Here is a 263,622-nt window from a genome sequence, read left to right on the forward strand (position 1 = left end):
ACTGAAAAAACACACACGAACTCATGAACGCACACACACACACACACAATTCTACTGGGATGGACGACAACTTCAAAGATGATGACGATCTGTTTCTTAAAATTGCAGCTTCACATTTGTTGATAGCCGCCAAAGAAAAAGGGGAGGGAAGGCACACAACAATGGCCTTAAAAATTATTATCGGCTAACAGTTCAATTTAAACTTTTCTATACAGCAAAATCGTTGAGAATGTGGAATTTTATGAAGAACAACGAAATTGTGGCAAAAATGAATTGAGTTTATAAGAAAAGGAAAAACGGACGAACGGTGTATCCATGTGTACGTGTGTGTGTAAAATAGTGAAAAATTACTATAACAAATGTTCATTGTAAAATTGAGTCCATCTATTTTTGTCTGAAGTTCAAAATATTTTTGAATTTGGAAAGAAGGATTCTGTTGTATCATTTTCGGGAAATTGTTGTTACTAACTGGATATTGTGAAATGAATCACTGCTATTACCGAAGTAGGTTGGAAATATTAAATATGTTGAAGGTCAAATTGAAGTTTTCAATTATTTTAGGGAATGAATATAAGATAAAATAGATTTAAGAACTTCGTTCCTTTTTTATTTTCTGTCATCAAGGTAAACCATAATGATCAGACATACTATATTTCAGGCCAATGTAATATTCCAATCGTGATCAAGAATCTGTGAAACCGTTTGAGAAAATTAAAAAATATATACATTCAAGTCATCAAAAGTTGAAGCAACAATAGCTAGGAAACTCATAGTCATTGTCATTGTCATACGCATTATGATCATCATTTTTATCAAACTCCTACACCAAGTATTAAATGTGAACATTTATATGCGCTGGTATACCGAACGAAAGAGGGAGGGGGAGGATATGTTTAATACAAACATATTTCGAATTCGAAATTGAAATTGAAATATAACCTAACTACATACTGTGGAGAGAGAGACTGAGACTTTAACAAAAGTTCATCTTCAATTGAAATAAATTAATTTCTGCTATTGTTCAAAGTCAAACAAATTTACAGGCACACATGTGCAAACTCAACACTGGCGCGCACACACAAACATTGTTTCGGGCCATATATTCAACTAACACACATTTGCAAATACTTCTACAAAAATATATGGAGAGATTGGCATACGCACACACACATACAAAACGAATGCAATCTATGAACAAACACTTTTACACGTGTGCCATTTATTGAAACTTTACTATAGTTGGTCGTAAATGTGAAAGTATTTTTTATGCAATGCCATCAAACATTTGGCATACGCACACACACACACTCACATATACCATCATAAATACAAAAACTCTCGACCAGAGTCTGGTGCAAAGGATTGCAATCCTTGGTATCGTTTTGTATAGATTTCGTCTGTTGCATGAAGCAGAACCCATTTATCCTTAAAAACGCATGCAAAAGTTTTTTTTTTGCACGTCGAGTTTTTAGTTTAAAGCAATGTTTTTAGAATTGCTACGAGGGAAGCCAAACCAGTTTTGAGAAACAGGTAGAAAATTAATATCGTGTTTTTTTATATCTAAACGAACAAATTTGAATAGCCTTAAAGAAATTAATATGTTTTGAAAAATATTATTTTTTTTTTTTTTGGTTAGGAAATATAATTTAAGGTATAGGGTTGCCGAAATGTAAAGATTTTGACAACACTACACTCTGAACGGAGTATAAGATTTTAATTTTAATATTAAAAAAAATAGATAGACTCGTTTTATTTTCATCTGTAATGTTTTTATAAGAAAATTACGCAGTATTATACATCATCATACGTATACGACGGGTGTTTTATAACGAATGTACAAATTAAAATTATAATAAATGTTTTACCATCATTTCTAACCTCCACTCGCATTCACTTCGTATATTTTTCACAAGCCACGATTGTATGTTTGTACATGTGAATGTGAATAGTGTACAAACATTGTATGTAATTACATTGAAATTGCTCTTTAAACTTTTGTTTCATTGTTTTTTTTTTCACTTTTTTGTATTATTTAGATGAGTGTACATTCCGCCTTGACTGCCAGGCAGCAGGCAGGCACAAACACACATGGCTGCTCCAGCACACCAACACAACACAATCCACCCAACCAGCAATACTAACAAACCAGAGGTGCTGGTGCATCATCATTTCTTTGTCTTGGAATAGTCGGGGTGTAGCAGTCCGGGTAGCTAGCTAAGTGGCAGTAGAAGCATTGAAATTGTATATCACCGCCATTGTGAATGTATACGGGTTGTTGAGGTTGTTGAGGACCAGGGGACAGACGGGACAGAGAGGGAATTGAGTGACGAATAATTGAAAGTGCAAATTAATTATTAAATGAGTATAGTTTTGTTCGTTTTATGCTGCCGTTGTTATTTTTCATAGTTCCAGGACCTTTCGACGACGAAAGGAGCAGTGCCAGTGCTGCTATCCAAAGTGGCAACAGCAGTTGCAACTCTACCAGCAACATACAAATGAGTTTTGTTTTAATCATTTTATGTTCATTTCGAAATGTTCAGCAACTTTTCCTTTTCTCACACAAACACACACAACCATATCCGTTTGCACACAAACTCACTTCGAGAGAAAACAACAATTTAATGCATTGGAAATAATGATTGAATTGCATTAAAGCGATAGCATTGAGAATAGATTTAATTAGATTTTGCACTGAGGATATTAGTCAGCGAGTTTGGAGTTTTGAGGAACTTCTGTTCTGTTTTTGCGTTCTCTGCTCAACAAAACTTTTTGAAACAAATTACTCTGAACTTTAACAATAACATTGTTGTTGTTGTTGTTATTTCTGCTCGAGTATCAAAAAACGGAAACAACTTATTTAGCTATGGTTAGACAAGTGGGCAATTTTAAGCAATTTTTGGGTTTTGTGGCACAAACTTCAATTCGCCGTGACATTTATTCCGCCCACTAAAGTTCGACGATCAAAACATTTGTCTCCATAATTACCTTCAACTCGGAGCAAGCGGCTGAAATGTCATTTGTGACTGTCCAATTGGGATGTAAACAAAGGACCATTAATCACCGCAGCCATAAACTTTGTTGTTCTTTTTGCTAAAAGTTCGACATTAGCAAGTGAATAGGTGGCAACAACATTCCAAGGCAATGAATGGGTAAATGGCCAAATGCTGCCGCTTCCCGCTTGTCCAACCTGTCAGTCAGCAGCATGCCTTGATGAAAGTGGGCATTTAAGCAAACAATGGCAAATGAAATTTATTCTTTGACCATTCCTCAATACACGATAAATCCACTGAATTAGGTCTACCATGAGAGTGTTGTATTCAGCCGGACTGGATGAATGTTCATTCACACACACACACGCACCAACACACATGTATCTTATTCATTCACTCGTTTATTATTGATGTATCCTGCGTGCCTCCCTGGCTGCTGCACTGCATTCATTCACGCATCCATGCAAACACTGTCACATCAAATACAAATAACCGGATGGAAACGAAGATTGTATGCATGGATTTGCAACAACATTAAAGGCTCTCGACGAAGTCAAGGACTATGGAAAATTTCATAATTGACATAATTAATTCATTGTTGATATCCTTTAAGCAAAACAAATAAATCGAAACAAAGCAATGTGCAAATATTTGTTCATTTATGTCTAAATTACGAAAATGAAATTAAATCGGATTTTTAATAAATATTTATTATATTAATTGGCTAATGGCAGAGTGAATGAGTAAAAGAATTACTCAAATAAGAGAGTATCCGGACAAGAGGTAATGCAAATATGAAAGTGTGAGAAATTGACCAAAGAATATAAATCACAGTAAAGCGTGTAATATATAAAAACTAAAGAGTGTTGAAAATTTCCATATACAATTTTAATACTGATCGATTCAAGTATTGAAATAGTCCTCGTATATCAATACAACACTATTTTGGTATTTTTAAGATTTCAGTCGCACTTTTTAGCTGTAATTTACCCAGACCTTCATCCATAATTCGATACCTCGTCTTAACTAAAATAGCTAATAAGATTTTTTGTTTTTTTTAATTTTCATCCGAAGTTGTTGATTGTTGACATTTGAAGACTTCAGAGAGTGGCATACAGCCTCGCAGAAAATTTTGATCTAAAACCCATGCAAGGTATAGCCTATATAAAATTGGAAAGTACTAACGAAATACAGTGACGTTAATTTGGTATTTTGCGTTCTCAGAGAGTAAAAAAACTTGTCAAAAAAAGTCCTTAAGTTCATATAACACCTTATGTATAGTCCGCGCCTCATTTTATGCATTTTTAATGTTTTTATTAGCAATTATTTATTTAATTCCAAAGTTCTTCTAAGAAATGCTATTCGTTTGCTCATTGTGAATAGTATACTAAATTCGTACAAATTTGTTCAAAACTAAACCAACTGACTAAAATATCCCGCACAAACCATAGTGATTTTTTTCTGTTATGACATGTATATATGTGACAAATATGGTAGTTATTTCTAATAATTAAAAACAAAACATTATACAGATTTATTAACATTAACTACTTTAACTGGTCCAATTTCTCAATAAAAAATTATATTTTATTTTCACACTTCTCCCAAGAACTTTACAAAATTCCTCAATGTGCTGTAATATCATTAAATTTAAACTGAAGAAATTCTCGTAATTTACTTTATTAAAACATTTATGAAATCTTGGATATATTTTTTGAACTAATCTGGCTATTTAAATCCGCAGCGATTTTCATTAACAATAAAATTCATTAAGACTCAGCTCAGCATTTAACAAAAAAAGTGTAAATTAAATCAATAAACGAATCACAAAAACTGCCAACAATTCAATTTTTGTTATTGTTGTTGTTGTTGTTTCGAAATATGTAACAGCGTTTAATTAAAATGCAGAAAACGACAACAACGGCCACTGATGAATACATTAATTCAAACAAATAAACACCATCATAAAATTACAAACTGATAATCAGCATTTTTTCGTTTTTCTTTTTCAATTTTTTTGCTGCTGTTTTGCTGCCAACCCGCATTTTATGAAATGCATAACTGTGGTGGGGAAAATTAAAATAATCCGCTTAATAACTAAAAAAGGCAGCAATCAACCCCCACTTAGGTTTCGATGGGATTTTTTAAATCAAAAACGCTGAATAAGTTGAGCAAAAAGAAAATAGATGCGATTGGGTAGGTGGGGGACAACGTTTTTACATTACCACAACCACCACAACAGCGACAAAAATCAATTTATGGAAAGGACCATCCAATGAAATAAAAAAGGGGAAATGCGACTTTATTAACAGATCGTAAAAATATATAAACACCAACGTTCCTATCAAATTGTACAATTAAGGAAATCCCCATAAATTTCTTTCAGATATTCTGGGATATCTTTGGACTATTTATTGTTTTTTAATATACAATTGCTAGTATTAGTTTTAATTTTTATATTCCTAAAAGAGAGATCCACGAATGTTCGAAGCTACATTTCGCTTCTGGATATAATTTTACATCGAAATTGAAACTGCACTATGATTTAAAAAAATATTTTATAAGTGCTATAGTATTAAGAAAAATCTTAAGTCAATGAGACAAAAAAGTGCTGATGATGATGTACCCCTTCTATCTTATCATATTTTAGAAACCAAACAGATCAGTTTGACCTATAAAATACTCATAACATTTGACCTACGAAGACTGATCACAAAAGAGCCGTAAAGGGCAAATCAAAAATACGCGCCATTTATTTATTTCTCTAAAACTTGTCCCCTTGTTCCCTTAAAAGTAATCCTCCTCATGTAGTTCAAACCATGTATAATAATCACGATCTTGTTTCAATTTTTCTGTTATCACCTTAAATGTAGCAGATCGCTTTTATTTTATCTTTTGGGATCGTTTTGGGAAGAGGAAGAGTCAGCGGGCCAACATTTTTATACAAAAAAATGAGAAGCATACATGAGTGAGCTGGTGCGTTGTTATGCTACATGGATGTATTAATGATTGCAGAAAAAAAAACAATTTTGACCGAACTTGGCGTGCTTTCTTCAGCCCACTTCTAGACGCTTCCATTGGGATGATGGGCCTTTTTTCAATAAATCTCTCCCTCCAGGTATGATCTTTGCGTTAAACAACTCCTGACTCTAATGGGAAAGATTCCTGGAGAAATGGACTACTGAAGACTAAAAAAGTTTATGTCAAAAGGTGGGTTTTCGCATTAAAATATATATACAATTTTTTTATTTGGATCAGTGGCTAAAGATGTACCAACTACTGCAGGCATGCTCTAAATATTATTGTACTAAATATACAAGAATTCAAAAACAATTTATAAAATGTCACCCACTTTATATAAATATACCGGTTTTATGATAAAAATCCTCAAAACGCCCCTGCCAACTGTACATACAACACTATCATAAATAAATTTTAATTATATAAAATTGTCGAAAACATGTTTTGCCTCTATTTTGGAAACATATTACTTCGCAACCTCAAATATATCAACACTCCGAGCAAATAAGATAATATATCTTCGAATTTAAAACATGTTTTCATTTTCCATTTTCTGCATTTTCAACAAAATTATACAATAAATTCCAAAAAAACCCAAATTCCCTAGCATTGCCCCCAATAGCAGGGCAATATTCTGTCGTTAAAGGCAATTATTATGACTATTTAAAAATTAGATAAAAAATCAACGAACGGTGGGAGAACATAATTTTGTGGCTAAAGTGTTTTTGGCTCATCTGCATTTTATGTTCAGAAGCTGCGTTTAAAAACAGTTGAAATTTATATCGGTGTTTCACAACAACAACACGAAGGCGGACATTTAATATGCCAAAAGTGTGTGTGTGTGTGTGTCTGTGAGTTTGCAAGTGCGTGCTTTTTTCCATGAGTATGGATGCTTTTAAATGTCTTCTTTAGTCCTTCATTTTTTGCTGTCATTTATTTTCTTAAACGTTGGACGATGTTTTTTGTGCTTGCGCGTAAGTAGAAAAACCATACCAAATCTGTTAACATTCCTGCTGGTGATGCTCGAGTATACAACAACGGCAATAACAACGACAATCGAGCGAAAAAGGAAAGACACTAAGGAGATGATATAAGGGCCAGAAAACACCACCGCCAACAACAACAACAACTGCAGATACAGCCCGGGAATGAATGAAAAACACCAGCATTTCACCAACATTTTGTGGCAATATTTTTTCGCACTTTTCGCTATAATGTCAGCGAAGCAACCACGTCGAGTCGTATGTCTACTGCGTATGTTGCCTCCTTTTGAATGAGTGAACATAATGCGGCTCTGCTTCTGTAGCTGTGTATGTGTATATGTATGTGTTGTATTTTTCAAGAATCCTCTTTTTTAGCCACAACAACATGCTGTTTTTGTGGCATTTCCGTTTCTTGTTTTTTTTTTTCGGCCGCTGATAAAACTCTTGCCTCCGTATCTATCCGTCTGTTATGTCGCAGAATTGTGAAATGAAACGAACCCCGGTGGTAAAGATGCGTGCGTGGTAATGTGACTGGCTGCCGAGGGTGATGGTGCTGGTAAAGGGGGAGAACGATGAAAAGCTGAACACTTGAAGGGGCAATGAAAAACCTAGCGACCTCTAAGAGCATGGCTTGTTGAAATTAAGGGTTTTCATTTTATTTTATTATTGCATAAACAGTTATGTTTAAATATGTGTGAGAATGAGGATTTTATGAGGATTACTTACAAGGTCGTTTACAATTTACAGGCTAACCATAACACGAGGATGCACGTGAGTTACAAGATTACATTTAAACGTGTGTGTGGATAGTTTTTGTTTTGTTGTAAATTAACATTGGATGACAGATTCACAGTAATCCACTGTGGATGAACTGAAATTTTTACGTATTAGAAAAGAAACTACTGCAGGCAAAAAACATTAGCAAAAAATATATCATTGGTATACATATTTTAGTTCCACCCTGTAAGTTAACTTTATTTCGTTGTTTGGGGGGTTTTCTGCTGGCTGAAGTTAATAATTTAAATTTTTTGTAATTTTCATAAGCAGTCAGTTAACTGGAGGATTTATGTTTCTTAAATGCCTGACTATGTTGTTGTTTTGAAATATATCCTCTCCTAATGCAAACACATACCCATAAGCAAATGCCATCAACGAACATTTGTACTGGGGTTATTATATAATTGTCTACGAATGAAAACCAAATATTTTCGATTCTGTTGGGTAGACCAAAAATGTAGCAAGAAAAAGATGCGCCAACTCTGAAGTAGCGAAGAAGGACACTTGAACCTTTGTGGGGTAGTGTTGGAGGCCTTCGTTAGGAAAATGCTATCGATTTATAGGAAATACATAAATCGTGTAAATATCATAGTACAAATAATGTTCGCTGTAATCCTTATTCTGGTTATCAATGTAAGAGATATATGTGGTCTGATCCAAAATAACCTGAATGGTGAATGACTAATGCTCGGTTGATTTCGCCAATTCGCAGGGACAATTAAAATGTTCACTTTGGCTTTTGGCGAGTCTACAATGAGCAGAAAACAAGTTAAATTGTGGCATAAATATAAGCGGTTTAAGGAAAGCCGAAAAACGCCCGTCGAGATCAGTCAAATTTGAGAATTTGCTTACAGTTTTCTTCGACTTCAATGGTATTGGTGCATCAAGACTTCTTACCACAACGTCGTACGGTTAAAACGGTTGACAACGCCTTAATATAAATTGTCGGATATAATAGATATTATTATATGGGCAATATTGAACTTTAACATAGCTGAAGCGGAGGTTCACCCCTTTATAACTCGGGAACTACTTAAGTATATGAAAAAAAGTGAATAGTTTTGGGTTAATTGATCTGTCCTTGCAAACTGTTCATGATATTGACCTCCAAACTTTATCTTGGTGGAACCTGTGTCTACTTTAATGAAAAAAAATGTGTAAAAACAGGTTGAGGCGAACCAGTTTTTTTTTTGTTCTCTATCGATTTGTGACTAAGCCACTCATTGCACGGTCTTCGTGTCAAAAGAAAACTAGAAGTCAACAAAATGGGGACTACGCCCCCAATCTACCTTTAAATTATGCTGACATTTTGAAGTTCGATTTTGAGTGTTTTTTTAACTTTACTTCTAGCTTTAATACACAAACAGGAATTTCTAAAAATCGGTTAAAAGATTATTGTAGTCGCGAATCTGCGTAATTTGATATGTATTTTGTGTATGTAATATGCACAGCTTCAGAGTAATACTCATCCGAAGGTGCAAATTTTGTGCGATCAAAATTCTAAAAAACCTAATTTTCGGGCCAAATTTTTAGATCTGTCAACTGAATGATATGGATACCCGCGATCAATAAGGTTTTTTACGTTTCGGATGATATAAAATCTTCTTCGTGAAAATCCATCTACTAGAACGGCGGGAACTGGCCTTCCAAAAACACGAAATTTGGCAAAAAATGTTTTTGAAAATATGGCGGATTTATTTGCGTTTTCTGTGTATCATTTCCGCTTCAATAAATGACCTCATACGGATTTTGATCTTTTTCGAAAAGATAACTTTAAAAACTTCAGAGAGATGTACCCAATTTATCTCAAAAATAGTGTGAGCTGGCACATCCATGGTTCTTAATGGACCACATTGAAATCGGTATAGATCGATGTATTTTTTTAGGGTGCACACCGAAATCGGATGCGCGTTAATGGCATATAGAGATTTCGGAAATTATTCGCGTTTTACGATTTTTTGGGTACTTCAATGTAACGTGCGGCACATCTTAGCCGTCAAATAAAATTTCGCAAAATATATATGGATTGGAAGACAAACTTCAGTACTTCCTAGAAACCGCATGCGCATCAAATGATTTTGAGAATTACGCGATTTACACGCAATTTAAAATGTATATTTCATAATATTATTTTATTTTAACATTTATTCCTATTTATAGAATTCTAAGATTTATCGGAAGGGTCTTGATATAATCCGCAAGGCGTATACTTATACACAAAAAGTGATTATTATTATATATGTAAATTTTTCGGCGAAATTCGGGTAAAATAGCAGAATAACCCCAACATTTTTTTCTCAAATTTCTTGTATACAATTAAAAAAATTAATATGATGACATTATTTTTTCGAACCAAAAACAAATATTTTTCCTCAATATCTTGTTTTGATGTCGCTTTGATTTAGAAACCGCTACACGGACTTGTGTGATTTTGATATCATTTGATTCGCCATGGTGTTTAGATTATGTACATATTTTTAAATTCATTTTTAGGATGATACATGACATTAATATAATGAAAATATTGATGTAATCTGATATATTTTTTATTTTTCTCATATTTCGCGAATATGTGCAACTTTATCGTGATTATTATAATATATTCATATTCTTATTTTATGGAGGAAGATATATATCAACGTTTTTGGTCAATATAATAAATGGCGTAATTTTAAGATTTTTTCTTATGCCCAAAATTAAAACCTCGATAACTTTTGCGCGCATCAACCAAAAATTTGATCGCGAACGGTTTCGGAGTCAGAACATTTTTCACTATATGAGTACCAAAAATCATAGATGTGCCACAAAAACAAAAAAGCTTATTTTTTGAAAATGGAATATTAAAAAATTGGCAATATTGCCCATATATAGTATTCTGGGTTTATGTGTTCGTATTACAGGGCCCAAATATGGAGTATCTTCGGGTAATGTGAACTATGCGTCTAATGTGGACCACCCACATATCTTAAAAAATGCTTGAAAATGAAGCTAGCACCTTCTAAATACCGCAAATGGTGCGGTTCCCTTAAATTGGAGATATTCCAAAACAGGAACCCCTATATTTTTGCATTATTATGTCAACAATACCAAAAAAAAAAGGAAAATGGAGTCCACATTACCCGAAGTTACTCTAATGAAAAATGTAGGATACACATGTGATTTAAGATTGAGTGGTTGTCAGATTTGCTTTTTCGAAGCTACATACTTTACTTATATTTCTTACAATTTGAGACTTTAGGCTTGAAGCTGTTGATTTTGTAGATATTCAATACTATCGGAGACAGAGCAACAATCCACAACTTTTCTACATTATTTTACTCTATACTACATGAATATGTTAAATCGCATTTAAAAACAACAACAGTTATCTTCATAGTACCCTAGAGAAAATATAATGCAATCTCACAGAGCACATTTTTCATCGCCTTAAATCTTATCTTAACTATTCATTGTACATAACAAGTGTTTCGGTAAATTGTAATGATGTTTGTATGTCTACTTGAATATCTCTCCATTTCAATTCTTAGTTTAAAACAAAATATTTTTATGAGTTTTGTTGTTATTATTAATACCATCATCAATTATTTTGTACTTACTTTGGGATGTGTTCTTCGGGGAAATGCTACTTTTGGATCGACCTGCAACGAAAGAACGAAACGAAAAGGAAGAAGATTACTTGTAAGAATAAATTGCTTAGATCCCAAATAAAATTTAGAAAACATTTAATTTTCTTTTTGTCAAATAAGCATAACATTTTAATGGCACACTTTTCTGGGAAAAAGGTTATCTTCTTTTATTTGACTCATAAATAATAATAAAACCTGTATTTAAAAAAAGCTTACAGCAGTAGTTATTGTAATAAACATTTCAAAAAATAATTAGGAATACGATAGATAGGGATATACTCAACATATTCAGTCTACTGAATTTAATACAACAACACAATTTTATCTACCTTAGACAATAATTTCAGCTACCTTGAAAACTACACAAATTACATTCGAAATTTTTATAAATAATATAGATAATTGAAACGGTATAGAAACATTGATTTATCTGTCATTCTTATCATTATGACCATGACTTTCCGAATTCCTAAATTGCAGTATGTGATGGCCACAATCACTTTCAAATTTCAAATGTGTTCTAGTTCCTATTTTTATTTTTGCTTATCATACAAATAAATCTCTTACTAAACCCTTAACATGACAACCCTTAAGAAATCATTAGTAAATATAGATTGAGGGATAGTTTTCTTGGCCAAGAATGTTTTTGAAATGTGCCACAACAAAGAAAGAAAAATTAATTGATTCAAACACAAAACTTAACGGATTAATAAATTAAGGGTATGATTTGCCAAAAATCATACACGGTACACATTAGTTCGACACGTCAGGTTTTGGAAAAGTTTGCAGAGCATCTTTAGAGATTTGTAATAATTTTGAAATTTGAAAATAATAAATGGAAATGTTTCGACGATCTATTTTCTCAATTGAAAATTATTTAACCTCAATTTTTGGAAATCCTCACCCTCTCAAGCTATGTGAGTTTCTTAAAAGATTTATAAAATTAAACAGAAATGATCCAATCAAACGTAAGTCCGTTATTTTTATGCTCTCATCATATGGCCGATTTGATACATAGAAAATACTTTTCCTTTCCTTACTTTTAAAAACTTTATTTGTCTCATATAAATGGACTGATTGAGGTACTTGTTCCAAACTGTATGTGTTAATAATTTTATTAATCCTCTTATAGCACATTCACACTATTAGTAGTTGAATTCTACATTTTTTATTATTATTTTGCACATTGGACGTTAAAAAATAATAATTCACGACTTTAAAATATTTCAGTTTTAAAAATGTCTTAATATTTTGCGATGACAATAGTAGAAAGTAAACTTTGCCCCCGTAAAATATTGACATAGAATGTCTAACTTTAATAGTTGCCCCACCTAAGATGACTGGCGGTGGCAACACGACTTGTGATCCTTGTGTTATTAGAATATAACCCATTTCCGCAACCCTTTTTCCCTTTTGCTATCACATACAGCAATTAACTATTAACTAAAATATAAAAATAAAAACAAACACAGGGTCTTGTCAAATAGAAACGAAACATTTTGTGCTTCTATTACAAACATATGCACAGCACGGCATAGCACGCATGAACATACATACACACATAGCAGAACTACTAAAAATTCATATGGAAATGAAAAGTTTTTCGTAAGAAACATGTTTTGATTTTTAATGAAATTAACGTAAACAGAACGAAACATGCACACTAAACTCCCTAACACGGAGACATTAGGACCCAGGGGATAGAGGACTAAATCGTCTTGGAATTTAACAGAAAATGTTCAATTCGAAAAATATATGTGTGTGTTAGGTGATTTGAGCTCAAAGGGGAATGATGTGATATTTTTAGAAATATGGGTTTATGTGAGTATTTGCCACAATTCTCTTGCCCTAATGTATTTTCGAGGACTAGTTTGGTTCCTCTTTTGGGCAATGACTAAAATAACTTTACCACTGTGCAATTGCTGATATTTATTGAACAATTTACTGCCTACATAGCAGTCATAAATATACATATATTTTCCCTCGAAAATGTTCCCCCCAATCTAAAAAAAAAATACCCTGAAAATTGATTTCCGCTTAAAAATGCTGAATAAATTCTGAAATTGAGGAAATCGATTTTGTGCGAGTTTGATTGGCTAAGTGTGAAGTATTCGATGTGTGCCTGTGTTGGTTGCCAACCTGACAAGCGTACTAAATTTTGTTGTTAGTGATTTAAATAAAAACTAATCAACGGCATAATGGTGTTGGTGTTTCATTTCGTTTCGTTTTTTATAAGTATTTAGATAAATAAACCTACAACGAAATCCACATAGAATACCGATAGAGGAAACAAAAAAACAACAACAAAAAGTGATGTTGAAAGAATGGAAGAGATATTAAAAACATAAACGGATATGGAGAAAATTAAAAAATAAAAAACGGTATAACTGAATTGCTCGGAAGAGGACGACGCATTCCATGCGACCAATGGAGATTTAGTCTGAAATTGAATATGAAATTAAAATGCGGAAAGCAGAGGAAACGCTGATGAATAAATAATGCAAAAAATATGTTTCCAAATGAGTGAATATCAATGGGGGAGAGAGAGAGAAAAAAGCTGTGATAGCAATCAACACTGAATATTAAAGTGGCACAAATGATTCAGATTTAGAAATCAGTTTGAGCAGAAAAACAAAATCAATTTATATTTGTTGGAGTTTTTTTTTTAATAAACATTGAGAACTATTCAACAATGCTAAATGTCAATGTGAAAATAAACAATACTACAAGTTAGTAAATATTTTTTACAATTTTATTGTTTATTAAAACAATAAATTTATGCGTAGTTTTTCTCTTATAACCACTAAAATGGAAAATCACAAATTTAGACCACATTTTATTAGTGATGTTATATTAAAATACTTGAAGTGGACCGATTATTATTTTCGATATATTTTTAATAGATTGAACCATTTTCCAGCATGATAAATATGTATAAAATCAAGTGATATGACGGCATGGGAATTTTTTGAAAGCCCAGGCTGTTGTTGTCGGAATCTGCGTATATTAAACATGGTATCCTGTATAAGAAAGCAACCCAAAAAAGGTGACGTGAAACAACTTTTGGATATATAACCGATCTTTGGTGTCATTATCAAATGACCTGGGGGAGGATGATTACTCCCGAACTATTTATCCAACAGCATTTTGTGAACAATGTTAATAATATGAATAGAAATTCCTTTGGAACTTTTGAACGTTTAACACATTTCAAATGTCCAGCAGAACACTCTTTAAAACCCCTACATCTAAAAAGATATAAACATATTGGTGCCCTTTAAAATCTGGATAGAATTTAATACTTGTTTTACTCAATGCCGTACAAAAATGCGATTTCGAAAAAGCAATAAAAGGTTTAAGAAACCGCCTAGAGGCTCTGGTTGATTTCTTGAAAGAAAATTTTACTCAAATAAAAATTATTAAAACTTGAAAATGGCAGAAGCGAATAAAAAAGAAAGTGAAAATTCTATGGCTGTGGTTGTTATCTGAGCAACTTTGCCCATAAGACTTCCTGTGTTCTCGGCTACCCATACAGGTATTTATCTTCTTTTTTGTTGTTCAAATTCGTTCATGTTTGTTTTTCTCTTCTGCTTGGAAGCTTTTGTTGCCAACATAAAGTGTCGTAATTAAAATTGTTTACAAACAATTTTCTGAAGCCTTTCCACCTGACGAACCACTACCTCGTCCCGCTTACCAAACATTAGAAATGAACCAAAAAAGGTAACTCGGCAGGAGAACAAAAACTCCTTTGTCTTTGAACAAACATAGAAATTAAAACATTAAAACTTGTCAATCAGTAACGGGACATGAGTTGACGTCAAAATTCAATACCAGCAACGTAGTTTCATAACTTTTTTTTTGGTTTCATTTTTTTACCATCAACCGAAATCCTTTGTGACGACCTGACTGTGTGCAATGTGGATAAGCGAGTTGGCCATGTACCAGAGGTAAGGCCATCCATCCTTTGTAACTGATATCTGACATTTGCCACATATGTGGATGTTAACATTCCTCGTTTCCTTTTCATTAGTAAATATTTTCATAGCATTTAACGAAACAAAAACAAGCGGGACTGTGGACCAGAAACAGAAAAAACAACGACACCACTTGTCTGCTGCTTAAAATTACAAATACATTCAAACCAAATGAAAATAGATGGGGAATATGATCAGACTGGTAGGGTGAGCGGGAAAATGAAAAGTGCATATTATGCATATTTGAAAGAGTTGTTGTTGTCTTTACCTTTTTACCATCTATTTCGTGTGTACCTTGAGCTAAAACTTTATCTACACTCGCTGGATCACTGAATGTTATGAAGCCGAATCCTCTGAAACGATAAAAAAGAAGAAAACATTATTTTTAAAATAGAAGAAAAAAATAAAAAAAAAAAAAAACAAAAAACGTCCAAAGTTAGTTTCGTTAGCGAAAACAAAGTATTCGAGTGTAATGTCAATATTATTATTTATTATGTAAATATTAAAAATACTGCAAAGGCTAAAAAGCCATGGAAAAGAGTTTAAAATGTATATAAACAGAGATTAACTAAATGACGGGAGAGCAAATGTTAATTGCAGTTGGGAAAATTGCAAATGACACTGTAGCCAGCCAAGCACGAGTACTTCATGGGGGGAGGGGTGGCAGGAGTTTGTATGGGGATTATTGCCGCTTGTTAATTTCTGTTTGGGTTTCAATTGTTTAAATACGAGTTCATTTGTACTGCTCGCTGTGATAGCTGAGTGCCAGACAATTTCACTTGAACTTTAATGAACTTCACTGTCGTTTATGTGACTGTCATACAATTATTACACTTGATATGTATGGAGGAATATTCCCACGAGGTAGAAAATTATTCTGATAATTTGTGTCCATCAAGGAGACAATGGCATTGCTGATCACTTTACTAAAAATAATTATGACCGAAAGCGAATAAAGGGTTATGGTTAGGGATGAAGTAAAAAATAGGCTGGTTTGTGATCCATCTGATTGCTTAATTGATTAATTTCGACCAAAACAACATTGCTCTGGAAATGTAGGACTTAATCCTCGAAGACCCATATCTGCTCCAAGGAGTGCCTTGTATGTGGAACAACATACCACAAATTTTTAATCAGATTGAAGTTACAATTGATCAGAAGTTTTCTATTGTGTTCAGGTCCGGTGATTGCGATAGCCATCCATTTCAATAATATTTTTTGCTTAATAATCAATATTTTACCAATTTTCATAGGTTTTGTTAGGTAGGTTTTATACCAATTAGATTCCAAAATACACAATTACAACCGATTCGATTGAAAAACGTGCCCAACATTACAAACATACTGAGCGTTATTGAGCGGTATTAGAGATTGTCTAAACAGTCAATTCGGTTGAAAACATGATCAACATCCCCAAAAACCGAATGTTGGAGTTACCGTTATGTATAGCCCCCACATAACGGTAACCAATATATTTACTATGTATAACAAAAAGGCCCGATATATAGCATTTGTAATACAAAGCATCCTAGAAATACAAGCAATGCCTTATTTTTAATTGAATTTTGCAGATCTTATTGCACAAACCCCATATCTATGATGCTCATTTTTATATAAAATGTCAATAAACATGAGCCGAAAATAAGAAGAAGAAGAACAAACAATTATATTAAATACCACAAGTGTTATTGTTGTATTTTATTTACGACACAAATTCTGTTTTGAATGATATCCATTTATTCTAATAGAAGAAATATTAAGGAAACAAACTATGTTATTCAAAAAATAATTATTTTAATTTAAAGTTTCCTGTTTGGCAATGCCATTTCTTGCCTTCAATTCCTTATAGAGAATCCTTCACTGGTGTCTGCCTTTGTCTGTTTGTTTGTTTGTTTCCATCGTTGGATTGTGTGCATCTCGCTTTTGCAGGCTCTTACTCGTTGTTCTATCGTTCTTTACTCGATTCGTTCATTACATTTTATTATTATTTTTATGTAAAGCAATTTCGAAGAAGATAAAAATCTATTTAGTTTTTCCACAAAATTTTCTTCATTCATAAATACTTATGCACATTTTGTGTAAATGTACACACAAACACAAACAGCAATGTTCAAAATAATCGTACATACACTTGCATTTATGGGTGGGGTGTTCGAGATAACATTCACTCTCGGTGAAAATCCTTGTGAATTTTTTTTTATGTCGATACAACAGGCAAATACTTGGGGAAGCGTTCTTGCAAGCAAACAAAATGGCAAATATTTTGGATCTGAAGAAAGTGTAGACTTGTGGTAGCTTAAGTCGAAATGTTGTGGTTCTATTTGTTTCGAAAGTGTGACAAAATTATTTTTCTTTTAAAAAACAATATATTCGAAAACAATCTGTCGTTTACAGACACTAATAGGCCACTACCCAACGTATAAGGTATCATTTTTTAACATGAATTCCACTGGAATCTATAAACCAACATTTTATTTTAATATTATAAGGTAGTATGTGTTTTGTACTTGGCAAATATGTGTTGAATCGCCAATATGATAGTCCTCCTCACAGTAGAGCACCACAACTAGACAGATATATTTTTACAATACAGAAAATAAAAGAATACAAAACCCAGTCGAAAGAAAAAGAAAATCACTTTCGGAGCTGTATTAAAATCAAATTTTTTTTCATTCTTCTTTTGGGCAAATCTCAGTTGGAACATTAACAATAACAAATGCATGAGCAACTCATGCTGCAATCGGAATATGAAAACCATATGCGGAGCACATTGTCGGGAACAGTGATACAATCGGGTGGAATTTAATGTAGAATAACATTTGGCGAGGCAATGATTTCATTCAACGTTTTTAAACACTGTATGTGTGGTAGAGGGAATTGTTAAATTATCCTTTACCAACTTGCACTTATAAACAACAGAGAAAATTTCGGATTGCAGTTTGAGTTGTTCTGTTTTTCAACAATGAATTCATAAATGAATGTATGTTCGAAGATGTTTGGGCAGATATTCACATTCACAGACATATGAGTTATAGAGTTTGCCATTCAGATTTTATTTTCGGTAGGATAGGGGAATGGACTGCTGGCAATTGCTATGCCTATTTTAATGGCAATAAAGTTGTGTAAACCCACGAACCCTATCCCAAAAAATCGAACACTTAGCAACATTGTGACTATGTTGATGATCAAGTGGTCTGAGTACATTTTCAGGAAATTTCATCAATATTTTTGATAAGTTCGTCGAAGACAATTTGGGTTTTAATACGATAAATATTGCAAATACTCTTATAAAAAATATTTCTGAAACGTAACTATTCAGCACAAATTTTAAGATTTCAGGAGGAAAACTGTAATCCTCAAGTGTGCATGTGGTTTAATGCAGTGGACATAGTGAAAGTTTAAAAATCATATTTTTGGATATGGGATAGGATATAATCTTTCCCCCGCTCGAATTTTCAACAATTACATCTCTATAACAAATATCGCCTTTTTCACACAACAACACTCATTACTGTCTTTGCATGCATTTATTTTAAGATTAAAACAGACAAAAACGAAAGAAAAAGTTACATTTCGAAAAATTCACAATTCAAAAGCAGTAAATACTCGTACACAAACATAGACAGAATGCCAGCATAGAACACCACCAACAGGCGCCAGCCAACAAAAGCAGCAAGCATTGTGGATGTTGCAAGTAATTGTGGCAATGGCAAGTAACATTCCACATCTTATAAACGAACACAGACAGAAAATATAACTGAGATTTCACGAAACACATCCACACACACGAAAGTATGTACATGGATGTTATTGTGAGATTTTTATTATGTTTGCATTATTGCAGTTGTCCGGTGTTGCCATCTAGTTTATTGTTTGCCTACTAAAAATAGGAAAACAAGAGAAATACTTCATATAGAGAATACATATATGACGATAATATTCATATAAAATTATATGGGTTTTGACCATTTTACCATGAAACCGGTGTTTATATATTAACATTTGGTTTCAGCAGGATTTTACACTAACAAACCTTGGCCCGTCCCTGTACACAAAAACTTATCTAATTCTTTAAATCTAAAAAAATCGACAAAAGTTATAACGATTAATAGTGGATTTTTGCAGGATTTGGAACAGTGTAGAAAACTATTCTAAAACTTTGCGATAACATGAAATCGGAATAACAACAGATTTAACTAAGTTTGATCTAAAAGTATAAGTTTCCTTTAAATTTTCCTGCTGTTATAGAAATTAATATAGATTATTAAAAAAAATTAATGCGACCAAACGCTTTTTATGTCATTTAATTTGAAATCTGATTTATAAACTACGGCAACATCGTTTTAGTGTTGCTCCCAGTGGTGGGAATTAAAACCAAAACAATTGCCACAATTGCAACAGAATCGTCGTTAATTACACTTTAGTAGCAATGAGAGTTAAGTCTCGACTTAAGTAGAGAAAGATACCCAAAATGAAGATGATGCTGATGAGAAAGCTACTCATGACTCAGCCTTGTTAGATGCTTCACCAACCACTCATGCTATGAGTTTGCCATTTCAAGGATTTATACAATTTTGCAGTGTGGCTTCGCCACTCATTCTACGAATATTTTCAATAAATGGTATTATTTTTTTATTTTGTTTTTGGTGTGGATTTATATTTCACACGAACACACTTACATACATACATCTTACTTATGTTGTAAATGTAACCCAGCAAACTGTTGGTGGCAAATAATTGCATGGCCATGTGCAATGCATAAAAATAATGAAATGTATACACTTTTCTTCATTGGTAAGACGATTTTAAAATAAGAAATCCAAACCACCTTGGCAGAGGATATGAAAGGGATGTCACCCCCCACCACACTTCCATATATTCACCACTAGACGATGTTAAAACAAACACATCCTGATGTATGCCATTTGGAGTCAGGATGATAAACTCATTAAAATGCAGTGCAAGATAATAAGCACTTTAATTAAATATATTTACAGGAATAAGTTTCTCAAAATGCACTTTGTTGTTGTTTCTGTGTTGCCAAAAGCAACCATACAAATTCATGAATACATATCGCATTTGTATATGTAAGTCTTGATGCCACATAAACTTTATGCTTAAGAAAAATGTAATCAAAGTTCAGGGAAATCTATAGGAATTTTTGGCGAATGAAAACTTAGTGGAGTTTTTGAAAAAGAGTATAAAATAGCAAAATAACAATTACGAAATTAACACACTGTATCACAATACAATTCTAAGATCATAGTTCTAAAGAATTATTCGAAAATTTATAAAGGGTGAATATACTTCAAGTCATAAATTTACTAATACATTACATTTTTACAACAAAATATATTGTCCTAAAAATCACAAGACAACTAAGACAACTGGTAACCCCCTTTTTTCTGATTAAACAAAGCGATAAACTTTTTATATAATTCGTACCTATTTATTTCCTTTTAAAAATACATCATTAAGTGAATTTTTCGAATCATTCTAAAAGCTCCAAATGTATATCTGTTGTATACAAATTAAAAAAAAATTAAGATTAAAAATTACAATAAAAATACATAAATTCAATACACCCACAAACGGAACATGGGGAAATCCTCTATTTTTATTCGAATGAGATCCAGATTAGCAGATACTTTAAATCCACGATTACTTCCGCTTCAACATTCCTCTCAAAAAATATCTTAAATTTTACGATTACTTATATTCACTTCAGCAAACTTATTGTCCATCCAATTGAAGATAATTGCAAGCGAAATAAGACAAATCAGCAACTAAAATTTACTCGAAATAACAAGAATATTCATATTTAAAAAAGAAGCAACCAACCAATAAAGTAAACCAAAATCATACAATAACTACACAAAAATCATTAAACTACTAACTGTTTGGGGGTAGAAGAGACATGAAAGTCAAAATATTGCAGACCCCATTTTATATTCTATTCATAAACAAATAAAAAATAATCATTTTGGTTGTTAAAAAACAAAAAAAGAACTACGGCAGTCAAATTAAAATAAAAGAAATGTCTGCAATATTGCCATTCGCTACATTACCATCCAACCAGCCAGCAAGCCAACAAACGCACATCTGAACTAAAAACAAAACAACACAAAAAACGAACGCACACACACATATAAACGACATAATGTGTCTCCGGAGAACAATTTGTTGTAAATTTAGATTCAATTTTATGCACACATGAACTACACATTCATTCCATAGCAGTGCTGAGTCGATCCGACTCCAAGTACTTCCATACAAATAAAGATAGACCCACCAATCATGGGCACACATACACACACACACATTGGACTGTTACAATACAACAATCGGCTCAGATAAGACTCCACTCTACTAAATGCCAACAAGAACAACACAAAGAATTTCCAGAGAAAAAATCTAACTGAATAGAAATTTACATATGTATATGTGTACATCCTAAAGGTGGATGAGAAAGAGCTTTATAGTTAGAACTTGGCCGGGGATGTTAGATGCTGTTTTTATGTGTTGCCCGCACAGGGGTTTGAAGAGAAACAATTGTCTAGTGTCTCTATACTACGTTCAGTACACATTTGCTTTCCATTAAAATTTTCGTTAGTTAAAATTTAACACGAAATCGATTATTTAAGGATGATTAGATAGTGGTAGATGCCCACAAGTTCGGGTATGCCAAGAACAGCGTAAGTGGATATATGCTATTACAAAACTAGCTCTATAATGATATGTATATATTTTTCTGTAAAAAATTAACTCGTCTTCGGCCCACTGTTCAATATTGTTTGCAGTTTCCGAACAGAATCTGTCGAATTTCATACACAGAAAAAAAAAATGAACTTCAAGCATTCGTTCGTCTACTGACACAGTTGAATGGAAATTTGCATTTGTATACCGTTAAGTTACTTCTACACAAAGAATTCTAATGAGTTTATGCAGTGCACACTGAAATACAAACACGCATATTTTATATAACAATAGACTTTTTTATTAGAACTCTCGTAAAGATGAACCGACGACAAAGAAGGGGAATGAGCAAAAGTGGATGGATAAGGAACACATACAAAAAAAAAACACACACACATTTAAATTTACCAAAGAACAAATTTTTGGAAAATAACACATCCTATTGTTAAGAAATTTCTTCATGGATTATTCATCGAGTGAACATAAACAGTGGATGGGGAGCGGAGTTTTGAGAAATTACATATTCACAAAGTGTTGGCTGTTGGCTTTCAAAAATATATATTAATAATCATTTAAAATAATTAAGGTAACATCATAACAATTTTTAATGTTTCCACCACGAAATGTCAAGACATTATGTTAACAAAAAAAAAAAACATTTTGGGGAATATTGCCGTAAAATGTTAATGATACGTCATTTAAATAAAGGCCACAGTTCAACTCTAAAAAGTAAAGAAAACGTAACGATATCGCCACCCATTATTTGCAAAAGTTGATCAACTTTTTCCCCATATACATCATGGAAACTTAATATATTTAGTTTCAATTATTGCAGGCTAATTTTGAGATGACATACTTGCAGTCAGTTCGAATGAGAATGTTTTAAAAACGTAGCGTCCGCTCCTCTATCTCGAGTTATTATCCGTATTTTTGGTATAATTGAAAAAAAAATGTCTTTCATAACCTTTTTGACAAGATCTTCATAGCTTTCGTATCGACTGTAAAACGCTAATTATGCACCTAAAATGTCCTAAAATTCAGAAATTTATTTAACATGTGTCGTACATTTTTTATAAAAAAAAAATATTAAACAAACTTTAAATAACTAAAAAATATTTATTTTCAAAAGTTGGATCTGTTTCCTTTAATAGGAAGAACTGACTGACAAAAAAATGTCCTCTTTAAGAATTCAACAATAACTATGTTGCAACCAAAGATCTATTTTAAATCTTTTCAGAGCATCATCAAGAAACAAAAAACAGCAACAACAACATCCTTCTAAGCCATTGGGCATTTACACTTTTGCACTGTTTTTCGTCTCAAGCTAAGGAGAAAGTTTCACCAACAAACACAAGACTGACAACAGCAGCAGTACCAAGTGCACTAAACCGGCAAGGCAAACACCAAGAAGACAACAGACAACATATCAAACGCCCACATCCCAGAAGCAACGACAAAATCATCATCAGTATCACCATCATCGTCGTCGTCGTCACTGTGTGCAAATGCATTTTCTACACTGCTATTAACACCACCGCCACCCTCCTTCTATCCTACATTTTTGTTTTTAAGTTGAAAAGGGGCGGAAACACATCAGCAGAGAAAGCCCCCTTGTCATATCTAAAGAATTTAGTGCATAAATTTGCAAAGACACGCAGGGAACAGGACCAAGGCGACGAACGAAAAAAAAATGATAAAATAGCACAAAACAAAAGAGTGCGTGCTCAAGAAGTTCTTGTCTTATGGACGAATATTTCCATATTACTGCTGCTACATTTACTGGGATTTTTGACCAGAAATTCTGGAGAGAACGGCGATTTTATCTCCATACCGCATACCGCTTGTCGTATAACAAAGAGAAACTCAATGAAGGCCTAGAAACATTTAAGAAGCTAAGCAACGACGGTTGATACCCACCGTCGGCCACTTAAACATGCTTCACTTGAAAATTGTGACAGAAACAAGGAATTGTTCAAGAAAAAAAAAAAACATTCCCATCCGTACTCTGCGGTCTAGCAGATATAGAAATGAGAGAATCAGAAATTGTGGTGGATTTGCTGCTATAAGCATGTATACTATTATATATGCTTCTCTATTGCTGAAAATGATGCCGGTGTATGGGATTTATATTTATACTTTAATCAAAATTTACAACGAGAGTCGCACCCAATTGAACAAGGAAGTATAATTCTATGAAATGTTGACATTGAGCTAAAAAATATATCGCCCCATTGAATACCACTACATACTAGGCATACAGTTCTGTATGCCCATGAAACATTTCAAATAATGTATAATTTAATGAATCAAGACAAAATCCAAATTTGGAAGGAACATGATTTGTGATACACCCTAACACATACTTCATACCCCTAAGTATGAAGAAGTCCCAATCACACCTTCGGATCAAACCAGTGAATTTTTTCTGGATATAAAGACCTTTCCTCTCGTAAATTTCTTGAGGTTTCTAAGATCCCCCAAATACGACAATTTTGTTTAATAACAAACCCACCGAGTTAGAAATATGCTTCGTCGCTGAAGAAAATTTTGTTCGAAAAATTGCCGCACATCGCCTGTTGTTTATGCACCCATTCCACGTATCTACGAGCTGGATTTTATATGGTTGTAGGTGTAGATTTTAATGCAAAATACACCATAATGTGACAGTCCTAAATCCTGAAAACGACGAGGAACCGACACATTAAGGTCTTCTGCAACACTATCAGTTACAGCGGCGATATTTTCAGCGAAGCGTATAAATAATCTGAACCGATTTGGAACAAACTTGGTAATCGGACAGAATATTGGGTTTGGAGTACATTATTACTACAGATATGAGCTTAGCTGAAAATGATTAGGTATCATTTGAGATCTCTGTATTGTATTTACCGCCAGTCATTCATCTAATGCAAAATTCGCTTTTGACCATTTCAATCCGATTTAGTGATTATTGATTTAAATTTGATCTTAAGTTTATTGCACCATCGAATCCCGATGTCTTCAGAAATTCAAAACTAAACAAAAGTATAAATACTGAAAACTTTAAATATTCATTCAAAGTATTTTTTGATACTCTTAAAAATATTAGAACTTTAGCCAACTCGGCAATATTTCTTAATTGAAATTTTCTACAAAACCATGAAAATTGCATCTTCTTTCCATTGTGAACTTATTTTTAACTCAGCCAAAGCAATTCAGCATTTTTATGGCAGACACGCACACGAGCACAGAGATACCAACACTCGCACAGTCATACACAAAAAGAAAGAGAATCCTAAGTGGTGTACTTTCAGCCGGAAGTGGCCATGCAACAGCACGCAATAACAGACCGAAATGAAAGAAAATCAAGACAACAATCAAGTCACTAAGCCACAATGCCGTCCGTAGGCCGTAGAAGTGACTACAAAAGGCAAGACAAGACTTGTGTCTTTCTAGTATACTTGTGACTTGGTTGCTTGGGTCGTTCGTTCGTTTGTCAGTCTGTCGGTCGTGCATTTAGCTTAGTTCTTGATTTGTCAGTTTTCTTGCTGCTCTCTAAATTGTGAGTGAGAAAGATTGCCAGTATGTAAATGAAGCTGTCCAAGGTTCTGTGGTTCATCCAAAGATATTCTATTCACTTATATCTTCTCAGGGCAGTTGTGGCAGGCAAGGGTGGAATTGTCCTTGTTGTTGCTGTTGATGTTGGACAACATGCAACGTGCTAAGACAAAAGGCATCATTTGCTATGTATACAAGATGTAGGCCGGTTAATACATCCGTTCGGTGTATTTGATTTTTTGTTTAGTTCACTTTGGTTTGGTTTGCATTTAATACATCATCATTCACATCCCTGTCGTCTTCCATCCATACACCCATCCATCCATTCATCTATCCATTCCTCCTCACATCAACGCCGGCATCAGTTGCCGAGCACACATAAGTCAGTCACAGCCTTATCCACCTTCTTTTGTGAATGACTTTCATCATCAACACGTGACTTAAAGCAAATCAAATCTAAACAAGACAGCAAACACTGAGTGTGCATATGTATGCGTATGCATATGTTTGTGTATAGACCTAATCGGTATGTATGCGTGACTGTTTGCATTCTATGACTTTCTGCATTCTAGTTGTTTGTGTGTGCCTGTGCCTGTATGTGTCAGAGTGGAGTGTGCGTAGGCGTATGCGTTTTGGATTAGATTTTCTTTAGCAAACATCTGCCTTCGTGTCTAAAAGTTTCGTCCTCTTTTCACACTGGTCGTCCAATTTTCAAATTTAGGATAACACGAAGGTTTGAATCGGTGCACTTATATAGTTGGAGCCAAAATAAGCTATAGATATTGAGGCATGGAGCTATATAATATAAAAATATTACTTTGCAAAATAGGAATACACATTTTAGATTTTAATAATCACAATTTTTATAGCTTTAAAATGTTATATTGTCGGTCGAATAACCAATAAAACAGTTGTTTTAATCGCATACGAACATTTCATTAAATTATTTTCTCATCGATCATTCGAACATTTCTTTATATTAGTTTCTCTTTGATCAATAAGATAGAAATATTTTCTTATTTACTCTAGGTATGAAGACAAATTTTCTGTAGCAGATTTATCACAAATTTAATTTTGGAAATAATTCTAAAACGAATATTTAATGTGACAAATCCGATTATAAAGTGTTTTGGTTCTTACAACTCATATTGTTGTATATGTTTCACTGTCTCATCACTGGGTGAGTTCACGTGATGGATGATGACGATGATATGTTGGGTGGACGGATCATTCTTTGTGTGTTGACTGAGTGGCTGAATTCATGTTTGTTTCCAGATATGATTGGCTCTAAGTATTTCAGTAAGTGTGTATGTGTCTGTTAACAGCATCAGCAGGAACGTGTGTTTGCTTGTATCTTCAAAATTTGTTCGGTTGAATTTCATGGTTAAATTATGCGTAGGCAAGTCTGCATCATCTTCTTCTACTTCTTTGAACAGAAATCTCTTCCACAGATATGACACTGTGTACCATCAAAGTGTGCAGTGGTGATGGGATGCATTGCTAGTAATAAACACTTCAAGGACATCATCTTCAGAACATCAGCAAAATCATTCTGCTTACGTTTCATATATTTAAGGGGTTAAAATGTGTTTGGTTGAATTTGCGTGCGTGTGTGTGTGTGTAATGTATCATATACAATTTTGTTCCTTGAACAAAGTAATGGTTTAAAAAATGCTATTTTATTTTCTACTTGGAAAAGAGTTCGAGGTAAGGGTCCCTATATTTCTAAAAATAATTTAAATTAACAATATATATATATATATATATATATATATATATGGTGAAGGGTATTAAATTTCATAATAAACTTTAACAGCTCTTTACTTAATATAAGTTTAATATGGGAAAAATGGTTAAATAATGGGAAATTGGATATGAGCCGAGGGAAACATAAATTGTTGAACATTTTGGTATATCAGTAATTTTTTAAACTAATTCCAAAGTAAGTGAATAGAGTTTGACATTTCGATTTGTCAATTTTTATATGTTCCACCATAGTATGGAGGGTATACTATGTTCGTTTTTCCGTTTGTAACTCATCGACATAATCATTTCCGACCCTAAAAAGTACTTGAACCTGAGTTTTTTTTGTGAAGGTTGCCAGCGTTAGCTATAAATCAATTTTTGAGCAGGTTCGTCATCGTTAAGTATATTGTATATTTATAGAAAGTTCGCTATAACCGAACTAAAATAAATGAAAACTGAAAGATGGGATCGAATAAATAGTTCGTTATAAGAAAAGTTTGCTAAATCCGTATGTCTTAAAACTTCACTATAAAGAAAGTTCGTTATAACCAGTGTTCGTTATAAACGTACTCGACTGTATAAAAATAGTTAACTGATTTGTTCCACGTTCATACCGCCGTATTCCACCATGGTATGGGGGATATTCTGTGCTGGAAATTGTCAGTTTATGCCCTAAAAAGTACGGAATTCTAAGATGATATTTACTCGGAATTCTAGGACGAATTTTGTATCCTTCATAATTATTAAATCAATAAATGACGATTTTTTCACCATTACATTTAAAAAAATTCAGAACGACTAAGAAAAAGTTGTTGCAAAAGTTGGGTTGAAGAAAACTATTCGAGTGCCGTGAGCCGCGGTTTGCCTGACAACAAATCAAATCGTTGACGTGACATTTTCATCTCATTCGCAATATTCATCAAATTTGCAATCCAATGTATTTTATTTGAAAATAACTTGTTTAGAAAAAACACACCTATGCCGATACCTCATATAAATGTATAAATATAATCAATATGTTGTTTTAATTTAAAATGTTCTTTAGTTCAAAAAGTAATCTCTGCTTTATGAAAGATATTGTCTAAATTCAATAACCACATCATCCTATGATCAATCCCAACAATTGTATTCTACAATATTTGTTGATGTTTGTGTGTAGTATACTAAATCTCTTTTTGGCTCTGTACACATATAATTTGCTTAAAACAGAAACCTTATTATCTCCTCATATAAATACACTCAAAATGAATCCTTGAAAACTCATAGTAACGATTCAAGTTCACATTTACTGCAGACACATTAAAATGGCAGAGATAAAATCAAATAGCTGGAAGAATCGTGTAATGTAATCTTCATAAAAATAAGAATATGTTTGCTCTATCTACAAAAATTCCTATACAGCAGAACAAACTCATCAGCCTTAGCATCAACTCTGCCACCACTTCGAGTATCTGAAATGTATACCTTCGTCGTGCCGTTTATCATAAAAATCTTCTTCTATCGCATAATCCTTTTTAAAACTCATTAAATGTTAAAAAGTACATTAAACACATTTAATTTGGGCACAAACACACACACCCACATACTAAAACACATTTAAACTTCGAAACCCCATATCCGCTGCTGTTATGTCGAAATACAGGCATGAATGTATCCGCCAGCCACCATCTTGTTGAAAATTACAATATTTTGAATTATAGCCATCCCGGTTTTTCACTTCGTTGCAACGAAACTGACAATGACAACGGAGAAAAAAATTAACAACAATGGCACGGCATTGGAGAATCCTTTTATTACCAAACGAAAATGACACTTTACCCTTAGCCACGTACATTTATGACACATCCCACGAATTCATTGGCAAATGCCGGAAAATGCCACCACCCCGAACCCATTGAATAATAAAAAAAGAAAACAGTTAACAAACAATTTCGTTAAATTCTACCCAAATCGAAGAAACGACAACGACCGAAAAAGTGCGGAACGAGCACTGGGCCATGAGAATACAGCAGATATGCGGATCTTAAACACATAATTTTAGACAAAGTATTTATAAGAACATAACGTGATAATCACCTTATCCTTAAACATACGATTAAAACCGTCGGCACGCGGTGTTTCACACAACTACGAATATCCCGATCCGAGACAAGCCATGGCAGGCGTACAGCATTGGGTCGTTGAATGGTATTACATTAAAAGGTTATCGTTAACAAATACTTTAGTTGGTCCCTTATATATTCGACATTTATCAAATATAAATTACGGCCATGAACACTAACTATGCAGAATATCGTTTCCCGCTACGCAAATATCTCTCTTAACAAAAGTATTTTTTTATTTGAATTTAAAACAGTTATCTATGAACAAATTTGGTCAGAACGTTCGTATCAATTTTATTTGATAGCTGAATTTTAGACGTTAGTCCGGGGTGTGCAAACAAAATCGTATATAGCACCAAATAGAATTTATCAACACCGTCGCGATATCTGAGTCATATGCTGTTCACCCATATTTATGGATATTCTTGCTTTTTTGTTTTTTGGTAATACCTAAATACGGTGTTAATGTCTCATTAGAACAATGTTGCCATTCGTATTCCACGTGTATATAATGAGTATGTCTGTGTGTGTGAGTGTGCCTGGAATATATTTGGCATGAGAATACAAATATATCTTCTTAATTGAATTTGTCTAATGTGTTTTAAATGTTGCCGAATTGTTTCACGCACAACAACAGCAGCAGAATATCACAAATACCTATGCGTAATATAAAACTCACATACACACGAAAAGAGAGAGAAGGAAGAATATAATACAAGTCTGTGCGGGATGTATGAGAGTGTAAATAAAAGTCTTGGAATTTATTCGACATTCTACTACACACAACAACATGTTTTTAATCCTCTCATAAACAATTGCAGTGTCAAGAATCTAGAAGGATGTTAAGCATACTCCGCTTGAAAGCCTTAGTGAAAAGAGTTTAAGGTTTTCATGAAAATGCTATAATTCGCTTCCAAAACAAGAATAATGGTATTTTTCCCTCGACGATGACATATGTATATTTTAACCATACATACGAATGGATGGAAAGTAAAATTTTAATATTTTCACAAGGTCCAATCAAAATGTAATTTTAAAAATTTTGCCCAACCAAAATAATTGTACATTCGAAAACAAGACAGGAATATTCCCTCTTAAAGTTCAATATACTATGGCATTATTTTCCGAAGGATTAGCGGATTCTTATATAGCTGCATAAATTGCTACTGTTGTTATTGACACAGCATGTATGCGAGCTGTTGTACAATTATTGAAAAAATCTGGATTCAATACATAGTCCAATATATAATAATATATTTATAAATATTTTTATGGCTAAAGCTGAACCGGCATAAACTTATTTTACACTTATGGCTAAAGCTGAACCGACATACACTTATTTTACACTTACTCTGTTGAATTTCAAAACATGAAATAACTATTGCCTTTTCAACAATTTTGAACTGTTTTAGCTCAGATATTTCAGAATTCGGCTACAATTTAACAAAATATTTTACACAATTTTTATTATCGCTTTCTTTGAAGGATGGATGTCATTCGTGAGTTGAACATTTTTTCATTTTTTGAGTAATAATGGAAAAGATTTATAATTTTTTTAGAATATTTGGTTAGTATAAATAAATTCAACTTGTAGACATCGTATGTTCCCAATATGTTTTAAATAGACATTGAAAAAAAATATATAATTATAATACTGATCAACTCTTTCAACAAAGCCATACCCTGAATAGTCAAAAGATTCACAAAATACCAATGTTGTTTCTGATTTGGTTAACATAAACGTTTCATTAATTTAATTTTGTATATATATATGGGCAATATTGCCAATTTTTTAATATTCCATTTTCAAAAAATCAGCTTTTTTGTTTTTGTGGCACATCAACGATTTTTGGTACACATATAGAGAAAAATGTTCTGACTCCGAAACCGTTCGCGATCAAATTTTTGGTTGATGCGCGCAAAAGTTATCGAGGTTTTAATTTTGGGCATAAGAAAAAAATCTTAAAATTACGCCGTTTGTTGTATTGACCAAAAACGTTGAATACATTATAATAATCACGATAAAGTTGCACATCTTCGCGAAATATGAGAAGAATAATAAAAATATAGCAGATTACATCAATATTTTCATTATATTAATGACATACACACATCTACAAATCAATTTAAAAATATCAACATTATCTAAACACCATGATGAATCAAATGATATCAAAATCACACAAGTCCGTGTAGCGGTTTCTAAATCACAGCGGCAACAAAACAAGATATTGAGGAAAAATATTTGTTTTTGGTTCGAAAAAATAATGTCATCATATTTATTTTTTTAATTGTATACATGAAATTTCAGAAAAAAATGTTGGGGTTATTCTGCTATTTTACCCGAATTTCGCCGAAAAATTTACACATATATTATAATAATAACTTTTTGTGTATAAGTATACGCCTTGCGGATTATATCAAGACCCTTCCGATAAATCTTAGTATTCTATAAATAGGAATAAATCTTAAAATAAAATAATATTATGAAATATACATTTTAAATTGCGTGTAAATCGCGTAATTCTCAAAATCATTTGATGCGCATGCGGTTTCCAGGAAGTACTGAAGTTTATCTTCCAATCCATATATATTTTGCGAAATTTCATTTGACGGCTAAGATGTGCCGCACGTTACATTGAAGTACCCAAATAATCGTAAAACGCGAATAATTTCCGAAAACTCCATATGCCATTAACGCGCATCCGATTTCGGTGTGCACCCTAAAAAAATACATCGATCTATACCATTTCAATGTGGTCCATTAAGAACCATGGATGTGCCAGCAAAATCTATTTTTGAGATAAATTGCGTACATCTCTCTTTCGGCTGAAGTTTTTAAAGTTATCTTTTCGAAAAAGATCAAAATCCGTATGAGGTCATTTATTGAAGCGGAAATGATACACAGAAAACGCAAATAAATCCGCCGTATTTTCAAAAAAATTTTTTGCCAAATTTCGTGTTTTTGGAAGGCCAGTTCCCGCCGTTCTAGTAGATGGATTTTCACGAAGAAGATTTTATATCATCCGAAACGTAAAAAACCTTATTGATCGCGGGTACCCATGTCATTCAGTTGACAGATCTAAAAATTTGGCCCGAAAAATAGGTTTTTTAGAAATTTGATCGCACAAAATTCGCACCTTCGGATGAGTATTACTCTGAAGCTGTGCATACTACATACACAAAATACATATCAAATTACGCAGATTCGCGACTACAATAATCTTATAATCGATTTTTATAAATTCCTGTTTGCGTATTAAAGCTAGAAGTAAAATTAAAAAAACACTCAAAATCGAGCTTCAAAATGTCAGCATCATTTAAAGGTAGATGCAGTGAAAATTTTGAAAAATGATATATAAGGGGCGTAGTCTCCATTTTGTTGGCTTTTAGTTTTATTTTGACACGAAGTCCGTGCAATGAGTGGCTTAGTCACAAATCGATAGAGAACATAAAAAAACTGGTTCGCCTCAACGTGTTTTTACACATTTTTTTACATTAAAGTAGACACAGCTTCCACCAAAATAAAGTTTGGAGGTCAATATCATGAACAGTTTGCAACGACAGTTCAATTTACCCAAAACTATTCACTTTTTTTCATATACTTAAGTGATTCCCGAGTTATAAAGGGGTGAACCTCCGCTTCAGCTATGTTAAAAAATTGGCAATATTGCCCATATATTGTTTTTGTTTCTCAACTAATAAATTCACAAGTATACTTATCATACCTACACTCTCGCAAACATCGTTCATTTATACGACTACTCTAAAATATATAGGTGTTGTACAGTTTAGTGAACTGTACGTCATTTTGAAGTCAGATAGTCAAATGGAAATTGTTGCTTTCTAAGATTTTTATTTGTAAAGTGGATCATAAAATGTGTTATATAATACCCTCACGTAGTGTGAGTGCATGCCTGCATCGTCATAGAATTTTACGCTGTTCAAGAATATATATACTTTATAGGGTCGGAAATGATTATTTCGATGAGTTACAAACGGAAAAACAAAATTAATATACCCTCCATACTATGGTGGAGGGTATAACATATACATACATATGACTACAAAATACCAAATTGCAGCAAATTCGATTGAAAAACCAAATTCGAAAGTACCAAATTTCAGCGAATTCGGTTGAAAAACGCGCCCAAGAACCCTAAAATACCGAAAATTAAGGGGTAACCTTATGTGGGGTAGAAAGAAAATGATATCGCTGCACACAATGCGTTTAAACATAATTATCTTTAGAATGCATTCAGAATATTTCTTGTCTGTGAGTATTTTTGAGTGATCGTAAATAAAGACCATACATGTGTCCAAAACCAAATCTATTTACACATTCAATGTATGTATTTGAAATGCATTGTACTTCTATGTATTAAAATGTAGGTTTAGAATTAAGAAAATATTATAAATAAAATGAGTTCACCTCGAACCACGGAACCATCAACACCGTGCGTTTCTTTTTTCTCTAGTTTCTCCCGTCGCACATTTGTGATGAGATCAGGAGTCATCTCATCAGGTGTTTTGGCAATAACCCCAATTTCCCATTAATCCAATTTGACATTTGTTTAGTCTATAAACTAAGCCATTCATTTCATTTTGTTTGCAGCAGTAACAGCCCTACCGTTCAATACATTTCCCCAAAAAAAAAAACAAACTTTTACAACTGACGTCGTATAGATCACACCAACACCACTGCTGTATGGTACATAAAGGTGTTTGGGTTAATACTGTAAAACGATGAAACATTTTTATGAAGTTACATTGTCGTTTTACAGCGATTTAAGAGTTTTATAAGTACGACGAAATGTTGAGACATGACAAGCGAAATGCCCAGCGAAAGAAGAAAAAACAAAACATCAAAGGACACCAACAATGAAAACAATAACAACATCTTCTATAGAATGTCGACAGCTATTTCAGCCAAAAGGTGAGTGCAGAAAAAAAACAATAACACTGACGAAAAGGTACAAAATCTACAACAATAAATACAAGCGGGACCGACAACTAACTGTAAGGAGGAAACGAGGCAAAATTCATTGATAGTCCCCTTAAGTGTGCTATAAGATTGTAACACCAAGCTAAATTCTAAGTGTATGTGTGTGTGAATATTCCACAGTGTGCGTTGATAAAATAAAATGATTGCTGCAGTACCATTTAATAAGAGAAACTTGATGTCGCTTAAAAGAATGTTTATGGAAATTTTTCACTTAAACTTGAGCAAAGTAATAAATGTTTCAACAACGGCAGCAACACCCGCATCAAAATCACCAGCAATAGCAACAATTTACTAAAGAGTAGATGCAATATACACCAAATCCTCTCAGTGGAATAAAATGTACAACAATAACAAAAAAACAGCTACACAACTGTAACGAAGTGTGGGATAGAGCTGAGGTGACGCAAGACGTTCGGTAAAGCAACAATTTTTTCCACTGCCCTTGCACAGTTGACGGCATGCAGGATGAGTAGAGGAGAAGATACTGAAAACAAATAACAAATTAGAAAACTTTCAAATAAAAAAAAAAATCAAACAAAACTTTATGTACACTTTAACATTCTCGGTACATCTTCGGCATCACCTACTTGGATCTTGACACAAAAAGAGGAAAAGGGTCTTGGCCTTCGCAGGTGTTTGGGGACGGTTCGACCGGGCCAAACCCTCACTCATACACCGTTACATTCGCACGTTCATTCATTTATTTATTCATTCACCATGTCCCCCTCTCTCTCTATCTATGTATGTGTGTGTGTCTTGCTTCACTGCCTTAAATGTTGAAGTACACGAAAAGATCAAAAAGTACCAAAGTATGGTTATAAATCACCGAACGAAGTAAAAGTATCAAAAGAATGGAAAAACAATGTGAAAATGTTTTCCACCCAATATCCATCCAGGGAAATTCTCACAGTCGTCTCGCACATATTCAAAAGTGCCAACATTATTAAACGTAATAAAATATTGTGCTAACAAAATATTTCCAATTAAAAAAGATCGAAATGCAACAGCTGGTAGGTGGAGCCATGGGGAGGACACTGAATACCGTCAATAGATTGAGTTTGAATAAATTGGAGCACAGATGGGGGGATAGATAGGTCAAATAATATAAATATTTTTCATATTAATTTTGTAATATTTAAAATGTTTCTTTTTTCTATTGCAATATCTCATTTCTTATCAGAGCAAATATGTTGAAGCGGATACGATGATAAAACAATGTCACTACTAATTAAATAATTAAAGGTCCCAGGCTTCAAAAAGACATTAAAGTTAGTAAAATTAACTTTAAAAAATGGTGAAAATGTGGCAGTCAGTGTTTGTAGAACTAAACGATCATTAAACCGTTCTGAAGCACCATGTCGGGCCGCAATACATAAACAAGTAAAAAAAAAATCATCTTTGCTGGGACGAGATAGTGATGTGAAGAATACAAACCATACATGTAGCACAAAAACAATTAAGAATAGTCCACATTTAGCCCAAAGTGTTGAAGAAACTCATAATTCCTCACCGCTCTTTGAAATTGGTCAGTCCACAGAGAAATGCATTTAATTAATTAAAAAAAAAATCGAATTATTTTTTAACAATGCTTTTACAAGTTCATTCCTCCTAGCCAAATCCCTGCCTAAATCTATGGTTAGGGAATTACACATATGGAAATATCTACTGAAAGATAGCGCATATTTGGGAATAAAAATCTAAAAAAAAACACGAATCTTCAGCGAGTGAAAAATATTGCCTGAGAGTATTCGATGTTTTGAGATTAAAATACATTTAAATTATTAAGTAATTGCCCAGTCTCAAGAGAATGAAATATTCGTTAACTTGGAAATATATTATATATCTAACTAAATCTACTTTTTTGTTTTATTGAAGATAATTGACTTGTCAATCATGGAGCCAATCATGGAGTCCGTTGAAATTGTATACAAACTTACCTCGACCGTCGCGTCGCAGGATCTTTCATAACCATAGCCTCAGAAATTGCACCAAAGCGGCTAAAATAGTCTTTTAAACTCTCTGTAATGAAAACAAAGTAAACAAATAGAAATTAAATAATTACTCAATACTAATAAATATGTTTATTTCATGTCAATAGATATGTTTAAATTATGTCGATGACATTTATTTTTAGTACAATAATCATCATTTGTCCATTTCATTCAATTTTTTTTATATATATAAACATCTGGGAATACACAAGACAATTCGCCCAATAGACAAACTCATACATCTGCTGACAATGGCTTTTTAAATGCTGGCAATCTCAGCGAACTAATACCAATCTGACACTATAGATGCATTCATTCTCCACACGCAACAATTATAGGAGACTCGTTTGCCCCATCGCACACATTGCCACTTGGCAAAATATCCATCACTTATACCCCCAATCAGTAACCAACCACCATGGGGAGAAAAAAACTCACAAAACTTCAAATGAGCCCCAATCATCATATTGCAATGGTCGGACTTGGGGTCGTATATAACTAAAATAATACATCATAAATCTTAACGAGTGCACAATAAAAATTCAATAAAAACAAACGCAACGCGTGGCATTATTGTGCGCCGAGTTGTTATTTTTTGTTGCCGCTTCTCGCCAATTCAAATTGTACAGCAATTGCATAGGGATGTAGACAGACCCTCTTCTGCGCGCCGTCTGGCATTGAAACAGCATAACGACACTTTGCAAGTTTAGCCATCAACGCAAGTGACTGGGAAAAAAAACTCGTCCATTAAAAACCACTGGTTGCATAGCCAAGGGGGACTTCAATGGGAGTCAGTAGTGCTGTGTTATTGTCCGGGTTATTTCTTTTTTTTCGTTGAAGTTGCAAAGGAGCGGACATTTATTTAAAATAAGATTTACAGAGAGGGCTCGCTTAAATGGTTCACTTAAAGAATTAGCTTACTGAATTGCAGATTTTAATATTAATCGTGGTGGCATGGAAGCTGAAATGCGGTGCATAATATCATAGTGCGTTGTATAACAAAAAAAGTTTATTTTAAATCCAACATCTTTCATTATGGGACATAAAGAGTAATTTGTTGCTAATTTTTACTTGCAGGGTATCGAAGAAATCGGAATCTATTAGCTGAAAGACAATAATTGAACATAAAAATGCATTGTTGTTAAATGGTGGTCCTACATAATTGCCATAGAACATGACCGATCCTATCATTGGAAGTTATTTTGATTGATGGTCCATAAGCCTTAGTTCCGCAAACAATAAGTTACAGAAGATCATTAAACTGGGCAAATATTTTCTGGGAAAAATGAGGGCGTGGCCACTTTTTTCATGATCGAAATTTGTCCTGGTCTATCGACAAGCTTCAGAGGATTTGGAATCGGAAACTGGAGTAGAATTTTAGTAATAGTGAGATTTTTTGGGCCTTTCCAAAAGATTAATTACATTCTACCAGAATTGGTAGAACACCTCAAGACTGTACAGAAATCCTTTATGTCGTTATGCCTATTCTTCTCCCCAGTTCGGTCATATGTAATAAGCTGCAGTATTAATCCGATATCGCTGTGTATAAGTCCTTGTCTTCATTGTAGTATGCAAAGATTTAAAGAACTATTAGGCTATCCACCATAGAAACATTCGCCTATCCAACCTATTTTGAATGCAGTTAGTAAGTTTCTCTGGTCTTAAAGAAAATCGAAAACAATGTCTCGATCAGTTGCTCACGAACCCCCCTCCATAAACACACCACGCTCCGTCTCTGATTATGTTTGTATTATTTATATTATTATAAAAATTCCTACATTTATCGCCATATGTTTCAGTTGGTATTAGTGGCGTTTCTTTTGTTGCATTTGTTGTTGGCATTGTATTATGTATGGAGTCGCGTGATTTAACTTTTAAAATGATAATTATGTGCAATAATAAAAACGATTTATATGCTTATGACAGTTTAAGCATAATAAATTAAAACATGACCGAACAAGCAAGCGAACGAACGACTGCCATAGCACGCGACTAAAAGTCAAGCAACTGCCAACTGACACAAAAATCGCCAGTGTCACTATTTATGGTAACACCACCATGTTCACATGACGCTGGGCCAGGACGAACAAATTGCACAGTTAGTGCTATGAATTTTTGGTAGAGAGGCGATATGAACTAGGGCCTTAAAAGTAGTAGGGAAATTCTTGGGAAGATCTAGAAAAGGACATTAAATAAAAAATGTCCTCTTCTAGATGGAATACCATTGTTTTGCATTGCAAATATTCAAAATCATATTTCGTTGTATATTGTGAATGTATTTATTTGTGGAAACTGTTACTTTACTTAAAATGTGTAATGAAATTATACCCAACATGTAAAACAAAAAGGGTCACATACACTATACATATTGTCGTACAGCATTTATCCAAATATGCGTTTTTTATTGTAATAAGGAATGTTTGCTTTGATTATACACGAAAGGGTTCATCGGCATGATGAGCATGATCTATAGTGTGTGGGGCCCTTAAAGGTCCCTTACAAATAAACTATTCGATTCTACTCCGAACATAGACACACAGATAGATATTCGCATGTGAGTAGCTATGTTTGATTTCATTGTTAGCGGTTAGCGTAATAAAAACATGTCATTACAAATTGACATTATAAAAATTAAAACAACACCAAAACAGCAGCAACAACAACAACAACTATGCATAACAGAATGTCATTGCCATTTAGGCACAAATGAATGAGGCTGAACAAGGAAGGGCAGTGGTGTTTTTCGCTTACAACTTGCAATTCGCTCGCTCTACTTGTTCTGCAAGTAATTGATTGTTTTGTTGATTTGCCATTTAAAAGCGTCACATACATGCACAACACAGCCAAATGGTCATGCACGCATACAAAGCAGCTAAAAGGATTAATAACGGCAAGGGTTGTGGAAAATACGACTGGCTAGAGGGAGAGAGAGTGTGGAAGTAAAGTGAAAACAGGTTTTGGTGTCTTGTATTAAAGTGGGTGGATTAACGGTGGTTGACATGTGTTAGGATTTATTTACAACACGTGCGGTTGACGACTTCTCCATTCTGCAACCCTTCTAGCCATCCCCACCTACACCAATCAGGTTATGTACTGTTCTTCCTCTTAGCATATTATATCACGAATATTGGGGTACTGTGTGTGTCGTGACTTACGGAAGCGTAACACAAAACAAATAGAATAATTTGAGGTTAATTTTATAACCAGAATTTGTGTTGCATTTTTAAACAAATGTTACAAATTTGTTCAAATTTTTAATTGAAGTCTGGTTTGTTTTCATTAATATTTAAAGAGAGAAAGTTGAGCTCACATTTTTTGCTTGATCCACAAGGGAAATACATGCATGTTGTTTCATTTTTTTAACCCTTGCAGTAGATTCAAAATTTTGGCAAAGAGCTTCCGGTTTTAAGAAATGTTATGTTCATATATTGTTTTCCAAAGAAATTTAATTGTGTACAATCTTCCTAAAAAGTTGTCCCCGAAATTTAGTTCATAATTTTGCAGATAAAAAACTTTGGAAGAATAAAATTTGTTGAGAGCTCGAAAGAAAATAAATAAAATCATGATTTCTAGGCTAATTAGAGCATGGGTATAAAACGATCAGCAATCACTAACATCTCACACTAGCAGAAGTATAGCAAGGAATGGCGGAGGTATTACATTTAATGGTTAAATTCAGAAGTATTGTGTTTTTTCTTGTTTTGAGCATAAATCACATGATCGGATTGATTTTTATATTCACATAAAAATAAATTTTGTTCTCTTCTTCAAATAAATTGACGCATCAAAAATCATTTATACTTGAAATCGAGAAACTAATTCCGCTCTTTGGGAGTAACTCAACCGCTGTACTGGTGTCCATGGACAAAACAAACCTAAAATCTTCCCCTCAAGAAATGCTGCAAGTTATAAAATTTATTTCTAAAATCACAATCTCTGTGTAACATATCGCATTGACAAATATTCAATATTTGTGCTGTAATATGTTCGACATCTTGGACACATTTTCTTCTTTCGATGTTTGTTTTATTCTGCAAATTATTTGCCAGTCAGGACAAGCAACACAAATGTCAATCATGAATTGATCTGCTGTTGGTGTAAATGCGTCAATATTAAAATTTATGTTTAAACCCTCCACCCCCATCATTTTGTTGATGCCAGACTTGTGTGTGAGTGTGTGTTTTTGTAACACCTGATTTCGTTGGATTTGATGGGTGAATGTCATACAGAGTGGCATTACAAATAAATTCTCAAATTTCTTAATCTTTTTCTTCTTTTTTTCCATTTGTGATTTGTAATAGTCGGATGTTAATCTTTTGCATACTAAAACAGATGTTATTGGCACCTTCGTTTTCATTTTGTTACAGCAAATATTCAGTATGTGGGGAAGAAATACGGTTGTTGCAAACCTTTGTAACACCCCTAAAATTGTGACCTTTTTTTAAAAATATTGGGAAATTAGTTGTTAGAATTTGGTTGGACACTGAGGTATGGAAAGTCATATTTACAATATTATACTAAATGGTGTAGTAGTAAAAGTTTAAAGATATTTGGCGTTTCCCTGAATTTATTTAACCAATGCTAAGAGATAGTAAAGGTAATACATAGTAGGTAACTACATAGTCGCCGCAAACACCAAAACCCTTTTCTTACTTGTTTTCAATTTACATTACATTCCAGGAATATTGAATATCATTCAACGTTCCCGGCGACCCCTACAACAGATTGAAAAGTAGTTTCATCATTACTTACAAATGTCAGTGTTTGATTTAATACTTATTTTGGAAACACCAAAGAGAAAAGGCAAAAGAACACACCAACTAAAGAGGAACAAATTTCAATATTTGTTTATTACTTTTATTCGCTTCATTTCGAAGGATATTTTATTTCACATTCGAGTATTTTTTGCAATTTGTTTGGTTTTATTATTCCATCCGCTAAATCATCCGCCCATTCTTTACACTCACCCAATAAATCCCTTTGAATGTTGGGTCATCTTCTGCTTCTTTTTCTGGGCAGAGTATTTATACACATTGTCGAAAACTTTTTTGAAAAAAAAATAGTGTTTGATGTTGGACTTATATGAGAGTCCTTTGCTAAACATATTCGAATATTTATTTATATGAGAATCGATCAAATTTATAGCTGTAGGCGATGAAGGGTGTTTGTTTACAATCTTACTTTGGCTATCCGTCTTGTTGCCACTGCTTCTTATTTCACCACCACCCCCATCTCTCGCAATCGAATCGGTTATTTGGTAGCACGAAGTTGGATTTGTTTATACTCTTTACACGTTTCTTATTACGGACATTTCAACTTAGCCAAAGTGTTAAGTGCACCCAAATGAGAATCCTGAGACTGGATTCAACACACACTCACATGACTTCTAAACCGTTGTCCCACACCCCCCTGGCAGTTATTTGGTTTTTCTTTTGAGCACGGAGATTTCTTTCAAGTCTAGTGGGAGTTGAATGTCTGCCTGCAACAACAACAACAACAACACACTTTGTCTTAAGGATTAGTGTCAATGTTTTTTTTTTCTTATTTGCCAATAAACGAACATATGTGCTCGTATGAGTATGTCGCACTGTGTGGTAGTGAGTGTGCGAATGATGTTTTGAATAGCTGTATTATTTATTTTAGTTTCGTCTTAAAACACTAATGAGACACACTTTACCGTTGTGGATGAGCATTTGAGCAGAAGGACACACCGTTCAAATCCCCAAGGTGGTCAACAGGTCTGCAAACAATTTAAATCTATGCTGGCTCCTTCGTGTGTGTGTGTGTGTGTGTGTACATATATAGGTGCTTTGGAAAAGACGAAAGCAAATGTCTGTACATTTTTCACATTTAATTGGGATGACCATAGACGGATGTAAGTAGCTTTGAGAGCTGTATTCGTATTGATCGAGAGGATAATGAAAAATAAATTAGCACCTGTGCAAAGGCAAGGACATTCCAGACACCAATTCTGTAATTATTTTAACAAACTAAATTAATATATTTTCCAGATTCATAGAAGTGAAATAGTAAAGTGAATGCAAGAGCCTTATTTTTAGAATGACGTAAATTTTGATATCAATATTCATAAACCGTAAAACTGGAATAGATCAGAGTATCATTTTGCATATTAGGCTTTGTGAGCGTGCAACGTAAATAAAAATTCTATATTACTTCGATTTCTGATTTTTAAATATTTTGAAAATGTAAGTTTGATTTAAATAAAAATTCTATACCTTACTTCGATTTCTGATTTTTAAATTAATAGTCTACTACTGAAATGACATATTTTGGCATAGTTGTTGTGTTGGTGGTAAATTGTACCCCCATCTAATGTTTAAAATTGCTGCCAAAAAGGATTTTTTTATAAATTTTTTTCAATTAAAATAAGAAAATACAATAGTTTGTTCCTGAGTAATTGAGTCGATTTTGTCATACTATGTTAAATTATTGTAAAATATTCTTATGTGTGTGTGTGTTTTTTTTTATAAATAGCTACTTTTTCCAAAATGAGAAGAAAGAAACCCAAAACGAAAAATCTCCAGTCAGTGCAATTCTATAATAACCACAAAAGAAAATAGCACACTTTATTAGCGAAAAATAATTTACAGCTGTAAAAGTGATAAATGCCTTTGTTTTGCTTAAAGGCAGGCGGCAGGCAGCATCCCAAAAAATACTTGAAAACGACCACAGAAACATTTGCAACGTCTGCAACACTCAGCAATCGACACAACAGAGCCAAGCGAAATTGCTTCAGCCACACACAAACGGAAGAGCAAAAAAAAAAAAAATACAAATTTCCCTCTCCAACGCACAAAAAAAGATGGCCAGCCACTTGCCTATAATTTCGTTGAAATGCGCGTTGATCCATGAAAAGAAACTAGCAGTGATGAGAATAGAATACTGGCTGGTTGAGCCTCTGGATGGCGTTAATAATGATGATGTTGCATTTGCAACAACGATGGGTTGTACTGCAACGTCAACAAATAAACAGTGTCGTGTATCTTCATTCGTCACCAAAGTGGCTGCAAAAACATTGCAAAAATAACAACAACAACAACAAGAGTTCAACCATGGACTGCTGGAAACTGGTGTATTGAAAGTGGAGATAAACAAACAGCGACTAGGGTGTCCACTACTTGCTTTACGATTATGGGCTTTAGAGTGCCAATAATTACGAGGATATAGCTGATAAGGGTGGTAAATAAATGAATAAATTTGTGAATTTATAAAAATGCGATAATCGATAATATCAATAAATGCGTGGTTATCGATTGAAGCGAGTTTATATAGGTTTCCGGCAAATTTGTTCCACTTCTTCAGGTACCTCTCCAACAAAATGAAAAAAGTAGAGAGGAAAAAATCAAGTAACAAAGTCTCCATTGGTCAGTCGTAGCCTGTGATATATATACAAATGATTTTCTCCATATAATTTTCTTCTATATATTTACCTAATCAAAGAAATAACAAAAATATTATTAGGTTTACACATTTTAAAACTAAAAATTCTCAAAGCGTAATAATATCGAAGATATCCTCTCATTTCCAAACCACCAACATGAGCATGGCGTTTAATTGCATGCTTAAATTTCCGTTCAGTACATTACAACAGTAACAACAAACAACCGACGACCAAAACGAATATTTCTATGCGGGAACTTTGCCAGCACTTTAAGAAGAACAACAACAACACCGACAACAACAAAAAGAAATAGCACAAAATGCATAGCACTTTGGCCAAACGCTAATAAATCGCATAAATGCGGTGGTGACCAGTAATGAATGTGACTGTCCCCCACAAGCTGACAAACACGCACACATACACAGAGTCAAAACAAACATCTCTAACAACAAGTTTTGTCATGGCATATATCCAAGAAGTGTTCTTTTCTGTTTTCCCAACGTACCAGCATCGAGAGGAGTGCAACAATTACTTTGCGCCTTTGCTCACTTTTTCATGCTGTGTTAAAATGCATAAACTACGACCGACCAACTGAATTAACTGCGCGAGAACTCATCATCGCTAATGTTCAACGCTGCCTTGGTTGCAATTCAGATGGCTGTTGAATTGCATTTTTGTTTTGCAGGAGTGGGGGCAGAGGCACTTTGTACGCTAAGTTACATTTTGTTTACACGACATAAAATTTAATTTCAATTTAAAATAAACCGCAGAAGACAATCAAGAGCAGCGAACGTAAATGACAATCGCAAATTAAAACAAGCAAAAGGCCGACAAAAACAAATGAGACGAAATTTATTTGAAGACAATTTAATTAACAAAATGTGAATGAATCGATTGTCAGACAGTAATTTACGAAAAACTTAATAAATATGCAGCCTTGCAAAACCTTTGTGTAAAAACTGTGGTGTACGAACTAATGTAATTTTGGAATAACTCTTTCAGACCCAAAGACATTAATAATTTGTCTGATGAATTTGTAAAAAATTCGAACCAGGGGCCACATGTTAAGTTCGAACTCAACTTATGTTATTTTCTATGTTCTAAAGAGATAACAAAGCAATACGAATACTAAAAAATTAATTAACAGGTCCACACAATTTTTTAGAGAATCAAGTATAAACATAGGTTCTCTTATAAATGGTCAAATCTCCGAAATTGATTAAGCTGGATCTTAAAGAATCGATACTTCTTTAATTATTGTATTCTTATAGTCATTTTATATGATTATGTCGAAAATTTGTTGAGAACCAGTATTTCAGGCTAATAAGATGCCCGATCCGACGCAAACATTTGATGGATTTGTAAAACGTTACAGATGAGATAAATTATTGTATTGAAAATCCCTACAAAAGCAATACAAAATGCACTGTCTGGAACCTGTCTGGAACCCATCCTACATAATTATATTTTATAATGTATTCCACGATGTTGTTTATATCCAAATTAATTATGTTCCCTGTGACATTTTTTTCAATATATCCCATCCTATTTAATTATATTTATGTTATATACATATTTTTTATATTTTAATCAATATTTGTAAAATAACTTATAATACTATGGCTGCTATTTGAGTAGAAGCTATCCTTCCTTGTTATAACATCTGTGTAGATTACATTTATATTATTTTTATACCCTCCGCCTTATGGCTAATGAGAGTATATACACTTTGATACAGTAAAAATGTGCCTCACCATTTTAGACCTTATGTTTCCTTGAACCAAATCCGTTTCAGAAAATTTAGAGTTGATTATCTCCGTCTGGCCGGCTGGTGTGGACGATAACGCTCGAAGGGAGTAACCGATTTCATCCAAACTTTCCACATTTTAATATTTCTTCCAAACTTAGCTTAAGTTCGAAGATGGGGATTATCGTCCACTCCTCCTGACCACAAAATGGTCAAAATTTTGCAACAGAATAATTTTGCAAAGAATATGTCAAGTAGGAAGATTAGATCCATTAGTCCACTCCTTCTGGTACCTCCCCCGAAAACTGGCCAAAATTGTACAAAAAGTTAAATTTTTTATATCATGCGAACGGACTATCCAAGTTGAACCAGACCTTGTACAACCTATTATCTTTAACAAGCGTCGATGAAGTCCGAAAATCGGACCCATTGGTTCACTCCTTCTGGAACCCACCCCCAAGATGAAATATTAAGCCTCTTGGTAAAAACATACCTTATATATAAAGCTAATAATAAAACCTGTGTGGAAATTTCATCGGAAGTGTACAACAAGTACCAAATTTACTACAATTGGTAACTCGGCGAACAAATTCAAACAGAATCTAGATAATTTTGGCACATTGTTTCCGAATGTTTAAATGTTAAATTTTGAAGAAGTTCATTTAATCTGAAGCAATTGATTTAATTAAATATTTACAATGTTTTTTTAAGCCCACAAGTTGTACCAAATAACTCAATGTTATGTACGACAATACGATTGGAAGATAATAATTCACATTTCATATAAAAAATAACAATTCACATTTCATATAAAACGCACTTTTTACACAAGTCTCTTCACTTTTCTCCAAAATCCCGACATTTGACATCTGCGTACCTGCAATCTCAGCCACCACTTTCATTGTCTCCTAATTGTTTTAATAAAAGTAAAAAATCCATTACCAAAATCTACCGTGTAATTAACAGTCATATATAGAGATGAGCTTTACACGGAAATCTCGAAAAATTGGAAAACATCCCGAACAAGTAAAAATAAAATTTATAGCTTGCAGCCGAAAATTTAATAACAACTTCCTATTTCACTTAAAACGACTTTTTTAAGGTTCGTAGCAAATCAGTGTTCGCTTCACACCCAAGGACATTCATTGACAATTTTCATCCCTGAATGTTATTGCAGTCATCTAAAAAATTGATTTAGATTTAATTTGAAACGAGCGCACGAAAGGACCCAATACGTGCATCGTTGTCAGTGTGTGTATGTGTGACTGTGACACTGTGTCTGTGTCAAAATCTATACAACAGAATGCTGATAGGAAATGAAGGTTGTCTGCACGAATTAGTCGTCAGAAATTAACAACAACAACAGCAGCAAAAAAGACGAAGCTACCAACCAAATTAAAGACGTTAAAAAATCTATAAAAGCACAAAATCATAAAAAAACAACCTATTTTAGTTCGTTCGGTACCGGCCGTTCGGCTAGGGTGGTGTTCAACGCCGCCAACGGAGGAAATCAACAGCTAACAGCTGTCGCCAACGGAAATCTGACAAAGTAAAATTAAAGTGACTGAATGACATGGTCGTGTCGTCCTTTTTTCTGTTTTCTGCTCTCAACTTCCGCCGTTGTTACATTCCAGTCATCCTGCCAGCCCATAAATTTCTTCTCTCCGGGTCCTGTTTCTGGCATCGGGCTGAAGGCGACAGCAGCACGAATGACATTTTCTGCCACATCTACCTGACTTTTCATTTGTTATTCAAATTTATGTAGTTTAGAGCTGATTTAAAATTGATGTCTTTCACTACTTGGGCAACATCATCCTCATCGACAGGCTCGACGACATCCAGCCAGTCAGCCAGCAGCAGGAGGAGCAAACCCCATTTGAGGAGTTCTAGAGGCAGTTGTTGTGATTAAAATTATAATTAAATGGCGTAACGTCTGGTAGCGCCCCCGTTTTTTCTCTGCTTTGGTGTATCATTGAAGCTGGCGCGTGTGATGTTATTGCCGCAGGAGTACTGGAAAAACACATTTCAAAAGAGAACATCAGGTGTCATCCAAACCCGAAAAAGAGTTGAGATGGGAATGTGCGTACCATTAGCATTTTTGTTGTAAAACGGCAGGATACATCAAAACCGGAAATCAAAGGAAGCAATGTTTGCAGCCAAATTTAAATAATAAATCAATTTTGAAAGTTATTAAACGTCGGTGTAAATCAAATCACATGAGAGGTTTATTTAGATAGCTATAAATCGCAATTTTGTATTTACTTTAATAATTTCACACAACATTACAGAACATTTCGAAAAATCTGTCTTAAATAACATTTTATGCTTAAAAAAATCTTCATAGAAATGTCGTTTGTTATTATTCTGTTTTCGTATGTTATAGAATATGAGGACTCTTCAACAGAACATGATTTCGGAATCTAGATTCATTTTCAGTGGAACGGCTTATCCAAATAATTTTATGAAATATGAATGCATTTCAGGATTGTGTAACCCAATGGAATAAATGTCGATCCTTTGCTTGACTGGATTGTTGGTGGCAACAACATTAGGTTCATGCCACCAAGTGTTCAGAAGATTTTCCAAGACTGTTGGAATAAAATATATTTTTCTAACATAACCTCATTGTGGCATACACGTTTTTTACTTCGCTTTCATTAAAAAAACACAAATTATTATTTTACGAAAACTTATACGAATAAACTATACACCGATTTTTTAAACACTACGGAAAACTGTCATTTACTTGATTAATAAGTTCATCATTTGAGCTGGCAATTTCAATTATATCGGAAAATTTTCTGCTGAATTTACGCCAATTTGTAATTTTTAACAATTTCTATCGATGATATTTAATCGATAAGATTTAATTTTAGAAGTTTTTTAGGTTTAACTATTAGACATCCAAAAATAAAACATTTTGTGACAGGAAAACAATACATGTCGAATTGGAAGAAAGAATTCTTAAAATTGCTTCTAGAATTTAGGAATTAAATGGCTTGAGCGCAATCAATCATTCGCATATATTCCTTCATTGCCATATAGATGCTATTTGCGCAGAAAACATGCAATGTTAACATAAACATGGACCCTACCAACAATCCTCCCCACAGCATGCAAACAGTGCCTTAAGTAAAATTAATTAGGAAGTTTTTGCAAAATGAAATTTGAAGAGGTCGATAGGAGTCAACTGCTAACAAAATGTTTCTCGTGTACCCCAACTACCCACACTCCGCTGCTTTCCCCACAGCATACAATATAGATAAATTGTGTTTTACCCCTTTCATTTTCATCAAATCACTTTCGCCACACACAAACGCAAACTCACGAACACACACGCATTGAATCAAATCTACGGACATTGAATCACACAAGAATACCAGCAAACAGCAAACAAAAGACGAAAACGACTGGGAAGATGGAATGAAGATGAAGAAGAAACAAACCCACACACACACGCACACAACTCAAAAGAACTCTTCAACATATCACTGAGCTGGCTGAGATAGATGCTCTTTTCAATTGCAGACGATGTCAGCAATTGCTCGGATTACGTGACTGTCATTACGATTCAATATTACACTCGTCGTATACAGTTGCAAGCGGGCGGTACACAAGCACGCACACATACACACACACACACACAAACGTACCTAAGTATGTACGTACTTCACAATGGCACATACGCAACGCATACAAACCATTTCAAATCTATAGATTTTCAATTTCCGTTTCCTTTTCTCTTTCCATGTTGCAATTTTTATTTTATTTGACTTTGTTCTTCAACGTTTTGTGAAAGCTTATGGAGTTGTTGTTCCGGCTTGTACCAATAACCATTCGATTTGTAACGGCTGGTGTGGGTAAGCAGCATTGTAATGGTTAAAAAAAACACACACACACGCGAACAGAATGAGGCTGATGAGCGAATAACGCTATTGCCGAAGTCGTGCACAATGGAGTTGAATAAGTTTTGTGAAAATACTTGATATCCTATCGCCATAGCATTTAAACTAGAATGATGTATCCACGTGACAACGGATTTCGAAAGACGCTTAAAAACAAATGAGGATCCTGATTTTAGTACCAATGCCAACCCTGAGAAAACCTTTAAATATTGCATAAGGTTTTGCATTATAAAAGGTAAATTTGGGCATCGAATGGCTACGATAAACAATTTAGCAATCAGCGAGAACCGGATAATGTTTCTGAACTCGCTAATACCTTGCAAATCGGCCCATCTTCTTTTACGAGGATCAATATAACAATTATATAATAACAAACATATTGAAAATCAGATAATTTCAGTAATTGGGGCTTTCACAGTGGTTTTGGAGAATATGGAGGAGAGTTTTTTCATAAAATACCAACGTAATTTTTCAACTAATTTACAATATATATTTTTTTATACCCTAAAACGAATACGCCAAAAAATCCCATTGTGCAGTATTAACTTACAGTAAAATAACACGTGTTAGACACTCAGCTAGCTAGCCAGTCAAATGAACAAATATAAAAGTCAACTTTTGTAGGGCCGACGGACTCGGGATTCGAATACGAGCAGTGCACGTAAAACACGAATTAGAAAATAAATAGCTTAGGAAAGACATATTATCGACATGTTTAGGTTACAACGATGTTTGTATGACGATGTCTTGCTGTCTGTCATTTCTTCCGTCCGGGTAAATCGTTCGTGTGTTGCAATGATGCAGCATCGAAACGCGGTTCCGTCATGTAGCTCTGTGTCATATGGATTTGTATTTCATTGCCGGTGAATTCAATCGGCTAGAATGTTGGATACTATGCACTGAGAGTAAATAGGCAGAAAATTGGTATTACAAAATATGAGGTTATATGGACACACATAGGAAAATATTTAAATTAAACTGACATCGTAGTCGGTGGAAAAAATCAGTAACTAATGGTTATAGAAATGTGTTCTTTAAAAAATCCTTTGAATTAACACCTGATCAGTTTATTTAGAAATGTACTATAGGCTGGTTATGCATTTAAAACTGTGATATGAAAAATTAAAAGAAGACATTGTGAAATTAATCATTGCTTTAACAAATAAAAAATATTTATTTTTTATTTCTTTCAGTGTATGTCCCGTTTGCTTAATGATGGCATTCGTTATTGCTTCGCTGCGACAGCAACTACTTTTACTATTTTGTTGATGCCACTGCTATCAACAAGTTTTATACTGAAATATTAAATACATCATTGCCTTGTATCCCCCTCCCCTACCTCTACTTCTGCCGCTTTCCTCTTCGCTCCCTCCACCACAGTCATATGTTATGTCTGGTAAAGTGTCGAAGATTAAATGTAATTTGTTATAGATTGGTGCATCTCGAGTAGAATGTTGGCACAGTCGGCGGAAGAAGTTCTTTACTCTTGTAGCGCAGAGGAAGTCATGTGCCCAGAGTACAGACACACAAACACACACACGAGCACACATTCACCATTCTTCACTAGTATGGAAAACAGTTTTCTCTTACTTTACCCATACTATTGCAGTTGGGCGGCGTAAGCAAATAAATTGGTGATATTCCTTCATAGATTTACCTCTAAATCACTGCTGTTGACGATGAATGTGAGTTTTTGAAGAGTTAAGAACTTTAATATATTGGCGCTAGGAGAATTGATTCCAATGTATATCACTTAGCTCAACTCAGCCCAGTTGAAGGGAAAATAATTAAGAAAATACAAATATTGACAAAGAGCTTATGTCGTTTGTTTTCTGCAGGTATGCTCGATAATGTTTGAAGGAGATTTTTGTGAAAAATTAAAAAAATGGAACAATTTCCAAGGAGAACATGTGAAAGCGAATGGATCTGCAAGAGTATGTTTTACCAAAATATGTAGAGTATGTTTTACCAAAAAAGGGAAGTTGCTGATTGAAAACATAGTAAATTCCCCTAATTGTAATTGTAAAAAAAATTATTACATTGCCGCTTACAATCGTTCTTGTATCATCCGCAGACACTGTGTTAAACGATGACCAGTATTGCAAACTTAGTACTTTAAGTGCTATATTTAGCACGTTTCAAACTCGATGAGCATCAAAAAATGTGATCTTGTACCTAGCATTTTTTAGCATTTTTATTTTATTTTATTTTATTTTTTTAATTATTAAAAATATTGGTTATAAAATGGTTCAGGCTATGAGTTTGATTTTCCAATGTTAAAAAAGTGTCAGTACATCTGTAAACAAGTAAAAAAGTCTTAAAGTCCGGCCACTCAGAACTTTTTATACCCTGCACCATTTGAGTGTATTAACATTTTCTCAAAAAATGGTCGGATACTGGTTAGAATACATATTCGAAAAAAATCGGCAAACTTATTTTTAAATTACAGTCACTTCGGCGGGAAAAGGTTCAAAACTTAAAAGGCGCAAATGGATGTAATCTTTATATGCGGGATATGTTCAAACGTAGACATATGTAGAAAATTGTCCACATGAATATATCCTACCCTACAATAACCCAGAGAATAAGACAAAAACTTCAATATGAGGACTTTGTGCAAAGGTTCACTTTGATCATTTTTTTTAGTGTGAAGATTTCACACAACATTAAAATCAAAAGACAATTATGGAAAAATGTGACCTACGTCCCCTAATGAGAATCCAAAATAAATTACAGCCAATTCTACTAATTTCAATGGTAAGCAAGCACAAATCTGGAGATCACTTATATTTCTACGAAACTCAAGTTTCGGATCTCAATACCGAATATGATGGGTTCCTTTAGCTTTTGTATATTTCAATAGACTGTTTTAATACCCGTTATTGACTTAAAGCATAAATCTCTATAAAATAGCACACAAGGCATTGGCGCCCAACGAAAAACCACAATGCTTATTTACAAAGCAAATGCATATATATATTTATTCATCATTAAGGAACACACAATATTCCACTAATTCAAAAATCAACCCCCAATCTACCTATCCAATTTCATATCTAACAGTTTAAGGGCACGTTTCTTTATTTTGGCTAATAAAAGAGAATTAGTCGCGTCTTTCTGGATTTAATGGCAAATCTTTTGGGAAACAAACCCGTTTCTTTTATTGTCCTTTATTTTACCCTTTATTCATTCACTTCTCAAGACATTGAAAGAAATATACATTTTTGTATTGTTCTCAACTAAAATCAGTTCCGTTCTGCTCGACAACAAATAAAGCCAATCCTCAATTCATTTTAATGAATTTTACCATTCGCCGACATAACCACAAACCTGAATGAGTCCCTTAATAAAAACCTAAATCCCGTTTACAAATTAATTTGTAAACGTCAAATGGGCGAGTTTGGTCCTTTCTGGCATTGATTACTTGAGCGGTTGCAAATGAATATCTAACCAGATGTGCTTCTATGGTTTCTGATATTTATGTGGATAGGATGATGATGGCGAATGTGGAAATCGAACACACACACGCACGCATCCATAACTGCCGTGCCGAACATTGTTGTAAATATGAATGAAGTTACACAAAATCAAACAATAACAACAGCAACTGCGAGATATTCATCCGGCCGGCCATCCATCCATCCACAACATGCCAAATTTACAGAGTTTCAAACCGCAAATGTGTTCTGTGTCAAAACGGAAATAGTGCCACAACAAAATGCTTTCGAAAAATACCAAATCAACAAAACAAATTGACAGCAACAAAAACTGACATTTGAATTTGGCTTTACCGAGTGTGGAGCCCTCAAATCACAACCACGGCCATAAACAAGAAAACAACAGTGGCCCGGCCGCCGCCATTTACCTGAGTTGAACACCACAATTGTTCGTGTGAATGTAGTGACAATAAAGTACTACCCCCTCGAACCGCTTGCCCCGCATGCATCTGTCAAGCGGTTCAAATGTAAAGCGTAAAATAAATCCGGATTAAACGTCGAAACGAACAAAGTTTATTAAAGATTTTAATGAGCCACAAAACGGTTATGAATCATATACGAATGCCAAGCCATGCCGCGAATCCTGTCGCATTCAGTGTTTTGTATGAGTGTTGTTGTTGTTGTTTTTTTCCTGTCATATTTGTCATTTACATCTACAAGGTAATGGCACAATAAATTGATGTGTGCTCGGGTGTGTTCAGACACTAAAAATGAAATCAAATGAAAATGTTGTAGAAAAAAAAAAACAGAGTTAATAACAAGAAATGAAAATTAAATAAGGGGGTTGGTTGAATGAAATTATAGACTGCCAACCGGATTGACAGGATTTTGACTCATCATATTTTATTAGACAGTGGATGATAACATTAAAAAACAAACGTAAATATGAAACAATGTAATTAATTTCATTAAATGATGTGTTGGTTGTTGTGGTTGTAAAAAAGTCGAATTGGAAAAAAAAACATTGCTAGTCGTCTTTGAATCGGTGTAGGAATATTTTCGACGAGAAATAGAGAAGAATAGGAAAACTGCATTTTTCTTTCGTTATTTGTGAGCCAATCGAATTTGTAAGTCAATTCAATAACTTTAATTTTGATTTTGACATACATATATTAATTATCATATATTAACTATCTCTCAACAACTGAACATAACATTCCTTTAAATTTGAAATGAAACATCTCCACTATCCAATACTTTCACATTAACAAACATGATCATTTGTTGTTAAATGGTAAACTTCATTTGTATATAACACCACAGTGCACCGTTTGACGGATTTTTCATGTTTCTTCCCCTATGCCAAGGCATAGTTGCACCCTCAGGTGAACACAATATAAATTTGAGTTTATAAATTAAGGTTGATGTTCGTACATTTAACAACATCAAACTCAAGAGCAACGAAACCAAATTGAATTTTTCAAATTTCACCAGCAGGTGCTTGAGATTCTCATCCAAACCGACCTACAATCACACACATACGCTCACACACGCATACCCTCTTACGTAGTCATCTATACCGGCAGATGATACTCCTGTGGAAACTAGTGGCATAATAGTGGCTTTACAACGCTATGTGCCACTAAAGCTGATCTTAGTGGTGCTAGCAGTGTTGGAATGAAGAATTCCATAGAAATTCAAGCCCTTCCGACAAATTCTGCAGCAAGTAGTAGTTTCTTAAACGTTTTTTGCTTTTTTATTTATCGTCATATATGAAATTAATTGAGTTTGATGCTGCTTCAAAAATTGAAATGAATCGGTGAGGGAAGGTGATGGCAGAAACTGTGTGAACATAAATCGTGTAAATTCTAAATATGAATATTTTTGTCGGAGTAGGTGTAGCTACATGTGTACGAACATACATAGGTGCTGAAGAGTTATGAATATGTAGACAGGTGGAAGAAGTTGAAGGAATTATTGTGGTAATACCATTCATGTGTGAAAGAAGTTTCCAAGAATGTCTGCAACGTAACACTGTGGTTCGGACGTATGTGTTTTCTGAGATAATTACAAAACATAATATATAAAAAAAGTAGAAATCTTGACTCAAGTAATGTATGTCAATTGTATATTGTCTTCGGTCAAATGTCCAACAACATGTTTATGTTGAAATACAGGAACAATAGGAACAAGATATTACATATGCCTATATGACAGAGTAAATGATGTAAATCGGATTATTAATTTGTTCTTTCATAATTTTTTTTGATTGATCCAAAACTTTTCCAAGCGACCCATTTCTTTAGGTATAAACTATAAATGGTGCTTTTACACAACGTAGATAATAATTGAGTATGGAGCGCGGTTTTAAAATTAAAGTTCCTCCCTGATTATATATTTTCAAAAACTAATTTGCTTCAACTAGCAAATAATTGAAAACCACAGTAATCCGAGTAATTAATAAAAATACTGAAAACATAACGCCTTATGAAAACTTTGATGATGTTTTAAACAAGAAATATATATGGCACTTCAGGTGAAGATGAGAGTAATTAAGTGCACACCTGTCAAAAGGAGCGAAATACAATTTTTCTTTTACACTTCTTCGGCTTCTTCTTCTTCTTTGCAACCCAAGCCATAATTTCTCATTCGAATATTTTTTATGGCAATAGCATAAGCTTTCTTACAAATTCTAACCACAGGAGCATATATGGTTGGGAATTGAACATTTAAGCCAACATTCTTAATAGCACGCGTGGCCATTACACTCCTACCTTAATGTTGGTTGGATAGACAGTATCGGAGGGAGAAAAAAAAAAACAACGGCAAGAAAATGAAGGTCATTTACTTAACACCCAAAAACACCTGAGCTCAAAAGTTGCTTCCTCAGTGGAAAAAATACAAAATCCAACCAATCTTTCTCTCCTGCGAATGTTTTAATTCCTTCTCACTATTCAATGAATGATACCACACACACACAATGTACAACTCCCACCCTCTGCTGTGACCATCTACATCACGAAAAGAAAAAACTACCAACTCCCGTTCACAAGAGCAATACTAATAACTCATATCCATTGAATGCTTAATATTTCTATTTAATCGCATAAAAGTGGCATAGCCTCCTCATCTGCCTCTGCATTCGCGAAGCAAGAGCCCATGTTGCGCTGAGCCATAATCATTGCTCGGCCAAATGACCAAACTCATGCCGGAAATGGAAAAAAACGAATGCCGTTTAAATCCGAAAAATCTATCTCTATTTGGTACTATGCACACAATCACACATACACATTCGCAATGATAGTCGCCCATGTTAAAATGGTGGCAGAACATTTTTAGGAGCATCCGTTGTATTTATTTGGGTATGTTTGTATATGTTACGGACAAAAATGAACACAGTATTATCAGGAATATTCAGGATTTTCATGAGAGACAGAAGAATAAAGTATTGACTGAAATATCACATAGAAATGTAGGTTGTGGATGAACCACAATGGTATAAGGAATCTAATTTCAATAAAATAAAATAACGAAGTCGTTCTTTTCAGTCGTTCATCGAAATATGCGTGATTATTTCACTATAGAAATTATAGCAGTATCTGAAATACAACAACATTCTTCTATACAATTCATAAAACAGAGCGTAGTACCCCGATATGTATTACTGATTGTTCCAGCCCAAATTTGTCTGACCGATAAATATCGATGTTCAAAATATTACATTAATACTTCTGAATAGAAAGTGGTGCAACACAATTATTCATACAGTTTCTAGAGCACTGTGCCCCAATACTATCCCCTAGATACGACACATCCTCACATTGCCAAACACAACGACAGAAAAAAATTCTCTGATAAATGACCCGAAACACCTTTATCCGGACCATTCATCTGCCATCTCTACTGAAATATTAAGTGAAAGCTATTTATCATATATGTAAGTGAAACTTTCACACACACACACACGAACCCTCACCATGCCCTTACATTTGTATAAATTCAACAAATTCAGACATACGATAGGGCAAAAGGGGAGATTGGCCCAATACAAGTGAACCAGAATGAACAACGAACCAGAATGGTCGAGTGGTTGAAATTGTAGTTGTTGGTGGCACACTGAGGGTCAGATGGTTTAAAACAGGGCCGATCACTCGGTCATTCATAGAAAATTCATTTCAAAACCTGAATGTATGAACGAACACCGGCTGGGATATTGGTATAAGCATCTGTACTCCTGTACTGATGATACATTTCATTTTGAATGGGGCGAATCATATTAGGGTGGAATTACATTAACGATAACTGTGTGTAATGAATAAATGCCCGGACAATTAAAATTGGAAATTAGAGGGGATTTGTACTAATGCTGTCTAGCATGCAGTCATTAATCGGATTGATTAATTAAAGGTTTTTATATTGAACTATGAGTTAATGAAGTTACATTTATGGGAAAAATACATTGTATGACTACACGAAACGCATTACTTTATACATATATCAATAGCAGATAATTCCTATATAAAATAAATTACTAATTGATGACTGAGATATAAATAGGAAATGAAGCCATCAGAGAGGAAAAACACATTGCAAAGATCAAGAGGTGAGGAAAAATCACAATGAAAAATTGCTAAAAAAAGTGTCCCCTTACACCGAAAACTGTAACAAAATGTCTGGCTCTTGTGGTGATATCGTGATTATTGTTATTATTTCTTTCGTTACTATATACATCGCCTATTATGACAAGTCCCATCCTAATGTTCTTGAAGAGTAGTACATGTATGTATAAAATAGATATTTGTGAGGCAATTTGTAGGTAAATGTTACTAAGGAACGTTAATTTCAAACTGCAAGATTCAGGATTGCCATAGATTTCAAAGAGCAGCAAGTGCTAGTTGTTATAAAAATTTTGTCTTGCTTTGTTGTTCATAAAAATCAATTTCAAAATGATTTTATAAAACCTATTACTATTTTTATTTAATGTACTGAATTTAATACAAAATTGTAATGTGATATCATACAATTTTAACTATTAGGTGTTACCATTTGTCTTCATTCGTTATCTCAACTTGCTTCACATGGCATGGCAACTCTAACAAAAGTAAGGTAATACATCTCGATAAATGTTTCAACATCATATGAATAAACCCAAAGAGTAGCAGTGGTGGCAGTAGTCCACAGTATTTTTCTCGTCCTCCACCACCACCTCCTTCTCCTCCTACTTCCGGAAAACTATTCATCAAATGGATTTCAGCTCTACAGTTGTGGAGTTGTAGCTGTTGATAAGCACACAAATCTACTCATTTTTTCTGTTTGTCTAACCATCAAAATTGTAGTGAATTGCTTACATTTCACATAAATTTCGTTTTGGTTTTTTGTTCCGTTCGCTCCGTTTTTTGCCAATGTTTTGTCTTTTTTCCTACCATTACAGTTTTGAGTGCTTTCGTAGATGAGGTGAAAATTGTTAACATATTTTATTTAATGTGCAACAAAATCGAAACAATCAAAAACTTTTTTCGGGATTTTTTCCTTTTTTTGTAGTTGGTGGTGGTACGCATTATTTTCAATGTGGATGAGAGTGGCTTTTAGCCTGTTCGGAACTATTTTGCGAATGTTTTTTAGCTGTCGTATTTAAATTTTTGGAATGAAAAGAATGGCGAATTGAGAACAATTTTTCATATGTTTTTTTTTTGCGACTTCGTTCGTTTTGTTTTATGCTTGCGGCAATTATTTCGTTATATTGTGTCGCCATAAACATTTCATGACCGTAAACCATCAGCAGAAAAAAAACTTTTAAGTTATTTGTTTCTGTGCTTTGAAATGCACACACCGAGTATGTGCATATCTAGATTTACATATCAACTTTTTTTCCAGATTACGCGGTAGAAGTGGTAAAAGGTTATTTTTCCAATTTTTGGTGGCCATGATTTATTTGTAGTCTTATTTATGTGTGTTGTTTGTTGTTGTTACAGCGATAATAAGCTATGGGATTTAAACAATTACCAAAGACTATATGAACCAGATAAATCACCGTTTTCATTGATGAAGTAATAATTACTGTAACAGATGCCAGTTAAAATGAAAAACGACAAAAAAATTAGAACAATTGGCTTTGTATATTGTTGTTGATGTGAAAAAAATTCCGACCAAAAATCTTTATTAACGTATTTATATTTATATATTTTTATTTCAAATGTGAATTTCTTAAATAATAAGGAAGGCATCTTAGATTTTGAAAAAATATACAAAATGTTATAATGAAAGCATATTTTAAACGTAATTTCACTAAAATCAGTCGATAAAAATGTTTGTTATTAAACTTTAATTAGGCCTAATATGAACTTTAATAAGGCCTAATATCGGTTTGATAACCATGTTTAAAAATTGTCAATAAATTCTAAAGCAAGGAAAAATTTATCAATTTAGCCTAAAGATTATTATTGGTGTGAATTATTGTTTTGCAACAGCAGATGATATATTATTTTATTTTATTTATTCGATTCCGATACCTTCCGATTATATGTCTCATATTGTGGCCAAATCAAATCACAAATTCTTATCTATGGATTAGAACAAACCAGGAATCCATAATCAGTCAAATAACAAGAAGAAAGTGGAAATGGATAAGCTCGGAAGGTTCTAGAATATAACCATAAAGATAGTAAAATACCTGGAAGACCAAGAAATATATGGACCGATATGTAGGGCCGATCCCTACATGAAATTGAAAAGCAGAGTACAACCATTGAAGATTTAAAAAACATTTGTGACGACCCTAGAATAAAGAAAGTAATATAAATATTGAAAATCTTTGCCATTTGTTGGGATGGTGCCAAAAGGAGTGAACCAATGGGTACCATCTTCCCACTTGACGTGGGTTTGGTAGAGATAATAGGTTGTGCAAGGTTTTTTCTTGATCCAGGCTTTGTAATGATAATAAGTTGTGTGATATTGGATTTATAAATATTAAAAATGTTGACCTTCTGTGGGGGAGGTACCAGAAGTAGTGGACCAAAAGTTTCCATCTTCGGACTTGATCTAGGCTTGATAATGATAATACGTTGTGAAAGGTTTGGGGGAGGTGCGTGTTTGATTTTGACCATTTTGTGGGGGAGGTACCAGAACGAGTGGACCGATATTTTCCATCTTCGAACTTGAACTAAGTTTGGTAGAAATATTACGATGTGCAAACTTTAGACAACATCGGATACTCCCTTCGAGAGTTATCGTGCGAGAGTTATCCGGCCTGACAGACAGGCGGACAGCGGACGACAATTGTAAATCGAATGCAAATTGTCTGAAACGGATTTCACATGGGGTCTAAAAACAAATATTTCGATGAAGCACATGTTTACTGTATATTTAGCCATAAGGCTGAGGGTATAAAAATATATATGGCCACTCTAGATTAAATTGCTTTGCTTTTCTCTTTTTTTTGCAAAAAATTCAATGTAAACTTGTCAAATTTTGCAGACGGTTATTTACATTTGTCTACAAATAAGTTCCCCTAATTAGTTTCATCTTTACTGTGAATACACTAACCATTGCAGATATTCGGAATTCATATCGTAAAAAAACACACACACACAGGAACTAACTAAGTAACATATTTAACGAACCGTTCAAATTACAAAACCACACAAATTGTGTTGGCACAATTTTATCAAAGGGGAGAGATGTTTCTCTTATCCGTTTTCCCCTCACTGCTCGATTTTCTTTATTTTTTCTGCAACAATAATTTGCAATGTTTGTTGTTGATGTTATTTCTGTTGCTATTTTCTGTTTTGTTTCTCTTTTTTTTCATTGACTATTTTTGCCAAAATCCATTAACTGTTGAACCTACGATTTATACTTTATCTAATTAGCGATAAAGTCCCCGCTCATATCTGTCGTATGGGTGTAATCCGTTTACAGTAACTGATGTTTTTTGTTGTTGTGTAGCCATATTCGACGCTTTCTGGTGAGCGCCCTCCTAGGCAGTACTGAGACTCGTTTAGTTTTTTGGGCGTTGTATTACAAATTGTTGCCAAATTGCATATGATATCATTGAGGAAGCAAATGGAATTACGAAATTCGTAGGAGTATGTTTGTGTGTATGAGCGAGCGTACGTGTGTGTTTGTGCGTTAGTGTATTGGGGTATTTATGCAGTGTAATAAACGATATGAATGAGGCTGCTAAACACCCAAGGCGGTTGCAACGCAGCAGCCAGCCAGCAAATCGCTATGTGGCAAATCGCATCAATAGCAACAACAGTTGCGGCAACAAGAAAATTATCGCCACAACAAATTAATGCAGCAGCAAATTATAATCCATTCACAGTGAGTTGTACACTCGAAACGTGTGATTAGTAGTGAAAACCCCTGGTGGCCATCGATTCTGTTGGGGGTCACAAATGCTGTTCGATGCAGTGCTTTTAATATGCAGTTTGCCGTTGGCCAACGGTTCAGTGGCCTCGTAATGCCCCCTAAGGCGAATTTCCACTAAAAACCAATAATCACAATGTGGTTTAATTTGTCATCATTGCAAGCAAGGAAGGTATATAATCCATACCAATCAAATGACTTCATTGTCAGTTTGACATTATTTAAGAGATTTCAGCAAAGGAAAGTAACATAAAAAATGTCCCCGAAATAATTTAGCATCATCATTACAATGTTGCAATATTGAATGGAGCCGGCAGCAGCAGCAGCAGTGTCATTATGCAAGTGGTCGTTATAATCAAATTACCTTAATAGCCAGAGCCACTTCCTTTAATTATGCCTTTGTGGAAATTACCAACATTTTCATTGTGGTTATAAACAAAATATGAATGCCAAAACAACGACGACGACAACAACAACAGCAAACATAGATAACTTGTATATCTGTAAGCAAGATTGGCAACACTCACGAGGATATTGGCTTAGAACAGCAACTGCAAAACAAAAACAACGACAACGTTCATGGATAGTTCGGTTCTACTGCTTGTGTTTATGATGATGATGATGATTATCATTATCATTTTGTGGATGAGAATGCACCAAAATATGATTGTGGTAAGAACAAATGCCACATCAACATCAGGGCCATTTAACATCACCAAGATTGTCCTCAGCATCATCGAAAGGCAATAATCCATTTCTTAACTTTAATATTGTCTTATGGATTATTTTGTTTTTGTTGCCGAGTGTGGGTTTATATGAGGAGCTTTTTTTCTTCTATACAGTCTTTTAATGATGCTACAAATGGTAATAATAATAATAATAATTTGAATTTAGTGATGTTATACTGCTAACCGAATCCATATGAGGCAAACGTATGTTTAAAAAAAGCTGATATAAATTTTAACCAAAAAATGAATGTATTCCTGTGAAAATATATATTCGAAAATAATTTTTTCAAACTTTTTTTCCTACAACGATAATATAATTGATACTGAAAATCTGCTGAGACAGAGGGTGCTACATATAACTTATTAGATTACTATACTTCCAAGAGTCGAGTTTCTGTGGACTCTAGAGACACTAACAACAACGACAGAGGACTAATGTTCTCCGTCTGTACTACAGACGTTTGTGTCACAGAACATAGGTACCGTGTCTGAACTAATAATGAAAGTTCGTCATTTAACACAGCGTAAGATTAATTTGATATTGCATGAACACCAGATCCTAAAGAAGGTTTGTTCCCATTAGAGTGGAAAAAAATATTCTGGAGAATTCTATGAAAACAATAAAATCATTGAATATTATTCCAATTTTCATTATTAGGTTATAAATATATGTTTTTTATAAAACGATTTATATACTCCAGATATGGCTTCAGTTATACTGAACAGTGGGTCTAGAACTAATATTCCAGATTTTACAAACTCTTGGAACACACAAACGTATATCCTTCTAAAATTGTGTTGTGTAGGATGTTCATGATAACTCTACAAGTTTTCCCAAACAATTTCGAAACGATACTTAACTATTTTTAACAACAAACTAGGATTTTTAAGAAGGCTATCCGCAACAAAACAACCCACCACTTGAATAAAACCGGTTACGCATTCAATATCACTACTCATGTTGTACAAACATTCATAACTAGATTTGGATAAGATACATACCATAATAGCCAATACAACAAAACACTACAACCTAACGTTGATGCTGAGCAGGAACACTTTTGTGGGGTTATTCCAAAGATTATAGTGAAATTTGTGGTAAGAAGAAGCAGCAGCAACAACAAAAACAAAAAACACAGACAAATATTCAGATATTATGGTTGCCAACAACATGTTCATTTATATTAACAGTCATCCTCTGCACACTCCTCTGCCTCGTCTTCGTCCCCGTCTCCGTCCTGCTCCACCATCAGATGCATCATTGAAAGCCATCATCCCCAGTGGAGAGATGAGACTATAAAAATCATAGAAACAAACAACTCCAGCATTTGGTATGTTTCCAAAACATCAGTCGCTGGCGGTGTAGGTGTGGGTGAGAACAAGAAGACAAAAAACCAACAGCCATTTAGAACAGCAGTAATCTTAGCAGGGATGCTGTAGCTAGATGTGTGTGCCCCAAACTGCTGCTGCTTCTGCTGCATGAACATATGACCGCAAAATGATTCATTATCATATGTTAGTGGCACTTTTACGTATAGTCGGTCGTCTGAACACCAGAATGAGTTAGATAAAACGAGGTTGATATCCGACATGGGACTTAATTTTTGGACAGCCTGCAAGCAAAATCCACTCAGCGTCACACTCCCAAACAAATAAATAAAAATAGAGAACCAAGTGAGCAACACCGGTAGTAACAACGACAATAACAATAACAAAACATCAGTAACGACAACAGCTTCGCCAGCCTCAGTTTGCGACAGACGCAGAGGCAGCGGCAGCAAAAATCAAATGCGCGCTTGCCAATTGCATAACTGGCAACTACCAAACGAACAGCCGTCATTCCATCATTGAGCCGCCTGTCCTGTCCTGCCCTGCTCTGCCAACCTGCCAGCCGGCAGCTGCATCATCAACCACTATTAGATGAAAATGTTTCTCTTTATGATTATTACACAACCAAGACTGGTTGGTTCGTTGGTTTTGTTGGCTTTTTCAGCCTTTCGCTAGCTCGCCTGCTTGATGGCTGAAGGCTGTTGCACGGAGTTACGTTGAGTGGGTTTCTGATTTTGTTTAGCTCCTCTGTCTGTCTGGCTGACTGCTGTTTGGCTAATGTCGAAAACGAAAACCTCATCACCGACCACAGGAACATTTATAAGATTTGACGCAATGCAGTTTCTTGTGGGTTTCGTCACAAGGTTTGATGGAAGGATAAATCCATCAGCGGAAACGGAAACGTGCAACGTTATGGCGCACAAAGGCTACAGACAAAAGACTGTCATTTGTCGTAGCTCGCTGTGTGTGCGTCTGTATGTTTGTTAGTGTGCACTTTTCCATTCTGTTCGACCAAAGAACAAATGTCATTAAAAGTTAACGCGTTTGCTACACATTGTAAAAGTAACTCAAGTGAAAAATTGCCCCTTACAATATTAGGCTATGTTTTTTTAGAGCAAGGATATAAACCAAAAGAGAATAAAATTGCAGACATAGACAAATTCTAAAGTTAATCAATAACAATAGGCTTTTGCTACAATAGATACCAGGAACATTTCCCATCAACTTTTTAACCATTTAAAGTGATCATAAAAGAGTAGATTATTGAGGTAGAACTTTTGAATGACTGAATAGGCTGAAGACAATACAATGTCGGACAACTTGTGTAATTGTGTATGAAGAAATACAAAAGGACCACGATTAGCGGGAAAGTTCCTGGCGAATATTGTTACGAGAAGTAAATAGAACGACATCAGTAAACAATGTTTCACCATTGTTTTATATGAGACACAAAATTGTCGAATTTATTTTAAAATTGTCGTATTTATCGAAATGATAGTGTTAGGTAGTATTAGCTTATAATCTGGGATACGAAACAAAAGCATGAGTATATCTTTATTTCCAACCATCAAACAGGGGATCAATTTCACAAAACTAGTTTATTTGAAAGTAATTATTATTTGATGTAGTAAGTCTCTAAGACCGACATGACATGTTCTGTAATGGAGATAAAGGATCTTTTTCGTAACACCTATTTTTTGCCGCTACAAAAAGTTGTATGGATATTGAAAGCAAAACTGAGTTAAACAAATTGACGACCGTTAAAAATTGCCCTGGATCTCCTAAACCCAATCGTATTTTCCGCTATACCTAACATTTCTCATATTCAACTTTTTGGATGCAAATTTATAAGGCGACCCGATTTTCAAAATTAAAATTGATGACAAAAAGAAAAAAAATAGAATATTTTTGAAAATATTTTTTGAAAGTAAATTTTTGTAAAATTAAAAAAAACTAGGTTCCTTTATATTGCGGACACCTAGATACAAAGTACCTAAAATATCTAATTACTGCCAATTCAGTTGCAACCCTAAAAATACCAAAATTTTAAAATTAATTATTTATTTATAGAAAATTCGTTACTCAATTAGAATTTAATATAACAGATAATTCGGTTGGAAAATGTTCCAAAAAATGCTGAAAATACCTTTTCTAAATATTTCATTGAAATTTCACAAAATTTATTAATTTGTTTTAATTTACAAAAAAATAAATATTGATCAAGGTGTTAAAATATAGATGACATATTATATAAATAGATGACAGATAGAGGACATAAATTATGTAGATGACAACCATTTAAAATAGATGATTGTCCTCTAAAAAAGGGGTCACCGTAAGATTTAGTTATTTTTTATGCTATACAACCTACAGTAAAATAATTTTCAAATTTGCATGCAACATTCCTTAATGTACACCGCCATAGGCACTCGTCGTGCCCTACAAATAATTCAACTATTCCCGCGTCTTGTTATTGCCGTGCCTTTATTTCACTAAGTTCTCCATTCATTCATTCATTCATTCACACAAAAGTCCACAAAAATCAGCTTGAGTTCCTAGCAGTCATATATTTTGTCGGATAATGATAAAATGACTGACAACGAGTGAACAGTCATTTGGAGGAACTAAATAAAGTTTCATACACCGCCAAACGACAGCGGAGAACCTACGAACCAACCAAATAAAACTAAAAAAAGAAACACAATATTATTTTATAAAATTAAAAACTTTGCGGACTCCGCTTCTAAATGGTAACAACTTTTGGGCAACCTGCAAAATCCCCGAATCTTTGTTTAAATAGAAAACACTACGAACACAGAGTTGGAGTGTGCTGGGGAACAGTGGGCAAGTGAGTGAGACCGAATAAAAGCTATTTTTACTGCCAATGACAATGAATTTTGGTTTGGGTGATAAGAATGGTTACAACGATGTATGGCCTGACGTTCACTCGTTCGGTCGCAGCGCCAGGAATATGGGGGGATTTCAAAACAAACAATGCCATTGAAAAGTTAAAAGTGAAAAGCAAGATTTGTCACGCTCCAATACTCCTCTGAGCACTTTAATTACCACCGAAAAGCGCCAAGCAAGCAGAAGAACCGGGGAAGAATGGCAAACTTTTAATATGCAAGAATTGCTAACGAACAATAACTCACAATGGCAGCGTTTGAAGGGTAAAGGCAAGATGCTGCCTTTGCCAGCTGGACATAGCCATTGGCACTGCTGCCCTACTACCACTCTACGACTGACTTGTGCTCGACTGAGCAGTTGAACAACCAGGCCATCACTCTGCTATTGTCATTGAGCCATGCTAACGTTCTGTCATTTACGAAACGTCGGAGAAGCAAATACTGTGTTTGAGACGTTCTACACTGACTCTGCCATGCTCTTTGGTCGTGCATTGAAGCATTGCTGCGTAAGTTCTGTAAAAAACAACAACAACAAATGTCTTGCTTTCAAAGTACTTAACCAAAAGCGAAAACCAAATGAACCACCTTCTTCATCTACGTCGAACATCTGCATTTGCCCGTGTGCCGCCTGTGTTCCCCCAGCATTTGCAGATGGCTGGCCAGCACAAAAGTCTTAGAAGTTTAATGGCCAAACCAAAAGCCTTTTCAAAATAGATTTTTCTATTCAGCAGCGGTCGGTTTTATTTTAGCAAACCGATAACGTGCACACTTTCACGTTCATTCACAACTGCAATTCAAGTGTAACCGAAAATGTTCAGTGTGATTGCACAGTGGGTTCAAAAATATTGATAATATTTTATTATGAGTGAAAGGTAATAAACTAATTTAGTGAACACCATGCAGAATTTAATTTTTTATCGTAGGTATAAGGTTATGTGATAAACCAAACGTCCCATTAAAAGTTAAGTTTTAAATATATTTCTTTTTTTTTTTTAAACGCCTCCACTGATTTATGCCACATCTCCGACGTTCACGTTGAAGTAATACCTTGCCCATTACTTGATATTCATTTACTTCAATACTTGTTTGGCTTTGGTCGCTTGCGGTAGTCGTCTTCGGTTTTGCATTGTTTAGCGACCACTTGAATGGTTTTGGAATATTTTACACTTGCCATCGCAAAGTAACGATGCGTATAATGTGCTAAAAATGATATAAAAAAAAGTTCATTACTGCTGCAGCATAATATTTTGACTTGAAAAGTTTCCTGCCATTCAGCTCCGCATGTTCTCCGAGAAGCCGAACAGTAACTGTGATAATAAACGACTTTTGCGGACAGTTTGGACTGTTGGCGTAACGACATTGTTATACTTATGCCAAAAGTTATTAGATGAATGGATTTTATATTTTAACCAAGTCATATGCAAATAGGGGGCTTATGTATAAACAAATAATGGCCACAAAAATGAGCAAGCATGAAGCCTATAATTTTAAATGGTTCTTTGGAAATCCGCTTATATCGAAAAGTGGTGACCAATTACATAGTTATATCGAAGATGTAGGGAATTTAAAATATAGCGGAAAGTGAAATAGTCGTTGTGGTAATGACATCCTCCATTTTCTGTGTAAATCAAATCACTCAAAAAATCATTTTAGTGATTTTATGTTTCAATTCCTAGATGTCCTCCAATAAGAAGTGTATCAAGAAGACAACCAATTACCCAAAAAACATATCCCAAATTGGGTAGATTTAGTTTAAGAGAATTATTACCACATTGGTTAAAATTTTGCCAAACAGGGTCCAAATTTTGAATATATTAGAATACAAAAATTGTTAACCTTTCGACCTTATTTAAGTCCTGGAGGAAATTCTTGACGTTTTAATGACAAGATTACTACCATCACCTGTCATTTCCGGGTTGCTCAGATATAACCTCACTAAATTGTAATATTGCCACACACCTACCGCCTTAAATGCCCGAACATACACAAATGTAAATGCATCCTAAAAACCAATAGATGTTCCTTCGACGCCATTACAAAACTTGTTGCCGGGAATCTCAATTTCAATCACCGACCGTTGTTATTTTGTGGTGGTCGTCGTTTTTATCTTTCCATTAGATCGGATTGGTGGGAAAACTATTCGCACAGATGTCAACTGCAATTGCTGTAAAAGTAACGCCCCCAAACAAATGACTGCACTGTTGAAGTGTCCTGCAATTGACACCGTGACACCTGCCCGAGAGCTCGTTCATTGTTTGAAGAGTGGAGGTGTAAAATTAAATTTGTGAAAAGTTGCAAAACGAAGTTGGAATGATGGGCAAATCTATAAAATTTTACATAGCTGAATAGATGTGTTTTTTGACAAGCTTTCCTAAAGCTTACACTGCAAACCTAACGACAACATTTGTAAAAAAAAAGTGGAAATACTTTGTTTTTCTTAAACCAGATCTTTCTACGCAAATGTCTTAGCCAATTAAAAATACTGAGGCATTATTAAAAAAAAATCAATACGATATTTCCCATCTCCACCCTCCTTGCTTTAATGTTAGCTTCCTCTAACTCTCCAATAACACGCAAATAATACGTACTCTCGTTTCCAATTTTATGAAGGTGGTCTTGGCTAATTAAATTGAAATTTCCATTCAATTGCCAGTTTTAACTAAACGACTAATTCGAATGCGATTAGTTCGTTTGGTCTCGAAAATTAAACTTTATTTAGCAGCACCAACAAAAAAAGTAGAACAAAATAGCAATATCCACACACCATTAGCGTGCTAGGATAAGGTAACACAACAGCGATAGAGGGAGAGTGGATTTTGAAGTTGACTTAATTTCAAATTTGATAGGGAAATCGATAAATTACCCCAAAATCATTTGCTATATTTGTGTCATGGAAATGATATCACTGCCGAACGAGGACGAATTTCACATGAAAGTCACAAGTGAATTCATTTCACTTTTAGACGGTTAGTTTACATTTAATTTTAAATAGTTACATCTAGTTGTTTGGATTTAGGTGAATTTTAAATTAAAATCCAAACACATGGAGAGATATATAACTTACCAAGTACAGAAAATATATAAATAATTGTTAAAATTTACCTGGAATGAAGAAAAAAAACTTATTAACATTATTAACTTATTCTTCCAGTAAATCAATAAATTATTTTGGTTTTCAAAAATATTATATATTTATACATGAAAAAATATTTAAACCCAAAAAATGATCTGATTATATCATCGATCATAGGTGACAAACATTATAAACTATTATTAATATTGTGAGGCATGTGATATTAATATTAAGTCCTTAAAGGTATATATATATATATATATATATAGTGCTGCTCAAAACATTTGCAACTAGAACTGTCGTGAAATAAAATGAGGCAAAACTAAGATTTAGAGGATTTTACAATTTTATGTTTAAAAACAATGTATTAGAAAAATAATATATTTCAATAGGTTTTTGTTATTTTCCCAAGTATAAAAAGAAAAGTGTTTGGGCCTGTTGAAAATTGGATAAAATTTGGCACAGCTCATTTATTTGGCCCAAGGATGAACCATATTGAAATTGGTAAAAATCGGTTCAGATTTAGATATAGCTCCCATATATATTTTGTCCGATTTAAAGTAAATGGTGCACCAAAGTCCGAATATATTTTTCGATTTGCGCGAAATTCCGCACAACGTACTGAATTGAGTCTAGGGTGATTTGTGCTAAGTTTTGTGAAAATCGGTTCAGATTTAGATATAGCTCCCATATATATTTTCGTCCGATTTTACACAAATGGTGCAGCACACTCCTAATGTTTGTCCGATTAACACGAAATTTTGCACAACACGTCAAATGTATATCTATTAAAATAATATCAGCTAAAATATACCCTAATAACGTTTTGTAGTAACGTTATTAGCAATTTTATTGACTTGGTTGCATAATTTCGTAACAAACTTATCGGGGTGGGCCTAAATGATATATTTAAGAAAAAGTCGATAGAATGGGTGGCAATAAATATAATGAGGACATTAAAAAAGGTGTATCCCAAAAAGAAATATCTGAAATGTATAATATGTGGATCGAAAAATATAAAGAATTATATAACAATTTCTCATATAACATCCACAGAAATAAAGAAAACACTTCAACTGAATATATCCAAACAAACGACCAGGCGTTGCAAAAAAATATCTTCAGTTGTATTTTTATAAGTGGAAATGTGTTACATTTTCTGTAGAATCCAAATTTAATTTGCACAGTTCGGATGCATGTGTTTGGTGCGTAGGCCAAATGGCGAAAGTCTAAACGCAAGATATACAAAGGGCTCAGTAAAGCAGGCTGGAGGCAACATTATGGTATGGGGGTGTTTTTCCGGACAAGGAATTGTCCTGATTCATAAAATCAATGGAATTATAAGGTCTGAAGATTACCAAACTATTTTACCTGAAGTAATGTAGCGTTATGCATCTTGGAATATGATTTAATTCGACAATGGCCTAAAGCACACGTCTAAGCTGATAAAACAATGGATATCCAATGAAAAATGGTGGTCAGTCACTTGACCTAAATCTCATTGAGAATCTTTGGGAAATTGCACAACATCAGAGGAATAAAATCCCAAACGGCATAGTTGATAATTAAATCGACCCCATGCCAATAATATGTGCAGAATTCATTAAACTACGTGGTTATGATATCGACTACTAACAAAAAATGGAAACTTATTTAAATATTGGTGACTATAGTATAAGTTGCAAATGTTTTGAATTTTAACGCTATTATGTAAATTTAGGACAAATTCTTCTTGATATGAAATTTTTGTTTTGTAAACATTATATAGGACGGAATAAATAATATTATTGTATTTAAAACATTTTTTTTTTTAAATTTGTGTGATAAAAATAAACGATAAAGCTATGGCGTGGATTTTTAACAAATTCGCGAATATGGCTTAGATAGGTGTTTGTAGATTTCAAGGACTATCGCAGACATAAATTATAATAAATATTTTATCAATGGATTTCGAGACCAAAATAGGCGTATGCTATATTTAGATTATATAGATTTAAAAAATATTTATTAAGTAGTATTTTTTCAAGATCTAGCGAACCGTGAATTTTCAAATATTTTTTCTTAATGAATACTGCAGCAATAAACGTAAACTTCTACGAATTATGTGTTCAAGGTGTCATTTTAAGCCATAAGCGTCGATTTTTAAGAATATGTTTTACTAGAAATGGAGTTTTAAGGTACCTTTTTCGCTTAGGACTTTCAAAGTACATCTTTTCCAGTTTTTCCACATCAATAAACGTAGATTTTTTTAAAATAAATGTACAAATTTATCTAACCGAATCCTTCAAATTACATTTTTTGACGGACCATCGAAGCCAACTCTAATGGCTTCGATGGTCCTTTTTTCCGCTGTAAGCGGAAGATCACGTACTTTTCTGAATTGTTTATATTTTTTATAGGCCATACGGACTTCGCATTAGAAACCCGTTTTAGAAACTATTCATGTTAATGACAATTCTTTTATAGATAATATAAATGTAGAAAATTAGAATTGCGGGTTTTGTCCGATAGATGACTTGGTTTCAAATGTTTTGAGCAGCACTGTATATGTATATATATATATATATAACTACGTACCTGTGTCCTATCGCTTATATATATGATTCTACAATGTTATGTTCAAGTTGTACACATACTGCAAAGTATTTTATTTGCAAAATAATATATATTGGTCCACTTTTGGTAATGCCTTAATCGTTTTGACCCATTTTCAGTAAATGAAATAGTTTATGTTTTAACCTATTACGTCTCTCACATTTTCCTGATAATTTTATTTTTCTCACTCCTTATAACAATGTATTGATGTCTTCGTAATATCCCTAGATTGAATTTATAGTACCAATCAGATTCTTATTATTTATTTTTATATTGTTTTATTATTATTATTTCGCCCTAAGCTCTTTAATAAGCAAAAACAAATGCAAACTCTTAAGAGAGTCAGAGAGGTGGGAATATAATAAATGTCATTGTAATTATCAAAACATCTGTATAATTTATGTATTTCACTGACACATTCAATTATGCGCGAAACCCAGCAACACAGAAAAAATTTAGCAACAACAGCAACTACAAACTCTTGGCTATCTCTAATGGACGATGAAGACGAAGAAGAAGCAGCGGCATGTTCATTATGGCGGTGTCCTATCATAATGATGGTGTGCGGACGGGTTGGCTGGCATCCAAGACCAGATGTCTTTCGTCTGCTTGAAAATGTGTCGAAGATTTGTTGTTACATTTTTCTGTCTATTTTGTTTCGATGTATTTCTAGCTGTCATATGAGACCTTCTGATGGCTATTGCATGCCAAGGGATTGCGTGGGTGGGTGAGCGTGTACTAAATCTGATTGGAATCAATGCCGTATGTAGTGTTGTTACTTTTCGACTAGTCGTATTTTTGGATTAGAGTCTATTTTCCCCCATTTATGTGATTTCCGATTGAAACAAATTTAAGTGTCACCTTTTTTTGCTTAGTTCGATCATGACAGGGTGTGCATGCTGGGGTGGTGATGGTGGTATCATTGCTGGACAAAAAGGTGTTTCAATTTCATTTGATAATGCATGCAATGACATGCCCCAGTATTGCGACGACATGGCGTCTGCAACAACTACTCCGTTGAGCATTTCTAAGTTTCAATCAGTGGCAAAGTACAGCGGCGAACAACATTATGAATTCATTACAAAGTTCAAAGTTTAAAAGGCAGCAACTATTTATGAAATGGTTATGACTGACATATTTTTTAAGAAGAGTTGTCCCATTATGAAGGTAATGCTTGCTGACTGCAAGCTGCCTGCTTGGCCTGGCTTGTTTGTTATTGTTATTAACTCTCAACAATGTTTGTCACTACTTTGTTATGTAAAAAGTTCAATTTATTTTTAAGTGAGTTTTGTTTTTGTAAGTACGATTCGACATCGAGGGTGAATAATGAATTAGGGGTAGGTAGAGTAAAATACGATTATCGTAGGAAAAATTATATATATTTGAAGAAGTATAGAATGTTGTCAATACAATATATAATTTTTAGTAATGTAATTATAGAATCTACCGCATAAGAAATATTATATAATTTAATTTGTTTGTTTAAAATGGTTGAGGCGTGTGTTAGTTGGGATGATTGTAGGTTTAAAATTTAAATGTTTAATGTTACTCAGACACTAATATCGAATTGGCAGTTAAATGGTATTCAAATAACATCTTGAAAACTGAATGCTTATGGATTTGATTTTTATGTAATTTCTCTAGACCATTGGTTACCATCCCTCCTTTCAACTACTGATAATTTTCTCCACTTCCAAGTACTTAACATAAAATTTTGCAAACTGCATATTTTGATTTTATACATCTCGCTGGCCATTCTTTCCGTTACGTTTCTGTCGTTGCTGTCATTGTATTGGCCATGACTTTGTTCTTTTTTTTTCATTAGGCAGTCGACCAATTAAACAAGTGCTCTCAACATTAACGGCATCTGTGCTCATGACCAGTATTTGCCTTTGCTGAACTTTTTTATAGGACACTTTCGACCGTTATGGTTGTAGTAAACGGTTCATTTTACAATTTTTAATTACATTGTTGCATAGATTATGGCGTGATTGCTGCTATGTGCTGTTTTTGGTAAACGTAGACCAATGCCAGAGGAGGATGCAATATTTAGATCTATTCAAAATGTTGTTACAATGGCGTAAATAGGTATGTAAAACACAGCTACTATCAGATTTGACAACAGAACAATATACCATAAGCAATACAAGGTATTCCAATTGTGAAAACAATTCAATATGTCCATAAACAATACAGTAGCCAATGATGGGTTGTAAGAACAAATACGTTGTTCAGGACGTGATAATTTGTTCTTTAGTGTGCATCATATACTTGGTGTACTGTCAAGTATTTACTGATTGAACGGTCCAACTTGTTATTCAACATCAGTTGGTGTTAACACAGATATATCACGAAATTTTAATACATTTCTTAGGTTGGGGAAAAATAAATCCATTAGGCCGGTCGTCGAAAATGTCGATAAAATCGGAGAAACTATCGACGTTGACCGTCATGCTAGCAGTCGTAACATCGCCCAAGAGCTAAAAATCGATCATAAAACTGTTTAAACCATTTTCACAAAGCTTTCGATTCAAAAAGAAGCTCGATGTTTGTGTGCCACACAAATTAACAGAAAAAAATAGAATGGATCGAATTTCCATCTGCGGAAGCCTTGGCCAAACGGAATGAGATAGATCCATTTCTTAAACGGGCGGTGACTGAAGATGAGAAATTGATCATATACGATAACCATGTGCGAAAACGATCGTGGTCAAAGAGCGGTGAACTTTCTCAAACGGTGGCCAAACCTGGACTGACGGCCTGAAAGGTTCTGCTATGCATTTGGGGAGATTGGAAGGGGGTTATTTATTATGAGTTCCTTTCAAATGTTCAATTCTGATCTCTATTGTCAACAACTGGACCGTTTGAAGATAACTATTGATTGTCGTATTCCACCAGGACTACGCTAGGCTATAGCGACTCGCCAGAAACGTCAGGAGCTTAGTTGGGAAGTCTTAATGCATCCGCCATACAGTCCGAACTTGGCACCAATCATTTTTTTCTTGCATTGCAAAAATTCTTTAATGATAAAAAATTGGTATCTGGGGAGGATTGTGAAAATCGACTACCAGAGCATTTTGCTAATAGGCAACAGGACTTCTATGAGAGTCCTGTCTATGAAGTTACCTTTAAATTGGCAACAAAACGGTGCATATTTGGCCCACATCGGACATTTCGAAACATGTTAAATAAAGTTCTTGAGTTCATATAAAAATAATGGATTTCTTTTTCCCCAACCTAATATATAGTTTTGTTGGGTCGAAGTTACGAAATGTTAGTCTTAGTTACATCTGCAATTTTTTATCTTGTTTTATATAAACGAGGTCTCATTTTCCATGTTTTTAATTGAAAAACATTTGAGTATTTGTGTTAATAATTTTTAGACGTGATTTTAACTTCCTAAAAATATTACGATGTACAAAGTTTAGAAAATATTTTGTACTCCATTCGAACCATATGAAATTTACGATTATTAGTCATTTTGAATCTTCGTGACCACAAGAGTTACCAGAAGGAACGAAGTTTGGATCAAGACGGATACGCTTTTTATTACTTGTACATTTTTTGTATAAATGGTTAAAAACAGTTTCTACCATAGTACAATAATACAAGGTAGGATATCATTTGTCAACAAAGAGAATACACACTTCTACCTTGTGGACTTTAATGTCAGAATAAATAAATATAAATGTAACAATTTGTTTTATTCATTTGACTTATGTTAAATGTCGGGTTCTCTACCTTTCACTGCATTATATTTCCATGTACAGTCGAGTACGCTTAAAACAAAGGCCGGTTATAACGAACTTTCTTTCCTGATACCGACATTTTAAGACTTGTTTTTCATACAAATTGAATGCAATAAATAGTAATTTACTATTTACCAATTTTTCAAATGTTGCAAATTTCATCATCAACACTAGAAGATCACATTTCTAATGAAATTTTCATACAACAAAAAAATAATAAAACTCATCATCATAAAATGTTATGAATAGGATGAATAAATAAATGACTAACTGACAGAATGAATGAAGGAACGACTAGTCAAAAGAATAAATCTTTTATTTCGGTTTCCAACCTTCCCAATCGCAGCTACCAATTGAACATTCAACAACAACAATTGCAGTCCGAATAGAGCATTCGCATGAATGGGAAAAGACCATAAACCTCATTGAAGTCAAAAAGCGTAGAAAACAAAGAAATTGTAATAATTTCTGGGAAACTGAATAGTGAAAATAAATTTCAAACACCACCCCTAGCCTTGCTTGGCTGGGAATATTAGAACAATCAAAGTTGTCCAATTGGAAAGAAAATGAGTCAATAGTCAAATGAAGGGAAGATGAGATTTAGAATTTAAGGTTGAATTGGAAATGATTGATCAAGGAAATGAAATCAATAACTATTTGTACTTGACAAAAAAAGAAATAGATATTCATGTACATTTTATGAAGTGCACCTTTGGTCAAATACTAAAAGTTAAAAAATGTTTGAAATGTTGGCTAGTCATTCATTCTTCATTAACGAATTAAATGCAGCAATTTAGATGTTATGAATTAAATCACTAGAGAAAGAATGGAATATAGAGAAAGAAGAAATAGTAGCAAAACTATATCGCAGGTACTTACTGTACTCGACCTGCAACGTTTTCTTTACCACGGTTTGTAGTGAAGAAGAATCAGATCACGTCAAGATCCTAGGTGTAGTCCTAGATTTAAAGCTGTTATGGAAATGCTACTGAATATGCCGCATTCATAGAACAACAGCTAATCTATTTCTTCTTCCGTAGAATTAAGTTCTACTGAGAACCATAAAGAATATCACTTATTGAAGGATTAAAGCCTAAATAAAAACACATATCCTTAATCCGTTGATCTTATTTACATTACGGAAATTACAATTTCTCAGCGGATCTATAAACGTGACCTTCTTCATATAGCGAAGTTATTTCTATTTCAATTTCATTTGAAAATTGAAATAAAATAAAAAACCGAAAACAAAAAACATACCACCGACTGTGTGTTTTCAATGGTTTCCGAATATTTCACAAGTATTCAATTTCGTATAACAATTTTGCGGTGAACATGGAACTCAAAGAAGATAAAAAATCCCGAATACAATCAGATTGTAAAATCTAGGAAAAAGGGAAAGATTACAAGCAAGCAAAAAAAAAGAACAAAGACACAACAGGGAGAAAGTAATACAGCAGCATAGTTTCTAACCAAATCAGCACAAAAGGTGGGAGAAATAAAAAAAGAAGAAACAAAACATCACTGCGCTGCACGGGGAACGACAAAGTGTCCTCATAAATATTAGGATATATCGAAGAGAGTACATACTTTCAAAGCTCTTTCTTCTCCATAAGCAAGAATGATATTATCGCCACAGGCGATTATTCTGTCCACACTAATATTCACGCATACTCTTAGCCATAAAGTCGATAAAGAACAAAAGGACGATTTGCAAAAGTTAAAATCCGTTTTCCATACATCACTAAAACCTCACAATAGGAAAATATGCGGATGGGATACCGTGAATGGATGAATGTTGGCTTAAGACGAGGCGGGGTGATGTCAAGAGGAGAGAGGGGGTAGGGGTGACAACAAAATTCGAACAATTTTCGTTGTGCAATTCAATTGTAAACTGTTGGTGGTAACAATAGCTGGCAATGCTGTGCAGGATGCATGGTGGCAAGGTGTTTCCCACTGTCGATGATACTGAGGGTTATGGATGCGTTGGCAATTTTGAAAAACAATTTAATACACTTTTAGTGTGTCCTCTCTGCGTTTCTGGCTTCTGGCGTGGAAGATGCTGCATGTGGAGAGGTTCGCCATTCAAAGGTGCGGAGCATTGTGTGAATATATTTGAATATGGGTGTTTTTATCTTTGGAGAAAAATATATTCACGGGAATTTGCATTTCAATTGGTTAACAACAAAAAAATGAAAACCAACAGCTCCCCCCACCCCCATCGTCAACTGTCAGCATAAGAGTGATGGTGGCAATGGCGTCCGCAGCTGTAACCATAAAACAACCAGCCAACCACCACCCCCAATCACCTTAGAATAGTTGCATAAAGATGCCGAGTTATGGCCACACATTTACACTGAAATAAATGGTTACATTTACACTTCAGTTTTATTTTATTTTCATTTACTACTATCCGTTCGCCGATGTTGTCAACACCCAAACAGTTATCACAATCTGTTGGATACTTTCTACAAATGATGAAGGTATGTTGCCAATGGATGTTGGAATGGTGTGTTGGGTTTGTAGTAAAACTATGTTATGAACCGCTGTGATCATATAAAGTGTATATCCAAAAAAAGATCTGACAACAATTAAATGTGTTAGGTAAACTAAAAATATTTTGCTACATTGACCATGAGTGAAATTTGATCATAATGGCATGGTGTATACGAGTCGAAATAATCTGAAGGGACCCACTCGGACCCACACATAATTGAATCAGTACTGAAATCAATCATTGTTGTATGGTTAGCCCTTATGAGTGAATACCAAAAAAATAATTTAAGTTTGGTCGAATATAAAAAGTTTTAAGCTATAAGCTCATATATCATTATTTTTGAAACTCGCATTCAATCTCTGGTCTAGATCCACAAGTTCGACATAGCGATGATTATGAAGAAGCTAATACAGACAAAATGCTTATAAAGACGCTATAACATGTGAGTAAAAATAGTGTCATAATAATAGATTTCGACATATTGGTAAGAGAGAGGGGCACCTTTGAGCACAGTTTGCTTTGAAGTTTCACAAAATTTGTTATTTTATAATTTTGGTTTTCTATAAATGAAATTTGGAGAAATCGAAGCCAAAATTTAACAATACCGTCTTCTTTACTGAAGTTTAATTGGCATTTAAAAAATTGGTTGCGAGTCGGAAAAAAATTAAACCGAAATTTTTTTGAGAGCTGTTCAAAGGTGCCCACCTCTCCCATAGAATAGTTCAATTTTGGTGTATTTTTGGATTCCTCATTTGTGACCTCTATGACACATAAACATTAAATTCAATTTCGATGTTCTATTAGTAAGTAGTAATCTTAGTTGCAACTTTCAGGAATTCATTTCTACCCGTTCACTAATGTCCAAATTATACCAAATTTTGTACTTTTCGTAGACAAAAGTACGACTTTCTAAAACTACCTTAGTAATGCACTCCAATAATAAAAATAAGTCCAAATTTAAAGATTCCAGGTCTATCCGTTCACCAACATTAAAATTGTACCAAATTTAGTATCATTTATTACTTTTCGTTTTCTTCCTCAATTCTACATTTCAACAGTCATAAATTTAGGGATGCCATCTCTATCCGTTCACTCAAATCTAAATGGTACCAAATTTAGTACACATAATTATGAATTTTCAATCTCCCAGTCTCAATCCTACACTCCAAAAGTAATTTTAACTCTCATTAATACGAATTTTCTAAACTACCTCCATATCTCAATCCTGCACTCCAACAATAATTTTAATTTCAAGATTCCAGCTCCATCTGTTCACTGAAATTCCAAATTGTATTAAACTTAGTGCCATTTAGTACTTTTCGCACCCATAAATACGAATTTCAATTTCAACGCCACTTCCCAATCTTAATTCCATGTAAAATTTAATACTTTTCGTATACTTTTAGGTCGAATTTCCAAAAACCCTTTTTTACATCTTTCGATCTTTCCATCAGTGACCCACATTCCAAAATTCAGATTTATAGCTCTTCCCGTTTGCTTAATGTAAAAGGTACCATATTTAGTACATTTTAGTACTGAATATGGATATCAACGGAATTTTCAATATATCAGACCAGAGACCCGAACATGAACATGCTGTTACACAAACTGTTCGCTGTTAGGATTAAGAATAAATCAGTGACTCTTTAATGAAGGAGCGGTTAAAGAAATGTCTATCCATTGTACATCGCTGGACAGGGAGCGGATCAATTTCAGACTCAGTGCCAAATCGAGGCTAACTATGGAAAAATATTTAATACAGTCCCGGCAGAGATGGTCCGTCAGAAACAGTGACGTAAATGACATACATTTTCGACGTATATTACATACGTCAGAAACGTCGGAAACCCACCCTAAACCATTAGGTTTTTGACAAAATACCTAATTCCATTAATGAATTTGGAAATTACGTATGCTTTTCTGAGATCCATATAAAATTTCAAAAAAATTGTTCTCCAAAAAGTTTAGAATTTTGTATTAGTTCTAGTAAGGAACAGACAGATATATGTACAAATAATATGTATTTTTGAAAATAACGGTATATGGTAATAATATTCGAATAAATGACGTTTTCTACATTTATTACATTTTATACAGGTATATGACGTTTTCCACGTTTACACCTTTTTGACAGTCGAAAACCTAAATATTCGTCATACGGACCATCCCTGAGTCCCGGACACAGAAATCCCTCTCCATTGAACAGACTTAGGTGGGAATTCGAGGTCCAATACCCAAAAACCATACATGTCGTATGTTTGGGTAGTCTTGAAATTGAACAAAAATGATCATAAGAAACCACGTATATTTAATATTGAACTACATTATCTCACCCAATACAAAATCGATTTTTGTTCTTAAAGAACACAGAAATTACCTGTATAGTAATTTTATAAACACAAATATTTATTGTTATTGATTTAAAATCCCGTCTGTGTGGTAACTTTAGGCAGTAGCTTCTGAACGATTTATTAACCACGCTTGACCTGTCCACTTTGACGGGCATAAATTTCATTACGCAATAAATTCAAGCGTATTGTCACATACAGAATGGCTGCACTCTAGCCCAGCATTGGGAGGAATTTAATTTGTTAATAAAAGTAATTTCCATATCCATCTGAACTGGCGAACCATTATTATTTGTTGTTGTTTTCGATTTCGATTCGACGTCATTGCAGCAGCATTGTCTGGCATGGCCGCATTTTGTGGAGGGTTAAAACGGCAACAACGTTAAAAAAGTACGGCCAAATAAATGAATAAATTTCGATGATTCTTATATTCAACAATTAGTTTAAGATACAGACGAATAGTAGTATTTCAATACGATGGGCAATATATCTTTTACGTCAATGTGTATTTTTTTGGTTTATAACATAACCTGTAAGAAATAAGAAGATTTTTTATTGTTGAAACTCCATGTCATCTACTAGTAACAACTTTTCTATTGCAATTAATATTGAATAGATTCAAATATATATGAATTCACAGTCTAAAACTCTCTGATTGTCTGACTAAAATTACAAGACAATAATTTCTATATGAAATGTCGTTTTCTGAAATAGAATTCAAACCCCATTTTCGTTGTTATAGTCCATTTGAGTTTTAAAAAGCCAAACAAATTTTAAATGCCACCATTATCGTTGAGAGAACCTTTTAGGAGACTCACAAAACATTATTGACGTCTACAAAAAATGAAAATAAAACTTAAATGCATTTACCACAAAGAAAAGTGCATTAGGGCAGGTTTATGATAATTGTGGTCCAAACTAAATTTTCCAACATTATGCACCCTCACATTTACCTTACGAGGAATTGAAGATAATTTTTAAAACGAACAAACTTTTAAACTAAAAAGATACCCACATAATATACGAATCAATTTCAAAGGATAATGCAAACAACAACATGTAGCAACACTAATACGAATTATATGTACGTGCATGGACATTCATGTCCAATTTCACATCCACGTCCACCCATAAATGTCAACTGCTAAACAGCTTTTCTTTATCGGCCTTTTTAAAGTTTCTCTCCCCCCAAAAAACAAACCAACAAATATTGACAGTTCTACTAATATCGGTAACTGCTACGAAGAAAGCTAAAAAGACCGGGACATCTAATGTTTCATGATGTTACAAGTAAACAACTTGACGTAGATAATGCATTCGATTTTTCTCGGCTGAAGTCAAGAGACAGGAGTAACTGTTTGTTGGCCATGGTTCAATAGTCTACTTCTTTCTGATCTCTGTCTGATATAAGCAGTTGTCAGTGGCGAACAAATTCTTGAAGAATTTTTCAAGTGCTTAAGTAGGCAAAAAGCGGAATGGAAACTTATTACATCTGTCTACTTATTTAGTTGATTTATTTTTCCAGAGCAGAATCGATATGGACAGCAACAAAGAATGTCAATGCATAATTGTATGTATTTAGCGCCAAAAATTATTGCAATCGCCATGAAAAGGGCAGAAAGGCATGGAACAGTGGGTAGTTGGAAAATACTATACCATAAGGAGTGTACAAATTTTTTGTAGAAACGCATTCATGAAAAAAACAACAATTGTTTTTGTTTTTAATGAAGATAAGGAATACTATAATAACTGTATAAATGTATATAAAGGGAAAGCTCTTGTTTCAAAAGTAGAAGCGAAATGAATGCGATATAAAGGAAAATACCTAAATAATTTGTATAAACACAAATTGTTGTGGATATATTTGTAATTAAGAATTTAAAATTCTCGATATCGAGGTACAGTTCTATGACAAAGATATTTTCTACACATTTATAACTCACAGTGCCAATTACAGCCAATGTGGCTAATATACCTTAAACGAGTGGTACGATTTTATGAAATTTATCTCCAAACATGGACCCAAAACCATTCTGGGTTTTCAATGCCAGAAGTTCTCTTGAAATACCAGTCTATTTTATCTCCAAACTTGACCAAATGATGATGATTTCTATATAATTTTTTGCTAAATATCAGTAATATTTTAAGTAAAAATAAACATTTGCAATTACTTTATTTGGGTTATCGGTGATCGTGGTACTACTGAGATGAGAAAAGAGTAAAAATATTATTGTGTCTTGTGCTAATTCTGGCTTCGGAAATATGGTATTATAAAATATCGATTTTCAGTAAATAATAATCCATTGTTCGTTTTTCGTACATAGAATTTACAAAACCCATGTTATTGTCATGGAAGGTACTGAGGAATCTCCAATAATAATCATAACATATTAAAATAAAGGTCCAAATAAACCAGAAATAACTAGAAGTACTAGAAACCTATCACTACTTCTTAAAACAAATAAATATTAGAGATAACTGTTTTTTGCAAAATAGTCAGGCTGAATCCCTAAATTCATCTAGAGGAACGATATCATTTCGGATCGCTTTAATAAAGAAAGATACTATATTTCTTCGAATATAAGGAAATACAATTACGATTTTTTTTGTAGTAAAAAATATGTTTTATTAAAGAATGGCAATTTTGGCTTCAATTTAAGATCTAAAAATATCTATCAAATTGTAAATATTTGTTTCTCCTTCAGGCTAACATAGATGTCTATCCAGAAAATATTATTTTACAATAATACTGTAATTTTCAACATATGTTTAGGATCCTGAGTTGAGCAGCGTCTTAGCTTAGAATGTTAGCTGTGTGCTCTAAGCTTATAGTGGTCAACATACCCATCTCTTCATTCTCATTACATTGTGACTGATATGTTTTCTACTACTACTCGATTTCTTTAAAAGAAACCCTTGGAAGCCATAACGTTCATTCAGGCGAATTTCCAACTTCTAAGTCTTTATTTCAAATTATTTTTGCTTTAATAATTATTTTAAGCAGTTCTAGCGATTTCGAGTATATTTTTAAGATACAAGTGATTTTCCGAACATAGAATAACAAATATTGTTATTTGGTACTTCCTAGGTCAAAACATGGATTTTCCATATTCGAAATGTGGAAGAATATCCCATTTAATAATGTACCTTAAATCACATCTTTGTTACCTATCATAAATTTTAATGCTTACAAAATTTAATACTTACAATTTTACATTCTTCACTGAACGCTGCAGAAAACAATTCTTTTAAAAATACAGGAGCTTGAGGTAGGCAAACGATGTACGTTAAAATACCTTCAAATTAATGTGCTAATTATAAAAATCCACCTGTCCCTTCCGACAAATAAAATGCATTCAAACACTTTGTAAAGGTTGTTTCTATTTTATGCCGCCACTGTACAACTCCCCTTACGAGGAATAAGAATGCATTTGCAAAAAAATTGGCTCCAGTGTCAAATACGAGCTATGTTCGGCAGAAAAAGCGGCAGGAATTCAAGACAAACATTTTAAAATAAAAAGGAAAATAGAGAAAATGAAACCTTGATTATCTGCTGCCAAAGCCTCACTCACTAAAAATTCCCGACAAATTCAAAGACTCATTTAATGCCTGTTCTCATATACACACACACACATATATGTATATTTATTAAGGACAAACGTTCTCTCACACATACTCCCCTCACCCTCGGTCGCTATCTGTTTCTTATTTGCCTTACCAAGTACACAGGCATCCATATTTTTCGTTGTTCATTTCGTGGACCTAATAAAAATTTGGCAGAAATACCAGTTATACCTCCGAACAAAAATGCTTTCTCATATCTCTCTGGGAGGCTTTCCTTCAAAACAGCAAAAAATATGAAGTTTTATCTGAGATGGCATTTTTTCCAGCCAGTTTAAGTATTTATTCCATCAGTAGATTAAAGTGAATCATGGTTATAATGGAGTCCTTAGGAAAATTTTTGCACCATGTAGTTGGCCGCCATAGCCATGTTCTGCTGTAGCAACAAATGCATGTGAATTGCATATGTATTTAAGAGTCTGCCTAAGGTTGAAGTATGAACTCGTGTGTGTATGTGTTTTTTTTTTCTATTTTTGTATTGTTAGGTGTAAGAAATGTTGGCGCTAATTTTGACAGAAACAAATAACAAAAGTTGCAAATGTCAATTTTTATCTTTTGCCTTCCAGCAAAAAGTTCAAAAACGAAGTATCAAAAAGAAAACAACACAAGGAACTAAATTGCAAGACTAGACACATTTTAAAATATATGCAGCTTAATTCCCATAACAAAAACAAATAAATAGCTGTGTTCTTTATGCGAGGCACTTTGACTTTTCAGCAACAAAAAATTTTGCAATGTCAATGCGTCCGCCCCCACAATTTAAAGGTGTTTAAGCCAAAATCTTAGCAGGCATTTAATTGATCAAATATGATAGTAGGGGATTTATATAAAGTGTTGGCAAACAAGCAAGATGCTTACGAGACTCTAAAAACCCTTAAGAATAAAAAGAATATTTAAGAATGTTTCGAGTTACCGTATTGGAAAATAAGGAAGATGATTACAAAACCCTAAGACCACTTAAGAAGAAATAAAATATTACTAAAACCTATTTTACATCTCATTCTTATGGTCATTAACTAATGTTCAATAGGCAATTTATTATTTTAACCAATACAAAATTGTATTAAATTTGTTATAGCTAGCACTTTCATAAATAATTTAAAGGCAGCTCTATAAATTGTCAAAACTCATAGAAATTCGTATTCTACTCTATGTGAAACAAAATGCAACACCCAGAACAACAGACATTTCCGAAAACTCCACTATAAGTCTTTATGATAAAAGTAATACTTGAGGAAAATTCCAGCCTTCCAATGTCAGAATTCAATGAATCATATAGAATACATAATACACATAATATAAATATAAAATAGCCACCTACTACTTTATAAGGTTGACATTCACTATCTGAAAATTCAATTATATCGAATTTAAATTAATACCAACGCTTCGTTTTTTTCCAAATATGAGTTCTCAAAATATAAAATTTTTTTACATTCGAATTCGTTTATTTCGAATTTTAGACTGGCTGTTACATTATGAAAATCAAATGCAGTGTTCAAATATTGGACAACGCCATCTAGCAAAGCTTTAATGCAACCTCAAATTATTTACTCTGTAGTAAGCTTTGAGTGCACACGAACCCAAGCTAGATAAACAAATAATTTTTTATGAATGAAAAAAGCTCAGACAGAGGAAGAAAGCTAAAATGCCAACGTGAGTTGCAGACAGAACCAACACTACTACACCATCTGCATAAAGAGAGTACGCATAAGAGTCACGCTCATTATTAAGAGAAGGAAATGCAATATATTTGCAGACATCACACAAAGAGACGACAACAGAGAGTGAGAACGAGAAATGCTATACAGACAACAGCTCATTTACTATTACTGGCACATGGCAATGTTATTCCACGAGACAGACAGACAGACGACAAAAGTCACGTGTACGATTAATGGTACCCCACAACCAGAAGAGCAGTCAAAATAAAAACGCCAGACACGGGTAACGAACGACCAAAAGCAATCAAAGCGTTTGAGTCTGTGAACCGCACTGAAATGCATGGCACACATGGCTGATGCGGCTCAGTTTGTATATGTATGTGTGAGGCCCACTTGTGTGCAAAAGGATATTATGTGAACACATATATACACTCACACACAGTCAGACACACATCTATAGAGACAGACAGCCAGACATTTAAGGCTAACCCGGTTTTGATTTGTTTGTATGTGGCATAAAAAATATATGTCGGTATTGCATATACGGATGGCCAGTGATAATATGTATGAGTGTGTGTGTGTGAGTGAAAATTGCAACAGACCCTTTCAATATTACATGATTTCTGTTCGAATTGATGTTTTGCATTTTGTGTGCATTGTTCTCCTTTTTTTGGTATTCGGCATTATATTTCCTCTTTTTCTGCAATTTTTCGGTATTTTCAGTTTGCACATGTATTTAAGTGTGATTGAATGTGTACATGGATGTGCTTGTGTGTGTGTATGTTTGCGTTCTATTATATAGAGCAGTGTGTTGCGTCTGTGCCTCAGGTCATGAAACTTTAATATGTAAACAAAAGGAAACCGATTCAATGCAAATCCCAATACAGACACACATACACACTTACATGATATATATAAACACACAATTACATTCAAACAAATGTTATGGTTGTCAAATGTAATCAATGTTGTCGTTTTAGGATATTTTTAAATGAGTTTGGAATTTTTAGAAATAGGAAGTGGAATCGATGTATTTTAGCAGCTTAAGTACTTTCCTTTTGGGGAGAATACCAGTGAGGATCAGCGGCGAGTGGGCTGCAACCGACGGTGCCGTTACAAAGCGAAGAACTTGAGGCTTGTAAGATTGTAGAGGAGTATTTTGGAAGGCGCATCGAAACTAAGGGTACTGATGAGGATCAGCGGAAAGTGAGCAGCACCCGATGGCCCCGTTACAATGCGAAAAACTTGAGGTTTGTAAAGTTATAGTGGGTGTATTTTGAAAGGCGCATTGAATATTGCATTTGAACAGTTTGAAAGACAAAATCTCTTAAAATTTAGCAAAGGTGGACTAATAATATCTTGGCATAGAAAAATCGACAAAAAAGTTTGACATTTACTGATTAACTCTAGATTTACGGATGTTTACTATATGCTTACTTTAACTAAAGTGAGCCAATTTGACTACTACCAGAAAATTTGAGTTTTTTGATGAAGAAACCCCTTCCAATTCGATTAAAAAATGTTATTTTGGTCAAATTCTCTTTTTTCAGGTCCCCGTGCACATTTCCAAATGCACTACCAATCAAACACATATCTATTTTTTGGATCTCGAAAAGTAAATATTTTGACAAAGACAAAAAATATTTGATTTACAAAAGAACTGTGAATCTCTCGAAAGGTAGTCACGAATCTACTCTCCTATTAGATGTCTTCTTCAACCGAATTTAAAAACTCATAGACTACGTTTTTACATATAAACTCAATTTTACACACACATTTTAAGGCACAAATTTCTCTCTGGCTGATGGTGCGCAATATAACTTTCGAATGGAGTTCCCAATTTAATCCAAACTTTGCACATCGTTATATTTCCCCAAAAGTAAATATAGCTCGACAATGGACATTATTTGACCAGTTCATCTACTACATCCCCTACAAATTTATCATATTCTACGAAAGGATTATCTATTATGATCCAAACTATGCGCAACCTAATAGTTTTACTAAGACTATATTGTGTTCGAAGTTTGACAGGGTCAATATTTTAAAAAATTGTAAACATCTTATAATGCGAACAGAGTAAGCGATTTGGTGAAAACTCTGCACATCGTAATGTCGTTGTCAAATTTGAATCCATATATGAGATTCATAGGACCACTCCTTGTAGTACCTCCCCCCATAAAAGGGTCAGCATGTTTGAATATGTATACACCTAATACGAGCTTATTAAGTTGTTGCTTGTATAATTCTTAAGTATTTTAGCTCTGTAGAAAATATCCCGAATTTTAATAACGGCGACAACCCTAATTAAAAAGGCATTGCAGCCATTCGTTACCTGGCCGAAAGCTGCAATTGTCAATGACGAAGTTGGCCATTTGTCATCGTAATAGTGAAGGAATTGAAGTCTATATAATTGTGAATGTGTGTATGTGTTGCTTTTGTTTGTGTAAGTGTTGGCGCGCTGGACAATGACGGTAAAACATTTGATGTCTCGGCATTTGTTATTGTTGTCATTACGGAACCGGAAACAGATATGGTGCATTCGTTTTTCTTTCTTTTTTCGCTTTGGTGTTGGGACTGGTGTTACAGCTGTGATTCCAACTAAAGTTATTGCTGGTGGTGTTGTTGTTGTTGCTGATTTTACCACAACCGCTACATCAAGTTGCATTTCTGTATGGAGTGTTGCTCTCCACAGCAGTTGTATGTCGGTTGTTGTCGTTGTTATTGTTGCATTAAAAGTTTTCTGTTTTTGTGACTTTTTCATTTCACTTGACCCTTTTTCGCGATATTCCAATGCATTTTGTCGAGTATAGCAACACGACTATTGCAATAACAAAAACAACACCACTACCAAAATGCAAGTCGGGCATGCATTAAACACATACAAGCCCCCAGACACTCGAAAAAAATACGACAACTGTATAAACAAATGTGTGTGTGTGTATGTTTGTATGTCTGTCTGTTGAGCAGAAAATCATTCCAACGTGTAATCCTATTTACTTTCGAGTGTTTGTTACATTTACTACGGTTTGACGAATGCTGCCAAAAAACAGAAGGCCAAACGACTTATTTCCTCGGCTCTTCAACAAGTCGACGAAATAAGCTCTCACATAAGAGACGAATGAGAGAGAGATAGAGAGAGAAAAGGTAATGAATTTTGATATTTTCTTTGAGACGAAATGTCAGACAGTTATTATTTTACTCTCCAGACACACAACTCCTCACCCGCCCCCTTAGGTATTTCATTCATTCAACTGGGTTTTTTTTTTGTTTTGGAAAATACATTGCCGCTGTCTTTCGTCTACGTTGGCTGGCTTTTCGTTCCGACACGAAAATGTTTCAAACATGTTCACTGTCTGACCCAATTTGTTTGCTATTTTCCTGTGCATTTTTCGTGACATGCCTGTTAAAAATCATTTCATTTATGAAGTTTTATTGGTTCAGTTATCATCTGGCTCAGTCACCTTTAAAGCCATCATTCGTCTATAGTGAGAAGGAAACAAATCGTGGTAGTGTTGGTAACATATAATATATTACACATGCACGTTTATGTTACGTCAAGAAATTTCTGTTTTAATTTAGGAACAAACCAACTTAGGTAAAGAAAGGGACATTTTTTTTAAATTATAGACATGCTCAAAATAACAAGATTCGAAATCATCAATTAAATATTATCTCCATTGTAATAGTAGGCATCAGAGTACTAAAAGTTTAGATATAGCTTCCGGTTTTATGTAAATGATGCGTCAGTTGAGGGTACAACAACGTTCCTTCTATTGCGACAACATTTTGGACAACGTACGTAAAATTGTGCTTAGAATGTTATGTATAGAGTACCTTGTATATACTCAACGTGGTGATTCGCATCATATAGTCAGCCCGTCCTACGCATCTAATTTCCTTACTGTTTTTTTTTTAAGTTTACCTTTTTAAAGGAAACCCCCAAAAGAAGTGTATGGAAAATGTGAATTTACTTCACAGTCATCAGGTAATACAACTTTTCACATTACCTATATATGTAATATACATTTATGTAAAATATTGTGACACAAATGAGATACACGGAATCTAGCGGTATTTTTAGATATTGTTCTTAATACGATTTGTGCTACGCTTAAATATAGTCCCGAATCTACTCTCCTATCAAATGTCTGATTAAAATCTCAATTTACAGCAGTTAAGATACGTTGCACGATTTTATGTAGATAACATCCATAACTTCTTAAGAGGCTCCTATTTCGCTCCAACCCAATAAACTATCTCTGTATGCATTTTGTACATGATAATGGTTTAGCCGAAGAAACAGAAACAGCAACACAAAACAAAATAAAAATCTGTTTTTGTGAGGGTGAATTCTTCGCTGGACGACCAATGGTCAAAATGTTGTTGGCTTCAACTTGCACAAAGCAAAGCAAAAGGAAAACACGCTCTCTGGACGGGGTCGTAAGAATAAAAGTTTCTTTGCGGACGACAAGTCGCATTGCATTTTAAATCCCCTGGTGTTTAAGTCGTTTTTTATGGCACAAGCTTTTGATAAAATTCTCCAAAGTAGTCATATAATCCCAGATATTAAACAATACGATAGTGTCCTACATTTGTAAAAGAGGAACGACGGCAATGGCAGTAAGGGCATTTAACACATTTAAATATTATCGTATATAATAAATATATATATATATATATTTAAAGGCTTGAAAATATTAAATATATCGAAAATATCGACACTGAAATATGCATCGCGGAATTATCCTCAATTCTTTCAATTAATATATCTTTATTGAATGTTCAGCATTCAAAATTCCAGTCAAGTAGGATTTTGAGCCCACTTTCGATATCTTCAAGAAAAATAGGCACATTGGCTGTAATACGAGTTGTTATTTTTAAGGTCCTATTCGCCCCTTTCAATCAATTTGATACAACTTTGGCCTAATTTCATTTTAAATTTGATATTTCGAATTTCTTTTTGGAATATCGATACTGTCATTGATATACTTTAATGCCTCTCTGAAGGGAAACATTTCTGGTCTCTGGATTCAGTTCATTTATCACAACTAAAAATTCGTGCCTACTTTCTTATCGTTTGCTGCGCAAAACTGATAACTACGTAAATAGAAACAAGAATGGAAATAAACAATTCTACAATTCTTCATTCATATCAACAGCAATCTGTTTCAGGACTATTCAACCCTTCCTCCTCCGTGACTTCTGGGCCTCATCATCTTTTCATTTAACGGCTATAATCAAATTTGAACATGAGTCTATAGCATGCAATTTCATAATAACTTAATCGGCGTATCTTCATACAAACATTGAAGACATTCAGAGGTAGTCATAGCTATTCCCATGGCCCAGACCAGTTCAGTTCAGCCAGGCAACAACACACTCAATGAACTCCCAAGAGAATCAACGACAACCATCCAACACAAGTCAGTCGTCGTCGTCCTCGTTGGCGTTGTCATTCCAGTAAAGTCAGTTAGTCGAAATATTGGGCCAATGTTGTTGTTGGTGTTATAGGCAAGGTAAGACAAGGCGAGGACATTGTCTGCATGGACTAAACAGTGACTGCATGTACAAGACATTCCGCCACGACACGTGAAGCATTCAACAACAAGAACAACAACACCGAACAATACTGGGTAGAAAGTCGTGCAATGCAACGTAAGCCAAAGTTCATGCCACCGTCGCACCGGAAGTTACCAATATATATTCTCTTTTTCAGCTGTTAAAGGAAGCAAGGAAACTAACAACAAAATACATTCTCACGTCGACAACACACACAGTATGGCATAGAAAATGCCTTGCTATATTGTACCTGAGAGTTGGAACGATGTAGGAATGGGTGAGGAGATACTTTTGTTCGCCCGTTCGTAGTCATGGTAGGTCTGATTTGTATTGGATATGACATACAGTCATACCTTGCACTATATGTTTGGTATGTTACGTACATAGGTCCAACAACCAGCCCGTTGGGGGAACTGGCTGGAAGACGCTGAAGAAGAAAAGGAAGAGTAAACGAAATTTCAATACAATTCTGTCGGTGTTATTTCCGAACCATGGTCGTCTGGCGAGGACTAAGCATAACGGTAAAGACATTTAAATTTGTGAACACCAACGACACCATTAGCAACACCAAAACAAACAGGCGCGAACTTTCGTAACGAGGTAGGTTATAACAGGAAAGAAGATTTTAAAACATAGTTTTTTTGTGAATACTAAAACAAGAAAATAGCAGAAACCACCACGTGGTTACACTTATATAACAGAATAGTAATATTTGTGAAAAAGTTTGAAATGAAATTAAAGTTAGAGCCCGTTTAGATAACTAAATCCACTCGATCTCAAATGCTAATTCCATAGCGTATACGTCACCTTAATCACGTTCACAAATCCAGTGGATTATATTGGAATTGACATTTGAGATCGAGTGGATTTGTTAAATTTAAACACACCTTTATACACATATGGGAACATGAATAAAATTAATTAAATTGAAGGGTAGAAACCTTGCCGTAACAAATCATATTTTAAAATTAAGAAAATCTGCAAAAATTTATCATATCTAAGTCCAATACTTTTTAAATTAAAAACCGATTGGATTAATCATTGCGTTCCCGTAATACCCTGCACCACCAAGTGGTGTCACACCACTGTTAAGACACATATAAATTAACAATATAAAATATAGAAGTATTTCCTGGATTCAATCATGGTTTTATTTTAGGTATTTAAGACAGCCTAATTTAAAATAATTCGGTGTCCGATTTTATAAAAAAGACGTATACTTAACACAATATCAGTATTTCCATAATTATTAACCAAACTACCGGCGAGACTCCTTTTCATTTCACTTAAACTACACGAAGGATACACTCGCCATCACGACTACATAGACGTTAAGACACCAATATTTAAAAAACTAACTTTTTTCTTTTGGATGGCATATTAAATTTAGCAAGAGAACGTGTTCGATTCAGGAAGAGTAAAAGTAATAAAATGAACATTTTTAGATGTTGGCAATGAAAAACAGGCTAGATGAAGACATAAACGGCACAACAAGCGAGAAGATTGCAAAAAAAAAGAAGGCAAACGAGCAGCGTCGAAGTTGGAAGCCGAGAAAATGTTATTTCATTTTAATTCCTTCCGGCCATCAACATCATCTTCACCCACACACACACATACGCACCCATACATAATCAACCAAATAGAAAGCCCAGAGGAGATACGATGAGACGATTTCATTACCTCCATTGCTGTGAAACACACACACCCACACAAATTCACACCTGCATGACAAATACTAACACCAACGGCAATGCTAGGCAGCAACCTTCATAAATCAGCCACAATCCTCCATCCTCCGCCAATGCAGCAACAACATCGAAAGACTCAAACAAAAAGGATGCAATTTTCAGTCTACCAAAACCAGGCTAAATTTCGTTAGTCAAAACACGACGATGGTCCGTAGTTATGTGTGTGGCCCAAAACAAGGAAGTAGAGCCACAAATGAAAATAAGGTAACGCTAAAATGTTCCAAAGAAAGTTGCAATTTCTATAAAAATTATTAAAAGTCAGAAATGCCAACAAAGATTTGCTTTAATTAAAAAGGTCATTATGGTAGAAGAATTATGACGTACATCCATATATTTGTGCTGACATTAATGAGGGAAAGTGAAAGACGTTCGAATAGAACAGTGGACTCACATTTATTGCAAATGTTGCATTACGAGTAATCGAATCAATGATATTAAATTGCAATGTATGGAAAGGATGTGCATAAACATTGAATGAAATTAGAAGTCGTAAAAAATCGAATGCTTGTGTTATTTTAATTTTGTTCGAAACACTCAAATTTGTGAATTGTCCGAGCCAAACACGTAGGACGACTTGGGATCTCTTAGGGCATGTAGGTACTACTCCTTTTGCATATAGACCAGTTTTTTATACAAAGGAGGTAGATTCGATAACGATAATTTTAACGTCTTCCACACAACTATGTTGTCAAGGTATTATAGCTTTGTGCCGCCTCAAGAGTTTGTAACGCTGCGAAATATTGGTCCTAGACTTACCTTTAAGTATACCGATCGTCATATCTCGACCAGCTGAATCGATCTAGACACGTGTGTCTGCTGTTCTGTGTCCGTCCGTCTGTCCATTATAATTTGTAAGCACGATACAGGCCACAGTTATGGACCAATCTTCACGAAATTTTGAATGTAGGATGGGTTCTGCCCAATGAAGACCCCTATTTTTTTAAAATGATCGGTAAATATTTGGGGGATGAAACGGACCAAAACCTTTATTTTTGTCTGATTTTCTGGTCGCTCCAGAAGTCGCAATTATGGCCTAAAACATCCCGTGAAGGGGATCGGGCAAAAGAATAAGCATGCCTGTTTTGTTAAAGATCGGTCAATATTTAGCGGGTCAAATGGACCCATACTTTTGTGTGAAAATTGACAAAATTTGTATTCTATGGCATATATATTTACTCCTGAAGTACGTATACCCGAGAAATTGATAGTATATCCAAGAGGAGTTGTTGGCCTTTAAATTGATACCAATTATATTGGCGTATGTACTCGGATGTGGGAGTTAAATTTAAATATTTACAGGTGCTTACGTATTCATATATTATTTAGTAACACATTACCACAATAGAGGGCGAAAATAAATAAACATACTCGAAATAAACATACGCAAAAGTTAGAGTTCCGTGGTAGTTGTGTAGGGTATCATATGGTCGGCCCCGTCCGACTATACTGCTCCGCTCACTGGTTATTTATTTGTTTAAAATCCACAACATTTACTTCTAAGACCAAAAATGGCTCATCTCCATTACTTTAATCTTCCAAATATGACAAATAAGTCCGTTATAATTTTATAAAAATTGGTGGGAAATTTATTTGAAATCAATTAAAACTGGCATTTTTAATATTTCAAAATATAAATTAATTTCTTGTCTTCGAGACAATGAAAATCTATATTAATTCTGAATAAAGAATCTAAGGTTAGAATAATACTTAACTTCACTTTCACTTCTTCTTTCCAAATAAATATTATTTTTATATTTATTGTGGCAAACTCAATCATCACAATTTTAATGACACTAATTTTGTAACCTTTTGAAATGAGAAGACCCTGACTGCGACATATTGTTCCACTTTCATTCACAAAACTGTCCAAATTCCATTGGCTTCGATTCGATGATATGTGATGAGTTGCGATGTGAGAAGCCGGCACACAGACAAGTGTTTGTACAATTATGTCAAACTGTTTTCTATTCATGTCGTACTTCTTCTTTTTTGTCACATAAAAGAAACAGCAAATACTCAATGCCAGCAACAACCAGTATTGAGCGGCAATAGATGACAACCTCAAAGAGGCACATATAATTTTTTTTTTTTTTTTGTGAATTAACCTCAACAAAAGGAGACCAACAACGACACCGAGAGCAAGAGCAGTATAAACACTACTCACAACAAATTGCCAAAATGCCATTTAAAGATGTTGTTATTTTCTTACTGCTAACCGAGCAGCAACAACGACAACACAAATGGCATGTGGCACAAAGCAGCGGCATCAACAACATAAAATAGATGGGTATTTGGTTAATAAAATATAGAGCAATGTATTGTTGCTGCTTGCCAGGAAACATACTTCGGTGCACCCTGGCCAAATATAAGCAACCATCCAACCGAACGAACGACCGACCGGTCGACCAACATTCAATTCGCACTCATTCACAAACTTCCAACCCGACATGGTTTGAAGAAAGTCCTTATATTGTGAATGAAATGTTTGTTTGCAGGATATTACAAGACAAGGATCACAAGGAGAGGGTTGTAACGAATAGAGCTAAAGAAGTGGAGTGACAATAACAACCATGGGCAAGACGTAAGCAAACATGTAACCAGAAAAGTTATGTGAATATTATTTTGTTTGCCGCTGCTGCTGCTGCTGTTACTGCAACTGTGGCAGTGCAAAGGACATGTTGCTTGTAAAACAGACTACATAACTGCCAAAAAAATGAAACGAAACAGTGTCAAGTGCTTTACGTTTATTTTTATGAGTATGTAGTGGTGTTTGCCACTAATACAATAGATGCATATATTTGGTCAAATGAAACGGGTATGGGGTAGAACATATTTTGTTCACATTAACCAACTGTAGGACACAACGTCTTTATTGGGATTAAACAACAAATTGGCATTTGCAGGAAGTTATATTAATGGGGGAGGGATATTAAAGCAATCGTACTTGATTTTGTTAACCCTTTACATTCCAATTCCATCCACAAGCAACAACATTTTTTGTATCTTACACATTAGACGCAACTAGTAAATATATACTTTTCTGATAAGATTGCTAAGACATGATGATTGACATATGAAATATATGGGAAATTACAAAATTCTTTTAAAATTCCATTAAAACCAATTTGAAAATTTTTTTGCGAGCACATTTATGATTTTTGGTACATAGGTTAAGAAAAATATGCTGATTCGAAATCTGTTCGCGTTCATAAATTCGGATGCTGCGCACAAAAGTTATAGCGGTTTTCAGTTTTATATTTCAAATATAAATTAATTGAATTTCTAAATGTTGTAATTCGCGAATTTCTTCACAAATGGAAAAACACATTTGTTTTCTTTGCATACGTGTCAAATCTCATTGAAATACGGTATAATAGTCGCAAAAAACAAATAGAAGCATGAAGATATCTAAAAATAAAATAAATTAATTTTTGAATTGCCACAAAATGTTTTTTTTTTCAATTTTTGATATTTTGGTATGGTTAAGATAATACGGTTTAGTCTAGATCTTCTACAACACGTGACGATTTCTTCTACAAATTCTTTGAGATGATTGTTAAATATCGGTAGATTCCTCTGTTAAGAGTTTTGACTTTAAAAATGACCAAATATATTGCAGTTACAGTATATGAAAATGACCAAAATTTAAAAGCATGCAATTCGCGTATTAGTTGAAATCAGTTGATGCGCATGCGATTTTCGTATAAACCGAATCAATGTCTTTCAATAATTATTAATTTTTCGATGTTTATTTTAGCGGTCAAAGTGTGCCACTCGATGCACTTTACTATGCAAAAACCCTAAAAACGGCTAAAAATCACGCAACGTGCATACGACTTTTATGCGCATCCGATTTCAGTAATTTCCTATGAAAATACGCAAAAGGACACCTATTTTAAAAGAAACGGTTAAGAACCGCGGATGTGCCTCCACAATCGATTTTGGATAAAATACGCATATTATTGGCGTATCGATGTATTTTTGACATATTTCCACACAGATTCGCGAATTTGACTATACAAGCATAAGTGCATGTAATAATAATTCGAAGAAATCCGCGATTATATACGCGAATTTGTCAAAGTAAGTTTTTGCAGTTTTTCCCACATTCATGGTACCTAAATCCGCCGTTTTATTGGACGGAATTGAACATGGATGGGCTCATTAGATCCGGCACGTAAAAAAATAAAATCACGCGGGGTTCCACGGAATTTGAATGGACTTTCTTAATTTTAGACTCAAAAAATATGTTTTTTATAAAAATTTACGCACCAAATTTTCGTCTTTGGAACCCAATTCCAAAGAAGCTACGGTGAGCACATTCATGAGATATACACTAAACGAAGAAGGATCACGAGTTCTACAATCCTATAATTAGTTTAGTCCATTATCTGGATGTGCATCCTAATTATAAGAAAAATTCAAAAAACACGGAAAATCCGGCTTCAAAATGTCAGCATCCATTTTAGGTGGATGCAGTTATTATATCGAAAAATCATACATTAGAACCATATTGTCCATGGGGTATTCTGCAACTTAGTCACTGATCACATGTGCGTGCGTTGTGTAGTTTAGCCACAAATCGGGAACGAACACAAAAAAACTCGTATGGAACAAATTGTTTGCATACAATCCAATTAACTATTTTTGATTTTTTTAAATAAGACACTTAAGACTAATTGTCAACAATATAGCATTTTGAATTTTTTCATATAGGACTTTTATTTTTCGGAAGCAAGTAACTAGTTACGTCGAATTTTGTTCATATCTTATTTAGGATATTTGCATTAAATCTGTGCACAAAAAATAGTTCTATGTACGAGGAAAATAAATCGGATCTCAAATGCCGGGCTAGGTCTATTTGAAAATGGTATTTACCTGGCGTAATAATTGGTGTATTAGTCCGAGAAAGAATAATACAAGTTTAAATATAATATTACTTTAAGGACTATAAGACGTCCTTGAAATAATAAACCGTTTATAATATCGGCCCCAGCCTCAGAAGACAAAAACGTACGACTTAAAAAATAATAAATATGCTATGCTAATTTATGTCTTTTAAGATCGGAGAGTGTGTCAATTTTATAGTTTAAAATACTTCTCTACATAAGAAGAAACATTTAAATATGTAAACTTCTAATAGAAGATTTCCGTATACATTCTAGCTTATTTCAAATATTAATAACAATCAGCACTCTACAATCCAAAACTATAAACAAATGTCGCTGAAATTATAATCAGAATATTAGCAGGAAAAGAAGCAAAATCTAGTAAGTACGTCTTGGCAAAATTTTAACTTGCATTCACTCACATGTGCTGATATTGGGAACGAAGAAAGCACTCAAGTAAAAAAAAAAAACAGCAGCTACTCGAACAAATGGTAAAGACGAAACCACAAGCATGTCTATGACACAAACATAACGATGGTGTGGCCAAAGAACTCCTTTCCAAAAATTCCATCAGTCTAAAACAGCAAAATCGGTCAACAGCCAGTAAACTTAGCTTCCACCCCAAAACTTAAGTCAGATGATTATTTCAACAGTCAGGAAGACAGACAAACCGTCCAAAAGAAGGAAACTCACACAAACTCACATACGTCTGTATACCAACATTTAACTAATAATGAGAAATTTTTGGCAAAAAGTCTACGAAAACTAAAAAAAAAATACAAAAATATACTTAGAGTGTGTGTGTGTGTAGACAAAATAGGCTCATTTTCTGTTGGAGAAGTTGATTCCTTTCTTCTTTTCTTCAGTTTTTTGTGTTTCGTTTTTCGCTTTTGTTTTCCTTGCAAAAGGATTCCAACATGGAAACGGAAATGCTTAAATAAATGTAACATTTCAACTAAATAGACACGAGAAAGACTATATTTTTCAAATGCATAAGGCGAAGCAAATTTAGGACTTAAAATTGTGATTTAAATGGGAGTTGGCTTAAATCGTTGCCAATAAATTGAGGATTAAATATTTCGTAATATTTGCTAGGAAATATTTTAAGAAAAATAAATATATTTCAAATACATGTACGGGAAATTGCATCTGGCGAAATCGCTTATAATGAATGGGCGATATCAAATGAAGAACATAACCTTTTTGGGGAGTTTTGGGATACCGTCGTTATAAGCCATATGTCGATAACAATTATTTTGTGGCCAAAATAAAAAAATCATTTTATTTAATTTGTTTCTCGGAAAAAATAAACGTTGATTTTTAACTGTTATTTTTCCGTTAAAAATAAAACTCATTTGAGGAGTTGTACTCTTAGGGAATGCTATATTTTTATTTAATATACTATTAGGCAATCGAGCTTAGATTCGTCTCTTTGACGAAATGCCATATCTCCCAAGTGCTGCTGTTGTTAGTTGTGCCGTGTGATAACACCGAAATAATGCATCCCCAAGTTATATTAGAGTTTCTTGATCTATATGAAAGGTGGTGAGACTTCCAAAACAAATTTAAAAAGGTGTGTTTTAATGAAATGTGCAAGCACTGATACGAGGTTAGCTTAAGAGTATGTGTATAAAACCCAAGTCACCAAGAAATCTATATCTGCAATATGAGTTTAGCGGTCATAATTTCGATACGGTTCGAATTAGTATACATCTTAACCAGAACAATTTGTACTTATATCAAATGTTTTGACAATCCTGAAATTGTTGAAGCGTAGGCCGGGTGGTCTAAGTAGCTTAAACATAATTTTGAAATAAACAACGTCTAGAGGCGAAGCTTCAACATTGTTTTAAAACAATGCATATGGTCTAAGCATTCGATTTAAGCAACGCATATGGGCGGAGCTTAAATAAACACTTATAGCTCTCAAAGGTTTTTGCAAAAGATCACGCATTAGGATGGCAAGATTAATTAGTCGCCTACATGCGGCACTTCAATAGATTAAAATATAAAGAATTTAATTGCATAGATTAATAGAAGCATTTTTAATATTCAATAGGTTGGATGTCTTCAAAAAAATTGCCAAGATTTTATTTTTTTTCACAAACGGTTTTACCAACCTTTATAGCAACTAAAATTGTAATGACATTTTAAAAAGAACTAACGACAAGTGTGAATGGGCTATAAACTGTGTTATATTTGCGAATATATATTTCAAATCATTTAAAATGCAGTAATTTTTTTCACAACAAGTCAGCAACAAGTAAATGAATTTGTGAATGATGGAAACAACGAATTCTGTCGCAAAATTTTTACTTATAATAGCCTTAAAACATACGGAATATATCATTCACAGCAAACATGCGATAGCCCGGCCCGAACTGCTTCCCCTTTGGGAATCCTCTGTTTTTGGTCCCATAAAACAAAAAAAAAACATATTTGCCTCATACTTTGTTGAAATGACAACTGGCGAACACAAAACTGGGAATGATAGGCATCTTCTTTTTTTATTTTAGTTAAAACAAAAATTTGTAACAGAGCATCCAAAAATATCCCATTGTATAGAAATGAATGAACAGAAATCCAATGTGTGAATGTGTGAACATCACTCACTCACACACAAAGCCTAATAATATGGCAATGAGAGGAGTGCATGTGTGTGTGGTTTTACGTGTGATTGTTGTGGAAACTAGGAAAATATGACATTCATGTTAATCGTTGAAAATCTCTTGCTTGCAATCATGGGATTCATTCATTCACAAGCGTTCCTCACAGGCAATACAGCACGAGTAGTTGTTACGGCCGGCTGGCCGAACGACCGGGGAAGAGATTTGTATTTGAGAAGAAATATTGTTTATCACACGCGCGCCTTCATTAAATTCTTCGTGTAGTTTCTTCTGAGCACTAGGTCTCTCGGCATGTGTGTGTGTTTGCAGCTAACTAGACAAAGTCCTAGAAAAAGTCCTTTTGCTTTGTACCAGTTCCTTGCAATCATGCTACCTATTCGCTATTCTCCATCGTATCGTATTTTGTACGAGCAGTATTCATAGTTAAATAAAAAGCTTTTGTTACACCAGCCAGCCAACTATAGACGGTTTTCCATTTTCCACATATTCTGGATTAAATCTTTAAGTCAGCACTTTTTCAAGAGTAACTCATTGAGAGAAGAAGCATATAGAGAACGTCAAAAGAAAGTCGTCTACTGTATGAGGGTCGTATGTTTAGGTGTGTTAGCTATGGAAACTGTAGCGTGGTTCTAGATGTAGATGTAGAAGGAGATGTACATTGATAAAACACGTTATGGTGCGGAAATATAATTAGAACAGAATTGGAGTGTTTTGTTGGGAATACCTTAAGGTGTACACTGTATAGCTGAATTAGGATGATTTAATTCGCTGAAAATTTTGATGATAAATTTATATTGAATTATGATTATGAGAAAAATTATTTATGGCTTGTTTACAAACGAAATGTATACGGATATGTAGTCTATGTTTCCAGTTTCACTTATCCGAAGACCTTTTAATTAAAAATTCCAAATAATAAAATCGTTTAAACGACATCGACTAAATAAATATGGATGAATTTTTTAGCATATAATCCATTCAAATACTAGAGGAAATTGGGAAAGCTTGAAATACGCGAAATAAGCTGTTATTTGGACACATTTATGTGCAGCTCTTACAAATTAACTGATATCGAAAAGATTGTCTACTTATTTCCTGTTGTCAGTATCCAGTTCAATTCGGTTTAAATACACCCATATAAATAAATCCTTTAAATTTATAGGGTATATGTGTATTTTATTGGTTATTATGCTATATTAGCAAACTACAGCCCTCACTTATCATACCACTTCATTCTCACAATGCATCTATGTTTACTACATAATGCAGTTTATACTTTTATCACTTATAGAGTACAACAACAATTGCAGCAACAACAACCCGTATATAAAATGTAAAAAAGTATCTATATATTAGTTACAAATGGGTCTAAGCAGTCGGACTAAACCATGAACATATTGCCATTATTATCATCAGCCGACCAACACCCCCACCTTCACAACGTAAATGCAGACTCTTAGAAAACCCATGGACTAGCACCCACCAAGACAGTCGTCGTCATCGTCATCACCATCGTCAGTATGTGCTAAAGAGGCGAAAATCTAGTGCACTGTTATGGGAACAAAGTGTCCACTTAAGTTTTGTTGGCTGGCTGCTTGGCTGACTTGCTTGCATGCTGGGTGGCTGCCTAAGTACGCTTTGACTACTGCATCTGTTTTGGCTGATTTGTTCGTTCCGTCATAGTTTTTTTGTGTCCCACCAGCAGCAGCAATGGTTCCATTTTTATAGTAGCTGCTAACTGATGACTGCTGACTCGTCATTTTTGTTTTCCAACAGCATCGCCGCTACTTGGGCTGGCTAAAGCAGGTACTTGTTGTCGGAGCTTAGACCTCGTTCGCCGGCAGCACCAACATTCTCAGCCACAACAATAGCAGAAGGGTTTAGTTCCGCATTGTCACCCCATTCCGTCCGTCAGGAAGTTGACAATGATGACACCTCTTCCACCGCCCCTTTCATAAAATCTAAAATATGACACGATTCTCATACTCTGCAGCGGCAGTGCACGAGAGTTATCAATAAATGTTAAGATCTAAAAATAATTGTACTAAATAAGTTAAAGACATTTTAGTAAAGCCATCCACTTGGGTGTTTAGCTGCAACATCTTCAATGCGGTTTAGATGTGGTAAATTGCTGTTGATGTTCTCTGTAAAGAAAATCCATGTCAACGATTTCGGAGAATTGGTATCATAAAGTACACAATAGGTTTGGAAGAAGATGGGTGGCTTGGTTTTTAGTTTCATTTTACCGATATCGAAAAGCACTGCAATCTTCCCTTATTGCTTCGATAAGTTTTAGTAGGGCCTGAAGTTTAAACGGATTGACCAGGAAATGTTTAGGCCTTGAACATAGTGATATGTTCTCCGAATTGTCCTATTACAACGAAATGGGTAGAAATATATGGTTTGACAACTCATGACCCTAATGGTTGCACTCTATGGTGAAGCATATAGTTTTCCAGGACAGATCGAGAAAATTAACTTTATAAATACGAAATGTGTGCATAAAGCTTGATCTAATCAACTAGTCAATATCTGATTATTTAAGGTAAGATCAAGGACCAAACTGTTAGGAAAAAAACTCTCACAACGAAGTTATTACAAAAACTTACTGAATCTAATACCAAAATATTACAATAACATATTTAAACCGAAATTTACAAATTGTCAAACATCCGGAGGTACCCTTAAATTAGGGCTAAACCAAAAATTCGACATATTTTTTATTTTTTATACAAAAAATTCTCTATCTGACCATTTAATACTGTACGAATGTACCCAAAATAATTCAGACACATTTTAGTATAGCTTACCCACTTTATTGTGTTTCATATGTGTATGTAGTGTCTGATTCATTTGCTTCTACTACCGATACCGCAACAAGATCAATATAATTTAAAAATATTTTCAGTTAATTAAAGAACTTCGTGGAAATGTATAACTTTTGCACCGAGTATCCCAGATTCTGTGTGAATGCACCCAAAAAAGTTCGAATATCGAAAATTAGACACGATGCAAAAATCTATTAATGGCTCGAGACGCTAAAGAAAATGAAATGTGAGGAGTAACACACACACACATACGTATAACCGATAAGACAACAAAAACACATGTCGTCGATCTGTGTGCTACAGATTGGGCATTGGGAGCATAAGTATGATTAGAACCTATGAAAAAATAATAGTATTATTATGGAATATATGCAAGCACAAATGTATAGATTTTTGGTGTTACAGGTATAATTTCATAGTTTTAATTAAATGTATATACATACATAAGGAATGTAAATATTGTAATAAAAGCCCCATTTTGTGATAATAGAAACAAATAAATTGTTCGCTTTTGGAAAATCCCAATATTAACTGCAAAACCCCTTCCCCCACAACCCCAGTGGTGTGCCCATTTTGTCAATGTGCTGAATTAGAAAATAGCCTGAGGAAAAGTGTAGATTGAGTTAGAGGAGGCCGGAAGAAAACACCAAAAATTCACGAAAAATAAACTAAAACTACAAACCATTCAAAAAGATGGCATTTTTGGCACAGGTACAACGTCCGATACGAAAAGAAATACGACAGTACAAAAAAATACCAAACAACAACAACTGAAATCAAACCAGCAACATACATTTTTGAAAAAAGAAAAACGTCTTTCGTGTATGTGTAAGATAGACCAACAAAAATGTTCATGATAACATGGGGTTAAGCAAATTGAACAGTATTCGGTTCCTTACTAAATGTATTTTGCTGGATTCAAAATTAAGAAATTGAGAAATTAATAGCAAAGTATATCCACTGACTGAGAATACAACAACCAGTTGTCATCATTGCCGAATTCAGAATGGATCTTGGCTGAACGTATTCTTATTATAGTAGAGAAATTCGATTATGGATCACATGTAAAATTTTAAATGATTAACTTGTTCGCAGAAACTCTTCGTTCTATATATTAGGTTGGGGAAAAAGAACTGCATTATTTTTCGCCAACAATCGATCAAACAATTTCAGATTTATGCTCGTTCGAAGGGAGACATTTCGCACTAAACAAATTATTTTGATATGAGTTACGGGTTCTTAAGAATGGAAGTGAACAGAAAGAAAATTCGGTCCATTTTACAGTTTTTTTTTTACAAAGGCGAAAAAAGTGTTTATGGTTCCGTTACTGTAACAATTTCGGTTTCATAGAATCCGTTCAGGAATTCTTGATGTTAAAGATGCACTTTGCACAGGTAGGGCGGCATGTTAGCAGTCGCAACATCGCCCAGGAGCTAAAAATCGACCATAACTGTTTAAACCTTTTACACAAAAAAATTATGGATTTCTTTTTCCCCAACCTAATATTTAGATTGTCGAAACCATTTGCAAAATCACATATCTTGAATATATCATTTTCGATGTTATCGAATCCAGTCTATGTTTTATACAAACATTTTTAATCATATCAGATTTTCTTAGTTTACGATTTTCATAATAAATGGCTGGGGTACCCGAAGGTGTAACCCGATTCTGGTAATATTAAAATCAAATTTATTTTTGGTAGAATATGTACATAGCTGTCGAATCGACTGGGTTAACTGTAATCGATCAAGATTTTCCATATTATCTAAGATTATATTTGGTCGAATTTTCCATAAAACCAATTTTATATTTCCATAAAACCAATTTTATATGTCCGCCATTTTGTTCATTTTTGTGCGGCATGTAGTCTTTCAAATGCTGTTGACATTTTTGAGATCGAATGTTCGAAAGATCGGAAATCATTAGAAGGAGTACTGTTATTGATCTGGTATGAACTAGGATTTTAACATTGCACCAAAACTTATATAACAGTGGACATTTGAAATTGTTTTTGGAAAATTTAATTTTTTTCGCCACAAACCGTTTAAAAAATAATGAAGATCTTCATCGATTAAATGTATCCAATTTATACGATGGTTAGACAGTCATGTGTAACCTGTTAAAATTTGGAACCGATTGGACTATTAGTTTTAGAGTAATGGTGACCAACAATCGAAAAAATGCTGTTTCGAAAAAATAAGCTTCTTTAACGAAGTACTCTCACTGTAACCTCCATAACATTGACATTTTGAGTAGTTATATGTGGGAATTACATAAAAAAATATTTGTTAACCCCAGAATAGGGGCCACTAATAAAAAGCTTACATAATGCTTCATGATATCGATAAATGCACATCTTGTTCTTATACAGACTCGTTTTATTGCAACCTATTGTTTACAAATATAAAAATATAGCATTTCTTTGTATTCATTAGGCCAAACTTTTGTAAACAATGGAGTTACTTCCTCAATGCCACGGTTCAATTCCAATTGAACGCAATAAAACAAACTTTTATCACGCCTAAATGGCATTTCTTGGACTTCCTTTGGAACTGAACTAAATAGCGATAATAATACAAATAATAATACCACGAATGAGTGAGTGAGTGCATGAACGAATGAATGAGTGTACAGAGGTGCGTATGTGTTTGTATAGCAATAACAAACAACAGAAGCCATGACGAGGTGCGACGAACACGAAAAAGAAGACGAACAAATTTCAATAGATTTTCGCTTTGATTGCTCACTTGCCGCCGGTAGTTGCCGTTTGTTTTCTTTTTGATTTTGCTTTGCTATTCTTTTTTGTTTTGTGTTCTGTTTTGGCTTGTCCGTGTCTCGGCTGGTTTGTTTGTTAAATAATATAAATGGGGCGGAGTCTGCAAATCCAATAGATTACGATGACTATGACGAAAAGTACGGCATGGGATGTGCACAAAAAAAAATCGCAAAATAAAAGACACAAACATCATAGCCAACAATAACAACAACAACGACGACAACACAATACACAACTAAAAGGAATGAAAAACCTAACTTTGAAAATGCAAAGAATTACAGGCACTGTCTTGCACATTAAAACTGAGCACAAATAAAAACAAATATGTAACATTGTTCCATAATTATCAATTCGTAAAATTAATTCTCAAAGAACAGATACATAAATGAAAAAAGTCAAACTTTTCTGTTTTGCTGGCAATTCATAGTGACTCTCAAAGTTGCAAAAATAGTAGTTGTTCAAATATTTAAAACAATAAAATGTTTTGGTGGACAGATAATTCGATCAATTTTACAATTCATAATGATTGTTTTTATAAAAAAATTCCAACTTTTCACCTGTTGTCAAATTTATTATTATTATTTTGCGCTATCTATCTGATCAAATGAAGACGAACAATTCCCATATCCACTTTTAAACTTAGTTTGTACTCGTTGGAACTTAAAATTACCAAATTATGGGTCAAATAAGTTAAACATGGACCCCTTCCTCTTCTTCCTCTTACAAAAGACTGTCCATTCATTAGAAGCATCACAATTCTCATCAGAAATAACATCATGGACATGATCATCATAGTTATTAGTATATGAAAACAAACACTCACACATACATATATTTTCTTCATTCAGTTATATTTGTTATCCGGAAATAGGCTCGGAAATGACTGTTTTTGTTACCTCCTTTCTTTTGCAAAACTCCCAGCCAGCAAAAAGTTTGTTGAACATCCAAGCGAAACGAAACGCCAAAAAATATCTGTAGATGGAACGAACGTTGGAAGGAAGGGTCCAAACTCCGGCCAAACAGAACTAAACCAAACTAATCTATGAGTAATAAACCTCTTTATTAGGCAACAAAATAATACTCTCGCATACCAGGCAGACGACAAACGGACGTATGGGGCGGACAGACTGATATGTTGCTTGTTTGTTATTGAATGTTATTGCTCAGTGATTGTCCATATATGTATGTATGTGTTTACATATATACATGGCACATGCATATACAGTGAAAATATGACGAGGAAAATATTTTAATGGTTTTACAATGTGACAGACAATATATAAAATATAAAAGTTATATAGCCTAGACATCAATGTAGTGTGGGTATTTTAACTGTGGTCTTGGATCCAACGAAAGGTGAGTAAGGTTCTGATCAAGCGCGTAACTTATATACAGTATAATAACCTCTTTATTTTGTTTTCAATCTACAGCCCACAATTAGTCCACAAAATTTGACATATTAAAGCTAACAACGAATTCGTACGTGTGTTTTAAGATGATCGGTTACCATTTGGACTTTTTCATTAAAAATAACCAAATCAATATTCGATGGAATTTTTAATTAACCCAAAAAGATTATAAGTCATATTGATATCAATTATTTCAAAATTGTGTTCTTGTTGGGATACCCTTTATGTAGTGGTATGAACTGGGATCTGTATAATTTTCTTTTACCCTCAGCATTATGCTTACTAAACGCATTAACACTGTGAAAATTTGCCTCATCGACATATTGGTTTTTAGACATCATGTTTTTGGGCCAAATCCGTTTCACACAAGTTGGAGTCAATTTACAAATATCCGTCTGTCTTGCCAGACGGTGCGCACGATTAATGTCGAAAAGAGTAAAAGATTTCATCCAAACTTGGCACATCATAATATTTTTCCAAATTTAGTTCAAATTCGAAAATGGAAAATATCGGTGCAACGCCCAGCCCAAAATTGTCAAAATTATGCTAAAAAAGAATTTTATAATATCTTGCGAACGAACTATCGGATTTGAAGCAAACAAACTATTTTTAACAAGCCTAGATCAAGTCCATCAATCATCTGTACCAAACCTAGATCAAGTCCGAAGCGAATTGAATAACCGATTGTTCAACATTATATAAAGTAAATAAAAATACCTGTGTGTAATTCCGAAGACCCCGAAACCATAGACTGAGGGAATATGTCTGTCGGCAACACCGACTGACACTTTTTTACTTATTTTATAGCACTAGGTGCGGCAATTAGCTCAAAACTACACATTACCTATTCAGGAAAGAAAAGTACACTTGTAATGTTACAAAATGTTAAAACAAACCTGCGTCCACAAACTGAAGACGAAGTCTAACTACAGTAACATAGACCCTATAAGTCTATAAAATAGAACACGAATGTAATTTATACATCTGGTTAGCGCCTACAATAGAACCGTACGTTAAACACACACTCAATACATTGAAAATATCCAAATTCTGTAAATCCGGTATTTTATGAATCGAAATTATGTTCTATCCTAACTTGAATCGGGGACTGTGTCTTCTTAATTAAACCACTTAACTACCAGCTTAAAACACAGGCTCCGATCTTGACTCGACGCAGAGGTTTTAGTTAAAAACTATCGCAGAAAAAACTGTTTCGAAAGGTAGTCTTTATTTCCTTTAATAATTCAATAAAACTTGTAAAATTATGGTAAAATTATGTTTTTCCTTTGAATATTTTGTCATTGAAACTTCTTACTAAATTCTCTTTTAATTATTTTCAATTTTCCTTCCGTCAATAACTTGCCTATGAACTAGTAGCAGTTTTGCTTCTTTGAAATTATAAACTTTTACAAACTTGCTGGTCATTAACTACTTCGTGGCCCCAATATATTCAGCAATATGGTCATTTCTTCCTCAAATCTAAACAACTTCAGACCACTGTACTCCCTCCTTTCACATTTACAGGTGCATATTTATAACAACACACACCAATATATACCCACAAAATAGGACACATATGAATGTGCTCGTGCTAAGTGTCTATGTATTGGTATTTAAAGTAAAACAGTTGTTATGTATTGTTGTTGGTTTTGTGTGTTGTGTTGTTTATAACACTGAGGAGATTCTACCGCAGTGGGTGATGTTTGGCTGGCTGACTGACTGGATGGATGACGCTTTTTTGGCCAACTGCTGTTTGCTCTTATCGTTACAGTTGTTGTAATTGCCCCGGCATATCTCTACGTTGTTGTTGGGGTTTTTTTATTATGCCTTTGATATACAAAGTATGCATTGCATAATTGCGTTTGGCATCCAAAAGCTAGCATTCAGAGAAAATGAATGACTTGGTCAGAGCAGCAGAAAGGCAAAAAAAAACAAAAAATTCCCATTTGCTATCTTCGGAAATTTTTGGCTAGCAACATTGGTATTAATAAAATAAATTAGATTATATGCCGCAGTTCATATTAAAGTAGCTGCAACACCATCACCACCACCACCACTGCTACCAAACGCCAATACAATAAAAATCGTATAACACCACCAACACCAACGCCGCAGTCCATACATCAACAAATTGTTGTTTTAAAAATAAAAAAAAGTTTTGTGGTTTTTCACGAAAAAATACCATAAAAATACCATTTACTTCATTGGCTTACAAAGGTCATAATTTGTTTCGAGTAAAGGTTGCAGTAATTTATATAATTACTGGACGAATTATTTTCCATTATAACCGAAAGTCTCTTTATTTATTTTGTATTTAATAAATGGTACTACACGAATTAATGAATTTAGAAGGTGTGGGGATTTCGAATGTACACACTACATTGCACAACCCTATGGCTGTACACAAAATGTACCCTAATACATTTTGGGATAAATTCACATTAAAACCCGATTTAACGGGACCTCCCCCATTCTCGATTTAATATGTTCAAGATTTTCATTGCGCTGGTAAATGAATACCAATGCATGTTGTGGTTTGTAAGTTTACAAATATATAATTGAAGATTTAAAAGAGAAGAAAAATAATAAATAAATAATAAAAATGGTTCCCTTAAAGACAAAATTAAATTATTCGGAAGTATGTGCCAAAAATCGTGTCAATCAGATAAACGTCGAATCACTCGTGCACCTTTTACTAGAAATCGGACAAAAATGTATATAAGAATCCTTTTCGTGGTTTCAAAAGTGTGAGACTAGAGTTCGACAACTGTCGTTAAACCTATTTTATCTTTTCAGTTGGAAGAAGTTCATGGATAATGCAAAATTTCATTTCAAGTAGGAAAACGTTGAGTCCTTCGTGCATCATTTACGTAAAATCGGACGAATATGTACAAACACCGTACCAAGTATATTTTAGTAATTAATTTTCTCCCCTTTTCGGAAGATTGTTAAAATTTATTTTTTATATCAAAAATTTCAAAAAAAAACTGTTGAATTTATAACTGCGAACAACAGACGCAGTTGTGATTGAGCTTCCCCTAAACCGAGTAAATATTGATACGATTTATTGGACAAATTTCTGTTTGATCGTTTTTTTATTATTTGTCATGTCTTCCTTAATTGATGTACAATTAACACTTTTGCCTTTTCAAATGATCAACATTTCATTTCAATTCGATTTGATTCGTATCCAATCGATACACATATCGCTTCAATTTGTTGCTGTTGTTGTTTTCATTTCATGGTTATGGCTATGGTTGTCGCTGGCTATCGCCGCTGCTGCAATCCTTCGCAGTTGATTGTTGTTGGCAACATTGTCCCAACTACATAAAAATGTTCGGCGTCATCATATAATTGACTTTGCCATTGCTAAATGCCATCAAATAAAAATCTCAAGAATTTCAATGTTTTGTTGTTGTTGCTGTTTTTTTTTTTTTTTGTACTTTTGTCGAATCATTTCATGTTCAGCGTATATTTAGCGAACTTTCTCTGTTATTTATTTTCCTTTTCGTTTACTTTATTTACTCGAGTTCCCTCTGTTCTGCTCTGTCCAATTCTGTTACGGCTCTGGTCCCTTCTTCATTTATCAATTACAATTCAATTTATTTGGTCTCGCCTCGTATCGATACATACAATTTGACTTGGTAATCGAACAGAAAACAGTAGACAGACGACATATCCGACTAACCGACACCGGCCGAACACACATTTTGCATGACACGGCAGTGAAATTGAAATAAGAAGCACATACATACAGACATTCTCTCAGGAACATGAACTTATACTCAACTAATATTGGGAAGAAGGAAAAAAATCGAGAATCGAAAAACAACAACACCAGCAACAACGAATCATTTCATATGACAGCAGCTAGCGACCGAATAAATCGAAACCCAAAAATAAATTCATTGCATTACGTGTCCCTCCCCCATTCTCTCGCACAATTGGCTGACTGCTGAAATTGCTGGGATAGCTGGTAGACGCCACAGCCGTTTGACTCCTCTGCCATCCGTTTGTTTCTTAACTATTTCCTTTGAATACTTTAAAACATTACCCAGAATAGAATGCCATAAGGCAATTGAATAGAACACGGGCAGCGGCATCTGTCTATTGCATATTTATGAATCGACTCGAATCCAAGCTGCGTTGCAATTGAACACCGAACGCGTGCAAGTAGAATGCCGGATTGTTGCTGGTTGCATTCAGCATTCATTTCAATATTTCGCCAATATTAAAAATATATGTAAACGTCGCTGATATAAAGTATTGAATATATATATTTTTTGGAAAACGATTTATTGTTTGCTTATAGATTACGAGCTGATCTATATGCATCGTATAGATATAGATGAATAGGCTGAACAAAAATGAGACTACAAGTACAGATACACACACCTAGGCGAATTATATAAATGCTGTGCAAAGCAACTGTAGTTTGGAAGTTTTCAATGGAAATTTTCTATTTTCCATAATATATATATTTTTTAATTTAGTGTTGACTGGAAACCATAAGTAAATATTAAAGACAGATATGAGCCTGCAATACTTCCACAAAATATTTTTGCACTGACTGTACCGACCGAAGTCCTATGAGAAAATCCATTGATTTTTCCATATTGTAGAAACGCCTTTTTCAGCATCGCTCGTGATTTCAGCTACAGGCACACCTCAAACCAACAATAGTTTTAATATAACCCCCTCTATTCGAGCACATACATAAATGCTATTGCTATTGGATACACTAGCATCTTCTCTGCATTTTGTCTTTTCGGAATAAACATATAAATATTTAGTTATTCTTCACACAAAACACCGGCCAAATGGACCTAAACCGTCATATATTGACCGATGACTGATTGGACAAACACACGCGTGACAAGAACATCCCGAAGGATGTTCTTGTGGCCTCAAGAGTGCCGAAAAAAAAAACAAAAATAAGGTTTTTGGTCCACTCCATCCCTAAAATAATTAAAAATTGTTGACAACAATCCGTAACTTCGGCTTCAACTTAGATTACAAAATATGATGACCAGACAGTTCTATGACCAATATTTCGACGACATAGTTATGTATGTCGTGACCTCGTATTAAATTTCATAGTTTATATATGCTTTATATATTCTACTTACATATATATTCTAAATATCAATAATATGGATTTAAATACGGGTCCTCAGTGCAATAAAAGATCAGTAGATTGTCATTAACAAGTGAGTGCAGCCAACTTTTACAAATATTTTACAATCAAAAACGGCCGAAAAAATTAAATCTCATACAGGTGTCTTGAAGTGATGAAGATGTTTAAATTAATTTAATTTACCTCAACATAATACAGTGCATTTGTCTGTGTTGTTAAAAGTGTGTCTAAAATCAAATAAAACACATTCTAAACATTCCCTAACCATGTTACCGATTCTCATGCAAAGTTCTATTGACGATAATTAACATAGAAAATTCCTACAATATTTTCATTTGTCATAATCACTGCCTTGTATTCGAAAATCACCTTAGCTAAAATTGTAACCAAGAAATCTAAACTGAAAATGTCAGCCAGACCTGTTCCTATTTTTGAAATTTCCTTGACGTGTTACTAGGAAAAATATCAAACGAAATATTTTTTGCAAATCAACACAGAAATTTTTTATTAAAAATTTTAGAAACACATGTTGATTTTTACATGATTATCTCAATATGCCATATGTATAATTGTGTGTGTGTCTGTGCGTGAGTGAGTGTTCTACATGCTCATTTAGCCCATAATCGAACATCAACAAAAAAAGGCTACGCTAAAACTAATGGCGTTGTGGACCAAAACTCAACTCGAATAATGAACAGCAATAATTTGTCGCCGGTTTGTTTGGATGGCTGGCTGGTTGGTTGGTTGGTTGACTTGCTGGCTGGCTGGTTTCTATCGGGTTGGCCATTCTGTTGCATGCTTCCATTTCTAGTGCTGTTGCATTCATTCAATTTGTTGGCAATCTATAGCCATGGCCCTGTTGATCAATTTCAGAATCTTTTGGGATGTTCAACGTCGTGTTGTCTGTTTTCTTTTTTTTTTTTTTGTGGCTCTGTCTGTCCGCTGTGTTAAAATCTTATCGTCAGCTATGCCCATACACCTAGGCATTCGGCATTGTTGTGCAGTTAATAACGATGCATCATCCACTTGAATACAAGAGCCAAACAAAACAGCTATTATCCGCCATGGAGTGGGTAACGAGCCCCAAACTAAAACCTATTCATTTCGGAATAAATCATGCGTAGCAGAACGTAACAAATAGACGATTGAACAAATGAATGCGCCCAGCGAGCAGCACCAGAACCAGCTAGCATAGCTCCCTCGAAACTGCCAACCCCAATAACATTTTGCAAATTAAGGAAAATATTTTCTCAGTATTTTCGATGATCGGCTCGGAACGCAATTGCATGCTGATGGCACGTAGACAGCGGACACGACTGCATTGGCCACAGTGTCATGTGCAAATGTTGCAAATTCGTTAAAATTTAATTTGCCGACAAGACAAGACCAAAAAGTCAATCACCGCATTTTAAAGTGGAAGATTTCAGTTGTTGTTGTTGTCGGTGAGGCAGTTTTATTGAACGAAACCTTTCAAAGTGGTGTGGTTAGGGGTTTCTTGTCCCCCATAAGCCATCGAGCCCTGATCGTGCTAATGGATTTCACTCGTGCAACAAAAAAATAGCTGGTGATAATTCAAATACTTGTACTAAATACTTCACACTATGTATGCAATATTAAAGAAACGTTCAAAATTTCACAATACTATGGAGGCTATGGAAGAACAACTTACCTGGACTTGTTTGCCAACTAAGGCCACCGATGAACATTTTCCTGCAAAGAAGAGCCAAAAGAAAAACAGTTTAATTAGCAAACTTTGGAAGATACGAATAATTGTGAATAATAATTTGTATGTCTGTTCGTTCGCTCGTTTGTTTGTTAGCTATTGTGCATTTGTGTAGCAGATAAAATATGCCAAGGAAAGGGGAGTGGGAGACGTAAGTATTTCGTCATTTCATGATGTCTGTTGTTTGCCAAATGATTTCAACTCCATAAGAATAGACAATGAATTCAACCCTTTTTACAGTAAATCTAAAACCTGAAACAAAGCGAAGATAACAACACAAAAATGCTCAAAAGGAAAAACATTTCGAGTGCACTGTGCTTCGAAGAGTCGTTATTGTACTAACTGTATCTTATACAGCTAATTATATTTGAAGATACTTATATTTTTCTAAGACAACAATACGTCTTAATTATTGACAATAAGTTTATTGGCCAAACTATAATGTTGGACAAATATGCTAATGCATGCTTAATGTCGAAGAAAATCTGCGTCCCGCCTTAACAAATACATGTTGGACATTATTAAGCAAAAAACTCAGGTTTATAAATTGTCCCTGCGGTTATACGGTGATTACCTCAACATAGTGTCTACATCATATATGTTGGTAATAAAGAAGTATATTGATCCTTGAGTTCCACCAGATCTGTTGAAGGGTGTATTCTGAAAACCGTTATTCCATCGGTTCCCAATGCCAACTAATATCTGAACACTCTTTCCCGAATAGTGAAAAGGGAGTTTAATATTTGAGAGGGCAACCCCTGCTTTCCAACAACTTTAGATCTTTGGATTTCTGAAATGACTTGTACTGTTAACCTTTCATCCGGTTGTAGTTGAAACTATGCGTTATGTGAGAAGAATTGGGTAACAGAAATCAGAAATACAATTCACATGCTTTTCCTATAGCCAGACACTTTCTTTGAAATCATCATTGATTAGAGCTAGGTTCATTCATCAGACTAGTAAAATCCCCAAAATACATCATTTACACGTTAGAGCAATTACAACCGAATATTTGTTCAATTCAGATTTATTATCGCGAATTATAATAATTACTATAGCATTTGCGTAATGCTATAGGCTGGAACAACATCAGAAAAGCCTGACATGTATTGTTTAGTTATAATGGTAGATTAAGATCTAAATATTTTCTTAATAGTTTTTAATGTTCTTCTGCATGAAACGGCAGAGCAGAACGAAAAATCACCTTCAATCAAAACATACACCCATACATTCATGTGACCTCAAAGGTCATTCAAGAATATACGAAATTATTTCCCCTTTGAACAAATGGAGCAACGGAATCACTGTTTCCTGGTCCTGCTGTAATGATGCTGATAACAATAATAATAACAATGATTAGAAAGACTGGCTGACTGGCTGGCTGACTGAATTAATGAATGAATTGCAAATAGTTTTGCATATATAGCCCACCTTCCCACAACGACCCCGCTTCGCCTAAATTTTCCTTCTTCGGCTTAGCAAATAACATAACAAGCCAAGTAACAACAAAAACAAAACAAACAAAAAACAAGTCAGTCAGTCACTCAGTCATTGAATCATTTTGTGCATTGCTTCGTCTTCTTCTCCGTCACTCGGTTCGGATTCAGATAGTCATTCATTTCAGCTTTACAAATGCCAACATACAAATACAACTACATCTAAAACAAATACTACTACAGCCATAGCTACGACAACAACAACAAAAGAGACACTGTCAAACAATGCAGATGATCTATTATTATCGTCATTAAAATAAGCGGCTTGTAAGTATTGTTCTCAAGCTTTTGCTACAAGCTGGCAAAATGACAGACGACAAATAGACTGCCTGGAGTAGAGAAAGATAGGCAAACGAAGAATGCATGGGTGGAATGAATGAACGAACGAATGGATACATAGATAAAGGGATAGAGAACAAAAGCAAATACAGAAATGTGGAAGTACAAGTATGCAAAATAAAACACACGTGTTGAAACAAAGAATATTTATTGGAAGCAAGTATTTGGTCTGATTTAAAGCTGTCGATTTGGGAGAACTAAAAGCGAAGAAAATTTAAACACTTTTGAATACCTTCCAGTCCATTGGTTGTAAACATTTTAAGCGAACATCGAATATAGCGATAAAATAAGCGAACATCGAATGTAGGTAACTCGCGAAATTTTGGAAATAAAGATTTTTATTAGACCTCTACTATGACTGTTTTAGCCATTGCATTTTAGCTGAAATCAAAGAGCGGTGAAGCACCACAAACGGTGGCCAAACCAGGACTAACGGCCAGTAAGGTTCTGCTATGCATTTGGTGGGACTGGAAGGGGATTATGTATTATGAGTTGCTTTCATATGGCCAAACGCTAACTTCTGATCTCTACTGTCAACAACTGGACCGTTTAAAGATGGCAATTTACCAGAAACCGCCAGAAGTAGTCAACAGGAGATGTGTCGTTCTCCACCAGGACACCACAAGGCCACACACATCTACAGTGACTCGCCAGAAACTTCGGAAGCTTGGTTAAATGCATCCGCCATACAGTCCGGACTTGGCACCAAGCGATTATAATTTTTTTCTTAAATTACAAAATTTCTTTAATGATAAAAAATTGGTATCTAGGGAGGATTGTGAAAAAATTAAATTACAGCAAACTAGATTGAAAAACGCGCCCAAACTCCCCTTAATACCAAAATTTCGGAAGTACCATTATATGGGGACTAAAATTTACCCATATTTATAGTTTTTGGTAGAAAGATTTGCCACCCAATTAGAACTAAAAAAACGTGCGAAAAATCCCAGAAATTCCGAATAATGGGGTATACCGTTAAAATGAGTATTTTACTGCCAATTCCGTTGAAAAACGAACCCAACAAAATAAACGGCATGCATGGGCATGGCCCGCACATTTTTCACAAATACATTTTTATAACATTTGAGTGTACTGCAAATTTGTTGAGGCTAGCTTGTCGGGAAATATTTTATGCCGCTAAGATCGCAATTTCAGCCATTGTGCATTTTTTCAGACGACAACAAGTATCTGCAGTTTATTTTTAGTTTCGCTTTTTAAGCTCTTTTCGTTGTGAATTATATTCCTTTTCATTCTTTAAATAATCACAGTTATTTGAAAGGATAATACTCATATCTGTCATCTTTGTTTCGATTCCTGTTTAAAGCAAAGCAGCCACCCTGTCATCTAAACCAAAAAAAAAAACCAACTCAACCAGCTGTCAAAGTGAAAAAGTAGGTTAGTAATTGGCGGATCTTTTGTCGTTTGTTATTCGGCTTTGCATTCAACCTGTTTTCTCTTTTCTTTCATTTCTAAAAGGAAATATTCTTTTGATGTTAAATACGTACAAACAAACACAAGTTCATCCTAGACATACTAGTTAAAAACCCAGCGGATTATGTTTGGATTTTGTGTCGAAATGTAATCCAGAGAAATCGGTGGTTTTCATGTAATTATCCTTTGCGCAAATTCGCACCACTGCCGTTCGATGTGACACCGAACAATTCATTTTAATATATATTCTGCTGGAATTGAAATATCCTTATTTATAACTAACGAACGAATATATTTAGTTGACTCTAAAAGAAGGCATTTTAAAAGAAATGGGAATTGAACTCTGATCCTACAATCAGAAAGTTATGGATCAATTTGAAATCTTACAATTCTTAAAAGCAATGTGTTTAACTATTGTATGTAATTTTTGCTTTGCTTAGCTCCAATTATTTAGAAGTTATTCATATCTTAACAATTGTTACAAACAGTTCACGAAATCTTGCGAAGATATGTCAGTATGACAGATATATATTTAGGGAATTTAATTTTTGAAGCATTGAAAAAATCAGGTAATCATTTCCCCGTCCTAAATGAAAAAGTCTTAAAGGAGAATATGATTGATTTGATTTAAATACTACTTATGATTACAAACATGCATATAAACACTTAATAATTATATAATCAAATTGATAGCTCGTTCACAATTATACTTTAATATAATGTCCTTTCAAGGACTATTCTACACATACTTTGCAAACAGAAACAAAGAGGGGAGGAGAGTTTTTTATTCTTCAATATACCCCCGTGTTCGTTTTTATTTTGCTTCAAATAAATAGTTCGATATAGTTAACACCTAGACAGACCCATTGCGAAAAGAAGGGGTAGACGAGAAAAACACACATCGTTATTCATACATTAAGACCGTGGATTTGAATGAATTGTTGTTCTCCATCCCTCCGTCTTGTACTATTTATACAGTCTGTGTTAATTTATTAATTTATACACTGATTACCGACTGACAATAGCAATGGTGATGGCGATGATGATGATGATGTTAACGTTGTTCTCGTAGTCGATTGCAACCGACCATGATAACCCAGCAAACTTATTTTCGGTAAATAGTCTTGTTGTGTCCATCGATAATGAAAAAAGGTAGTATCTGACGTGCAGTATTTTATGGGATCATATGTAACTATATGCAAATCCATACGTGGAATGAGCTAATATTATTAAGGAACTGTATGTGTGTGTGTTGTTGGAAAATTGTTCTATATTGGTATTAAAAATTATAATAATACAAAAATACAAAATACTTGCATACATTTTTTGCAAATTCATACTTTAAGAGTACTAAGCCGATTGAAAAGTGATGACATTGAAATCGAGAATAGCACCCTTTTTGGCGTGTCGTATAAAAAATCACCTTAAAGTGTTTTACTGGGTATCACCATTGCAATTGTTGTTCATGGATTTACTGAGTAGTTGTGAAGTCAGTTAAGTCGAACTGAGTTAAGTTGCGACATATGACGACCTCTTGGCAATTGTTGCATTTTCTGTTCTCGCTTTTTTGCTTATTCAACAGCCACTGTTGTTGCCTACTATTTTCCATTTTATGGTAGCCAACCTCTCGATACAACCCTTTGTTTCCCCCCTCAATTGGTTTGTTTGCATCGTCACCAACAACGTATAGGTGATAGGGCATATCCGACATTCACACACACACACACACATATCAGTTGGGATGAGTAACTCATATATCAGTCACTTGGTTACTGTGCTCTACTGCCGATCTCCCGGCACCCTTGTTCCAGCGAGGCAAATCAAACCAGAAACAAAAACCTATTAAGAAGTCAACGTTGTTACAATTATGAATAATTCATCAACATCATCGCTATCAACACTTCAACATCATTACAATCGGCAACATCGTCCAAGTCGAATTGGGAACAGATCAACTTGGTGTTATCGCTGGTTCTCGTCACTGTCGTCGTCGTCACATCGCTGACAATTTTCTCTGGCATTTGAAAAGTTTGTCTCACTCGCCACTGTTGCTGTTTCAAACAATACTTGGAGGGTTGTTGCTGTTGTTTGTCGTTATTATCGAATAGCAAATGAATTCAATTGAAGGCAACAAAAAAGAAATATGCAAAGAGAATCTGAGCAGACGTCTGAATATGGTATAACATTTGACTCTGTTTAAATAGATACGTTAAGGATAGACGTGTTCACGAATGAAGATGTAGAAGTCAATTAGCAATATCTCTAAAATATATTGCGATGCAGCACTAGGTAGTGGTTAATAATCCGAAGGACAAATTGTTTTTACAAAATTTCTATTGGGAAAGCAAATGTGATAAAATTATTTCATCGAACTAAAAATTTGATTAAATCCAAAAAATAAAGAAAAGCTGTTTATTTTCTATGATAACGAATTATTATATATAACAATATAATTATAAAATAATTGATGTATATATAATTAACATTAGAAATAAAAAACCTACATATGTCTGGTTTTTGTGTTAATTAAGCAAACTTAACTTCGAACTTTGTGTTCCTTGATTGTTTGAAAATAAAGAAAAAAGTCTAGTGTCGGAATTCACATTCACAATTAAATTCTCATTGGAAATTTCGAAAAATCCCTGCATTTAATGCCATTGCCACAAACAATGGGCAAGGAACAAATAAATCGAAGCAACTATCAAAGTATTAATCATAATGGGAAAACCAAAGAAAAAGAATTCCAGAAATGAAATGCGATAGCCATGCTGTTCGGCAACACCAGATGACACCACATTGGCGGAGGCACCAATCAAGGTGCCATTGCCACCAAAGCAAGCTCCCAGGGCTAGAGCCCATACCAATGGTGTCAACGGCAGCTTCAACGCATCGTTCTGAGCTAAACTAATAACAATCTTAACCATCATTGTGGTTACCGGGATATTGGCCAGAATAGCCGAAGCAATGCCGGAAACCCAGAGAATTAGTAAAACGGCCACCAGTAATCGATAGGTGGGAGAAACGGTACTAATAATTTTAACACACAAATTACCCAAAACTTCGATGAGGCCCAATTCCGTCAGTGATTCCATCAGCGTAAAGAGGCAGGCGAAGAACAATAAAGTCGACCATTCGACACGGGAAAGTACAGTTTCGATATCTTCCTCATCGGCAAGTATCAGCAGAAGAATGGCACCCACCAATGCGCTCCAGCCCAAAGAAAGATGATGCAAATGAGGCACCGCATGCAAACAGAAGAGGAAGAGCACAAAGATAAATGCCACCGTGGATTTGATTAGCAGCACCTTGTTTCGTATCGAATATGTGTTCTTCATATAGACCAGCGTTGTTTGGAAATCGGTTGTCACAAATACCGCCTTAGCTTCCAAGTCTCTCAATTTATGTTTCAAATCTTTGGCTTTTTTGTGCAGAGTGTTCTGAACTATTTCCTCATCTGTTGTTGTGGGTGCAATGGCTTGGGCTGCCTTCTCCCACACTTGTATTTCATGTTTCAAGGCTTCAATTTCCACCGATTGTTTGTTCATAAAGTCCTTTATTTGCGGATACTTCAGCCGGAGATGGATAAAGGTCGATATCATCCCCAATGTCACAGCGGGCAGCATGTGCAGGCAAAAGTTACCAAAATTGACACCATGTGTGTTGATGTAGGCATTGGTCATAATTAGGATATTCGGAGGATCTCCAACTGGTGTAAGGGCAGCACCAATATTCGAGTATATCACCATGGACATAAGAACGGGCACCGGGTTCAAATTGCAAACTTCACAGAGCCGTATTGTCACTGGTGCCACCAACAGCATCATCGTAACATTATCCAAAAAGGCAGACAGCACCGCCGTAAAGAGGCATAGAACATAAATCAATCCAAATAGGTTACCCTTCGAAAGTTCATAAGCCAAAACGGCCAGATAATCAAATATACCCGACTCTGACAATATCGATACCAAAATCATCATTCCGAACAGTAGCATAAGAGTTTCGACATCAACCCAAGACATTATGGTGAGGATCGAGGGTCTAGCATTCAATGCAGCCAATATGCCAATTGCCAACGTCGAGGCCACCACCGCAGCAAAGGTGCGATTAACAAACTCCCAAATGATGAGAATATACAAAAAGAGCAGTACCAGGGAACCTAAGGGTATTCCAATCGATTTGTCCAAGGGACTTGTGTCAAACCATAATTTTAGGGTTAGTATCTCAGCAACATTTGTATCCATGACAATATATTTGTGGCCTTTGGTTGTGGATATATCACGTTGTAAAGTCATAACAAGAGATTTTTTTATTATCGGACGATATTGCAAATTTTGGTCGCTGCTTAAGAGGAAATAATAACTTTCGCTTATGACTTCTACCAAGTCACCTTCGACCAGCTCCAAATGTAACGAAACATGCGGTTCATTTCTGTTTGGTTTATGGGTGATGGCATCATTGCCTTCTCTAAAAGCTCCCATCAAATATATACCAATTAGCTGTTTGACCTCATCAGCTTCGGGAATTTCCAATCGTTTTGTTGTCTGCGGACGTATGCCCATCAATATTGGGTTAAAGGTTTTCTCTTTATGTGTCACAATTGCCGTTGCATAGATTAGCCAAATAACAAATAGTATGGCCACTTTTATCAAATGAATGCTGATCTTCTCACGACTTGGCTGTGAAGTTATGGAATCCATAGAAGGTTGCACTGGTAGCCGCTCTTTTCGTGATCCCTCATTTTCGCCTTCGTACTCCAATTGGGGTAAATCATCGAGAGAACCTTCAGCTTCATTGATTTTTGATGTTTTGCTTGGTCCAATACCAGAATTGGTATCAAATTGAATTTTCTTTGACATTTCTTTTACAATATAAAAACGTATTTGATTTTTATTTTAAATAATTTTTAAATATATATGTACATATTTTCTATAACAATTCACGGACGACTAGGTGTAAATATGTTTTGAATCGATTCTATATCATAGTACCAGCACAGTGTATAGAATGACGGGTAATTCGAAATATCTGATTATAGTTTATTCGATAAATATTGGCTTCAAGAGTGGTTAGTAAATTAAATAGGTCCAATTCGAAATTTGTGACCTGTGATGATCTGTTCTGATTATTCCCTAATTTTTATATGTGAGTATATATATATATATTTTATTCCAAAAATGCAATTTGAAGCCATTAAGGCCTATTTCATTTAAATTGCAAACTATACTACTCCATTTAGCAAGATTTCTTAATGATATTTCACAGTAGAGATGGTCCGTGTGACGAATTTTTAGAGAAGAAAATTTTAAAATTTGGTATGGATTTGAGTAAAGCATACGCAACTTCCTAATTGGATATTGGACATAGCAATTTTGTAAAAAACCTAATGGTTTTGGGTGTATTTCCGAAGTTTCTGACGTATGCATTATACGTCGGAAATGTTTGTCATTTACGTCACTGTTTTTAACGCTCATATTCACTATATCCGTTGTACACTGTGCAGTTTATATTTTATTATATAGAAGTATTTGACAAAAACATTAAATCTTTACAGAATTATTTACTTGGGTGATATAGCCAATTTTAATGTCCAAGTATCCTATATTCGCAGACGTAAAATTTCAAACCCAATTTCTATTAATGTTTTTTCCTTTACATACATATCTGATTAAATTTCGAATATTGCGAAAAGTATGAACAGTATATTTTTGCAGTTCCCTGAATTAGACTAAACTCTGCTATATTATATTACAATAATAATTAAGAATTTCTATTTTGCTCTACTTTTTTAATTTTATGGAAAAAAATGTCATAAATTTCACTTCTGAGGCAATCTAAATTTATCCGATCTTGCACCCAAAGTCAAATAAAATTAACATTTGCGCCACTTTCTTTACAGCGACCTCGTTGAGCTCTTGTCGTCGTTGTTGTTGTTAGTAATTCATAAAACCAAAAAAAAAATATTTTCGCTCCCGTTCACAGTTCAATTATCGTCACTACACCCTCTGCTGATGGTCTACGGCCTGCCCATCGTCAACGTCGTGCAACATCATTCATCGAATTCGAAATGAATGAAGAAACAAAAACACAAATGACAAAAGAAAATATTCAATTAGTATTTGTTTTAATCCATTCGAATGCAATTTCTACAGTCAGTGTTCTCTATGCGTTCGCCTGACTGATGCTTAGAATTAGATATCCAGCCAGGCAGCCAGACAGCCAAGGGTTGCAATTTGTTGCAATCAATTCTTAGCTGGCACTGTAGTTGTTGATTTTATTTCGTTGCTGTTGTCGTTGTCGTTGGCGTTCGTTGCAAAGCAAACATCCTCCTTCGAACAGCAAAGTCAACAGAAATTGCTTTCAGTAATGGCCTTGTCCTACACTTGCTTAAATGAGCAATCATCAGCACCGCAAATACTCGCGAATACACACACACACGCTAACGAATTGCCAAGCAAGCAATCCACCCACTCGCCATTCCCATCCATTCCAAACCCATGACCAACGAGCAATGACCGGCAACTGCTGTTTATGTTGATGATAATGTTGCCATTGCTGGTGCTGTTGCATGCACATGGGAAAGTTGCAAGCGAACAAAAAATAAAAACAACAAATATGATACTTGAACGTCTGAAAGTCTAAAACATGTCAAAGTCACTGCCGATTATAGCACCAACGAACCTCATTGGCGCGAAAATGTGCGAGAGAACGAAAACTGAAACAAAAACAAAAATTGCCCAACTTATCCAGCATCATGGCTGAGGACACGATGCACATGCTCCCCCTCCTGCCCTGCCCCGGAACAGATCTCCATTAGGCAGCGAAAGGCCGACACCGCCAACACGCTAATAAATAAATGAAAAATTTGCAAAGTTCCACATTCACGCCACTGACTTAAATTCTCAATGTGCGCCAGCATCAATTCTATGCTGCCATGTTTTTCGTTGCAACTGCTGCAAACTGGGTGATTGGGTGATGATGATTGCCGACCTTCCTTCCCAGATTTTTTCATTCACTTGCATTCAATTTGGGTCTGTTTGTTTTTCTATTTGGAAATTTGTGTGGCCATCAAGCGGTGGCAGCAACTCAACGGACACCGAAAATATTCTCTGTTGAAATGGAGATAAAATTCGTGCGAAAATTAAAAACCAATTATCAATACCAAAGGCATCCTTTCAACTTTTAACACCTTTTGCTGGGTAAACAAATCGATGGGATGGCCAATTACAGAAGTTTAATTCGTTTTGGAAAAATATCCTACGAGAACTATGGATAATTAATGGGAGGTTAAGGTCATGCTAAAGGTTCTTTGTCTGGCTATCATTGCGTTTTTATTGATCTCAATTACCGAAGTAAATTCGATGATTTTCCATAAGAAATGAAAACGAGATTCGAACAATTTGTAATAAAGCTTGGTTTTGTTAATTTACCTTCAGACAAGTTTTTGTTTTTATATAACCCCAACAAATTGGATACACGAAGTTTAATTTGATTTTTAGAGTCAAAAGCGAAGATCTGTGTATTATTTATAAGTCAAATAGGTTCATCTACCGACTCATGACTGAAAAGTTGTCATGGAGATACCAATTATGAGAGTTTATTTTCTCTCTCTCTCCTCCCTTTTTCTCTCTTCCGATTAAAATTAAAAGCAATTTAATACATTTCCGCCATATCTTAGAGTTTGGCAAGGAGCAATTTAATACTAAAACCCAATTCCTATGACACTCTACATTTCGCCTCGCCCGGCCAGAGCAATCATTACCTCTGGTACTATGCACACACAAAACATTGACGTTCATGTCGTCGTCGTTGTCGCTATCGTCCACTGTTTCTTTTTTAATTACTCTTACATTGACAACACCAGGTGAAAATCCTCAGGAGGTTGACACATCAATACGTTAAGCCACCAAATGACATGAGCATAAAGAAAAAAACGATATTCATTAGATAGGCTACCCCAGTAAACTAAACAAACTGACAGCCAGCCAGCCAGCCATCCCACAATAATAAAAGCGAATGGATGAATGAATGAATAAACTTTAAACTATCTACGTGCAGCAGTAACGGGGACAACACACAACTACTGTCGCCACATGCGGTGGCGGAGCAGGCGGCTGCAACGACTGATGTTGCAACTCAACGAAAAGAAACAAAGTCATTTAAGATTAGATACGAAACGGAGAGCATTGCAATGCAGTACAAGTGCACTTTGGTGGCACAAATGGCTTTATAGTCGCATTTTATGGCTGGTAATGAATGGCTAAGAAATTCAAGCCTTTGCCACCGTCACATTTATCCATTCCTTCGTTCGTTCATTCATTCTTTCATTCATGCGCAGACATTCACATAGTCACACTCACACGCATTTCATAACGACAGTCAGCCGCTTGGTTAGTTAGTCACCCAGTCAGTTAGTCAGTCACTTGGTTGGATTCCACACGCCCTAAGATCACTTGCTGTTATTTAAAGCGCAACAAAGAATTCGCAACAAAATAATGTCTGACAAGCACATCAATTGTCGAAGCTGGCTGTTTGTCTGACTGGCTGGTTGGTTGGTTGGCTAACTAGCAGTCCCACCACCACCACTCCCCAAAATGAAACCGGAACGAAATGTTGAAGCAAAACAAGAAACAATGAGAACAAAAACAAACCCAACAGAAACAATCACATAAACATGATGTATATGACATCAAAAACAATTTCATCGTCTTCATATCATTCAACAGCACCACTTGTGGCGAGGGCGATATGATCAGGGCTGTACGAACTTTCAACACGATAATATACATTTAAAACAAGTAACAATAAAGTGGTAAAGTTCGACCGGACCAGCATTTTTCAAATTACCTTGGCAATTAAACATTTTTGGTAGGAATACCCAGAGAGAACCCGAAATACCAATTTTCGGAATATTAGCCGGTAACGTTATGTGGGGAATATACCAAAATGTGGACCGACATATCTTATTTTAACAGCAAATATCCTAGAAGTAGTGACATGTACGTGAAAAATGTTCTTAAGTTATGCGAGCTGTATCGTGATTCCAACAGGCAGTCGGACATGGGTATATCAACTTCGAATTTATTCTGATTAAGGTTGCACGAAAACATGTGTATATAAGGCGACCAAATTTTGAATATGAACATAGATGACAAAAAGAAAACAATATATTTTTAATAAAAATAATAATATGTGTAGATTATTACTTATAAATACGAAGCGAACAACCTTGGGATCTTTATATAAGGAACATAGCAAGGAAGTAGACCAATGCCGGCTATGTTTTTCCAATGATATTTTCCAACGCATAGGCCACAAGGAATAGTAAAATTCAGTCACTTTAAATAAAAAAATAAAATGTGTTTTTTTATATTGGGGACCCCTAGAAACATAGAACCCAAAATATCAAATTACAGACAATTCGGTTGCAAAACTTGTCCACTTACCTTCAACAGTTAGAAATTAGAAATATGTGTAAATTATTTGAATCCACCTTTGAGTCCACCTACAATGTGTAATCTCTCTAAATCCATCCAAGGGGACGCGGTAATGTACGTTTCTTAATTTGAGGCTCAGTCGCAGTCAACATTTGCAAGAAATTATCTTCAAACATTAAATTATGTGGATCGTACTATCGATTCAATTTAATATTTCATGCATTATTCTGAATTATATGTGTTTATTTTTTGAACTTTCCCCATTGATCTTAAAAAATCAACTTTTATCAAAGACGATAAACCAACTGATTATACCAATCCTCATAAACAGCGGGTTAAAGTAACAGCCACAATTTGTCCCATTCATTTGAAATAAGTGAACGTTGAAACATAAACAAAAGATATAGAGCAAAATAGCAAAAAAAGAAGATTTTAAAACGCCGACAGCTTTCGTATCTCATTTTAATCATAAAGTTGCACACACACTCACGTGTATACATAACCGTGCACAGGCGGTTGACTGTGTTCATACCACCAGAAGAACTCAGAGAACAGCAGTAGATTTAATTGGTTGAGCAGTAAGTTCTACGTATAATGCGCCATGTTATGTCCATCATTGGAGTAACTGTGCCACAGTACCAACACCAGTCTGCCACTGCCTGGAGTACCTTTACTTCAACGCACATCGGCCATTGTGAATGTGGAGACAGACGTGTTCGTTGCACTTTTAGTTCAGTAGTCACAAAAGTCACAACACATCGTCATTGACTGTCCTAAAGTCACAAAGTTTCCAAGTCGCAGTAGGTTTCGTGTAGTTCCAGTTGCAGTTCCATTGCCTGATGTTACTATGGATGTTGCTGCTGCTCCCAATGTTGCTGTTGCAGCAACAACAGTGCGATACTTGCTGTTGACATTTGTCACATTGTGTCTTTTTTCTGTTTTGTTCAAGAAAACACTAAAAAACAAGCAGTAGGAAAAGAAGTAAAAAACACGAAGGAAGGCAAAAGTAAATGATGAGACACCTCATGTGCTGATTTTGTGGGAGTATCTTTGGGATTATGTAACCGTGTGAGAGTGTCAATGGGAATGTGAATTTGTGTTTAGACGAAGAAGAAAATGAAAATGGGCTAAAATAGTAACAGTTCCGAGTGCATGCATATGTCAGTCATCCACTCAGTCACTGCAATTGCCACCACTACTCGTAGCCGCACTGAATGTATTTAGTCAAGGGTCTCATGTTACGGAGCGAAACGTAAATGGAGCAGCAGCAGGCAAGCTAAGAAAATTTTGTATTTTGTTTTAGAAAAAGGAAATGGGAACGTAATATTTATGACACATGTATTTTAAAACGAAGGGAGAGGTCCGATCAAATTTGGGACTGATGGCGTTTTAATTTTATTTGACCCGTTGATAGGTACTGACATGCTGCTTCACTTATTTGAGGATACTTAAAGACAATAATGTCTGATGAAATCACGATACAGTTAGCAATATTTAACAAATAGGTATCTTCATATTATATTGTATTATGTCCCATGTATTGGTAATTTGTATATAACATATAACAGTACCGATCATATGTGTTTTAAAACGATTTCTCCTATAATATCCCTAAAGCTACTGTTATGTTGCTATCATTTCAGATTACAGATTGTCAGGCAAAATATTGCCCCATCTAAAAAAATTTAAATTTTTACGGAGTCCATGTGTGGAATTCAATTCTATCGGAACTAAAGGTGTGATTTGTTTTGGATTTTTTCACAGCTTAAATTTGTCATCCCATTTGCAACACCCCGGAAGTCGATTTAGATATGTCTGTAAATATCCCAATATTTGAAATTTTGTACAAAAAATATGTACCCACAAGTTCTGTGATTTCCACAGTACATGGCTACTACTCCTATGTTTTATACTGACAATTTGATATGTCATTCCTCAAATATGACGAACCTAAGGGAAAGCAACTTCTTCGCCAAAATGTCAATATAGGACCATGTTTTCGCAAATCCCCCATATTAATGAACCTCCCTTCATGATCATAGGCGGTTCTTTCAACCTAAGTGAGTGTAATTTGGCATTCCAGGTTTTTTGTGTGTAAAATAGGGGTGGAGTTCCTATTAAGATCCCACTACATTTTCGTATATCGAAGGTTCTAGCAGGATTTTCCAACCTGAACTTCTAGCAGTTCAATCACAATGACAGCATACATATAAAGATCCCAACAGATTTAAATATTTTTTGAATAGTTAAATATTAATAGCACACATAAGTTTTTACTAGTCAATTATAGAACAGTGAGGGTTTACTAGGCTGTAAGAGCTACAAAGGTAAGATTAATATGACTTTTGAAGTTTTAGTTCTGATGTCTTAGTTATGGAAAAACTTTGCTAATTTATTTATACGAGTAATATATTCGTTGTTGGCTATCGATATCCGTGTGATAAGACATAATTCGGCAAAGAAATAAGTTCACAGTAGTGGTTTAAAAGTAGTTTTCCTTTTAAATCCCCCCAAAAATATGAACAACACAAATGCATTTAGGCCTTCTATTAAAATTGCACTACATATATACAAATATATACATATATATGTATGAGGATTGGTTCTTGAATACATATTTATATATATTTGCCTAAATACGTATATAAACATTATAGTTATATGCATATGTGTGTTGTTGTTGTTTACGAACACTGTGTACCCACACACACACACACTCATATGAACATACTTATCGTAGAAAACATTTTGTAAGCGCGAAGAAGAATAACAACAAGCTTGCAAACATAAGCATAAGTCGGTCGTTTAGCCATCCGTTGTAGTTGTAGTTGCAAATCATTGTACCCAACCCAGTTGGCTCAGGCATTTCATTCCAGCTCAGCTTAGCCCGCTCGGTTGGCTTATTGTTGCACTGATACATACTATGTGGAATAGGAAGAAGAACTGGAACACAACAACACGAGAAGCAACATTTGTGTTTTTTACATAAGTAGTAGTTGTTGTAGATTTATTTGCTGCCGAGAATATTTGCTATGGAAAGCCCAGTAATTTTGTATTGGAGCAGCAGCACCAAAATATAACGCTTGCCATTCCACGACAGCAAAACTATGAATGAACGAATGTTTAAATGGGCTACCCAGTAGCAATTGAAAGCAGCAGTCCCATAACGGGTCTGCGTACTCCTCCCGGCATGTAAAATAACTGGCAATGTCATAAACATATCAGCCACCCGTACATTGCCGGTATGTAGTTGAATTGTGTGTGTGTGTGTGTCTCATTATAGATGTGAATGCGTGTGTGTGTGCTCAACAAAACACCCATGTTTGTGGCAAGAAGGCATAGCAAAACGTTGTTGACGCTCCAACAATAAACCTTGCAGAATGTAATGATGATGATGACGACAAACAAGGGGGTTTCCCCACCACCTTAAGCCCAAATTAAGGTTTGTTTTTATCACAGAACGAGAAGATAAATGTGTATTAGGGTGTATGATTATGTACTCACAATAATGTTTCAAATATAATAAATTAAGCGTTAGGCATTATCAATTGATATTAATTTTTACTTAAAACGTTTCAAAAATTTGCAACGGTTCCCCACTGGGGCAAATTGTTAGCCTACCCTAATAATCGGACATGTGGCCACACAGAACAGATAGTGGTGACAGAGATGCCAGTAATGAGACTTTGACTAGGCTTTTTTGTACTGGTTCCAGTTCATAAAGAGATGGTGCGCAACGTAGGAGAACAGATGATCCGACCGGCAATGACTGGCTCATCGTCTTGTAGTTTTAGTAATTTTTCACTTGACAAATTATGCAAGTTTATCCGAGTGTGTGTTCGTGTGCTGGTGAATAGTTCGTCTGTTGCTTGGTTTCAATTTGCAACATTCAGCAACAGTTGCAATCAAAGCATTGAACAAAAAAAGTTTTACACAAACATACAAACTAACGCCCTCTCCAAATGAAGGGAGGAGGTGTGGATGCAGTTACGTTCTGTGTCGTCTGTGCTGCTGAGGACTGTGGCAAACGGCGCTTATGTCGGCAGCATAACTACAAATATTGTTTAATGAATGTTGTTGTTTTTAGAGATTTATACAGACTATTACAAATTATGGTATATGTGGATATGTACATATGTATGTATATGTATGAAATTAGTAACGAACGTGACCTTAGAAAATCTGGCCAATTGAATTCGAAATGCAAACTGTAGTATGTTTGCATACACTATTTCAAAGCTCATTAATTTACGCTCATTTGTATGAAAGTAATAAAAACATATTTTATAAAATATAAATTTATAAAAAAAGCTATGTGACTCAATATAGAGCTCTATTCTGAGGTATAACATGCGATTTATGATTTTACTAAATTGTACTCATATGTATATCTAAGTTATAATACATTTATATTGTAATGGATTCAGTAAATCCAGCAGATTTAAATTGTCTATTCCATGGCATATATGTCAAATAAATCCTCATAGAGGGGGGTTAATACCGCTAATAGTTCTAATATGCATGCCGTTTTATCTAAAATATTTCTATCCCATCAAAACCGACCTCAATGTATTAATAATATGTCATATAAACATATTTGGGGTCTAACAACTTTATTTTCAATGAGGCACACTACATAGCCACTGCAGCCATACGACAGAATTTCCACTCATCCTTGTGTTAGTAAAAACCGTTATACGCACTTCATTGAAATTACAATTTAGATTTCTTTTCGTTTTCTTCTATTTTTCTACCTTTCTAAATATATTCCAACTTTTTAATAGTATTGTGAAGATAAACAATCAGATAATGGAATAAAAACTGGGTGGAAGGCAGAAAGACGGAATAATTTTACTTTGCAATGCATAGATTAAATCGTGTGGAAAGCTATTCCTGTCGCTATTCCAGTGCACAACTTTAAATTGTCTGCATCGCAAATGTCAGTGGCTCTACTCAGTGGCCCCGCGCTCTCTTCAGCTTCATGACGATCGCAAGCACATACACCTACAACAATATGAAGCACTGATTTTCTTACAGTTCTTGGGTTTCTAGAGAGGGGTCAACAAATGCAGTTGTTATGCCGCACAAAGGTAGTTAGGTCCGTAAGTAACTCATTTGCAACAACAAGAACAACTTTTCCATTCTCCTACAGAAGTGATGGTTGTTGTGGCCGCGGTTATACAGAAGTAAAAAATATATCCACAAATCATGGTGATTTTTCAATCAAATGGACTGGCTGACTGACTGAATTGTTGGATGGCTGGCTGGTTGGTTGGTTGGCAGGGTGTTTGCTTGGTTGACTGGTGGGCAAAGGAAACAGAAAAAACAAACCAACAACAACTAGTACTTTGTCAGCGATTGGGTGCCATCCGAGTCGAGATGAAGAACTTTGATATGTTGTTATTGTTGCCATTATTGTCGAGAGTTAGTATTGTTGGTTGTATGCAAATTCAATTGATAAATATCCGGTTGGAGGAACGTTCGCGGTGCATTGTGAAAAAAACAAAAAAACAAAATTAACAGTACAGAAGGTGGTAATTTCATCTGGAAAGTTTTCCATTGCGAATGTTGTGCAAGTGGCTTATATATAAAATAATGACAACTTTTTTACAAATCGCATTGTCAAATTTGCTGGGTAGTAATGGGATGAGATAGCGATTTTAGTTTTTTATAAAATTTAAAAATGGATCAAACAATTTTTGCATATGGACTTTTTTGGGAAATCAAATTGATGTTTAATTAATTTACTCTGTGTTGAATTAATGTGTTTCTTGTGTTTAACTATAACGTATGATTAATAAAAATTATGTGTGCAGAGGTACGTATTATTAATGTAACACGATTTATTAAGTATACGCTAAATAGCGAAATATCTTCGCCGAAAATTCTAAACATGTCTGAATTAATCATAAAAAAGTTATCAATGTACATGTTGCATTTAACCTAGTGAAATTGTTTACAAAAATCGATTCAGTTTTAAAGCGGTAGCCCCCTCAGATGATCAGCAAAAATGTATGAATGTGCTATATTTCCTCACATACTGCAAACATATACTGGTTTTCTTTCTCAAAGCCTTTCACAGTCGATTTTTTGGTTATTTTTATAAATATTTGTGGGTCTCAAGTTATACTAGGAAAGTCTAGACCAGCAGTGCCCAAAATAGGTTCCATGGGCTGTCGGTGTGTGTCAAATTGCTCACACATACAATTATAAAAGAGAAATATTTGAAAATAAAAAAACATATTTTTAAAATTGTCATTCATTTCTTTTTGTGTTCATACACTAACCGAAAAAATGTGTATATTTTTGGCAAACCTTAGTTCGCAACGAGTCGAAATATATGACCAATACTATGGCGGAAGGACGAAACGGAAACAAATATATCTTTATATGGGAAAACTGTCATCAAAAACAATGTTTGCATTGAATACATTTTTTTCCTTAAAATTTGAAAATAATATTTTTACAAAATTCCTCACAGTATACGACATAGGAACAGAACTTTTGAAAATTTTGTATTTCAAACAAATACAATCACAAAACTTTGAATGCACTAGTGTGGACAGCCCTGGTCTAGACCATTATTTATTTTTTGGTTGGCATTCCCAATGTTTGTTTTACAATACGATTTATTGCCACTTTAAATATATTCTTGTTTGCTGAAAATGGTTCATCAATAGCATTAATATCAATAGCATTTAAGTAAGAAATTCCACAATTAATCGCTCTAGTATAGTGCGCATATTATTTAAAAATATTCCCAACAATTCGGGGATTAATCAAAACACTTTTACCTTCATGTGTGTGCTAATTAGGAGGCCACCACTGTATATATGTAGCCTCTAAATATTAGGTTGGGGAAAAGGAAATCCATTATTTTCCCGGCAGATGGTTGTACTGATAGATTTCTCGTAATGTATTTATCAAACAATTTCAGATTTATGCTCGTTGTTTCTAGTTTGGTGCATTCAGTTGTGAGTTACAAGGTGTTAAAAATGGAAGTGAACAAAGAGAAAATTTGGTACATTTTACAGTTTTCTTTGACAAAGGCGAAAATGCAACCAAGCAGATATAATTGTGATTGGTGTTTATGGTTCCGATACTGTAACAGCCATATTTGGCCCAAATCGGACATTCTGAAGCATGTTAAATAAAGTCATATAGTTGATATGAAAATAATAGATTTATTTTACCCCAACCTAATATATTCTTGTCCGATTTCATGTAAATGTGCACAACTAAATAATAGAAAATATACTATACAACCTAATTCAGTATATCAAACATTTGTTATATTTATATACAAATATATATGTATATTTATATGTGCCAGAAACCTTTAAACAAAAATTTATCTCTCCTCCTTTTATTGAGATGTGTAATATTTTAGCTTCAATAATAAGCGATGTTCAGAAAAAAATATGTTCTAACTCTATTCCACATGAAATTTCGAAAATACAAAAAATGTAAATCATTGCAACCGATTTTGTAACGTTACATACATTTCATTTGTCCCTTTCCACTTAACTGTAGTAAAATGTTGAACTACAGATACTTTCCGATCAAATCAGCATCCAAACCTTCTAAAAGATGTTTGAAGTTGCATTCGCATTTAACACGGCTTATCTATGCCATTTAAAGTAAATCTTTTACGGACTCTTTGATTCATTGGTGGTTGTTATTGTTGCTACTGCTGCTCGTATTGTGGTTTTGTTCTAAATAGATACACATGGACAATTGCAATGAATGTCTTTTCAATTCATTTGAATCATGAACCATAAAAACAAAATTATGAATGTACTATTATCCACCGCACCCCTTCGCCACCGCCACTTTACATATCTGTCATAAACAACAGCAACAACATCAGTTCCTATGAATGAAGCAACAAATGAATGAATGGACGGACGGACGAACAAACGAACGAACGGACGAGTTAAAGTAGATGCAACAGCAACATTCTATATTTAAATGTAGGCAGCGTAGAAGAAAATAAATGCAGATTTTGTTTTACATTTGTGGTTGTTGTTGTCAAATGCAGTGTGGAACAAACAACAGCAGCAACAAAAATAGACAAAAAAGAACAGCATGTAATGCACTTAACTACATTTAAGTGAAATGTATGAATACAATTTAGTCTCATGTATGTATATATGCATATATATGGGACATATATGAGTCTGCATTAAACTACCAAATGGTTTGCCATAATGTGTATCTTATACCTGAAGATCGCATAATTGATTAATGATATATTTCAGGGAAAATCAAAAATTGGTTTGCCCCAAATTTATCTATTTGAGATGTATCCCCACCGCCGTGATCTTAGCTGCATCCATTTTCATCAGTGATTTATGTAAATTTCAATCAATTCAGTTCTGTTTTCCAACCAATCGTATAACAATGTTATAAGACGCATATAATTTGCACAAAAACTTATTTTGGTAATTTTGGCCCATTTTTCCATATTTACGACGTTTCTTTTTCAATTTCAATAACTAAATGTATATAAAAAAGTATATAATGCAATTAATAGCAATTAATAGCAATTCAGTTTAAAAAAAAAACTTTATCCGCCGCTCCTCCACCGCTAATTATGAATGCCACAAAACTAATTCTAGTACTAAATCCAAAAATCCCATGCGTGTGAAATCATTTGTCTTGTGACAGAATAAAAAGAAACCCCCAAAGAAAATGGCATGTCAACGTATGGAAGTTGAAGTTGGAAGACGAAGGCGACGCGATGAAAAATAGTTTTTGCATAAATCTTAAATTAATTCACAAAATGCATCTGATGACGTTAACAGATGCAGTAAGATGTGATAGCACATGTGTGTGTGTGTGAGCAATACATATACATATATATGGAGTAAAAATATGCGTACACGTTTGTTTATAAGAGTGCCTTCATAAATAACAATCCAAAGAACATTTTCTAATATGTCACAACAAAAATTGATTTCCATGGCAAAGTGTATTTGCGACAAATCTTAACGAGGACAATACAATAATATTGACATTCAAATTGTTTCTGCATTTACAGATGTCATTAAGTTTTAATGCGGCTGGGGAGATTTGTCTGGTTTCGTGGTTTATTACATAATTATATACACATATGCATTTTTAGATCTATGTACATTTAGTTGAAATACTCTAATATTCGACCGCACATACATCTTCATGTGTTGCAGGTTCATGAATACATTTATTTGGCCTGCGTTGCAGTAATCGTGTGTGTGTGTATGTGTTTATGTATGTGCGTATGCAACATTTTTGAATTGGAAGCTATGAATGTAAAGTGTAAATCCAAGCAACCCAACCACCTATTCAGTTGTCTTCACTGTGTCGTTGTTCTTGTTTGTCTTCCACAAAGCGAAGAAGCCCTCCATTCAAGAAAACCAAAATTATTAGATATACATCCCCCTTCTGTCCCATCGCTCTCTGACAAGTACTCAACTATTAGAATTTGTGCCTTTATGGTGATTTTTCTTAAAGTTTACTTTTCGTTATGGGTTTCCTCTCGGTGGCAACTGTTGCAATGCCATGTGAACGTGTGTTGTGCCAGTTGCAGCATTATGTAGCATGTAGCAGCAACTGCAAGCAATGTGTAATAGAAGAAGCTGTTTGCTGCAAGGCAGCAATTTGGTGTTTCCCTGTGAACATGTCTTGGCTGAATGACTGCAGCACTCATTGCGGTTAGTTTGCCTTGCCTGGCATTTTAGTTTGTCTGTCGATTTCTTTCACAGCTTGGACTTGGAATTTGAAATGGTGAGAAAAGTTGAGAAGTGTGTTATTAAAACTAAGAAGGAAAAAACTTTAAAATTGTTAGTTTGTTTGAGAGAAGAAGGTAACTAATATCACTACTCAAATTAAATGCTACCATGTGAATTCAATGTTAACCCACAGATTAGCAATGGACCATAAGTAGAGACTGGTATAAGAAAGATATGTGGAAATTGGGTAGATGCATGTCTTTCTGAAATTTTTATATTATATATATATATATTTCGGCTTATTGTAAATGCTTGAAAAGGGTTTTACGAAAGAAAATGCTTGAATTGTACCAGGTTATATACAGATTATATAAAAATGTATCCCTAATGGTGTTTTTTTAAATTTTCCTTTTCTACTGTTCCAGAGGGTAATTCAATTTAAGTTCATTTACTAGTCCATTGAACGTACTAAAATTGTAAATAGAGAATGTTAATCAATTTTTATTTTAATGTTATATGGTGACTAGTTTTCAGTTGCATATTTTCTCCCAATAGCGGATTTGCGATGATATTGTTTCGATCGTAATTTCAAAATATATATATCTGTTTTCCAACGATTATGAATGTTTCCAAAAGCCACATTAATCCCATATTATGAACAAAATTCACTTGTTTTCTTATAATGCCTATTATTATTGAGAATATACAATACTGCAACATTTGTTGATTATTTCCCGCAAATTTGTTAACCTACATCTTCTAATTAAAAAACACAACTACTTGCCAGATATTTCCAATAGACTAATGTAGCGCAACAGTACCGTCACCAAATCGAGCCATGTAAAAAGGAGATGAAGATGAATAGCCAAGTATTTTGAATAGTTTAAGGAAGTTTACTATAGCAGAAGACAACGAAAACGACCAAATCCGAAATGAAATTCGTGGCACACAGAAAACAGAACCGCAACAGCAGATGTAGAAATGGAGTTGAGTGAATAAGTGAATGAATGACGGACTGAGTGAGTGACGAACTGGCTGACTGAACGAGAAGCACCAACCGAAGCTGAAATACAAATGTGAGGCTATTAATATAATTCCTCACTTTGTTCTTTGCCAAAATATTTTTAGTCGCCAAAGCGTCAACAATTATCCAAAGTGCAACAACACCAAATGCGGGCTATGGAAATGGAAATGAAGCCACAACAATTCCTTGCATGCACCAACACACGCACACTCACACATATGCACGTCCTCGTCATCCATCGAATGAATGCCTGGGCCGAATACTTTTTTCGCACTTCGTTGGCAGATAACTGCAATAGATATTGGAGTTGATCCATCATTCTAATAAACTCAATTTTCAAATGAGGTTAGCAAAGTGAATGAAGTCGTATAAATCAAAGGCAAAGAAATCGATAAATATTATTTCGAAGAAGAAAAGTAGTTTTGTATTTGTGAAACTTAGCAAAATTAAATTGTGGAGAATTTCATTTAATTTATAGCATTTGCAAAAAAAAAAAATCTTTCAAAATATCTGAAGATCTGTTTATATTTTTCAAAGGTGAAAAGTCGAAGCCGTAAGTAAGTAACTAGAAAACATTTATGTATAGTAATACATTAAATATTTTAATAATACCAAACCCAATAAATATATTTTACAGAAAAAATTAATCTCTGTTTTTGTTAAAACAGATATACTGAAAAAAATTATCTGTTAAAAAATATTTTTTTTACAAAAACAAATTGTGTTAATTTGATACCTTTGGGTTATTTTTTTTTTATTCGTTTGCATTGTCATCTCTAATTATTTAGATTTTTCTGTTCTTAACTAATTGACTCTGAATGGGTTCACTCTTCGCGACAATAAACATTGGCGCATCACCCTTTAATTATCTATGCTGACAAAGTTGCAGATCCATCTGTTGGCTCATTTACAATTTATACACATGAATAAATTTCACAAACATGGCATTTAAACGCAAATATCGGTTCAGCATAAATGTGTTGGAATTTGCACTTTTATTTTAGAAAAACAAATTTACAAATTCAAATATTGTCCGATTTTCTAGAGAATTATTCATTTTCTACTAACAATATTGGCCTCATAGGAATTGAAATATGGCCTTAACTATTGAAATAGAATGGGACCAATTATGGTTCCTTTTGAATGTAGGCATAAGACTTAGTACCAACTTAGACTTAGACTACCAACAATATTTGTGAGACATTCAACAAATTATGGGAAAATTTGCTGGAACCAATTTTCTGAAATGTTACTTGAGGGCCAATATTCATTTGATGTAGCTATACTGGCTATATATTACTATACATTTTACACACTTGGCTTAAATTTAAAAAATCCAAAAATATTCTTTAAAAAATCCACGCCTCTTATAGTCCCTATGGTAGACCTTGAAAACATATTCTTTAATAAATCCATGCCTCTGATATCCCTGCATGAATTGAAACGCTGAATTTGGAGACAAAGAAAAGTTGACTTATTTAGAAAACAAATGACATTAAACTATTGCTCTCAACAGCTAAACATTTTCAAGGAAAAGAACAGATTGTGTGGAGAACATTTCCCTTAATGGGTTGGTAGTCTTGGGGAATAGTTAATTGTTCTTATATTGACCGATTCAAACTTAGTATTTATAAAACCCGATGATAGTCAGCATCTCCGATATAGAATTCAAAGGAAAATTACTAGTATAATTCAATACCTACCCTGGATCATTTGGCACCTCGGATGGCGATGCCAACTCCTGTTGAGCGGTTGTTGTTTGCTGTTGATCGATTTTCATGTCCATGCTGATGATGTTGCTCTTACTGACGATGGTGATGATGACGAGTAAAAAACCAAACAGAAATTCTCTTTAATCAATGGAAAGACGATGTGGTTGGAGAGTGTGCGTTTTGTTATTTAAAAAGTGGTTAGGAGGTGAGAACTTTAATTTCAATTTTCTTATTCTTAAAAAATGTATTTCTAAAGACCTTACTTTAAATATTTCAACTATTTTTTGCGCAATTTCACACAAAGGCAACACTTGATCACTTAACTAGATTTTATTAATTAATTTATTATATTAGTTTTATGGTTTGAGTTAACTTTATTTTGTACGATTCTAAAGCGGCACAATACACAGAAGCTTGGTTTTATTTCATTATTTTATTTTATTTTTTTCTTTGTTCGAATAAAAAACGTAGAAAAAGTGAAAATCTTTTAAAATAAAGTTTTTAACGATATTGCGGTATGTTTTAAAATATTTTTAATTTATTTTTTCTTTTATTGACACATTTGTTTGTGAGGACAATTAATTTTTTTTTTCAATAATTATTTTTTTTATCGAACAATTTTCAATTACTGGCTTACTGTTTGTTATTTAGGTTTTTTTGGAAATACAAAAAACGAACACACTTTAGAGCACTTTCCGTCGAAGAACAATTGTGTCGAATGACGTGGAGCGACAGAGAAAGATAGATAGACAAGCGACAGATAGTATAAATGATTTACGACTTTTCCCAAATAGAATTTTCAATGTAATGGAAAATCGACTTATTTATTTAAATTTAGCACTTTGTTTTATTTTCTTGACGTTTATTAAAACTGGATTTATTTTTATGTATTGAGATTTTTTAAATTGATTTTTGGTTGTTTGTTTTGTTTTGTTTTCCTCTTGCTATGCACTTTTTAATTTAAAGTTGACTATAAGGCTTGTTTGTTTTGCAATTTGATTTCTTGTTTTGCCTGTTGGTGTTTTCTTTACAAATGTTGTGTTGTGTTGTGATCTACCTCAAAGATACTAAAGACTACAACTACACTGCCTGCAACAAAGAAACAAAGAAAGAAAAAATGCAACAACAATTAAGTTGGATTATACATTTAACAAATATATAGTAGGGCCTAAAGTTTTTAATTTTTGGGAGTCGTATACAAACATATAATTTAAAATTCATCGGCTACAATCGCAAGACAGGCAGTTAGTTATCGTAGAATTCAAAATATAAACAAAAAAATACTACAGTATTAAAATATTTCTTCCCTGAGAAGAAATTATAAATTCCTATATTAAAACATTGCTTGGGTTTCAATACTATTGGCCATCTATAAGAAGACTCGTGGGTTTCTACAACGAGACATTTCAGTCATATATAAGAAGTTCATTTCTTTACCTGCTATAAGAATAATCGTTGTTATTTAAGAAGAAAATATTTAGTACTCTACTCTAGAGAAGTTCTTCATACTCTTGAGGTCCTTATTTGTCAGTTTGATTAATTTTTAGTTATTAATTCAACTCTGAAAATCCAGAAAGACCTTGAAGGTTATATTGGGTTTGCTTCTATTCACCAAAATTTGAAAATAATAGATGTTAATTTGCGCTTACAAATCATCAGTATTTAGAAATTTTGGTCTATGTTTTGACATGTAACGATACTAAAATTTACTATTGAAAATATCTTTACGATGTTAAAGAATTTTATAATAAATTCGGTAACGCTGTACCATATTAACCACATACAGCTCTCCTTGCAGCTTATTAACATTTTATGACTTAATTAAGAACAATTTTTTTTTCAATTTCTGTTAATTGTATTTTAAATGTCAAATTAATTTTTTATACTCAATGTGCCCTTTGCATGATTTTTTCGTTATATGGAATATGCATGTATGTATATGTATTTATCAAGTGAGACTATTCCGAACAACAGAATCTCCAAAAAAATATACACATGTCAGCAATTTATAATTGTTTTCAATTTTTCCTTAAATTCACTACAGTGATGTTGAAAATTGAACATATTATTATTATTTATTTTATAGTGATACATCGAATGTAATTATTTAGCTTACTATTGCTTCCATATTTGCAATTAAGAATTGACACCGCAATTTTCTGACATATCTTAGCGCCTACACTTAATTCCCACCTATTTTGCATTCTTTGTCTTTCTTCTTACACTGGAATTTTATTGCACAGTGCATTTTGTTGCCATTAATTTAACCATCATAGTAATCAAGTTGATATATTTATATGGCAGCAATTCATTCATATTTGATACATACTCACACTTACACACAGTTATTCTTCTCTATATGTGTGAGTGAGTGTCCGTAGATGGGATGCATGTGAAACCAATAAACAAACGCGCTAACTGCCAATCAAGTATACACGTGACTACGTAATTACAACAATTGCACTGGTTCGCCAGCTTCGACTGCATGTTAACACATTCATTGTCACATACAGACATACGTACGTACATACCATATTTGCAATAGACTACTGCTGCAAATGGTGTATGTTTGTGAGTGTGTAGACGTTAGACGTTTGTTCCAAATATACGTAATATGCATTGTTATTGTTGTATGTCTACGTCGTTTAATTCATACATATGATGAGGATGATGATGTTCGTCCAAGTCATCTACATGGTATTCATACCTAAATGTTTGTTTGATTCCAATAGATGGTTGGTTGGTTGGATGGATGGATGAATGAATAGACGAATAGATGTGTCTACTTCTATTTGATGGCCATTCGATTTGGTGTGAGGCCGTTTTCAAAGATATTGCTGTCGCTGTTGGCGGGGAAAGGGGTCTTTGTGGCAATGTTTATGATTGTTACTCATGTTTAATTATATTTCTATAATTTATGGTGGCATTTTGAGAGATAAATATATCTATTAATAATTTAAAATACAGCAGCATCTGAAAAATGATAATCTATGCCTAATACAATTATGTTCACACTTAAACATTTTTATTTGCAATATTAGTAATATTGTGGCGTGTATTTGAATTTTGTACTTCGTTCGAGGTAATCATTTTTACAGTATCGCTATGAAGAATGATCGTGAATATAAACGTTGAGGCATGGAATGGAATGTGTTTCAGAATTGATTTCTGGGAGGGAATTCAAATTTTGAACTCATAAGCAAAAGTCGAGTAAACGTTTTAAAACTTATACCTGTACATAAAGTATCGTTCCAGAACCCGAAAGAATCTACTTATTTTACAAGTTTTGCATCTTTTTACTTGAAACCTTTTTCTGAACCCACTAAACTGGTAAAACATTGAACCAAATTTAAGAGAACACAAAACAAAATGACGTTCTCTTTGTACACTTTTTACTCGAAAAATTTGTCCGAGTAAAAATGATAAACAGGAACATGAAGTATTGTCATCTAATTTTGGCATATTTACTAGATTTTCGTTCCCGAACTTTTCAAATTATTTTGTACTCTGAGAGTGATTTTGAGATGTTTCCTTTTTACTGGCTTTGCTATTAAAAAAGTACTGGAACTGACCAAATGTAGTCAAATATTCATTTTGAAATTAGATTTTTAAGGTATTTTAAATATTTTTATACATTAGTTTTGATTTAAATGCCTTGTACATAGCTGCACTTTGTATTTAGCTGTTCAAAATCAAAATTGATCGAGTATTCCAGAAAATGTAACATTGCCCTATTTTTATGCAGTAATTTCACTTACGTGCACTTTGAGGTAGGAAAGAGATTTAAGATATCTGAACTTTTGACTGTACCGCACAGAAATAATTGCATTGTAGCTCAGAGGGGCAGAGTTCAGAGATAATGCCCGAACTTGAACTTTTTGTGTAGATAAATTCTATTATGGTACCAAAACAGCATATTTATTCGCGAGACGTTCTATATATCGATATAAATATAATATGGACCTTGTTTTCTCGCATTGGAAAAAGGCTCTACTAGAACTTGATAGCTTTCGGATCATTAGTCAAATTATATATTTTTAATGCCATAATGAACATTTAATTTTGAGAATGAAAGATATTGATATTGTAGAAAATAATAATACTAATGCTTGAATTAATATTTAATAATATTTAATAATAAATATTTATGTCTCTGGTTGCAGTTAATCCAGGTTACTTTGAGGTGACCTATCATCACTGAAACCGAAAGATTGATATTTTTCAATTTTGTGAAAATGTCATGTATTTTCCATTATTGATAATTTGTTATAGGACCAAACGATTTGGCAGAAAATTCTTTTTGAGTTTTCAATTGACTCCCACCTTACAAAAACAGAGGAAATTCAACCACTTCTCAATCGGAATGTGTATTTAAAAGATTCATATGAATGTGAAGTCATGTATAGCGAATCAAATGCGGTAAAGGACAATTAAAACTTAAAAATACTGTTTTCCTTCCCTTCATCGCAATTCATGGCATCCCAAATACAGTTTACATCTGCAAAAGGTCAACATCAAAAATGCATTACTCTATAATATTAAAAATTGACAAATGAGAAGTATACTTCTCTGGACTTTTATTATACTAGCCAATGTGTTTCTTCTTCAAAATTTAAGACCGTCTTGACATTAACATGATTTTCAACCGAGTTGCTTTGATTTGCAAAGTAAGACGAAGATGCCGTAAACCATATCACACACTTTTGGAGGAATCACACAAAATTGGGCGCATTCTGACTTCACTTGTTAACAAACAGTCAACAGACTATCGAGTAAGGACTTCCTAGTCAATATGGAAGAGACTTTGAAGTACTTACTTCATTTACTGCTAATATTGTCTAAACATGTATTTCCTAACGAAAATTTTTAAAACTATTTAACAAGCTTTTGCTAGTGTCCATACGTGGTCCAGAGCGATTAAAAAAATCAAAGATCCATGTGAAGGTTTTATAGTTTCCTTCCTTTGTCGTCGTATCATCAATACAGAATTTTGTCTACCAATCCATTCAAAAAAAATAATATCTAAAATGTTTTAAACTTTTTACTCGAAAATTACTCCTGTGCCCACGTCGAAATCGTATTTAATGTAATGAAAGCAGTAAGTGTTATTTATTTCAATAATTTCACTTATACATTTCTATTTTCCCGACGGCAAACTCAAACTATTGTAGACAGACTATAGAATTAAATCATTTCTCCCTTAAACAAATATGATCTAGTCAAGATTACGTTTTACAATGTAAACGTAAACCTTATGACGTAAACTTTATTATAATTGTCTGGCGACCTGTAATTCGCTTCATGTTAAATTGCATATTGAATAAAATAAATCTACTTTGTAAGTCATAATTGCAAAATCCCTCATCTAAATTGTATTCAATAAATTTCAATTTATTGTGTAAAAACTAGTTTTTTATTATTGAAAAATGTGTGATTATGAAAAAGACCAGAAAAGGGTTAAGATAAGTAAATAAAATGGAATTTTAGTTTTGCTTGCTTGACAGCAGTGCTTTCAAATGAAACTCTAGATTAAAAAAAAAAAACAATTTACTTTTTCTGAGTAGTTATCATTTAATTAATACAACACACATGTTATGGGAATTATGCACACTCAGATATCGAACATTTATCCCGCCAATTCGTGTAAATTCCGTTTTACTTTTCAACTCAGATTGAAAATAACCATAAACTTCATTGTAAGTTATCGCAAAACAATTCCCAAGTGGAAACATTTCTAAGGTTTCTCCCATTAGTTGTATTCTACCAATTACGCAAACTGCGGAATAATCACTTGAAATCCCCCCTCCTCCTCTCCTTCTTCACTCTCATTACTCGATTGCACTTTGAACTTTGTGGAAAAAAAGTTCAACTTGAAACTTTATTCGTGCAAACAACTTCTAATTATCATTACCACCACCCACACAATGGCAAGAAATAGTTAAGGTATCACTTGAGAATTTACACACACACAAACACACGCACAGACGGACACACAGGTAAATCCCACAAAAACTTGGAAATTCCATAACACTCTCCTTCGGCTTACACGTTAACGAGGATACGGAAATAACAATGCGTTTATCAATCGGACGAGAAGCACAACAACAATGAACGAATAAACGAACGAACATTGGTAAAAACAAGCACGAAGGTAAATGAGATTGGAGTTACAACGAATAATCAGCTGTTACAATCTTGAAAAAGGCAACAACAACAACCGAAACCTGAACAGAATCAGCTGAGCTGCAATGAAACTCTCCGAAAGAGGAGGTGGGGAACGGGGGGTTGCAGAGCAAATATGTATTCAACTGCAAACGAGTTAAGCGCCACCACAATAACAATAACATTGACCGTTTGTTTATGTGCGAAGATACTTGAAGCCGGTGTCCGGTGGTCGTTCGTCAATTGATGTAACCAATGGAATATTTGTGTGTGTGAATGTGTTTGTGCCTAAGTATCAAAGAGGAAATAACCGGCATAGTGTGTTATTGTTAAACAATGAATATTTCTAGCAATATATTCACACAATACACGTCAAATGAATCATAACAAATCCGTTTATCACAATAATAGGAGTAAACATAAACACACCTAAAGCTAACCTAATTCCTCCCAACCAACCGTGCAAAATTAAAAATACGAACAGATGAAGATGTTTACAACTCTATTTTAACCAAAATTATTGAGTCCACTATACGCCTTAAATACACTCACTGACATGTCCGATGCCGTATAAAATTAACAATTCGTGTTGGCTAATTACAATAACAATTACTTGTGACTACAAATCTTCATTTTTTAAACAATTTGTAATTCAATACATCATTTGAGCTATTTGCAAAATGTCAGACAATAACTGGACATACTGACATGGGACCTAAGGAACACAAAAACGCGCGATAACGAAACTGTAAACAAAAACTTTAAAGATACCGGCAATGACCAAGCGTCACATAGCAAAAAATTGCATTGTCGTCTTCATTATCAACGGCAGCAGCAGAACTCTAGAGATATGCTCGGAATGATAATGAGAAAAGCAAATGCAATTTTAAAGGCCAGGCGGCAAGGGTAGCCGGGTGACGGTTATGAAGGAGGAAGATGACGCCGCGGCAGCACACTTCGTAACGCACTTTTCGCACGAGTTTCGTTTGCATGGAGATGGGACGTATATTCAAATATTCCCAAAGAGCAACTACTATATGCCAAATAGCAAAAAAAAGAGAGTGAGAGTCTTGTTGAGGTGGCTGCAATTTTGTTTTTGGTAGGTGGGTGGTAAATAAATAAACCTTTTGCCTATTCACACATACACTCACATATACCCAGACAGACATTCACTAGCGTGCAAATGCAATGAGAACGAACAAATTTTGCATAGACCCCCAAAAAGAAATAGGCCTCAATTTTTCTGTTGTTATTGTTTTTGTATTTGCTTTTTGTTGTTGTTCTGTTCATCATTGCTTGTTTGAATAAAAACTTGAATTGGAGGAAAAATAATCAATTTTTCAAAACAGCAATTTTGTATTGAAATCACACATAAACTCAATTCATAATAAAAATATTCTATTTCATTTTGCTTTGTTTCGATTTGATTTATTTTCACATTCTTTTCGGTATTTCCTACAACTTGTGTTTCACTAGTTTCAATTGATTTCCAATCGAATTCAATTTTGAATTTCTATTAATTTTAAAAAACTTTTTTTGTGTCGAACGGTTGTTTAGTCGTTGGGTCGATCGGCCGGTCGACAACAATTATTTATTTATTTGTTATTACACTAATTCTAGGATGGAACACCACAAACACTTGTCGTCGCTGTGATGGAGAACACACAGCGCTCTGCTAATAATCTTCGATAGGTAAATGTATAGGTAATAGAAGCAAGCGCTCGCGACAACTACCGACACGATACTGTTTGCTAAACTGTCTTTCACATGCGACGTAACTCGATGAGGAGATAGATGTATTCTTCACAATAATGCCGAAATACGAACGCTTTACTGGCTGGCTGGTTGGTTGGCTATGCAGCGTTTGCAGTGACGACGATGACGACAACACAAAACGATAATAGCGGCATCCCAAACAGAACAAACTTACAGCAGCAGCAACAACAACGACTACGACAGCAACAAAAACACAATGCCATGCAACAACACGCTCAAATGCATGAATAGGGAAAAACTATAAAACCGTATCACCAGCAGCAACAACAACAACAACGAGAACAACTTTTACGAGAATCAAAAGTACACCGACACGAAGCCAACATGCAAAAATCACATACTCACACTTGAATCTCTCGCGAGAGAGCCAGCACTAACAGTTATAGTGGATCACACCTCCCCACTTAGGGCAACCGATAACCACACAAATGCACACACACACATGTCAGACATAGCCCCACAGCACTCTGTGCATTGAATGCAAAAACAAGAACAATAACAAAAAAACAAATGCAATTCAAAACACTGCACACACCGTACTGGAGCAGCAGCGCCAGTGAACACACAGACATACCTCCTTACACCTTTGCAATCGAGCACACATGTACTTCGTCTGTAAGATGACTTTCAAAGAGCATCGATAAAGCTCAGTTCTCTTTAGCCATTAAAATGCCGGTACATTGTAGGATTTGTTAAAAGCTTTCTTCAATTTTGTAAACAAAAATAAATGTTCTCTTTCACTGTGAAACTTTGTTAATTAATATGAGCAAAGGAATGCAGGGCTTAATGGTGCCAAAAGCGGATACGGATATGACGTCTTACTCTGCACAGTGGAAGAGTAGCATGTAAAAACGGCCTTAACATTTAACAGCCTCATCGCTTGGTTAGTGTTAAATGCTAAATAATAATTGCAGGTATCAAAAAGATTGGCACGATTTTTTTAATTTTTTATACCAAATAGGTAATTGCTACCACAAACAATTACTTATTTGGTATAAAAAATTATTTTTAAATTATTTTATTTTATACCACTTTGAAAATGTACTTTAAATTAACACACCATATGTGAATCTACAATGATTACACCCGCGGTAACCTGTTGACAGACTCATTTTATATAAAGTAATTGTGTAATTCGTAGCGATTTCTTGGGATGGGATATGCAAATTGGTATGAAAGGGGGAGAAACTTATGGGATGACCTAATATTTTTGTCTGTTTGTCGAGTCTTTATGCATTTTGACAAAATAGTTTATGAAGAAATATCCAGGGGCATGTTAAGAATAAAAACGCTAATACCCGAAAATGTTTGTTTAAAATGTAAATAAAATCAGAGATCCGCACATAAAATATATATTTTTATTTTGCTATAAAGAGATTAAAACGTTTAATATTGTTCGCTCTGTTGTTATGATATCGTAACAACTCTGAATTTCCCAGGGGCATCAACAAAAAATTTAGCTTAACAAGGAAGGACGGACATAATAATTTCAAAAATGAAAAAAATCAAGAATATGTTTTTTCTGTTTCAGTCATTCCTCAAGTGAGAGAATAATTTTTTATTACACTCTGAAGGCCTGGCTTTTCCCAAAAATTCACTCAATATACGATATACGATATATATACGATATACGATACCGTAACGTACCGTAAAATTTTATCGAAAATGTTGGGTAAGGTTGGTATCTTGACTATAATTACGGATAATAAAAATGTTCGCGGAAAATTTTTTATCCGTGAACAAAAAACATTGTTTTTTTGTTTTTCCATCCAATTTTCGCGGAAATCAATCAACAAAATCAAAAAAATAATCAAAAATCATTAATTTTGGAAAAAATTTTGATGAAAATTAATAGTATAACAGTTTTATAACAGTATAACAGTTAACGGTGCCGCCATCTATTGATTGTTATTCACAATTGTAATGCAGGGTTCGTTACTTTGATGGTTGGTGCAACGAATAAATCCTCAACTAAAAGAAGATACCATATTCCGTTGTTTTGTATATTTATTTTCTCTTGCACCACCTTGTGTCAGATATTAATTTTCCATAAAACACATGAGGTTACAAGGTGACCCCAAAAATATATTTTGTGTTCACAAATTAATTTTCATCAAAATTTGTTCCAAAATTAATGATTTTTGATTATTTTTTTGATTTTGTTGATTGATTTCCGCGAAAATTGGATGGAACAATTTTTGGGAAAAGCCAGCCAGCCAGGCCTTCAGAGTGTAATAAAAATTATTCTCTCACTTGAGGAATGGCTGAAACAGAAAAAACATATTCTTGATTTTTTTCATTTTTGAAATTATTATGTCCGTCCTTCCTTGTTAAGCTAAATTTTTTGTTGATGCCCCTGGGAAATTCAGAGTTGTTACGATATCATAACAACAGAGCGAACAATATTAAACGTTTTAATCTCTTTATAGCAAAATAAAAATATATATTTTATGTGCGGATCTCTGATTTTATTTACATTTTAAACAAACATTTTCGGGTATTAGCGTTTTTATTCTTAACATGCCCCTGGATATTTCTTCATAAACTATTTTGTCAAAATGCATAAAGACTCGACAAACAGACAAAAATATTAGGTCATCCCATAAGTTTCTCCCCCTTCATACCAATTTGCATATCCCATCTTGATCAACTGCCTATGTACCGTTGTATTGGGAATGGTAGTGCCATCCACTATCTATGACGGATTTTCAGTGAGCACAGTCTTGAAAGAGCTCTGGGACAACTGAAACCGATGCCATAAACGGCATAGAGATCCTAATATTATGCATATCGAATTCTGAGCTATCATTTAAATGGTGTAAATCAGTCAGCAAAAATATGTAGTATAAACCCCCTTACTTACTTATGCCCTTACCTTCGCCCACAAGTTTCGAAACGAAATAGTGTAGTTGATTTTTTATTTATTGTTATTTGTTATTAAAATAATGTTAAAATAAAAGTCCTAAAAAGAGTTTTTTTTACGGAAAAAATAAAAATCCCAAAAAGAATTTTATTTTTATTTTTCACCTACTAAATTTTCAACATTGCAATTATTTATTAAAAACCAAGTTTGGTGTTTGTTTTCACTAATTAGGAAAACATTTATCAAGGCGGCATTGGCATATTTCAAGCATTTTCTTAGATATGGGGGGTGGTCCACATTTGAAGCATGGTCCACATTACCAGAAGTTACTCTATTATGGAATATATTATTTTACTTCCTGCGAATTTTTATATTTTTTGTTGCATCGTCTTCTATATTATGTTTATAAAACAATTCTATCCGGGTTAATATATACATATTTTTCTATCATATACACAGCATAATATATCCACGAAACAAAATCTCAAAGTTGATAAACATCGTTCATTTGTGTTGGTGTTATCAGGGTTCATTTTTGGTAAATTATATTAACCGATTTTACTTTGAAAACATTCATCTGACAAACTGTACACACAGAACTTATTATACAGAAGAATCAACAGTAAAAATCCATAAAAGGAACAAAAAATAATAATAATAATTCAATGCGTGGTAGTTTGAAGTTACAATCTTCATTTCGACTCAATCACTTGAAACAAATTTGTTTTGTTATTTTTGTTTACACACGTTCAATCATCAAGTGCATTTGTAGGCCCGTTTTGTACAAAGTTTATATCTGACCGACAGATCTATTAAAGAAAAATGTCTTCCCTATTGTACTTTCTCCAAGAAAAAGCAAGTAAAAAAGTGTCAGTCACTGTTGCCGACAAATACAAATATTAGTAAGTGGGGAAAAAGCATGTTGCCAGCGTGATAAAATAGAAATTGATATTAGAACATCTGGTATGTTCTTTCGGAATGTGTAGAGTATGAATTAATTATTCTCAGTATATTAAAATATCAATTAATAAAAATCCATCTCTCCTTCGAAAAATAATATTTGTTTTTTTTTAAAGAATTTTGACTATAAAAATGCTTATTTATTTTAAGCACGTATCTGACATGACTGCATGCGGTCTAATGCCATTCGTTAAAAAATAATCTGAAGAGACTGGATGAGTACAGACGATTTTGGTCGCAATTGTTTATCAAACACTCGGAGACACAATTGTCTTCGATAAATACAGTGGGAGAAACGAAAATCGAAGAGCCCGGAACAATAGAACGTATTAATTAATTTTTGAACATTACATACCTATATAGTATATATAATATGTATTTTTAGAATTTTAGCAGAATGCTCAATTAACATTTTGACAAAGAAAATTAGGTTAGAAATACACTACTTGGTATGAATAAAAAAAATGAAGCTTTGCTCGTAGGTACATACATACATATTAATGCTATTATGATCCACATAGTGGGCAAGATTCGTCTCGTCTTTAAAAAAACAGGTTGACCCTGAGGAAATGGTAACGTTAAGTTTCGCACGTTTTTTATTATTCGTTGCCGCACAACTGTATGTATATTTTATACACATGCATGTGAATATTTTTCATTCGAATATTGGAGAGTGCAATTTGTAAAGATAAGAGCATAAGTTTTGGGGGGATTCCTCTCTGTTTATATTTACCTGTTCTTTTATAAACAATGTGAAATTCCTCAAACAAAACAGATGAGAGGTTGTAAAGGTATACACGTAAGGGTACAATGAACTTTGTGGTCTGTGCTTATGGAAAGGTGAAAAAGGATTGAGCAAAACAAAAAAATGATTCAAACAAAAGTCAACAGTTTGGTAGAGTTTGGCACATTGATCATTTTTGTATACATATAAGTATGAGAGTTATGCCTTGAGTGAAAATCAAAAATCTAAATTTTATTCTAAAAATATACAAAATAATGCAAACATTTTAACATGATAATTGGTTTTTGGAAATAAAACATTTAGAAAATTCTTATTATAAAATATTTCCTATTCATATATGCAATATTCTATTAAGTGAAAAACACAAATAATTAAAGAGGATTTGAACTACATACAAATATTTTATTTATACGAACTCGAGTATTTCAAAATGCTTCCAAGAACCATAAAGAGTTAGAGGATTTCATTATAAATTCAAAGAATTGCATTTAAAATTCACAAACATCCATTAGAAATTTTTCAAATTCCATTTGAAATTCGTAACAATTGATTTGAAATGCATAACATTGCAGTTGTTATTCATAAAATTTAATTTTAAATTCCAGCAAAAATATGTAATACATTAAGGTGGTTAATAATGTATGTAGCATATTTAAAGTAGATTTGTGAAGATCCCATATATTGAAAAACAATTATTATAAGTTTTTAACATTTTTACTTTATAAAATATAAGGTTGGGGAAAAAGATATCCAATATTTTTCCGCAAATGGCTGTACTGATAGATTTCTCGTAAAGTATCGATCAAAAATTTCAGATTTATGCTCGTAGGAAGGGTGTTTGGTGCATTCTGTTGTGAGTTAAAAATGGAAGTGAACAAAGAGAAAATTTGGTACATTTTACACTTTTTCTTTGACAAAGGCGAAAGTGCAAGCCAAGCGGCTAAAATTGTGAACGGTGTTTATGGTTCCGATACTGTAACAGCCAATGATGTGCAATTTTGGTTTCGTAGATTCCATTCAGGAATTTTTGAGGTTAAAGCTGCACCTCGCACAGGTATGCCGGTCTTCGAAAATGTCGATAAAATCGGAGAAATAATCGAAGTACAAGTGAAATGTTATGAATTTCAAATTGAATTCTTTGAATTTTTATTAAAATAAACTCTATATGGCCAAAAATGTCCCCTGTTAAATACAAAATCAAATGATATTTTTATATGGGACGCTGAAACTTCACAAAATCGGATATCCGGCAGTTTTACTCGATATTATTATAGGTACATACAAATTATGTGGATAACCAAACATCCCTGTCGTTTGACCTACAACATAGGACAAAGTTATACTTAAAAAATAATTAAACAGCCTGTAATGGGATCAAAATGGATACCACACCAATATTATATTTATAAATGTATAATACTCGTATTGAATGCCCCACTCCTGTAAACGTGACATTTACACAACATTGGAAAAAACATAAAACGTACAAACAACAGACCGAGCTCTTTTGCCACATGACAGGCCTCTCGCAAACAAACGTCTCTACAACGGCAAAAGGTCACCTTGGAACAGTCAGTCAGTCAGTGGTGGTTTCCCAAAAATACAACAACACTACCAGTACTAGTCACGACCATACGGACGTGCGTTAGCAGAATGCATTAACCATAGTAACAACACGCAAACACACATCCACATGCACGTACACCCGAACGAACAGAGAGTGCTGCTGTCTGTTACTTCTCTCGGTGTGACTCAAAAAGAACACTGTTTTCATTGAATACCAAGAAATTTCGTCATTATATCCAGCCAACGCTAATCACGGGGAGTTTTGGGGGGTAAGGCAAATGTCTGAACGTCTGGATTGGGTTGTGATACCCACAGAAAGAGATCATGACAGAGTCACAACAAACCCTATGAGTGAGTGAGCAGTGATGACGTCGTAGTGGTCGTGTTGATGACGATTTTGTTTGATGTATGGCGGCTCTTTATAAATAACGAAATAACGGCATAACCGGCATAATATCTTCTCATTGAGTTGAGTGTGATTGAGCGCGAGAACCTCGTCCGCATCGAACGTACAAACAACCAACAAAGAGATTTAACAATACAAAACTTACTCCTCCAGCAGACGGCCGTCTAAACAAAAATCCAAATTGAAACATAAATTCAGTTCACAAAACAGTTCGTTTTCAAACGGCTAACAGTGCAGACGTCCCCAAGTAAAAACATTTTCCTTTGAAACCGTAGTGAATCCCAGTGTAAAAAAGTGAGTGTATTCCACCAATAATAAAATAAAAAAAGAAAATAAAGAAAAAAGCAAACAACAGATGAAAGAAAAATAATTACCCGCAAAGATACAAATCAGAAATTTGAGTTGCAACAACGAAGTGCATTCGCCATGAGACAGACCAGAATTTTTAGTTATGAGGGACAACATTTATTGTTGTAATTGAGATATTCGGTTTGCGTTCAGTGATCTCATTTTGATGTCATAGTGATTGTTATTGTAATTTAATTTTTTTGTCAATGCAAGTAAAACAAATTATTATTATTTTCTTCGTCACAAGACTGGAATGTGTATATTTTAATTTAAATATATACATTAATTTGCTAAGTTATTTTTATCTCCTTGAGTATCACAGGATAGAATAGAAAGGGTTCTACCTACGACATATAAAATAAGGATATGTGAAAGGGCATTCTACAGCTTTCGAAAGTGAACTCTACATATGCATATCATAAATAGTCTGATTATTGAAATCCATTAAATTTTTATTTGAGAGAAACATTTTCCATCCAGATAAATTTAAAACAAATCCATTAACGTAGAATTTGTAAATTGCACCTATAGGCCTATTTAAAAAAGAAAGATGAGGAAATGAATCAAAACCCTCGAAAAGCTAATAATTCTCATAGAATAGGATATTTATCACACATTTCGTCAAATTTCAGTTTCAGAATTGTTTGGAACTAGTTGGTTATACCCATATTGAGTACATCAAAAAGACAGAAATCAGCCTGGCTATTAAATAAAAAAATGAAATAATTTCATAATTTATAAATTTTTGATAGCTGTTTAGGTTTTGAAAATTTTTACTACTTTTGAATTTTGATGTACTATGAAAAATCTTTATAACTATAACAAATGTTTTAGTATGTATATGATTTTAACTCATCCAAATTGTTTCCCCATAATTTTCGATATCATAGTGAAACATATGGAAATAAATTCGAATTCTTTTCTGAGCATTCAATGTGGTTTTGCAATTTATATCCATATTTATATCCATTATTATTATTTCCATTGAATTGCCTTGCCATTTTGTTCTTTCAATAATTTCACAACAAATGTATTCCGCTGCTTCTCCACCACTATCCTCCTACCAACATCACGAGTTTATTAACCTTAACATGCCCTTGTAACAACTCACTTGCACTTTTTAAAGGGAACATGCGCAGTAAATTTCCTCCAGGAATCAGCTGCTTGTGTGACTACATCCCGGAATTCCTGAACACAAAACACACCCAAATACGAACAGCAGACAGCCAAAATTTGACTTTGAAATGCGTTGAAGGTCACATAGTGGTGATTCCGACATAATAAACTCACTACCCACTTCAATAGACGCGTCTACCCCTGCCCTTGTCAACTCTCCCATCCACTATTTGTCTACTTGTCAAACTGAACATACGAGTGTTCTTATTGTTGTTGTAGTTCAATATGCGGGACGATAAGATAATAATTCTTATATATTTATGAACAAAACAAATATTTTATAACTAATCTATCTTGTTTTATGCATTTAAATGCAATGTGAAATAATAATTCAAGTCCAAATATACCTAATCATATCAGTGTAACTGATATCATTCAATAATTGCTGCGATTAGACGAGTGTTTGAAATTTGATTAGTAATTGTTTAAAGCTATTAATAAACAATTGATTGACAAATGATTCATAAATTATGAGGCACGAGACTGAAATGTGATATTATTCGTATAAATTTACATAGAAACGTACATATCGTTTGTTATTGTAGAAATGTGGGAAATTCTTAACAAAAATATTAAAAAGTATTCAAATATTATTCCCAAAATAAGAATTTATAATTAAAAGACCATATCTTATATAGGAAATTATTCTTATCTCAACAAATGTGACTATGAATATTTCAATATTTTATGATTTTTTTGTTGACAATGGTTTTAGTGGTTGATACTTCAGACAGCACGGATTTTTATTTAAACTGGGACAATTTTTTGAAAATAGAAAGAATTTTTCTTTAAAATTTAAAAAAATATATATATTTTTATTTTCTTTAACAGTCCAGGAGGATCGGTATAATCCCACATAAATACCGCTCTTATGCAGTCAGAATTACCTCCTATGTCTTTTTGGCTTACCTATGGTCCTAAATTATAGTTTATGGTTTTTATTTTTTAGATTTATATTTCCTTTCTAAACTTTTCTCTTTCTTCGTGGCATATCTTCTTTGCCTTTCGAGAATATCTAGCTATTCGCTGAACAATATAAGTATGTATATGTACATGCGTGCGTTTCCTATGTTTTGGATATTTAAAAATACTTTCTCAACCATTCCATTAAATTGACCTTGGTGAAGGTTATAACTAGCGATCCTAGACAAGCAATATGTTTATTTGTTTGCCTATGCATGTCCGACTCCCCCGCTATGAAATATTAACGCAACAGCTAGTGTGGGTCGCTGTTGTTTTCATCAACAGCAGATACGGATGAATTTTATTTAGGTCACACGTGACATTTAATTGGCTCATAAGTGGAAAGGAAGAACATTCTAAATTAGAATTAATGTTATTAATAATAAAAAAATGTGCGGTCATGTTGACATTTTTAGATTATTTTATATTGTTACGCACATTCGGTCACTTTAGGCGATGTTTGTTTTTGAATAAATGAACATACAATAAACTTTATAATTAAAAAGTATATTGTAAAAAAAATAAATAAGTTGAGGTAGGGCATTCCGATGTCCAAGGAGATGTCGCCACTCTATATATATTTGTGGGTTTTAGTAAATAAATAATTTTATTATTTTAACAGAATCCTTTATTTACCTTTCTACTATTTGCTTTCCTTTCATTGCAGCTCGCTAAAATAATAAAATGGCTTCAGTCAAGGATAATCTCATGAACCAAGTTGCCGAGGTTTTGCCCTCATCTGGCAACAAAGTTACCATTGTTGGTATCGGCCAGGTCGGTATGGCCTGTGCTTTCAGTATCTTGGCACAAAATGTCTCCAGTGAAATCTGCCTCATGGATGTCTGCAAGGATAAGTTGATGGGTGAAATGATGGATTTGCAACACGGTTCCAATTTCTTGAAGAATCCCAAAATTACCGCCAGCACAGATTTCGCCGATTCGGCCAATTCCAGATTGTGCATTGTCACCGCCGGTGTCAGACAAAAGGAGGGCGAATCTCGTTTGTCCTTGGTCCAACGTAATACCGACATTTTGAAGAACATCATTCCCAAGTTGGTTGAAAACAGTCCCGACACCATTTTGTTGATGGTCTCCAACCCCGTCGATATTATGACCTATGTTGCCTGGAAATTGTCTGGCTTGCCCAAAAACCGTGTCATTGGTAGCGGTACCAATTTGGATTCGTCCCGTTTCCGTTTCTTGATGTCTCAACGTTTGGGTGTTGCTCCCACCTCCTGCCACGGTTGGATTATTGGTGAACACGGTGACAGCTCTGTACCAGTGTGGTCCGGTGTCAACATTGCCGGTGTTCGTTTGCGTGAATTGAACCCCAACATTGGCTCCTCTGAAGATCCCGAAAAGTGGAACGAAGTCCACAAACAGGTTGTAGACTCTGCCTATGAAGTTATCAAGCTAAAGGGTTACACCTCATGGGCCATTGGTTTGAGCACAGCCTCCTTGGCCTCAGCCATCTTGAGAAATACCAGTGCAATTGTTGCCGTTTCTACCTCTGTTAAGGTAAGTTGAAACTTTGTGCCAAATGTGTAACATCCCATACTAAACATTTTGCTTTTAATTTGTTCCAGGGTGAACATGGTATCGATAAGGATGTCTTCTTGTCCCTCCCCTGTGTTTTGAATTCCAATGGTGTTACCCATGTCGTCAAGCAAATCTTGACCCAAACCGAAATTGATCAATTGCAGAAATCGGCCAACATCATGGCTGAAGTACAAGCTGGTCTTAAATTCTAAATATGCAAACAATTTTGACCTTAAACACAAATTTTAGCTTTTATCAAAAACAAAACAGAATATGGTAGCGGAATTGAATTTCAATTCCCTGCTAATCAACACACAATCTACCTAAGTAACTATAGGCTAATTCTACAAGTATTTGTTATTTATTGTAATATTTTATGTTTTATTTCAACAACTATAAATGTGTCTTTAGTTATTATGTTATCTTTTCCTTTTAATTTTATTAACAATAAAACTATTTAATTATACCTTAAAACAAATTCAATACTTTTCTTTTATTTTTATTTTCAATGGTTTATATTTAAATTAAGAACAAACGTACACGAATTGTATGTAAATGAAATAAAAAATCAAATACTATAAATCAACCGCTACTACCTCATTAGTGGAAATTTGTTAAATTCAGCTAATAGTGGGCTGATACAATTAGTCAAATATTCTTTTGAATGTAAGCTATAAAACTGTAAAAAAGCAAAACAACAACAAAAAAAGCACATTTCATTTTCAATAAATTTTAGCACAATTGTAAAATAGACTTTTTTATTTATCAAACAAAAATAATGCTGAAGTTACAATTGGTACAATTCCAATACGAAACGATTTTAATAATTTATACACAATTTGGTACTGTACACATGTTTGCCCTCAAAAGTCTGCGTTGGCCATTTTCGAGGCTAATCTAGGTTTGATCAAAATATAACGATTTGCAAAGTTTGGATAAAGCAGTGAACTGACAGTGAAAAGTTTCGATGAAAAACAGTGTGATGTTCGTATTAATTTCTTAGTATTCATTATTTTTATTTATTGTAGTTGAGATTATCACATTTTCGGCCCCATTAGTCTATTGAATGATAAAATCAACTTTCCCATCCCTGCCAATCTATACAAGTGATATTAAAAAACAACATAAAATTCTTACCTGAGAGAAAACCTCATATCCAATTTTTTACTCTCCTAAGCTCACGAGAGCCATAGAGATCAAACGGCGACGGCTGCAGCGGCGACGAAGACTGCGACGACAACGATTGTTCAGACGACCGAAGATGACACAAAAAACGTAAACAAACGAAACCAAATCAAATGGTAGAAAAAACACTTAGTCCAATTGTATTTAACACAACATTTTATATTGGCAAATAATCATATTTTCAATATTTTGATAAATTTAATTAAAACACTCGAATCAAACACATTTTACTTTGCCAATAAATTAGATTTGCAAGGAGGAATAATGATAAAATAATGACAAAAGAACACAAACACACAAAGGGGAAAACAAGCACAGAACGTAGATGGGCGGCCATCTTGAAAATAAAAACTAAGCACAAAACTAAAAACGCGATCAAATTAACAGTTTTAACAACAATATCGGATTCACTGGATTGTTTTTAAGTAATTATAATTAAAGTTTTAAGTAAATATAAATTAAAGAAAACACCACTCGCGAAACTCCCGATAAATTACTCGCGCCCGGTTTCAATGAAAACACAAAACAACTGAAGAGAATATAAGTGTAGAGTTGCCCTACTCAATTTAATTAGATCGAAAATGTGATGGTGGGGAGCTACCAAAACGAGTGAACTTATAAGTCCCATATTCGGAGTTAATCTAGATGTGGAAAAAAATGTACAATCTATACTAATAAAAGAGTAAAGTGATTGACTGAGTGACTTAACGACTCATCAACCCCCAGACGAAACGGCTTAAGGTAGAATCTTAAAATTTTGGGTGAGAGTCACTCTTGGTCCAAATCTAACAGATAAGGCTGGGTTTTTGGAAATTCGTACTAGAACGGTGCGAAAAGTACTAAATGTATACCATTTGTATTTGGCGAACCGGTGGAGCTAGAACTCTGATTTGGATTGGTGGTCTTGATGGAGTTGGGGTATGAAGGATGTTTTGGAAATTCGTACTATTGTGTACAAAATTTGGTACAATTTGAATTGTGTGAGAACCGATAGAATTGGAATCCTGAAACTTGGATTTAGGATCACTGTTGGGGTGTAGGATTGAAATATGTAGGAAGTATTGGAAAATGCTACTACTGTGTACTAAATTTGGTACAATTTGAATTGTGGGTGCATAGATAGAGTTGGAATCCTGACACTTGGCTTTAGAATCACTGTGGGGTGTAGGATTGGGGTATGCAGGATGTTTTGGAAATTGGAACTACTGTGTACTAAATTTGGACAATTTGAACTGTGGGTGAACCGATAGAGTTGGAATCCCGAAACTTGGACCTAGGATCACTGTGGGAGTGTAGGATTGATGTATGTAGAATATTTTGGAAATTGGTACTACTGTGTACTGAATTTGGTACAGTTTGAATTATAGGCGAACCGATAGAGTTGGAATCCTGGAACTTGGATTTAGGATCTTGTGGGGGTGTAGGATTGGGGAATGTAGGAAGTTTTGAAAATTCTTACTACTGTGTACTAAATTTGGTACAATTTGAGTTGTGGGTGGACAGATAGAGTTGATATCCTGAAACTTGGATTTAGGATAACTGTGGGGATGTAGATTTGAGTTAAGTAGGAAGTATTGGAAATTCGTACTATTGTGTACTAAATTTGGTACAATTTAAATTGTGGGTGAACCATAAACTTGGAATTCTGAAATTAATATTTGGAATCATTGTGAGGGTGTAGGATCAGGGTATGCAGGAAGTTTTGATGGATGGTTGAGGTAGGTACACTTGGAAATAATGTGTGCTAAATTTGAACCTGTGGAGATCGAATCATGAAATTTGGTACTAAATTGTACTCAAATTTCATTTATGGTCGATTTTAATGTGTGGATAGCTTAGTTTTTCAGACATATGCAGTTTTCTGTGAAAATAAAATAATATGTTAATACATGTTTAAATATATCCCACATTCGCTAACGAAGTAGCGGGCATATGCTACTACAATATTTTGATTAAATAAGAAATTCCCTTGGCTTGATATTGGATTAACATATTTTCAAAAAAATTACACTTGGAGTGAGAGATAACAGAAAGAGTGGACCGACGGGTTGCATCTTCGAACTTGATCTATGTAAGAAAAGCATATTATGAGATTTTCAAAAGGAGAGGACCAATATTCTTCATCTTTGAACTTGATTTAAGTTGGGAAGAAATGTTACGATGAGCAAATTTCGGATGAAATCTGTTACTCCCTTCAAGAGTTATCGTGCACACCAGCCGGTCAGACAGGCGGACGAACGGACATTTGTGAATCGACTCCATTGTCTGAAACGGATAGATTAGTAGTATGGATATTATATTATGCCCTCAGTGGTACTAGATAAGAATTATCTGAGACTTATGCTATATTACTGTTAGGCAAATGTGTGTTTAATTATAGACTTTTATATAAAACAATAACAAATTTAAAGATCCAAAGAAATTCATCTCCAACTAGATTAGTTGGCGCACTTCTTAAATTCCCATTTTTGAAACATTCAGACATGGCAATGACCAAGCCCTGCATAGCATCAACATGTAGAAAGGCACATTACACTAGAACATATGATGATCATATATCGAAAAACCAAAATTAATTATAATGTTTTGAAACTAACACTTCTGTTAGTGTTGCAAGAGTTAACGCAGAGTAAATACAAATATCATCATAATTATAATTAATTGTATTATTATTATTTTGCTTTATATCTTTGACTACAAATTGTTGTAGTAGTAAATTAATATTTGGTGGCTACGTTGAATTACATTTTCCCACCATCTAACCATCTTTCTCAAAATATATTTCAGCTGTTACCAATCGAAAGAAAGTTTATATAGCTATTTGATGGCGCTGTCTTTATACGGAACTTTTTGCCATCAGCTATTACAGACTTCCGATATTGCACAACACCTACAGAGAAAACGTGACAACTTCTGTGCTTCATATCAAACCAAATGTATCAGCTAAATCCAACTGGCATCGGTCTATAAGAACAGATTGACGAACACATTTCTTGTCAATTAAGATTAAGATCGGAACAAACAAAGAATGATTCGATGTTGGATAATCGTGTTGTGTTTAAGCTGCAGCACACTCTGTGAGGCATTGTCTGTGGAACAAGTACAACAAAAGAATATAGAAATTTTAACGGAATACTTCAATAAAGGATGGAAAGAGTTCTGTAAGTTACACCGCGCATGTTGAGCGACACTTTTGTTCTCAGTATACTCATTTCTGTTACAGGTGATGCTCCTGTGGATGAGGGTGTGATGTCCCTTTACAATGGCATCAATCCCAGTGACACGACCATACATGTCCTTACTATCAATAATCAAAGTGTAGAATTGCCCATACGTTCGTTATCGGAAATACGCGATTTTGATATAAATCCCAACCGGAAAACGTTATTATATGTCAATGGGTTCTACACAGATGACAGCTATTTCAGCATCCAGGCTCATTTGCATATGTTGCAGGCTCGTCGAAGGGATCTCAATGTTATTGTGGTGAATTTCGCCAAGGATATGCAGCAGCTGTATTATGCCCTTAGGCATCACCTGACCTTGCACGGTTATTTTATAGCCAAAATACTTTCGGTGTTGGTTGCAAATGGTGTTGATCCCAAGGATATAACATTGGCCGGGCATTCAGTGGGCGCCAATGCCGCAGCATTGGCTGCATCGATCTACACCACTGAACACATGAATAATTATTCGGCATTATCCATAATAGATCAATTAATTGCCATAGATCCGTGTTCGTATATATGTGATTCGGATGATATATTTGTTCGGCGCAATATCACGTCACGTGTTGTGGTGATTCACGGCGAGGGTAATTTATTTGGTGTACGAGATCCTTTGGGCACCATTGACATATATCCCAATGGCATTGGTTTTTATCCGAAACGTAGAATGCAACCTGGCTGTGAGAGTTGGGTATGTAGCCACATGTATCCATTTCTTTTGTTCATGGAATCACTGGTGGAAGGTGTTGGCATTACGGCTGTCAAATGTGAAAATTGGATGCAATTTAAGGATGGTCAATGTAATTATACGGACACAATAAATATTGGTATAACCTATCCGGTTACGGCTAAGGGGCTATATTTCTGTACTACCCAGGCACAGCCGCCGTTTACATTGAATGAAGATGGTTTGGAATATCGAAGTAGAAATAGTATTCTGAAATAGAAGTGGGTGTATTAATTCAATTATTAAAAACAAAAACAATAAATATTAGCTATTTAAAAAAAAGTTTAATGTTTTCATTATAAATTCTTACTTCCATTTCTCCTTGATTATGGAATATTATGCATTCCCTGAATCAATTGAACGGTATTATTAAGGTAATTATCAGGAAATGAAATTGTTCGTAATTATGTACAAATAATCCATGTTTCTGAACAAATTATTTGACTACACTAAATCTTTTAAAAATCATATATGAATGTATAAATCACATTTTATTTTTATACCGTCGAGTACGTTTATAACGAACGTTCTTAACGTTTTCATAAAAATCTTTACTTTTTATAGCGAAATACGGATATTGCGAGCTATTTTATAACGAACTATTACTATAATCGTTCTCCACTGTACATATTTTCATTTATTTTCTTTGTCTCAATTTCAAATAATGTTTCCTATTGTAATATGTTTTGTATTAGCCCAAAAGTATGCCTTAAAAAATCCAATTAATTGCTATTGAAAACATGGTTGGCAGTTCTCAACGTAAACACCTAACAGCTGATGATGAACATCTGTTGATCTTTTCTGTTGCATGTGTGTATGTGTTGCGTATCCCCCCGTCATGAATACCAAACAATCCGAGAGAGTCCATTAACCAAAGAGAGTAAGCCAAAGTATTTAAGCCAAGATCTCATTGTTGGTCATGGCTAATTCGATGAGAACGAGAGCGCTGTCGACAATGTGAATACCAAGTGTGATGCCAACAGGTTAATAACGATACTGGTACAAGCCGTCTGAGCACAGTTTCGGCACGGGTCTCAAACGTATACGTTGTGTGTATTACAGAAGCGGAAATGCGCGTATGGAAACTTTAAAAGAGAAACAAAAAATATTTTTAATTCGAAACAAAAGAAGTGATTATAAAAACGGGGCGCAAACGAAATCCAACAAAATAAAAAAGTCAAAGTGTGGAGACCCCGAGATTAAAATCAACAAAAAAGCAAACGTAACAAAAAAATGCTCTATGATGCATAGATAATTGCTGTGCTGTAACAAAAAAAAAAAAAGAAACAAAAAAAATGTATGAAATTGAAATTATTGAAAAATATGGCCTTGTAAATGGGAAATAAAGAAGAAAATTTCGAGAAAGAAAATTAAAAAAAGAAAACAAAATACATGCGAGTTGAATTCCCCTCCAACAAGAAGTTGACAAGGTGTTGATGATAAAGACAAAGAAAGAATCAAAGACCAGTTTGGAAATGGAAAAAATTGCAGATTTATTCCAACACCGAATAAATATTAAAAATTATGCAAGTTGGATGTGGCAGTGACACCAGCCAATTCCACGATTGATTTATTGGGAAACAACGTTGATATATTTATCATTTTATGGGATGTTTCGACAAAAATGTTGCTTCCAAAAAACTTGTTAATTTTTTATGGAATATTTTTTCTCTCTCGAGCCACAATAATAATTTATTAACAACAACATTTTTGTTAATTTAAATTTGTTTTTTTTTTTGTTTGTTCGCTTGTGTGTTGTTGTTATTGTATAGCCGTCGATGTTGTTTTTGTTGTTGTCGTTATTCACATTATTATTGACTTTCATTTATTGTGTTAGCTTGACTTAGAGGTTGGAATTTGTCTGGCTTAAACTTCAGGTTACAGTTTTGTTTCCACTTTATTTTCACACATGTGTGTTTGCGTCTGTCCGTTTGCCCGTCCATCGGTCTATCTGTCTGTCCGTCTCTCGGTATGTTGTCAAAACCAGTGTCTGTCTCTATACACACTTTTATTGTAAATTAGCCAATTCTTCTCTTGACTTGACTTGACGTTAGTCGCTCGTATTAATTGCAACAATGCCGCACTTGTTGTTATTACATTAAATTGTTTTCCATGTAAAAAATACAATCTATCGATCGGAATTATTCCCCAAATCAATTTGAAAATAAAGTGTCTTCTTTCTCCCCTTTTAGAAATTGAAACTTGAATCGCTGATAATTTGGTCTCTTCTCTTGGCAAATTTGTTTATTCTCTTCATAGCTCTCATTGAAAGTGGCTTAAATACAACACTGCTATTGTTGTTGTTGATTAAAAACAATAATATTGAAAATCTATACTTCAGATTTGAATAGTAGATGGGATCGATGATATAATAATCGTAATGAAATGACAATATCAATGAAGGGCAAGTAGGATTGATTAAAGGATATTTAGCTTTAAATTGACATTGGCAGAGAAAAGAATAGAAAATACTGTATAATAATCTAATAAGAATATGCTAATCCCCAATTTTGTTAGAATGTAAGTTCTAAAATGAAATAAGTGCTAAAATGTGGTATTACAGAAAAAAATTAAACAAAAACGAATTATGACTACCTGATGATATCTCAGAATAGCTTTTGTTTTCTCGATATTTGGTAACAATTGTTATCAAATGATACTGGATGCTGTCTGTTTACCCCAAAGTCCTTTAAAAGAGAGCGCTAGAACTCTAAGAACTTACTGAATGTATGTTTCTTCTAGTAAGATTTACCCAGCACAACTCGATGCACTTCAATCGGTCGTTAATTTAAATAAAGTAAAAAGTAAATTTTAAAGCATTTTAAGTGAAATTATGAAGGAAGGTTAGGAATTTTCTACAAGTGAAATTAAAGAAAATTTTGAAAGAAATACCTAAGAAAAAGTAAAAACACAAAACTGCATTTGGTGTAATAATGATTATAAGGAACAAATAGATTTGGGATCATATTAGACTTGAGAACATCGAAATATATCTAAACCACATTTTTTCTACATGGTTGGTTGGTTGAAAGGTATGCAAGGCAACTTTCAAAGGAGTAATCCGTTACACCCCATATATAACACATCATAATATTGCCCGAACTTTGATATTTTTTTAAAGATAAACAATATCAGCTAATTAAATTTGGTACATTTTCCAGAAAGGGACCACGCCTTTCTTGTAAAGATTTTTTATAAATAAATGCTAACGTTATTCAATTAAATTTGGTACATCGTGATATTTCAATCAATCTTTAAAAGATTCGAAAATTGACTATCTCGACCCATCCATCCACTTATGACACCTACCCTAAAAAAGACGAAAAATTACACATCGTCGATTGTTTCATTTTTAGCAATTTTTAAAAGACTATAATTTGAAACTCCTACTCCTTCATGTAATATGTATTTTTTAAAATAAAATGTCCCACAAGATTATTGAATGCAGAGTCGCATTCAAGAGGAAGATCATGTTAAACTGCAGTGTATTTGTGAACCCATTTTCAATGTAATACCCTTTCGTTTCATTTCAAAACATGTCGGGAGAATTCAGTTTATCTAACTGATTTGATATTCGATCCAATCTATTGTATATGCATGCTCACGATGCTATGTTGCCTAGGTAACAACCTCAAAACCAATCGAGTATCTATACTCAGCTGAGAGTGTTTGCTGGCTAGAGTTACAAATATGGTTACTGTTCGCCCAGTGTATTGCCAGAGCAGAGACCAACAAACTATTATTGTTTGTTTGTCGTTCATACATTTCCACACATAACTAAATACTACGATCGCTGGTTTGCTTATTTAAACGATGGGTGTTTTGGTGGCTTAACGATTACGTTAATTTTTTGTTTTATTTTACGATAGTATTTCGCTGTTGCCCAGGTATTACATATTCAATTGTGATTTTGGCCCCAAAAAATAATAATAAAAACAACAAAAACAAAATAAACAAAACTAACTAAAAAACGCTTAACAGCCGACATAACAAAAACAACCAGCAACAGACGGTAGTGACAACATCAATCGCTCGCTTGATTTTGAAGTGTCCAGAAAAAAAATGAATGCGTCCAAATATCTTGTGAATAATATTGATTTTGTTGTTGTTGTTGTTACATGGAATCAATATCAATGGCGTTTGAATGTAACAATCTTTGTGTATCTATATTTAGATTTTCAGTTTAAATTTTTTGCGGCATCATTCTAAGACTGGTTTTCTGGAGTCAAGTGTGTTCGACACGTTTTGATTCGCCATCTTTGTCGTCTCCTTTTTGGAGGGGAATTCACTCATCCCAAATAGCCATTGGGTCTGAATTGTTGTGAACGCAATTTGTGTATTTCTTCGATATTTATTAATTATTGTTTTTGTGTATCTATTTTTTTGTTTTTCATATAGGTAAGTAATATTTTTTGTCATTTCTAAAAACAAAAACATCAATTTTAATAAATACACATGTATGTATGTACATATTTGTTTAATTGTTGTCATGGTTGTTTTCTTTCTTAATTAATTGTTAATTATTGCCAATTTTGGTTATTGTTACTGTATACTCGTATTTCAGACAATGTCGCTAATGTTTACTTCTCAGTTAATTATGTTTGCTTATATGGCAGAACATTTACTCATGACTGACGATGTCCGATCTACTTTGGATTCAATAAAAATGTATATCAATAAATAAATCATGACATATGTATGAGTGCACTCGTATGCTATGAATAGGTTCTAAACCATTTCGAATGCATTTTTTTCGAGAAAATACTATAGTTTATAGTATTATTTATCAATAATCTTTTAAGGAACATTTTAAAGGAACACCAACCATGGGAATACCTCTGTAGGAAAACATCCGTTATTTTAGTAAATTTCTATAAATAATTTAATTTTTGTTTTATCTTGTTCTCTTCAGCTTTGTACTGAAGTTAGATTTTTTTCTTAGAAAGTAATGATTTCTTTGCTGTTATCTGGATTAATAGTTAATACATTCCTCAGAGTAGTCCTGTTGACCTCTCTGTACTGTTGAATTGCAAAAGCTGACATTAACTGCTAAAGTGTTCCAGGTTTTGCTGTGTTCACTTCTACGAATATCATTTCCCAAACTGACCTTTACTTTACTTAATAGTTTTTTCATATGATCAAAGACATTTCGCCACAATGAATCCGTTTCAGACAATATTTTCGTAGTCATGGAATAAGTCTGTTGCTGTTCTCGGTTCAAATAACATTAAAGTTAATTAAATTAACATACAACCATATAATTCGTATCCATGAAGTTCATGTTTCTCAAAATATTAACATATGATGCACAGATTTTTAGACCAATAAATTCGAAGCAATTTTTAAGTTGATTTATTTTTGTTATTACACAACTTAACATAATTTTCAAGGTTTAAAACGAAATTTTATTTTTAAATTAAAATTGAAGAGAATTCAATGAATTCGTAGTTCCAAGAATAATTACCACAATCACCTGTCCATGGTTTTAAATCATGTCATTATTAATACACACAAACAAAAAAGATAAATTTAAACAAAAGTCCAGGAAAAAATTAAGTTATGTATGCGAATGATGCTGGCGCCAATTCTGTACTTCTTTGTCCTCTAGCCCTTACTTGAATAGGAAGGAATTTTTATTTTTTCACAAACTATTGCATCTCAAGTTGTCCTTCAGTGTATGCAGAAACGAATGACCATAAACTTGCCTCCATGCAACATTATTGCATTACATTGTACCTCTATGCGAAATGATGCTGGCGCCAATTTGCTGTATTAAGATTTCAAGATAATTGATGCTTTCAGCAGCTTTATAGTTTAAGATAAAGGCGTATCTTCCATTGTGGTTTGTCTTCTGTTATGTGCGAAAAAGATCTCTCAGGTAAAAACCCAAGCAAGTCGTGTTTTTTTTTTCTTTTTTTTAATTTTGTGTGTTATGATAGTATAAGCCAAAAATCCCCTATTAAAAAAGTGCGAAATGCATACATGAAAACCTTGAATAACTGTCGAACAAATCTTTTGTGATGAAATATTTTATGGATGCTTAATATAAAAAACACTAGCAAGACCCATGTCAGCCACCCTCCACCAAGACATCAATCACACAATCTTATATTTCGGTCTTTTCAGAGAAATAAAGACAAAAAAACAAATCATTCAACAAAAGTCCCATATATTTGTGCGGAATTTTATTTTAAATGTGCTAACAGATTTTTTTTATATTTCATTGTAGGAATACATAAAAGCAAAGTTCAATATTTACTTTTTAAGCTTTTGATACGCACAACGACAACGCTAACAAGATCTTTAACAAATTCGTATTTAAACCAATAAGCGTGATTTTAAATAAACCAACCAAAACAACAGCAACAACAATAGGCAAGAGAACAAAATAAACTCAAGGAATTTTATCCATTTTGTCTAGTTGATAAAAATAGGTCCCTGAACTTCATTCTTTGGTATTTACATTTTTTTCTTTAAATTCAATAACAACCAGTTCTATTGGTCAAAAATGTTTTTAAACAACGGAACTTTATTTGTTTGGTTTCGACTGATAATTGACACTACATCAAACAACAGTGTTATCAGTGTTTATATTTCATCACACTGCACTTTTTAACAACCATACTTTTTCTGCAATTTTGCCAAACCCATAAATAGAGATTCTATTATGAAATTATAAAGGTTATTTTTACCAATGACTTTGGAATGATACCCTCTATATAGATTTTATAGATTCTACTCCTGATCGACAATATATATTAAAAAACTTTCCCAAATTATTTTTATGGTTTGTGGTATGCATATTGAAGAATATGTTTTATTTAGAATAAGATGTGAGAATTACTCCTTAGCAGGTCAATTTTTTATTCACTTCTTCAATGCCTGTTTTTCCTCGCAAAGATTATATATCTATTATATGTCATATTTAAGGTTAGAACATACTTTCACCGTTAGAACATACTTATGCATAGCAATGTATTTACTACACACCATGAAGGGACAGGTATGTCGGCTACAGGGTTAATCTAAGCCATGTTTGCTTTATCAATTTATTTATTAGAGAAAAAATTTCCTTACATGGGACTATTGATCTTAAATTTTCCTATGAGATCCAGAGATCAAATATATTTTAAATATAAGAAAGTATTTTTGGCATATTTTGGGATATAAAAAATAGTAGTATACGATCCCATTTTAGATTTTTTAATGAATCTATGCGAATTTCGACTTCCTGAGGATTATAAATGTATTCGTAAAAAAATGTTTAATATAACTCAATAAATTAAAAAGCCACCAAATAAAGATGCTGGCCGATTTCGAGTATTTCGACTGCTCACCCCATGGTGGAGTATATAAAAAGTTTTATTCGATGATCGAGGTGCTAATGTTTTCGTTCTTGATCATTAATTAAACTCTGAGAATACACATTTCACTCTTTTTAATTAAAATACAAAGACGAACAGAAACACATCGCTAAAGCAATTCAGCACACAAATATGAAACTACATACCCCGTATTCAGCATCAAACTTCCAAGAATGTGCGCACCAAATTAAATAAATATTTAATACGAATGACTATAATTTGGATATTCAAAATCGTATACGCTGAAAACTCTATATAGAAACTGTACGGGTAATAATTAATGCGCAACATTTTTTAAAGAGTTAATTTGTTTTGGAAAATTTTAAAGTTTTGTTTGAAAAATTGTCAACCTCTACAGTTGTTGTGATTATTAAGACATTAACAAAAATGTACTACAAAGTAGCTAAACCATTGTCAACCATTACAATATTTAACAAAAAAAAATTAATATTTATTTCCCTTTTCAAAGACTAGCATCTGACTTTGAGTGAGATATGTCATAACTGACACGTAGCAAGAGCACAACAAAATCCTAACAAAAATAATGAACGAAATAATCTTGAAATGTTGATTTTTTTCATTTAATTTTTAACTGGTTTCACACAACGTGTGATTATAACTTTGTGTGTGTGTTTTGTTTTTGTAGATGCTTGAATTTCTTAAGAATTGTAATTTTGAAATCTCGTTTCTGTATGTTTTTTGTTTCAAGTTTTTGTTTTTACTTTTATTGTAGAAAAAAGGTATAAATTAATATTAATTATACGAAGCTTCAAAAACGAATTGCTGTTATCTCATTTAAAATAAAGTATTAAAAAAAAACAAAACAAATATCAGTAACTATAAATCTAGTCATATTGTGTTAGTAATTTGGGAAGAAAAATAACATTTTATTTGTAGATATCAAATAAAAAAAGGTTTTCAGGAAATATTTTTGAATTATTTATGATTTATTTAATTTATTAATAAATAACTACTCGCTGCATACAGATACCTCCGATGAATAGGGATCCTAAACGAACATCGTGGTAAATATTGCTCCAAAAATATTTTCAATTTATATAATGACAATTGAGAAACATTGCCCCATATCTTTACTTATTTGTACTTCTCTTGAATATTTCCTCTAGCCTATATTTGAATTCAAAGCAAGTTTTTTTTCACAAATTTCTGCATCCCAAGTTGTCCTCCATAGTATATAGGAACGAAGGAACATCGAGTTGCAACATCATGCAACATTAGTGCATTGTATTGTATCCACCTTAATTTATTTTTAATTTATTTATTTGAAATTATCAAGGCATTAACCTTAAGTTTGACACTCCTTCGCAATTTCACAATTAAATTAAAAATATATTTTTATGGCTATAAAATTATAAAACAATTTCCTTATTATTCTCCAAAAGGAAACACAAATGTTTGCATACCTACATATGTGCAATATAATTAATTTAGAGAATCGGTCAAGTGATACCCTAACATTTTAGTAGAATACTCAAATTATTAACATAAACTTGAAAAAACGAACTTAACAAAGGTAAACCATTTTGTTGTTTGTGTGTTGCCGCATCTCCATGAACTTGAAGATAATTAATAGTATTGGAAATAAAGGTGTGGATTACTGCTGGACCTGGCATTTTGTAGTAGATTTGGGAACGTCTTTTCGTGTTTTTTTTATTTTAAATCCACAGGTTGAAGAAGCTGTCATATAAGTGGTGGCAACACCTTCAGTCCATTGGAATTAATTCCAAAATCATTTTTCCTGTGTGTGATAGTGTGTGTTTCACTCGTAACAATGGCACGGAATAGCTCAGCATTGTTAAAATTATTTAATTACTTCAACCTTTTTTAATGGCTTAAGGCAATGAATCATTCGATATGTTAATGATGTGATGGGACTAGCGCGATGCTGCTGGTGTAAATAACCTGTTCATATTTGTGGGGTGGAGGTGGGCAGATATTCTGTTGACTTTTCGCTTCGTTTATTTTGTTGTGAGACCGTTGTTGCTGTTGTTCATGTCGTTTTGTTAAATCTGAGTGATCCCATTGATATCCCCCTCTTTCTTCATTTCAGTTGTTGTTATCTACTGGTCTCCAGTTCTGCTGTTGTCTTTCTCCGGTGTCTTTGCCTATTCTCTTTTGTGAACTGTTTACTTTGTACTTTCGTTTTCCATGAAATGAGTGACTGACTGGCGATAGTGAGTGGTCCCCCAAACATGGCATTTCCAATGATTCATATCTATTTGTATTTACCATATTTTTTTAAACTAATTTTCTTAGGTAAATAATTGTAAACTGACCCACTTAGTTTATCTTTTGTCGTTGAATTTCAAAGTTTATTTGTTTATTTTTTTAATTATGATGTTAATCTAAATATGAGTACCACCATAAAAAAGAGGTTGATATTTTTATGTGTGGAGTAATTAATTCAAATTGCAGAAAAATTAATTTTATTTTTCTTTGTCTACGAACGAAACGTAGTCTGTGGATGCCACCATAATTACAAAGTCTAACAAAACAAACCAAGTAGACCTTCTCCTGAGATGAAAATATTTTTATTGTTTTATTGAACCCTGGTGTTCAGTTTTGATTTTTCATTGATTTTTTAATTGTTGCAATTGTTAAGCGATATCTCAACTGAGAACTATTATTGCCAATTAGGACTACACTTTTAGTAAAAAAACTGAAAGAATTTCGACTGTGTGTGTGTTTTTTTAATGCAAAACAGATAAATCCTACACGAGTAGAACTACTTGGAAAAAATCAAATTAAGGGAACAACCCACCCCCCCCACCCCCCCCTGCCCCATTCGCGATTTTTTTTTTAAGATTTTAAATGGGCTGGTAAATGAATACCAATGCTTGTTATGGTTTGTATCTTTGCACATATATATTTGAAGATTTTAAAAGGAAGAAAAATAATTTACAAAAAAATATTGTTGTTGTTTTGTTGTTGTTTTTGTGATCAAAGAAAAGTCTTTATTTTTGATGGCGGGCATAATAACTCCTCACTGGAGCATCGGAATCCGAAAATTCCAACGGTGTTAGAAAGAATACATGTCTGGCTCTCGTATGAACTAGGATAATTGACCTCGCTCTAAAATTAACAAAATGGAGAACCTTTGAAAAAATATTTTTGGAAAATCGCCGATTTTTTACCAAAAACCAAGAGTTCTTGAGATTTTAACTTGAAATTTTGCAGGGACATTCTTGAATTAGTGTAGATTGGAATTAAGTCAACAAAAATTTTGACCCCGAGAATGGGGTGGTCCCCTTAAATGAGAACTTAATTGAACAACATATCTGAACAAAAAATATTTTTTGGAACACATAGACTTTTGTAAATAGTAGAGTACATCTAAAAAATGTGAGAAATTCGAATTCCATCCTCTAAAAATAATGGCATTTTTCATTCCCAAAATTGTTATAACATGGGTGAATATAATTGATTTCAATAGTAATTATTTCATACACTGGCAACTTCTTTTAACATTATCATCTACACAAAAGTATTTGTCCATTTGACACACTAAATATTGCCCGATCATCATAAAGTAGTTTTCAAATGATAATTTTTTGCACTTTGATATCCTTTATTGCATGAATTTTTTCCAAAATTTTCAGAAACCAATTTCAAAATAGCAGAAACATGCAATAAAAACCATTCTTATACTTTTCTTAAAATTTTAATCACAAGAAAATCAATTAAAAACAAAAAATAAAAAGACGAAATTGCCTCTTATCGCCATTTTAAAAAAAATGACACTTGCGGAATTTAAACTCGATTTACCGTTATTAACGTGTGTTATTTTTTGCACCTAAGTGTTTTTTTTATGCAATGTACTTTAATAAATTTACCGGGGCTCGGTCACCGAAAAGTTAACATATTTTTTAAAACTTTTATTGGGCAATCGTTGATATGATCGAAATTTTCATTACAATGCAAAGAAGGGTTAAACTATTAGTAACAGAACCCCACATTTTGTAAAGTTCGGTCCATCATGATGACGACTTGTACTTTGTTTTGGTGTCATACGTTTCGGTGCTCTCCAGAAACATTGAAACATTTCGAAATATTCGTCCTAAATCACCTACGAACGTATAAGTATATATATGGATTAATAAAATTTTTCCAAAAATAATTTTTAGTATTGCAAGAAAATCTAACTCGTGATTGAAAATTATCAAATTAATTTCGTATCGTATTCATTTCTCAAAATATAAATATTTTTCATGAGAATCTTTCTAATTATTTTTAAATAATTTCTGCTAATTTGTAAAATTGTTAAATCATTTTAAAATATCCATTTTTGTGTCTTGATTCTTATATGTAAATACACATGTGTGCATACATATATATATATTATTAAGAAAAATTATTAATACTCAATTCTTTCTAATTTCAGAGAATTAAAAACCAACCGAAACTGAAATAACGGCAGACTCAACAATAGCCAGACTGGTAGTACCAGTATCGAGCGGAACCTAACGCATAACACAGCATAAAAATCCCCGTTTCCAGTGTGTGTGTGTGTGTGTTTGGTTTGAAGTGAATTGAAACCAAGTTGCAGTGGTTTGGGTGTTTAAAAGAACAACAACACGACAACAGCAGCAGCAATACCACAGCATTTTAAATACAAAACAACAAAACAAAGAAACAACCACAATATAACAGAATAACAATCAAAAAAATACTGAATACTGAAAATAACAACAACACCAACAATAACATCGCCGTCGTTGTTAACAACTCCCGTGTAATGGAACGTGTTGGAATTTTGCCCCAAACACACAACAAACATTAAGCAAATCGCATCGAAAAAAATACAAATTAATATTTTGTGAAATAATTGGTGAATCTGAATGTGAATGTGTGTGCACGGACGATGATGTGAAACAAAACAAAGTCATTTTTTTTTAAATAAAAGAAAAATATTCAAATCAATAACATAACATAAACAACAACAACAACAATATATTCACTCGATAAAAAACAAAACGTCTTCAAGTGAGCAACGCAGAGAGTGTGCGCACCCTCAAAACACCCATTGAATAATTGCAGATTAATGACGTCTAACTTCGTTACCAGTCTTGGAATGGCATAACAACAAAATACAAGTTTTTTTCTTGTTTTGCTATTGTCGCGTTTTGAATTTTGCATTCGATAATTTGCCCAAAGCGTTTAGTGTCTTGTGATATTTTGTGTGTGTCTGTGTTTTTTGCTGTTGTTGGTCTCTAAGATGACACGTGCATACTGTCGACAATTCGAAACCATCCGGAGCTGAGAAATTTGCCAGGTGCTATTTCTCGTCGCGGCAGAAGGCTGTGGCTTTTTAAAATTTCGAAAACGGTGCCACCAAAAACCGCAACATGACAGTTTCCTATGCCGGTGAAGTGCCAAATGGCAGCAGTTTTGGCTGCTTTTGGAAAATTTTATGGAAGTGAGTATCATGACGTTGATTTGCCCAACATTTCGATTTACGTTCAGCTAAAACAAATGAAATTTGTCCAGATTAGATCTAAAGCTGGCTAAATACTTAAATATTTATTTATACAATCACCTTCACCTCGTATAAAAAAGCATCGCGTTTTTTGTGTGTGTTTGTTGTCTGTTCGCCACTATCAATTCGTTAAAATCTCTTCGAAATAATTAAACGACACGCAGTGCTTAAAACAATAATAACTTATTTTCAATTAGTTTTTTTTCGAGAAAAAGGAACGTAACAGCTCATCATTATGCAAAAAAATAAAAAATAAACTAAAAACAAAACAATTATTTATATTCAAGTGTTTATACTGACAAAAAATATTATTTAATTTTTAATGATGCTACAGCATCGATATGTAACACTTACATCACCTTCGTCTGAAGTGAATGTTCAAGGAATAAAAATTGCCATGAAATGACGTCAATATGGTTAATGGGAAAGGTTATGGCGTTTGTCGGAATTTCATGGAAACTTAAGGGCTAATAAGAAATTCGAACACAAATCTGTTGAATATTTAAGGGTCAATAAAAAAATTCACGTAATGGTCAATAATATAAAGTATTGTTGATAGCTTAAAATGGTTTAACTATTTCAGAATTTCCAAATTGAATGAATTAAGTAGAAATCTATTTCAAACTTTATTTTCAAAGTTGGTTTCTTGAAATTTAATTTAATTAAAATAGGCAATAAATAATAACATCATAATTAAGTTCACATATGTATGGTTGTATCCATCAAACACAATAACATCGAAGACCGATATATCGTTATGTATATGCCAAAAAAAATTAACATTATTTGAACATTCCATAGATTCTTTGAATCTATAAACACAACAGGAATTTGTTGAATAAATTATATTTTCAAAATTAAGAAACGAAATTGAAAGTATTTCTGATTTCCTTAAAAATCTTTTGAATTATAGTTTTGTGATCAACTTAGCAACAAGTTATGCAAATGCGTATTTCTAAAAACGAAAAAGAAATAGCAATATTTGTTCTGAGAAATAAAATAATCTGAATATGAGTCGAAAATAAGAGTTAGAAATCACCTTTCGACCTCTATGCTTTCTAAATGTTAATGTTAATTTCTTCTATTTCTTCTGGTGTCCAAATTATAAAAGCGTTATAAGTTCCATTGGGAAGAATTTCATATCCTCCACAATCAGTTACCAAAACCAAAATAATTCTCCGAGAAAATTTTCAAGCATGCATACCATGAAAATTGAAATTAAAATAAATATTTTTGGAAGGACTTTTATACTTTAATAATTCTAAAAAACTCACTATTCGGATTCGAATAATTTCTTAAAAACTATTGAATATAAATATATATTTTATTTTGAGACTTGTAATGAAATTTGATGTACAATATTTCATTCTTTGACACTATGTCTACAGTTTTTAAGGACTTTTTCTAGAATGATGACAGATAACATTTCTCAATAACTTGCAAACTAATACAAATTTCAAAATAGAAAAAATCTTAATAAGAGAGTCTTAATTGAAAGTAAAAGACTAGCACACTAACGTCTTGGTTTGCTGCAGTATAGTCGGACGGGGCCGATCATATGATACCCCACACAACTACAACGAAAATCTAACTTAATGCGGTTCTATATTCTGAGGTTGTGCAATTTTTCCAACCCTGGCATATTTTCCAAATCTGGTTTTCCCGAGGTGAATATTTACGTTATAAAATAAAAATTTGGTCACTTTAGGTTTTGGTTGATTTGGCCCTCGGAATAATTTAAACAGCCGTTCTAAGTATTTTATCAGATCCCCTTCACGGTATCGACTAGAAAATCTGACAAAAATAATATTTTCGATCCATTGCATCCCCTAAGTATCATCTCAACATAATCGTAAATTTTAGGCGTCGTCCCTGACCATTGCCGGAACTTCATGTAAACATTCAAAGATATCCACCTCCAAAGCTATCCCCCTTTAAATATTTATGTATAACTCTGTATTCGTATAACACATCCGAGTACATGCAACAGTATAATGGACATCAATTTAAAGGACAACCACTTCCCTTGGATAGATATACTATAAACTTCAATGTTGCAATTTTCATACAAAAGTCTGGGTTCATTTGACCCGCTAAATATTAACCGATCTTCATTGAAAGAGTCATGCTTACTATTTGTGCGACTCGAAAAACAGACAAAAATAAAGCCTTTGGTCCAATTCATCACCTAAATATTAACGAATTATTACCAAAAACAATAGGGGCTCTTCTTTGGTCAGAATGCATCCCGCATGCAATATTCCTGATGATTGGTCCATAAGTGTGTCCTGTTTACAAATTATAAAGGACAGACGGACGGACACACATGCCTAAAAAACGGGTCTAGGATCAATATTTTGCGGCGTTACAAACTCAACATAGTTGTGTAGGGTATAACTATAATTTTGAAAATCGTAAATTCCTATCACAAAATCTGCATGTAAAATATCGTATTAGATGTCCCTCATTGCGTATACTTGTATTGATTTGCGTATATTAAGTATACGTCGTATAATTATAATTCTGTCGATTTTCCATATGAAATGCCATGAGCATCAATATCATGTTGACTTACATTTTTAATTGGTGACGTTGACTTTTGTCTCTAATTTTTTAAATATTCATCCACATTCACACATGAAATCCCGTTGAATGTTTCCTTTCATTGTTTTCCATTTACGTTGTGGCATCCGACGAAAATAACAAAAACAAAAATGCAAAACAAATGGCGCAAAATCGAAACTAACGTTAAATCACGTTCTGACATGGAGCAAATTGAACTTTTTTATGTCTGCAGTTGATTTGGTTGTAAAGCATGCCGTTTGTCTCCAACAAAACAAACGAAACCAACGAACGATCGAGCGAAAGAAGGAAGGAAATTCAATTTATTATTTTTTTAAATAAATTAACAAATAGTTTTGTAAATAGAAGAAAACACTCACAGCAACAACATCAACAACAACAGCAGAAAAACAATAAAACTGAAATGTTTTGCCTTTTTTGTTGTGTACAACAGCAAAAACAATTAATAGTTTTGTAATTAACGCTAACTACATTTCTGTTTCTGTTCTTGGTGTTGTTGCGGTTATTGCGTCTTCACTTCTTGCTTGCATTGCTTTGCAAAACAATTTATTTATTAAATAGAAATAAATGCAGGTAAAGATACATCTTCAATATGAAAATAATACACAAAATTCCTCGGGAACTTGTGAATATTATCACAACTACATATTTAGTTATTCATTTAAAGACAATTGGTAATTTAAGAAGACAAATTAGCCATTAGGGTTTATCTACATGATCACGATGCCAGCCACTGGCCACTTATTTTGGCAAACAATTAAACATTGGGGAGATGATTCAGTCAGTCAGTCACACAGACTCAACTAGAGGGCTTCATTATTATCCAGACTGCACAACGTTTTCATTTCGTGTTTAACGTCATACCGTTCGGCTCGTCGCATTAATTACACAGAATTTTTCCACAATCTTTCTGAGGATAATATAATTTGGAATATTTTTTTTTTTGTTCAGTTTTAAACAAATGCAACAACCCATTGTTCTTTAGCCAAAGCGTGATAAAAACAATACAGAAAAGAGAAACACAAAATGAATGCTAAAAAATATGTTTAGCAATTGTTATTCGCGGTAATGAACTTCCTCGGAACTGAGCAAACATTGTGAAAATCACAAAAAAAATGACTAATTTCAACATGGGTAAACGACACTAATGGAGTTATTAACAAATATTCAAAAATAAATATTATATTACAAACATTGTAAAAACACACATCTAGATAAAGATATTAGGTGATATTAAAATGTTAAAATAGGTGTTACATTTGTTTGTGTGCGTGTGTGTGTGTGTGTTTTTTTTAAATAATGACTTAATAGAAAAGTTGTTGATTTTTATTTACAAATGACAACTTTTGAAATGTAAACATTTCAAACATCTGTCATCCATCATCTTTACCTCCAATTTGTGTAGGTTATTAAGAGGGTAGAATTTTCTAACAAAACTAAGTTTTGTTGCAAAAACATATATTTATACTTATAAATATGGAATCTTTATTGAAAAGAAATCTTAAAAACAATGTTTTTAATTAAATGGCGTTACATTAGGTTAGGGACAAATAAATCCATTATTTTTATATGAACTAAGTCCCATAGTTCCTATAGTATATGAGCTAAGTCCTATAGTCCTATTTAACATTCTTCGGAATGTACCGTTTTGTTGCATGATTTGTTGCTATTTTAAAGGAAACTTCATAATGGCTCTATCTTAGAAGTCCTGCTCTCTATTTGCAAAAAACTCTAGTAGTCGATTTTCACAATCTCTCCTAGATACCAATTTTGTGACATTAAAGAAATTTTGTAATGCAAGAAAAATATGATAATCGCTTGGCGCCAAGGTCGGACTGTATGCCGGATGCATTGAAACTTTCCAACCAAGCTTGCGAAGTTTTTGGCGAGTCACTGTAGATGTGTGTGGCCTAGCGTTGTCCAGGTGGAATACGACACCTGTTGGCCAGTTCTGGTCAATTGTAAATGATTCAAAACAGTTTTATGGTCGAGTTTTAGCTCCTGGACGATGTTACGACTGCTAACATGCCGGTCAATTTCGATCATTTCTCCGATTTTACCGACATTTTCGATGACCAGCCTACCTGTGCGAGGTGCATCTTTAACATCAAAAATTCCTAAATGGAATCTACGAAACCAAAATTGCACAAAATTGGCTGTTACAGTATCGGAACCATAAACACCATTCACAATTTTAGCTGCTTGGCTTGCAATTTCGCCTTTGTTAAAGAAAAACTGTAAATTTTCTCTTTGTTCACATCCATTTTTAACACCCTGTAACTCACAACTGAATGCACCAAACAAAAAACAACAAAATAATTGTTTTTACTGCGAAATGTCACCCTTTCAACGATGATGGATTTATTTCTTCCCAAACTAATGCTTAAAATCATATCCTCCAAATACAGTAATAGTTTTTGCGATATTGTTCATGTGCCTGAAAATCCCTATAAATGTATATAATTGATATAAGTTTTATATAATATATATATATATATGTATATATTGATATAATTTTTACTTAAAGTTGCGAATTGAAAAATTCTAAGTAACACACGGGCAATACAGAATTGGAATTAATATCAAAAAATAAATTTGTATACATGAAATATGAATCCACTACAATGTATATGCAAGCTAGTGTTTTATGTATTTAATATTAAAAAATTAATTCGTTTTTTGTAATTAATTTCCATTTTAAATGTAATTAATATTGCAAGTTTAATTGTAGTTAATTTCAAATCAAATTATTAATTAATTTGAATTTAAAATTAATAGTAGTTAATAAATTTCTAGAAATAAATGATTTTTCTTTAATTTAAAATCGTTTTAAACCTATTTTCTCTTTTCCATTTACAGATGGCGTGGCAGTGTCTACAAATTAGTTTGGCGTGAATTAATCGCATATTTATGTTTATATTATACAATAAATTTTTTATATAGATTTGTTTTTACCGAATATCAACAAAAGTAAGTAAACGTCGATTAATTATTATAGAGTAAATAATTTGAAACATTTTATTCTAATTACAGAATATTTCATAAGATTCGTGTATATTTTGGACAACAGGGTGAAAGTATACCCATGTCCTTTGTTTTGGGTTTCTACGTTAGTCTGGTGGTGAAAAGATGGTGGGAACAGTACAGACTCTTGCCATGGCCAGATACGCTGGCATTATTTATAAGTGCAGCCATACCAAATTCGAATGGAGGCGTAAATGTAAGTCGAACAAATCGTATATGTATTCGGATTGCCTGTCCTCTTACATATTTATACGCGAACATATATTATTTTGTAACATGTATTTAAATTTCAATATTTTCCTTGCAGAACGAAACAGGTCGTTTAATGCGCCGCAATATTATGCGTTACATGGTACTGGCCTATGTCATTACACTGCAACGCATTTCGTTGAGAGTCAAACGTCGTTTCCCCACCACCCAACATCTCGTGGATGCTGGTCTCATGCACGAGTCTGAAATGAAAATTTTCGAATCGCTAAATCAAAAGAGCCCCATGTCCAAATATTGGATGCCCCTGGTCTGGGCAACAAATATTATAAATCGAGCCCGCAAAGAGAACCTCATCAGTTCCGATCACATTGTACAAACTATACTAGTGGAACTATCCGATATACGTCGAAGATTGGGTGGTTTAATTGGCTACGATACGGTTTGTGTGCCATTGGTCTATACGCAGGTGAGCCAAACAAAAAATCGAATGATCGATTGGCATTTTGTGTCAGTGAACTTCTTGAAATTAAATGAATTGCCACTACTTTTTTCGAATTAATGTCACCATAAGTTAAACTTCTCGAGTGTATTCAAACAATGCAGCAAAATACAAGAGAACTGAACTGAAATCAATTGAACCAAAACAAAAAATATGTTCAGGAAGTCACTACGACATAAATTGAATATATTCGTAATCAAGGTTTTCTTAGTCTATTGACACAATTTATATTGTTAACGAAATCGAAAATTTTCCATTTAAAAATTAAGTTAATAATACACTTTGTTTGTTTTCGATCCGGCTTCGGCATCGGTTTCAATTTGTTTGTTTCTTTATTACAGGTGGTAACCTTAGTATTGTACACTTATTTCATTGCCGCCTTAGTGGGTCGTCAAATGTTGCCCGATCACACCGGCCAAGAAGATAAAGATTTGTATTTCCCCCTCTTCACTGCATTACAGGTAATTGAATACAGAAATTTACATACAAACATACATACAAATTAATAACGGCATACGGTTGTTGTATTTGTTGCTGCAACCGCAACTTTACCACAGCAATGCCGTATCAAAAAAAAAAAAATGAAAACAAAACAAATATTGAATGAAACCTTTACAAAAGCAACACAATTTAAATTCCAATTTCTTGTTTGGCACACTTGATACGTCGAACAAATGTCGTCAGTATGTATTATGATTTACTTTCATGTAACAACAACAGCAACAACCACACTGACAGCAAAGTAACTAATAATATAAAATTTGTTCGCGGTTTTTTTTCTGTAAACCAAACACCGCGACATTGCCAACCAAGCTCAATATTGTTTTATGACAACTAGCCACGGATAGTCGAATAGTACAATTAACATATTAGCATAAATAATATTTCTGTATACACATGGAAACACACTCACATACTCAGGTGTATATCTGGTCGAGTCTAATAATTATATAATATGCTTGAATTTAATGTATGCATACAAATGCAAGTTGTATCGTCACCATCAGTGAATAAATTATGCGGATTGTTGTTTTTTGCACAAAATAAAGGTGTTGGAATTGAAATAATAACTATAGCATTTATTAATATGTATTTATTGAGTTTAACAAAAAAATAATGCAGTTAATTTAGTTTAGTCATGTGTTAGACCTCGATGTGAAGAGATTTAAATATAAAATATATATAAAAATAAAATGCAACATTTTGAAATATATTATTTTTAAATTAAGTATTCGTATTTTGTGGAATATACGTAAATAGTGATTGGTATAGTTTTGAAGGTTGATGTAAAGCAGATAATTAACATCCAGCTGAAATTTTTTCGTACTATACTACGTGTACGAAAACTTCTAAATGGTACTGAATTTGAACATTTGCCACGAATAGATTAAATATCTTGAACATTGCGAATCCTTATTTTGCACAAAGAGTATAGCATTAACTTGTACTACATTTAGAAGAATAAATACTATACTATAAAATATGACTTAAATTCTCATTTACTACCTTGCTATACAAAGAATTTATTTTATCAATTTTGTTATAACTCCAATTAAGACACCCAAATAAATTTCGAATACTTGAAACAGAAAGAAGAAAGCCTGTAAATAACCCCAAGTGGTTTCCAAAAAAAACTGAAAATGTGTCAACATCTTCCATATATGGTCCACACACACGTGGGTTAACCTTATATGGCAACCTTTTTTGAGTAGAAATGTGTGAGTGTGTGTGTTGTAAATTGTACGCCCCCGTTAATGAAAATGTATTTATAAATAAAATTTAATTTAGCAACTAAACTGAATGACGGTTTTAAGTGTTTCTTAACAACAAAAGCGGCAACACAGTTCGATGTCAGTTATGCCACCATAAATACGACAGACATAAATCACATTTTTATTCACAAAAATATACATATCATACATCAATATTTTTTATAGCTTATTTTATATAATTTTAATGTATGTTTTTTTGTTTTGCTCGTTTTGTTGTCGGTTTTAGTTTGTTTTCTATGTCGGCTGGTTAAAAGTTGCTGAGGTGCTCATCAATCCGTTCGGCGAAGATGACGATGATATTGAACTCAACTGGTTAATTGACAGACACATTAAGGTAAGTACGCGTAGAATAGACAGATGATGAATACGTTTTTGGCCTAGCCCGAACTGGGCAGTCCCTGTGTTCACATTAATTGCCATCGGCATTGTTGTATAATGCATAATTACGCTGTTAATGAAATTGTCGTAGCTTTTGGTTTTTATTTGTAATTTTTATTAATTTTTAAACCAAAATCAAAAACTATAAAATTGTAATTATACAAAGGAAATGGGCGTAAAATTCACATGGGAATAAAAATAATAATGTAAATAATAATAATAAAAATATTAATTTAAATTCGATGACAAAATTAATTAATATAATAAAGAAGTATAAAGAAGTACACTTACAGCAATCGGAAAATTGGGTCGACCCCTAAAAACATGTATATTCTTTGTTTGTAATTTGTGGTAGCAAAGTATTATTAATTTGACATCCCTCTAAAAAGTCATATTATGGAAATTATAAAAATACATATATATTTTACAATAACCTTAAATTCATTTATTTGAAATAATATATTGTATGCACATCATTGTGTGGCATTTTTTTGTCTCATTTAAACGTCTTACAAGTTTATTGGTCAAAAAATGTTCGCTTGACTTAAATCACGATTAGTAAACCAGTTTGGCTGGTGGTTGACTGCCTGATCGCAGTTTTTTTTTCGTTTGGTCTTAACCAAGTTGTTTTCTGAGTAAAAACAGATTATTTATTGTTGTTGATGTTGAATTGCTGGTCTTTACCAATTTTTGTGTTTTTGTTTTCGCTTCAAGTTTATTTTTAGCACGTGCCACTTTGATGAAGCAGCAACAGAAAACCAGCCATCTTTGTTTATCTTAACAGCAATGACAATTTACAGGTTAATGGCTACGCTTTTTACAACATTTTTTCTCCACAATTTGGTTAACCGGTCACCACTAACTCTGTTCAGCGATACGGATTTATTGCAATGATCTCCTTTACAACTGCCCAACATCTTGGCAATAAATGATGTTGTAACTGTCAGCAGAACTTAATTCAGGTTATGTGTCAACCAAGATCAAGAGTTATGTAACAAAATTGTAACTGGGTCGATTGTATACGAAATATTTCTGAATATAGAATTATGTTGTTGACAACAGGACAGGTCAAGCTAATTAACCCTATGGTCAATAACTGGGTACATTTGTGCCATTTTTTGTTTTCACTCATAATTGATGAAAATTAAATTTAACGCTGTAACTAATTAAATCCGTATGAACTATTAAGTTTTTGTTTTAATTAGTTTATAGGGATCTGAGCTAGATGTATATATGTATTTAAAGGGATTTATATTAAAATCAATGTTTAAATGGCAAACCACACAAAAAAAATAATAGTAATTTCATTATAGCTTACGAATGGGTTAAACTTTTTAATTATTTTCTAAAGGTATTTAATTGAAAATTTTAGTCCTAGACAATATAGGGTTATCAGGGCGACGTGTAAAAGTAAACAACCACCCAGGTTTTCCATTTGTCTTCGAATCAGGTCGCTATTTTTGCTCAAGGTCCATAAGAGTGTGAATCAAGTAGCATTTGAAGGATGGTATAAAAATTAATTTCTATAATATTAGAACAAGTGTCATATTTTATCTTCTCATTTGTCTAGAATAATAGAATTTATGATTTTTTTTCGTCAATTCAAAGACAACCCACGAAGTACACCTAATGACACTGCAGCTTGAATAACAAACATTTGAGAAATATTAAAATATATTGATTACGCACGTTCAACAAACAACACACACTTATCGACACTTTGACATATCACAACAATAAACACAGTTTCAAAACTGTGAAGGACAACTTTACGCGTTCATTCTACCGCATATCGTTTTTGTTGTCCGTCTATTCGCAACGAGTCAAAATTATAGGTTGGGTTATCCACAGCGTTTATTTATTTAATTCCGCCAAAAACAATATTCGGCTGTTCTTGACTGTATATAGATGGATTTTAATATTTCTGAAGGTTTTTTTGGAATACGCAAAAAAAAAAACAACAACAGTCAAATAATAATAACCAATTATTATTGTTATTAAAGTGACAATAACATGACATAGCCGGTGTACCGGCTTTATACTCAAACACATGCGGGTTTCGGTATTTTTTCTTTATATTTTTGCTACAATGGCAAGACTAAAAGTACCTGTTCACTCGTATTCATGTCGAATGAACATACATTTCGGAATATTAACGGCAGATAAATCTCGAAATAAACACATGTACACACTTGTAATTGTGAACATTGAATGTGATTCGTTTACAGGCTGCCTATATGATTGTTGATGAAATGCACGAAGAACATCCTGAATTACTTCGAGATCAGTATTGGGAATGTGTGGTGCCAAAAGACTTGCCCTATACCGTGGCTTCGGAACATTATCGCAAGGATGAACCAAAGGGCTCCGCCGAAAATTACAAAGTCAAGAAAGAGGATGCCATGTATGCCAACATTGTACCCGGTGGTGGTAAACGCATTGCCGACGATGTTTATGCTGACTATGTAAGTAGCGTGTGTGCGTGTAATATTAGTACAAAGAGAAAAATATAATTGTTTATTTTATTTATAGGAAAGCGTTGATACTCCCATGGCTGAAAGACGGAAAAATAATTGGCTTGTCCGCCAATTGTCACGCATGGGTTCTATGCGTAGCCAATCGACAGCCTATTCATCGGGTGGCATGGCATTCAATCGTAATCGCTTGAATTCGGTATACTCAAGTCCAGAATCTGGCCTACCCATGACCATAGTACAGCAGCAACAACAGCAGCAATTGCAACAGCAACAACAACTGCAGCCGAAGCCTAGCCTTTATGATAAATTTGTACATCGAAAATCATTGCGAGCCCAAAGGCAGCTAATAAAGCAAAGTGAGTCAATGCGTTTTTTCTTTTTGTTTTTGTAGCAGATTTGTTTTGAAAATATCCATAGTTGGATAAAGGTATTTGAAGTTATCTTAGTTGGTGTTCGGAAAAAGGTGTAAGATTTACAATTTCATTTCAAACCTATCATTTTTATTTTATGTGATGACATTTGGTATTTGCAAGAATTACAGTAGTCAGGGATGAATGTCCTCAACAAGACATGGAAAGACAACCCAAAGAAGGGAATATGATATAAGACAATTATTATAAACAGTTCAAAGCTGAAATTTGTTCAATATATTAATTTATAAAATTTAGTTCAGGAAGTAAAACCGGATGAAATTTAAGTTGTGCAATTATGGTCTTTGACATGTGTTTAGTCCTTTTGAACCGCCATTGAAATTCGCGGAAAGTAAATTTTGAGTGCGTAAATATGAAAATACTAATACACTATTAGAACATATTTTGGCATATCTCCAACATCTGAGAACATGCTTCAAGATTTCTAGTGTCAAGAGAAGTTTCTGATTTTTTGAGAAGGATTTTAACAAGGATAAAATTTTTTTAATGCCAAATAATAATTAGGATTATTTTCTGTTTGGAATTGACTATGATTTTTATGCACAGCCAAAAATCTTAATATCAGCTATCAAACAACGTATATCTAAATTTAAAAAAAATGCATTCAAATGTTATTTTAGAGCATTTTCCCATATCTATTTAAACAGAGAGTGCCTCTTTTCGCTGATTACTATCTTTATTTCATTTCACCTTTTCTTATTTTATTTTTTTTTTAATTCCATTTCAAACTGTCCTTTTGTTTTTTTGGTTTTGATCTTTTTCGAACCTTATCTATGTAGATTCTCGTCTAAATGGTTTGAATGTCAACACTTCAAAATCCCGTCCTCGTATACCTACTCCCGATGTTACCAAGGAACCACCTAACATTGACAAAGATGTGAATGGTAATTTTTCCATCCTATGTATTTTTAGCACTAATCTGTAGCACTCATTAACAACAACATATTCATTTATTATTTTATTTTGTATGTTTTTTTAATCTGCACAATTTGATAGCCTCCACTATAAATACAACCAATACCACAGCCACCACAAACAGTGCAAACACGGCTGTTCTTATGACACCACAATTGAGTACACAAACCACAATGTATCCTTATGCAAGCACCACGAATAACAATCTAGATGGTCAGGTTTTGGGCACCCTCCTGCTATCACCCATCAAGGAAATGGATAGTTCATCGTCGAATAATACTTTAATTCCAGGACATCCCCAGACGGCGGCATTGGCCCAGGCAGTATTACCAAGCAATTTGGCTTCAAGTGAGTAAACCAATAAAATTCTGAAAACATTATCATTATTCACATTTCCTCTCCTTCTCTCTCTCTCTCTCTCTCTGTTCAGCAATGCCGGTTACAACGAACATTACAACTCTCTCGTTTCCCTTTACCGTCACCACAAGTGCCACAGATACAACGGGTACTCTAAGCATTTTGCCAATTACATCCACACAAATTCCAACAATTACGACCACTGCGTCGGCTTTTGATTCGAATGAAGTTATTACCACAATTCCGGTATCCCTTTCCATACAACGTTCACCATCCGCTGTGTCCATAACTGAATTAAATTTCAATGATAAACTCGAAAATAATGGTGGCACCGCTCTGCTATCCCTAAAACCGCTAAACAACGGCGGCACCAACATTTCCCGTAACAATAGCTTCAATGCCAATCTTAATCTTAATATCAGTGACTCATATCTATTGGAACGCCGAAACTCGGTGCGATCTGAAGGTGCTCCTGATGTCAAGGACATAACAGATAGTGCCACGGCAACACACACAGTCAACAGTGCCAACACCAGCACTATAACCGCGGCTAAGGAAAAAATATCCTCGATTGCAACATCAGCGCCATCGACATTAGCCAAACGTCCGCCGGAACAGAAGACCGGCGAAGTATATGTATAAATGTATTACAAAGCATAATGGATCCGTCCCGTAAACTATTATTCTAAGTATGTCAATTTTGTGTGTCAGAATTAGTAAAACAAAGGTTGTGAAAAATCTTAAATTATTTTATTGACCTACTATTACTACTACTCTAATATACGATTTACATAATTCCAAACATAATATGTATGTATGTGTTAGTCAAAATAATCCTTAAAAAGGATTTTTTATATTTAATTAAAAACAAGAAGATAAGATTAATCTAGTTTAAATATAGTTAGCAGAAAAAAGTTGTTGTTTTCATGGACATTTTATTTTTTGTCTGAAAGAATGCCGGCACAGTGCTTTAAAAATGTCCAAGAATGCCTATAATTTGAATTTTTATTTTTTTTTAGAATCTCGTTATTATAATTAATTTTACAGCATAATTTGTTATCTTTGTAAATTGGCCTTGTATCATAATTTTACTAAATGTATCCATGTAAAATATTTATCAAATAAGTTGTATTTTATTTACTTTAAGAGAAATAAATATTTGTTTTTATCGTAAATTATTTACATTCTTGTATATCATTTGAAAACATAGAAAGAAAAGACAATGAGCCTTTGATAAGATTTTTCAATTCCGAAAATGTAAGTGTCAATGCGTGTTCTTCTGACTCTAAACTATTGTTAGATTCAAATGAACTACGAGAGACATTAACGTTGATACGTTTATCTCTCAAGATTAGAAATAATCGCTTATGTCTCTATGATTATGCAGTAGCTTCAGTTCATTTATTGATATGATCCTGTACTTTAACCCTTTGCGGACGAGCGGCGGATATATCCGCCCAAGCCTTTTTACCGTTGCGGACGAGCGGCGGATATATCCGCCCAAGCCTTTTTACCGTTGCGGACGAGTGTCGGATATATCCGCCCAACTCTCGCGCTGCGGCTAGCGTACGTCTGCCGTCGTAGGCGATAAGATACACATGGGTATACTAGCCTAAGACGTCAAGTGGCCTCTCAATGAAATTAGAGACCATGGCCTATAAATAAGGTCACCAAGGGAGACCAGCTGATTATCGATACCTCTCAAGTTTGCTGTCAAAATGCATTATTGTGAATTGACTTCCATTATGAAAACGTAAACAAAGTCGAAATTTTTGACATTAGACTTGAGAAAAAACAGCTGTTTTCCGATTTCGATTGCTATCTTGGTGACCTTAGATCTTGTTAGAGACTTTTGAACGATGAAGTCTTATCTTTCGTATAATGTAAACTTACGATGCAAGACCATGGTAGGGTCAGAACGAATTTCAGTTTGTAGAGTCAGTATTTCAGTGTCACTGCCAGAGCTGATCCCAAGCCTCCTTCGACTTCCACAACAGCGGAAAGGCTCAACGGCCTTCTACATATTATTCGGCGAAACGAGACAGGAAGAAGCAAAGATTGTGTCGTATGCTCGAATCGGAAGGTAAAGCATGGAAGGAGAGAATCGATGTACTATTGTGCTACTTGTTCAGCTAAGCCGACCTTGCACATAGGTGATTGTTTTGAGCGATACCACACAAAGGAACAATATAAAACGTATAATATGTAAACACGACTACATTTGTTTGTTTATGGTTTTGTTAGATTTTCATAAAAAAAGTTATTTGTTAGTAAATTTGTTTGTTTATAATTTTTACGATTTTTTGAATAATTTATTTGAATAAAGCCTAATTTGTAAAACGCAAATATGCGACGTGAAAATTTTCTTTACTGCACGCTCCAATACCTGTCGTCCACAGCGACGCTCGCCCGTCGAGCGTCTCCGTCCGCAAAGGGTTAATACGTAGAGATGGGCAGTGGGTAAATACCCAAAGGGTAAATACCCGGTAAATTGGGTAAATACCCGGTAAATTGGGTAAATACCCATTTGTGGGTATTTATTTGGGTATTTACTATATTGAATCGGTAATACAACATCTTGCACCCTATTTCCGGGTTTCTGTTATCAAATCGATTTAGAATGAATAGTTTTACGATACTTTAAAGACGTGGGTAAAAACTTGGGTAAATATCCCAAAAATTTGGTATAAACTCATTAACTGCCGAACCACTTGACATAGACGGCCAAAATTTTGCACACATGTTTCTAATGTCAAAGCAAATATAGAAATCCAACATGAGGTCCCTGGGTCCAAGTTTTTATATAGCCCCCATATAACCGTATCTCCCGATTTAAGGTATTTTTTGTCTATTAGACACATTTTACAACCAAATTGGCTGTAATTTTGCACAGAGTATTCTTTTTGAGTACAAAATGTCCATGCAAAATTTTATGTATGTAGGTCCACGTTTACTGGTAGCCCCTATACAAAGGTACCCCTATTTTTATGTATGAAGGTCCACGTTTACTGGTAGCCCCCATACAAAGGTACCCCTATTTTGAGTATTTACCCAAAAATTGGGTATAAACTCACTAACTGCCGAACCACTTGACATAGGCGGCCAAAATTTTGCACACATGTTTCTAATGACAAAGCAAATATAGAAATCCATAATGGGGTCCAAGTTTTGATATAGCCCCCATATAACCGTATCTCCCGATTTAAGGTATTTTTTGCCTATTAGACACATTTTACAACCAAATTGGCTGTAATTTGGCACAGAGTGTTCTTTATTTGTACCCAAATAAATACCCGCAAATGGGTATTTACCCGGTATTTACCCACCCCTTGGGTATTTACCCGGTAAATACCATCTCTATTAATACGTCGAAAGCAATGTCTTGCAGTTGCTGGAACTTATCATATATATATATATATATATAGAAACTCTTGTCTGTGTTATTGGTCTTCCAGAATCAAACAAATGACAAGTTCGAGTGCACTTAATAGTTACCAAGAAAACATTATTTGATATTTATTATTTTTATTCACTAGAAAGGTCAAGGAAAGAGAACCGAAATCATATTTTGTTTCATTATTTAATATTTATTATGAACAATTAATTAGAACTCAACCTGAGTACGCACTATTTCGATGTAGACAAATGTACGGTTATTATACCCTACACGAATGCATTGCCAAATTTTTGAATGCTATAGTCGTGTTTTATTTTAACATTCGATTTGTTTTGATTATTGTATCTCAGTACATTCGAACGTATCCGCAAGCATCTTATCCCAAATCTTGTAATTGTAAAATATTACAAGATTTGTAACACAAAAAATTAAAGAATATACTTTTACTTATTATTGAGCCTCAAAAATTACCTGTTCACTCGTATTCATGCCGAACGAACATACCTTTCGGAATTTGAATGGCAGATAAATCTCGAAAAAAACACGTGTGCGACTTTGTACTTATAAACATTTGATGTGATTCGATTACAGGATGGCTATATGATTGTTGATGAAATGCACGAAGAACATTATGTTTTACTTCGAGATAAGTATTTGGAATGTATGGTACCGAAAGACTTGGCTTCGGATCATTATGAGAAACAAAGGGCTTCGCTGAAAATTACAAAGTCAAGAAAGAGTCATGCTAACATTGTAGCTTCTGCGGTCAAAAACTGCCACCTCCGTTTATTATGTAATAAAATTCTGTAGCAAATACATATTTTTGGAGCGAGTGGTTGTCTTTTCCAAGCCATCTATGGTATAGGGTAAATATACGTCGACTCGACCATACTTAATTTTTTACTAGGTGTTAGGAATGGAATGCTATTCGCACTTGTTCAATTTTTTATCGATTGCTCAAACGAACAAACAATTGCAAACAATAGCCGACAACAAATGTGGCAACAAACATTGAAAAAACGTTTCCACGACAGAGGGGTCTACGATCCGAAACGACCCGAGTCTTACTCGGCCAACGTCTGTCACCTCAGCCCATTGTGTAAAAGCAATAGGGCTGCTACAACAACAACAAGAAACATTGAAGACAAGCTTCGGGTCAATTTGTCATTTGAACTATGATATGAACAATCAAAGTTAATCGAATGACACTCTACAGTATCTGATAAACGTATATAGAACATACAACATTGGGCAACCCATAGGAAGATGCTACTCCCAAAAGCAAATATTTCTCTTAACCGACTCTCTTCGGCGTGGGCTCGATTGTGGCATTAATTTAGAAATGGATGCAAATCAATTGAAAGCGTAAGACAATTGCTGGTTGGTCGGCCAGTTGGCTTGGCATGTCATCATTTAAACGTGATCAGTTCGGGACAGGCTCTCAGTTGGTGTTTGGGTGTCGTGTCGTGATAAACTAAAAACGAAGAAGATATTCTGGAATAAAATTGAACATTTTTTGCGAATAAATATTGCAATAATTGAAGGATATGCGAGGAAAATAAATTAAAATAAATCATTACATCGTTCTAAACAACAGAATCCTTAAAGTAAATATTTGCAAATAATATAAATAAAAATGCATATAAATTACAGAAATACAAATAAAAATAGATACATGTTTTATTAATTCCTTTTACTGCTATTGATTAGTTATGTAATATCTATCAGTGTGTGGTTCTAATGAAATTAGTGTAGTGGTGATCCAAAAGATCCAAAAATGTTCGCATAATAAAATATTCTAAAAACTTTCGAGATATTAAAAGTGTTTGAACTAACTATACGGTTAATTTAAAAAAAAAATAAAAAGTATATATCACTTACGCTTCCGTTTAATATGAAAATGCTTAACGAAGAAACATGTTTGGCAGTTCCAGTGATCACTTTGAAAAATATAAATTTTGAAACAAATAAATTTATTTTCCTGCTAGAATAAAAACGATCATGCTATTGATCCCAAAGGTCAAGAAGAAATGATGCCCAACCAAATATGAAATGAAATTCTATGACAAAAGCCGACTGTAGACATGTATACTCGTAGTCGCAAACGCTGACGGTATTCCTCAAACTAAGTCATTTATGGCCATAAAAGTTTAATTAAATTAACCCCCATCGAAATGGTGTGAGTGAATGGTTGATTACATTTGATGTCCATTGAAAAGTTATGAAATTGAAATGTAATTTTAAAACAAAGTAGAAAAACCAACAACAAAAATATAACGTCAACTACGATATTATATCTAGTGTGTGAGTGCATGAATCAGTTATTAAGAACCATTAAACTTTCGATGTCTTCCATCTAAAGACTACCACCTGCAGGCTGGGTTTCCTGCCCAGAAATTAAAAGAACACACTAATAGTATTCTATCAACACTCGTACAAATCCCATTGAACTCAAGATCACCTATCGAAGACATGTTTAAGGTTTTGAATCTATTCTAATAGTATTGTAACCAAAGAAGAATTATTGTGGTATCCTATCTGTAAATAGATTTTTTAAGGGCGTCTCTCTAAAAATACAAATTTTAATATAAATCTTTAAAGATATTCTATTTTGAGTAGCTACTATATTCATATAAAACCCAACCAAGGTATTCCACCTATAGGAGAACCAGCGATAACCTACATATTTGTTTCTATAAGCTTAATGTTGTCTATCGGTACCAATTTTGTACCTATCATTCAATTTTATATATATCCAAGTAAATATATATTATTGAAAAGTGCACCATTTACATCTTTACAGAATTTTTGTCTTTGAGTAAATTACAATTTGGACCATGTTACGGTTCCGCTAAATTTGTCTACCAATTGACTGTAATTTGGGTTTTTGGATCTAACAAAACTCCTCACCAACAATTTTTCGATATAGGTCAAGTTCTGACGTAGAATTCATTTATTTTTCAAATTTTAAATTTTCCGCATCGTGGGGTATTTATGCCCTCTTTTTTTCTTTATTAACAATATTCCCCTTTGGACCCTCTCAATTTAGCTCCATAATGGACCGCGAGGATTCCTCAGTATCAAAATCCTCGGTGGATATGCCAATGGCTGAGGGTCTGGAACCAACAAAACCCGTTGGATTTTTCAAACTTTTTCGTTTCTCGACGAAATGGGAAATATTTCTGCTCCTTATTGGCGTTGTGATGTCAACGATAAAGGCGTTAACTCTGCCCGCCGTTGTTATTATCTATAGTGAGTTTACAGCTATGTTGGTCGATCGAACCTATCGCATTGGAACCAGTTCAAAGGTATATGCCTTACCTCTGTTTGGAGGTGGTAAATCACTGTAAGTACTTAGCTTCTTACTTTAGTGGGAATTTCTTTACACTAATCTCTATTCCGTTTTAGGACAAATGCCTCTGTCGAAGTAAACAATGAAGAATTATACAACGACTCTATTTCCTATGGCATTCTACTTACTCTAGCCTCATTGGTTATGCTCATATCGGGTATATTTTCGGTGGATATCTTCAATATTGTGGCACTGCGTCAGGTGACACGGATGCGCATGAAATTATTCCAGTCGGTAATGAGGCAGGATATTGGTTGGCACGACTTGGCATCGAAACAAAACTTTGCACAAAATATGACTGAGTAAGTTAAAGAAACAAAACTCATGTTCGAGGTTATTTTTGTTGAAACCCCCAGAAAGATACTCATATTTTGAACATTCCCCTTGCAGAAGTCCTATCTAAATCTTTACATTTCTATTTTGTAGTGATGTAGAAAAAATTCGCGATGGCATATCCGAAAAAGTCGGTCACTTCCTATATCTAATAATTGGATTTCTCATAACAGTTGGCATATCATTTGGCTATGGCTGGAAACTAACCTTGGCGGTTAGTGTTTATATACCAATTGTCATTGTTATGAACTATTTTGTGGCCAGGGTAAAATATTAAAAATCGGAGAAAGCACAACACAGATTTCTGATTTGATTTATTTCTAGTTCCAAAGTAAATTAACCACCAAAGAGCAGGATTCGTATGCCAGTGCTGGTAATTTGGTTGAAGAGGTCTTGAATGGCATACGCACAGTGGTGTCTTTCGGTGGCGAGGAGAAGGAATCGAAACGTTACGACAATTTCTTAGTCCCCGCCCGCAAGGCCAGTCAAAGAAAAGGTGCATTCTCCGGCTTCAGTGATGGTGTTTTAAAAAGCATGCTTTTTCTATCGTGTGCGGGTGCTTTTTGGTATGGTGTTAATCTGATTTTAGATGATCGCGATGTTGAAGATAAGGAATATACACCAGCCATTTTGATGATTGTTAGTATTTCTTAATTCTGTTCGTAAAAAATCGATGGATATATTTTTGATAATCTTACATGTCCTTACAGGCATTCTTTGGTATTATTATCGGTGCTGATAATATAGCCCGTACCTCGCCCTTTTTGGAATCCTTTTCAATGGCCCGTGGTTGTGCAGCGACAATTTTCAAAGTTATCGATGCCCAATCAAAAATCGATCCCATGTCAACAGATGGCAAACTACTCAACTATGGGTTGAGGGGAGATGTGGAATTGATAGATGTTTTCTTCAGATATCCCTCACGTCCAGATGTCATTGTGCATCGCGGCTTGAGTATCAAAATCAAAGCCGGCACAACCGTGGCATTGGTGGGAACTTCGGGCTGTGGCAAATCGACGGTGATACAATTGCTACAACGTTTCTATGACCCCTTGTTCGGTTCGATTTTGTTGGATGATTTGGATATACGGAAATATAATATTCAATGGTTGCGTTCGAATATGGCAATTGTGGGTCAAGAACCGGTACTTTTTAGGGGCAGTATTGGTAAGTACACAAATGTAATCAGACCCGGAATCACAATTTTTCTGTTTATAATTAGTCTATTGCCGTACTGCAAGAATCTACTAGATTTACTATTTTCTACGATATCATTGTCGTATTGTTATTAGTTTTTTTACACTACAAATAATGTAATTGGCTTTAATTTAGCTGACAATATTAGCTATGGCAAACCAAAGGCTACACAAAAGGATATTGAGGAAGCAGCCAAAGCTGCTGGAGTTCACGATTTCATATCAAAACTACCGGATGTATGTAGAACTCTTCCATTTTTTGCAACTACTGATGTATTATCAATTTTTAGAGTTACAAAACCGTTATTGGTGAGCGTGGTTCCCAGCTATCAGGTGGACAAAAACAAAGAATTGCCATTGCTCGGGCACTAATACAGAATCCCAAAATATTATTACTCGATGAAGCGACCTCCGCCTTGGATTATCAATCTGAAAAACTAGTCCAAGAGGCCTTAGACATGGCCTCAAAAGGACGAACCACAATTGTCGTTTCACATCGATTATCTGCCATACGCGGAGCCGATAAAATCGTTTTCATACACGAAGGTAAGGTGATTGAGGAGGGTTCGCATGATGATCTAATGGCTTTGGAAGGTGCCTATTACAATATGGTTAAGGCTGGTGAAATAAATACCCCTGAACCAGATAATATGGAAGATATTGATGAAGCAAAACGTGAGTTTGACATTTCCTCAAGCGCTCAACCGCTAATAGCATATCTCCTCCTCTTTTGTCTATAGGAAATAGCTTAGCAATTTATGAAAAGTCTTTTGAAACTAATCCCGTCAATTTGGAAAAGAACTACAAACATAGTTTTCAAATGGAAGAAACCGATTTGAGGGGCCATGCAGTGATAGAAGAGACAACAATGCCGCAAGATGAACCAGAATCTAAACCTAATTTCTTCCAGACTTTTGGACGCATTTTGAAAATAGCACGACCCGAATGGTGCTACATTGTTATGGGTTCCATCTGTGCTATTGGTTTTGGTTTTACTTATCCCGGATTTTCCATTGCCTTTGGTGAATTTTATGCCGCCTTGGCAGAAGAAGATCCACAAGTGGCTTTAGATCGTACAGCAATATTGTCGATTTGCTGTTTGGTCATTGGCGTACTCACAGGCCTGGCTTGTTTCCTGCAAACATATCTCTTCAATTATGCCGGAGTTTGGTTAACTACCCGAGTGCGCTCGATAACATTTAAGACCATTATGCGCCAGGAAATGGCTTGGTTCGATAGAGACACCAACAGTGTGGGAGCGTTATCAGCACGATTGTCGGGTGATGCAGCCGGCATTCAAGGAGCCATTGGCTATCCTCTTAGTGGCATTATACAGGCTTTCTCAAACTTTGTAATTGGCCTGACATTGTCGTTCTACTATTCCTGGAAACTGGCCTTGTTATGCCTCAGTACATGCCCAATTATTGTGGGTTCTGTGATATTCGAAGCGAAGTATGTTTTGCATTCGGAAAATCCCCTTGAAAATATTTATTATCCCTCAAATTTACAGATTTATGACCACATCCATGATCAGAGAAAAAGTGGTATTGGAGGAAGCATGTCGGATTGCCACTGAGGCGATTGCCAACATACGCACAGTGGCTGGCCTACGTCGAGAACAACACATCATCGACAGATACAATCATGAGATACGTCATGTCGAAAAGCTTATTCGACAAAAGCTCAAATATCGTGGTATTATAAATGCCACCGGCCAGGCCTTCCTTTTCTTTGCCTACGCTGTGGCTCTTTGTTATGGGGGTGTTTTGGTATCAGAAGGCAAAATTCCGTTCCAGGATATTATTAAGTAAGTCTAGTAGAGCAATAATAGGAATTGTGCCTGGCCAGGACCTAAGATTATTTTTTCGTCTTTTTAGAGTTTCTGAAACCTTGTTATATGGATCTATGATGTTAGCCCAATCATTAGCTTTTGCACCAGCATTTACCGCAGCTTTGGTGGCTAGTCATCGTCTATTCCAAATATTGGATCGTAAACCGCAGATCACCAGTGCCGTTGTACCAGCCAAGAATACCTTTGCCAAACAATTAAATCTTTTCGAAGGCATTCGTTACAGAGACATAGAATTCCGCTATCCAACCCGTTTGAATGTTAAAATTCTAAATGGTTTCAATCTGGAAGTGCTGCAGGGTAAAACAGTGGCTCTGGTCGGGCATTCCGGTTGCGGCAAGTCGACATGTATACAATTGCTGCAACGTTATTACGATCCAGACAATGGAACAATTGTGAGTATTCGAAGCGTCCAACTGCGGAATGAGTTCTAATGGTTTTATCAAATCTACTTGCAGCACATAAACAACGATGACATCCAAACAGATTTGACGTTAGACAATCTACGCAGCAAAATTGGAATTGTTTCACAAGAGCCCACATTATTTGAACGCACCATCGCTGAAAATATTGCCTACGGCGACAATACAAGGGACGTTTCAATGCCTGAGATAATAGCAGCGGCCAAAAGTGCCAATGCCCATTCGTTTATTATGGGCCTTCCGAATGGCTATGACACTAAAATGGGTGCTCGTGGCACCCAATTGTCTGGAGGACAAAAGCAACGTATTGCCATTGCTCGTGCCTTGGTGCGTAATCCCAAAGTACTGCTACTGGACGAGGCGACATCAGCTTTGGATCTGCAGAGTGAACAGCTGGTACAGCAGGCTCTGGACGTGGCCTGTACTGGTCGCACCTGCATTGTGATCGCCCATCGATTGTCCACCGTACAAAATGCCGATTTAATCTGTGTCGTTCAAAATGGACGCATTGTTGAACAAGGCACACACCATCAGCTACTGGCCAAGGATGGTCTCTATGCCAAACTCCATAAGACTCAAAAGGAACATTAGAAGTTGCCACAATCAATTGTTATATTTACATTCATTGTTAAATTTCACAAATATTCCAACTGATATCTTAAGTACCAATAGCAAATGAAGACTAAGAACATTTTTGTTGGTTTACGCCAATAAGAGATTCCATTATCTACAACTATCGAATCGAAAAAATATATATGTATATAAAAATCTCTAGAATGGAGTTCAACTGTTATATAATCGACTTCGTACCTTTTTAATACCTATTCTATTCCAGTTTATCTTTACTCCTTCGTCCGTTAGCATAAGGTATCACTATAATACATACATAGAAATTAAGCACAATTAAATTTAAAATTAATATTAAGACAATAAAAACAAATGCACATTGAAGACAAATTGTTTTTAAAAAACCATTATGTCTAATTGTATTGTTTCTTTGTTCGTTATTATGTTGCATTGCAGGTTAACCTAAGTGTTGCATCAAATTATAATAATCAATATAAAATGTGTTTTATTTATGGGTGGATATTGTTTAGATCCAATGACAAATGATGGAACCAGAGACGACATTCAAAATATGTAACATTAATGGGGCTCCTAGGAGGAAACTCATGTCAAGATATGACCTTCAATATACCAAAAAATGTCTGAGATTGGCAAACGTTTTTTGTTTTTTTTAATTTTTCACACAAAAGTCTACTCCGCGGCATATTCCTTGACCCGATCCCCCATTCCTGTGAAATTTCTTGATATTCGTGATCTTTAGTACAACTAAAAACAGACTAAAATATTGGTTTACATTATTATTACTTAAATAATTAATAATGATTTTTATGTGGTATATTTAAAGGTGGAGTTACTGCCTGGAGCCTTCTCAATATAGTTATGTCGAGTATAACCGAATTAAACCTAACCATGACGCGTATTATTATGGGACACAAAGGGTCAGATCGGTCTGACAGATTGAACAATTGATATGAAATTATATGTTTTTATATATGGGGGCTTTATCTAAATCTGAACTGATTCAAAACAAGCTTGGCTACATTGTTCTAGACCTAATTGTAGACCACATACAGGTAAAAATTAAAAAAAATGTACTCGAATAGAATATCCTAGCTATGAATCAAAGTTTGTTGTTACACACATATGGACCATGTTGGAATAAAGAAAATAGTATTGTGGAATCATATGTATAGAATTTTTTCTTGAACACTTTTTTCTTTCAAGCTTCATAAAATTAATAATTTTTGGTTTATTATAAATTTTAACTAATAGGTACATATATTACCTTTACAATGAATATACATATGACATACATTAAGCTTGATATAAATATTTTATTACTGTTTTAATGGCATTTTACGCAAATTTATAATAACCATTTTGTAGGAAATATATATGAGAGGAAATACATTAATTATGTTTGAAATGATTGTTCGAATGCAAAAAAAATTGTCTAACGAAAGGAAACTATCACTGAATTCTTCCTGCGCCCTTACAACCAAAAGAACCATTGTAAACTGACAATCATTGATAAATAGTAGTTTTATATTACAACATAGTTTTATTATTTATCGACGCCCAAAAGGGAGCTTAAGTATAGTGCTCAAATTCAAGTCAAGTCGTTAATCAAGTTCAAGAGATATTGTCATAAATAATATCCTAACCTCCTTTCGTAGATGTGATTGTATGCATCTAGTTTAAATGTAAACGCGATAAACATGTTAGTAGCACGTGAGGCTTACCTACCACAATTCTATAAAAATAACGGCACCCACTATGCTCTGATAGACGTCCATATTCTATATTGATTTCTAAATTATCTACACGTTTTCAGTTATCAATAGGTTATTAAACGATTGTTGATTTAGACGATAACAAATGTGAATAGCTTTTGTTTTTAACGATAGTGATATGTAACATGATGAAATTAGGGTTTGACTTTTCTTCCATCAAGCTCCTCATCTGCTAACTGAAAGCTTTTTCTTAGCCAAACTTTGTCAAACATTCATATTATAGTTTAATAAATTATATGATTTAATTTCATACACAATCTACAAAATTGTTTCTAATTTGATTTCATATACGCCGCGAGATTTCCCACAACTTTGGCCCGCAGTAGACATTCGATATTTGTCAGATTTATTAATTTTCGTCAGATCTTGCTGACGTTATGATGACCAACATTTTGAACTATTTCAATTAAGTGTTGTTCTTCCCTATGCCTTGTTAGTTTGCCGTATTCTCAGACTGAATAAAATACCTCTAAATCAATTTCAATTAATATCATAGAAATCAATGTTTAGTTTTGTGGTTAAAGTGTCAAGACACTGGGAGAATTTTTAAATAATATTCCAATGACTGGCGTATTAAATGTATAAAAATATTCCTATTTAAATTCAGGTTATACTTGCCAAGTAGGAATAGCATATCATATGTATTATTTCCGGTACAATGTAAACGTACTATAAGTCGAGTATGGAAGACTTTCTAAAACCCTCTAAAATTTGCGATCCATACATGACCTTAACGCCAAAAACTGCCACGTTGTTTCGAAAAATGGTTATAATAAATTAAATTGAGGATCTTTCTTGTAAACCATTTCGTTTGAAAAGTACACCTAGTTTACATGTTGGAAGCATATACAATGGAGATTTTAAAATTTAAAGAGAAATATAAAAACTTGATATGAACTACATTGCGTATACGCACCATTACAGTGATAAACTTTGCCGAACTGTAGTGGGTACTCCATTTAAAATTGTTACAAAAACGAATATATTTTCCAGATTTTTACATGTCCTTCCCGTACAATTATCTATTAATGAATTACAAATTCTTCCAGTGTAAAATTTCCATTTTGTCAATAGCAACACCAAAACAATGATGTAATTTCTATATTGCCCATCGTACCAAAAAGAATCCTGCTATGTATAAAACGGTATGTGATCAACTTTTTTATGTGCCAGTCGCCGGGAGAATTTTCAACCAACACCACATAAACACGGAAGGTTGGCGTGGGAAAATTCCGCTTTCAACTTGTAACTGGAATATCTTTGAAAAGTAATCGATAAAGCAACGCGCGTCTAAAATAGAAATCACACCTTTAACCATAAAAAGCTTCCTTGACACAAACATTAGACAGAGTTGCCATGACTTGCACTTTCCTTCGCATTGAATTCAAATACTTTGATTTCTTTGTAAACATTATCGTTAATGGAATGATGAAATAATTACCGGCACTCTGATTGTGATTACCATTTAGTCGGCAATAAACGATGTTTTATAGATGGTATATTAAATATTTGAACGATAAGATAATTAATTGAAGAATAGAAATATATATGTATGTAGATATACAACGGCAAACAAATCGTGTCTAGTTAAAAATAAGGCGTTACAACTGAAACAACGACAAAAACTCCACTATTTGTCTGCTATAAAAATTCTACTATCTGATAAAGCTCGAACGATTTTGGCCGAGATAAGGTCTCAAAGGAGCCTATGGTTTGCGGATATATTTCGCTGGTCGTGAATGCAAAGTCAAAAACGCTGAAACAAATCAAGTGGCGACATCATTACATTTCGAATCTTTTCGCCGGACAGACCTAAAGCAAAGCGCGAAAAATTAAAAAAAAATACTAGTTAAAATACCTCTTCGTATAGAATCACAAAATATTATTAAATTGCTATCAATTGACCTATGGCATGAAATTAATGGTCACTCGTAGACATCAGTGATGGTAGCACAAAGTAAATAAAAAAAACTTCAAGTGAACGAAGAAATTACCAAAAAAAGACAGAATCAAGAACATCATTTTTCTCAACCATAAAACGTGAGCATTAATTGATTGATTACGTCGTCGATTGGCTGGTTGTAGATCTGCACGTTATGATCTAAACGAAACACAGTTGTGAAAAGTCCGTGTTTGGTTTGTTTAACTCACTCGCGTTTGTCATTGGCGTAGATAACATCATCATGAGGGATCCAGCGGATAATAAAAAAATTAAGAAAAAACCGAAGTTGGAGCCGCTTCAACGAAATGTGGGATTTTTTGAACTATTTGCATTTGCAACGCGTTGGGAGAACTTTTTGCTGGCGGTGGCATTTGTAGCAGCTTTTCTCAAATCCTTGGTATTTCCGATTATCATTGTGGTCTATAGTGAATTGGTGGCGATGTTTGTCGATCGAAGTCTGTGCTTGCCAACGACGAAAACATATTTCCTACCACTATTTGGAGGTGGCAAATATTTGTAAGTATTGCATTCATATTATTCCTGAAATACTCGTATCAAGGTATACAATATTAGAGATACCGTAAGTTAGTAAATAGTAACATTTATAGTTAACATTTTGAAATAATTGAACACCATCATACGATAATCAAGAACCGCATGGAGGACAACATATATTTCAATTAATGAATAATTTTTACAATTTGATTTTCTATCTCAAAAATATATATTTATATGTGGATATCAAAAATGTAAAAAGCAGGAAGCATTTGTACGGGATAGACTCACACAAAATTAATCATTTTCTACCGTAAGATTTTTTGTCTTCAAGAACCTCGGTCAATTTAATCGCCAATAATCGGACGCCAACGTTATGTGATAGTGCTCATTTTCAGTAATGAGAAAAATGAAACATCCTTGATCGAAAACTTCCAAAATAATAAACAAACAAAAAACACCTTTTTGTAGAGGACAGTTTCTGGAGTAGTGGCAAGAAGTCGAACTTTGATACATTTTAATTTAATTCGATGATGAAATTTCGCAATAACTTCGATATATAAACCTAATATGTCTAATATGCCTAATGAGTCGAACGCGTCGTATAATAGTGGTCGTATAGGTTCTATCTCGCTTTATTTTTTATTGCAAAATCGAAAGTGAAAAACTGAATATAACCAAATCGGGTTGGAAAATATGCCTACATATTTTATATTTTTTATAGCCTCAACATATGACCGTGGATGCGGATATTAAACCACAAAAAATTACAATTTTTATTTTTTATCTCATCTTCGTATCGAAATTTTTTAGATGAAACAAGACAGGCCTGTAGTAACTTTTGAGGATTAACGTGGACTAACTTTTTGAGTCAATATATGTATGTCTGTCTTATCGTCTTTCGGTCTATCTGCCAAATTACTCTGCACACCTTTGTGATTAAATTTTAAAATATAATCATTATTTGAATTGTTTTCGTCTATTAGAGCAACACGAAATGTAGAACTAGACTCCGAATTTAGTATGGGAGACTGGTGACCATTTGACACTTTTTTAGAGCTCTAAATCTTAGTACTTATTCAACAGATATAAAAACTTTATGACTGATTATTGTCCTCAGTTACTTTATTATAAAAACTAGTAATAAAATCATATAATAAATTAGTATTAGTTAAACAATTTTAAAGTTTTGTAAAAAACTCAAATTCGTCAAATGGATTCGGCACCATAGTCATAGCCTGGTAATTATCACTTCTATCAGTCTGGTTGAAATTCATATCCTCTGAGGGTTCTGTTTTATTTTAATTTACGATTCAATGTTTGAGTTTTAAGGCTGTCTTTTATAGCGGCGGATGTGGACGTCTCAAGGCCACACGCACCACTAGAAATAGCTTTCTTCTATTACATTTTCGTCAATACAAGAACGTTTGGTCTTGTATATGTAATTTCGAACCATATTAAAGGATTATTTTTAAAGACGAACTCAAAAACATGGTAAGGAAATAATATAGCACTATCTGTATATGGCCGAATGTGCTCCATTTTATTTTACCGAATCTTTTTTTTCATTTTTTTCTATCAGTCTTCTAAAACATTATATTTTTAATTATTTTCATAAGAATATACTTTTCAATACTACCTCTCAACTTGAAAAGTTTTATACACGAAATACTTACAATTGGATTGGAAATATTACCAAAACATCTGAAAAAATTCAAAAAAAACCGGTAAATCTAAATAACATTATTAGCTAGAGATTTCAAACTTTGCGACATTGATATTCGCTACCTATGGATCGAAGTTAGTGATGTACAACTTCATATCGAAAACGCAATTGCCGAATGTGCACCGATGCCGAAGATGCTCCAGTCTCTCCTATAGAATAAAAGAAAAGTTTGTGAACTACTACCCCCTACCATGCTACAGTTCCATTTTTCCTAATAGATGTTATCGTATTTTAGAAATTTAAATAAGGTTCTTGGTTTTTTTTTAATTTTGTCACAGGTATAATGGAACATTCGAAGAAAATATGGAAGAATTACGGCACGATTCCATGTCGTTTGGAATAATTTGTGCTCTTGATTCACTTCTTATGTTCGTTAGCGGTATTATTTACGTCGATCTATTCAATCATGTTGCTCTTAATATTGTTGTACGAATGAGAAGGAATTTCTTTGAGGCAACTATACGACAGGATATTGGTTGGCATGATATGGCTCAAAATCAAAACTTTGCGGTTCGAATTACAGAGTAAGTCAGGACATATACTTAAAAACTAGATGTAGTATGTATGCATAATTTGAAAATATTTTTACAGCAATATGGAAAAAATTCGCAATGGCATCTCGGAAACCATAGGACATTTCGTAATGATGTTCTTCGATATTGTCATCAGTATTCTAATATCGTTCATATATGGGTGGCGTTTAACCCTGGCCATTTGTGCCTATATACCATTGACAATGATTATTAACTATTTTATATCGAAGGTATGTTTTGCATTGAATTCTACATCCCCGCGTATAATTTAATTTGATTTTGTTTTTTAGTACCAAAGTAAATTAACAACAGAAGAGCAGAACGTCTATGCCAGGGCAGCATCGATTGTGGAAGAAATCATTAGTTCTGTACGAACCGTGGTTGCTTTTGGGGGTGAACAAACTGAAAGAGATCGTTATGATAATCTATTAAAACCTGGCCTTAAAACGGGCAGACTCAAAGGAATATTCTTGGGCTTGGGAGATTCAGTTTTAAAGTCAATGCTTTTCATTAGCAGTGCGGGAGCATTTTGGTATGGAGCTCACTTGATTCTTGACGATCGCTTTAAGGAACCGGAGGATCAGGAATATACACCTGCTATTCTGATGATTGTAAGCATGAATGATAGGTTTCATTTGTTCCTTTTGTGGTTGTACATAACTGTTGACAATGTGTTGTAGGTTATATGTGGTATTATTGTGGGTGCTGATCACATCGCTCGCACTTCACCCTTCCTAGAAGCCTTTGCAAGTGCTCGTGGCTCAGCTGTAGCCATCTATGAAGTTCTAGAGGCAGAATCGAAGATTGACCCTTTGTCAAGTGAAGGCAAAGTTGTTAACTCGGGTCTCAAATGCGATATCGAATTTCAGGATATTTTCTTTGCCTATCCGTCACGTCCAGATACCATAGTATTGAGGGGTTTCAATCTAAAAATAAACGAGGGAGAAACCGTTGCTTTAGTTGGCTATTCGGGGTCGGGCAAATCAACATGCGTACAACTATTGCAGAGATTTTATGATCCCATATTTGGCAAAGTTTTGCTCCATAATGAGGATATACGCAAATACAATGTCAACTGGCTGAGATCCCAAATGGCCGTAGTGGGTCAAGAACCAGTGCTATTTTATGGTACCATAGGTAAGATACGTCATATTATTTTTTGTTATTACCTTTTGAACTAATATGATGTCGTTGATATCATAGAGGAGAACATAAGATATGGTAAACCGGATGCAACACAAAAAGATATTGAAGATGCAGCAAGGGCGGGTGGAGCACATGACTTCATAATAGGTCTACCGGAGGTAAATCCTTTTTTTTTGTTTACACAATCCTACATACAATGTTACTACAATTTCTGATTTTAGGGCTACAACACCGTTATCAGCGAAAAAGGAGTTCAGCTGTCGGGCGGCCAACGTCAACGAATAGCTATTGCCCGTGCCCTTATACAAAATCCAAAAATTCTTCTACTCGATGAAGCCACATCTGCCTTGGATTATCATTCAGAAAAGTTAGTACAAGCCGCTTTGGACGGAGCAAGCAAAGGACGCACTACATTGGTTGTATCCCACCGTCTCTCGGCCATTCGTAGTGCCGACCGTATTATTTTCATAGATAAAGGGAAAGTTATTGAAGAGGGTAATCACGATAGCCTTATGAAATTAAAGGGCCGTTATTACGACATGGTGACAGCCCACCAATACGAAAGTTTGCTAGACAACGAAGACACTGCTGATAACAAAGAAATAGAAGAGGTGGAAAAGGAAAAACTCTTGCCTGTTGAAAAGTCCGTTCCGAACGGAGTTAATGTTCCACGATTCTCCGAGGCTTCATTGGATAAAAATATGATTCAGGCTTTTGCAGCACGCTGTTCTCTAACGGACCCATCTCTGAAGGAAATGGCGACTATAGAGAGGACACAATATTTGAAAACATTCAACCGTGTAGTACAATGGGCCAAGCCCGAATGGGGTTTCTTGAGCATTGCTGCTGTATGTGCTCTACTATATGGATGCGCCCAACCGGCATTTGCTTTTGTGTTCGCTGATCTCTTTGGTTCTTTGAATGAAATCGACGAAGCAGATGTCATTAATAACACCGGAAGATCGGCTATTATAGCCATCGTTGTTGGTATAGTAGCAGGTGTTACATGTTTCACACAAACATATTTCTTCAATCTGGCTGGATTATGGTTTACAACAAGATTGAGGTAAGTGACAGTTGTTGCAATTCAAATGCAAGGGGAAATCAGCAATTCTTTATAGAGATCCATTCATCCTTACACTGATAAATTGTATTGTGAGAACAACATTTCTTCAAACACTCTCTCAATTAAATCTTCAATATTTCACTATATTCATGAACTCCTACTTGTATTTATAGATCTATTACAATCGGTAAAATTCTTTGTCAAGAAATGGCCTGGTTTGATCGCAAGGAAAACAGTGTTGGTTCTTTATCAGCACGTTTGTCCGGAGACGCCTCCGGAGTGCAGGGAGCTATTGGTTTTCCTTTGAGCAATATGTTACAAGCATTTTCCAACTTCGTATGTAGTTTTTCCATTGCATTTTACTATTCCTGGGAATTGGCATTGATATGTTTGACTACAGCTCCATTTATGGTGGCCTCTGTAATTTTCGAAGCTAAGTGAGTCGATTTTGGTTTATCCACATCTGTCCTATTAACACATTTCCAATCAAAATCCAGGTACACCAATAAGAGCGCCGTGAAAGAAAAAGAAATTCTAGAAGAAACAAGTCGAATTGCCACGGAAACAATTGCGCAAATTCGGACAGTAGCAGCTTTGCGGCGAGAAGCGGACCTAATTAAGATGTACGACCTGGAAGTGGAGAGATATCGCCAAGAAATCAAAAAGAAACTACGCTACAGAGGTGTTATAAACTCGCTCGGAATGTCTATTATGTTTTTGGGTTACGCCATTACTCTCACCTATGGTGGCTATATGTGTGCCGATGGCAGAATTAAATTTGAAAACATTATGAAGTAAGTCACACACACCATAATCTATATAGAGAACAGAGTGTTTTGTGAACACGCATTGTTTTGCAGAATTTCAAACTCCATGTTGTACGGTTTATTCATTTTGGCTCAATCCTTGGCCTTCACACCTATGTTTAATGCGGCGCTTGTATCTGCTGATCGTATATTTTCCATTATTGACCGTGAACCGGAAATTAAATCACCCGAAGTTTCATCGGCAAAAAATCTACCTTTAATATCAGGAAAGAGTAATGCAGTACAGGGTGTTAGCTTCCGTGATTTACATTTCCGTTACCCAACAAGACGAGATCAGAGGGTTCTAAACGGTCTAAATTTAGAGGTGTTACAAGGCAAAACTGTTGCTTTAGTGGGAGCTTCTGGTTGTGGAAAATCCACATGTGTGCAGTTGTTGCTGAGATACTACGACCCCGATTCGGGTAGCATTGTAAGTAAATTCTACAAATTAATATTCATATGAGATATGCAGTTGTTTTTATCTTACTCTTATAGTTTATTGATCAAGATGACATTCACCACGACTTGAGTCTATCCGCTTTACGCAAACGTATTGGCATAGTATCCCAAGAACCATCCTTATTTGAAAAAACCATAGCAGAAAATATAGCCTATGGAGATACATCACGCAACGTTCCCATGGAGGAAATATTGGCTGCAGCAAAAATGGCCAATGCCCATGATTTTATTTCAGCATTGCCATCTGGCTATGAGACTTGTCTCGGCGCCAGGGGCACCCAGCTATCTGGAGGTCAAAAACAACGTATAGCAATTGCCAGAGCTCTCGTTAGAAATCCCAAAATTCTTCTCCTGGATGAAGCCACTTCTGCTTTGGATTTGCAAAGCGAACGCCTCGTTCAAACAGCCCTAGACGAAGCTTGTTCGGGTCGTACCTGTTTAGTTATAGCCCATCGATTAGCTACTGTTCAAAATGCCGATATGATATGTGTTATACAGAGTGGCCGTGTTGTCGAACAAGGTAACCATCCACAATTGTTAGCTAAAAATGGCATATATGCCAAATTGTATCTCAGTCAACCAAGTACCCACTAGGATAAGCATTTATATTTAGAATATACAAAAGAAATTAAACACAATAAAATATTGTTAAACAAAAATCTTAAGGACGTTGTTGTTGTTGATTAATTTGTTGCATTTTATTTTTTTACAATTTTTACTTTGAAACAAAGTTTTCACAATTGGAAAATGTAAATACTGGAGTCAGCTAGTAGGCAGAAATAATACACCATTCAAGGGAAATATTATAGCAACCGTTCTCAAGTCAAATATATTTTTTATTTGAACAGACATGAGAGAAGTTTAGAATAACCTAATCACAAAAAGTTATGCTTTAACTAAGACAAAATTAAATGTACATAAACTAAACATAATATTACGGCAATATTACTCATCTATTATAATAGCTTGTGTCGGTTTGTTTCATTAATTAATTTTACATACTAATATTATTATTAATATTATTTTGCATACGAGACGTATAAATTATAAAAAGTGTTCTCTTTATATATATAAAGTCAGTGTTGAGAAGCAAGAACATATTTATTTATTTTTGTTTGGAGAAAGATAAAGAGTTTATGTGGTTTTATTTTACGTTGTTTTTGGTTGGAAAAGCTAAAAATTGCATCTAGTCTATTTTAACATTGGAATAAATTTTACGTACAAACACACTTGTGCCAATATAACCCACTGTTCCGCATATTATACCTAAAGCACCACTGAATAACGCCATGTATCCAAAATAAAATGTGGTTTGGAAAAGGCCATACATTCTGTAAAGTGTGAGAGAAAAGTGTTGGGAAATGTAAAATATTAAGAATTGACAGAAGCTTGCATATGTACTTACTTAGTTTTGAAGAAAAAGTAATAGAATGAATAAGCATACACATATATCGAGGTGGAGGCGGCAGACATAAAACTGGTCCACTGCCATCTATAGTCTTCGGCATTTAATAGGAAGTATGAACAGACAATTGTTACGCACACAGTAACTATGGTAAGAATGGTAAAGACCAACAACATAAAGCCGTAAACATAGTAGATTTTGTATGCCCAAAATGAAGTAAATATGAAGTACCTAAAACGACCAAAAGTATAAAAAAGTAATGTAAAATGTAACAATCGGGAAGTCGAAATATTTAAATGACTTACATTTCGATGAATATTGAACCGAAAGGCAAAATGCCTCCCAATAATATAATTATTGCTGGTTCCATAAACCATTTCTTTTCTGGTATAGGTCTAGGGACAGCATTAACGCGACAGGGATAATCGGGTTGGCCGTCCAAGTTGCGACCAACCACTGTGCCAACCAATGTTAGTGGTAAAATCACAAAGAAACATATGCATGTAACGGCAACCATTGTGCCAAATGGTATAGCTCTCGAAGCATGATAGCCAATGGCAATAAAATTTATGAAGAAGGCGGTTCCACACACAAACACTGGAACCATAAATGCAGATACCAACATTTGACGAATCCACATGCGGCCACCCAATCGCGAATACAAGGATCCACCAAAATAACCATTGATCGGAGAGGTAGCAGCGTATACAAATATGGCCGTCGATAGCATTGAACCACGTCTATTGAACCACAATATAGATTATAATGGGATGCAGTAGTTTTAATAACATTTGAAAAACTTACTCTGTGTATAATTCTCCAACAATAGCAAAAATAATTACACAAAATACCACGGAAATCAGTTGATATCCAGCACCAATTAGGGCCGAAAACAAAAGGGCGTGTGGAGGGGAACGGAAAACATCACCATGTACTTGTTTCCAACCATATTCATCACCTAAATCACGTTCCTTAAAAAATACTAAGTATTATAGCAATGTGAACAAATTATAATCAATATGCTACAAACCATATCATCCATTTCCTCATCTTTGCTATAACGAGCATAATCTTTTCGCAATGTTCGCATTAAAATCATCGACACCAAGCCAACGAGGAAAATAACCATCATGAAACTATTGAATATGCTGAACCAGTGAATCTGAAAGTTATAATAATAGTTTTAAGGTAAATGTTAGCAATATCGGCTATATTGCATTTAAATAAAGTGTGGAGCAGATAGAAGTTTAACATATTTTGTCATGGTACAATATGAAGAGATAGTTTAATAGTACCTACTGATCACAATTTTTCCTTGTGGTACGCCTATTCTGTCAAAACAATAACTCAAGTTGTGTACGTGTATGTAATGTGTTGAAAAATACAACCAAAAATTAACAATATTTTCAAATTCATTAATATAATAATCATATTTGCAACCCCATTATTATTGTACCATGCTTGCAAAATTGTTTGGCAAACTTATTATAACAATCAATAGTTAGTAAAATATACGGCATATCTTCATATTTATAAGTGAGATAGATAAAATGTTTATTATTCTGATTTTATTAGTTCAATAAAAAAATAATTCGTCTATCGGACAAAACATAGGCACTCCCTCAATACATTTTTTAAATGATATATATATATATATTTTTTTTTTTTGGTAAAAAAGGATTTGTTCCACTTACCCTATGTTGGAAGAAATTCGGATCCAAATATTTATCAAAGCGATCTTTAAATTCCACAACACTAGGTTTCCAGTTCACTTCATAAGAAAATTTGATTTTCGATCCTGCTACCAGTAGTTCTTTCTTTTCCGTAGTCAAACTGATATCCACAATTTGCTGTCCATTGCGACCAATGTCGAATTTTTTATGTGTATAAATGTAGTATCTGCCTTGATCATCCTTTTCACCAACCTTTCCCCAAATGGGCAAGCCGTCAATGTACATTTGATACCAGTATTCATTCATAACAGCATACGTAAAGGCTTTAACTTTATCCTCCGTCAGATCCACCATACAGATAACAGTGGAGGGAACATCACCTGCAAAAAAACAACAACAATAAAGGACGATTTGCAAATGAAGTCACCACATTCACACTTTACATACGATTGAATTCTATTTCGTAGCCACTAAATTCTAACTCCACACCCTGCAGCGCTTCGCTCAGCGTTTCATGGTAATGGGATATACTGGATTTGGAACCACTGCAAAACGGCAAACTGAAGTAGGCATATGTCTCTTGCCGGTTGTGATAGGGACCAACGGTATTCATCCATAGAACCACTTCTTCGCCATCGTTATACTGAAAATACACAGATTGTGCCCAATTACAGCTGTGCAAATACACATAGCAAATCGTGTTTTTATTTCTTCCAATAACTCACCTTATGATTGTGTTCATCACCTCTGACGAGAAGAATTGTTAAAGCAAACACAAATGCTCTAGCCGCCAACCCCATAGCGGCCCTCTACTTTTGTTCTTTTATGGTGTTCTTGAAATTGTTTGCAAGAGCTGGATGTTGTTTATCTTACAGTAATATCCAGCGACCGGAAGATAATTATGTTTTTCTACGTGGCTTTTCTCGCAAAAAGATGAAAAAGTTTTGTTACGATGTCAACGATGTCATGAATTCACAAATGGACTAGTTCTAGATGAATGATTCACTGCAAGAAATCGTACGAACTAGTTTCATGTCGTTCATTATGAATTTAATTTGCTCAGAACAAAAATCGTTCACTCAGATTCAGAGCCTGCAAGATTTTACTATTTATCGGATTTTATAATCAAGCGTTTACAAACAATTTTCTGAGAGAGACAAACCATATAACCAATACATTTAAATTTTTGGTCAATTGTTTGGAGACTGTATTGAATTCTTCATTAGCAGTAAACACGTACATTAATTTTCAGATGCCCAAATATAAATGCTCTCTAAAAGGTAAAATAAATAGTTAAGGGCTAAGCAGAATGTTCGCGTTGAGCGTTTTTTTTTTATCGCACGCAAAAAGTTAAAATATATTTAATAATATTATATTTGTGGTTGTGTATTTTCGATAACACATAACGAGACGTATGGCTCAACGCGAGCATTCTGCTTATCCCTTAAAGGGCTAAACAGAATGTTCGCGTTGGGCGTTTTTTGTTATCGCGTTAACGCACGCAAAAAGCTAAAATATATTTAACTCCGAAGCGCAGCGCACATCAACTACAAGTGTTGAAGTTATCGTCCCCTTGTGGCAGTTGTATTGTCGATAACAATTAACACGACGGAAAATGCAACGGTAATTTATTGAATTTCTTTTCATGGTTTCTAGTTTCAATTTATTTAGTTTATAAAATAGCGAAGGAAGTCAGTATTAATGTGCATTATTAATATTTGCAGGTCAAAAAATTAGTTCCAAGTGGAATTAGGTCAATAAGTATAAATTATCCCGAAACATTCTCAGGAATTAAATATTTCAGAGGAATTTGTAAAATTTCAAAAGCAAGTGCAACCATGAACGGCCAAGAGAAGCAAGTCCCGACTGCGGCTGAATTCTATACCTATTGGGTCCATTGTAATATCTGTTACAGAATGTATTTCAAAAAAGAATGCCGCTTCTTTTTACTTGCCTGCAATCACATCGTTTGTGAGTCTTGCTTGCGAGGAGATTCGCAACAGCCCGGCGTCTTTAAGTGTAACTTGTGCTTAAAAAATACCAAAGCATGTGAAATTGGACATTCAATGCCACCAAGTCTAAAGGAGCTATTCCACCCAGAACCATATTCTGATGGTCTGAATACTTTCCGAATTGCGTCATTTCAAATTAAGCACCGCCTGCGATTTCTTGCCCACCAGGAGTCATTGGCATGTGTTGAGAATTTATTTTTATTTACTTTTTATGATCTCTAATCACGATCCATTTTCAGTATTCCAGGAGAGATGAATATCGCCGTGAATATGCTGAGGCAAAAGAAAATTGCCGAATACTCTATCAAGAATGTGAAAATCTCCGACATAAGCGTAAGCATTTACAAAACAGAGTTAAATTGATTCGACAGCAGAGAAGGCAGCTTGATGATAATAGGTAAATGCATACAATTAGATATGTTAAAAGGTAGATCTGAAATCTTAATTACGGCGCTATACATATACAATGTCAATGAACTTCATATTAGCAAAAAATACATGAAGTTCTGCCGGGACCCCGATGTTGGCTTAAAAAATCGATTAATAAAAGGGGAATAGATATATTCCCCCTGTCCCAGTGTTATTTTTTGGAATACCGAAATTTGGTCTTACCTTTATATGATCTATATGAAAATGCGGACCAAAGTTGATATATTTGGTATGGAAGTTTCCACCAAATTTGAACATATCTTCGAATATGTTGCAAGACTCCAAGACTACCGTTATTTGGTATTGTATAGTATAACTTGATCTGACTGCGGAAAGAAAATATTTGTGTAAACATTCGAAATTCGTTCAGAATTAAAAAACATATTAACAATACAAAAAATAGATTACAAAAAATACATCATGGATGAATTGCCAGAATAAGCAAAAAACAGCATAAAACAAATTGCCCCTGCAGCATTTGGTCTGTTTCTGTACTGCAAGAATCTACTACTTTTTACTACGACGATTTTTTCTTTATGATTCTTGACGTATGAGTACAGATAAATTTTTTTTTAGAAATTTGAGGCTCACAAACTTTTTTTACGAAATTATAAAATGGCGTTTTTGCTACTTTATTGTCTGTTGCAGCAGCATGTCGTCAGCGCGAGCAAAACTCGATAAACGTTTATTTTTAATAAAAACAAATGTTGGCATACTCTTCACTATATAATAGTTACTGATCTCGTTTAATTTATCCACATTGATTTGATTTTATTCAATTAATAAAGCCTTAGGCTATAATCAATAATTTCCTGGTATGTCTGTAACAAAACATTAAACATAAATTCTATCGTTTTTACAGTTCCAATAAAACATCTTCAATTTCGTCCGGAAACACTTCTGTTTCGTCGATCACAGACATGGCAGTTACATCATTTTCAAATCTAACACCTAGAAGTACTTTCGATCTCTAAACTAAATACTTACGTTTATTCGCAAAATGTACTCCAATTAATCTCCTGTAATTTTCATTTCTTATATACATTATATACATGAATAGTACATTGGAAACTTGTAAACCTATGAATATAGTACCCTCCCAATAAGCGCAATAAAAGTAACTTCATTTGGAATAGTACCCCGTCACTTCCAGATCATTAATTAATTCGTTCCATTTGTAATTAAAAATCACACAATTTTATAATGTACTTTATTTAATACATTTTGTTGGATTTTTTTGTTATCGTTTTTAATTTCATTACATTTGTTTTTTATCTTTAAACTACTTAAAACTTTTTCAAAGTATTTAAAATTCTATTATTGATTAAGACCTTAGTCATATTTGTATTTAATATTAGTAGTTGTAGTATTTTAATTTAACAAAATATTTGGATTAAAAACTAAGAAAGTGAACTAAATAAACAACTATGCAAATATAACTAAAAAAGTAAATTCAGTGAACACTCGTTTTTGGAGGTTTTTCTTTTTGTTTCACAAACAAAAATAAACGAAAAATAAAATACTTATCCAATTGAGGGCAATTAAAACTAAATGAATTCATACAAAAATGTGGGGAACATTTTGGCTGGTAGTGTGAAAACAAATTGTACAGTTTTACTTAAATTTATATGTGCTGAGTTAAGCATAATGACGTTTGATACAAAACTTGAATACATGGACTTGGTTTTCATATATCGGTATATTTCTACTTCAAATCAATATTGCATGCATAGAAATCTGCATTTCTATGCCTTCCAGTATGGCTAAGTCTTAAATTACATAATATGAAAATAGTGGTAATAGGGTTGGTATGGACCGTTTTTACGCTACACCTTTTGTCGTCGACAGCGTCCATACGTTCAATTTACAGTCTTTTTTACATTGTAAGGTGCTATCATGGCTTGCGGGCTAACCAATCTTGAATTTGGTTCCATTTCACTGGCATGCATAGACGGCGGGGGATGTTGCATGGATGGCGATCCCATAAAGTATCCTGCATTTGGGGGTCTCTGATGCATATTCATATGACCGGGCGGAGGAGGCTTCTGAGTTGTGTTAAAAGATGGTGGCCCCGTATAGTTTTCGGGTGGCATTCCCGGTGGGGGCATATTGAATTGCGGATGTCTAACATTCATGGGTATACCCATTGGTGGTACGAATTGTGGCATTGGTCCACGGGTTAATGGAGATGGAGGTAGGCGGTTGAAATTGTTTATACGCATGCCAATAAAGCCCATCGGCGGGGAAGCGTGGCGAATTTGTGGTGGAGGGTGCATTTGCGGGGATCCAGGCGGTCCTATGAAATTTACACTGTTTTTTGATACATGACGGTCTGAATATCCGAGGTTTGGGCTATCGCGTGACTTTTCGCATATCATTATTTTAGGAGAATGCGAGTTATGACCCTCTATGCGACCAACTCTATTTAATGCTGCCATAGCGGTTAAATCTTTTTTGCTGCCACTGCACATGGCATTTGGCGAATTTACATTCGGCGATCGAGACGCTGATGGTGGAACCGACGGTGGCACACATTTCGGATTGAGTAGACGTGGTGGTATGCCTTTTTCCAATTGTGAAACGTACATAGAGTGTACCATGGAATCGAAGTGGAAATAAACTAGGGGCACCGGGGTGGGAGGTTTCAAGTAAATAGGCTGTTCTAAATGCGATGGTACCGGCACTGAGGGAGGCGGAGGTGGCGGAAGAGTCTCTAGAGCTGGGTCTATTTTAGGTGATTCATTGATTTTCATTTCACCCAACAAATCCCGTGCTGCTGCAACTTCAATTCCACGTTTCTTACGAAGACGCAAAACCTTACGTCGAATCCTGTCTTCGACCAATTTACGATCCTCGTCGTCACTATCTCGACTTGGATAAATGCCATCTTCAAAGTATACTTTTTTCTTCTCAGTTTTTCTGAAACAAAAACAAGGTTAGAAACAAATTGGTAAACATATTATTGTGAATCTTACTGTGTCTTGCTTGTGGCGTCAGTTAACGGCTTCAATATGCTTCTCATGCAGTTTTCGCCTTCCCGATTCAGTCGCATGACCGCTGATTTGACATGTCGACTATTAACCTCATCCTTCCATGAAATTGGAGATGGTGTAATGTTTTTAACCGACGATGCATCCACAGGCACACATGTCACAACGGCAGCAACATCCGTTTTAACATTAGCAGAGTTTTCAATATTCGACGACTCGGCTTTTGTGTTCACTGTATGGACATTCGACGGAACAATTTCCAGCACATTTCCTTTCTGTACAGCTACGGAGCTGACCTTTGGTAATTCTTTAAGGACTGGATTGATATGCTGAATACGGCCACCACTAGCAGCGTAATCGTTGTAATAGTATTGTTGCGGTGTTGGTGGCGGACCTGTGTGTGTCATGTTATTGCTATTGATTGTTGGTATGGGAGAGTAACTCGATGTATGTGACGAATGGGGTTGTAGATGAGACGGCAAGGGTGAATGATGCTGCGATACATGCTGCTGGGGTACAATAGGAGGTATATGATGCCCCTCGGAGTTTGGTGGAGGCGGAAGCATTGAAACATACGGATTTGAGTAATAACCACCAGACGGTCCAATCGCGGGGTCAGCCATTGGTTGAGGGGGCAAAGACATGTAAGCCGCTGCTCCATATTGCGCATAATTGGAATAATCATCGTAAACAGCAGGTGGTGTGTCACTTGGTCCATTTAAAACGATATTTATGCGAGCATCCAATGAAATGCGATTGGGTGACATATTGTAGTAGTATGAAGAAGTGCTTCCAGCAACACCACCACCGCCAGATATTTGATCGTGGTTTCCATAATATGGATCATGAGGAGAAATTGAGGAGTGACGTTCAAAACTTGAATCACGTCTATGCCTGTGATCATCATAACGGGACCCGCGAGGAGATGAGACTGGCGATCGGGGAGATCGGGGTGAGCGCGGAGAACGTGGTGACCTTGGTCTTCTAGGAGAATGAGGCGAACGGGATCTTCTTGAGTCAGTATGTGGAGAATTTGAAGGCGACATACTACGGCGCATTGGAGGCGAGGGAGGTTTGAATGGCAATGGTGAATAACGATCAGGACTATATGAACGTCTTCGTGGTGGTGGTGTTCTTGGTGATCTTGGTCTTTGTGGTGATCTAGGCGATCTCGAACGGGAACCTCTTGAACGCGAAAACTTTTTGTAATGTAGTTGAGTATTTGTCTTCCTGCCTCTTAACGGACTAACGTCTTTACCTCTTCTATTTGCAAATTGACGTAGTGGACTGCGACTGCGTGATCTTGAACGAGATCGTCTGCGGAATCTTGATCCTGATGTCATTCCCCTTCTCGGAGGTGTGACATTTCGTGTGTTTCGCCTTGGTGGACTCGCTGACAATGAGCGACCCCTGCCTCTACGTTGTGGGCTAAATCTTGATCGCGACGACGATCTACGACTGCGATCCCTGTAGTTGGGTGGTGAACGCATTCTATCGCGACTCGAACTGTAAACGGGAGACCGAGTGTGCCTTTGGGTATCCTTAGAACGCGACTCTTGTGTTTCCTTATTTTCCATCATCGGCTTAACGATAGCTACTTCTTTAGCTGGTTTTACAAGTTTCTCAGTAAAGTCGATCTCCTCTTTATCGTCGACTGTTTTCTTTTCCGAGTCTTCGACCAAGGATGACAGAAATATGGCTGGCTTAGATGGCAATTTCATGGGAGAAATAGTCAACTTAATGGCCTCCCGATTCGAATCAAATATTTTATTTGGCTCCTGTTTTGCTTGTTCTATCAGTGGTTGAGCTTGAGCTTGGGAGACATTTGGTACAACAAAAGACATTGCAGGCGTTTGAATCTGGCCTTCAGTAGTCGTTTGTGAACTCTTTGCATATTTTTGTAAAATTAGTTTCTTTTCTTGTAAAAATAGCATTTCCATTTTATGCAGTTCCTCACTGATTTCATCATTCGAGTCATAATTCGCTCGCATCATTTGTATACGCGATAGATTTGCTTCCAAACTTCTGAGTTTTTTGAAGTCTTTTGCCACCTCTGTTTTGGCTGTTTTGGCATTTTGCTGTTGCTGGCTTTGATTCGGTACCAGAGGCTTTTGAACTGGCGACGGAGTTCGAGGTTCTGTTTTTATAATTGTTTCCAGTTTGTCATCAGTATCGTTATTAATTTCCTTTGTACTGGAGAGTGACACACTATCAACAACCTCGCCCTTGTGTTTCTTTGCAGGATTTTCCAGAGATTTTAAAAAATTGTCACCATCGTTGCTATCATCGGATGATGTTGCACTGGAAGTGGAAGAAGACGAGGAGGACGTGTTCTCTTCAGAACTTGATGAACTCGATGAAGAAGTAGAAGAGGTTGATGTAGAAGAAGTTGATAAAAGTTCTTCGCTACTCTTTGATGTCATTTGTTCTTCTACTTCATTTTCTTTTTTGGGGGTATTGCCGTCAGTTGCTACATTCTTCATATCGACGCCAGAAGCTTCGACACTTTTTATAAACTGATTATATAACTCTTGCATGCCAAATAGCTGGTTTTTCTGAGTTGTAGGTTCGAGATTTTCTGGCTGAGTCTCATATTTTGACACAGTGGATGCTTGAGCTACAGTCGCTGTATTTAGAAATTCTAAAGGTGGGGTTGTAGGGTGAACTGAACTGCAAACTTCTGCGACGAGTTCGGTTTTTAAATTATTTGGTGGCGACGGATTTACAAACTTTGTAACAAAGGAGTCCTCTTCCATTAAATCGGGTGATACACGTTTTGGTGTTGAGCTATCTTCTGGAGCATTTAAATCCAAATCAACATCTTCCTCATTTTCCCAATTATCCATATAGTCGTCTGTGTCCGGGCTATTTCCCTTATCGCTGGGAGACTTTGTCGGAGGCGAAGAGTAGTCTTGGGAGTCTTCATTTAAATCCGAACTCGCCTCCGCGGTAGGAGAAAGAAATTCGTTACGAGAGAATGAGAGTGGTCTCATTCTAGCAGTTTTCTCTTCTGATTTCTTCTGAGCTTTCTGGTTATTTTCTGTGGTATCTTCTGTAGTCATCGGAGGTGGAGTCAACGATTTTAAATTAGGTTCAATTTTTTTGTCTTTGTCTCTCGCTTTCAATTTAGTATCTGTATTCTTCTCATGCTTTGGGTTTGTGGATTTTTGCTGTTTAGATACAGATTTATTATCGGACGACACATTATTTTCTTTGTATGATTTGTCTTTAGTATTAATACTAACGTTAGTGCTTCTACTGTCTGATCTGTCGCTTGATTTTGAACGATTTAGAAAGCTGGACCCGCCACTGCTGTTACTACGTCGTCGAACGGTTGATAATTTTCCAGAATTATCATCTCTCCTGTTGTCGGAAGAATATCTATGCTTAGAAGAGCTATCTCGATCTTTCGTACGGGATCGCCTATGCCTATCAGATTTACTCTTTGACGGACAATCACGAGAAGGAGAACGTTTGAATGGATTGCGAGAATATTTTGAGTGATAATCATCCTTATGACGCGATTTATCATTGGAAATCTTCGAATCGCTATCTTTGTGATCGTAGCATTTGTCTTTATTCGCCACGGACTGGGGATCTTCCTTACATTTACTGCTCTTCACAGATGTATCATATTTTTGTTTCGAAGTGTCTCGACGTTTATCATTGTATTTTGAAAGTTTGTCCTTACTTGCAGCGTTTTTATGCTGAGATTTGATATCATCATCAGTGTTTTTTGTGGAGCTATCGGTGGAGGTTTTACCTTCCTGCTTATCGTCCTCCTTCGATTCTTTTAAATTCGCAGAATTTTGATTTAGTTTATCCTTTGCACTTTGATATTTCTGAGTTTTGAGCATTAATTTCTGTTTAGCTGCTTCGATGGCCTCCAATTTGATGTCGTCCTGCTGTAATATTTTGTCGATACGTTTCTGAATCTCCTTGGCATCGTGCAAAGCTGTCGGCGATTTTTTTGTTTTTACTTGACTCTGAGTTGGTAATGGAGGAGTTATAATGCCAATATCAGCAGTACTTTGTTTCTCAACAGTATCAGTACGAGCCTTCAATTCATTCGAATTTTTATTTTCAAGTTTTATTGAATGATCTTCTTTAGCTAAACATAGAGAAGCATCGTCGGCAACTTTTTTTGATTGCGGACAAGCTGGAGGAGAATCTGCAAACATGTCGTATGTTTTCTCTTTCTTTTCAGATCCGACTGTCTGATCTTCATCCACCGGTTCTTGTTTGATTATAAGAGGCTTCACTTTCAATGTGATATCTTCAATTTTTATTTCAGTGACTGTTTCCAATTTCTCCACTTTCATGTTCTGCACTGTGTCGCGAATTTCTTCTTCATTTGGAATATACTCATCCAGATTTTGTGATTCTTTGTGATTATCGGAAGAATTTTCGGATTCTTCTGAGGATTTTCGAGATTTTCCATAGGACTTTCGTATTTTCTCTATTTTACGTCTGCTTGACTTCTTTGACTTTTTCTTTTTGGACGATTTTGTTACTGTTGATGGTGATTTCCTTTTGCGTTTCTTATCGTCTTTCATTTTTTTCTTTTTCTTGTTTTTATCATTTGAAGAGGACTTTTTAGCTTCTTTGTTTGTGTTTGCTTTTTCAGTGTCATGGGCTTCGGCAGCAGGACAGTTGTCGTCATCATCCCAATTTTCTTCATCACTCTTTGTTGATTCTTTGCTTTGTTTGTTGTCGAACTTAGATTTTTCATTACCTTTGGTTTCTTTATTGTATTTAAATGCATACGAAATTGTAGGTTTACATTTTGTCCATCTGAAAAAAGATATTGAATCAGTAAAAAATTACTTAATTTTATTTTAAGAATGAAACGAAAAAAATATCGAAACGCTTTTGTTGTTGCTTTGCCATGTTACATTACATGCTTAACAATATTTTAACAACAGTTGTACTTACAACAAATTTGTTGATGGTGGCAGTATTGGTGAATGTCCGCGGTTGGGTGGCGGTGTATGATGATGTTGTCTATGTTGTGGACCATGATGACGTGCCAAAGGACCAGATATGCCGCAGCCCCCTCCTCCACTATTAAAAAATGGCGGTCGAAATCCTGGAAAAGGCATACGTCCCCCTCGCATAACGCCTCTACCACGTGGAATAAATCCCCCACGTCCATGCGTAAAGTCCATGCGACCTCCACGCATAAAAGGATTCAAACCACGATAACCCATGAATGCCTCGGGCGGTATATGAGATGGATGTGGTGGGTGCACTGTATGTGGTGTAAATCTATTCGAGGAAGCGTTCGAAGCAGCAACAACAACCGACGAAACTTTTTCACCATATTTTTCGTTGTCCTCATCACCTGAAGAACACAATCCCTCACTGTCGTCGGACGCCGATGATTTGAATTTCTTCGGCAGAACTTTACGACCTTCACTGCCTTCGCTATCGGAATTCTTGGAATCTTTCTTTGCCTTTTTAGCTATACGGAAAAACAGTCAATAAAATGTATCTACTTCCAATAAACCACTTACCTTTTTTGTGTTTTTTTGCTTTTTTACGATCCTCTTTGGATTTCTTATTTTTCTCCCCTTTATCGTCTTCCATCAGTCGATTTTTCTCGTTCAATAGCTTCTCCTCTCGTTTTCGTTTGGCATCTAATTCCAATATTAAACGAACCTTTTCCTCACATGCCTCCGCCTCCATTTGTGACACAGTTTTTTTTGTTTTTGTCAAGGCTTCCTTTTTTAACTGTTTTGCGGGGGGCTCGTTTTTCGTTGTTCGCATTGGCGTTGAATCCTTTGTGGAAGCAGGGCTTGAACCTGGGGGTGGTGTCTTTACTTCGCCCGGTTCCAGACTGCTATCACCACCTTGCATATCGTCCAGAAAGCTAAATGTTAACTTAGCAACACCCTCCTCGGAGACTTTGATGTCATTCTTTCCATTATTTGCCATATTCGACCTTGTCGCTATAGCCACCGTCTCCTCCGCCGCAATAGTTGCTTCCTCCATTACTTTGGCGCTTCACCAAACAATAATTTATGTAATAACAATGATTTTAGTTTACTTCACTTCATCGATGCGCTTTAATCATCGATTAGAATCCATCTTCACCACAAAATTAAAAGTTTGTCGATTTTTATTTTGCACTCACACATAAAGAACCAATGAAAAAATATGAAGAATGCAGTTGATTGGATTGATGTACGATTGTGTGTGTGCGTGTGCTATTACAAATCATTCAGCACGCTTTGAAAAAAATGTAATTTTCAGGCTTTAAATCATCGTAATCGTAAAACCATCACATCACACGGTCTGAGCTTCTACCAAGTTTCACTTTTACTTGACAATTTGGTCAGCATATTTTAAAAATAGGCTTTAATTTGACGTGAAAAATATTACACTTCAGCTTTTCTTTCCGGAACAAAGTAGGGATAAGTAAATCGACTTTCGACTAATCGACTTTCTGTATTGAAAAGTCCATGGCCCAATAAATTGGACGTCCGATAAGGCCAGATGATTTCACCCGAGCTGTAAAAACACACTAGCATATTTGAATGGCACTCTTGCCCAAATTTTGCTTGTTTGATAGCGTGGCCTCACATGTTTGTTATTCATCAGGCAACCACAAAAATATTTATGGTTGTTGGACAGTCAGTAATCGATTATTGGATCATGGAAAATTGAAGTCGACTTGTTATCTTTTAGAAAATCCCAAAATCGACTTCTAAAGATCGACTTTCGATATTCGTCTTTGTTTATTGTCAAATAACATACATTTCCCAAAAACAACATATTCCAGAAAATTATTTTTGTCTCATGACAACAATTTATATTAAAAAATAAATTTTTTCGTCGAGTTTGTATTAGTCGAAAATTCCACTTTTAATCTCGACTACGTATCCCTAAAACAAAGTATGACTCGACGCATTCATTTGACGGCGTTGGCAATAGAAAAGTATACATCGCCGACGAATATATTCAGACGTCTATAAAAATCACAATAGTTGTGTTTTGTTTTTCACTATAGTTGTGTACACACTATCACTTTTAAATAGTAGTTTGAGTCAACCTCTGTTTATGTGATCGCACGATATATGGTCTGTTCCAGAAAGAATGTACAATTTTTTGTTGTTGCAGAAAGAATGCAGCTACTAACTGATTAAATTTTTCTCAAGGTAGCTTGTTCAATCAAATCAAAATATATATTATGTGTGTGTATGTGTATTGTCTTGTATACTATGTTAAATAAATTCAAAATAAATTGAAATATATTCAAAATTAATTGAAATGAAAATAATGTTTTTAAAGCGTTTGGAAGTAATTTCTTTGATATGGATGAAACAAATATTTCATGGTATTCTCTACTGGATTCTGGAAAGAAATCATAACTTCCACTTATTTTTCGCGTTTTTAGTTATGTGTTGAAAACACAAATAAACACAACACAACCACTTGTTGCGTATATTTATTTTACATTTGGCAGAAGAAGCCACCATCCACATAGTTGCTTTTTTGTAATTCAACTCAAGCTGCCCTAGCTTGTATTATTGTACCATGCGATAACAGACCAATAATAGCTCTGTCTGTTTACTCGATATTTGGTAACAATTGTTACCAAATGTTACTAAATGTTGTCTGTTTACACAAAAATAAAATAAATAAATAAAAGAGAGTCAAGAGAGAGCAAGTTTGACAGTTGAACAACAACAAACTTACTGGAGTTTACTGAAAGAATTTTATGCAGTAAGATTTTGCAAACTCATCATTTTTGGATCAGATGTTTTATGACCAAACACAAAAATTATTCAAAACATTTTTTTTAATTTGCAAAGTTCAATTTGAAGTAAAGTTGTATAAAAATTACAGAAAGTTCCAGATAGAGGGCAATGTATTGATGCAGGAAACTTAAATGTTCCCGGGGAACACACAAAATCAATTTATTTTATTTTACTATTCATTTTATGGTTTGTTCCCGTACTGCAAGAATCTACTATATTTTACTATTTTCTTCGATAACATAAAGGAAAATTCGTTATCGTAGTAAAAAGTAGTAGATTCTTGCAGTACGGGAACATACCATTATTTTTATTATTAAATGCAATACAAATAATTGTGTTCGTCCTTTGTTTGTTGTTTATTTTGGCGCAAATCAAATGTTTTCTTGAATTAGCTGTTTACTTGCTAAATCTTACTAAATGTTTGGTCTGTTCCCGTACTGCAAGAATCTACTACATTTTACTAAGATAACAAATTTTCCTTTATGATATCGAAGAAAATAGTAAAATCGAGTAGATTCTTTCAGTAGGGGAACAGACCAGTTGTCTGTTAACTTTTCTCAGTATTATCGCAAAAGAGAGTTAAAAAGGGTTACTCTCTGAACTAGAACATACTGAATAAATGTTACTGGAAAAGTAACCTGACACACCTAATAATATAAGGTAACAGCAAATGTTGTTGTACAATAAAGGATAGAACAACCACATGTGGTCTGTTCCCATACTGCAAGAATCTACTAGATTTTTCTATTTTCTTCGATATCATAGAGGAAAATTCTTAGTAAAAAAGTAGTAGATTCTTGCTGAACAGGTACAGACCAATGGATATTTGTTGTTGTAAGTGAAATTAGTGTCAACGTCATTTAATAAAAAAAAGTGAACAAATCATAGGCCCACTTAACATTACGAATCATGGTCACGTGTCATGTGAGTTCTTTCTCTCTCATTAGTAAATTGAGAGTAATTAGAGTTGCGCTATTTTTAATTTTGTAACAAGCGTACTTTTCGTTCACAAAAGGACAAATTTACATGCATGTACCAAAACAAAAAGATTTGCTTATTATTTGTAAATACATTTATGCATGACATTTATGCTTACATTTTAATTTTTTATTCAAATAACAATTTGGTCTGTTCCCGTACTGCAAGAATCTACTCGATTTTACTATTTTCTTCGATATCATAAAGGGAAATTTGTTATCGTAGTAAAAAGTAGCAGATTCTTGCTGTACGGGAACAGACCAAATTATAAATATTGGCCAATATTTATCGATAATTTTGATTTATTATCATTTGAAGTAATGCCATGTCCAGACGAGCGTTATTCGCTCTCTCATTCGTTGTTCGACCCTTAATTATGAAGGAATTACTTAGTTCCCCATACAAAATTGTCTGAGCGAACACCGACTTTTGTATTTCAATTCGAATCACTCTCTGAATAACCAATAAACATGAATGAAAAGTAAAAAATTGTATAGTGTTTATATATGCAGCAGGATGTAAATTTTGTTTTCTACATAATGCAATATGCATTTCTTTTCCCTTGGTTCTAATTAGCGTACAAAACCAGAAACAAATGTGGGGCAACTCAAACAAAAAATTCTCCAAATTTTTATATGTGACAGTATTTGACATTTGAAATGAGAAAATATAAAAATGTATTAAAAAAAAATCAGAAAAAATGGAAAACATGAATGAAAAGTAAATAGATATTTATATATCAGGAGAAAGAGAATTATTTTTTCTATTTAGATCCCTATGTAATTCACTAAAAAACATATTTGGTGTAAAACAAGAAACAAAAAGTTTGAAATAAAAAACTCTAATGATATGAATTATGAATAGTGTTGTATGAACGGGTTAATTCATGTACGTAATTCTGAAAGCGAATGTTCGGATGCCCGTCAGAACATGGCATAAAATTGAACGTACATTTCCGAACATACTGTCAATTTATCAATGAGAGAGAGAAAAACTCCCATGATTCGCAATGTTAAGTACTACATACAAATTATAAAAAAAAATGTTTTAAAAACTTAATATTTATATATAAATTAAAAAAAAACATGAATGAAAACCGAGCAGATTTATATTTCTATCGCTTCCACATCTTTTCTCTAATTGATCCATTGTCACCAATATGTGTAACACATATGAAAATGCTGGAATTTCTATGGAGAAATATTTGCTGTCTCAAACTTAGCCGGCAGATTGAGTAAACTTAATACGGGGGAACATAAAAAAACTATTTCGAATTGTATGCGTACCCAGTTTTCCTGCTGGGACATTGTTAAAAACATAAAGCCAACTTAACATGCCATGTCTGAAGGTCCTCTTATGTGTTTCCCCTTGACACTGGAAACCTTTACAAAAAAATATCAGCTGTAATGTCAGGTTCAGCAAGAAAAAAGGAGAAGCCTATTTTATTTTGGGAAGAAATCATAACATTTGAAAATACCATAAAACACAACTTTTTACGTATAGAGTCAACGCCCGGTATAACAAATTATGTATTGGCAGGCCCATTCGTTATAGCGAAAAATACGTTTTAAGATGCAATTGTTATTTATGTGTGTAGCATACAAAAAGAAAGAATTTTTGAGAATACGTATTCATAGAAAAAATTTTTGAGGCAATTTGTGCGAAAATAACGATAATACAATTTAAGCTTTACAATATATAGGAAACCAGAAAAAATATAACACCATTTTGAAATGTGAAATGTTTGACATTTGTTTTTGTTATATTCCCAAATCTGCTGACGATGACAAAATATAGTATTTTTTTCTGAACCAATTTTTTAACCATGAATTGACATGAGAATTCCAATTTTCATATTTTATTTGGCAAATATAATGTAACATGGTGAATTGAAAGCGTTGGCGTTTAATTTGTTGGCTTGATTAATCTGCGAAAATTGTGTGGTTTTATGACTTTTTAATGAAGTTCGTTAACATTATTTTGTGTGCATTTGTTGCTGCTGCCCCATCACTGACTTCCACCATCATCTCTATTAATGATGTTATTTTTTATTGTTTATTGTGCAACATAAATCTCTTCCTTATGGCTGTTTGATGTTGTTTTTTTTCTTTTAGCATTTATCTTCCCTTACTTTCTTATTGTTTCATATTTCGTATCTCTATTACACTAATATCTATCCACTCATTTGCTACGTAAAACTACCTACTGCTAGATACCATTTCTTCCGTTTGAAATTATCTTCCCAAAAAACGCAATGACCGAATTCGATATTTTTAGGGATGTCAAATCAAGATTGAAAAATCCAGTATGGAAAGACTATACTATACTCTAAACTACTCTGTAAAGGGATAAATGGAATAATTGCTTTCCTTTCCATTAAAATAAAATCGGCAAAAAAATTAAATATTATTTCCATAAATCTATATATTTTAATTGTTTTTGTTGTTACAAACATATGGGATATATTGAATGAGACTAATATTTACAAATATATATATTCAAAATAACCTGGTTTTAGTTTTATATCTACCTCCATTTATGTAACAATTTACAAAAATCCACTACTATTTCATAAAAATTCCAACTTTAATAAGGTTTAGGATTGTCATCCCTAACATTTTTTATCAGCATGCAATGCCCATTCCTTCATCCGCTGATGTTTGTTTTATTATGGTCATTATGCATAAGTTTGCAATAATAACGATGTTAATTAAATTATTACAAGACATGTCAAAGGGCACCGAACACTTGTGGAATAGCAAAGTCATATCCCAAAGTTAGCTTACTGTTTGATGTATTCCCATGGTCACAATAGCTTGCTTTTCATTCATAACTCAAATTTTATCTATCATAAATACAATACAAATTAATAAACTTCAAAAAATAATGCATTTTTTTTAATTATTGAACTTCAGGAGAGGACAAGCATTAGGGATTAAACACATATTTAGAGTTATCCAGTTCTCAGGAAATGGATATATAGAAACAAAATCTAGAGAGTTATTCGTTAAAGTAGCCTTAATCAAACAGTAATTATCTTTTTTATTATATACTCCACCTTATGGCGGATGATAAGGTGGAGTGTATATCCAATTTGACATTCCGTTTGCAACACCTCGAAAACTGAGACCCCATATTCTTAATCAGAATAAAATGCTATGTCGAATTATGTCTTTGAAATGCTGCACATATACTCTAACTACTCTTAGGGTGTTTGGCATTGAAAATGGGTATTTTGGGGATTTTTGGACTTTTTAAACGAATTGGCTGTAATTTGGTACTTTGAGTTCCCATTGTCAAATCTTCCAACCAAAAATTCTCATGGCATAACTCTCCAATTATGACGGTCTCAAACGATTACTGCTACTGTCCGCCAGGTCGAAAATTACGTCGTTTTTACTTTTTTTTTAACAAAAAATCAAAGATCAGATTATAAAAGGTACTATTTTTAATTCCGTGCGAATTTTTGGTTTATATGTTCCAATAAGCGGTAATCATAAAGATGGATTAAAAAACAATAACATATGTAAAGGTACAAGTCTTTTTTCATATCCTGTCTGACAAATGGTCTGTTCCCGTACTGCAAGAATCTACTAGATTTTACTATTTTCTTCGATAACATAAAGGAAAATTCGTTATCGTAGTAAAAAGTAGTAGATTCTTGCAGTACGGGAACAGACCAAAAGTTAGTAAATATTTTCGAGTTCTAAAATAGTCACCCTCATAAATAAAATTGTCTAATGTAATATTAAAATAATACCAAGCAATCCTTTTCCAAGAATGGCGGGATAACACTGCTTTAAAATCGAATATCTGTGAATATCTGTTTAAAGATTAAAGCTGTATCTATGAATGTGGAAATTATTTTTTGTTTTTATTATTCTTGTTTGTTTGTAAGCAACACAATTCAAATATTCATCTACATGTGTTTTTTTCTATACCGGCACGATGAACAAGTATGCTCCGCTTCCCCCCGTTGAAACACGTAATTGTTTTGTAGCATCACTTGAATTGTCATCACCAAATACCGTGGAGTGCCATCAGTACCAGTTTGAACATGGCACAAAATAACTAAATTGAATTTACGAGAGAAAAAAACGAAAATAGATGGCAAAAACATGACCGATCGATTTATGGCGGTTGCAATGGAAATTAGAAAGTGAATTAGGAAAAATGCAGGCACCCAGAAGGAAAAATTTGGCATTTTCTTGATGTAAATAATATAATCAAATGTGGGTTTGTATGTTTATAATGTTTGTTGACCCAATCGTTAGCTAAGTTTCTGAATTTTCATACGAAGCTCCTAACTACATAGAATTTTATTAATGAATACCAATCACGCAGATTTGGTTGTAACAGAGCGCCATATGTAATAACCAATCTGGATGCTATGTGGATGGGAATAATTTTGTGTAATAAAAATAACAGAGCCATATTGGATCATGCAGCCGAACAATGAAATATGACAGCACTGCAAATAGGCAGATGTTAAATATTTAAGTAAATAATCAACACATTTAAGTAAAATAATCTAAGCTAAGTTACTTGAAGATGGATCATTCAAAATTTTAGCAATCAAGTGCAAAAATGTGATCTTGTTGCGATGAACTGTGGCGCTGAGGTTTATATGCCACACGCCGATCGAACAATGAGAGGCGAAGAGTGAAAAGGTAACAATTTGTGAAGGTTATTTCATTTTTAATTTGATCTCAAGGGAATATTCAGACGTTTTTTCCGTGATGTTTTGGTCTTTTTGTTTATGTGGCTACATCCCAAGTGATAATGACACGACAACATGCCACAATATACCAGCTCATATATGTTCGTGATCTACTTGGTTACTTCCCTTTCGAAAGAGTTGTTAGTGTCGCATGTTTGTTGTTTACCATGTTAAGAAAACTCGTCTATGGATGGTTTAGGTTCAGCTTTTATGGATCCAATGAATACAGCACCACAATGTGCAATTATACAGAAGTTACGGAACTGAAGTTTACAGCACGAAAAAAACCTCCAACACCAACGACGTCTTGCTGCTGCTTCATTTCCACCCGCAACGTCGAAAAGCACGCAATATAAATATAATTGTTAAGACTTTGAGTTAATAATATCAAAGGTAGGTATGTTTTGAACTGTATGAATACGCTACTTGAAAGGAAAATAATTTTAAAATAAAATCATTCATAAAGTATCATTAAATATATTATTCCTCATATGGTGTACGTTAAGAAGAACTGAACTGCCTTTTATGGAGTGGAAATCAGAGGAAGGATTAAAGTAGAACATAGCTGACTATTTGATGTGTTCTTCTCAGATTAAATAAATTAATGTTATTATTATTATTCTTTTTTTTTTAAATAGTCAGACTGAATCCCAGTTTGTTGTTTTTATAAAAAAAATCTTTTTTTTTCGGCTCTCTCATAGGCAGAGACTTCACACTACCTGATTAACAAATGTGCTTAACACGCCTAAAGTAGTGCAATTTTTTTAGTTTTAACGCTGACTGAATGCAAACAATAATAAACCATCGTCATTTCAGCATCTAAAAGACGCAAGTGCAACACTGCGATGAAATAGAAAATAGTATACTTCGTTTATTAAGCTCGCCTTATATTTTTTGAGTAACGAGAAAAGTAAATTTTCGGTTGACGAGGAAATATGCTGATTTTCTTTTCTATTTCGTTTTTCTCGCATTTTGCTGTTGTTGTTTTCATTTTTTGCAATTCACGTGTGCATCGTGCATGGTTGGGAAAAGCGTGTTTTATAAACAAAATTAACAGAAAAAAAGAAAAGTTAATGGTTATTCGTTTCGCTTTGATGGTTTGAAGGTATTTCTGGCGATGTAAGTATCACAGTCATTGACCTCAAACTGCAGTCATTTAGCTGGATTGTAAAGCGTTCTTTATGAACCTTACACATTTTTCGGGGACAAAACAAATGTGTATATTTGTAGTTGTTAAGCTCATTTGTATTGGTATATTCAAATCGTGTGATTTTATACTTTAAAAATCAATGTTAATACTGATTTTCAAACAGAACTTGAGATTACAATAACAGCAATAAACAAATTAATGACAATATATAATAAATACATACATATATATGGGGTTTTGGTAATTTGATTTGCTTTATAACAAAATAGTTGCTTTAATAAAATGCATATTTCAATTATGAGTAAGTTTTGTGTTTTCCTTGTACCTCTTTCTAAAACCGCAAAAATGTTACATAAACTGTGGTTTATGGATGATTTTGCAAAGCTTTAATAACGCTGCTGACCTTATGCCAAAGGCACTTCATTTTTTTCGCAAAGTAACGACCAAATTTTATTCGCCAGCCCAGACATTTGGCTAGCGGTTGTTAGTTGCAGCTGTGGCATACCTATACACAACGAACACACAGTGAGGAAAAATGATTGCAACGAACTGTTCCATGAAAACCTAAATCAAAGTATCTAACCAAACAAACTATTAATTATCCATATTTTGTGAAAATATTAAATTCGGATATTTAATAGAAAAAAACACACTCAATATTTGATGGGAATGAGACTTTAAAATACCATTGAAGTCTGTTTTAAAACTGAAAGTGATGAAAAATGTGTTGGTATTTGTTTCGCTAAGAATTGTTCAGCATGGCGTATAATTAACATGGAAAACCCCAATACGCAATGGTTAACAAGCAACAACGATAAAAAAGCAAGAATGTGACTCGACACAAGTTAACGCACAAATCAATTATCGCTAGATATTGGTTAAGCAATTGCAAATTAACATTATGTACCTATACAAAGGTTATGTGCAAAAATATTAAATCAATAAACTGGTCAAACGTGATAAAATTCAATTCAATTCAAGTATAAGGTATATTTTGTTAAACTGCTTCAGATCACAAACAATAAACTTAAATCTGTATTGCTTTAGTATTTGATAGGCTCCATGAAGATGCTTATTTGAAATTATAAATAGGATCTAGGTTTTGTTTAGCAATTTTAAGTATTTTAATTAGTATTTCGTCATGCTTCAATATCTTTGCATTTTATCAAAATTCTGCGTTATAAAGACAAATACAATTTATCTCGATAATTGTCATATTTCCCTTTTTAAATACGCATTCCTATATTTTTCATGAATATGTTTCATGTTTGTATTGCAGCCGCATTATTTTAACATAAAATATTTATATCATCTACCCGGATGAGATATTTGAAGATATTCATTTTTTCTCCCAGCAAATAAATAATTCAAGATATTCATTTGATTTGACTAGCATCTATTTATTGCCTTGGAAATGTTGAATTGAAAACATTAGACTGTCTGTTGCCTGTGTTGATGAGATTAAATTCAATTTTCCATTCAAAATGGTTTTTATCTATTATTGCAATCGGCAGCGTTGGCGGCAGAGCTAATTTAGTGATTTTTTTCCATTTTTTAAGTTTTCATTGAAAAGTCTCAAATGTCATTTTCACCCTTTATTGCCACGAACAACGGCGACGCAGATGATAATGATGATCATGTGCCACAAATGGCAAAACTCATTGACTTCATAGCGATGGATGGCTATGGTTAGAAGAAAGAAAAAAAGCTTTTAAGCTTTTTATTGGATTTAAGCTTCCATTTTGAGTTCAGCACTTACTTATACATACACACACGGCGGTGGTGTAGTGTCCAATATTTTTTATGTCAACAATAATTTACACTAGTCCCTTTTTTTACAATATTGTTTGGATATGCCAACTTATAGCCACAAAGCTTATAAATATGACTATAATCATCGAAATCCTCAAAAATTGTGATATATTTAAAATAGTGGTATTTTCCTGTTTTTACTACGATAACGAATTTCCCTTTATGATATTGAAGAAAATAGTAAAATCTAGTATATTCTTGCAGTGCCTGAACAGATCATACGGGAACAAACCCAAAATGTTTTTCTTGCTCATCGATAAAGAAGTTCGAATATACAATTTTGATTAGAATCAAGGTGTATTTAATAAGGTGTATGCATCAGATACAACAACAAATATTTTACAAAAACAACATTGTTGTTATAGAAATTAAATTGTCATGCTGACAATAAGTTTTTGACAAAAATAAACAAAAACAATTATTAATTTATTTTTGCCAAGAACTATTCTTTGAGGAATAATTAATGAATTTGTGTATTCTTGGGTTATTGGCGGTTTTAGGTCAGTGAAAAATAAAGTTTACGACCTGGTCGTGATTAATTTTAAGTTGCCCACATGCAGCCTTCTTAAAGAAAATTAAAGGGACATAAATCCCCGATCAAAGACTAAATCATGGAAATTGTGTTGACCGTATAAAATCTTTCCTTAGTCGTATTTAACCTCTGCCGAGGATTGTGACAAGCACTAAGGGGCCGATTCCAATATAGGCTAACATAATCTCCTCGATTTTATGAATTGACAGATTTCCATACATAACAATAAATATGTGGACTAATCGGTGAACGGTGTTATAACTGATTTAAGCCTAGGTTTCCTTTCCGTCCGCCTCTGCGAATGTAGTTTTCTTGAATTTTTATTATTAAAAAATCATACATTTAAAGACCATTCATGAAATCGAAATATAATATTGAAAATGTTTTTGACAATTTACTTTACAAACAATAAAGAAAAAAGTTTAAAACCATATGATTGTCACTTACACCTTATTAAATACACCTTGATTAGAATTATATAAACAAAATAGTCTTAAAATTTAAGTAATTAAGACGTATATACGATGTATACTTATATAAAGCACCCAAGTAAAATAAGACATGGGTGTAAATGGATTTGCGGTGTTACAGGGGTTGCATTACCGATACATTCAAAATGCAAACCCACTTACACAAAAACAACAACTTTATTATTATTATTATTTTTTTTTGCTTTTTTCGAGTTGTTTGTTTTTATTTTATTTTACGGCTTTTGCTTTACTAACAATTTTCGTCTACTGTTTTTGTTTCTCTCTGACGATCGGGACCGACAAACAAGTTTGGTAATTGATGGATGGAAGGGAGGGGTGCAACAAATGACAGACTACGGACTTGATTCTTTTTTTTCGTTTGTACCTATTTCGAGTTGGTTCGGTCGGTTGTGCGCCGGCTGAGGTGTTTTCGTAATGGTGGTGCTGGTCGTTTGGTTGGTTGCTTTGGATGAATTGCTTTTTAAAGTTGTTGGCTGGCTTGGTTGTTTTTGTTTTCGGTCCACAACACACAATCACACTGAAAAATAATTTTAACAAATCTGTAGAAAAATCTGAAACTCAATGCCCGAGCAATTGCAGACGTAGAGTGGCAGTCGTTGTATTAAGACGTGTTTTGCGGATCCACAAACCACAACCAATCAACCAACCAACCGAGTCCAACCCAAGTTTTTGTTCAATAATTGTAATTTCATATCTCCAAAAGAAGACAAGTTTCATATTTCGTTTGTTTTTTTTTTATTTTCTGCAAACAAGAAACTGAGTTCAAGCCTTAAACTGAAAAAAATAAATAAATTAAAGAAAATTCCTTTTACTTTTTCTTCGTTCCCATTTGCAAAGAAAAATTGTTGAAATCAAAAGAAAGAACTCGTTTAACGGAAACAGAAAGGAAAAGCCGTGTATATATTTGTGATTTTTGTTTTGTTGTTTTTATTTTTAGTTAAGAAAAGTTAAAAAAGAAACATTTCGGAAAGTGTTGCGAAAGAAACCTGTGTAGCGGATATAAGTAAAATTTAAATGACCGAAAAGGATACCGCGTCAATGACAACCGTCCAAATGAAGGCCGACTATGCCGCTAGCGAGGTCTATAGCACCGCTAGTGAGCCACCACCGGTAAGAATTTAAAAAAATCGTAAAACACATACACTGACACTTGTTACATACAAGGACTATTTAATTTTATAACACAGAAGAGGGTTAAAATTTCTTTTGAGTAACTTCTTTAAAAATTGTCTTAGCTGACGAGATAAGATGTTCCGAAAGATTTTAAACAAAACGCATCACTTGCTGAGGACTCTGGACATTTGTAATTTGCTACGAGTTATTTCCCGATTATAGTTATATAATTATTAGTTTGGTCTCATTTTTATATATCGGAAAAGTTTTAATTCACCATATACGATTCGTTGTCATTATGCCTATGGTCTTAGGTATTAATTCAACGAAGGATGTTGTGTGAAATCACGAATGAAAAATTCAGTATTGCAGTATTTCTGTAAACTCAGTCATAGGTCTGTTTTTGAGAAAAATAAAGCGAGTCCTCGATTCCTCTCAAACTTTGATCGTCTCAACATGTCCAACAAACTTAAATTGAAAAGGGAAATGGACAATACCGGGCGTATTATCTGGTAATTTGTCTGAAAATCTTAACATATATGTCCAAATATTATCAATGTGGGTCTACTTGTAGTAAAACATTATCGTTCTGTCGTTAGCACATTTTCTATTTGTCAATTAGTTAAATACGAGGTTCCATAGAGAACTAAAGAAGGAGTTAAAATCAAAATATATCTAAGATTTTTAACATAGCCAAAAAATTTACAATCCCGATTCCCGTATGATAAATTATAGGTATTTTTCCATTACTAATACATTTAATTAATTAATTTTCAAAACAATAACTGTCAAATTAGTGACATAATATTGTTTTGCTGGTTGGAATTCGTAATGAAGGAGAAAAATAAACTTAAAATGTTACTAGACTTTTCTTTGCAAATGCCGCATTCGGTGTCATCATCTTCATATATTCAAATGTGTGGTATTGCAAATTGTCTTCGTTTTAACATCAAAATAAAATACAATACAACCTGATTTTTTTATATTGCGAGATATAAATCGAATGTCATCAATAGTATGCAGATGTTATATTTTACATATTTTCTATAACTTTTAAAATCCCATTTAACAGTTCCATAAAAACGTTAAGAAATACTTTGAATTTTTATGGTATAGAAATCCATTATTATGCAAATTGTTGGATATTTTATCCAGCTTGCAACGGGATACAACAATTCACCCACAGCAGTTTAAGTTAAAAAACCCGATTATATTTTATTTTCGTTTTGTTAACTTGCAGATTCTTACAAAAAAACATACTTCGATTGTCATGCCCCAATGCGCTAAAAATATTCCAAATGACCTTTGAAACAAAGTTTTTACTTTCCGCTGTAAGAATACCTTGAATCTGGGTTAGTGGTGTTTTGTTTTACGCTTTATTGCTCAATACGAAATATCTACTTCATGGCGGATTCTCAACTCAATCTCTGATTGCATACAAGCGTCTCTTAAATAACCAGTAATTTAGTCTGTACATACATACATAAAACGAATTGATGGATGAATGTACAAAAAAAAAACACAAACAGCAGAATAATTTTACTTCTACTTCTTCTTCTCAACGGCATTGTTTGATTTTCTTCATCTACTCGTTTATGTGGATATTTCTCAAAAGCTGCGTGCCAGTTCCAATGTTTTTTTTTTGTTTCTTCTTCTACAGAAAAAATGCCATGGTCATTTTTTCTGTAGAAGAAGAAACCAATGCTAGGAAATTCAGTTTGTTAATCGGATTTTTCATTTTCATTCTAGTCAGTCAAAAGAACTTTTGAAGATATTGCGGCGATTCAGAGAAACTAGTCACGTTTATTAAAATTGTATGACGAATGATCAGCATTTCAATGGATAGATAAAAATCCACTAATCACCGTTTTCATTATACCCTTCACCACACTGTGGTACAGGGTATTATGTCTTTGTGCATATGTTTGTAACAGGCAAAAGGAAACGAGATAGACACATGGTTCCTTTTGAGAATATGCATAGAATCACTTTCTGAGTCGATTTATGCATGTCCGTCCGTCCGTCCGTCCGTCCGTCCGTCCGTCCGTCTGTCCGTCTGTCCGTCTGTCCATGTTAAATTGTAAACAAAGTACAGGTCGCATTTATGATCCGAATTGGATGAAATTTGGCATAGGTCACTTATTCGGCCCAAGGACGAACCCTATTGAAATTGGGAAAAATCGGTTCAGATTTAGATATAGCTCCCATATATATATTTAACCGATTTAATGTAAACGGTCCCTATATATCTTTCGATTTGCACGAAATTTGGTACAGCCTAATCATTTAGGTCTAGAATGATGTCTGCCAAGTTTCGTGAAAATCGGTGCAGATTTAGATATAGCTCCCATATATAGTTTCGTCCGATTTCATGTAAATGGTGCCCCAAAGTCCCTATATATCTTTTGATTTGCACGAAATTTGGTATAACGTGCTGAATTAAGCCCAGAGTGATGTATGCCAAGTTTGGAGAAAATCGGTCCAGATTTAGATATAGCTCCCATATATAGTTTCGTCCGATTTCATGTAAATGGTGCCCCAAAGTCCCTATATATCTTTCGATTTGCACGAAATTTGGTACAGCCTAATCATTTAGGTCTAGAATGATGTCTGCCAAGTTTCGTGAAAATCGGTCCAGATTTAGATATAGCTCCCATATATAGTTTCGTCCGATTTCATGTAAATGGTGCCCCAAAGTCCCTATATATCTTTTGATTTGCACGAAATTCGGTATAACGTGCTGAATTAAGCCTTGAGTGATGTATGCCAAGTTTGGAGAAAATCGGTCCAGATTTAGATATAGCTCCCATATATAGTTTCGTCCGATTTCATGTAAATGGTGCCCCAAAGTCCCTATATATCTTTCGATTTGCACGAAATTTGGTACAGCTTAATCATTTAGGTCTAGAATGATGTCTGCCAAGTTTCGTGAAAATCGGTCCAGATTTAGATATAGCTCCCATATATAGTTTCGTCCGATTTCATGTAAATAGTGCCCAAAGTCCCTATATATCTTCTGATTTGCACGAAATTTGGCATAACGTACTGAATTAAGCCTAGAGGGATGTCTGCCAAGTTTGGAGAAAATCGGTCCAGATTTAGATATAGCTCCCATATATAGTTTCGTCCGATTTGATGTAAATGGTCCACCAAAGTCGCTAAATATCTTCCGATTTGCACGAATTTTGGCATAACGTACTGAATTGAGTCTAGAATGATGTCTGCCAAGTTTCGTGAAAAAAGGTCCTGATTTAGATATAGCTCCCATATATAGTTTCGTCCGATTTCATGTAAATGGTGCACCAAAGTCCCTATATATCCTTCGATTTGCACGAAATTTGGCATAACGTACTTAATTGAGCCTAGAATGATGTCTGCCAAGTTTCGTGAAAATCGGTCCAGATTTAGATATAGCTCCCTTTTATTATAGATTGATTTTAAGTAATTGACGTACTAAGGAACCAATTGGAATAAAACGTTCTGAAAGTTGTATAACCTAACCTGTGACAAGTTTGTTTGAAATCGCTCAATATTTGGATAGAGCTTCCATATATATTTTCGCCCGATTTCTAGTAAATTGGGCATCAAACTCCTCATGTTAGTCAGATTGACATCAAATTTTGCACAACTTAAAAAATTGAGCATAGAATTACGTAGTTGCGTTTTCTAGAAGTGCAGACATAGCCCAACGGATGACCTATTTATATTTGTTTGAAGTCGATTGACATACTTTATGGATAGATCTAGGTAGATTCACATTTAGATAAATATCACATTTTTTTCATCCAATTTTATGTTATAGTCCTGCTTAATATACCCATAGTGGTGAAGGGTATCATATAGTCGGCCCCGTCCGACTTTACTACTTTCCTTACTGGTTTTTCATTAATTTAACTTATTCATGCTTATTATACTTATTATTTTCTGAATCAAATTTTTGCAATATTAGAGAAGAGATTTTTTTCTAAACATAAACTAAGAGTGAAATTCTAAATCGATTATGTTTACAATACCAAAATAATATCTCTTTTACATCCTAGTTAAAAAACTTTGTATTTGTTCATCAAATGGGCCGTGAATATTTATTTTAATTTAATTATGTTTATCTGACAGTCTGAGTAATAGTGTATATTACAAATAATTTCTAAAAGTAAATAGAGCTACTTTTGTATATTCTCACTAAATTGTAATTTATCAAAATGAAAACAAAACGCATACTCTGTTATTATTAGCATTTATTTAAATGCAACGTAAATTTAAATGCTTAGCCCCTAATGAGATAATTAACATTTTTATTTACCTAATGAGTTCACTTTATGACAAATTAGTAGTTGCAGTAATTTGCTGTCAAATGAAGTGTCATATACACAAGTTTAAGATGTGCCTTGACCCTTATTAGGGATGATATAAATGAGGCATATGTCATATTTAAACCACGTGTAAATAAGACGCGCCATTTAAATTCATAAATTCCCTTTAAATGGCATATCTTTATAAAAAAAATTGTAATTTAGTAGTGCGTTTAAGTTTTGTTGAGGTTATGATTACATTATTTACACTAATATTGCAAATGGTTAGGAAAAGTCATTCAGTAACCTTTGCAAAATGTATGATGCGCATATTTAGATTTGGGTATTTCATATGACAAACAATTTCGATCATTACAAAACATTTTGAAACACTAAACAATCAGTTGATTACACTATGCAATAAAATTGAGCTCGTGGCCTTAAAGTTTTTGGTTTATGACGTGATACATTTTTTGCTTGTAACTCTAAATTATATTTTTAATTTTGGATATTGCAGATTTTTTTTTTTTTTTTTTTTTTTTGAGATGAACTGTCTTCAGTCAAATCAAAATTGTTTGTCATTTGAAATACTCAAATCTAAATATACATTTTGGAAAGGTTACTGCATGGTTGCAAAGTTTCAAGTTTACCGCAAGGTGAAAAGTAGAACAAGTAACTCAATAACACGATTATTTTGATGGAAAAATATGCAGAATAATATAAAAATTAAATGCAATCTCAGATAAAATTAAGTTCACCAGTTTCTTTAATAGCATAATAAAAAGTATAAAAACAAAGAAAACAATTACACATAATTAATATTCAAAACGAGAATAAACTTTCCATAGTGATGTTATATCAAAATCCAAATGTTATTTGTAAGGGGAGACATTACATTACAGAGTGTCAAAAAGATGATTTTAGACGTATAAACAAATTATAATATTCGCCGGCCGTAACGAATCAACGGCTTAGAATCATCAGAGCTTCAACATAATTTGCATTTCAATTATATATTACAGGAAAATTTTGTTAAGTAAAATATGAATGTAAATACAACTGAAAAAAAGTTTTTTGTAAACATTTTTTGCAAAGAAAACACATTAAGCGGGTCCATCACCGGCTTACAAAACACAAATTTAGCAACATCATCTTTCTAATGACTAAAGTGCCTTCATATATTCACACACACACATGCACACTCGTATGTACGTATGAACTACGATTTGCGGTAAAGTAATGTTGATGTCGACGATAAAACAATCACCTGTTTGACAAAAATTATTATTTTTATAGACTTTATGGCACAGGGAACCCATGTAGGAGCTGTACTACTAAAACGAAAAACAACAACAGCGGCAACACGTTGTCATTACAGAAATGTAAATTTTCCTAAATTGCATTGGACGACGACAACGACGTCAATGACGCTGAAGACTCCGACAATGTGCCCATTGCAAGCAACGTTTTATGATTACGACCAGATAAGAGTACTTAAATATGCGCAACAAATGCAAAAGACGTTTATTATCTTCATTTATTATCTGAAAAAAAAAACTGTTTGTAAATTTGCATGGACTTTGCATTCACAACCCGTTTCGATTTCAACGACTGCAATCGGCTAGTCTTTGGATTCGGCGTCGTTGTTGGAGAATCCGGTCATAATGTATGACGCATGTTTTATTTCTTTTTGGCCGCTGTATTTTAGTGTAATCTTGCGACATCCATAAGAGTAGGACCACAAAAGTACTTCCATAATGGGTTGAGGCGGAAGATGGATGTTAATTTATTCTTTGGATTTTGCATTTAAATGCGAGTTGTTTTTCTTTTTTGTATCATTATTATGTTTCGGTTTGTTGTTGTTTTTTTTTTTAATTAATGTGTCATCATTGTTTCCATTTCAGCCACCTTTTATTTTTTTATATTGATGGTACATTGAGAAAAATTATTAATCGAAAATTGTCGTTTAGGTGCTGATAAAACTAAAAAAATACTGTGAAATGTAAATTTATATTTTAGCCATACTTGTTAAATATTGGGGAATTTATCCTCATTCGATCTTTTTTTAATTTTCATGAAGAATTTGGAAAATTTACTTCTGCCAGTCGGGGTCAGCGAATTGAAGAATAATTTTGTCAATTGAATGAAGAAATTTATCCACTAAAAGCCTACAAGTTCAAAATCAATAAACATTTGAAAAAAAAACATTCAATAATATCATTTGTTTTGCAAATTCTTACTCCATTAAAAAGTGAACGTTTGTGTTATAAAATATTTTGATTTTTCGAAAAATGGAACACTACAAGTTTTATTTCCATTATAACAAATTTAAAATAATAATACAAGTATTTTACATAAATGATATATAAATATATATATATATATATATATATATAATTTTATTTTTATCATCATTATTGATTTCTCTAAGTGTAATTCATTTAAAATAAGCATGACGTGTTAAATAGCTACTGGTCATCATATTTTTTGTTTTGTTTGTGTACCAAACACACTTGCCTTTTATTTTTTCTCTTTTTGGGCCACAAAGCGTGTTACTTGTTTCATATTACCATATGTATATATATATGTGCATTTATTTTTTTTTCGTATGGCACAACATTTATAAAATTGAAATCAATCAGTTCCGGCAGTGGACTATAATTTTGAACTTAATGCGCCATTAACATTTTAAAATATTACCTTTGTAGTTACAACAAAAATACAAATTTAAAAATAAAAAAAACACCACCTCTTGCAATTATAGATAATTATAAAATATGTATTCAAAAAAAAAACTAAAAAAGAACACGTTTTATTCCCTGATAATTATCATGGGAAAGTCACGAATTTTTTTTGTGTGTTCAAACAATGAATTTTTAAAATGTTTATCACACATATTTTAGCAATATTGCTGATATTGTAAATATATGGTCTGTTCCCGTACTGCAAGAATCTACTACTTTTTACTACGATAACGAATTTTCCTTTATGTTATCGAAGAAAATAGTAAAATCTAGTAGATTCTTACAGTAAGAGAACAGACCAATAATTGTACAAATTTTATTAACAAAAATTTGTATGCTAATGAAATTCAGTGTAAAAAATCGTATTGCTGTTCATTTAGAAATTATTGGATTAGAATCAGTGGCGGGATTTCCCAACACTGTTCTCGTGAGGTGTACAGTTGTTTGAGTGGGATCATGAACAAGTAATCTTGCTTGTGATATTATTCCGTTCCATTGTCTGCTACAATAACTAGGAAATTGAGTTAGTTTTTTTATTATTTGAACTTTTGCATGTTGTTGCACAATAACAATTATTTTTTGCTTTGTATCTACACATTGTAATTAAACTAGTTTCAGATTCCTATTTGGAGTTTGCATAACTTAGCATTGATTTGCAATGTTTAAATGTACCGCAAAAGAAAAAGTGCCGGGTGTAATAGGGTTTGAAAAAAATTAAGGTTATTTAACTATTAAATCAAAATCAGATGTTTTGTATATGTACATATAGTGCGTTTTCTAGATAAAATAAACACACATGTGTTGATCTGATTCATAATATCGTCCAATGTTATTAATGTAGTATTGTTGATGGAGGCATTTTTTAATATATCTCTAAGCGAGTAGATCAACCAAACCAAGTTATTTTATCCTGTATGACCCATACATACAGGTCATACATTAATAACTCCGACTGTTTTTTTAAATCAATTCAATTAAATTTTATTAAAAGTACCTATTATTTACGATTTATATTATATGACAGAATACCCTCCAAATATGTAAAAACACTTTTGGTTTCATTAATAATAATGCTAATGGGGAATTATAAAAGTTTACTACCAAAAAAATAGAAAAAATCTAATTTGCACACACACACAATGTTATTTTTATACACAATTTTATAATGTTTTGTATGATATTTACCAGACACAATTATATATTTTCTTCGTAATAAATTAAATATTTTTAAATATCTTCTAATTTTCTCTTTTTATATTCTTGTTTTATACAAATCCCACACCAAACAAAAATATGTGTGTTTTTTGGCAAATGAATTGTTGTATCATCACCCGTCTCTCATAACTCCATTTACCCACCAAAAAAACTCCTATCCTATACACCAATCAACCAACCAACCAACAAAACATCGACCGCAATGTGATGGTATATTGGAATGAATCTCCCTTCACTTGTGGCCAAACCGATCATTGAACCAACCAACCAAACAACCAATCCAACCAACATTTGAATTGCCCTCAAAATCACAATCAAACAATTGCAGCTGGGATTTTTTAATTTTAATCCTCCACAGGTTTGTTGCTTAAGTCTTTCGTTTCAGTTCACTCGTTCAGCACTAACAAAAATTCATTTTCATAGTTGTGTTGTATTACTTCTTCTTCTTCTTGTTTGTCTGTCTGTCTCTGCCTCCACTTTGGCTTCTCATTTTTCTTGCACAAACCATAAAAAATGAAATAAAAGCAACTTTCGCAATTGCACCTCTGTTTTACATAGCCAGCACCATACCACTGAAAAAAAAACACAAAATAATTTATAATTAAAATGTCATTTTTTAAACTTTATTTTCTTTCTTATTTATTTTATTTTTTTGTTTTGCAAAATGGTAGTTTGAAACTCAGCCCTCGGTAATGGTGTTGTTTTTTTTTCAGTAGCTCTAAATAATGCATTTTTTTAGTATAGAAGAGAGACAATTAGTGTCTCTAGATGAGAAAAAACCCTACTAATGATGCTGTAGTAAAAAATACACAACAAAGAAAATTCACTTAATAATGAGAAAGGTTATAAAACAAATGCTGATGAAGATGATTGTAGACATTCACTTTTCTGTGGGCAGCCACTGTGACTATGGAGATGTCGTAAAATAAAATAATATTCATAATTAATTACATATTACTTGTTTCTGTCAGTGAGTGTGTTTGTATGTGTACATGTTAATTAATTTTAAAAATTGTATGTACACAAAAAAACACAAGATGGCATGACTACGATTTTTGTGTTGGCATTATATAGACATGGCAAGAAATAATGTTTTTTTTTGCATTTGTTGTTCACTTCACACCCTTTTTACAGTCGGTAAATTAAAGCCATTGTTTTGTTTTGCCATATAAATGCTGAAGTGTTTAATTTCTTAGAGTACTCTTTTGTAAATATTAAAAAAAAAATAACAAATATTTTCAGTTAGTTGAGCTAGCAAAAATCATTGAAATATGTTAATTTTTCTAACCTTAAATTGGGAGTGCCACCAAAAACAGTTTTTGTTTAAAAAACATTAGCAAATATATCCAAGCTGGTGTACAAAATCTGTTAATACCTTTTGTCAATAAAAAAATATTGTGAAAAATAGCTAAATTTGTGCAGGTTATTTTTTGTCGAGATTTTTCAAAGAAATGTCGTCATCTGTATTTTTTTAAATTCCCAAATTTGTATAACTTTGTTTGTTTATCACAGGGAGGATATAAAGTACTGGTATTCATGTCAAAAGTTACACATGTTGTACTACAGTGAATTTATATCGACTAGTATTAATTTTATTATTTTTTATAAGGTCTGTAATTATGATCGCACTTTAAACTCGCAAACAAAAGACACAGACTGTATTTCTAAGAAATTTTTCATTCATTTAGTTACATCGTTTTTAAAAAGTTTACTATAGGCAATAAAATAGCAATAACACAAAATACAACACAATTTACCGTTTCCATTAACAATAAAGCACTTTGAGTTTAAACACTTTAAGCCGATCTTAATTGATACTCTTAACGTTAATTTGTTAGTTGAGAAGAACTGCATATTCGCAAACAAATTAACACAAAAAGACATTTAAAATTGCAATGTTATATTGGCACATCTCAAATAAAACAAAAAACCTTCCCTACAACTTTATTTACTTGGTATAAATATTGAATTGTGAACTTGATATTTGAGTACACAACAGACGAGGCCATAATATTTTATGGTATTGTAAATAAATATTCCAATTTCACAATGACTCAGTTTTTTCGTATTTAAATTGAAAAGAGAAGTGCAAATTGCACAGAAAAAAAATCAAAACCGCAACATCAAATGGGAGAAAGTGAAAAAGTCTGTTTAATTGTGGCATTGGTTTCAAAAAGAAACAAGCAAACAAAATGTCAACATCATTAACTTATTTTTTGTATCAATCACAAAGACCATGTTTAAAATAGGATTATCAGTATTCTATAAAGAATTTAATTCTCATATATCGACAGAATAATATGTATCTTATTAGTCTATATATGTCTTTTTAGTTTTTCACCAAAAATACCATATGAAATGTAATCAACATGTAAATTAATGAGGACGCCAATTTATACAGCCTGTTTCTGTAAACTAATTTGAACTAACTTGTATTTATGTACCAAATATTATTTGATTCGAAAACCCAATAAATGGCATATTTTTGGAAACCAAGGTGTTTGGTTTACAGCACCAGGCTGTTAATTTTTACAATTTTAATGTTTATGTATATTATTCGAGAGATAAATGTGGGAATATAACTGAGAAAATTCGACCAGCATTTTATTGACCAACTGGATTTTATTTGACATATGTAATCATTAAACCGACAATTTAATAAAAATACAATTTTTGAAATAGATAGACATTTGAGTTTATATAAATTGAATATATTCAATTCATATATTAGTAAACTTACAAAAATTGTGCATTTATAGAAATTTTTCTATATAAAGAAGATATTATTCCACCTTAAAATTATATAAAAAGTGATATTTCTACAAGATATATAATAATAAAGGATGATAATCCACCTATTTCGAATATTTATATCCCAATCGATAATCTGCAACTTCTATTATTAATATTTGTACAATTTTCATGTTTTTTAATAATATATATTACAAAAATATATATATTATTTATATCAACATCAACACACCTGAACTTTGTAACAAGCAACAGCTTAACTTTTGATACAGCCAAATTTATGAACCCAATTCTTATCTGATTGCACAAAAATTGTAAATTTTAATACGTGATTGTCACAGAAAACCAAACAAGTACCTACACACGAATTGTCTCAAGTGAATGTTCGAATGTGTGGGTTGTGAGAGCGCCAATGCGCCCATCATACGATATGTGACTGATATCACAATGGAGAAAGTCTGAAAATTTCAAAAGGCCATATATAACATGGTCACAAAACTACACACAAAAATAAGTGAGGGCAAAGTTGGGGAAAAAAAAGCAAAATAGATTTATTGTATAAATAATTGTAGCAATTGTTTTTGTAATGTAATTTATTAATAACATTTTGTAATATTGTTTTGTTAACAATTATTTTCGTTTATTTCAATTGCGTGTTTTCTTATTTTATTTGAATAAATTATAATTTCATCTATTTATTATTTCAGGCTTACAAACGCCAATCGAATTCAGTGAAAATTGCCAAAATCACTGCATTCACCATCATCGTGTCTTCCTTCATATTGGGCGCCTTCATTTTGGCTTCGTCTTATTTGCAAGCCAAGGCATCATGTGATCAAGTACAGGCTCTTGATTCTGTTCTGGAAAAGGAATTGATGTTGGAAACATTGCAACAAGTCAATAAGGTAAGTCAGAGCTATTCAAATAGTCATTTGATTTCTAGAAATTGTTTCTAATAAAAAATAAAAACAAAACAAAAACAATAAAGAGTAGCTCGCAAAAACCCCCAATTAATTAATTTTCGTATGTCAGTAGAATATAATAATTATAATGCCTAAATTAATTCTCTGTAATGTGACTTTTGTACACTTTAAACAGGTTTTATTGGCTATAGGCAATAAAATAAAACAGTCAGATGTTTTAGACTTTTACCTAATTTACAATAGAATGATAAATGGAACGCAATTTTATAATTAGAATTTATTTTAAAGATAGACAGATAATTAATTATTTTAAATTTAAAAAATCATTATTTTTTCTCTTCCATTATTTATTCATATCGTCCACAGAACGAATTTCTCAAGATAGAAACAGGGTAGCTGCAGTTTCACAAAATTTTAAAGTATCTACGTACCAGCAACCATCATAATTTTCATTAAATGCCCGAAGCCCGATAAACTGTTATATTTATGTTTATATATTTATAATAAATTATTTTATATATTTATAGTAATATATTAAATTCAATACTTGTACAGTACTTTTTCATAGATCTCGTACACAATATTTGGTCTGAATATATTGATAGAGTATGTGGCATATTTTCAATGGAATTGAATACCAAAGAGTTTACTTATCTTAAAATAAAAATCCAAGCCTTAAGTTAATGGATAAGGAGTTAATATTATATATAATCATATAATTGTTTCCAGCATATTATTAAAAACTTCTCATATTGTAATTAAAATGTTCAAAAATCTGACTATCACCATATGTTAATATCGATATTATTTTGGGAAACATTAATGACCATACGTATATTCATGGTGAACTATTAAATTGTAATATAAAACCACAAACATTATTTGATAATGATGTTGCCAGCAAATGCTACCGCAACACAAATTATAGCAGAGAATACTTAAATAACGATTAGTTTCACAATAGATAAATTGCAGAGACAAGCATTTAACCAAAACATCAAATTGTCCGCACGTTTCATTGGGAGTCCAGTCCGGTTCGTTTCGGTCCGGTCCGGTCTGTACCATGGCACTGATTGGTGTTGTTGTTATTGTTTTATTTCTGCCATTTTTATCGTCAAGGTTCATCATCTGCAACTGAAAATTGCAAAGCACTTTTTTCTCCATGGAAACAATGGATTTTCCGCATGCAAATAAGCAATATCAAATGAATAAACCAGCCACACAAAATATTCATAGTTTCTCAACACATAGACGTTTACTTTGATAAATTGCTTAATAATAATGGAAAAATCTTTTATTATTATTAAGTATTGTTGTAGTTTTTCCCATTTCCTTCTATTCAACGAATATTAGACACGCGAAATTTTTGTTATTTTCATATTACGACAGCCGACAACATCATTATCATTTTGGAAAGATCAGTAAATCCGTAATTACCTAATAATATTGGTCTATTGTTTTGCTGCTGCGGTTGTCACAAATGACCGGTTATTAAACAAAATTAATTTCATGCTTTATTAGTTTCTATTTTCTTTTCTTGTTTCACAACAAAAATATGGAAAAGCCCCAATATTAAATTTTCTAAATGGTCTATAAACTGTAATTACTATGACAGTGAAAGATATATCTATGGGATTTGTTGGGATGATACATCACACACACATACATACACAAAGGCTAACCGCCTTAAACCATTAAGCGAAAGTTAAATGACCAATGATGTAAATGAACTTTAGTTGCTTTGGCTAGATTCTGTTTGATGATGATTAGTAAGAAGAGTAGGGTAAGGGAACCACTGGTTTGCCACAGAAAATACGTACATAGTACAAGTATGCATTGTTATGCATCATGTGACATTAGCTGGTTTAGGTTCACTGATGATGTCAGTTAGCGTGACCATATTAAGTTAACAATCAAATAACTATGAGAAATGGCGATCGCTGATTTACAACAAGTTTACAAAATATATTATGTAATGTTAAACTACATTTGTTTGTAAGGCATCGTTTCATTTTCAGTATGTATTGTTGTGACGTAATAATATGACGTTAAAACTGTCAGTTTTTTTAACTCCCACTATCTGAGCTGCATTGATTTATTCAAACCGGGAGTTTACGCAGGACATTTTTTCATCTTTCATTATTTAATGACAGTACATATAAAACTTTTAGAATTCGGAATGACATTGAGCAATAAATAAAATTCAAATTCGGAACATAGTATGGAAAATCTTTCTATTTCTGTCTTAAAATGTCCACTGCAAGAGTGATATTAGCGGTGCACAATATGCAAATCCGAGTGGAACACAGCCACCTTTTTTGGGTAGGGTATTTAACGAATAAAAATAACAAGATTATAAATCATTTCGTACCACCACAGAGTGAGTCTTACACATCACTTGAAACAATTGTTTCTTAAAAATCATTATTAAAATCGCTTCAGATGTCTTAAGGGCATATGAATTGGACCTTCATATAAAATATTTGAAATAATGAAGCAATTATTTGTTTACAATTTATTCAAAAATAGAAATACCACACGTTGTATATTGCACAACGATTGTTTTTTTTTCGGCATAGAGGAAGCTGGTGTCATCATCAAAATGGCCACCTACACAAGTTTGCAAATATATAGGAAGGCACTCGCACACTCACACATGCATACTAATCTATTGATGCGATACGGTTCACGACAATCGGCGAAACCTTTTCATAAAACAAACTAGCCACACAAAATTTAAACGGGCATATCTAAGTATGAATGTATTTTTTCACAAAACTAGAGCCATAAATTAAATGCTAAAATAGACTCACATATACATACCTACAGAAATGCATGGCTGAGATTAGTATCCGTTTGTATATTTGTTTGATTTTTTTTCTGCAATGAAGGTAACTTAACTAACAACTATTGCATGCATTAAAAATGCCAACAAACAATAACAACAACAGCAGTAATAATGAAATCAATGAAGCAAATTTCCATAAAACATGCAACAATTGATTTCAGCAAAACAATAATAAACCCAATTACAACAATGAGAGAGTGAAAAAAGTGATGGTGGCGGTAATATAGTCCCCCACTGTGGTGTACAATGGCAAATGCCCATAGTCAATAAAATGCAAATGTACATTTGGTGGCATGAACATTATTATTATTACTTGCATTTTTTCCATCTTTCTTTTATCTCAAATTCAATTATCGTGTTCGGTTGCAAAGAAAAGTTCATTTAAATATGAAAGATTGTGCCAAGTTGTTTCGTGAACTGTCAGGTCCAGTGATAATGATGACGGAGATAAAGTGAAAGCATCTGCAGACATTTGTTACAACAATTTCCAAAGAAATACAAGAAAAAAACCAGACAGACAGTCAGACAAACAAAGTAAACCACAAATGCCAAAGTTTATGATGTAGGAAAATTACAGCTTTAACCACAACTTGCCATATTGCAAGTTGGTCCAAACTCTGCAACTCATCTTTCTATATAAGGTGAGAGATTTTGACTGTTCAAGTGGCGGACATCTGTTAAAACAAAACAAAGAAGAAGAAAATAAAACAAAAAACAACAGCAAGCAAGATTTGCAAAGAAATCCCACAATATAAAAATGCAATTTTTGTGTGCCGATACATTGGTGCATGGCACCATTTGCACTTATTTTTTGTTTTTCTTCGCGGATTCATTCATTATGTGTGAATTCGTGGAGCCCCAAAGGCATTCGTATATCTTTGGATGATGTATGTGCTTAATGGAGATTGTTAAGCTGATATTTCCACCAAGTGAATTCAATTTTATATTCATAAAACAAAAACAGCAAATATCGTTGCAATGTGGTTTCAAAAAGGACAAAATTCTACACATTTGTCATTGATTTTTTTTAAGGAAATTGTAAACTGTCTTCGATATGATAATTATAGAATTTAGAGATCCCTAACTAAAAATTCACGTACTTAGTCCAAGCTTTTTTATTGAAATATTACAATCATCAATAGCTAAGTAACTCTTTTTAATAGAAGAAATTATTTTTTGTGTACTTTACTTTTTGTACAAAATACCAATCCTTCAAACTTACATTTTGGTTTTCAATTTGATTCACAGTACATCAAAACGGCCAATACATGTTGTTGTTGAACAATCGAGCTTGTGTCTTAAGTCTTTCGTTTTCTTTGGCAAACTTCTCTCATACACATAGAAACTTGGCTAGCTTGAGTATGTTTCTGTGTGAGTGAATGTTTGTTTTGTTAAATATATGTTTGTTTTCGTTTTTTTCCCTCTCAGTAGTTGTTGTTTCTAATTTATAAAATGTGGTCTTTTGTTATTATGATATACATACATACGTCTATGTACGCTTGTTTGTGTGTAATATTTGTACACAGATGGTGGTAGTTGTGCAAGTATGGATATACTATTTCGAAAATTGCTTTTTTGTTTCCATGATATTATGTAATAAAGCATTTTTGTCGCCATCATCTATCATCTCGAATGCAAGCAGACAGAAGCGACTGGTTTTTATGTCGAACATATCAAAGCCGGAATATCTTATATTTCGTTTTAGATCTGTATGTGTTGCTGTTTCTAAATTATCGCATTTGTCTGTGTTCTATTCTTCGTCTTTTGTTTTGGCAAATAATAATCACCTATTTGGTTTATTTTTATTGCCTGAAAAACTATTTGATGTCTCCGTTTTAGAATTTGCTAGAGAAAATTTGCGTGTTGGGATTTTTTTCTTTTTTTGAAATTTCCATTGTTTTGTATCGTATATAAGTTAATTAGTACAAGTGAGAATTTGTCTGTAGTGTATTTGTTTTGTTAATTGTTTTATATATATATATACATATATATATATATATATATTCATTAGTATGTCTCTTAACCAGTTTGTGTTTTTTGCCTTACCTGTATTTATCACAAATCTGTCGTAGTTTAATGGAAGATTTTTATTCTAATTCATTCTCCCAATAAAAAAATCAACAAAATGAAACACAAATCGTCTCAGGTATTAATTAATATCTCAACAGAAACGTCAATTATTTTTAATTGTCTTGCTGGCAATTAAAAACATACGTCTCGATAATAATTAAATATTCTTTATTCCGCCACACCAGCACCACTACTTGTCATGAAAGTCTGTCATGCATTGAAATGTGCCATTATGTTTCAATAATAAATAGTTTTGTTTTTATAATTATGTTGTTAGAGATTTTTTACTAGCATTTGACTGAAATTTGGTCAATGTATGGAGTTATAGGTGCAAGGGCTGATAAGTAGCAAATAGCATATTAAATGTGCAAGTAAATTTGCAATTTTGAATGAGAAAAGCTTTGAAAATGCTAATTCTCCTGATATAAAAACGCTCAAATAGAAAAAGAATGACTTGTAATAATACAAACCTTAACATTTCAACATATTCTGTATTTTTAATTAAATAATTTGCCAAACACACATTCAAAATATGTTTTTATTACACGTGTAAAATATACTTTGTACAGTATTTACTTTACCAACATGACTAGTACAAATGCCTCTTACTCCAGGTGTTAATTGAAACTGAAATTCACGGTTTACCAACCACAAAAAAGCAGCAGTGTTAATTAGAACAATTTCTAATTTCTATTTTTTGAGTATTTTCCATTTTCATTAGTAACAGCGTCCTAATGTGTTCTATTTTTGTTTACTGGATGTTGTGGTTTCTGTTTTTTTATAAACAAACCACAAAAACGTCCAAACGTAATTAGTAGGGACAAGGCACCATTACTGGTTTGTATCTTCTCTTAGATTTTTTTTGGATATTATTCTTTCAATTCACACAAGAATCAAGTTTTGAAGAAGTTTTTGATGACTAATTTTTTGCTTTAGTATTTTCTTCTGGCGATGATTGAATAATTAACAGTTCGTGGAAGTAATAATTAAATTAAAAAAATATAAAATTTATTAAGCATTAATATTCATGAATAAGCTAAATGTAAAATTTTCCATTTTCTGATCCAAACAACAATATCGTATCACTCTCCAATGGGTACCAAATAAATACTAAATAAGATAAATATAAGTTCGACTTTTGATTTATGTAAATATTGTTTATATCAGTTTTGATAAATTAATTTTCCCTTCGGCCTGGCCATAACCTACTTTTGAATAAAATATTTTGCATTTTTACTGAATTCATTTCCATGCAATCCAAGTAGATATAATTTTTTTTTCGTTTTTAAATTTTAATTACTTTCTCATGCCTTGCAAATGCCAACAAACTAAAATATGGACTCCCATTATAAAAGATATATCACAATAAGAATTAATCGTGAATTATTATTTTTTAAACTTCATTTGGGAGAAAAAAATAAACAAAAAACGGCATCTCTGTTTTACAAAATTTTATGGCAATGTTTTGTTTATCGCCATTTCCACGGATTCACATCATTTTTTTTTAATAACAACAGAGCGTAAACTGAGAAATCGTAATTTTTGGGTAATTAGATCAAAACGTGTGTATACAAATTTGGTGCATAGCAGCTTTTATTTTCTATTTGAATATTAGTTCGAGGTTCTTTAGCCCATTGTTACATAAAGACTGAAAAAAGTAAAGTGGAGCGTTATCTTAATTAATTTATGTTTTATATATAGAACCCTTGCAAATCGCAGTAAAAAACGTATAGCCTAGACAGACGACAACCTTAATTTGCATTAACAGCCTTAATTCAAATTAACTTGTACATTATCCTCATTTTTATGTGTTGTTAATGCACAAAATCAAACTGAATTTATACTGAATTAGGCAATTTCAATATGGCAATGCTGTCGAAAATTAATTGTTTCTTGTCAAATTTATTCATATTTATGAAAATAAAAATAAGAAATGAAGGCAAATTTCAACCATTTTTTGAATTGGGAGCTGTTTTCCTAAGATATATAGTTGCTATTCCTCCTTTATGTCATGTATCTATTTCCTAAAGATGTAATCCCGAAAAATATCAAAACAAATGTAAAAAAATTTCATACTACACTCAGACAAACAATTGTTTTGAAGCAAAAAACTGTTTCGTAAATGCAGAACCTCTCGTCTGTCAGGGGTAAATATTAATTCAAATTAAGAACTTTTTAATGCAAATTAAGGCTGTCGTCTGTCTATGGTATTAAACACTTGGAATTATCTGTATTAAAAATTTTTCGTTGTGGGTATTTAAATATAGCCTCAAATATATTATATTTGTTTTGTTTGTATTATATTTGTTTTGTTGTATAATTATTCATTTCAATTAATTTAAATTATTCAGATCAATTTTAATTTTAAGATTTCAGAATTCCTAATAAAGGAACAGTCGTACGATATTTTTAAAAATACGTAAGCACAATGAATTAATATTATATTCATTCAAAAAGTAGTATAGCCAATAATAAGGTCATATTAATGGGATTTCAAAATAATAATAACAAAAACATTATAAAACTTTACAAGTGTAAAAAACAAACAAGTTCACTTTCTATAGTCCTACATGTCTTTCTTAATACCAAATATACGATTATTGCACAAATTGTTATACATACATAATACATTAGTTCAAATCTCATATTTGTTAAAATCAGAGCCGTAAATATTCAATGAAATTCGTATAAAGTTTGCAAAATAGCCATTAAATAAACAAATAACCATATATTTATTTATTCAGTAAACATTTATTTCGGGTTAAATAACACTAACAAATCGGGCCGTTGAATGTCAATAAACTTTTGTGCCAAAACCCAAATAAACAAACAAAGAGTGAATGTGATGGGAAGTGCGAAAGCAAAAGACAAGCCAAACCAAACCAACCTAACCACCATGATACCTTTGTTGAGACCAAGTATTGGCATTACAGGCGAATCCGGATAAATGGGAAATATATTTAAGTGGCAAACCACGCATAAACACTACAAACAAAAAACTGAAATACGTTTTACAACAACTTACGATTTAATATTATTTCATCAATATCTAATAATAGGTAATTGAACTTCCAACTAACAATCAATCTAGGGTGAACTGTAAAAATATCCAGTAGCTGCATATTTTTGTCCAAGTCCACATTCTCAGATTGCGAAAACATGTAACCGTATTTGTATTTATTTTATTTTGTTAACAAAAAACCAAACTTGTTTTCATCTAACCAAACATGGCTGAAATGGTTGAACTAATGAAACAAAAATTAAATGTGAGATTTTTACTTCGGTCATCCTCGATTGGGTACAAAGATGAAAACATTTTAAATTGGTTTCCAGATTTTTATTGCGAAAATATCATTTTCGAACTAACCCTATAACAGCAACACAAATCCATGCCCCACAAACATTTATGCGGCACACTGCATTTATGGTTAGGAGAGCTTACGTAGCTACAAATAACAACATCTAACCATCTACAACCTACAACTTTCTTACATAATACCCGCTATGCTGTTTCAAGCGTTCGCTTGTCTCCTTGCTAATAGAGTAGTTTTTCGTGTGGTATTGAGAGTTAACATTAAGCAAATTATTTAAGCATAACTTCAACATAAAGCTGATAAAAGGTGGATAATAGTTACCGACAGACAAACAGACCCACTATATTTGCAGTTATGCTTGGCTGATGTTTTCGATAAATGATTTCCGCATTTTATGCGGTACCTTTCTTTTATTAAAATAACCGTTGACATTTGATTGACAGACAGATTGCGTGTTAGTGCAGCGGGGAAGGAATTTTGACGACAATCTGCTTGGTGTGGAATGTTTACATCGATGTATAAGTTTTTACGTCAACTTATATCAATTATCATCATAGAATAAATTTTTCTATGTTCGGGATGTGATACACCAGCTAGCATTTAATAAAAAATGTTATTAGTATAAACAATATACATTGAAGAATATCCGAATAAAGTACAAGTTGATTAGTAGGAGATCAGTTTATACAAATTTCAAGATTGAAACGTTTTTCAAAATTATATTGTAAGGAATATATTTTTACTATACTACTTTAATTTATATCTAAATTGTGTTGGTTGCTTTTATTCGGAAATCGTATTTGCAAATAAAGAAGAGATACTATTGAAAATCTGATATTGGTCATATTGAGAAAAAAACATTTATTTATTTAATCAATGAATGTTCATGACTAAACAAATATCAATTACTTTTTTCTGTAATGTTTATGATTGATTTGTTAAAAATATATTTGTATGAAATATTTATTTTTCCACATTTTTAATATGGAATATTACAATTTGTTCAATCTATTTTAGGAACTTCCACGTGCTGAAGCTCTATTGGGCCGTGAAAATGACAACGATGATGATTTGCAAAATCTCAAAAAGATCGAAGCCTCATCAAAGGCTGAAAGCAAACCTGAAAAGGCATCTGTCCCCGCCCCATCAGAGGAAGAATTCAACATGAACAAAGTCAATAGCGACAGCGAAGAAGCTGAAGTTATGCAAAAGTACCCCGGCAAAATTCCTTTGGAATTGGACTTAAGCGACTTGGCTGCTGCATTATTGCAAAACAATAAGAAGTATGAACAACTAATAACCAATACAAATATTCGCAATGTCGGGTAACAACAAAATCTCTTTTTTTTTTGCCTAGGTCCCGCATGAACTGTGTTGTCGAACGTAAACATGCCGAGGAACTTGTTGATACACCCTCCAAAACAGTTGCCCTGCCCTTCGGAATGAATTTGACCACCGAACCCAAAAAGGCACGCATTACCGGTGAACGCATTTCGATTTTCTGTGAAGGTGGCAACGAAAATAAGGATCAAGACTCCTCCAAGAGTTCTCGCAATGAAGATGACGATGAAAATAACGAAGATGAAATTGAATCAATTCGTCCTATGTTCTTCCCATACCAACGTGTACCAATTCCATTCGGGCCCATTCCCAATCGTTTCCCCTTAACCCATATGCCACAACGTATGGAACCAATGATGCAACGTCACCAACCCGAGCAGTTGCCTGGTTTCTTGCGTCAGATGCCTCCACCACCACCACCATTCCAACAATTGCCCATGCGTCCTCCCATGCCACCACAAGTAATGCAAGCTCCCCACCCAGAACCCCAACGCATTCTGCGCATCCAAGTCCACCAAATTCCATTGAGAGAACTTATCCATGTTGCCGATGATGTGCCTCAGCAAATCCAAACCCAACAGGTACCTCAACAAGCTCCTTTACCTCAGCAACCACCTCAACCTCAGCAACAACAACCTCAGCCACAACAAAATCAACCTCAACAAATGCAACAACAACCACAACGTCCTGAAATGCCATTCTTCCAAGTAAATAGTTTTAAAATTATTTTTCCAAAAATCAAGATTTAAAATCGATATTTTATTTCTCTTAGATCCAACGTATGCCCTTAGATTTGGCCTTGGAACGTGCCGGTATTACTGCTGAAGATTTGGCCAATATTCAACGTATGACTGAAGACCGCATCAACGAAGAATTCCGCCGTTTGGCCATTGATTCCGAGGAGGAAGACAACAGCAACAGTTCAGAAGATGATGATGAGCCTCAGATGCCCATGGCTGGCAATAACAACAGTGAACAAGAAAAATCTCAACAACAAGAAAGCCAACAATCCGAACAGGAATCTGAACAACAACAACGTCAAGCTCGGATGCAAGCTATGCCCATCCAAAGACTCATTTTGCAACCTTTGCCCGAACAACCCCGTGATACTATGACACCACCCATGCCTGATCGCCGTATGCCAATCGGTCATCCCGGTTGGGGTCGTAGCTTAGCTCAACCCGTTAGTATTCCCGTGCCAATGATGGATGCTCAAAACGATATGTCTGGTCATGATGATCAATCATCTTCCTCTTCGGCTGCTGATGAATCGGAAAGACCACATTGTAAGTATTGCAAAATATTAAAAATAAAATATCGCATTGGAGCATTTTATTCTAATTTAATTTTAAATGATGTCAATGTTCTTGCAATATTTTCACTTCAGTTATGTTTAAATTTAAATTGTATTTTATTTTTTTTTCATCTAAATTGCAATTATGGCTTTTAAATTATTTAGAATATGCTCTGGCCTCAATGCATAAATATTCGTAGTCAATTTTATAATTAAAAAAATATACATATATCGAATGTTATTAAACATTTAATTTATTTTTTAGAAATTGTTTTCTTTTTGTATTTCTTCTTACAGTTGTCCACCCACGTTCCGTTTAAGAATCTGGTTGTATTAAATCATCTGTGATGTTTCGCTGCTAAATCTAACAAAAGAAAACCATCATTATTGAGTCCACAAAAGTTCCACCTCATAGAAGAAGCACAAACGCGGACACAACTGCAGCTGCTTTTTTATTATTTTACAACATTTTTAAAATTAAAATTTGTTTTGGTTAATTGTATAAATGATTGGTCCATTTCGACAAACAAATAAATTTATCTATATACAAATGTAAAATTTATTATTTATGTTTTTTTTTTTTTTTGTTCTCTACTACGATGTGGAGACATATTTCTACTTGTATTAAATATGTATGTATGCCTGTTATTATATATATTTTTTCCTTTATATATTTTTTGTTCTTTTCCTCAAATCTGTAATAATTGTTGTTAATAATATTTAAATTTTTAAAGAAAAAAAGTAATGATCTTGTTTTGAAATATGTAAAATATAAAAAAAGAAAATACATTTTCGTAAGAAATTTAAAATAAAAAAATCTTTGTATTTGTAAATAAGAAAACCCCAAAAATCAATAAATCGATGTTTTATTTCGAAAATTCGGGCATTACGTTGGAATTAACTCAGCAGGGGTTTGCTGTTATCTTCTATAATTGTACCCTGTGGACTATAATGTCGGAATAAATAAAAAAAAATGCAAAAATAACCCTAATTTGTTCTGTTCATGTGACATATTTTTAACATTTAGTTTTTCATTCAAAGTCCAGTTGGGGATATCATTTAGATATTTATTCATTCACAAATCATACATTTATTTTTACCAATTTCGTAAAACTGTACTTACTTACCAAACCTCCAAAAGTATTAGTTTTTTTTAGCATATCATCATATTTGTAAGGTATAATCCTTGTGATTCTTTTTACACACGGAGTAGTTCAGCTTGCAATGTAATTGCACGTTGCACGTTGCAAGTGCATTTTTATAAATAGATATAGTTAGAACTGTTTGTACACCTTATAACCGCCTATAGTTGACAAAACATAGGAATGAAACATCGTTATTGAACTACTTTGTTAACGTACGCGTAAATGCAATTAGTTCTCGATATTTTTTCAAATCATGTGCAATGTTTATGCACTTAAAATCACAAAATTAATACAAATGTTTTATATACATTTTTTTGATGTGTTTTATTCGTTTTTTTTTTAATTATTTTACTATTGTTTACATAATATAAAAGAAAAAATACCTACACATAAACTTAAAAAAAATACATATTTATAATAACTAGTATGTATTTACATTGGGTTGAACGTTTACAAATTAACACAGAAACATAAAATCTTGTGGGCCTCAATTCGTTTATAGTTTTTATTGTTAATACATCGTAAATAGCAATTTGTTTTAAATTTTAATTTCGTTACAATTAAACAACCACTCTTATTATGTAATTCGTTTGTTTCATTTTTAAAATATGTATTTATGTAAGAACCTAAGATCATAACCAGGCATTTTGCATCTCCGATTTTTTTATTAATACTAATTTATGATTTTTTTTGCATTGTTTTAATATAGAAATATGGATGGGAAAGCAGCTTTGCATTATGTGACATAAATTCCAATCGACTCCTGTTTATTTTGTGTCTGGTGAAGGTTAATAGATAATATCTGTAATAAGAAGAATATGTTAAAAGTCTATAGTATCAATGATTTATTGTATTTATTTCAATTATTTTAAAAATATTTTGCCTACACTACTATTATGACAATATTAACTATTTGGCGAAGTGGGTTCTGCTGCCTCCATGGTCATTGCGGAGATAATAATAAACATTTGATTTCATCTATTGAAACAACCCATTGGCCATATAAAGATTCAATAGTGATAAAAATCAATATCATCAAAAATCTACGGAGTTATGACGAGCAATCAAGGAGAGAACTACAACCAATTAAGAAGATATTTGGTCGAATTTAAATACCGACGCAGACAATTGTGGACAAAATAAACAGCAACAACTAAGATAGTTATCAACAGAATTGCTTAATATTCACATTTTGTATTGATCAAGTTACCGGCAATGCATTTATGCCGGCTTGCCGGTAGTTGTTTACTAGATGCTTTAAAAACAAATACTAACATTATTACATTGGCCTCTTGTTCGAAATCCGAACAGAATGATTTAAAATCTATAAAGTAGTTCGATATTAAGTATATTATATTTTAATAATACATACCTTTTTCCATTATGGGCTGGCTTATTCTAATTCTTTTGGATGTCTGTCGGAGCTTTGGTAACAAAATAAAATGATCGTCAAGACACCTTCCCATTGCACCAACACTCGTTCGTAACATGTCGTCAAACCTCGTTTTAGCCATTTTCACACTGGTTGTCATCACAGCTTCCCCAGAATATGCAATTACCAACGCCGCTGTAGCATATAAGGAAAACGGCAGTCAAAAACACCAGGCTACAAATTGTGCATGGTTTCCTCTCCAGAAAGAAGCCGATCAGATAGAGGACAATAAACATGACATGTGTTTCGATTAGAGCATTGTTTGGCTTCGGAAGCAGAAGTACGGGCAACAGACATTGCAGGCAATACATAGTACCTTATCCGTTCCTCTCTCGCCACCTACGCACTTGCCACTGTTCTTGATGCAATTACGACAAATAATACGCTACCATTAAGTAGCCTTCGATCAGAACTTCTGCCGAGCACACTTTCCAATAAGGTGGATGTAATCTACTGCTGACTCAAGAACAACCCCTTTTACAACTCGTCACAATGGTAATGGTTCAAACTCCACCATATGCACCTCCACTACAGATTGTCAAACATTTTATATCCCAATTTTTTCGAAGCAAAAGAGAAAAGTCAATTTGTTTTGAATTGAATTCTGTATCTGCCAAAAGAACAAACAATTATTTTTTTTACTTTGTTTAACTTATTTTCGAGATTTACCAAAAAGAAAGACGAGTTACTTTCTGAGGAGATTAAGGGTAGCTCGCATTCATCAGTTTGACAATGACATAAATTACAACTCTGTGAAATGAGGTGAAAGCAAACGAGGCGAGGACTAACCTGTTACGAATGAAGGGGAAGCAAATGAGACGATGACATCGTCAGCTGTTTTACGACAACATAAGGAACTGATATTGACTATCATCTGATAACATACCAAAATTAACGTGGTGGGTGATACATAAAATTTTGAACGACTCAAACTGTAGTACATTTACATTGCACGGGATTTAGTAAATCTAATCGATTTAAAAGAGAAAGTTAAACGGCATATACATTAGAACTTTTTACCGGGTTAACCTACTTTATAAGGATTTATTTGACATATTTTCTAAGGAATTGGCAATTGAAACCCACTGGGTTAACGAAATCCGGTTAAATGTAAACGTACTATTATGATTGGTTTTGGTTTTTTCGGATGGTAGGGCTTGTCTCCCGGATCACTTCCCGAGATAATAATTGAATTAATAAAATACAAAAATCACACAATAGGAGTAAGTAAATTGAATTTCAACTGACAAATGAACCAAAACGATATAGTGCGATCCTCTAAAATTTGTTTG

At 33.8% G+C, this 263,622-nt stretch overlaps 10 protein-coding genes and 1 long non-coding RNA gene across 12 annotated transcripts; 6 read left to right on the plus strand and 5 right to left on the minus strand.

Annotated features, from left to right (window-relative positions):
• Positions 1–11,344: 11,344 nt before the first annotated feature.
• Positions 11,345–139,779, minus strand: LOC133329041 (RNA-binding protein Musashi homolog Rbp6-like). The gene is made up of 5 exons (XM_061537539.1): positions 139,656–139,779; positions 114,462–114,502; positions 36,395–36,476; positions 15,640–15,724; positions 11,345–11,409 (listed from the first exon to the last, which is right to left on the minus strand). Exons 1-5 carry the CDS (start codon positions 139,736–139,738, stop codon positions 11,353–11,355), a joined length of 348 nt encoding a protein of 115 aa, XP_061393523.1. The 5' UTR covers positions 139,739–139,779; the 3' UTR covers positions 11,345–11,352.
• LOC133329025 (P protein-like) lies at positions 120,424–122,637 on the minus strand. Its single transcript, XM_061537523.1, has one exon. It carries the CDS (start codon positions 122,635–122,637, stop codon positions 120,430–120,432), a length of 2,208 nt encoding a protein of 735 aa, XP_061393507.1. The 3' UTR covers positions 120,424–120,429.
• Positions 139,780–140,685: 906 nt separating the features above from the next.
• Positions 140,686–147,673, minus strand: LOC133329052 (uncharacterized). Its single transcript, XR_009754301.1, has 2 exons — positions 147,436–147,673; positions 140,686–140,753 (listed from the first exon to the last, which is right to left on the minus strand). It is a non-coding gene; the product is annotated as an uncharacterized LOC133329052 (long non-coding RNA).
• A 9,625-nt stretch (positions 147,674–157,298) lies between these two features.
• LOC133329029 (L-lactate dehydrogenase) lies at positions 157,299–158,429 on the plus strand. Its single transcript, XM_061537528.1, has 2 exons — positions 157,299–158,147; positions 158,216–158,429. Exons 1-2 carry the CDS (start codon positions 157,314–157,316, stop codon positions 158,378–158,380), a joined length of 999 nt encoding a protein of 332 aa, XP_061393512.1. The 5' UTR covers positions 157,299–157,313; the 3' UTR covers positions 158,381–158,429.
• A 3,952-nt stretch (positions 158,430–162,381) lies between these two features.
• LOC133329030 (lipase member H) lies at positions 162,382–163,526 on the plus strand. The gene is made up of 2 exons (XM_061537529.1): positions 162,382–162,514; positions 162,577–163,526. The coding sequence occupies exons 1-2, from the start codon at positions 162,382–162,384 to the stop codon at positions 163,524–163,526; spliced, it is 1,083 nt and encodes a 360-aa protein (XP_061393513.1).
• A 12,457-nt stretch (positions 163,527–175,983) lies between these two features.
• LOC133329051 (uncharacterized) lies at positions 175,984–189,479 on the plus strand. Its single transcript, XM_061537550.1, has 11 exons — positions 175,984–176,108; positions 181,611–181,721; positions 181,785–181,971; positions 182,083–182,451; positions 182,826–182,945; positions 184,483–184,590; positions 186,863–187,099; positions 187,167–187,467; positions 188,322–188,426; positions 188,569–188,805; positions 188,888–189,479. The coding sequence occupies exons 1-11, from the start codon at positions 176,038–176,040 to the stop codon at positions 189,454–189,456; spliced, it is 2,415 nt and encodes an 804-aa protein (XP_061393534.1). The 5' UTR covers positions 175,984–176,037; the 3' UTR covers positions 189,457–189,479.
• A 5,782-nt stretch (positions 189,480–195,261) lies between these two features.
• On the plus strand, positions 195,262–199,954 carry LOC133329050 (multidrug resistance protein homolog 65). Its single transcript, XM_061537549.1, has 11 exons — positions 195,262–195,557; positions 195,620–195,865; positions 195,990–196,161; positions 196,221–196,535; positions 196,607–197,063; positions 197,229–197,329; positions 197,383–197,767; positions 197,833–198,544; positions 198,603–198,899; positions 198,970–199,336; positions 199,400–199,954. Exons 1-11 carry the CDS (start codon positions 195,268–195,270, stop codon positions 199,952–199,954), a joined length of 3,897 nt encoding a protein of 1,298 aa, XP_061393533.1. The 5' UTR covers positions 195,262–195,267.
• A 6,210-nt stretch (positions 199,955–206,164) lies between these two features.
• LOC133329042 (multidrug resistance protein homolog 65) lies at positions 206,165–210,496 on the plus strand. Its single transcript, XM_061537540.1, has 10 exons — positions 206,165–206,410; positions 206,478–206,649; positions 206,710–207,030; positions 207,100–207,556; positions 207,623–207,723; positions 207,787–208,631; positions 208,805–209,068; positions 209,129–209,425; positions 209,492–209,867; positions 209,933–210,496. The coding sequence occupies exons 1-10, from the start codon at positions 206,190–206,192 to the stop codon at positions 210,488–210,490; spliced, it is 3,612 nt and encodes a 1,203-aa protein (XP_061393524.1). The 5' UTR covers positions 206,165–206,189; the 3' UTR covers positions 210,491–210,496.
• Positions 210,497–211,038: 542 nt separating this feature from the next.
• Positions 211,039–213,775, minus strand: LOC133329028 (transmembrane 9 superfamily member 3). Its single transcript, XM_061537527.1, has 8 exons — positions 213,700–213,775; positions 213,422–213,617; positions 212,996–213,354; positions 212,332–212,463; positions 212,106–212,272; positions 211,607–212,041; positions 211,302–211,532; positions 211,039–211,227 (listed from the first exon to the last, which is right to left on the minus strand). Exons 1-8 carry the CDS (start codon positions 213,772–213,774, stop codon positions 211,083–211,085), a joined length of 1,740 nt encoding a protein of 579 aa, XP_061393511.1. The 5' UTR covers position 213,775; the 3' UTR covers positions 211,039–211,082.
• A 23,032-nt stretch (positions 213,776–236,807) lies between these two features.
• Positions 236,808–260,126, plus strand: LOC133329044 (uncharacterized). 2 transcript variants are annotated; one of them, XM_061537542.1, is made up of 7 exons: positions 236,816–236,961; positions 245,541–245,570; positions 248,671–248,868; positions 258,136–258,401; positions 258,476–259,166; positions 259,232–259,745; positions 260,051–260,126. In XM_061537542.1, the coding sequence occupies exons 1-7, from the start codon at positions 236,866–236,868 to the stop codon at positions 260,071–260,073; spliced, it is 1,818 nt and encodes a 605-aa protein (XP_061393526.1). In that variant the 5' UTR covers positions 236,816–236,865; the 3' UTR covers positions 260,074–260,126. The 2 variants fall into 2 exon arrangements, with proteins under 2 accessions (XP_061393527.1, XP_061393526.1); XM_061537543.1 differs by lacking the exon at positions 245,541–245,570 and having other exon boundaries at positions 236,808–236,961.
• A 2,246-nt stretch (positions 260,127–262,372) lies between these two features.
• LOC133329043 (bladder cancer-associated protein) lies at positions 262,373–262,648 on the minus strand. Its single transcript, XM_061537541.1, has one exon. The coding sequence runs from the start codon at positions 262,639–262,641 to the stop codon at positions 262,405–262,407; it is 237 nt and encodes a 78-aa protein (XP_061393525.1). The 5' UTR covers positions 262,642–262,648; the 3' UTR covers positions 262,373–262,404.
• Between the last annotated feature and the right edge of the window lie 974 nt (positions 262,649–263,622).

The sequence above is a fragment of the Musca vetustissima genome, unplaced genomic scaffold, assembly GCF_032173495.1.
Source record: "Musca vetustissima isolate MV318-11 ecotype Yass unplaced genomic scaffold, APGP_CSIRO_Mvet_v1 utg31629, whole genome shotgun sequence".
NCBI classification, from domain to species: domain Eukaryota; kingdom Metazoa; phylum Arthropoda; class Insecta; order Diptera; family Muscidae; genus Musca; species Musca vetustissima.

Bases quoted from the DNA above. Each gene is read 5' to 3' on its own strand.
- LOC133329025 (XM_061537523.1), bottom strand. From the start codon at position 122,637: ATGTCAAAGAAAATTCAATTTGATACCAATTCTGGTATTGGACCAAGC.
- LOC133329041 (XM_061537539.1), bottom strand. From the start codon at position 139,738: ATGGACATGAAAATCGATCAACAGCAAACAACAACCGCTCAACAGGAG. The intron at 15,725-36,394 runs GTAAGTTTGTAT...TTATCGTTTCAG, and splicing joins CCTGCGACGCGACGGTCGAG to AGGATTCGGCTTCATAACAT. The intron at 11,410-15,639 runs GTAAAGACAACA...CTTTCGTTGCAG, and splicing joins ACGAAATAGATGGTAAAAAG to GTCGATCCAAAAGTAGCATT.
- LOC133329029 (XM_061537528.1), top strand. From the start codon at position 157,314: ATGGCTTCAGTCAAGGATAATCTCATGAACCAAGTTGCCGAGGTTTTG. The intron at 158,148-158,215 runs GTAAGTTGAAAC...AATTTGTTCCAG, and splicing joins CCGTTTCTACCTCTGTTAAG to GGTGAACATGGTATCGATAA.
- LOC133329030 (XM_061537529.1), top strand. From the start codon at position 162,382: ATGATTCGATGTTGGATAATCGTGTTGTGTTTAAGCTGCAGCACACTC. The intron at 162,515-162,576 runs GTAAGTTACACC...TTTCTGTTACAG, and splicing joins TAAAGGATGGAAAGAGTTCT to GTGATGCTCCTGTGGATGAG.
- LOC133329051 (XM_061537550.1), top strand. From the start codon at position 176,038: ATGACAGTTTCCTATGCCGGTGAAGTGCCAAATGGCAGCAGTTTTGGC. The intron at 184,591-186,862 runs GTAAGTACGCGT...ATTCGTTTACAG, and splicing joins TAATTGACAGACACATTAAG to GCTGCCTATATGATTGTTGA. The intron at 187,100-187,166 runs GTAAGTAGCGTG...TTTTATTTATAG, and splicing joins ACGATGTTTATGCTGACTAT to GAAAGCGTTGATACTCCCAT.
- LOC133329050 (XM_061537549.1), top strand. From the start codon at position 195,268: ATGGACCGCGAGGATTCCTCAGTATCAAAATCCTCGGTGGATATGCCA. The intron at 196,536-196,606 runs GTTAGTATTTCT...ATGTCCTTACAG, and splicing joins CACCAGCCATTTTGATGATT to GCATTCTTTGGTATTATTAT. The intron at 198,900-198,969 runs GTAAGTCTAGTA...TCGTCTTTTTAG, and splicing joins CCGTTCCAGGATATTATTAA to AGTTTCTGAAACCTTGTTAT.
- LOC133329042 (XM_061537540.1), top strand. From the start codon at position 206,190: ATGGAAGAATTACGGCACGATTCCATGTCGTTTGGAATAATTTGTGCT. The intron at 208,632-208,804 runs GTAAGTGACAGT...TTGTATTTATAG, and splicing joins TGGTTTACAACAAGATTGAG to ATCTATTACAATCGGTAAAA. The intron at 209,069-209,128 runs GTGAGTCGATTT...ATCAAAATCCAG, and splicing joins TCTGTAATTTTCGAAGCTAA to GTACACCAATAAGAGCGCCG.
- LOC133329028 (XM_061537527.1), bottom strand. From the start codon at position 213,774: ATGGGGTTGGCGGCTAGAGCATTTGTGTTTGCTTTAACAATTCTTCTC. The intron at 213,618-213,699 runs GTGAGTTATTGG...GTGTATTTTCAG, and splicing joins GTGATGAACACAATCATAAG to TATAACGATGGCGAAGAAGT. The intron at 211,228-211,301 runs GTAAGTACATAT...CACACTTTACAG, and splicing joins TACTTTTTCTTCAAAACTAA to AATGTATGGCCTTTTCCAAA.
- LOC133329044 (XM_061537542.1), top strand. From the start codon at position 236,866: ATGACCGAAAAGGATACCGCGTCAATGACAACCGTCCAAATGAAGGCC. The intron at 245,571-248,670 runs GTTTGTTGCTTA...TTATTATTTCAG, and splicing joins TTAATTTTAATCCTCCACAG to GCTTACAAACGCCAATCGAA. The intron at 259,167-259,231 runs GTAAATAGTTTT...TATTTCTCTTAG, and splicing joins CTGAAATGCCATTCTTCCAA to ATCCAACGTATGCCCTTAGA.
- LOC133329043 (XM_061537541.1), bottom strand. From the start codon at position 262,641: ATGTATTGCCTGCAATGTCTGTTGCCCGTACTTCTGCTTCCGAAGCCA.